The sequence below is a fragment of the Cyprinodon tularosa genome, unplaced genomic scaffold (assembly GCF_016077235.1).
Source record: "Cyprinodon tularosa strain WSP-4 unplaced genomic scaffold, ASM1607723v1 ctg278, whole genome shotgun sequence".
In the NCBI taxonomy this organism is placed as follows: Eukaryota; Metazoa; Chordata; class Actinopteri; order Cyprinodontiformes; family Cyprinodontidae; genus Cyprinodon; species Cyprinodon tularosa.
The window spans coordinates 678,056-902,500 of record NW_024038983.1 but is presented as its reverse complement, the minus strand read 5'-3'; the positions used below and the strand labels follow the sequence as shown (position 1 = coordinate 902,500).

The following is a 224,445-nucleotide window of genomic DNA, read 5'->3' as shown; positions in this document are numbered from 1 at the left end:
TGTTCCGGTGTGTATTTCTCAGATAATTAAAAAAGATCCCAAAACAATCATTTCACCAACTCTTGACTGCTTTTGCTAGAGCTTAAATCAGTCAATTATTTCATTTTTAAAAGGGCAAACCTCGACAATTATTGTGCAGATCTGAAACAAATGTATGTAATCTTTAACCTCTTACTTTTTATTAAATTCTTTGAATCCAAAATATGTCTACAAAATGTTTTATCGCAGTCTATTATAACCAAAGGTACATTTCCAGCTGTGAGAGATTTTTTTAGTAAAGTGGATATTAGTAGATATTCAAAGTAATGTTTAAATATCTAAGAGAATCTAGTAATCCCAACAGGCAGGATAGAAAATCATCGGAACTGGATGTTGGTGTTAAGGGCTTTGAAGGGTGGCTAAAGAAAAACAGTGGACAAATCATTAAAGATGAGTATTTTGTCTTTGTTGCCTAATTACGGTTTTTCTTATTGTCATTTAGGATAAATTTGTAGGTGAGTTATTGTATGGTGACAATTTGTAGTCGCATTACCATAGTGTAAGGTGCATGTCCAACATCAATAGGGAAGTTGTGGTGTGACGCAGAAAGAGATCAGTTAATGGAGAGATATACAGAAGATACGTACTTCTGAATATGCGTGGATTTTCACTTAAAATGTATACAATTTGCTTAATTATACATTAACAGAAAAATACTGGAGAATATAGAGCACAAATATACAACATATTCCATACAAAAAAGCGCGCACCAGAGGGAAAAGGTTGGACCAACATGGCCAGGTTGAGATAGATCTGCAGTCATTTTTCTGCCTGTTTCCTGGCTCTGGTATTGTATAAGGAGGACAGGTAAACACCTGATATTTTCTGCAGTCCTGTTTTATTATTGTACAATAGGCTGCCCTCGTCCTTTTTGGTAGCAAATCCAAACCAGACAGTGGTTGAGACTCAATGATGTTGTCATGATCTTGGAGTTGGTGACTGGCTTAATTATTCATTCATTGACCTGTATAACTCTGCCTGGTTTCTCATCAATGCTCATCTGATCCACCTGCTCCTTCATCTATTAAAGGTGCTTGCATCCAGTCATCAGGGCCAGATTATTCTTGTTGTTCTAGACAGTGGTGAGAATGATTTTAGTGTTCGTTAGTTACCTGATCCTGACCTGTTCTGCCTCTCAACCACTGAGCCTATCTGGTCCCTTCTGAAATGTTAGCCTGAACTGTCTTTAGATTCCTGGACCTCTGAGCCTGCCTGTTACTGTTCTAATCGGTTTGCCTTACCTGGCTTCAGACCCCGTCTAGTTTTACGGGGCTGCAGCGTCTGGGACACTCTGCGTGGCGCCTGCCGCATCTTGTTGGCAGCCCACTGGCTGGATCCTACCTTGTTCTTTGGCTATGGACTAAACTTGTAAACCAGGTTAGTGACTCACGTTCATAATCTTCCTCCGTTACATTTATGTGGTCACTAACCTGTATTTCCTGTCTCTAGAGTTTCCTGTCTCAGACGTGCTAGCAGCTGTTATCACAGACCCGTTTATTTCAATAAACGTTTTTTGAGTAATCCTGCTGTTTGTCTTGTCTAAATACTGGGTCCTCTGTTCTGATTCATGACAGATGAAGGCAGCAGAAGTAGATCAGCAGCTCCTTATGCAGGTCCATCTTCTTGTAGGCTGGGGTAGGAAGTACATCCTTTGCTGGACCTGCTGAAGGAAGTGTCCATGTTTCTCTGACTTAAATTGGTGCTGGATGAACAAAACGTCCTGGATGATGTTTAAAACGGTTATTTTTCATCATCATTGGTTGACCAACACATCCAAATAGACATGGTTATAAACTGAAAGCAGGCTTAAATCACCCTGCTAGATCAAGATTAACAGAGAAATGTACAGATGATTCTACATCAGAGATTAAGAAGACAGTAAAAATGAAGTGCCGTTTGGCCTGACAAATTAAAATGAAATGTGTTTAGGCATATTATAAATTGTACAACATTTTTGCCATATTGATATAGACGTGATAAAAAGTAACAATAACCTTAGTCACACCAGAAATCAAGTGTGTTTGTGAAGACCCATGTTGCCATTTTACTTTTACTTTTATATAATTTTAAAAAGCACATACATCGTGATAGTGTCTTCTGATAGTTACCAATGAAAACAAGTCTTAAAAACGGTCAGATTGGTGTAAAATAGGCATTACTTTGTAAATGATGCTGGTGTTTTACATTTGTAGCCCTAAATTTCTCCCCCTTCTTATTTACGCATGAATGTCTTTATAAAAGGCTGAGTGGGCAAATTCTAACCAACGACTGAATGCTTGCTTGAATTATGTATTAGCATGTTTCAGGGAGCAACGTTACTGAGTGTCTCTCTCCAGTCATTTGTGGCTTGAAGCAACTGTTCAGTTCTTGCTGACAAACAACCGCATAATTACCAAGGTTTAAGGGAAGCACTTCTTTTAAGTGGGTAAAAGCAGGTATTGTTAATAACCTCTAAGTCACTCAGAGTGTAGCATCTGTCAGAACATGGCCAGGCAGATGTAAAGTCCATATGGATTCAAACTGCTTTCAAACAGGGTCTAGTTTTTGTGGTGTGAATATATGCAAATCTAAAATCAAATCAATTCATTTTCCTGTGCATCTTCACACTTTGAAAGGTTTTATGTCAAACTGAAGTAGGTATATAAAGAGTAGAATATCTTATTTATATATGTAGATAAAGCTACATATAAACGCGCATTGTAAAAACAAACATCACTTTTCTATGAATGTTAGACATTAATTCAAGTTAAACGTTTCCTGTTTTAGTTCAGTAAAAGTAACCAAAATTCTCTACATTTGTTCAAATTCAAGATTAAAAGAAAATATTGTTTTGAACGTATTTGAATGATTTCATTATATCCAGTATACGTAAGCCGAGATTATTATCTGTAACTTCAACAAAAAAGATTTGACTTGTGCAGTTAATGAAAAATATTAAAAGTGAGGAATAACATAAATGTGCCATCTGAGACAAAATTTATTACATTGCGGCAACACATTTCTTCTCTGATGATCCCCGTTTTTCCAATATTGTAGCAGAAACTTTTCTAGCTGGAATATTCTTCATCATCTTCTTATTTACCTTGATTTTTATTTGGTTTGTCAAATAACATCAAACTAAGTAAGGGTTGTGGGCCTGGACAAGCAAAAAAGAAGAAAAGAAACTAGCAGATATCAACACCAAAAAACAAAAAAAACAAACAAAAACAAAAGGAAACATATCTTTACCAATCCATTAACCAATTAAAAAAAAGCTTTTATAGCTCATATCAAAAATACATTTTCCTAAAATATATAGAATATTATAGTGTTCCTTTTCTTTTTTAGGATTCCTCAGTAATTGGATCCATTGTGTCTGGTATTGCTGACAGATATCTACTGTCATGATTTTGGTGCTGATGGCTGGCTTGATTGGTCATTTCATTCACCTGTCTAGCTCTGCCCTGTTCCTGATCCCTGCTCATCTGATCCACCTGATCCTGCTTCTATTTTAACTCATTGGTCCCAGCCATCAGTGCCAGATTATTCTTGGGCCTTTGGTGTTGAGATTTCACTAGCGTTTCTATAGTATCTGATCCTGATCCGTTTCTGTATTTGGACCTTTGAGCCTCCCTGCCTCTGTGTTTTACTTTCCGCTACAGAGTTCACATCTTCCTGTTTCATGTTTTCCATTTTTTTTGTAATAATGAATAAATTCTTGTGTGCCCCAACAGTGATCTAGTTATTATCCTTTCCTCTTTGTGTTTTATTGAGCCGTTCCCCTTTCATATCTGCTTTCAACTGATATGGTCTTTTTCTTTTTTTTTCTTTCAATAGCACAGTTAACCTCTGATTTTATTTTTGATACAAATCCTTTATCATTGCACTTTGTTGACTGTTTGGCCCTCTTATGTGCCATTTTATTTCTTTTAGCCAATACAAGCAGGAACTCAGAAGAACCCCACTGTTAACCCCATCATCTGAATGTAGCATGTTTGTTAAATTTCTAAGGTTATATCAAAGCTTTTAATGGTGAACCTAAATCTGGCTTGAAACACCAGCTTTTTAATGGTCTGGTCCTCTCAATCCACTCTACTTAAAGGAGTAATGCAATAATTTCTGCTGTAAGAAAAGTTAAGCCTTTAGTTTTCTCCCTATATTAATTTTGAATTCTTGAACTCTGACTACCACCCCTGTTGATAAAAAAAAGTGATGTATTTTGGAATACATTCATATAAGATTTGATGTAGAATTGTGAAATCTAGAATCGTTCAATGTATATGGTAATTAACTGGTATCTTTTTGTATTTCAAAATGTAAAAAAAAGGTTCTTTAAAACTTATTTAAAATCAAACAGACATATATATATATATATATATATATATATATATATATATATATATATATATATACGTATATATATATATATGTATATATATATATATATATATATATATATATATATATATATATATATATATATATATGTCTGTTTGATTTTAAATAAGTTTTAAAGAACCTTTTTTTTACATTTTGAAATACAAAAAGATACCAGTTAATTACCATAAAAAACCTGTAAAACTGAGATTATATATACATATACATATATATATATATATATATATATATATATATATATATATATATATATATATATATATATATATATATATATATATATATATATATATATATATATATAATCTCAGTTTTACAGGTTTTTTATGGTAATTAACTGGTATCTTTTTGTATTTCAAAATGTAAAAAAAAGGTTCTTTAAAACTTATTTAAAATCAAACAGACAAAAAAGATAGGTCTTCTGTTTATTGGCGGTTGACAAACAGCTAGTTGGCGCTATACCGCCACCAGCTGGTGAAACCTATGGGTTAGGATGAACATTTGATTTAGGAATATCTGAAAAAAAAGAAGAAAAAAAACTATATTTCTTCCCATATTATACACTATATTGCCAAAAGTATTTGCTCACCTGCCTTGACTCACATATGAGCTTAAGTGACATCCCGTTCCTAATCCATAGGGTTCAATATGACGTCGGTCCACCCTTTGCAGCTAGAACAGCTTCAACTCTTCTGGGAAGGCTGTCCACAAGGTTTAGGAGTGTGTTTATGGGAATTTTTGACCATTCTTCCAGAAGCGCATTTGTGAGGTCGCACACTGATGTTGGACGAGAAGGCCTGGCTCTCAGTCTCCGCTCTAATTCATCCCAAAGGTGTTCTATCGGGTTGAGGTCAGGACTCTGTGCAGGCCAGTCAAGTTCATCCACACCAGACTCTGTCATCCATGTCTTTATGGACCTTGCTTTGTGCACTGGTGCACAGTCATGTTGGAAGAGGAAGGGGCCAGCTCCAAACTGTTCCCACAAAGTTGGGAGCATGGAATTGTCCAAAATGTCTTGGTATGCTGAAGCATTCAGAGTTCCTTTCACTGGAACTAAGGGGCCAAGCCCAGCTCCTGAAAAACAACCCCACACCATAATCCCCCCTCCACCAAACTTTACACTTGGCACAATGCAGTCAGACAAGTACCGTTCTCCTGGCAACCGCCAAACCCAGACCCGTCCATCAGATTGCCAGATGGAGAAGCGCGATTCGTCACTCCAGAGAACGCGTCTCCACTGCTCTAGAGTCCAGTGGCGGCGTGCTTTACACCACCGCATCCGACGCTTTGCATTGCACTTGGTGATGTATGGCTTGGATGCAGCTGCTCGACCATGGAAACCCATTCCATGAAGCTCTCTGCGCACTGTTCTTGAGCTAATCTGAAGGCCACATGAAGTTTGGAGGTCTGTAGTGATTGACTCTGCAGAAAGTTGGCGACCTCTTCGCACTATGCGCGTCAGCATCCGCTGACCCCGCTCCGTCAGTTTACGTGGCCTACCACTTCGTGGCTGAGTTGCTGTCGTTCCCAAACACTTCCATTTTCTTATAATACAGCTGACAGTTGACTGTGGAATATTTAGGAGCGAGGAAATTTCACGACTGGATTTGTTGCACAGGTGGCATCCTATCACAGTTCCACGCTGGAATTCACTGAGCTCCTGAGAGCGACCCATTCTTTCACAAATGTTTGTAAAAACAGTCTGCATGCCTAGGTGCTTGAATTTATACACCTGTGGCCATGGAAGTGATTGGAACACCTGATTCCAATAATTTGGATGGGTGAGCAAATACTTTTGGCAATATAGTGTATATAAAGGGGCGCTTATTTTATCCGGACTATCTCTTTAAAGAAGTCCACTATAGAAGGGAACGGACCATTTTGCTAACAAAAAGGGGGAGATGTATCAGCGCTTTGGTTAAATGAACTAAATTATTTGAAACAACCAAAGCAGCAACCAACATCAAGAAACAATAAAAAGCATAAGGAGCATTCAAATAATTCTATGTAAAAGAAAAAACAGCATTGCGGAGCCAAATGTTTCATCCAAAAACCCCGTCCACCCCTCTGGGCATTTCTATTTATAGCATCAGCTGTTGCGCTACATAGATTGGCTGCTGCTGTATTGTTTCGCAGATTGTGGGAAGCTCATGCTGTGGATGTTAAAGGGCGGCGGGCGGAGATGAGGAGGAACATGTAGCTGGGAGGACAGTACTGCCAGCCGAGGGGGAGCTCTATCGGTGAGTGCTCAGCCCTTTAACATAAAATGTTCGGTTTATATGTAATATTTATTAAAATAACATCTAAACCGCTGCGAGGAGGTTGTTCAGACTGATGACAGCTAGCTATACATTTAAAGGAGGTGATATTCTTTTTAATTAGATCCGTGTTTTTTGCTAACTTACAGCTAAATAGGAAGCTGTTATGTCCAGGGGCGGCATTTTTTTTTTTCATGATCTTTAATCCAACTCCTCACATAGTCAGACATACAGGCAAGCAGAAAGAAAAACGGGCCTTGGTTCTGTGTTTTTTTCCCCCCAATGTACCAGAAATCCCCCCTGGAGTCGTAAGAAAAACACGGTGTTTGTCTCGAGTGATGAGGGGAAACCCTACTGCAGCGTTCATGTATTTCGTGTCTGGCCCTTTCTCGTTTTTCCACACATCAGCAGCAGCAGCAGCAGGATCAGAGCTGGACACGCAGAGAACAGAGGGATTCTTCTTGAATCAGATCATAGTATGAGATCATTCAGAAGCAGCAGTCAGTCTGGAGAAGGAGGCACACTTTAATCACTATTAATAGGGCTGTGAAATCATCACATCATCTGCCTGTCCGTCTAGCGAGGAAAAATCTTGTTAACTTGTTTATAGAAAAAGCTAAAGCATACTGTGATGCTGCTCTGGATTATCTGTCATTAAGGCAGGAGTCCCATCAGATCAGGTTCAGTTCCTTCACAGAGGGAAAAGGCTGGCCTTTTGACAGCTGGTGCATGATGAGCAGGTTTGAAAAGCAAATTATGGTTCTGAATTTCTTTTTTTTATGTCTAAGGAAATATACAGAAGAGCATTAGGGCCACTGAAAAAAATTGAAAAAGTTAACTGATATTTAAATTTTATTTCTGTATAATATAAGAAAAAAGTCTGAATTCTGACGTTTTTCTCATAATTCTGATTTTAATCTCAGAATTCTAAATTTAGTCTCAGAATTCTGACTTTGACCTGAGAAGTCTGACTTTAATCTCAGATTTCTAAATTGAATCTCGGAATTCTGACTTTAATCTCAGATTTCTAAATTGAATCTCAGAATTCTGACTTTGACCTCAGAATTCTAAATTTAATCTCAGAATTCTGACTTTGACCTCAGAAGTCTGACTTTGACCTCAGAAGTCTGACTTTGATCGCAGAATTCTGACTTTGATCGCAGAATTCTGACTGAATTCTGACAGCTAACAAACATGTTAGCATCAAGCCGTAGCCATGTCTGTTTTAGTGACTAAACTAGCTCTCTTGTTTTAATCACCTTCTGCTCTTCCATTAATGAAATAGCATCACTGGGGACCCCTCAGGCACGTAAAAAGTCGCTTAATTCCGTAATTTTCCACCAATGTGTTACTAGCCCTACCAAACAACTCACATCTTTGTCAGTGAAGCTGAGTGCTCCACATCTCTTCCTTCATGGGGCCCATCTACATCAAGATCCAAAAGTCATAATTCTGAGGAAAAAAGTCATAATTCTGAGGAAAGAAAGTCAGAATTCTGAATTTTTTTCCCATATTAAACTGAAATAATATTTAAATATCAGTTCACTTTTTTTTTCACTGTTCCTAATCCTCTTCCATAGAAATATCCTTTGCTTTTGCGTGAATATTTGCTAGAACATTTCTTAAATGTTTTCGCATTGATGTTTAGTGGGACAGGATGATCGAAACATGAAACAAGGATTTTGTTATATGGCTTTCATGTATGTTTTGCAACTAATATTTAAAAGTAAGTCATATGTAATTGGGCCTTTACTTTCTAACCTTTAGATTTGAATGAATGAAACAACAATAAATAAATCGACTTTATAAAATATTTCAAACAAACAACCGAATACACACAAAAAGATAGTGGTTAACACCAAACTGAAATTTCACAAAAAATTGAATTCACCTGAACATAAATAAGGCTGCTCAGTGGTGCAGTGGGTAGGTTAGAAGGTTGTGGGTTCAATTCCTGCCCCAGGTTCTTTCATGTTCTCCCTGAGCATGTGTGGGTTCTCTTCGGGTACTTCGGGTTCCTCCCACAGTCCAAAAACACGACTGTTAGGTTAATTGGCTTCTCTAAATTCTCCTTTGGTGTGTGTGTGTGTGTGTGTGTGAATGGTTGTTTGCCTTATTTGTCTCTTCGTTGCCCTGAGATGGACTGTGACCTGCCCAGGGTGTACCCTGCCTCTCATAGACAGCTGGAAATAAGCACCAGCACCCCTTGCGACCCCGCGTGGGATAAAGTGTGTCAGAAACGGGATGGATGAAAATAAATGGAAACACAAACCCTCTTTCAAATAAACCTGTGGGTATGTACAGCCAGAGAACTGACATTTTTAATGGAAATTGTGTGAAAAGAGGTATGAAGACGTAGTACCCCCCTCTCTCTCTAGTTAGACTTAAATTAATTTCAAGTAGAGTAACCCAATATTAAATGGCCAACTTCTCTTATTGGATCTCTTTATACGTTTTCTTTTTTAAATATGAGAAATTCATAAATCATATAAACCTAATTCACAGGTTAAAGTATTTTAACACTTTGTTTCTTTTAAACTTGATTTTACTGTTTGCAGTAATAAAAAATTCAAATTTCTTTGTCTCAGATTATGATAATGTTGCTTAAAGGAATAGTACACCCAAAACATGATTAGCCTTCATTTTCTACTCACCCCCATGCTGAACAGCACTCTGGAGTACTTTTTTGATATCTCAAATGCATCTGGAGATCTGGGAGGCTTCTTGCTGTCTGCTGACATTCAAATAATGGAGGTCTATAGTGCCCGAGACAGAAAGGTCCATAAAAGTCCACAAAAACGTGTCAATATTCCTCCATGCTGCTCGTCCAATGTAATCCAAGTGTCCTGAGTGGGTAGCATCCAGAATTTACTCGAAACGAAGTCATTTAGAACGTTTTAGAGCCTAAACAGTAGTGTATAGGATTTCCTAATAGCGCCCCCATGCGCGCTCACGATTCTACGGAAGCCGGCAGACCAAACCAGAAGAAAGTGCGCATTCAGCGTCTGCTCTGCCGATAATGCAAGCGTAGAAGAAGAAATGTGCTGTTTACCCGTGCAAAGAAAGAAACAACGAAAGAAAAATGTCTGAGGACTTCAGTGTTGAGGAAGAGCATGAGTTCTTTGCCGAGCTGAATGCGCTGGTTTGGTCTGCCGGCTTCCGTAGAATCGTGAGCGCGCATGGGGGCGCTATTAGGAAATCCTATACACTACTGTTTAGGCTCTAAAACGTTCTAAATGACTTCGTTTCGAGTAAATTCTGGATGCTACCCACTCAGGAGACTTGGATTACATTGGACGAGCAGTATGGAGGAATATTGACACGTTTTTGTGGACTTTTATGGACCTTTCTGTCTCGGGCGCCATAGACCTCCATTATTTGAATGTCAGCAGACAGCAAGAAGCCTCCCAGATCTCCAGATGCATTTGAGATATCAAAAAAGTACTCCAGAGTGTTGTTCAGCATGGGGGTGAGTAGAAAATGAAGGCTAATCATGTTTTGGGTGTACTATTCCTTTAAGTACAATCAAAAATTATATTTTGAGCATCTTCTAAAAAATGCATTAATTCCTTTGCATAATAGAGACAATCAGCTGGTAGTTGTGCTGAGGTGTAATGGAAGCGCTGGTTACTTCCAGATCATCTTCATTATTAGATCTGGTGTCTCTCATCTTCCTCTTGACAACATCACATATAATCTCTAATGGTGTGAGGCCGGATAGCCATCCATCAAGCATAGTAACAGCTTGTTCACTCAACCAGCATTTAGTACCTTTGGGACTGTGGGTAGCTGCTGAGTTCTTTTCCGCAAAAGAGGCATGAAGTGCTCTAAAATTTCCTGGTATAGATGGCTGATTTGACTGCAGAGAAAACGCAACAGCCCATCATAAGCAGATGACTTAAAAGCACCACTGACTAGAAACATCTCTTTGGACTTCAAGCAGTGGGACCATGTTCTTTGTGAGTTACCCACATTATTGAATTTATTTTGCTTGAAGATCCCCACATTGCTGCCTTTATACTAGTCGCTGCTGCAGCTTTTCTTACCGCTCTTCCACTCTACTCAACTTTCTATGAATATTCTTTGTATTTCATGCTCACCATTTGATAAACTCTCACAGTTTTATGAATATATTCTCAATAGTCTTTGTTTTATTCATACCTGTAAATCTAGTTGTTCTATGAAAGGCTCAGAGGTTTATAAGGGGAAAAAATGATGCAAACCAAAGAACAGAGCAGACCGTTAAAGATAAAGTGAACTTACCCCAAAATGGACTTTTATACATTTAAACTGTCTTAACTGAAACTTACCTTAATTTCACTATTTCGTTTTTTTTTTTACATTTTCATGTGAGATTTTTTGAAGTTCTGCATTAAATATCTCTAAAGTCACTATGTTGGTGATTGGGTGAATGGTGGCTCTTGCAGTTAAATTTAGCTAAGGGTTCACACTGGTTTGGGTATAAAAGCAACTCAATCAGACATTCATTGTAGTAGAGATTTCTTCTGTCCTTCGCCGTCTCAGTAGCACCGGCTTTAAAACACACAGCCAGGCAGATGAGCTCAGAGCCAGCTCCCATGTCAGAGGATGAGAAGAGCACATCTAGCCAGTCACAGTTAGAGAAACAGGATTACACTAAAAAAACAGGCCAAAATCCACCATCTATACACAAAGCTGTTGATGGCAGCAGCAGAGCTGATATTTTTCTCCAGGATGGTGTCACAGCCAAACAGGAACAGACCAGATGAAGCAGAGAGAGCATAAGGTTAGAGATTGAACTAACAGAGTCTGCAGAGTTGGAGAGTAGAGATAGAAGGAAGTAGAATGATGAAAAATGTGTACCTACTGTATGTCCAGCAGACTAAGCCTATAGCAGCATAACTATAGAGACAGTTCTGAAAAACCTGAGCCACTCTTACTATAAACTTTAAAAAAAAAGGAAAGTTTTAAGCCTAGCCTTAACGGTAGAAAGGGTGTCTGCCTCATGGTCTAAAACTGGTAGTTGGCTCCACAGGAGAGGAGCCTGATAACTAAAAGATCTGCCATTCTACTTATAGAAATTCTAGGAACCACTAATAAAGCTGCAGATTGAGAGTGAAGTGCTCTGTTAGGAACATAAGGAACAATCATATCACTAAGGCTTTATTTTTGAGATGAAGGATTATTTGTCTCATGAACTAACATTTCCTGCAGAAGGATTCCCTTAAAAATGTTATTTTTTAAAATTCTTGTAGGAATTTCCTGGTTTAAAAAAAAAAAAGAATAATTGCAGCAATAGCTTTCATGTCCTTTAGGGAATGGCACAATACTTGAAGATGTGCTTTATTTAATTGGCCATAGTGTTATTACCATGGAATATTTTCCGTGTTTACACAGTCTCTGGTATAACTCTGTTGGGACTACTGGGCTTACCACAAGAATTTCCAGAATTGGTTCATTCTGTTGTTTTTTTTTTCTTTTGGACATATATCAGTCGCATAAAAATGCCTTTTACTTTTGGTGTACAGTGACTGCTACTACTTGGAAAGCTTGTAGTATGCACGCATTATGATTTAGTGGCTAAAGTGTTGACAGAGGTCAGAGCAGGAGTTTTTCCTTCTCTACAGTTACCTCTTCAAGTGTTTGGACATTTTGCAGGGTTTACTGTGTGCATGTGTCAGATCGGTTGCCTCACGCTAAAAGAATTCTGTGTTAAACCTGATGATGATTGGATTGGATTGCTTGGATATTTTCTGCTAATAAAGCTGCAGCCCTGTGCAAATCTAACAAGAAAACATGTCTATAGCAGATGAAAAGGTCCATAGTCAATTTCTGTTGATAGAAATTCAAAATATTAGCTGAAAATTGTTAGGAAGTTCAAAGCTGCCATCTGAGATATTCTTACAAAACCTTTATTTTCTTCTCAGGGAAGTGTGGTTAAGGGATGTTGACTTTCAGTCAAATACTTTTGACTTTTTTGATTCCAACCATCACATTAGATCAGGTCAAAATGACCTCTTGTTCCATACAAACTGCTTTTCAGAAACTTCTAGATATGTCGTTTAGACCTACCATAAATGTCCATCTTAATAATGCAATTTATAATAATTTAGAAAGCGATTTTGAAATTATTTATATCCCATTATGAATTAAAATAATGATAATTATTGCGTCAAAGATTCTGAAAAATAAGCCAGTCTTTTTCTGTCACAGCAGGACTGTGTGCCTGAAAGCTAAACAGATAGTTAGCAACAGATAATATTTTAACTGACAGTTTACATTCTGAGTTTAAGAAATGTAGTCAGACAACATTAGCTGATTAGCTGTGTAATCAACATAGATCTCCCGTAGTTCTCCTCTGACCCAGTAACAGACTAGTGACGTCTGGTTTTCAGAAGCTGCAGAGCTGCTGGTGTGTGTGTCTCTCCGCACTCCGAGAACAAACACAGAAAAACTGGCAGAACTAGCTTGCCCCACAAATGTTAATTTTGTGTTTCTCCAGCTGAACATCACCTTGTGACTTGTTTTCATTTTGTAACTTTGCCACTGTATCTAAAGTGGAACCAGCAAGACATTACTGATCGATCGGAGCCACAGACCAGTTCAAGCAACCTCAGGTAAACAGAGCTGCTGTTGCAGAAGAAAAATCTGCTTCCCCCCAGCTGACTGATAAAGTAACTGGTCTCATCTGAGCCAAAGTAAGGCGCTCCTATCAGTTTTATCCTTTTCTATTCTGGTGCATTAAGCTGCAAAATTCCCTCCATCTTTTATTGCAAGCTCCCAAACAAACTGTGTTTTCATTGTTAGAACTTAAAACTATACAGTGAAAACCTTTTCTTCAAACTCCAGAGAGACTTGGGAACTTTTAAAAGAAGATTGACGAAAAATGTCAACGTTTATTCCATCCAGATTGCATCTTGTTTGTTGCTATGAGTTTTATTTTCTTTGTCAGTTTATTAGATTGAGAGCAGGCCATAGTGTTATTACCATGCAATATTTTTCTTGGTTACATGCAATACTTTAGAAAAAAAAAGAAATGTTTCTTTCCATTCCTTCTTAAAATTATTTTAATATAATTATATAATGGAATGAGATTTCCTCATTCAGAATAAATTTTTTTAATGGACATTAGATTTTTAAATGTTTTGAGACTGACTTAATACTGAACCTTGAAAAAAAGCATTTCTTCAAAATTTAATGATGCCCTTTCTTAAATTGTTTAGCTTCATTCAGTAATTAAAGTTGTAGGGAACCGCTGTATTTCTGAATTCTCCCGAGTGGTGCCCGACTTTACACAAGTGACTAAAGTGAATGTGATTGGTCATTTATCAAGGGGTCAGGATTGTTGTGGCGAAAGGTTCGCAAGCATTTTTGGTTGTGGCCGGTTTCTTGCTAACCAGTTAGCAACTTGGTGCTGGTAGGTTCCCAATGGGAAATTGCATTCAGACCAAGTATCACTAAATTGGTGACTTAGAAACTACACTCTCAAGGAACGCTATGGACAGTGGAAACATGCAAGAGGAGGAGAGTTTTGTGTCGGAGGTCTTATATGAGTCTCCTCGTCATATATTTTTTATTTAGAGGAGGAAAGTGGGGACGAAGATGTTCTGGAAGAGGACGCCAGGGCGGCAGAAGCTTGGTTTGGTGTAGAAGGCTTACAGCCGTACATGTTTTAGCCCTTGCCTCGCAACGCTGTCAGTTCTGTTAGCTTTACGCCTGCAGAAGACACAGATGTCCATCCCTGTGAACACTGGGACATAACTCAATGGTAAAATAAATTATTCTTATTTCAACCGTTTCATATATCAGCTGCGACATATGAATCAAGATGCTATGAAAAAATGTGATGGATGAACGTTGATATATGATTGGCCGAATTTAGGTGTACAAGCTGACATATAATCAACTGGCCTGCATAAAATAACGAGAGAGAAAAACCCCACAGATTTTAAGACGGGATTTTTTTTTTTATAGAAATTTTCTAAACTTTGGGACAATATGGTCTGATAAAGAGTACATTTATATACATAAACCAGGAGGATTTGAAGTTTAAATATGACTTCCCTATGACTTTAAATGTCTTAGAACTTTCTGAATTTTTCTTTGTAAATAGGAATGTATATGAGTCAATGGCCTGAGATATTTAATGCTATTTCAAAGAAAAGAAAATTCAATAGCAAATTTTAAGTGAATAAGTATCCTGTTGTTTTTGTTGTTGTATATTTTTTATCAGTATTGCTCTACATTTATAACAAATATGCTCAAGTCTAATAAACAAAAGCATGAGTCTTTAGCTCTATTTTGTATTCAGTACATTTGGGACTTATGAGAGAGAATTAATGAAAACATAAAAAAAAAGGACCCTAGGGCAAAAAAAACTGTAATGTTTGAGGGAAAGTTCTACTTTACTGGGAAATCCAACCATATTTGTTCTGATCACTGTACTGTATAATCCCTGTAGGATTTAAACTTTACATTAAGCCTTGTTTGTGATGTTCATTGGAACAATTTTAATTCATTCAATCTCCTCTTAAGTTCAAGCAGCTCTCTTCTTACCGCCTTTTCCTGACTTATGCAGATCAAGAAATACTTTGTTTACTTGAATGGCACGTTTTCTTATTTTTCCCGGATCATATTTAAACCCCATGGTAATAGCAAGTCATTTTTATCTTATTAGAAATGCTTGATCCTGATTATTTCCAACAATGTAGCCATAAATGTGACATATAAAGGCATTATAACTATATTAACAAACATATTTATAAAACTGCAGCAAAAAATAGCTCCGTTTTAGGTTAAAAATACTTTTCCTTATGGCCAGAAAAATGATGAGTCAAGGTTAATTTGTTTTGTGTATTTTGTAACTAACACATACCTACTCCAAAATTATTTTTTTTAAAGTAGTTGAAAATTTTGTTCATTAATGGAGGTTTGTTTCTTTCCTCTTTGTACCTTTCACAGGAAATGCATTTTTGTGTTCAATCCTAGTTGTTCAAGATCTGTCTTATGGGCATTTTATTTGGTTTACCAAAACAGTTAAGATATAAATAGTTAAAATACCTGCTGTTGATGATCCAGTCAACATTTTGAAGCTTTTGGTGTTTCAGGAGTTTTAAGGCCTCTGAATGATCCCTGAATGCCGTTAGCAGTACAGCTCTGGAGGCCGGGGTGGGTTCTTCCTTTTCTGTGTGCTGTGAGTTATGCTGCTGCTCCGTTCCCACGTGAACAAGGAGATCCCTTTATCCTTTCTCAAGACGGCAGCCGGTGATTTCTCTGAAAGCTCCAAAGCCATTGTGATTGAAAATATTAGCTGCTGACATACAAATTTCCCCATGTAAAGCATGCTTTCCTCCTGCTGCCAGGGTTGTGTGTCAGGATAGCACATGAGTTTGAAATTTATAGACTCTCTGATATTTAGATGCATAACTTTGAGCTGTTTTGATAAAAGTGAGAGGTTTCTACTATTCATGGTTCGGCAGATGAAACATGCATGATTTTACAACAAGTTGGTGTAAAGAAGTCAAATGGTATTGTGTATTGTAGTATTCAAAGCAAAGATCAAGCATGCTGTCCATGTACTGGAGTTAGGGTCCATATTACAAGTGACAGGTTGCAGCAGGTATCCAGAGCTGCTCCCATACCAGTGTTCAGATCAGTCAGTTGTCTGCCTTTTTACATTAGATTGGTGTTTTTCGAGTAGGGTTTACCTAACTTAAGCCGGGCATACTCTATACGATTTTTATTTTTACAGTCATTGCATGCAGCTACAGTTCACACTGTACATGGAAACTGTCTAGTTTAGTCGTACAGTGTGAGTTCACAACTCACAATAAATGTTCTCACACTGTGCGACCCGATGCTTTGATACAATCTACCTGCTCACACTGTAGCCTAAAAACCACGTTGGACTCAGCTCCACAGTGTGATGGCGCTACTCGGACTTGTCTATCTGGAAGCCAAACAAGTAGAAGAGGTATATGAAGCTCACTAGAGTGAACCACGCTGCCTTGGCAATTTGTGCAATTTTGTGCTGAAAGCCCTAAAAAGAAAAGGCGACAACGACGTATTTGGACAAAGACATGGCTGAGCAAATGTCAACTACAGTCTTGCAATTTTACAGAAAAGAACTCCATTTCACTTGCACCCCTGTCATGCTTCTGTGTTTTCATCTAAGAGGAAGCATAAGAAGAAGAGTCCTTGTTTGTGCACGGAGCAATTTGCCCACGAAGGCCGACTGAATTCCAAACATGTTTGGTTTTTCTCACGATTCCTGATCAGGAGGTGGTCGTCGGAGGCCAATCGCCGCTCATTACACCTTGATCACTACACGACACGCAACGCACGATCAGGCTGAAAGTTGCCCCGATCAATTGTTGCAAGAGTGGAAAGTCGGCACGAAAAGGGCAAAAACATCGTACAGTTTATGCCTGGCTTTAAGGGGTAACCCTGAGAATCCCTGCTGGGGTTTGACCCAACTTTGCTACAGCAAAGCCTCCCTATGCAGGATGAGCTGAAAACTAAAAGTGGTAGGTCATGGTTTGTCTCAGATGCTGCTTTTGATGTTTTCTAAGATATTTTTTGGGAATCTCTTTATTCCGCTGCTTCATTAGCATGGTACATATTTTAAATCTTGACTTTTTACAGCCTGACTAACTCTGTTGAACCGGTGAGGCTTGTAATTTGCACTTAGTCTCTGCTCAGCCTGGGTAAATGACTGCTTAGCCCAGCGAAGGAAGGAAACATCTTCCTTCCGTCTATTGTGCCGTGCAGGAAAGGATGGACTCCGGCCAGCTGACAGCTGTTTCCTGGTGGATGGAGGAGGAATGGGTGCGTGGGTGGGGGTGTTTTGCGACTGGTTGGTGAATGCGTGTCTTTTATGTGCCTCAGCTTCAGTAGTGAGGCTTTAAAGAAAGACAGGGAGGACTTGATATATGAACATGCATACTTGTGTAGCCTCGTCTTCCTGTGTACCTAAAATTTTCATATTTTTTCTGTTGCTTTTACTTATTCTTGCAGAGTGTACGTGTTCTTGTTTTACTCACGTAGTGAAACTTACCAACTTAAGTCATCATCTTCTCTTCACGTTGCTTTAGCTTTGAGTCTTATCTGCATATTTCACATTCATCACTGTTCCGTGTCTGACAGTAAAGGTAAGATAGTAAAGATCTGACTGTTACTTGACACCTCTGGATTTGGGGATGGAATGAAAACAAAGTACAAATACTTCATTACCTTAAGTGGAAATTTTGCCTATCTATACTTTACTGGAGTTATTTTTTAGACAACTTTTTTACTTCTACCCCTTACATTTTTATGCAATTATCTGTATTTTCTACTCCTTACACTTTTTTTTTTGGAATTATCTCTACTTTCTACTTACATTTTAGTAATAGACTTGTTAGTTTTGTCAGAGCCAGATTTAGGAGATTTGGGGCCCTAGAGAAGACGACACATAAAACAGACCCTATATGTAGATATAGAAACATTATTTCTTCTACCTTTTGTCCCCTGATAAGCACATCCTCACTTAGCTCATTGCTCCTCCTATGGTTCCAAAAAGGTGACAGCAAAAGCAAATAACACAGTTCTTCTTTTCACTGTTGGTGAAACATATCTGTTCTCCATTATTTATTTATTTATTTTTTTTTATTTGTATGAAATAATAGCTGGAAGTAAATCTGTGCCCGTTTCCATTTCTTGGTAAGACCCTGTCCTTCACCTGGAACGGTCTTCTCCATACTATTGAGCAGCGTGTACTATCAGAAAACTGCTTTGGCCAGAGTGGTATACTGGAAGTATACTGCTTACTAGCTGAGTAGATGATGCTGGAACCTTGTAGCCTGGTGGAACAACATCATTATTACAGCCTGACCGTTGTTGGGTATATGATATATCTTGGGGGGAGCAAAGCGCTGTAACACAGACGGGGGAAACCGGTGAATATGCTGCAATTAGTGCGAGTGGGAGAGAATAAAAATATTTTTAAACGAATATTTTTCAGTATCAATACCAGCGTTGGTATAGATAGTATCGATCTTAGGAGCGATCCGCCCACCTCTACTAATGATCTAATCCTGAATCTCATATCCTCCCAAAGAAAAATCAAAGTAGTACTTTAGTCAATTTTCAGTAATAATATTTGTCCAATAATGATAATCTCTTTGGATGAATATGTTCAGTCAAATGTCCCTAATTATGTACTATATCAGAGTCTACAGAGTCTAGAAAAATTATGTTGTGAATGTTGTATCTCAGAAATTTTAACATTTCCCAAAAAATATAGTTCAGTAATTGAGAAAATTAATTACTAATATACATATAAACATACATTTACATGTGCCTACACACATCTTCATTCATACAATTATTAAACATTACCCACATGATACCAAATTGATCCTTTTTTTAAGGAAATAAGAGGGAAGAGTCATTTAGTTTACCTTAAAATGTCCCCAGGGTCATTTAAAATGAGATCAATCAAAACCCTTCATGCTGTTAATATTTAAATAGATTAGGCTAGATTTTTTAAGACCATTAATGCAGTGCAAAAGTGAAGTAGGGCTGCAACCAAAGATTATTTTCAAATAGATCAATGTTGATTATTCTTCCGATTAATCGGATAGCCAAAGATTCTTGAAAGAAGACTTTTAACGAAATTAAACCAGATGAAACTTTTCTACTTGTGGAGTTCTGGATTGAGCATATTGATGGACGAAATTAATTTTTCAAAATCTTAAATGCATAAATGTTTGTAATTTTTTTTACAATCTTGGTATATTAACTGCTCTAAGTGTGTCGCTCTGTCAGCTAAAGGCATGTTTTAGAGTCTGTATACTCCAGTTAACAATTAATCGATTATTAAATTAGTTGACTATTACTTAGATTATCGATTAATCCCGATTGACTGATTGTTTCAGACCTAAAGTTAAGAGCAAATTATGATTTTCGTCCTTTTGCCTCATATATTGATCATGGCAATCGCAAACAGTCTTAAACCAGCGCACCCGATTTAAGCTTGTTTGTAACTAATTCTTCTCATTTTAAAACATTCATGCGAATAAAACTCCAATCATAAAATCCTTTCATAGGGGCAGATTAAATAGCTGAAAAGGATAAAAGCAGATTTACATAGATGTCTTTCTTTATACCAATGGTACATTCTAATGAGTTGGTCAATAATATACGGTAACTTAAAGAAAAAGATACAGCAAAGAGCAAAGGTTTTGGATCACAGGGAGCATTAAATATCTATTTTGTAAGTTATTTTGACCTATCCTTGTTTTTAAATAGCTATCTTGGCTAAAACCGATAGCTGGGTAGTATTTACGCTTTCTGAAAACGAATTTATTTTGCGCCTTGGTCAATTGATCAGCTTTCCTAGTCAGAACTTTGCTTTTTCTGCAAGCTGAAGTTGTTAAGGGAGCTACTGACTTCTGCAAGAACAATTTTAGTTGATCCAGAGAATCATTAGTTTCTAATGCATCTTCTTTGTTGAGGCTGTTTTTTAAAGGACATTAATTTGCTAATCTTGGCAATTAAATCATGTAAGATTATTGAATCTTACGTTATATGCTCAATTCTCCCATTTTGCCATTTTGTGGGTATTTTAGGGTATTTAAATCTTCTGTGATCAATATTTGAAAATCTACTCTTAATTTTTGCAAATACATGGATTAATTGACTATTTAAGCAGAACATCTTTGTGTGTAGAGCTATGAAACTAAAAAGCAGACATCATGAAAGGGAACTTGGGTGTATATGTAAATTTATGCCGCCTCTGACATTTTAATCTGTCAAAAGTAGAACGTTGTTCAACAAGGCTAATACGAGATTAGTAGCTCAAAACATTGCATAAGGGACTTAACTATTTTCTTTCTCTTAGGAAGTAAACTATAAAATTAAACTATATTCATTGGTCATTTAAAAGAAAGCAGATTTGTTGAACTAAATGTGAGTGTAATCTAGTGTGCATAAACTGGAACAAGTGGTTCTGAGCTGGTTGGTTCTAAAAATGTATTTACTCAAAAAAAGGAAGCTAACCATAAAAAGGTGGTGCTTGTTGTGGTGACTCAGGCCTAATTCTAACTGTTGGCTCTGTCCTCATGTGCCCCTGCTTCCTCAGCTCCTTTCTTCTGTTTATGAGTAATCTCATCTTCCTCCTCTTACGTCCCATGATCTCCCCACATGTCCCAATCTTTTTTTGTGGTTCTCGTCTGTGGCTCTTATTGTCTTCTTGCCACGACGCAGTCTGTCTAGAACTGTAGTCTGAGTTCAGTTGAACTTAAAAACAGTCTGGTTCTGAATCTTCCACTTTGTTCAAAGATGTTTTTTTTTACTTGGGTGGGAGTTATAATTGCAGCCTATGGTTGTCCGTCCCCCTAGTCGTCATATTTCTGCTAGTTCTGGACTTGAAAATGATTGTCTGCTGTCATTCTAATTTAAATCATATTTAGGCTGTTGTGGCTAAGGTTTTTTTTTTTTTTTTTTAAAGTGAATTTAGGGCATTCTTGCATTTATAGAGCAGCTTTAACCGCAATGCAAGACTGGGACACATGCTGTTTCATTTCTTGGAAACCTTTTGAGGTTTTTGATTGGAATGCACCTAATTTAGTTTGCCTGACTTTAGAGGAGATTTCTTGTTTTTTTTCCCACAAAGATGACAAATCCTGGACTCTGACTTTGCTTTGTCAGTTTACAGTAATGCTTTAAGCGTCATTTACAGCTTTCTTCATGTAGAAAGAGTTACCTTTTTTCTCCAGCTCTTTCTCGTTCTCACATCCTCCTTGAAGTCTCACACCCAAGACAAAAAAAAAATGGAAATCGCACTCAGTTTAATTCTGGAAAAATTAAAGCACAACTCACTCAAAAATGAACTTTTTTTTGTGCTAATAACCTATATACCTTAGGACTGTACGCTTGGCTTTCTTACCAGGAGCACTAGTGCTTCCAAAAAAAAAAAAAAAATTTAAATTTGGAAGCACAGATAAAACTTACACTATGAATTATCTTAAATAGCAAAGTCACAAACTCTTAACTACCCGCCTGGTTGTGCCTTCTGCAATTTAATGTTGTTCTCACACTCAATCCCATCGAAGAGTTGGATCCAATCTGATTTAAATCTATGAATCTTGTTAGCAGGGTCACTAAAATGATCCTAACACTGCCTGTCTGCTGATGTCTTCCATTTAAAATAAAAAAATAAAGACTCATTACCTTCAACTAAATAATAATTTATGCAGGTTTTACCTTAACCTTTTTGCATATGCATATTAGTCATATTGGATAATGATTAGACTTCATACTGTAGGTCCATGCCTCATGCTGTCAGAGTGTACTGGTATGAACCAAAGGGGTTATACCTCAGTTATGCTGAGGTGAGGGTTCAGGACTGTTGCTGATCACTTCCAGCCTTAATTGTTTATGGGGTCTTCAAAGGACCCAGCCTACACGGCAGGGTTCTAACAATGATTTTCTTATGAGCATAGCGGAGATATAGACGCTGCAATCATATTTTGCATATTATAAGTACAGGAACATCAGCAACAAGTGATTAAAAACATTCCAAATGTTTTTAAAACTCAGTATAAACTTTATAAAACATTTCCTAGTGTCCCAGAAGGTTATTTTTCAGAAGGTTATTGTCAGTCGTTAGACTTTATCATTATTATCATCATCATCTTCTTCACTACAGATAACAAGCCAAATAAGCTGTTTACATTCCTGCTAATGTTTACACAGTCTATAAAGTGCCTCTTTATTTGCCTTTCTTAACCAGAAGACATTTTGATGTTGATTTAAATATGTACATGTAAAAAAAAAAAAAAGAAAAAACCAATTTATTTTTTCCTGTTAATACGGCTTATGTGAATGTGTGCCTCCATTTGCCTGTTGGTTTGCTGCTGACATACTTGAATCCCCCCTTTGAGGGGCAAATAAATTCTTTATTTCACTAGTTTTCATTCCAGATTCCCTGACATGTCATCATGATATTTCACAGTTAAACTGAAATCTAAACTGACTCGTTTGGTTTATGCAGCTGAGAAAGTGGGTCTGGAGGGAGGAATACCTGTAGAAATGGCTCCGTCACCCTTTGCAGACTGTTGATGTCAGTGACCTCATTTTTAATCTGTGCTGGTGCTCAGTGAATTGCTTCGTAAAATCTTTTTATCTAGTTTCTTCATGCTGTTAGATGTTTTCCATTTAAAGTGCAACTAAAACCGGTGAAAAAGTATAAAAGTTGCTGTATTCTCCAGTAAAAGCGAGAAATTGGTTCTTGCTCCTGCAACTGTGAGGACAAAGTGACATCATTTTGTTCTCTCTGTCCTACCTCGGGTTTTTTTACTGCTTGCATGTTTTTTTTTCTGCAATTGTGAGACAGTAGTATGATTGGTCAGGATTTGGATGGGGTTATTAAATTGGAAAATCTGTTTTATGTCTGGGTTGGAGATTCCTCTCTTATTTCAGTATCGTTATCTCCAACTCGCCACTGAAGCTTCTGCTTAAGTATGAAGCGCTCCATCTGTACTCTTAAGTCAGAATTAGGGCTGAAACACTTAATTGGATTAATTGATTATTAAAATAATCAATTCATTTACCAATCAATTAATTGTTAAATTGAGTTTAGAGACTCTAAAACACGCCTTTAGCTGAAAGAGCTATGAGCTAGAATAGTACAAAAATATCCAAATATTTGGTAGACAAGATGAAAAACCTTTTTTGTTTTTTTGTTTATTTATGTGCTCTTTACAGATGCTGTGAAATGGCACAGTTTTACCGTCACTTTTAGGTTTTTTTCTAAAATCTTTAAGGAACGTTTTTGCCATTTATTAATTTAAACAATTGATAGAATAATCAATTAGCAAAATAGTTAAGTGCAGCCCTAGTCAGAAAACGCACAAACCTAATTTGTAGTTTTTGAAGTTTTTTTTTTTCCTGTCAGAAACAGTTTGTGGTTCAGTTAATCTTTAAGGGATTTTACAGGTTTGACAATAATTAATTGTGTTTGTATCCATTGAATTTAGACTGTTATTACCTTGTATGGGATTTTCCCTTTTTAAGAAATTAATGATGTAATGTAGCTATTGCAAACATTTGATGACAGCCACCTCCAAGGGTTGCCCAACCAATTATTACCGTTCATAGGAGGCCTCATTGGTTTGAGCAGCTCATTTTTTTTGGTAACAAATGAAATGATCATTATTTCCTCTGTAACGTCACTCAATTCTCTTAGATAACACTAAATTGTTTTGTGTTCTGTGCAGATTTAAATGTTAAATTTCCCCCTAAGCTCTGGTTAAAACTTTTCAAATGCCCCATCTCATTCTCTCTTTATTGTCTCCATGGTGACGACAGATCATCACTAAAGCAGCTGCAACAAAAAAGCCTCAACATCTCTCTTGCTCTCCTCCTTTGTTGTCAATCCCCCTGTATTTCCCTGACCCCCCCCCCCCCCCCCCCCCCTGTCTTCCAGTTCAGCCAGGTGTGTCTCATCAGCCACCTTCCAGCCTTCTTCCCACCACTGTCGAGGTAGCTATGGCGACCAGCGCTGTGCCAAGCGACAACTTGCCAACGTATAAACTGGTGGTGGTGGGAGACGGCGGCGTTGGGAAAAGCGCTTTAACCATCCAGTTTTTCCAGAAGATCTTTGTGCCAGACTACGATCCCACTATTGAGGACTCGTACCTCAAACACACTGAAATAGATGGACAGTGGGCAATACTGGATGGTGAGTTTGTGGAATACATCACTCATTTTGTTAACAAACCTGGTTAACCAGCTCTCTGACACCAATAATAACACAGTGAGGGGTTTGTATGTGGAAGAAATTATGTAACATCAAACGACTCTCTGTTCTGCTGTAAAGTGCCTGTTTCATTTAGGGAGATGGTTTACATCATTTAAATGATAATTTGAGAAAGCTTAGAAAAAAAAATCAATACTCTGAATCCTGTATCCAGATACAATACTAAACTGTCATGGTAATGAAACTAAAGACAAGTGTTGTTTGCATATTTTTAATACCGTTTATTTTAGATATCTGGTTTATTTGCACATTTAAAGAATAATACTCTGAAAACCTTGAAATATTGTCAGACTTTGTTAGATTTGGGTTATTTACTTGGCAATTATTTGAACACTTACTTAACTAGCATCAGTGAGTGTAGTGAAAAAGCAAGCTCCATGCTGAGATTAAAAATGTTTTTTTTTTTTTTTTATCTGAATAGAAATGCTTTTTTTAGGCCTTTAATTATGTGTAATATTTTTTATCCACATGGTATCGAATTTGGTGTAGGGACGAGGTCGCGGATTAGCAGACCGGGGTCCGGATCCGGACCCAACCTGATTTCAAACATTTAAAAATTACCGCATGTTGTCCAATGACAGTATCTAATTTCACTTGCACCGCTCCTCCTGTTAATATGGTAAAGCCCTCCGGCGCGCCCGGGACCAGGCTGCATGTGATGCAAATTAGCCAATGAGCTGCTGTCAGTTTGCGTGGCTGCTGCTAGTTACTTTTAGACACAGAAGGCAAACCGTTGGAAGCCGGGCGATGGGAAAGAAGGAGAAAATGATGAGAAAAGGAGAGCAGAGAAAGTGTGGACTGCTGGAAGAACTGCTGTGAACTGGTGAAAGAAAAGTGAAATGGCGTGCTCAAAGATGGCCCTGCACATTTAGAGGATCTTTGGCTCAACTGCTGCGAAGCTGTGAAGCAGGATTCTCCAACATGAACAGTTTTAAAAATAAATATCAATCCAGGCTCACGAATAACTACCCAGGTTTAAAGCCTTGTAGGGCAGCCTAAAGCCCACTGCTCTCATTAAGCAATAAAAAAAGAAAGCAAAACACAAACTGTGAGCTCAGGTGTTTTATAAAATATGTGATTCAGGAAATTTTCTGAAAGATTGTTGTTCTCTACTTAAAAAAAAACACTTTAGATTTTAAAAAACGGAAAAATGTTCAATTTTTTTGAATATGTTTTTATTAAAATTCAATGTATAATATGGATGCATAAACACCTCATTTTATTTCAGTATTAAATTCTGTTTAAAGTAAAAGATTATAATTAAAAATGTCTCCGGATATTTACTGGCTGATGATTTTCTTTTTTCAGACCCTGCTGATTTTCAATTGGTTATAATTGGCGATATGGAAAAACTCAAATATCATGATATGGACTTTTTTTTTTTTTATCACAATAACGATGTGTACTGCAATATGCCCCAATTAAGTAAATTGCATTCTTTTTTTTTTTAAGTGACATTTACAGAACTGTCACAAATGAAAAAAATGTATTGTAGTGCAGCAACATATATACATTAGATGACAACAGATGAGGCGGAGGTAGTGCTAAAGAAGCCTTCACATATTTTCCAAAATCCTACAGGTATTAAAATTTAATTACACCATAATCTTTGGCTGGCTATGGTTTCTATTTTTGCAACTTCCCTTCACTGTTGTACAACTTATTTTACATTCTGCATGATGTCACTTATGTATTCTTTTTTAGGAGATAGTATTTTGTTGTGTTGCCGTTGGGTGAAGAAACAGCCTTGTAGCATAGTTTGCAAATAAGCGTTGGTCTGCTCCGTGTCAGACCTCTTAAATCCAAATTATAACCAAATCAGACGTACCTGCTCTTTTTGGTAACAGTGCTTCATATTGGACCGCCTGCTTAGCTTTCACTGTTTGTTGCAACCATGGGTTTAAGACGTCAGCCTCCTGCGTCTCCATCACACCTCATGAGTTAGGTAACGTAAATCATGTCATAAACCTGCGCGCGAGTCAAAAGCCTAAAAGCAGCATCATGTTGCAAAATCACAAGATGGCACTTCTTTGTGGATTAAAAAAGAAAAATTTTGTTTTTCGCTTATAAAAACTGTGTGTAAGCTACTTGACTACACTAATAAGTTCGTCGTAGTCAACCTTAGGAAATATTAGCTTTAATATGAGGAAAAAAAGGTACTAGAAACCACAGAATAATATTAGCGAAATAGACAGATGATTTTCTATCATCTGTAGAATATGTACTATTCTATTGCCCAGCCCTGTCACGAGTTTGAAAGGTTAGTTTCCTGACACCTTACATCTGAATGGACTTCAAGGACACTGTCCAGAAAATCAAACGCATCATATTTAGCACTAATGCTTCATATAAACTCAAAACCAAGCAGCCAGAACCTAGGAACCTTAAAGTCAGGGAAACATCTATTCGCTTTTATTTTCCAGATTCCCATTGAGGGCGTGGACCTCATGCAAAAAGTGAACTACTATTTTACATAGAAATAAATAGCCAGTGGATGAATATTGTCAGACATTTTGGTAATTCAATTATTTTGTTTTAAACTTTAAAATTCCAAATCTAAGTTTCCATGAGAGTGAATTTGCACAAAATGTAGACATATTCAATGTATTAGAAAAATAAAGATGTTGGCACCATGAAAACCAAGCAGCAACTGTTTGAAAACAACTCAGACAAGCTTTCAAGCATGGTGGTGGCGACATGTTTTTTTTAAACTTTCCTTGTATCAAGCAGTATTTTGATGAACTCTGATCAGTTTGTGCCCTTACATCTACCCAGTGCTGGACACAGCCGGCCAGGAGGAGTTCAGTGCAATGAGGGAGCAGTACATGAGGACGGGAGACGGTTTCCTCATCGTGTTTTCCGTCACGGACAAGGCCAGCTTCGAACATGTCGACAGGTTCCATCAACTCATACTACGGGTCAAAGACAGGTGAGATGAAGCGCCGCTGACGCTCTCAGCGAACAGTTAATCGTCATAAATCTAGTGTCTGGACAGAAAATGAGAGAAGCTGGGTTTGTTGTTTTAAAAATATCATGCAGAGTATTTTGACGTTTGATTGATCATCTTTCTTTACAGGGAAAAGAGCGAATTTTGTCCTATTGCTATGAACCGTGGGCCCCCAAAGAATGTGTACTCGGCATTTTTAAATATAGCATTTCTAATTTGAAAAAGCCATTTATATAATAATAAAACTGTGTTTCTTTGCTTCCATTTAAAATAATTCAATAATTTTCTTATTTTAATATACTAGCTAAATAATTTTAAAATAGATCTGCAAAACTTAGAGTATCTGAGAAGAAAAGCAGAAGTTACTCTCTTTGGATTTCTGTCTGCTCTGATATTTTTATCACGCATGTGATGTTGTCAGAGCCTCCTGCAGTTTTTTTTCTCTTTTATTTCTGAGTCAGCAGGGCTGGGTCATTAGGCAAAGAGGAAAATGTGTTATTGCAAAGAATTTAGGATAAAAACAGCTAAGTGTCAGAGATGTTGAGTAGAACAGAGTTCTTCAATCTATGGTTGTGCCTGGAAATAAAACGAGAAATAAAAAGTTGAACTGAGTACGCTGCTGTCTACATTTGCTCAAACTTTAAACTTTTTTTTTTTTTTCAGAAGGCTGAAGTGTTGCAGAAATGTTGCACCTCTCAAACACTCTACCCAGCTGATGTTCTGAATGCTGTGACATTTAAGATGTTTGCTGGAGGCTTTAATATTAAAGAACAGATGCTACCAGTTAATTATATAGCAGCAGTTGGATAATAGATTTGTCTTTTAATTATTTAAAATTTCTTTTAAAAAGTATGGTTTTTTTTTCTTTACATTTAGAGAGGCCTTCCCAATGGTGCTGGTTGCTAACAAAGTGGACTTGGTTCATCTGAGGAAGGTAACAACAGACCAGGGCCAAGAGATGGCTGCCAAACATAACGTGAGTCCTAAAGCTGTAATTAAAGGTCACACACAGCAATGCTGTCTCTTTTCTGTGCAAACTGTTTTATTTAGTAGAGTTTAGTACAAACAAAATATGCAAAGGCACAAAACAACTATATAGACCAAAATAATCTGTTAAAGTGCTTGTGGAGATTCTCAGTCATCCAGGTCATAGTCATTACAAAAAGCCTTGTAATGGCTTAGAATGTGCATGATTTCTAAGCCATTACAAGGCTTTTGTTGGGCTACTCTATAAAAGCTTGGAACTCAATGTTAATCCAGACATTTTGAATTAAAAATAGCTTCCTGGAAGGGAAGCGAAATTTCAGCAAACTTGGGAAAACAAATCTGTTAATATGTTTATATGCAAAACTGAATTTATAGTAGACTTTTGAGGTTGAAAAACATCAGCAGCTCATAGGATAGCTCGGGGGTCGGCAACCTGCGGCTGCAGAGCCGCATGCGGCTCTTTAGCCTCCCCCTTGTGGCTCCCTGGAGCTTTTTCAAAAATTTATGAAAATCGATTTTTTGTTTTGTTTTAATATGGTGTGCAGGAGGTCATACAAAAATTTATTATGTTTTCCAATGCTGTAAACACTTGTATTATAAAAAAATTTAAACAATAATTGCCGTCATAGCCATAGACATCAGTGGTCATAACTTGGAACCAGCGTGGGGCGGTGCCAGGTAAACAAAGTGGTGGGTGTGTCTCGGAATATGGATCCCAAACGAAAAAAAGGAAGATGGTTGATAAGAAATGAGGATTCAAATAGACCGAATCATTTGCTTTCATTATCGATGCTGAAGGATTGCCTGTATTTCGCTTTGTAATGAGAGGGTGTCAAAAAAAAAAGAAAAACTTGGAAAGGCATTTCCAGGGAAGGCTAAATCTGCAGCCCACCACCAAGCTGGGAGTGAGAGAAAAGGTGCGTTTGCAGAACTTCTGGATAAATTAGAGGAGCGCAAAAATAGATTTAAGAAGTGGATTGCATTTCCAAACTACTACTACTACTGCTGCTAGTTTGGTTGCAAGGATGGAAAACCGTCCACAGATCAAACAGGTAGCGCTCTGATGCAGGTACAGGTGCTGGTCATAAAATTAGAATATCATGAAAAAGTAGATTGATTTCAGTAATTCCATTTAAAAAGTGAAACTTGTATATTATATTCATACATTACATACAAACTCATATATTTCAGATGTTTATTTTGTTTAATTTTGATGATTACAAATGACAACAAATGAAAATCTCAAATTCATCATATCAGAAAATTAGAATATTACTGAAGACCAATAAAAACAAAGGATTTATAGAAATGTTGGCCAACTGAAAAGTATGAACATGAAAAGTATGAGCATGTACAGCACTCAGTATTTAGTTGGGCCTCCTTTGGCCTGTATTACTGCAGCAATGCGGCGTGGCATGGAGTCGATCAGTCTGTGGCACTGCTCAGGTGTTATGATAGCCCAGGTTGCTCTAATAGTGGCTTTTAGCTCTTCTGAATTGTTGGGTCTGGTGTATTGCATCTTCTTCTTCACAATACCCCATAGATTTTCTATGGGGTTAAGGTCAGGAGAGTTTGCTGGCCAATTAAGAACAGGGATACCATGGTCCTTCAACCAGGTACTGGTAGCTTTGGCACTGTGTGCAGGTGCCAAGTCCTGTTGGAAAATGAAATCTGCATCTCCAAAAAGTTGGTCAGCTGCAGGAAGCATGAAGTGCTCTAAAACTTCCTGGTATGTGGCTGCGTTGACCCTGGACCTCAGAAAACACAATGGACCAACACCAGCAGATGACATGGCACCCCAAACCATCACTGACTGTGGAAACTTTACACTGGACTTCAAGCAACGTGGATGAAGTGCCTCTCTTCTTTTCCTCCAGACTCTGGGACCTTGATTTCCAAAGGAAATGCAAAATTTACTTTCATCAGAGAACATGACTTTGGACCACTCACCAGCAGTCCAGTCCTGTTTCTCTTTAGCCCAGGCAAGACGCTTCTGACGCTGTCTGTGGTTCAAGAGTGGCTTGACACAAGGAATGCGACAGCAGAAACCCATGTCTTTCATACGTCTGTGTGTGGTGGTTCTTGAAGCACTCACTCCAGCTGCAGTCCACTCTTTGTGAATCTCCCCCACATTTTTGAATGGGTTTTGTTTCACAATCCTCTCCAGGGTGCGGTTATCTCTCTTGCTTGTACACTTTTTTCGACCACATCTTTTCCTTCCCTTCGCCTCTCTATTAATGTGCTTGGACACTGAGCTCTGTGAACAGCCAGCCTCTTTAGCGATGACCTTTTGTGTCTTGCCCTCCTTGTGCAAGGTGTCGATGGTCGTCTTTTGGACAACTGTCAAGTCAGCAGTCTTCCCCATGATTGTGTAGCCTATAGAACTAGACTGAAAGACCATTTAAAGGCTTTTGCAGGTGGTTTGAGTTAATTAGCTGATTAGAGTGTGGCACCAGGGGCCATCAATTTTGAACCTTTTCACAATATTCTAATTTTCTGATATGATGAATTTGAGATTTTCATTTGTTGTCATTTGTAATCATCAAAATTAAACAAAATAAACATCTGAAATATATGAGTTTGTATGTAATGTATGAATATAATATACAAGTTTCACTTTTTAAATGGAATTACTGAAATCAATCTACTTTTTCATGATATTCTAATTTTATGACCAGCACCTGTATGTGAACTTGATTTTTTTCCCCTAAATCCAAAAACTATTAATCAGACCAAGGAATGATGGTGACGGAGGATGTGGGATTTCGGGGTTAGAGAGCACAGCTCTGATGTCAGTTCCTGCTTGGCTGCTCATGACTCAATCAACTCCTCCCAACAGAAACACGTCGGCCATAGAAAGATTCCTGTATTGTGTTTCTATAATTTCATCAATGCAACAAAACTTAAACCGCGCAGTGAAGGTGGTGAAGCGGTGCGCAATGGGAGCATTCACTGTTCCTCCGTCACCTCAGGCTACTATGTGAAGTTTGCTTCAGGATAAGCATTTAATCATGAATGCTTATTATATATTTAAGCCCATATAGTCCTTTTCTATAGTGGGATAATACACTTAGAGCCCGTGCTGCTATACGAGGCTTATATAAGGCTTTTACATTTTTGCGGCTCCAGACAAATTTATTATTTATTTTTTTTTGGTCCAATATGGCTCTTTGAGTAGTTTGGGTTGCCGACCCCTGGGATAGCTGAATGGGAGTGAAAAGTCATAAAAAATAAATAAATTTGTGAACTATTTACAAAATGGCACTTTCCTAAGAAATTTAATTCAGTTTTTTTATATAGCGCCAATTCATAACACATGTCATCTCAAGGCACTTCAGTCAAAGTTTTCTATCTAAGGTAAACCAGTTGTTTGCATCGACTAATTGACTCGAAGGCAATCCCTCACACTATGCATGCTTGTAGCGACAGTGGAGAGGAAAAACTCCCTTTATTGGATTAACCTAATAAAAGCCCTGCTGATTTCTAGTTATTACACATAGAGGAAATCTGTGTGGTTAGATGATGGATGATTAATGGTGCTGAGGTTTCCATAAAAAAAGTTCCAAAAGGAAAATTATTTTCAATAGTTAAACCTTAAAATCATCAACTTATGCTCAGACAACTTTTATATATATATATATATATATATATATATATATATATATATATATATAGCAGTGTATAAATGTCATTGCAAGGCACTTTATCAGGCAAATATGTTTGATTTACATACAGAATTAAATTACCAGTAAAATCTAAACAGATTTGAATTCAGTTATATATGCTGCAAATCACCTAAGTTTATACGGTTTATAAGTTGGAGCCTTCTGCTTCCTTAAATCTGGTTATTTCTATTTTTCCTCAGATTACTTATATTGAAACCAGTGCAAAGGATCCTCCAATGAACGTGGACAAAGCCTTCCATGAGCTGGTTCGGGTTATAAGGTAACTTTGATTTCTTAACAAACATGATTGATGGTTTTGATTTTAGGACAATGACATCTACATGTCGTATCTAGTAACATTTGGTTTATGACTCTGTATTTTTAGTGCATTTCTAAGTTCTCAAAAATTGGCAGCTTTAAGAGGAAGTAATGGTGCTAGCTAGGAGGGGTTTCAGGAAACCTGCAAAACATGAGAAAATGATGAATCTATTTAGTCATTTTATGTCCGTTTTTGTCTTGCTGTAGAATTTCAGAGGAATTAACCAGTTTGAATTGTCTCCATTTGGTTTGATTGGTCAGGAGAGACATGTTTGATCAGATGGTTTGGGGAAATCTCTGTCAAAGGTGCTTTAATTTCTTCATCTGGCTAATGAGAAAAAACATCCATGCTTGAGTGTATGAGTGGTCAGAGTGACTGGTAGAAACCTCTGATTGGCTAGTTTCTTAGATGAGGATTGTTGGATTGATCAACAATGCCCTCTTTTGGCAACATGTTGGTATTACAGTCATAAATGGGCTGAGCCCTATAGTCATGGGGGAAAGGTTTTAAGGCTAAATAAATGATAATTTCTTAAACTGCTTCAGTGTTTCTTTCTTTTTTCTTAACTGAAGGTTGGTAGTAAACATTGCGAAGATGGGAATTATTTTGAGAATTTTGCTCAGCTTAACTTGGCAAACCAAATGTATTTAGTCTCGTCCTGTCTTCTTCAAATGTTTTCCAGTTTACCCTGGAAAGAGAAATAACAACAATATTTCCAAACTCACATTTTGACAGCTGACATATTGATTAATAGATAATATGGTTCATGATATGATTTGTACCTCGATTGATTGAGCTTGGAACTGTCCCTCATAGGCTCTCGTCATTGAATGATGACCTGTATAACTAACCCCCCCTTCACTCAACACTGTCAGGTTTAATTAATGACTTCCCTTCCAATTCTCCACACACTCCCATGATCAATATAAAGGAAAGGTTCTGACTGTGAGGACATGCATTTCCCCATTGATGCTTTCCCGTCGCTACTCTGCCAGAATGAACAGAGTTCGCCGTTAGCTGAGACTTGACACTGACCAGGAAACTCTGGAGCTGATCTGTCAGCTACAATGCTGAATCGCTCCATTCTCCGTCACCCAATATATATACAATGTATTCTTCCCACTCTCTTACCTGCTCTGATGCTGAGAGGAAACCCTTTGGTACGATTACGGAAGAGGTGGTGAGGGGTGATGACGGCAACATGCGCTCATTTCCAGCTATCCTTTATGAGACCGACAGTAGGGTGTCTTCGAAGATCATTACTGCTGTTAAAACGGCAATGATTGCATCTGTGAGAAAAATCCAGAGCAGGTTTTTCTATGGCTTTGTGGACCAACATCCCAGTCGGTTACAACACAGCTGCTTTGTACCTCTCTGTTAGGACTTTTACCACAATCACTTTGAATCGAGCGTTCAAGGACTTCAGTCTCCACGCTTTACCCCTGCAGTTCAGACACTGTTTTCGCAGAGAGGCAGAGATCGCTGATACGTCCATTAGATTTTAAAGCCTGAAATCAGTTTCATGACACAACTGTTGATTTGTATCAGCAGAGGCTTATGGATGGATTAAAAGAATATCATATTGAAAATAATGAAAATGTTACAAAGAAGAATTGTAACAAGTTGTACAATATTTTAATAACCTAGAGTAAAATGTCTAGATATAAAATGTGACTCACTGGATATCAGGCTCTCATTAATGTGGTTTTTAATCATCTGCCCTGTAGGTGGATAAAAAAGTAAAAAAAAAAAAAAAGTATTAAGACATTTTTTACCCAGATAGTTTTGGTGGTCATGACAGATTCTGTAGGGGACAGGGGAGGTGGGATATAACCTCACCAGAATTGAAAGATTTCCTCTCCAAGCAAGATGGCTACACATTGTATACAGCTGCCGCAATACATTTTCCAAGAAACGGTATGTTTGTCTCAAAACCTTTGAAACTGTATCAAATGGATCTCTCTGACATGCAATCCCTATCAGACCTGAACGATGGGTTTAATTATTTATTAACTGTTATTGATGTGTTCTTAAAGGAATAGTACACCCAAAACATGATTAGCCTTCATTTTCTACTCACCCCCATGCTGAACAACACCCTGGAGTACTTTTTTGATATCTCAAATGCATCTGGAGATCTGGGAGGCTTCTTGCTGTCTGCTGACATTCAAATAATGGAGGTCTATGGTGCCCGAGACAGAAAGGTCCATAAAAGTCCACAAAAAACGTGTCAATATTCCTCCATACTGCTCGTCCAATGTATTCCAAGTGTCCTGAGCTGGTAGCATCCAGAATTTACTCGAAACGAAGTCATTTAGAATGTTTTTAGAGCATAAACAGTAGTGTATAGGATTTCCTGAAAGCTCGCACATGCGCGCTCACGACGCTACGGAAGCCGGCATATATATATATATATATATATATACCGTATTTTCACGACTATAAGGCGCACTTAAACGTCTTTTTTTTTCCTCAAAATGTGCGATGCGCCCTATGGTGCGGTGCGCCTTATGTGTGTTGTAACTGCGACTTTTGAGACCACCTCATTGAGGAGATGATGAAAGAGTGGCTGAATGTAAGGAGACCAGGTGTTTTTTTTCCACCCCTCACCATCGCTGTTAATATGTAACTCCATGCGTGCCCATCTCACAGCTGATGTGAAAAACATGGGGAAACAAATTAACGCTGCTCGACATCGGTGTGAACCGGACGCAGCAGGTGCAGCAGAAGCAGCGAGTTTACATGCAAAGTCAATGGTTGACGCGCATATAGGTGCAGCAAAAGGTCCCGCAGCGCGTTTTGGTGCAGCACGTCGGGAGCGTTTAAGCATCTGAAGCGCCGCGCTTCTGCTGCTCGAGATGGAAAAATTGAAGTTTTGCTGCTGGACGCGCCGCATCAACCAATCAGAGAAGCTGATCTGGGAGCTGCCAGCGAGACAGACAGCGCTCTGATGACATATGATATTAACGCAAATGGAAAAGGCTGGATGGATGTGTGGCTGAGGCAGGTGTATGTGAGAAGACTAGGTGGTTTTTTCCACGCATCACCATCGCTGCGTGCCCATCTCACAGCCGATGTGAAAAAAAGGTGAATCAAATGAACGCTGTGCTCGCCGTTATCCCGGGGGTCTGACAAAGGAGCTTCAACCGCTCGACATCGGTGTGAAGCAGCCGTTCGAAGTAAGGCTGCGAGCGGCGTGGGAGCGATGGATGACCGACGGAGACCACAGTTTCAGGATAAGAAGGCAGCGCCGGGCAGATTACGCCACAGTTTGCGGATGGATTGTAGATGCTTGGACTAAAGTGTCTGCTGGCTCTGTTGTTCAAGCTTTCGCAAAAGCCGGCATTATTTCTGAGGAGCTGCGCTGCACGGAAAGTGACTGACAGCGAAGAAGGGGAAACTGGCATGTCTGATTTAGCGCAGCTGTTTTATTCAGAAACAGAGGATGATGACTTTGATGGGTTTGATTAATACTTTGTAATAAATACATGAATAAAGCACAATCATACTCAGTTTTGCTCCCGCTGTATTTTTCTCCCTGAAAACTTAATTCAACAGCAGCCTCTGGGCGCGTCTCCTCCTCTACATCGCGGTGGCTGGCAGGTGTTTTTTCATCTAAATAATCTAAATCTTGCAGCTATATTTGCTGTGATCAGTGGGAATAAAGTAGTTTTAATATGTTTTTAAGTGAGAAAGTCCACCTGAAAACTTAATAATTGCAGTCAGTTCATCCAGATTATCTATTTCTGTCGGAGGCGCTCAGACCCCCACATACCAGCGGTGCGCTGACAGCAGAAATCTCTTCATCAGCAGCCTGTAGGCTGGGCAGCCTGGGGTTCACCGCGGCTGCTGGCAGGTGTTTTTCATCTAAATAATTTTAGCTGCAGGCACCAGGATACCGGCAATAAAAGCGAACATATTCCGTCAGCAGGTTTCAGGATTTTAAGTTAATTTAGGAGTGACCACAGCGCTGTGTCATCTGCGATGTCTGTCTCACGGCCAGCTGCCAGGTTTGATTAATACTTTGTAATAAATACATGAATAAAGCACAGTCATACTCAGTTTTGCCCCCGCTGTATTTTTAAATACGCAGTAGAGGTATTTAAAGGTAGTAGAGGACTTGTACCTGTATATAAGAAACGCGCCCTATAGTCCGGTGCGCCTTATGTGTGTGTTAAATACAGAAATGGGACACATAACTGAGAGTGCGCCTTTTAGTCCGGTGCGCCTTATGGTCGTGAAAATACGGTATATATATATATATATATATATATATATATATATGATGTTTTTTTTATTAACCTGATTGAGATCCAGAAGATAAAGATTGGGAAAGATGCATTTTATCGGGTTGAAAAAGAAACTGACTGGGGTGAAAAGCAGGTGCTTTTGAAATGGAGGAACTAGGCCCACCAAGTTACATAGCTTGGTGATGCTTGCTGAAGCAGCATTATTTACCCCTGCTCACATCCTAGCCATAGATCTATCGGGTGAAGATAAGTTCTATCTCAAGCTACCGAACAAGGCCATTCTGGGTCCATTTAAAAACAACACCAGCTCAAAATCTCTGGTTAATCTCGCCCAATATCATACCCCCATACATGGCATAATGTGCCTACAGGTTCAGCCTATTTCAACTGGCAGGAAAGGGACGGTTCAGCTGCCAGTTTATCCTGCCTAGACATTTTTTCGGACTTTAATCATGTGAGAGCTGAGGTCGAGAACAATTTGCAAAATCAGGGTCCCATATCTACCTTAAGATATACACGGTTACAAATAATATTTTATTTAGTACCATCTACGATTTTCCAAGCCATTAGTATACATTTTCCTAAGGCTGGGAGAATGGATGTTTGATTCAAGAAAAGGTCCAATCCCAATGGATTTAAAAGTGTTTAAATCATCTTCATTGTTACAGCAGTTGTTACACCTTAGATTAAGATATTAATCAATGTGTCAGCTGTCAAAATGTGACTGAATGAAATTAGTGGTAGCTATTTCTCTCTGGCATACTTGGTTTCAGCCTCTGGTCCAAATCCTGTTTCAGTATAGAATTTAAGGTTCTAGATGGGTTGAATATTTATGGGGTGTCCTGATCCTTGAGTCAAAAGGTTAATGGTAAAACTATTAATTAAGTTGTTCCTGAATTCCTTTTTATAACAGTATCTTTTCTAAGACATGAGCTTCATTAAAGCTACTTCCTTGGGCAAGAAGGAAATCTCCGTCTCACTTTCTGCAGACAGACTCAGACCTGTCTGCTGCCACTGCTGAGCATGCACTGCACCGGTGGCAACTCAAACCCGATTTCCTGAATAGGCTTACAGACACTTTCCTGAGAACTTAGTGGTCTGATTTTTGAGCAGTAACATCTTTGGTCATGAAGCTATTCATTGCTTTGCTGGATGCAATAAATCGAGAATATGGAATAAAAATGTGTTTACATGTTAAAAGCAAAGAACACATTTCAAAAATGGAACTTTAAAAACTGCTTGATTAAAAAGATTTTAATTGCAATTTATAATTATTTTAGAATTTATTTAAGGCGAACAAACATTTTCAATACCAATACTTTGGTTTTTTTTTTCTTTTCTGTTATTTTTTCCAATGTTCTCCTTTAAAACAATAGATATTTTCAAATAAAAATTGTGTATAAAAGAATTAAGTCTGAAAAATAGCAAACGGCAAAAATGTCAGCTCCATTTTTGCATTCAAATTATAACTTACCCTTTTTCTTTTTTTAATGAGCAGGTTTTCAGAGTTCAATTTTTGTATTCTTTTTTAAATAGATTTTTTTTACTTTCAATAATATATATTTCTCCATATAACAGCTTTGTAACTGACAAAAGAATTAATTTATGTAATCCCCCATTTTAAAGTAACAATCCTAGGGCTCTAATTAATCTAAATAAGTGAGCTGTATCTGCTTTATATCAATGCGAACGCTAGACTTCTGAGTTTTCCGAAATGACCAAAATAATGGTTGGCTATTGTATAGCACAGCCAACAATAGTCGTTTGTCATTTGTTTGTTTTATTAACTTTAGAGAAACGTTGCTGATTAAAACAAGTTTTCTTTCATTCTTGGAATATTTGGCGAAAGATTTATGGAACCATTACACAGGATTTTATTATTAAGAGGGATTTCTTCTTGGTTGGTGAAGAAACTCTGGAAGAATATGTTAATAAAACAACATTGCCATCTTGAGGTAAGAATGTAGTATTACAGTAATGTAACCCACAGAGGCTTAAAGAATTAAAAGCTGTTCTTTCCTCTATTTTTCAGCTGATCTGAATTTCAAATCTCTGAGCTTAAAATTCTGTTTTTTTAATGCTATTGCAGTTGCTCATATTTTTTTTTTAGCAAAAGCAAAAAAACAATTGAACAAAATGTTTTCCTCATTTTAATTATTTCCATCAGACTGTTAACCTCACACAACCTAAGTAATCCATGCACAGAAAGGATAAATTATATGTGCACAAATGGAAGTGATGGGTTGAAAAAAACAAAATAAAATAATTGAAACTGAGACTAAGTTCTGAACACACTTCTGAAATCTAAATACTAAAGTAGAATTGCATCTCCCTGTAATAGAAGCCTTTTTTTTTCTACAAAGGGATCTCATCCATGGCTCTGGTATCAGCTGCACTCATTCTTTCTCACAAACTCGCTTCATATCTTGAAGGTTCTGAGATTCCTTCCCAGGCACCATAACCTTTAGTTCTTTTCATGGTTGGTGGTGATGAACTGGGAGTTTTATTTTCCTCTCTGTCATCCATTAATAGTGTCCTTCACTGTGACTCTCTCAAACACTCACTTATCTTGCTTGTTTCATGCTTTCATTCCCATCAAAAACGACCTGGCACATTTTTTCTGTGTTGTTTCTAATGTAACAATCTTGTAGTAACCCAGGCTGGAATACAGCCCACACCTTGATGATTCACCTGAACCCCTCAACACAGAGGGGGGAACTCAACTCAGTAAAAAGTTCAAACAGCAGGTTTGCATCCAGGTTTAGCTTAATGAATATTGTTCAAGTATTTTGACATCTGCAATGTTCCGCTGTCTTTCCCTCACAAATTGTGAGACTCTTTTTGCCCTCAGAAAAAATAACAGATGTTGACTAGTTATACAGGCTGTTCCATACTACTAAAGACAATAAACCCTTGTAGTGTTTCATTAGTTTTTTCTCAAAGTAATTGATTGATTGACTTTATTGATCTCACAGTGGAGAAATGTACTTGTTACATCAGCTTGAATAGTGAAAAAGAGAAAAAGAAGATGCATGGGATATATGTATACAGTATATACAGTGCGTTCAGTTCACATATGACAGCTTTTTTAATTTTCATTTTCATAGCAGGATTATTATACAGGGTTATTGCACAGGGTGTTTACATGGGTATATATATATATATATATATATATATATATATATATATATATATATATATATAATATTAGGGCTGCAACAACGAATCGATAAAATCGATAAAGATCGACTTTTAAAAGCGTTGGCAACGAATTTCATCATCGATTAGTTGTGTCGCGCGATTAATGCGTCATCCGCCGCCGTCATCACTGCCACTTGACTGAAATGGGGGAAGAAGAAAAAATACGACAGAGCGAGCCAGCGCTGCAGGTGCAGTGTTGCCAACTCAGCGACTTTTCAGACCCCTCCAGCGACTATTTTTCAAAAAAGCGACTAGCGACAAATCTGGTGACTTTTTACGGTGTCACTGGCGGCTTTTGGAGACTCTTACGTGAAAGCATGCATCGTTCCTAGTCTGCCGTGGGGCGCCTCCCTAGGGTGGCCAGATGTCCGGCTTTAGGGCGGACAGTCCGGATTTTCATTGCACTGTCCGGCGTCCGGCGCTGCACCCAGCCGGACGTGTATTTGTCCTCCTTTACTCCCAGATTCCACATACTCCGTCAGCGCTCCGCCCCGCTCACGTACGGAGTACTTGTCTGTCATGTAAATCAATGAGAGCTGTTCCACATCCTCCGCTCGTCACCGCCCACGTACGTCTTCTCCGTCCTTCACCGTCAAAATACGGAGCTGAGCTATTTTTTGCTCCCCTCCGGTCCGTCCAGATCAAGACCCGCTATTGCAATCGCACCAAACAGAAAAAAGAATGTAGAGAAGACCCGGTTTGTCAAATTAAATTATAGTAAAAACAGATCGGTATCTAGAAATTAGAGCATAGTTTGTATATATTCCCAAAAACTAAGAGCAATTAATTAAATAATCGGATGCAGACTATTGGTGCTTCAACAGACCAGGAAGAAGTTGTGAGATTCTAGAGTGAATCTCACAACTTTAAAAGAAAATTCTTATTGCAGGAATGGATGAAGAGATGATGAGTTTGGAATCAGAGAATAAACAGAGTTCATACAAACTATGTATGATCCTAGTTATCCCTGTTACAAAAATCCACAACAGAAAGAAAATATTTGGGCAGAAACTGAACATCTGCTGGATGATGATGGGGATTTTTTTAATATGTCAGATTAAATTAAGCGTTCACAGGTTTTATACAGGAATGAGGAACTCTAATTTAATGCTCTTTTAATGCTATTAGAAATAATTTTAATGCCATCAACAAGTATCATGTACACAAGTTATTAGTTTACATGAAATAAGAAGCTGTAAGCACAGTTCCATGACTCAAGTTTATATATATATATATATATATATATATATATCTATATATATATATATATATATATATATAGATATATATATATAGATATATAGATATGGATAGATAGAGAACATGGTGAAATCATCTTTTCCAGCCACTTTTTGCAGTTTGCATCGTCCTATTCTCTAGCTCTTTCTCGAGCTTCTTTTCCAAACAACTGCTTTATGATCAATTGCAGCAGTTCTGCGCAAATTAATCGTGTTAAAAAATGGTCACTTTTTAAACACCACAATGTATTAAATAAATACAAATGCTGGGAACCAATTCTTTTTTACATTTCTTTAATATTTTGTTCTATTCAGCTACACAAGCATCCTCTTTTAGTAATTTATTGATATGCCGCACAATGTCCTCCTTTTTGGTGCTATAGAAATGGCCACCCTACGCCTCCCCCATCCCAACCCCGTTCTCCCGCATGAGTCCCTCTCAGCGCTGCAGTCAGAGCCGGGATTGACGGCGCAAATTGATCACAATACTTAAAATAGCCTGAAAAAAGTGAAAAAAGTCGTAACGTGCAACTTTTGTCAAAACAAATTAACATGGCATGGAACCACCATGTTTGTTTCGTTTTAAAGTGGGGAAACGTAACGTTAGTTTCTCAGGTAGCTCATCTGATGCTTTCCTTACCTTGTTAGTAGGTTACAGACAGTGATAAGGTTGGCTACTTATTTTACTTTTAATTTCATTTGAATTAGCTTAAGCAGCGTTTATATTTTCTTTATAAATAAATTAACTTGCAAATTATGAGGGCAAGGCTTTTAAAGTTTAAATCTTCTGGCAAAGATAAAGTAAAGAAGATCCTGCAATTTATGGAAGTAAAGCAGAATAAAATCCAGCAAGATCAGTAATATGTCAATTAATTATATGCCACATTTCCATGTAAATATCTGTCTTTGGAGGATGTGTTTTTTTTTAGCACCCCTAGTTCTCTAATTTTTATTCCAAATACAATTTATAATTTGAATCACAGGGCTATTTTTTATCTCTATGGTTCAGTATTTTCTCAAGTAGCAACTTTAACTGTTATACTTTCCTGTCTTAAAAGGCAGAACTCTTCTAATCTAAAAAAAACTTATTTGTTTGAAATGGGTGGACCTATTGTTTGAACCCCTTAGGGGCTTTTAAAAACAAAAATGTCTTTTTTTGCACTTTATGAAACAAAGTACCCTATATTTTGTGGATGTACAGCTACATTTCTCATGTAAGTTTGCGTAGTTTTAACACAAACATTTATTTTTCATATTGCACCAGTACAGTTAATGAGCAACCTGTATATGTGTGCTTGTTTGTTCTGTCTAAAATGTTTATTTTGGAATAAAGAAGTTAATATAAAAAATATTTTTTTTCCGATTAATCGAAAAAATAATCGGCCGATTCATCGATCTTCCATCTTCCCAGCCTGGTGCAGGTCTATAATTTTGTTTCGGGTGTCTTTTGACAGCTCTCTAGTTTTGGCCATGGTGGAGTTTAGAGTGTGACTGTTTGATAGTGGTGGGCTATCTGAAGCCAGGCTTCGAGGCTTGTACCGAGTAATAAGGGGGCGTGTCAATGAAGCCCCGCTTCGAGGCCTGTGTTGTCTTGTTGAAAACCACGTGACTGGCAACAAACGAGGCCTCGCATTGCATTGGTCACGTGACTGCTTCATTTTGCGTGTCGGTTTTCAAAATAAAAGCGTGATGAATCCTGTTGCTTTGTGGGTTGTAGTAGGTGGTTTGGTATCAGCAGAACAGTTTTCATCAGCAGTGGTTGTAATGGAGCCGTCAAAAAAGAGAAAAACCTCTCATATGTGGGAGTATTATGAGATGACAGATCACAACCTGAAACTGTGAAAAAAGTCCTATTCCTAAATAAAAACAATTAAACCTAAAATCCAGAAATTTCTATATTTTCTTTTGTTTAATCAGGAGATGCATCAGAATCACACATCAAAACCAGACTAAAAGCCATTAGAAGAGGCAAACTCTATGTGTAACTTAATATTAAGAATCAGAACTAGAACTCCTAGGAAGAGATGATTTTAAACAAATTCTGTCTTTAAGGAAGCAAGTTTCAAGCTCAAAGTACACAGAGTCTGCAGCAACAGTCACTCAGTTCTCAATACATTAAAGTAACACATATCTTCATTGTCTAATAAGTCCATGACATAAAAGAAAACCTAACAGATGGTCAAGGATTAGATTGGCTACAAATCATTTTAATCATTAAAACATGACAATTGAATAGGATTCTCCTCTTACTAAACATGAGTTTGATGAAAACTTTGTGACAATATTGCATTTCCTAATATTTGGAAGTATGATCCAACTGAGTAACAAGGCTGTTACAGTTTCACCAGCAGATGTCACTAGTGAGTGATGAATGAAGCATTGAGTAATGAACTTTTTTCAACACTTTGCGTTGGAAAGCTTCATTGCTTCATGAGGCTTCACTTGCCCATCACTACTGTTTGAGGTTGTGGACAGGTGTCTTTTATACTGATAACGGGTTCTAACAGGTGCCATTAATGAAGGTAACGAGTGGAGGACAGAGGAGCCTCTTACAGAAGAAGTTACAGGTCTGTGAGAGCCAGAAATCTTGCTTGTTTGTAACTGACCAAATACTTATTTTCCACCATATTTTGCAAATAAATTCTTTAAAAATCAGACAATGTGATTTTCTGGATTTTTTTTTCTCATTTTGTCTCTCATAGTTGAGGTATATCTATGATCAAAATTACCGGCCTCTCTCATCTTTTTAAGTGGGAGAACTTGCACTATTGGTGGCTGACTAAATACTTTTTTGCCCCACTGTATATATATATTAATTTCACATTATAAATTGCACAAGTTCTTGCCTCCTCTTGCTGTTCATCTACAATAACCTGTAATCTTTGCATTAAAGTTGTCCGCTTTTCAAACTTAATGTATAAATAAAAGTACATTGAGAGAAAAAAAAATCCATGTATTAAAAAGACTTTGATCATGCAACAGATGCATCTTTAATAAATACTCCAAACCTTTAACACTGTTGCATGCTTTGAAATATCAACTTTTAAATGACCTAAGGTACGTGTTCATCATCAAAACTAATAAAACATGAGGGGGAGTTACCTGTCTTCACCCAATATTTAAAAATATGTTCTTGTTTAAGTTCCGGAAAGCTGAATGTCTTAATTTCTTTACAGTTCTTAAAATTGACTTAAGAGTTTGATATTATTGGTTCCTTAATAACAGATTTGCTAAATGCTCCCCTTTCTGTCCCCTCCCAGACAACAGGTCCCAGAGCGAAACCAGAAGAAGAAAAAGAAGATGAAGTGGAGAGCAGAACGTTCCACTGGTTCCCACAGGTTCCACTGTGCCATATTGTGACCTTCCTTCTCTTCTGCATCTCTCATTTTATACGCAAATACCCGACACACACAAAATAAACCCAACACACCTTTGGATGTCAGGGAACTCCCCAGCAGTGTTCAACTACTGGAGCACAAGACCCCAGGAGGGGGTAGACGTGTCACCGAACTGCTTCCTGGATCCTGAGAGACGGAGGCTGAACAGAAAGGTTTCCCCTCATGGTGGACAGACTGCTTTCTCCTCCTCTTCTAACTTTCAAAGGGTTTTATTTTCCAGCCTCAATCCTCTATTTGTAACAGAACGGCTGATTAATCATTTAGCTGAACGCAAGATTTCAAGCCTATTGAGAGAGAGAGGTTTTTTTCTTTTGAGAGTCTTTTCAAGAGAGTGAAGAAAAGGGAATAATTGGCACAAAGTGGCGCCTGTTATTTTTTTTTAAATTAAATAATATCTCACTACAGCAGTTTTGGGGGTAAATAAGTCCACAGTTGTTTCCCAGTGAGTGAGACAGGTGATGGTATGACTGAATGTGGAAGTGGTGACGGTAACTTTGGTGGCGCTTCAGTTGATTTGGTTTACGGAGGGCATAACGTGTACCAAGAGGTCATGTTTTGTTCTGTTTTTATTGGAAATTAAAGAAGAAGAAAAGTGGCATGATGGAAATAAAAAATGTGTCGTACAGACTGTGGCCGTGTCCGCTGTGGAGTATGTGTTTTACAATTATAAGAAAAGACATTAAAGAATCATTGTTATGTAGTAAGAGCCATGTTTACAGGATTTTATTTCCCCCACTCGTACAAGAGCCACTTCCTTCTACCCTTTTGAAAAAAGATGTGGGTTTGGTTCCTTATGTGCTTGTAAGTGGTGTGATAAACCTTGATCAATACTGTATGAGCATTACCTTTTGTGTTCTATTCCTTTTTTTTGTATCATAGGGTGTTCAAATGACAGATATGTGATATAAAAATATATGTGGCAATTTCGACAAATTCACAGCTGTTTGTCAGTAAGTTAGACTAAATAAAAGATAAATTAGTAGAAAATGGGGCTGGAGAAGCTGATTTGCACTGGCCACAAACCAAAATAATGTGATGTCACTTTATCTCAAACAGGGGCTTTTCCTGCCTCCCCCATTCACTTCAGGACTATGATATAAAGTGATGAGTGCTCATAAAGGAAGAGGATAAATCCTGTAGCTTTAGGAATCTGTCAGTGTTTGGAAACATGCCTGAAGTTGTGCGCAGTGATGCGCTCTTCTGGCACTAAGCCATGTTGTCATACAAGTAGCCACAATCCAGATGGGTGTTAAGGGGAGGTGGAACATGCGGATTAATCTATGAAAATGGCTCGTACTGTTATTAGACTAAAGTTTTGGTGGGCGACTTTCTTTTCAGGATGCGCACCAACTCTTGAAGGAATACGTTTTTGCACTTTGGAAACAATCTCTGACTTTTTCATATTGGCATGTTGTTTTTTTTTTCCTTCTTTTTAACCTGTTAAGCTGAAAGGCATAGTTAAGAGAAAAAATATGTGTATATCTGAATGTAAAGTGATAAATTAAGTTAACAGCTTATTGGAGTCGTAGCCTCGTGTGCCTGACTGCGTATGCCTGTTGCCTTGGCCATGATTGTAAATCAGATCCACTAATTTGAGACGTAATCATGAAAATTGTATTGGAAGCAAAAGTTGCATAACTACCCAGTTTTTAATTAAGGTGCTTATATATGATGTTTGACTGAATGACCGATGCCTGGAAGTGAAACTTTGCTCTTCATTTCTGTGCTTAAAGGGACATTTTTTTTCCAGACAAGGACTCAAAAAAACAAAAACACCTTAGTGACTGGATAGAAGGGGAGCAAAAATATGAATGTGTTAATGAAGTTATTGCATCATGTGTTTGATACCATTTTTTTTTTTGTATTATTGATATGATTATTGGAAAGTGATTTTAAACAACTGAATAATTTATTTGTCTGTTACCTCACTGTGTCCCAGACCTGGACAAAAAAAAATTAATTTTCTTTTCTTTTGCCTTTGAGTATCTGTACTGTATGTCGTGGACCAAGATGGAAATAAAAAGAAAAACAAAAACACATTTTGGTCCTGGGTTAAAAGAAATCTGTCTATAATGGAGTCTATGTGGGGAAATTAATGTGTAAAATCTAAATAAAAAAATGCAAAGTCGACATATCAAATCCTTCATATCCGACTTCTTAGACAAAAGTTTTCTAAATGGGCTGATCAGGGGCTTCCATTTCTTTATCAATTGATCGACAGGAACAACCTTATGTCATTTAAAGAGTTATGAAGGCATTTTCATCTCCAGAAAAGTGATTTCTTTAGACATTTACAATTGCTGTCTTTTTTGTTGGCACATAGGGACTGGAATAGAGTACCAAATCCCACACCAGTAGAAAACCTCCTAATCTATTTCCAGAAAGGGGGAGGGGATAAAAAATTGGATAGCAAATGTATATAGTATATTTCTGTCAATGAACATTAACTTGGGAAAAAACAAAGATGGGAGGCAGAGAGACTTCCAAAATAATTTCGGAACATGGGAGAGAGTCTGGACTGAGGCACATCGAGTAACAAACTCGAGGGAACTTAAATGGAAAATTATTAGCAGGTATTTCAGGACCCTAGACGTAGATGCCAAGATGGATCCTAGTTTCAAGCATGTGTTGGAGAAGCAGTGGCTCAGCGGACCCCATATATAAACACATTTTTTGGTCATGCCCCAAACTTTGAAACTGTTGGGATGAGGTGTACAGGGCTATAAACCATATCTTCCAAAGTTATACCAAAGGATGTAACTATTGCCTTTCTTAGTACCAAATGGTTTGAGAGGACGATCCAAAGTATATCTGTTAAATGTCCTTTTTACAGCAGCCCTGAAATGCATTACAATCAGGTGGAATTGGAACCACATTCCTTTGACTTATGGGTTCAAAAAGTAAGGGGATTGTTAAAATTGGAAAATATAACCTACTCATTAAGACTTAAAATAACATTTAAGCCTGTCATAATGGCCAGCAGAAGCTATGGAGATATAAATAAGCCCAACAAGATTGTAAATAAAAAATTATAAAAGTGAATGTTCTAAAAAAAAGATTTTAATTTGTCAATGTGTATCTGTAGAGATGGATAGATATGGATAATTTTATGTTTTCTAAATGGAGATTTAAGGCAGTATGGGATGCTGTATTGCTGTGAATGAAATTTACCAAAATAACAGTTTGGATAAAAAATTATAAGTCAGCAAAAAGTGGCATTTTTAGAGTTTTTCCAAATATAACTTGTTTCTGGCAAGAAAAACTGAAAATTATATGTTTTTTGTGCACACAACTTTTTTGCCAGAAACCCTGCTGTTGTCTTATTAAATAATAATCATCTTCCACCTTTGGTCACACAAATGGCTTGTATGCAAATTTAACACCAGATCTCTACTGGGTTTCTGTTAAGAACTAGCTTTTTTTTTTTTTTAACCTAGATTTATGGAGCACACAGATGATAGTTGTAGCGTTGACAGATTCTGTCACCTGAGCTGTGAAACATTTCTTTTCCTCCAGAGGCATCATGCTCACACTGCTGCTTCTCTGATCCTAATCTCTCGTGCTGTCATACCAGTTGAGTTTGATGGCTAGATCGTCATGCTATTCAGATGATGAACTGTGAACTGTAAAGTGCCTTGAGATGACATGTGTTGTGAATTGGCGCTATATAAATAAACTGAATTGAATGATAAATTAGAAGCTTTCGAGAAAAGTAAAATCTTTTTTTTTTGTTACCAAATTTTAATTGAGAATATTTATAATTACAACTCAAACAATGACACTTTGATGTGCACGATTATTTAGTTTATCCCCCAGCCTCCCTCTCGCCCCCCCACCCCTACCACAATGTTCTGCATCTCAGTCCGCTGTGCTCATAATAAACTTTAGGTACCCAAACTGTAATCTTCCGTCGATATGCCCTGTTGATACGGGCAGATGATAGTTCCATGCACTGAAAAAAGTGTAACACAAAACTGTTCATTCAAACTAATGCTTTTCAAACTAAACTAGATAAAATTATTGATATGATTATTTAAATAATTCCTTTTGGATTTTGAGACATCGAGTTTGAATTAACCTGAAGTAAATGCACGTAGAAAGGACCCAAAACAAAGTTTTTGGTTTCTCTCAATATGTATATATTTATTCATGGCCTGCAGTTAATTTTTTCTGTTTGAGTTAAATGTGAACTGCGCTTTGCATGCAGTCAGAGCAAGTGATCCAGTCCAAGTCCCAAACCATGACAGAGTGGCTCAGTGGCATAGTGGGTAGCACTTCTCCTTTGCAGCAAGAAAGCTGTGAGTTCAAATCCCGGCCCAGGATCTTGCATGTGTGGTTCTTCTTCAGGTACTCTGGCTTCCACAAACAATCCAAAAACATGATTGTTAGGTTAGTTGGCTTGCCAAAATTCTCAGATGTGAAAAATTAAATCTGGTTATATTTAAATTAACTGGTTTCTATAGAAATGTTAATTTAGTTCAAAGTAACAAGCGATTAAAATCAGATTCTGTGAAGTCAAATATTTTAGATGTGATATCTCGACATAATTTTTTTTTTAGTTTGAGCAATGTTATACTTTTTCCAGTGTATGCAGCATGCAGTCTTGAAAAAGCTTTGCCACCAATGATTTCATGACATGTCATTGAGTGTTTTCCATCTTTTCCATCTGTGCTTTGACTTTCTTAATTGAGGTAAGGCATGTTTTCCATGTTACTTCATGAAAAAAAAGATGTCATAATTTAATAAATGTAAAAAAGGCTCCAAGGGCAAAGACACTTTAGTCTATCAGTCTTAACCCATAATGCCTAAACCGCTGGGCATTCCCGAACAACATGCATAAAGGAGCCCATGGTTCCCAGGGGACAGAATGAATAGAAGGGATCAGGTGCCTCCCCCATCTTATGTCTCAAAACTGGTGTTAGATATGCTGCCTGGCAGTATTTTAAATCAATGTAACGGTGATTAGGGCTTTTTAAGGGTCTGTCAACATTTTGCCAAGTCCTATTCCAATTAAATTTGAAAGAAGGAAAAGAAAAATAATTTGATAACATTTTATTACATAACTCTCCTCTAAATTTATCCATTGTTCGCACAGCTGTATTCCTTGGTCTTACATTGTAAGTTAGTTATTTATTTTTTAAATAACAAAATGAAAAAACAAATACTTAGATTTGGAAGTGTTAAATCATTTATCTTTCTAATTTTAAGTGTTCAACTTTACACTGCAATTATAAATCAATAAATCTTGAGAAGTAAAGCTATCATGCCATATGGATAAATCATTTTCCTTGTTTTGATCTTGTTTTTCCTTCAGATTGTATTTCTGTTTTGGTTTTAGACACACCTTTGCAGTGCACCTGTTTAGAAAGATAATTGCAATTTTTAAATCAGCCGTTTGTCTGAAACACAGCATTAGGCCGAGGAGGTAACCCCAGTATCTAGCAGACAGTAGTCTTTATATCTAGTCTCAGTCCTTCAGTGGAAAAAACAAAGTAATCTGACTGCTTTATCTTTTGAGACTGAACAGGGAGATAAACATGTCAGCAGGACTGGGTTTGCCAAACATCTTGGGATCAAATCCATGCTCTCCAGCCACATTAAACTTGACCATGTGAGTCTTTTGAGAGAAGACTTGCTTGCTCAGCAGAGGCTCCCCTCATTAATCATCTGTGTCGTCAGGGTCCGTTGACTTTGGCTCCTTGAGGATGCTGAAAGCTCAATTTCTGCCTCATTGATTTCAAATCCTCGGGAAGTGCGGATGGCCTTTCCACAGAACAAGCATCACTTTAATTAATTCCCATTTATGTTCTTGTCACGGTGAAAATGGTAAAGAGGTGCAGCTCAGCATGAGTTAGGGGTGCGGGATAATATTCTGGTCTATCAAGGAAGTGTAAAGAAAAACAAAATAATGTTTTACATATGAAAAACCTTGAGGAAAGACATGGATCTCAGCTTGAATGATAAGGCACTAACCACAATGTAATGCACATTTAATGAGGAGACATGCACACTTCATAAGCCTAAATCCAGTTTTCAAGTAAAGGAAAATCTACTGCTGCCTTTCGCTCATTTAACCACAAGGGGGCAGCATTGTAAAGTTTAAATAAGTCCTCTTTAAATGTGAAAAGATATTTAAGAGGCATTTTGCAGCTTAAAGAAATAGTTTACGGATAATCCCTTTCTCTATAAATGTCATTTAAATGTAAATAAGCAGTGTGGTAGGAGAACTATACTGCAGTGCATGAAATCCCCATTGCATATAATCAGACATGACAAATAGCTTAAATTTATGGAGAAATAACCTTTTGACTGGCAATTTTATTAAAGCAAACTATTTTTACATCTTCTAAATCTCTTTTTCATGATAGTGTAATATGCATGAAGTTATAAATGGCTTCTGTCAAGTTAAAGACCGTCCGTCTGCAAAGCCTTAAAGTTCTTTAAAGTCTCCTTTCATGTTGATGTATGTCATATACTCCAAACATTTACTTATTTTTTTTAATCCAGTGTCAGCCTCCTTAATCCAAACAAGTATTATGTCTGGTTTTGTAATGAATAAAGCAAATTTTAATTTACTCTAAACATCACAGCCCTCATCTTAATAATGTACACGTCAGATCCTTGTCTAAACTTCTTGTCTTATTTTGTTGCACAGCAGCGATCTGCATACATTTGTATTCCACTGGACATCAACCTCATCTCAGAGCATGGCAGCCCCCCTCCCGCCTTTATTCTTTGAGCTGCATTTAAATATAAATGGCGTACATACTGAGTGAGTGACTCAACTATCAAACTTAAAGTTGATGGTTAAAGTAATGCTTACAGAGATAAAGGTTTCTAGTAAAAATGAAAGTAATAGTTAGAATTCCTTAACATTTAAATGAGTAAAATGATTTGAAGATGTGTGAGACCTGTTGGGGGCCTGTTTAAGAATTAAACATGATAAAAAAAAACAGCCTTTTCTGGTATATTAAGACCTTTATGCTTCATAAAATCTCTTGGTTTCAAACAGAATGAAACATTTAAAAGAGCAAGATGGATTTTTGTAATGATTTATAGATTTGTGAAAAGAAATGTAAAACAATGCAGGTTAAAATAATCAAAAATTTAACAACAGATGTAAGCAATTAGCAAAGGATTCCCTTGACAAAAGCATATTTTGCACCAGAAATAGTTACCTTCTCTGGACCATTGCGATCTGGAACTGATTATCATGCATTTTGCAGTTTGATAATATCAGTCTTTCAGACTGATATTATCAAACTGTGAATATGTCTGCTTCTTCTTTTTGTGAATGGAAACAAAGTCCTATGTCTTTACTTGAAAGATAAAAAGCATAATCTAAATAGTTCAGACTTAAAACTGAAACCCAGGCTCTGAGAATGGGGGTTATTCAATTGTCCAAGCATTTGTTAACAAGCCATTTAAAACCACAACCTGCACTAACTATAAAATCATTGTAGTGGAAAAAGAAGAGTTACATACATTAAGTTCATACTCAGACTTAGTTATAGTCATAGTAAAATTGATCACATTACAAAATGTTCCATCTTTGGGGATTAATGGGATCGAAATGAGTCAGAACCATCATAAAGACTAGAAGCTGAAGTGACAATTTATAAGTGTGCCCCAGACATTGAATGTCATCACTTCTTAGCCTCTCTGAGTTTTCAGAGATTAAAGGCCGGCAGCGTTGACAGTAAGAAAATGGCACTGAAGAAGGAGGAGGCACGAGTGCTAACACAAAAGAGACAGATCAAAAAGGTGGAAACATTAAAGAACTCCTCTTTTATTTTAGACAGGTGGCAAACGTAGAGAGTAGGCTGTTCTGAGGCACCATAAACCCTTCACTTGTTCTGTTTTTATCCAAATAGCACCAGTGTACCCTGCAATTCAACGATGCAGATTGAGGTACACAATGTGCCAGTGTAAAACAATCTCAAACTGTGTGCAGTTAGAAAAGGAGCAATCAATCCGGTGATGTTCTCTTAAATCATTGTTAGAGAGGAATGGATAAAAGAGTTAAAAAGACAAGCAACATTTCAGGATCAGATGTTAGGAATATAGTGGATGACTGGTAGAAATGTTTCTTTTCATTTGAGGTGTGGAGTCTTAGCTTCGGCCAAATGGAAGAAAATATCAAATCTATGGCTTCATTTTTTAAATATCTTTGTTTTCAATATCTTTAAGACACAAAAGTTTGCTTTATAGCTAAAGCCATGAGAAAATAATTCTTATTGTTATGGTTTGGTGGAGGTTTTTGAGGATCTAAATGCAAGATGAGTTTTGCTGATTTAATTTAGATCCAGAGGCAAACATCTGCAAAAATTAAAAATACTGAAAAACAAAAACTCAGAAAACCTCAGGGAAAACACACATGGGGAGCAAGGAGACAACAAAGCAAAAAAAACAAAAAAAAAACAAAAAAAAAAAACCCAACAGCAAAGAAACCAGTAATGAAGAATTTCAGATGTGGTGTATATTTGGGGAACAGAACAAAGGATGGGCTAATGAGTTGATATGGAGCAGGTGTGAAGAGAAGTAACCAGAAAAGAGCAAAGGAGAATGAAAGGAGGCTCAAGGGGCAACAGAGAGTAACTAAACAAATACATAACTCACAGGAAACAACTACAAAGACACAAAATTACAAAGAAACTAAAAATAAATCAAAACAGAGGGCAGAACCCTAACACTTATAAGATAGAAGAAGACATATTCATTTACTGAATAATACTGTACCATGGATGATGATGTATAATTTAGGAGATCACCAAAAGGGGCATGTATTTCCATCTGACACTGCCCAGAAACTCATAAAACTCATCATAAATTTAACGATGTAGGAATCTACATTAGGAGTCTATATTATTTTATATTGTATTGCACTGTTTTATATTATATTATATAGTATTATTTTATGAGATACATATTTAAAATCATATCAGGGGAAATATCAACTATTTTGAGCAGGTGACAAGCAAGAATATCAATCAAGAATATCAGACAAACCCGATCCAGCAGTTCACTTGATACATTAGTGTTTGTGTTTTGTATTTCGTTGTGTTTCTTTCAGATCTTGTCCGGGTTTATTCTAATTGGTAAAGTTTTGCCATATCCAGGTCAATCCTATATTGTTGCCTTTTGGGGGTTTTCCATGTTATTTTGGTTCATCCTTAAGGTTTAGTTTCTTATTCCTTTTTTTCTGTTCTCTGGGCATTTTTTGTTTTGTTTTGTTATTGTTAGTCTTTTCAAAGTGATTCATTGGTTCTTTGTCTCTGGTTTAGCTCCCTCTGTGTTAATTATCACTTTTTCCGATTAGTACAGACTTTAATTGTACATTTCAGGCCATCTTGGTTGTACTCTCCATGGGTTGTTTGCCTCCTTTTTCATTTTTACCTAAAGTTCTGCTTAATCTGGGCAAACAATCTAGTGCTATATAAAAGGGCCCTTTGAAAAAAAGAGCAGCGCATTTCTCTTCATTAATAGAGGAGAATAACTTTAGTCCTGGATTAATTTTGATACAATTGCTAAACCCACACAGGTCCATAGCTCTGTTGAGTTGTCTGTTCACCCTAATCTTATCAGTAACGACTTACCAAACCTTTAATTTGGATGGTAAGTCTCTTTCCAACCAATTTCTTTGTGGAAATTTCCCCCCTGATTTCCACCTTAATTCTAGATATGATCAATCTATCCCTAGTATAGCAAAATGTACCACAGGCTTTTAAGGTAGCTGTAATTAAACCCTTCTTCAAGAAATCTATTAATCCAAATGATTTAAATAATCATAGTAAAACATCTCATCCTTTCTTACCTAAAATTCTTGAGAAAATAGTTGAAAATCAAGTGTGTTCCCAAATACACCATAATTATTAGTTTGGGTCAGTTTTAGAGATCATCATAGCACTAAACCAGGTTTGATGAGTGTCACTAATGATATTCTCATGGCCTAAGATAATTATTTTATATCTGTACTTGTCCTGTTACAGTAGATCTAAGTGCTGCATTTGATACAGTTGATCACAATATTCTTTTACAAAGGTTTAAAAATCCTGCAGGGATTAGAGGAACAGCACCAGGCTGGTTTAAATCTTATTTATCCAACAGATCTCAGGTTTATTCATGTAAATGGTAAATCTTATTTAAGCTCCACGGTTACTTGTGGAGTATCACAGGGATCAGTGCGAGGGTCAGTTCTCTTATATAAAGTTCTCTTCACTTTATATAAGCTTCTAATTGGTAAAAATTCTCCAAGAAAATTGGATGAATTTCCAGTGTTATTCTGGTAATAATGAGCTCTGTTTGTACATTAATCATGATAAAACTGACCTGGTAAAAAGACAATAGGAATGTCTTGAAGACATATGTATATACCTGGAATTTTATATTCATTGCTTTTAAATTCAGGCAAAGCTGAAGTTATTATGATCAGACAAGAGTAGATAATTATTCTCTCACTTTATTTGGATGACATCTTATTGGTCTGTGATAGCAGCGTGAAAAAAATCCAGGTGTTAACAGGACTTATTTTAATCTCATATTAACCAAGTTTCTAGAATTGCCTTCTGCCATCTTGGGAATATTGCAAAACTTATAGAAGTGGAAGGTTTGACATTGAGGAGCTAGTTCATGCATTTGTTTCTTCAAGGCTGGTCTATTGTAATTCCTTACTATCAGGAAGTCGACTAAATGTAGTTAAAAGCCTTCATCTGATCCAAGATGCTGCTACCAGAGTTCTGATTAAGTTAAAATAGTTTTAGCTTCCCATACTTACATTTAAAATGATCCTTTTCATCTATAAAGCCCCAAATAACTCAACCACATCTTATATCGGAGATCTCATTGCTTTAAAAGTTCTTAACAGAGTGGGTTATGATTTAAGGTTCAATAGTAGCTTATTGCATTATTAATATTAGCTGTTAGGTTTATATTTTGTAGGGATGTTGAGGAAATGTCTTGTGGAAATGCTACGGCTAGGTATTTATGTGCTTGACTCATTAGAAAACTTTTGTTATGCCATAACCATTATAATAATTTTGGACATTGAGAACCAATGTCCATGTTTCATCTTAACACGATCACTGGAGAAGAGGATGCAGCTTTGCTCATAAATCAGCTGTGAGGCGTCTCCTCTCTGCTCCTTAACCCCCTATCAGGCAACCACTAAATTAGTGAAAAGCTGATTTGATCACATCCCAAATTTTTCCAGAAAAACTTTTGTTTTTAAACACAAAATCCATCTTAAACTGTTATATGGTTTTCAACCATGTTTCCCCTTCCTCTTTGCACATTGGTTTAGTTTAGTTGAGTTTCACTAGTTTTAGTCAAGAGTTTTTAACTGAAATATGTTTGACTTGGAGCTGAATGATTTTGTTAATAAACTCTTATATTTTTAACAGAAGTTGTGGTGAATTTATTCCATGTATGTGCAGAATTAACTGTTTGACCATGATTAGTGCTCAAATCACTCTTTCATTTATTGTTCTAGTAGGGCTAGTAGGGCGTGTGTTCCTAGACAATATATGACAGCCCGAATAATATCTTATTAAATAAGATATTTACCATCCCTACCGGGTTAGGCAAAAACATCTTAAAGTATCAGAACATATTATGGTGTCCCAGCTGGCTGGGCATTGAATACCAATATCAACTGCTGCTATATTTTCACTGAACCTTAATTAGCTAAATTTACTCATTGTGGATAAATTAACTAGAAAATTTAGTAAAGTAAGAGCAGCCATACTGGAAACAATATTATTTGATTAAAAGTAGGAAGTACAATAAAGTACAACTATGCCTTCGTGTATACGTTTTTTTCTAAAAATTACTCAAGTACAAGTAAATGAGTAAATGTAACTAGTTACTATCCACCTCTGTCATATATAGTTTTCAGCTTCATGCCACGACGATGAAGACTGTTTAAAAGGTCTTTAGTGTGATTAAGCATTAAACTAAAGTAATATTTATTTTTGACTGTGCTCTAAACAAAATTGTCTAAATGTTCATGTTGTAATAATAAAATGCTTATTTACATACCTGCCAGCCAATAATTAGGATGTCACAATGGGATGGCTCCAGGAATGTTTTAATTCTGTGTCAATGAGAAATGCAAACAAAAAAGAGAGAATCGACTACACATAAAGGACAAAGAAAACAGGAAAAACACAAGCAAATATATTCTGCTTGTTCAAAAATTTTGGCTTTTAAAAGTTCCAGGAAACTTTTTTTTTCTGATTTTCCTGCAGAGCTAATGCATCGCAATACATATATGAGTTATTCATTTCTCACAATTCAGTTTTGCATCACAAAGAGAGGAAGTGCTCAGCATCCAACAGCCTCCCAGCCTTTAAAGGGACCTCATGGGCAGAAAGAGCAGCTGTGAAGCCAAGGTTGACATTTTCTCCAGCTGAGACAGATAGGAGAGCCAAAAGCCAGGCTGAGCCCAGAGCACAAACCCAATTGGTTCCAAGTAAGTAAACAGCAATCTTACCCAAACGGGGGTTCTCCTGACTCTTTCTACAGATAAGGTTATTATTGTTTGGCCTCAGAGGCTGCTGGATTTCAACTTCTATTTTTGTTTAAAGCTCAGAATCCCCATTTAAGTGGTTAGATTTCATGTTTGATTGTATTCTGTTTCCTGAAACATTTGGATTATTAATAAGGTTGTAGTAGAATCTATTACTGCCCAGTTTAATAAAAATTATTCTGGTAATTTAAGTGTCAGTAATGTAAATATTTTCGCATCATATTATCTCCTCTACAAGATGTTTGCAAATACAACTGATAAGAATTTTAGTTACATCAGTGCATGAATCTAAAACTGAAAAATGCATAAAAAATACTGTATGCTTTAATGATCTTTGAGCCTTATCTTGAAATGAAGCCAATATAGAGATAAAAACAAATAAATAATTCTTTTTAAAAAGAAAATATCAGTATATTATATTTAGATAGTTACATGACTGAATGATTATGTACTTCGAGATAAAGGTCAGAGAAATGTTTATTTTGTACAGGAAAGATAACATGTTAAAGCTGTAATTTTTGGATTTAATTAAATGGAATTAAATAAAAACATAAAAAACATAAAAACATTGGATTAAATAAAAACATTAAGAACTCAAAAAATACAACACAGCTAAAATGACCAACAAAACAGATTGACATAAATAACTGAAAACTCAAAAAGAAGTCCAAAAGGGGAGAACCATTACAGAAGATTGGTTGGACACATAACTACCAACCAAATTGGTAAAATTCAACCAATTTTTTGGTTGTATTGACCAACCTATTTTTATGGTGTAGATATGAGCGGTTAGTAATATCTAAGGTGAAGCATTGGAAAACACCTGGTGCAATTTGTCCAGCTAGTTTTTTACAGTGTTTGTTTCTTGGGGTTTGAGATGGAGTCAAATTAAGTTTTCCAAGTCTCTGAATCACTGGAGATATTAAGCCTCATATAAAACTAATGGGGTAAAAAAAAAAAAAACTTTAAGAGTGCTGAATGTCTGTTTGTATGGCCAAAGTAATTGCTTCATAATTTTTTTATATATATTTTCAATATGACTGAAAGTTTTTTTGCAGAAACAATTTAAAATTAATTATACAATTAAAATGTTGGACAATGATTTCTTGTACAATATAAGATGTTTTATATATTTCTAGTTAAATAAAAAGATTTATATGATGCAGTTATTTCAAGTCAAGCTTTTTGCTTAGGCCAAAGATCTTGAGAAATCATGATTTGCTCTTTTTGGTCCTACAAGTACAATGAACACAAAAACAGGGGGAACAATAGGTAACTCTGTGCTAAAGAAAAAGCGGAGTGCAAAATAAAAAATAAATTAAGAAAACACCACAAAGAAAAGATGTTTTGAAATATATATAATCAAAATAAGGGAATAAATAATTGAACTTTATTGATCTCACATTGGAGAAATGTACCTCTGCATTGAACCCAGCCCGTTGGGGAGCAGTGCGCTGCCTCCGTGGGGCACCCAGGGAGCAGTGTGGGGTTAAGGGTCTTGCTCAGAAACCCAGAGTGGCAGTCGGTGGGAGTGGCGTTCAAACTTGAGATTTTTTTTATCTTCCTCCTGATTGGTGCATAAAAATTAAATATATACCCAATAAGAGAGGCATGCTTAGGTCCACTCATCAGTGCAATAAAATGGTTAACCCCCCCCCCCCCCCCCCAAAAAACACTTTTTTATGGAAACTATGATACAGTTTATCCTTTTCCCACAGTTTTTCACACTCTGCAGAGTAGACCTACACATACACAGTGAGAATTCAGGGTGAAACATTCAAATGATCTTTCTGTATTTACAAATTTCACTAAAAGTAACCATTGAGAGTGTTAAGAAAAAGAGCAAACATATTTTTTTTTTTAGCACCATTCAAGGGATATATAAATATCTGTTAAGGTTTGGAGTTTTAGTATTAGAATAGGTGAAAATATTTAATGGTTATAATCATTTGTGCTTGCCACTGAAATTGGGATGTGATTGTTCGTCATATATCAACCAATGCTGTTGAGAGACACATCTATCTATCTATCTATCTATCTATCTATCTATCTATCTATCTATCTATCTATCTATCTATCTATCTATCTATCTATCTATCTATCTATCTATCTATCTATCTATCTATCTATCTATCTATCTATCTATCTATCTATCTATCTATCTATCTATCTATCTATCTATCTATCTATCTATCTATCTATCTATCTATCTATCTATCTATCTATCTATCTATCTATCTATCTATCTATCTATCTATCTATCTATCTATCTATCTATCTATCTATCTATCCCTCTTACCTTCACATTCTTTTTTGGGATGCACAGGAAAGTTTGTTTTTGTAGAATATAAATTTAATTGACTTCTGTGTACTTTGAAAGGACACATACTTATATAAAATGTTTGGTGAAGTTTAAAAAAAGAGTTCTTACAAAGTAAATACACATTAGTTCCCTAAGTGCATGAACAGGATATTTCAAGGAGAGACGGTAAGGGTAGACTCTGGCGAGTCAATCATCTCTAAATTAGATGATCTGCAAGGGTCCTACGGACCTCTCTGATTAATCTCTCCTTCAATCTCTCTTTTTTTTTTTCATTTCAGTTTTATTTTCCGGCACAGACAGGTCTAGACTAAAGCTTATATACAGACAGTGGAGACTAGCCTGCATGAATTCTCTCTCAGACTCTGAATTGTTTATGAGACATCACTTGGTTTAAGTACCACATACTTTGTCACAGTTTTATCATCAAATTATTTATAAATGTATAACACCTGATTTCACCATGCAGATCATAATATAAAAATTGCATACATAAGCTTTGCTTTCCTTACATGCTAAGAACCAACCATAAATTTGCTTATCTGTTTATATTGTTTAAAGTTTGTTTTTAGAAGTGATTAAACCAGAATTTCGTTTTATAGCAGGGTGAAAATAAAGGTTAAAATCTCAAGTTGTAAGCATCCCATGCATCACTGTTCCAACACAACAACGCCCGGCAACAGAAAAGGGCAAAGTACTGCAAATCTAGAGATATGGCTGTCAGCCTAATCCAACAAGATGACTAAGGAGAGGAGGAGACAAGTTGTATATCTGGATAAGATGCAGACATTCTTAACTTTGGTGGGAAAATCTGCTGACATGCCAACTAGAGCCACTCATCATACATCATACTCATCTAACCCTTTTTGAAATACTATCAGACAGCCATTTTGAAAGGAAGCTGTAAGAAGTCATGTTGGTAGTTTTATGTAACAATCAAATAAGACGAGAAAGCAAATATGTTGAAGAAAATATCCTGATCAGAATCAAGACCCTGTCTGTGGAGGAACAATCACAATGTTAAGACAAAAAGCCAACTGGGAAATGTAGTGGTGGCAGTATCTTGCAGTGTAGAGCCAAACAAACAGTGGTCCTTCAGGAATCACAGCAAAGGCTGCAGGGTTTAATTTCACCACCCAACATGACAAGAAACTTTAAAAATCAACCATAATTTTTTTCCACTTCTAAATCATGCAATAATTTTTGGTTTTATGTTAATGTTAATCTTAAAAGCGACACCATCACATTTTCAAGCTACTATGTTGGTTCTCAGAAGCGGTCAATTTCTACTGCTGCTTATTGATCTCCTTTTCACTGTGGTGCTTTTTGGCAATTTCTGAATATGAAGTATTTTCATGCACTATGATGTACGTCATTACAGTGGCTTTGGGAAGCCACAGTTTTATGAGTCATGCAAAGAGAGCCCCAGACTGCAGGCAGGCAGCCGTGTCTGATAATAAGAAGAGGGCATTGATACTGAGGCACTGATCCTTTTTTCATGTCTGCTGTATAAATAGTCTCCCAATCTGTCATTTTTTAAATTTGGTTTAAAGAGATCAAAATCGGTGCGCCCTCATTAATGATTAGACACAATACCTTAACAAGCCATTGTACTACTAATTATATTCTGTTCTGGGTGACTAAGAAATAGGTTCATAAGCTAATCATCTAAGAAAAAGAAACACTCCAAGGTGGATATGCCTCTTTGGATTACTTTGAAGCTGACATTTGTGCAAAGCTCACTTAACTACATACACAAAAAACTCACATAATATTACACTAATGCCTTTGGGTTTGTGAGACTGACAAAATGTCAGCATTGTGTTAAAAATATCTTCATATGAAGTTGCATAACTCAACACCTTTGGAGTAAAAAATGAAACATATTTAACTTCATGATAAAGGTTCACTTGGATGCTGTTCCTGGATAGCAATGAAATTACATACCTTTGTAAGCAGAGCAAAACAAAAACATGTTAAGTAAAAATATCACATAATTTAAATTTCATTTTTAAATTTAAACTTTTACCTCCATTAATCTGGTTAAACACAACTTGAACAGAGAAAATAATTCGTCATGATTTTTTGTGCAAAATTGAAATATGTGAACTGTTGCAGACGTATGCAGAATATGACCCTACAATGCAATGAATAAGCATCGCAGCAGATATAATTTCAACCTGGAGAGACTCACAGAGAAAAGATGCAGTTAGAAAATATTAAATAAATTTGTACAGGTAACACAATCATATTCTTCAAAATATTTCTGTCTAAGGAAAACCTGCAGATTGCGAACACTCATTAATTCTTTGCGGTTTTGTCGTACAGTGTGAGCTGTAGCTGTGTGCAACGATTGAAAAAAAAAATGTACAGTGTAATGTTAATCTTAATTAATCAGTGCTAATACTGGTTAGACAGAGACACTTGCCAGGCCTCTTCCCATTAAGCGTTAACTGAAAATTAATAAGACAGGAAGTTTAAGTTCTTCTTCTTATTGTCTGTTGCATACCTTAACAGAACCGGAGAGACGGGTCATAGTGTAACAGAAACGATGGAGAACAATGGAGCCGAGGGAACCATAAAGTTAAAGTAAACGGAAGAAACTAACAAAAGTGCTATTTATAACAGTCAGCAAGTCCAGTTAGTCCAATTTAGGACTGCAGTGTTCCAAAAAAGAACTACAAAAAAGAAAAGCTACCAAATATAGCAAATAACTGAAGTTCTTCATAAAAAAAGTCATGTAATATGTGAAATCGTATATGGCAATACTTACAGGTGACCATATGCTTCTGCATTACATTTTTTATTAATATCCATGAGGTGTGATCTAATTATGTCATTTCACTCAAAGCTGTGGGACTCCTCAGCTTCTTAAGGCTGGCTCAAATGACATGATTTTAAAAATATTGGGTGATTTTCAAAACTTAAGAGTGACCGGAGCACTCTCACAGTTCCCTGTAGATGAAAGCATACATTATCTAGTCTTTTAATGTAAGCCTTAGAGTGTATTCCCTTTTTATATTTAAAAATGAAAAGAGCAAGAAGTGACAAATCAAGGGACTTTTTCTGTGTTGGAATTTTAGTCGACAGCATGAAAGCAAAAATGCATCTGAGTTTACTTTCTTGTGTGAGCAGTGAAGGCTACTGAAAGCTCCTGCATCCTCCAAAAAATGACATTGACTGATGCATCTTGTTGAGCTGTAAAAAGGTCATATTTTCAAAGCCTAGCATCTAATTTGTCAAGTTTTACTCAAGGGACAACACACTCTGTAGGATATCCAGCCAAGAACATCTAACATGTTGGATTTCCTGTATTTGAAATCAGAGGGGTTATAATATATTTTAGACCTGGTTGTTCTTAAGACAAAATACATGGCAGACTCATCTCCCTGATATTGGGGTCTGTCATAAGAAGAAGATTAGGGTGGAAATTGGTATGAGGTTAGGTTGAAGTATAGAACCATTTAACCTGTACTGTATACCTCCCCACCCCACCCGCGTAGCACCAGTAACAGATATAACAAGCTGCCTATGCTAAAGAAAAGTTTGCAGGAAGCTTAGAGACTCAGAAACCAGGTCGTCTGCACGTGTATGCAAATGTGCCCCCGCCCCTGCTGCAGACACTCTGCTGCACCTCTCCAAAATTGTAGGTGACTGCAGACAGTGCCGCAGACAAGAGGCCTCTGATTGGTCAAACATACACTATGCTTATGTCCTGTTTGGTACCTTACCGGCTTGTTTTGTTTGTATGTCTGCCATAGTGGAAAACGACTTCTGAAGATGGACCAGCTAGAAGAGCAATGTGAGCGAGAACGCTAGGACCCTTTTTCCACCTGATCCCCGCTCTTTTCGCCCTCATGTCCCTCCGTAGTCTCACAAACTTGCTCCCACTTCCTCACCTCCTCAGCCGTATTTAGACCCACAGCTAGTTCCTGATTGGTCTTTTTGCGTGGTGGCGTGGAATAACATAGCACAAACCATGCTTCAATATTGGGCATAATTCAAAATATTTGCGACAAGCTCACTGCAACACACTGCTGCAGGGAGTTTAGCCAGCCCTTTACTGTCAGCAGCATTCGGACAGCAGTTATCATGGTAATACACATATCCACTTTTGCTAAGGAATCCTTACAAATTAGACTATTTTGTTTGTGCCAAGACTACATATAGAATGCTAAATCAAAAGGAAAGACAATAAGATAGATAGAAGCAGACTGCGATGACCTTCACAGGAAGAGTACGGAGTGCCAGGCAACAAACCTGGCAGTGTGGCACACTGTTTATACTGGAATAATTTCTGCCAGTATGGTGTTTTGCTCTGGGATGGGGGAAAATAATTATATGACAATGAGGTCCAGATCCTGCCAGCTGACAGAGGTTCTCAAAGAGAGTACTTTCTGTATCTAAATTCCTGTCGCCTGGCCGTTCTTGTAGTCAAGTCCTACTATCAAGTCGAAGTGGCAAAGAACTGAGGCTGCAACAGGACACTGCCAGGTGCATGTTGAAGGTATAATAAGTACAATGGCCCAAAATCATAATAAATTGGTCCAGCATAACCCGTGTTTTCGGGTTGCTCATTAACCAGCTCATGCTGTGAGATCACAGAAATTGATTAAAAATAGGGCTGGGCGATAATTCAATAACGATATATATCAATCGATAGACGTGTGGCGCAATAGAAAAAAAGAGGGTCGATAAAAGTTCGATAAAAAAGAAACGCAGTTTTCCTTCCTTCTCATTGTAGCCTAGCATGTAGGTTTATGCTAGTCACTGCTTCCTCCCAACCAATCACAATCGCGGACCCAAGCACGCCATCACCAAGCACCGCCCTCTCAAACCACAACACAGAGCACATGAAGATGTCGCAGCAAGGAGAGTCGGAGGAAATTGTTTCAAAGAAGGGTTTTTGTAGTTCGGCAGTCTGGCAGTATTTCGGTCATGGCAAGTCGGACCAAAAACAAACCACAGTCATCTGTAAAATGTGTAGGGAACCAGTGAAAACCAAGTCTGATAACACAACCAACTTTTTTTTTTTTTTTTTATCATCTCAGCCGCTCACACCCGCAGGAGTACGAGCTGTGTAGGCCCTGACGCGGCTCTCCTCCAAGGAATCTTCGGGAATTTCGGGAAAATATATATATATATTTTCAGTTCTGGGCAGTTTCCCATGTAGTTCTAACAACTGAGATAAAAATGCTGAGGGGCCAGAAACTTCAAAGTAATAACTCAGGTTAAAGCAGGAAACGGGGGCGGTGGGGGGGGGGGGCATTTATTTATTTGTTATATTTATTTTGGTCACTTTTCTGGTCACTTTAGTTTATTCTTTGTCAGTATTTAATAACATAACTCAGGTCTCTTAAGTTATTTTTCTTTAAAACAATTCTGTTATGGTTAAAAAAGTTGGTTAAATAAAGATTTAATTCGAAGTCTGTGTTTGTGTTTTTTATTAAAATTAAATCATTAAGCAATATCATAAAAGTCCAGGCAGAGCTGCACATAAAATATGGTTTCAAATCTTTTCAATAATTATCGATATCGATCAATATGCATTTTTTTTTTATCGATAAGCTTTTTTTCTATATCGCCCAGCCCTAATTAAAAATGGGACTTTGAAACCGATAATGTCAAATAACTTGATTATCATATCTATACCTTTATCTACAAGCATTTGGTGAACTAAATGAAGCCTGGAAGGATTGTGAATACCTTAGAAACTTTAACTGGTCTTTGCTATTTTGTTGTTGTTGTTGTTTTTTTTGTATCCCCAGCTTCTTAGAAAAATAAAAAAGATTTGATATTGCTCAACAGTTTAAAATATTGTTCCTGAAACTTTTTCTGTTTTTTTTTTTAGCTTGTACAACACTTTTTTTCACACACACTGCACAGCATGCTATCAACCCTTGAGCAGAGTGTTATGTTGGGGTAATTGCTAATCTTAAAAACTGGGGTGAACTTGGCTGGTTGTGGTGTGTAATAGACTGGTGATGGTTCCAGGCTCTGTTCTGTCTGTTGTGATTACTCCAGCTCACCAATAATCTTGCACAGGAAAAACAAGCATAATGAGTGGATCTAGGTATGAGTAAAAAGCAGAGAAAATCAGGGTTGTCCGAGTCTTTGGCATGCATTGCCATTACATAGCATAGCAGCAATTAAAGGTGTGACTTTCTTCTCTGTTTCATCACTCTCTCTTCAGCTTTTGACTTATGTTTAGCTCAGTATTAATAAATCATGTAATGTGCAATATTTTGTTGGCTTAAAGTGTATGTGTCATAGACAGGGTAGTGAGTGGGGAAAATCCTCTGCTTTCTGATCAGCTCTGATTAGATATTGATTTCAACATGAGGGATTATAGTGCTGGTACATCTTAGATTTCATGGTGTTCTTATAGTGGACACCCCAGCAGCTTCCAAACATGACCTCCTCTCAATAAAACATAATAAAACAGCTATTTTTAATAGTTGTGCTAATAAACAATGTGATTAACCCTTCTTATCTTACATGTATAACACTTGCCGGTGTAATACAGTAATGATACGGAGTGATGGGAATGAGCACCTGACAAAAGCATAGCAGCAATCATCCACCCGATTTGACTCATTAGACTACTGAATAGGCATCATCCTCATCACACACTGTCCAGAATACAAAGGGTAGCTACAGCCAAACTAGACCATTAAGTGGGATCAGGGAGCTCTTAAACTGGACACTTTTTGTAGCCATGGAAACACGGAGGTGGCACTGGCCTGCATGAATTTCTGTAATTATAACTATGTGATTGTATTTGGTAGTTTGAGTTCTGTGTGACACCCTCTTCTGAATAACTCCATTAAGACTTAAAAAAAATGAATTAAGCACCACTTAAAGCAGTCACACTAATCAACCATTTATCACATTAGGATCAAATTCAGAGGTGTGCAAAGTGGGATTAATTTCTCTCATCTTTACACAATTGTGTTCATTTTTACAGACATGTCTATGAAATGTGCCTGTGTTTCTAATTTCACACTACCGCATTAAAGCAACAAAAACAGCCCTGGTAATGAATTTAGAACATTATCCAGCTAGGAAAACCATTATATTATTTTGTGTAAAATGATAGAAATTTTAAATGGCCTTACCAATATTCCAGCAAAGAAAGCGCACAGAAAATACTTTTCTAAGCAAGTTGCAAAATATACACACCAACAATGCTAGCAAATTACAACATTTTACAGCATTTTGTTAAATGGTGAATAGGCTCTTCTTTCATATACCTTGTATAACCTTAGCAGATGGTAAAAGCTCTGCAGTTACATTGCCTTGTCCTCCCACTCACAGACCAATTAGAAGATGAGGCAGGCTACTGGGAGCAGCTTCAAGGACTATGGCACAGTATGTGGACTTTAATCTAAATGTTTGGATTTAGAATATCACCAAATGGTTGTTTTTCTGTGATGGACTGGCGGCCTGTCCATGGTGTGTCCTCTGTCATAGACAGCTGGTGAGAGGCTCCAGTCCATTTAGGTTCACCCTGATGGATTGAGTAGGGGAAGATGGATGGATGGATGGAAATAGTTATTTTCTCATAATGCTCCCAATTACAGCAACCTTTGTCATCTACAGTTATGTAAATGCAATGCTTCTTTTTGCGGTTGAGGGTCCTTTTTGATTGATTTCAATAAGAGTCTTTGTGGAAAATGTTTACCTACATAGGCAGCATTGTTGGCCCCTATATTTATGTTGAGTAAAATACCCTAAAATGAATGAGGTTGACATCTAGACAGTGTTGGGCACGTTACTTTGAAAAAGTAACTAGTTATAGTTACTAGTTACTTCTCCCAAAAAGTAACCGAGTTACTAACTGAGTTACTCCACAATAAAAGTAACTAGTTACTAGTAAAAGTAACTATTGCGTTACTTCTGCGTTTCTCGCCCCCGTAAACCTCACCACCCGGCCCCCACCTTCTCGCCGTGTGTTTCCAAAGCCAGCTGAATAGAGTGGACGACAAAGACAAGAACCTGCAGACAGTTTAGCATTTATTGCAACTCAACGTAAATGACATCATGGGGGAACGCGATGTGAAGTTTTATAACAGGACATTCAGATCCGGTGAGTATATGAAATTAATAACTGGGGATGTCTAATTCTGAAATCCTGTGTGTTTGGGTTGTTATAGATACTGCAACATCTATCTATCCATCTATCTATCTAGATGTATACTCTGTATGTGACATAAAATATGGATCTCCATCCCTGCCACAAAGGCCATCAAATAATGTTTAAAATAAAAAAAACAGTAGGTTGAGAAGGCAGAGTATCCATCCATCCATCCATCCATCCATCCATCCATCCATCCATCCATCCATCCATCCATCCATCCATCCATCCATCCATCCATCCATCCATCCATCCATCCATCCATCCATCCATCCATCCATCCATCCATCCATCCATCCATCCAGATTTCTCCCTTTCTCCATATAGGCTATCATTTCTGGCTGTTGTCAGGTTCATGTGATCGTTCACGCTCTCCATAGTTCTCCTGTGGCGCGAGAACAGGGCGACTGTTGCGCGCCTTTAGCGAGCATGCGCGTTTCCTGTCGCTTGCGCGGTGACTCTTGCCGCCTGCGCTGTGTGGAGATGCAGAGGAAACCGTTATGTGATGGGGAAACGCAGCTCGACGTAACACCGGTATTTCCATGTGGAAAACGCTGTTTTGCTGCTGGAGTCATCCTCACTCTCCATCTCTCTGTGTGTGCTGTACTATAACACCCATCAGCAGAAACACCCACCTATTCAACTGACAGACGGAATCTCATCCTCCCCTCTCTCATGACAAGGCGCGCACCTCTGGATGACCTAAAATAAATCTTTAATATCTCTTAAACAAAAGTAGCACAAACAATATTTTTTTCTGCACAAATCTGCACTAACGTTGCACTAACCATTCAGTCTATTTGCAGAGTTTTTTGACGTGGGTGGGGTGTCAGCTTCACGCAGCTGCGCACGAGTCTTATCATGAAAAAAGGTTCATTGTGCGACCTGAGTAACGCGCAGTAACGGGGTGCCTGCAATGGTAACTGCGTTATAGTTACAGTCAAAGTAATTAGTTAGATTACTCGTTACTAAAACAAGGTAACGGCGTTAGTAACGCCGTTACTTTCAACGCCGTTAGTCCCATCACTGCATCTAGAGCACACCTTTGGTTTGACTACATTTATAGTGTTTCAATAAATATATGAACTATTGTTTTTTAACAAAATCAACAGAAGCAAACTATTCGAAGTAAATGTAGCTTTGGTTTTGTTTGGTCAAAAAATTTACTGAAAGTTAATTATTTGTTTTATCCACTTTTGACTTATTTTCCTCTGATATGAATTACTATAGGATCACGAATCCCCCACAAAAGTAATCATATATTATCGATATAATGATAATAATATATTCTTCATTTCAGGACACCCAATTATGCTTTACAGTCACAATGTAATAAAAGGAAAACATTCAAAATGGTACTAAATGTTACAAATAAAACTTGGTTAGGCTTGAAGGTAGATACATCCTCAGGCAGTGGTATTAAAACATGGTCCTCAGGCCACACAGTCCCGCATTCTCATGAAAGGAGACAGATGGACACAGTATTCAAGGTGAGACAGCCAGTAGGAAAGTTCAAAACGTTTATTAAAACAAAAACAGAACAGAACAGAAGCACGCTGCTGTGGATCTGCGCCCCGAGACTGCTGCAGGAGGGGGGCGGGGCATGGCCAATCTCAGACACTCTGGTTTAACAGTACAGTCCATCTCTCTAGAAAGGGGTGCGATCCAGCTAATGGACTCACAACTGATGCGAGGTGCATCACCCACAGTGTCCCCGGTGATGCGGCCCCAGAGGACTTGCAGGAGGCCGATCAGAGTAGGCAGGAACAGTTCATGGAACCTCGATGACATCCGTACGATCCGAGGTTCCGACCCGAACAGGAACAGAATGATCCGGGCTTCCAAGAAGACACAGAGCTCACTGGCAGGATCAGAGTCCTGAAGCAGCACGAGCATGACTAGGCGGACTCACACAGAGAGGCTCAGGTGCAGACGGGCAGGCTCAGTGGTTGAGGGTAACCGAGACAGGACATGGAACAAGAACTTGATGCCGGAAACTTTAAAACTGGTCTCCTCCTTGGAGCCAGGCTTACAGGATTAAAAATGTATGCTCCCTGCATTCCAATCCAAACCCCTGAGGACTCCGCAGGGGAGGAACATTGCACGATCAGGGGACGAGAAAGACACAAATCCCTCTTTCCACAGGCCACTGGCTGGTTAACTGTAAAGTGCCTTGAGATGACATGTGTTGTAAATTGGCGCTATAAAAATAAACTGAATTGAATTGAACTGGCCACTGATCCAGGACATGAACTGTGGAAATATACTAAAAAAACTGAACAGACAGACTTATGGAAAACATAATGATCTGGCCCTGAATGCTATGGCTGAACTGAATATAAAGCAAAGGAAACAGGTGGAAGGGATAAATGACAATTACAGCAGGGAGGGAAAACGGCAGGTGAAAGAAGTAAACAATTAAGGTGGAGGAATCAGGCCACATCATGACATGCATATTTTAGATATGTCTCTGTTCCACCTGAATCAAGTGGATCAAATGATCCGAATAGTGTTGGCAGTCAGGAAGGAGCCAGGACCAGGAAGCCGGATGCTTCCTAGCTCCAATGCAATTAGCATAGGACCCCTTTGACTTCTCTAGTCACCGCTAGGAGAAATACGGTTGCCTACAGCCCACTTCACACATTTTAATAGAAAACATTTCTTTACTTATGCTCTGTGTGACACATGCTAATGTTCACAAATCATATGTTATTGGAAGGCAAGGGAGAGCTTCAGCTTTTAACAATATTGGGTTGATTTTAGGGGCTGCTCAATGGAGCAATGGAGCAGTCTTTCTGCATGAAGTTTGCATGTTCTCCCTGAGCATGCATGGGTTCTCTCCAGGTACTCCAGCTTCCTCACATAGTCCCCCCCCCCCCCCCCCCCCCCCTCCTCAAAAAAAATAACATGACTGTTGGCTTCCCTAAAATTCTCCTTAGGTGTGAGTGTTTGAATCGTTGCTTGTCCTTTTTATCTCTGCGTTGCCCTGTCATGGACTGGAGACCTGTTCAGGGTGTACCCCGCCTCTCGCCTTTAGATAGCTGGAGATAGGCACTTGCACCCCTCGTGACCCCAGCAGGCGTAACAATGACAGAAAATGGATGCATGGATGGAATGACTTTAAACTAATTATGGAGTCTAATCAGCATCTTTATATGGCACACCTGTGAGGTTAAATGGATTATCTTAACAGAAGAGAGGTGCTCACTATCACAGATCTAGAATGGTTGTTAACAGTATTTGAGCAAAATGGGTATATTGTGTATCTGGAAAAAAGTCTTAGATCTTTGAGTTCATCTCATAAAAATTCGGAGCAAAACCAAAAGTGTTGCGTTTATACTTTTGTTGAGTGTAGCAAACTTACTTAGCATTGTGGGACTTAAGCTTAATGCTGTGCAATGTGCATAGACACTGCCGGAGACCTTTGGGTGAAATAGAATTTACCGTAGCATGTTTTACCAATCATTAAAAATACCAAGTCCACATATTTACAACAGGGGTGTACCAATACCAATCATTAAAAATACGTCATTTTCAATTTCTCCACCCTCAAAGTGACAAAAAGAACGAGATCTCCACAAGAGTAGGAAAGAGGCTACGAGTGAATGAAAGGTAAGACATGAGCTTAGAGAAGGAGCATGCCCTTAAGCATGCTGGGGTCTCATGTAGTTTATGTGCATATGTTAAAGAGAACTGCTTATGTCAGTGTTTATTCTGCATACGTCCTGTATCAAATTTCTGACTTTCTGGGTGGTGGCAGCACTATGTGAAGCTGTTTTGCTGGCCAGAGTACCAGATTGCAACATCAGTTTCATACGGGATATAATGAATACTTTTTCAACTTGAATTGCAATTAACAGCAAGTTTATTGAAAACTAGACACAGTCGAGCGATTTTTTTAATTTCCTCTTTAGTAACCAGCTAGATCACTGGTGGTTTGACACAACCTAGATTTGCAAGACTACAAATGTTTCTAATGTCCAAAGTGGTTTTGAACTGGATACTTAGGCTTACATCAAGCTTGTGGAATGTTCTTCCCAAAAGCCCAACATTGTCATGTTTTTGGTTCTGTTCATGTTTTGTGTCTGAGTTTTCATTAGTCTTATTTCCATTTTTGTGTTCTAGTTACTTTTTATTGTATTTGAGTTAGGTATTTCTTGTTTGCCCTTTTGTGAGAGTCTTGTTTTCCTTAGCTCCCTTCTTGCCTCTGTTCACACCTGCTCCTAATTTACTTATTAGCCTGCCCTTTGGGTATGTTCACACTGTAGGCCTTGATGCTCAATTCAAATTTTTTTGTGAAATCCAATTATTTTGTGTTGCCATTCACATTTCCCAAAATGTGCGACTTGTATACGATTGCCTATGTGAACTGCAGTCATACAACACAAGTGTCCCGCATGCGCAGTAGAGGACGCAATGACATCACAGGTCAGTGTGCTCTGTGTTTACGGAAGTAAACATGGTTGTTAATGCCGGAGCGCATCTAGCGATCTTCCCCAACCATAAAAACACAATCTTCAACATAAATACTGCTCTCCGCATTATCGTTTGCCATGGTTTTTGTTTTTCTTGTGGCTTCTTCAAAGCAAGACCCATAATAGAATAGTGAACAGAATAGTGACCTTTGTCTGGTATTAATGGGGTTCAGGTCAGAAGAATGCGACCTGGCCGTTCAGACACAGGTCTCATTTGAAAAGATCAGATTTGTATCGGATTCAGGACCACATAGCCTAGTGGCCTGGGTCGCATTGGAAAAAATCGGATCTGTGTTGTTCAGAAAGTCATGAAAAGATCAGATACAGGTTGCATATGGGCCAATAAATCGGATTTGGGTCACTTCAGGCTGCAGTGTGAACATAGCCTTTGTTTCTCTCATACATCTTCCTCCTGTTCAGTCACTCTTGGCTGTTTGTACTCATTTCTTTGTCCCCCTCTTGTGAGTATGCCTGGTTTCCAGTTTTTGTGGATTTTTGTGGATTTGTTTTGGATGTCTGCTTCTGTTGAACTTTTGGTTAATACAATCTAAAAGAACCCACTTCAAGCTTTTGTGTCTGCATTTGGGTCCTGACAAAGCTCCACCCCCATTTGAAAGTACAAACCAGCCAAGAGTGATTGAACAGGAGGATGATATATACAGGTGCTGGTCATAAAATTAGAATATCATGAAAAAGTAGATTGATTTCAGTAATTCCATTTAAAAAGTGAAACTTGTATATTATATTCATACATTACATACAAACTCATATATTTCAGATGTTTATTTTGTTTAATTTTGATGATTACAAATGACAACAAATGAAAATCTCAAATTCATCATATCAGAAAATTAGAATATTACTGAAGACCAATAAAAACAAAGGATTTATAGAAATGTTGGCCAACTGAAAAGTATGAACATGAAAAGTATGAGCATGTACAGCACTCAGTATTTAGTTGGGCCTCCTTTGGCCTGTATTACTGCAGCAATGCGGCGTGGCATGGAGTCGATCAGTCTGTGGCACTGCTCAGGTGTTATGATAGCCCAGGTTGCTCTAATAGTGGCTTTTAGCTCTTCTGAATTGTTGGGTCTGGTGTATTGCATCTTCTTCTTCACAATACCCCATAGATTTTCTATGGGGTTAAGGTCAGGAGAGTTTGCTGGCCAATTAAGAACAGGGATACCATGGTCCTTCAACCAGGTACTGGTAGCTTTGGCACTGTGTGCAGGTGCCAAGTCCTGTTGGAAAATGAAATCTGCATCTCCAAAAAGTTGGTCAGCTGCAGGAAGCATGAAGTGCTCTAAAACTTCCTGGTATGTGGCTGCGTTGACCCTGGACCTCAGAAAACACAATGGACCAACACCAGCAGATGACATGGCACCCCAAACCATCACTGACTGTGGAAACTTTACACTGGACTTCAAGCAACGTGGATGAAGTGCCTCTCTTCTTTTCCTCCAGACTCTGGGACCTTGATTTCCAAAGGAAATGCAAAATTTACTTTCATCAGAGAACATGACTTTGGACCACTCACCAGCAGTCCAGTCCTGTTTCTCTTTAGCCCAGGCAAGACGCTTCTGACGCTGTCTGTGGTTCAAGAGTGGCTTGACACAAGGAATGCGACAGCAGAAACCCATGTCTTTCATACGTCTGTGTGTGGTGGTTCTTGAAGCACTCACTCCAGCTGCAGTCCACTCTTTGTGAATCTCCCCCACATTTTTGAATGGGTTTTGTTTCACAATCCTCTCCAGGGTGCGGTTATCTCTCTTGCTTGTACACTTTTTTCGACCACATCTTTTCCTTCCCTTCGCCTCTCTATTAATGTGCTTGGACACTGAGCTCTGTGAACAGCCAGCCTCTTTAGCGATGACCTTTTGTGTCTTGCCCTCCTTGTGCAAGGTGTCGATGGTCGTCTTTTGGACAACTGTCAAGTCAGCAGTCTTCCCCATGATTGTGTAGCCTATAGAACTAGACTGAAAGACCATTTAAAGGCTTTTGCAGGTGGTTTGAGTTAATTAGCTGATTAGAGTGTGGCACCAGGGGCCATCAATTTTGAACCTTTTCACAATATTCTAATTTTCTGATATGATGAATTTGAGATTTTCATTTGTTGTCATTTGTAATCATCAAAATTAAACAAAATAAACATCTGAAATATATGAGTTTGTATGTAATGTATGAATATAATATACAAGTTTCACTTTTTAAATGGAATTACTGAAATCAATCTACTTTTTCATGATATTCTAATTTTATGACCAGCACCTGTAGGAGACAGAAACAAAGACAAGGCTAATTAGCAGATTGGGAGCAGGTGTGAACAGAGGCAAGAAGGGAGCTTGGGAAAAGGAGACTCTCACAAGAGCGCAAACAAGAAATATCTAAGAACTCAAATTCAATAAAAAATAACTAGAACACAAAAATGGAAAAAATACCAATTAAAACTCAGAGATAAAACTTGAACAGAACCAAAATCATGACAAACATCAACTCTGTTGTAAATATGTGGACTCTAAGATTTTCTTCTAAAATTTTTTTTTTACACAATATAAACTCCATCCTGCTGTTTGATCAAAAGAAGAAGGTCTAATGACATGGCAGATTGACTGAGGGCTAATTTATAATCTCATCTCACACTGTGTGTTCAAGACCTCCTGCTCTCCACTTCAATCAGCTCCTCTCTCATCACTAAGCAAACAGTCTTGGTTGACTGTCAGGTTTGTAAACCATCAGTGGCTCAAACAACAGTCTAAATAAAAACTTTTTGACAATAACTAAACCCTTTTGATCTGTGCTATTTTCCGTTGCAGGGAAGCAAGTAAAGGCTTTGTCTGGCTGTGACATTTAATTTATTGCAAGACCATACATCTATGCAGGTGCAGCTTTGATTTTTCCCAGAAGTGATTTGTGGAGGAGATGAAAAGTGCTCTGTAGTCTTAATGTATAGGTCTTTCTTAAAGATAATTAGAAGGTTGTAATGGAAAGGTGGGCCAGAGCAATAACTTTTATATCTGTAACACAAGCATTATGGTTAAAAAGTGCCTTAAATACTGTAAAAACATTTCTAATTTTTTACTTTAAAATCCACAAAGCTTAATGCATTTTACTGAGATTTTAAATAATAGATCACAAAACTAGAATCCACTTGAGTTGCAGCGTTTTAGCAGGTTTTGGTTGTTTGGTTGATTTTCTTGATTAGAATGTTGCTGTGTGATCTGATTCTTTGTCACTTTGGCATCTTTTTCACAGGCTTTACATGAGCCACGCTGCTTCACCTTGCACAGCCCATTTTGTGAGCATTTTACATTACAATTTTTAGCAGAGTAGCACTTTTCTCATCTGAATGGAGCTTATTAGGGACTACTTGTCATGTGAGGAGACTATTTTTCACTGATTTAAATGGTAAGAGAAAAAATTACAAGGTTTTCACTAAGGAAGTCCAGGAAAAGGTGAAAAATTTAACAGCGACTACATCTACACACATTGAGAACAATGGGAGTCTTGATGCTGAATTAAACGGAAGCATATACATTAGACCAACATCTGCATTTTGAGTAAAATCCCCCATAAGAACATAAGTGTTCTGCTATCTGAACCCTGAGTCAATGGGCTAACAATATTTCCTCAATTGTAGATGATGGATGAAAAAAAAAAAAATATATATAAAAAAAATTACAGTTTGGAGTGTTTGGACTCCTATTTTGGAAAAACCAAAGAACCAACGCATAATCCAGTACAGGAGAGCCAGCAGCTGTGGACAAGATTCGGTTGTACATCAAGGACAAAGGACACACTTAATTGTCCTTATACTCGTCACTTTCTGCTTTATCTCTAGGACCGGGTTACGTGGGGCAACAGTATCAGTAGACTCCCAAGCTTTCCTCTCCCCAGACACCTTCTGCAGCTCTGCTGGGGAAAGCCAGAGGCACTCCTAGATGAGTCAAGAGACATTGTCCCTGCAGTGTGTCCCCGGTCATCCCCTGAACCACCTTCCAGTGGCACGTGCCTAAAACATGTACTGATGAGGTGGCCATGGGCATCAGAAAAAGATGTCAGACCTACCTCGCTTGCTCCTCTTTATGTGGAGGAGGAGCAGCTCTACCCTGACCCTTCCTTGATGACCAAGCTCTTCACCCTATGTCTAAGGGAGTGCCCACCTACCCTGTGGACAAAGCCCATTTCATCATCTTGTATCTGAGATCTCGTTGGCCATTAAAGGAAACACCTTTTACGGCCAAAATATTCATACCCTTTGGTTAAGAGAGTTTTCTAGCATACTTTGTGTTCTGATTATCTGATTCTGACCCGTTTTTGCCTTTGTACCTTTGAGCCTGCCTACCCCCTGTCTTGTTAGTTTTGCACGCCTGTCTCAGGTATCCTGTCAGCTCTGCAGCCTTCAACGTCTGGAACTCTCTGGCAGCACCCGCTGCTTCTGTTCAGTCGGCCAGTTGGAACCATCCCTGTTCTTTGGACACTGGACTGAACTGTTAAACCCGGTTAGTGACCCATATTAATAATCATTCTCCATCAGATAATCATGGTCACTAACCTGTGTTTCTCTTTAACCAGAGCTCGCAGTCATAGACGCCCTAGCCACAGCTGCTACAGAGGAGTAGATCCACTCATAATAAACATTTTAAAGTGTTCCACTGTCTGTCTCACCTGAATTCTGGGTTCTACACTCTGAGCTTATTACAGTTCCAAAGAAAATATACAAGTACATTCACCATGATTCAAGTGGCTAAACACAAAACTCATATACAAAAAACAACTCCAACAACCCAGGGGAATGACAGGAGAGACGTGGATTGGCATCAGACTTGGAATGTGCTCAGGAAGATGAACATTCATGTTGCTTAAGAAGATCAGCACTCTAACTTCAGTTTCTCTAGCGCTATTCAACAGAACTGACAAATACTCTTGTATAAGTTTCAACGTGTCTTTAGTACAACAAAAGCCTGGATGCATCCAATTCAAGCCTGTTTTCTGCATTAATATTACATAATGGCTGGAGTAGGTCTAAAGGAAGCATACTTTTACTATTTAAAAATCATAAAACCATGGATGAAGGGACAAAAAGAATAGAAAAAGGACATGTCATCTTTCTCAATTAAATGCAGGTGCATGTTTAACAAAGGGTAAAGGTTTTCTTCCTTGTATTTTCTCCTGCACGCAAATGTGGCAAGCAAAATATTAGATTAATAGAGCATCTGACATTAGTTCACATAAGCTCTTAATTTTTGTTTCTTAAGGGTGTTTTGTGCAGAAATTCATGCTTGGCCCCTAATTGAACCAATGTGTGGTACCATAGTAGGGGTCAGGCAGAGAGTAGATACACAGAAATAGAATTACAAGCATTGGGTCCAAAGCAAGGAGGACCCTTGAATGTGTTGAGATTGAAAACATATTCCATATAAGACAAAATTTACTGCAGTCTTAAGTTATCATTGTTCTATCCATTAAAAGTGGGAAACCTTCTAATAGAGGCCAGTTTTTGTTCCCATCTTCAGGCAAACGTTAAGGTGACAAGCACTGACACCCTACTGTACTTCACCTCTATGATCCTGTCACACTCCCCTCAAGTCAAAATCCTTTTTAGACGGAGAGCAGCTCTACCTTAATTCATAAGCAACAGGTTACATGTGGAGAGAGTGGCATTAGTCAGTAGTTTTTCTTGGCTCCTACTGGTTTGCTTCCTCAGCACATCAGCAATTTAGGTAATTGTACTAGTGGGTTCCTCATTAGAGCAATTGATCCCCTTGAAGTAAAATTTGCTTTCACTGACACTGCTTGATCCGTCTTCTCAGCTGCATACTTTAAAGCCTAACTAAACTGATGTATAGGTATTATACCACACCTGGTGGGCAGTGCTGAGACATGGTTAAGTGTGGTTGAGTCGGGGTGTGGTCAAGAAGAGTGAAGTGAAAGTAAAATCGTATGATTTCAAGATTCTGCTAAATGTGCACGCATGCAATAAATACCCCTATAAGCAGCTTTACTTCATACAGACATAACAAATCCTCACACACATATTTACTGTGTTACTTTTGCAAATAGATTAACAATGGGTCAATATATCACACACATGTGCTTGTTCCTTCCCTGCGCACATGTGGTTTGATTCCTGCGCACATGTGGTTTGATTCCCACGCACCTCCCTCCTTATCCTGTCGGCTTGTTTCTGCTCAATCCTATTACCTTTTGTCACTTTGAAGGATTTTCACAAAAAAATACTGCATCTTGAGTTGTGATGCATTGCCAAGGTAACCAGCATAAACTGTCTTCCAGTTTTCAGCTAAGATTTGAGCTAGCAGAAACTATAATACTATTTACCTGATATTTTTGGTAGGTGTCCTATTACCCTTTTTAACAGATACCCTATAGTCAATCAGAATCCATAATTCATTTACAGACGATGTTATGTTTGATTATAATTTTGCTTACCAACTTCAAACTCTTCAAGAGAAGTAATGAGCCTAAAGTTTCTTTGCTAGTAAGAAAACGAGCACAGCCTGAAGAGGCAGTGGCCAATCAAAGACAAGTAGCCAGTTACAGACAAGTAGCCAATCACAGACAAGTTGTTTTGACCGAAGGGTAACGCCTTCAAAGTGACAAAAGTTGAAAAGACACGATCCATCAAAAGAGAGAATATATAGGTGCATAAAATGCAAACCATAAGTAATGAAAAGTAGAATGCACTCATGCTAGTGATATATATTTGGGGTCTCATACTATTAAATCTGCAGTCAAAGAGCATTCAAAATTTAAATGAAGAGTAGTTAACATGCTTGTTAACATGCTTGTATTTAAAATAAAACATACTGAATAAATTCACAACAATTATTTAAGTTAAAAATCTAGACTAAATTGATGAAACTCAACTAAACTAAGCTATTTGTAAAACCAAAAAGGAATAAAAATGGTTGAAAACAAAAAACAATGCAATTGTATCATTTTGGCGTGGATTTTTTGTTTGAGAGCCCGCAATTATCTTGACGAGTTTGGACTAAGGTCATATTAACAACTAATTTTGAACAATTGGACTGTGTTCGAACCTGGTTGATTTCCATTTTGGAAAGGTGAGGCTTCTCCAAATTTCAGGAAAGTCTAGCAAGTCAGTCCTGCAGCAGGGGAGCTAATGCCCCATGCTCTTAGATGAAACCATTTAATCTCTGGCTTCTCATAGTTTCCTGTAAACTTTTTTTATTTTTTATTTTTTTTTATTTGTTACAGTGTCCTGTCTGGCAATGTGGCAATAAGAATAATTGTCTTGATGCCAAAATGAGCCCAACAGATTTTACTTTCACAAGTGTAGCAGTATGGCAATTGCCACTGCTCCACTTGTTTCATGCATATAAATTTCTTTATTATAATTATGCAGGGAGTTTTACAGTTTATATGGACACTGCAATGTAAATAGAGCAGAAAAACAGAAGAAGAAAAGGAAAAAAGAAAAAAAAAGAAAAGATGAAAGAAAGAAGAGATAGAAAGGAGATAATGACAAAACATTTTCAGTGTGCTTCATCACCTGTAACGAGATGAAAAAAGAACAGCACAACTGAAAGACATGGTACGAGATATACAATAAAGAACCATCTTGAACTATCGCTAAAGTAATATTGTTAAGTTTGACATGTACTCTGTGTTACCTGAAGATATGAATGTGCGGTTTCTGTATGGAAGTGAATCTCTAAGTACCTGGAGCCAAGCACCTGTAATTGTTTGTGAGGGTGCACTTGTGCATGTAAAGTTTATCCATAGAAAAAATGCTCAATAGTGGTTGTGGAGAGCTGAAGAGGAACACCCCCCCAGAGCACTGAGTCCAGCGCCGAGAGACCCAAAGCCCCAGGCGCCCAAAGGGACCCCAAGAGCGAAGGCACCAAGGAGGGGCCAGCCCCGGAAATCAGACCCCCACCAAGGGAGGAGGAGAGACAGCCCAGAAGAAGCCCCCCAGCCGCCGCCATGCCGGCGCCCCGGGGAGCCGCAGGGACGAGCCGGCAGCCGGCCACCCTGAAGTAGGACCGGGCACCGAACACCGGCCCCCCCCACGACACCGACCGAAACGCCCCGGCCCCACAGAGCACCGAAACACGCCCCGCCCCCGGCACCAAGCCTCGGCGACCGGCGGCAACACTCAACGTGACCGCACCAACCAGGAAAAACACACAGATGGCCACGCCCACAGCCAGGGCCCACGGGCATCCGCCTCAAACCGGCCGTGAGCGCTGAGGAATCCCCCCAAGATGCCCCCTATACCAAAAGCGCGGCCCCACCAAGACCGATGTCAACAGCGCGCCAGCCGGAGCCACTCCATCCCCCACCCGTCTGGCAGCCACACCCGCCACGATCAGGGGGAACAAAGCAGCTCCACCATGCCTCCAAGTGGGAAAACCCACCCGAAAACCCAATCAGCGCAGCCAGCCTATCCACACCGGCCCCCCAACCCCACCCCGCCTAAGCCACCCAGACCCCCACACACCAATGGCGCGCCGCCAGCAGGACCCCCACCCAACTCAGAGAAACATTGACGGAAGTCTGTTTTGCAAAATATGGCTTGAGATTACCAACAGACCCATGCAACTTTTGTCAATCACAGTTTTCTGATTTCTGGGGCCTGCATGGCCTTCCATTCATGGGGTCTCTCCGTTGTGGCTGACTAAGGAGCCCCCACAAAAGAGGATGAGACAAGCAGGTTGCTTTGTTCCCAAGCATGGTAGGGGGCTGTATCGCATGTCCTGGTAGGAATCTCTTGTGATAGTTTCGTGAGAGGGGGGTTCAAACCAGAGAAAAAAGTAAACATTTAAACATTTCCTCCATCAATGTTTAAAGTTAACCAGCCTGGACATTATGCCCAAATGTACAAGAAAACTACAATATTGCTTAGTTCCTGCTTAGTCCTGCTTAGTCCCTGCACATCCTCATTTTGTACTACCTATGAACATTACCAAATCTTACCATAGACTCTGGAATTTAATGTTGGACTTTGACTAGGCCAGTGTCTGTCTGTCTGTAAACCTGGGGTATTCTGTTTCTGCCCTAATGTAATGACTCACAATTCCTTCTGCAATTTTTATGTATTCATCTCCAAATATCATTGACTTTGACTACTTTCCCTGTTAGGGGCATAGAAAAGCGTGCCGACCATATGGTGCTGCAGCAATTGCCACAATATTTCTTCATGGGATTATGAGCTCACTGTGCTGGTTTTCTTCTAAACATTTCTGCTTTCATCCAGAGCACAATGTTCAGGTTTAATCCCAACTATTAGGAAAACTTTCTTGCACATGTTTCCCGTGAATCCTGCATGGTTTGTGGCAAGGTTTAAGCTGAACTTTGCCCTTCATTTAGCAATACCTTACTTCTCCAACACTACTCATCTGTTGAGGACAAAGTTGAGGAATACCTGACCAATAGTTACAAATTTTCCCAAGAGAGATTTACAAGGCTTGATTTATTGTTTTAACACTGGCTTATACTTATATAAGTATATAGTATATATACCCCACCCACACAGTTGCATATATATATATATATATATATATATATATATATATATATATATATATATATATATATATATATATATATATATATATATATATATATATATATATATATATATATATATATATAAAAAACAAAAAAAAATATTCTCTCACCCATTGTGGGGTGGTATATGTCATCCTCAAGCTCGGGTCCTCTACCAGAGGCCTGAGAGTTTGAGGGTTCTGCGCAGTATCTTAGCTGCTCCTAGGACTGCACTCTTCTGGACAGAGACCTCTGATGTTTTACCTGGAATCTGCTGTAGCCACTCTCCCAGTTTGGGGGTCACAGTCCCCAGTGGTCCAATTACCACTGGCACCACTGCTGCTCTTACTTTCCACATCTTTTCTAGCTCCTCTTTCAGCCCTTGGTATTTCTCAAGCTTCTCGTGTTCTTTCTTCTTGATGTTGCTGTTGTTCGGGAATGCCACATCTATTACTACCGCCTTCATCTGCTGTTTGTCGATCAACACGATGTCTGGTTGGTTAGCCATCACCTGTTTGTCAGTCTGGATCTTGAAGTCCCATAGGATCTTAGCTCGGTCATTCTCAACTACCTTAGGAGGGGTCTTCCATTTTGACCTTGGGCCTTTCAGCCCATACTCATGGCAGATGTTCCTGTACACTATGACAGCTACCTGGTTATGGCAATTGGCTTTGCATTGGCTTCCAGACTTGTTTTCCACAGCTTCATTGAGTTCTTGATGAAGGTTATTAGTGTCTTGTTGATCTTGTACATTTCCAAGCATTCCAGTATCCATGTATGTGGCATTGAGTCGTAGGCTTTCTTATAGTCAATCCAGGCAGTGCACAGATTTGTCTGCCTGGTCTTACAGTCTCGAGTGACTGCTCTATCCACTAGTAGCTGGTGCTTGGCTCCTCTGGTGTTACTGCCTATTCCCTTCTGGGAAAGGTTGCATGTATTGAGCCATGTGCCTACTCATCTTAGCCGCTATGATGCCTGACAGGAGCTTCCATGTTGTACATAGGCAAGTTATTGGCCGGTAGTTGGATGGGATTGTCCCCTTCTGGGGATCCTTCATGATCAGAATTGTCTGTCCTTGGGTTAACCATTCTGGGTGGGTCCCATCCATCAGCAGTTGGTTCATTTTTGCTGCAAGGTGTGCATGAAGTGTGGTTAGTTTTTTCAGCCAGTAGGTGTGGATCATGTCAGGGCCTGGTGCTGTCCAGCTCTTCATACCTGCCGCTCTTTCTTGGACATCTGCCGTTGTAATGGTTACTGGTTCTTGTCCTGGGAGATTGCTGTGATCTGTTCTTAGATTCGCTAGCCACTGAGCATTGGTGTTGTGGGATGCCTCCTTCTCCCATATGTTCTTCCAGTACTGTTCAGTCTCAGCCCTGGGTGGATCTGATCTTGAATTATTACCCTGCCACTGTGAGTACACTTTGGATGGGTTGGTGGAGAACACCCGGTTTATTCTCCTGGCTTCTGCTTCTCCCTTGTATGTTTTTAGGTGGGTGGCCAGGGTGATGTGTTTGTTCGGCAGTTTCTAGAGCCTCAGTAATCGACAGCTTGTTGGTAACCTCTTCCCTACACCTTTCTGCAGGTCTGAGAGCTGACTAACCTCAAGCGACCCCAGTGAGAGAGGAAATATATATATATATATATATATGTATGTATGTATGTATGTATGTATGTATGTATGTATGTATGTATGTATGTATGTATGTATGTATGTATGTATGTATAGAACAAATGACATTAAAATGCGATGGACTGAACTACATATTTATCAAAAGCATGGAGAATGAAACACTTTCCTATTATGTGTCTTCCTGTTCAGATGCACAAACAGATTCCAAAATTATGATGTTTTCCACAGGACCTAGTCCTGAAATATAGAAGAACATTCAGTAGCAACAACAATAAAAGCTACAGGACTGAATGTTTCTTTTGTTTGGGCCAGTAGGGCATCTACAACGGACAAAAGCAGAAAGTGTTATTTTTCTACATCAGAATTATACTGCTTTCACGTTTTCCCTATCTGGGGCTGACTTTTAGAGTGTTCTTTTTTTTTTCTACAAATGGTTTAACATCAATCTTGGGTCTTTCACAACTAAAATAAGAAAGAATTGTCCAATCTGGAGAGCCTTTTGATCTAGATGGACCTTAGACATAAAAAACCGAAGGGTGCAAATCAGTATGTCACATAGCATGTCTTTTTTTGACTTAGAGTAAAGTGCAGTGTATTGATTAGGCTTTTTATTTTTTACAAGATGACACAAATCTTGGAGCTTTGGATGAAATCTGAGAAAAATGGATTGATAAAGAAGGACAACACCCTAGCTCTCAATCACGAGCCTGTTTTAGTTTTGTTTTCGTTACAAGTGCATGGACAATAATCTCACTTGACTATTATTTCCCTATTTCTTGCAGTTAATATGTTTTTGGTATTATGTGCATTTCAATAAATGAATACTATCCCTTTCTGTGCAAACTTTGTATGGTAGTGTGGTTTCTTTTTTTTTAATGGGTAGTGGCTTTGTCCCGTAGTTTAACTAACTGGTCTAAGAATTCACAGTGAATTTATAAATATAAAGTTTTATTTTTTGCATCTCAATTTCCATCCCTTTAAAGTAATAAAGGAAAGAAAGTTGGGTAACACTTTATTTGAAGGGGTGTACATAAGACTGACATTACACTGTCATAAACATGACATAACACGTGTTATGAACATTAATGAATCTTTATGAATGTTAAGGACTGTTGTCATTAATTGTCATTCGGTAAATTATGACACTATTAAAGCAAAGTTGACATTGTTTAAAATGTCTTTGTTATGACAACTTGACATTAACAGAGACAAAAATGTCTTTGTTATGACAACGTGACATTTACAGAGACACAAATGTCTTCATTATGACAACTTTACATAAACCCAAAACTCATAACCCATCATAAATATGTCATGACAGATCTAATTATAAACCTTTAAAAAGTTATTGTTGTGCATGTTTTTACATTAAATTACACTGTCATATGTGATTGTTCTTAACTTTGGCTATCATGAGACCATTTAAATTGTATAATAAAAATGTCTCCTTATAGGACTAGTTATAAATATGTCATTAAGCGTTTATATCCTGTCAAATGCCTTAATAACCATGTCATGAAAAAGTCTCCTTACCTCAAGTAAAGTGAAACATATAGGACTAGTTATAAATATGTCATTGAGCGTTATTATGCTGTCAAATGCATTAATAACATTGTCATGAAAATGTCTCCTTACCTCAAGTAAAGTGAAACATATAGTACTAGTTATAAATATGTCTTTAAGTGTTATTATTCTGTCAAAAAGTTTAATAAAATCATCTCTTCCTAGACCTTTAAAAATACTTACACTTGAGAAAAGAATGTCCTGAAGTGTTATTACACTCATAAATGCTTTTAAATACCATAATAAAACCAATCCACAAGTTAACACAAACACTTTCTTTTAATTGCTTTGAAAATTTTTTTTCTTCATTCATCAGAGGGTTCAATTTCTGGCAGTGTTTGAGCACAAACCTTCAGAACTTTAAAAAAAAAAAAGAAAAAGTTGTTCTTCCCCAAACAGAGGGTTCAACTTCTTGTTCAGCAGATTTTACTTCTGAAATACAAATTTAAAAAACTAAAAACACAACTCAACTAAAAAATAAAAACCCAAGTTGTTTACAAAGTAATATTTTAAGTGTACTTGTACATTATTGGGAGGAGTTTTCCACTTCTTTTTGTTGCTGTGATGGTTTCAGCCATCTCTTTTGTTATAGCATTCCTACAACGCTCTGCAAACTGGGAGATCTTCTCGTTATCGTGGTTTCCTGGGAGCAGCTCCTTGAAGGTGTCAGGAAAAGTTATTGCAAGCTCAGCAATAACAGCTGTCCTCGCAATGGTGTTGCGGTCAACCTTAATCTTGTTGAAGGCCTTTTTCATGGATCCAAACTTAGTGAATCTCTTCAGGGCACTCTCATAGCGGTTGATAACTCCATCCACTGTGGTCACTTAAAAAAAAAAACATGAATAAATAAACAAAAAAAAACAATGACAGCTTCCACTTTAGGCATGGTAAATTGGGAAATTATCCAATTTTTGCAAAATTGGTTTTAGACCATATCACTCAGCCCGGGCAGTAACCTTTACTCAATACCACCGACGGCAATATTACTCAGCACCATTGTTTAAAAAGTTGCTCTGTATCATCAGTTTTAGACAGTGAAAAGAGCTATAAGTAAGTATTTACTATAAAATCAACCTAAATCATTCTCATTTGTGACCTAGGATGGAAGTATTAAAAACACTGGTCCTCTCCATTCACAATGTTTTTGTCAAGTTTGCTCCTTTTCTCCTAGCCATTCTTTACTTAATGGTTCTTGAGCCTATCAGATGACAGTTCCCAGGGTTCCCAAAACTGAGCACATAATTTTGTATTTTATCTTGACAAAAGAGCTGCATCGCAAACGTTGAAGCCAGTAAGAGACCAGAACAGACAATGCATTATACACATGTCCCTACCAATGTGACCACATGTCACTACCAATAAATTAATTCATCATACTGCTGTATGAACAGTATTTTATGAAGCACTAAGTTCTACTACTGTGTGTGGATGTGTAGTTGGAGCCATGAGATTGTCGTGAAAGATGGATAAAATGCAACATGACCAGTCAGAGTTTGGATTGTATAAATATCCGATATGTACAAATATTGAAGCTACACAAATTGGCTGTGCTTACTTCTTGAACGGCTGTATGAATCATAGTGTTTCTTGGACTTTTTGGTCTTCTTTTTCTTCTTCTTTTTTTCCTCTTCCACTGAAGATGATGAGGAGCTTAAGTCTGTGGAAGAGGAGGAGGGGGTAGTAGATGTTGAAGATGGAGGAACCTGAGCAATCTCTCTAGAGCCTGGAGGTGGAGAAGAGAGAGGTCTATCAGTAAAGGTTTAAGAGAAGGTGCTCACACTGTAGTATTCTGTCCTTTGTTACTTGTAAAATCAAACCAGAATACCACTGGAACCTCATGCCATATTTCGACAGAATTTTGAGTGCATTGTACCACATGATATCAGTAAGTGATTTATGAATTAGTCCCAGGCCAACTAATAACTACAGTTCTTTTAAACACTTAACCCTCAGTTTCCCTCATCCAAACTGCAAAGCAATTAAACCTCTTCTGTTTGTTGTTTTGTATCGTCCACCAGGCCCTTACACTCAGTTTTTGGATCAGCTGTCAGACTTCTTATCTGATTTGGTGTTAAACACTGACAAGGTTATTATAGTGGGTGATTTTAACATTAATGTTGACATAGAATGTGATAAGCTTAGTGTAGCCTTTAAAACTATCCTAGATTCAATTGGTTTTACTCAAAATGTGCATAAACTGATGCACTGTTGGCTTCATACTTTAGACCTTGTGCTGGCATTTGGCATTGATTGTGAAGAATTAACAATATTTCCTCACAACCCTGTCTTATGTGACCATTTTTTAATAACCTTTGAGTTTAATCTGAGTTCTCCACCCCCAAAAGAACGTTCCATTATATTAGATCTTTATCGGATAATGATGTATCCAAACTTAAAGAGTCTGTCCCCCTTTTAATATCCTTAGCATTGCAGAAATGTCCTGTAGATGGCAGCAATGCTGTTTCTTGCCTTTCACAAATCGACACCTTTGTTAACGGTGTGACTTAGCCATTGCATCCTGCATAAGACAATGTAGCTCCCTTGAAAAAGAAGGTGATAATTCACAGGGAGCTGGCTCCCTGGTTTATTCATTTGACACCCTGTCTACTTTTAAGACTAATCTTAAAACTTTCCTTTTTAAAAAAGCTTATAGTTAAGAGTGGCTCATGTTACCCTGAGCTACCTCTGTAGTTATGCTGCTATAGGCTTAGGCTACTGAAGGACATTGTGATCTGTTTTTCTCACTCTATAGAGTTCTACTGCTCTTCAATTATGCATTGCTTGTCATCAATTCTTCTTTTAAATTTTTGTTCTCTTTTTTGTTCATAGTAGGTACATCTTGTCTGGCGTTCTGTTATCTTAGATATCACCCACTGAAGACAGCTCTGGATAGCTATTACCAAATCCCAAGCGGAAATTATGATTGGTCCATCCATTTTATGGGTAATGGAAATCCATCACAATAGCAGCAAGTCCAGATGGATGTGTGGAGCCGTGTGAAGGTTGGCAGAACTACATCCATCTTGCCAGAGCCAGGTTACTTAAAGGGGTAATATTAAAATTACATGTGAGTCATCTTGGTTTGAGGTGGACGTCTGCACCTTAAAGGAATAGTACACCCAAAACATGATTAGCCTTCATTTTCTACTCACCCCCATGCTGAACAACACCCTGGAGTACTTTTTTGATATCTCAAATGCATCTGGAGATCTGGGAGGCTTCTTGCTGTCTGCTGACATTCAAATAATGGAGGTGCCCAGCGCCCGAGGCAGAAAGGTCCATAAAAGTCCACAAAAAACGTTTCAATATTCCTCCATACTGCTCGTCCAATGTATTCCAAGTTTCCTGAGTGGGTAGCATCCAGAATTTACTCGAAACGAAGTCATTTAGAATGTTTTTAGAGCATAAACAGTAGTGTATAGGATTTCCTGAAAGCGCGCACCTGCGCGATCCCGACGCTACGGAAGCCGGCAGACCAAACCAGCGCATTCAGGACTCACTCAGGACACTTGGAATACATTGGACGAGCAGTATGGAGGAATATTGACACGTTTTTTGTGGACTTTTATGGACCTTTCTGTCTCGGTCACCATAGACCTCCATTATTTGAATGTCAGCAGACAGCAAGAAGCCTCCCAGATCTCCAGATGCATTTGAGATATCAAAAAAGTACTCCAGAGTGTTGTTCAGCATGGGGGTGAGTAGAAAATGAAGGCTAATCATGTTTTGGGTGTACTATTCCTTTAAATGCTTGGTTTCCTATGACTATAAAATAATAGCCTTTTGGTGCACTATGTACAACGCCTCACAGTGAGCATAACCATGTCACTCTACACTTCAAAATCCATACTATTTTGCTATTGATTTTATGACCGTTGTACCTGACTTGCTGCTAGATGCAGGTGCCACAGTGGCTTCCTTAATTTGTGACAGAATAATAATAATAATAATAATAATACATTTTATTTAACAGCGCCTTTCTAGACACTCAAGGTCACTTTACAAATAATACAAAAAATAAATAAAAAGACGATGAAAATACAAAATACAGATACAGGAACATAAAACAACAGAGAACAAAAAACAATTATGGATAGGGAAAAGAGCAGTGTATTCACATATAAGCGAGCTGGAACAGATGGGTTTTGAGTCTGGCTTTGAATAAGGGGAGAGAGTCAATACTGCGGAGGTCGGGAGGAAGTGAGTTCCAGAGCTGGGGAGCAGAGCGGCTGAAGGCTCTGCTCCCCATGGTGACAAGTCGAGCTGGGGGTACAGTGAGGTGGATGGAGGAGGAGGATCTAAGGGAGCGGGAGGAGGTGGCAATGTGAAGGAGGTCTGACAGATATGAAGGAGCAAGGTTATGGATGGCTTTGAAAGTATAGAGAAGGATTTTGAATTGAATTCTGAATTGAACTGGGAGCCAATGGAGTTGGTGAAGAACAGGGGAAATATGATGGAAGGAGGGGGTTCTGGTGATGACACGAGCTGCTGAGTTCTGAAGAAGTTGAAGTTTATGGAGAGATTTATGAGGGAGGCCAAAAAGAAGAGAATTGCAATAGTCAATACGGGAGGTGATGAGGCTGTGGATAAGGACAGAGGCAGTATGAGTGGTGAGGGAGGAACGGAGACGGTTAATGTTGCGAAGGTGGAAGTATGCAGACCTGGTAATTTTATTTATGTGAGACTGAAAGGAGAGGGAGGAGTCGAGGATGACACCCAGACTCTTGACCTGAGGGGAGGGGGAGACTAAGGAGTTGTCAATGGGTTGTGAGAAACTTTTGATTTTTGATAGGGTGGATTTAGTGGCAACGAGGAGGAGTTCTGTTTTATCACTGTTTAGTTTAAGGAAGTTTGAGGTGAACCAGTCTTTAATTTCAAGTAGGCAGTTAGTAAGGGACAAGGGGGGGAGAGAGGAAGTGGGTTTACTGGATAAATAAAGCTGGGTGTCATCCGCATAACAGTGAAAGTGGATGTTGAATTTCCGGAAAATACCGCCAAGGGGAAGAAGGTAGGTGATGAAGAGGAGGGGGCCAAGAACTGAGCCTTGAGGAACACCAGAAGTGACAGGGGAAGGGTGCGAAGTGAAAGATTTGAGCTGAATAAACTGAGTGCGGTCAGAGAGATATGAGCGGAACCATTCAAGAGGGGTGTGAGAGATGCCAAGAGAGGATAATCTATTGAGGAGAATGGGATGAGAAATGGTATCAAAGGCTGCACTGAGATCGAGAAGGATGAGGATGGAGAGGAGTCCAGAGTCAGCAGCTATAAGGAGATCGTTTGTGATTTTTATTAGGGCAGTTTCAGTGCTATGAGAGGGGCGAAAACCAGACTGGAAAGGTTCGTAAAGACTGTTGAGGGTAAGAAAGGTGTGGAGTTGAGCAGACACAGTTTAAGAAGGAAAGAAGTCTTTGTCCTTTTTCAGCTCCCTGTTGGCCTCCTCCAGGTATTTAATGCGGTCCTCAAGGTGATCAATCTTCTGTCTATCCATCTTTGCTTGATGTTTCAGTTTGGTCAACTCCACTGCCCCCGTTGGTGACCCTGGAAATATGTATTGGGTAAAAACATTTGATTTTAATATTAAGTGTGTTATGTTTAATCCTTTTCAGTGGCAGGGGCTACAAAGTACTTTTTTCCAGAATGTTTCACAGGTTGGATTTAGTTGCACTTAGAATTCAAATAAAAGTCCGCTTTTGAAAGTAATTCATGGCCTTCTTAATTTTTAGTAAGAAATTTAAGGGATAATAAAAATCAATTAATCTATCTTATTTTTGAGCCATATCTTCCAGCCCTACAAGATGCGTATTTTTGTCACTTAATATGCCTTCATAAAATATTTAAAAATAAATGCAATGGCTTATTTATGTTTGCAAGAGGCTTATTAAACCTTCAAGGGCTATTGTACATTTTTGGATGTATCTCTTAATCCATAATAGCTACTAATTTCCTTTTTTTTTTAATCCAAAATGTGAGATCTTAGATTTTCCACTGATACCATCAACATAGTGGTTTGCCCTCCAAAACCGTATAGAAAACTAATAAAAATCACTGTCCAATGCGTCCTGGTAATGTGATGCAAAGTTCCCTAATCAGAGTGCATAATGCAGATTAAAAATACGGTTAGACGACAAGATATTAGCTTGGTTTGACTGGATACGCTAGCATGAATTTGTAAGAAAAAGGCTATAAATAAGATAAAAATCAGCAAAGCAACAGTCCTTTATGAAGGCTTATTGTGCTTAACTGCGCAGATAGTGATACATTTAAACAATAAGATTTATTTACTTCACCAAAGTATTCGCTGAACCAGAAATTACCTTGTATGTGCATTTCTACATACTGACAAATAAGCTTATCAATGAAAAATGGATGTATAATGCTTAATTGTAACATTTTAGATGGTGTTATAAAACCACTATGAAATAAAAAAAATCTTCAGGCGAAAATATGCCCTCAAAAGGCCATAAGACATTGAAGCGTTACTAAATAAAGAGATTGAACATCAGATGATATAGTTTACAGACAAATTTAAAACCTTTAGCAGCCTAAAATGTAACTTTTGTATTACCTGGGCTGGTGGGATGAGTAAATTTCCAGCCCTTCTGGAGAAAATAGTACACCAAAAATGACTTACACAGTTTCCTTGGGGAATATTTCATTTGCTTCTTAGCCTTTTGACCAACGGAGACGAGTTCTAAATCTTGTGGCTTGTCCACGAAAGCCTCCTCCACAACCTCTTGCACGTCTTCGACAGCGTCCTGTACCCCCCCATCGCGTGTCTTTTTGCCAAAACGAGTCTCCATCTCGCTAAAATTGGCACAAAAAAAGAACACAAGCAGCATGTGACATCAGTCAAGTTGCTTTAGTAAAACACACAAAACGTAACTTTGACCTAGTAGTTTGTTTGCTAGATTTAAATTTGAGAAAAAAAATATAAATACCAGAATTTCTAGAATGTGTACAACATTAATGACTAATGTTCCAGATAAAGAGTTAGTTGAATTTAGCTAAGGTTAACTGAAAGGAGTGTATTTAAGGGAGACTGAACAAAGAGAGGACTAACGAGCAGATTGGGAGCAGGTGTCAACAGAGCAGCAAAGGAAGAAGCGAGGGAAAAGGAGACTAACACAAGAGGGCAACAAAGGGAAACAAATAAAAAACTCAAATATTTCCAGAAAATACAACAAAATGGGAATTAAACCAATAAAACTAGAAAACATGAAGCAAAGTAAAACATAACAGAATCAAGACTGTGATACTTTTAGTAGAATCTCTTGCAAAAATGGGTTTCTTATTGCCACATATCAACACCTACCTCGTTTCTGGAGTCTATAAATAATGGCATCTGTTTCAAAGATCTAAGCATATCAACACCTACCTCGTTTCTGGAGTCTATAATTAATGGCAATTGTTTCAAAGATCTAAGCTGTGGATATTTTGCTTTATTTTCCAATTTCCAGTAGAACCATACTTTCCCCTTTCAGATGGAGAACTGTATAGTTTGCTGGGATAAAGCTTGTCCTTCTGTATTCATTAGTATTCAGTCAGCTTTAATGCAGTTGCCCAGTTCATCCACAAGAGGGAGCTCACAAGATGCAGGTAAAATTCCCTAAAATGAATCCACTACTTCATGACAGTTCAAATAACTCCAGAAAAACAACTCACAAAAAAAAAAATCAGACTCAACCTCAGCAATCTTGAAGATTTTATTTGTTTACAAAGTTAAGATTGCGTTTTCATATAGTCCTTCCTTTAATGAGTAGAAAAACTTTTTCTGAAAGAATTAGTTGAAAGGCACAAATTTTACAATATATACATTTAGATCTAAATTATAAATATATATAGAGAACAAAAACAAAAACCCAGAATAAAAGTGCTGAACACAGTTTTTTTTTTTTTTTTACAGAAAAAAATAGGCTTTGTTTAAAAATACATACAATCAGTAGCATGTTTTTGTGTCATTTTTTTCTTTGTTAGGAATAAATTATTTCAGAGTGATAACATTTACATAATATGTAAAAAGTGAAAGAACAACAAACATGGTTACAGTATACAGAGAGCATTTATAAAGAACTAGGACAACAGGCTTGCGACTGCTCAATTATAGCCAACACAAACAGTAACTGGATTATGCCATTCTTAGTGCAAAATGATACACGATTAAAGGCCTAACTAAGCAAATAAAATAATAAAATATCTGTAAATCCATCTATATATATATATATATATATATATATAATTTGATGTATATATATATATATATATATATATATATATATATATAGATATATATATATATATATATATATATATATATTTTGATGTATAGATATGTATATATATATATATATATATATATATATATATATATATATATATATATATATATATATATATATATCCCTCATATATGTAAAGCTTTTGTGCCAAAACAAAAAAAACAACAAAGAAAGGTTCTGCAGACGGATATCTCGGAATGTGCCTGAAGAGAAATACAGGAGATTATTTTATTTTGTGTTAGTTTGAACCTTCTGGGAGGAGAGGGAGGCTAGGATTTGCTATTGATACGCTAAAGCATAACCAGGTGTGACTGAATTAAAAACCAAAAAAAAATGACTCAACTTCCACAGAAAAGTACGATTCCTTAACAGAGAGAGGCTTTGATCTTTGAGCTAAGATGGCATAAACATTTAAAATCACCAACAGTTTCACAAACTCATCACATTAAGTTCTCAACATAAATACAGCAACACTCACAGCAAAGAGTTAGGAGAAAAAACAAAACAAAACAAAGACAAAAAGATTCGTTAGTTTAATCACTGTTACCGAGGGAAAGGACATAATTATGTCAACGCCCCGACACGCTGGGTTTCTTCCTGAGATTTCTTAAAGGTCTTGCATGTTGGAGCCAGTTTCTTTAGGGTTTCTGTCTGTGGAACACTTTGGTATTTCTGGGACAAAAGGCGAACGAGTGGAAAGGAAAGCGGGAGTTAAAATAAACCCAGATGCTGTACAGCAGTACAGAACAGTGCAATCTTATTTGGTGGCAGGTTATAATGAAATCTGTTTTTTTTGTTTGTTTGTTGTTTTTTTTTTTATAGCAATAATCTTCAACACAAGTAACATCCCTGACCGTAATATACCACTGACTATCATAATAAGATAACATATCTAAAATCTAAATATCCCTTAAATATAAATAACAATAGGTTTTATAATAGCAATGACATCAAGAACTTGTGATGTTCATCGAGATAAACTATACTTTACAAACGTACAAGACAGAAATAAAGGAGATTCATACCATGAAAGCACAGCCAAAAGTTTGCCCTGCTGAGCGTAAACGTTTGCCCTTCTTTTTTTTCCAAACTATTGGTTATTGCTTTTTGATCAGTTGATCATCTGGCGACGTGACAGGAACCTAAACGAGCGGATCTCAGAAGCTTTAACAAAGATGGAAGCTCATGCTTCTTTTATAGAAATAAACAAAAAAGGGCAGAATTTACTCAGATGCTACAAAAACTTTCTGGATTTAATTCCAATCATGAAAGAGATGATTAGTGATCTGCTAGAAGTGAAGACACGAAACGAGGCATGAGCTGGTTACTGTTAGCTGTTCACTGCAACTCAGCTTTTTACATTTAACCTCATGACATCACTGCAGTTTAAAAATCTTTCAATGACATGGTGCTGCCCCCACCTGTTTCTCTTCACTACCGGTCAATTCTCAGACATGTGGCTGAAAAAATTTATTTATTTACATTTTTTGTTTTTATAGAATAACATAAATCTAACAGATAAGGTCATTATATTTATCATCATAATAAATATTATTATTTTAGCAGATAAGGGATAAACGTTTTTTTTTTTTTGCTTTAAAGTTGACTTTTTTTTTTTTTTACACAATAATCTCATACCAGCTCATGCCAAGTGAAAGCAAATGTAAAAAGAACCACAGACACACATGGACTGAAAACGAGTCGAGGTGCACCGAAAGAGCGGCAATCTGAAACAGAATCAGCATCAGACGTGAGCTAAAATCCGCTGTTGAGAAAAAAAAAAAAGAAAAGAAGTTTTTTTTTTTTTTTTTTAAATCAGAGCACGGTGAGACAGACACAGGTAAAGGATGGGAGATGTAAAAACGAGAAGGACATGCTGAGGATAAAACATGGAGCAACAGAGCTGCATTTTACTCAAGCAGTCCTGGTGAGAACCTGATGGGGTGTAGTGTTATCATTCCTCAGAGGCCTGGAAAAATCCAAACTGGGTGAGATTCTGCATCCAACACGCCATATTTGTGTGCAAATCTACCACTAGCTGACATCTCTAATACCTAAAACCCTCCTTTAACTTTTATTTTAACATTTTTCATCCAAAGAGCAGCAAAGCAGACAATCTGACACCAGAATAATGTTCCTCCACCCCCGACACCAGCACAATGTAACACAAACACCAGATGACTCACTCGCTCATTCATGGGGTCAAAGTTAAATACAAATACATTAAAGATAAAACCACCGCTCAGGAGTACAAATCTATACATTAGGCTACATGGATTATTAAAGACTGCATTTCTAAGTTTTTCTCTGAAGGCACTGTTTGCAACAGCAGACTGATGGTCCTCACCCTCGTTTCCTCGCACTAGTGTTCATAGAAGCAGGGAGAGAAGCAGGAGGAGGAAACGGCTTAAAACAGAGGCATTTCATGGCTAATCATCTCAACCACTTCCTATTTTCCTCCTTCTCGTCATCCAGCTGAATGTTTCGAAGCTCAGCAGCGCCTGTTTGTTTTTCTAAAGCGAGGAAAGTAACAGAGAAATCAAAAGTCAGCGTTGGCGAGAGGCATTTTAGAGCTTCCAGTGACATCGCTCATTACACCTCAGAATCAGCGGCAGAACGTTTACTAAATATATCCTTAAAGATTACCACGTCTTAATGAAAGCATTTTTGACAGCTCCAGATTTCATTTAAGGTTTTTTTTGCATCCTTTAAAAAACAAAAGTTTGAAAACAGCTGCCTTTTTCTGCGAAGATCACACTTTGGTGCAGAAATCAGTTAACGACTGAGTCTGCCATTACCTCAGGAGGAAGGAGGTGAAGGAGGAGAAGAGGGGTGGGGTTGTGGTGGGATTTTGGGGGTGGGGGGTCCAGCACAGGACAGGCAGTGACGTGACTATTGGCCCTGAGGGGGGGGGGCGAGGAGGACGGAGGGTGGGGTAGGTCTGAGGGTGCGATTCTAGACAGCAGCAAACACGATGCGATCTGCTTTAAAAAGACAAACCAAACACCATCAAACAGGACATATTCCAGGTAGTTTGTAACTATTATTCTTGCTGACGGTACTGAATGACGGACTTGCGGTCTGGGCCAGCTTGCAGCATGCTGTTCAGAGCCTCGCGGACATCCAGAGCGCCCGAGCTGCAGTGGCCGTTGGGCAGCGAGTTTGAGGCTGGGAGGATGAAGCCTGGAAAGCTGGAGGGCGAGCTTGAGAACAGGGAGGAGGACGAGGAGGACGATGGGTTGGAGAAGTGGGGTGAGGTGGAGGACGCAGAGGAAGCACAGGACGAGTTGGAAGACGAAGGGTTGGCTTTCTGCGTGGACATCTGTGGAGACAGAGACTCAAAAAGATCGTCTAAGTCCTGCTGCTGTAAATGAGCCAGCAGGGTGGGGTTCTGCTCCTGCTTCTGTGGATCCTGTTGGGTCTGTTGGTGGGGCTGCAGGTCGAATAAAGGCGCAGCGGCCTGTGCGTTATCCTGGGTGTGCTGCAGAGCCTGGAGGATGAGCTGCAGATCGAGCTGAGACGGCGCCGTCTGCATGGTGTTCGACGTGTCTGGAGCGGGGGCGGCCAGAAGAGCGTCCAGGTTGAAATCGTCCACAAACGCTGCCGGGTTGGCTGAGGTGGTGTCTGGAGACGAAGAGGGCGGGCTCACTGTCAGGTCCAAGATTTCATCCAAAGGGTTCTTGGAAGATAAACTGGGAGGCGGGACGAACTGGCAGAGTGGAGGCAGCGGGTTCTTGGACTGCTGGAAATAAGTAGGGTTGTAAAACTGGGGAGGTCTGTGGCTGACCGTGCTGTTGGGGAACGGACACCAGCCGTTTTGATTCTGCAAAGAGAACAGCGACAGGCCATGGGAGTTCTGCTGAGTCAATTCTGGTAACTGGGAGAAGCTCACAGGCTGGGTCGTCTGTAGAGCGTTTTGGTTAAGGTTCTGGCTGAGGGACTGATTGGGTAAGGCTTTCTGACTGAACAAGTTCTCCAGACGATGCTTATTTTCCTGCTGCTCCAGCTTCCACTTGCGCTCCTGCAGCTCCTTCAGCTCCTTCTCTTTCCGTCTCCGTTTCACCTCTGTGTCCATCTGCAGCAGCTCCTCACGAACGCGAGCCACACAGTTCTCTGGGATCTTGATGCCTGCATCCAGCAGAAAAAGAAATAGTGAGTCCAATAGCACAGAAACGTGAAAGAAAACTTTCAAACTGTAGAGAAATGCAACCCCTAGATCTGTGTTCTATTCAAAAATCTAATTTTTAGTTAGAGTTACTAAGCTTTTCTTCTTTCCTTAAAAGAAGACTAAAGGTCTGGCTATAACCCTGCAGCAGTGTTATAACCAGCAGTGAGCTTTTCACAGAAATTTTTGATTTATGCTCAATATTGAACCGTGGTCTGCTCTATGTTATTCCGCACCACAATGCAAGATAGGGGTGGGTATTGGCAAAGAAGTCATGATTCGATTCGAATCACGATTCACATGCCACGATGCGATTCTATCACGATGCATCACGATACTTGAAATATTGCGATGCATTGCGATATTTTCACTGAACACTGTGAGAACAGTGTTCAGTGAAAACCAGTGGCTGACTGGCTGGGTATGATCTGGATCGTGTCATCAGCTGATACATAACTGAAAGCAACTGAATTCATACATAGCTGTATTTATTGAAACGAGTTTTGGAGGTGTTGCCATGAAAACAAATACTGGAGAGAAATATTACTATTACTGGTGTGGACACACTGACAAAAAGATCTTAGGATTCATCAAACTTAAAATAACAAAATAAGGATAATCATTGCCGTTTAAATGGCCTCAGTGGTCCTTTAAACCAATGAAATGAAAACATTCAAATGTATGACATTTCCCCTTTTGGAAATTATGTGCGTCATATCAATTTCGTTTTTACCTTCTTTGTTTTTAAAGCCAAAATGCATCCAAGCATCTGACTTGAAATGATATGGAGCCGGGCGAATTTTCTCAGGCACCTCCATGTTTTGTTCACGAATGATTCATCTCAGTATCCCGCAGCCGGAAATGCTTGCGGCACAAAGCAGCAGGCGTCAACACATCCGCAGCGACATCTGCTAGACTGGAGGTTGTATTCCACTTGATTTGGCTGATGTGCGCCAACCATTAATGTATTTTATTTGTTAATTTTTTTTAATTAAGAATCGATTCTTGCCATCAAGAATCGATGCAGTAGATCACAAGAATTAGAATCGCGATGCATCGATATGACGATTATTTTGCACACCCCTAATGCAAGAGGGACAATCAGGAACTAGTTGTGGGACTAGATACGGCCGAGGCAGTGAGGAAGTGGGGGCAATTTTATGCGACAACAAAGGGACATGAGGGCGAAAAAGAAAGGGGATCCAGGTGGGAAAAGGGTCCTAGCGTTCTCGCGCACCTCGCTGTACTAGCTGGTCCACCTTCACGAGTGCATAGTGTAGAGTGGTTGTAAATTTGACCAATCAGAGGCCTCCTGTCTGAAGCACCGTCTGCGGTCACCTGCAATTTCGAGAGGTGCACCAGAGTATCTGAGGAAGGGGCAGGGGCATATTTGTATTCACTGCGACACACACGCAAACGACCAGGTTTCTAAGTATAAACCAGCCTTAAAGCTGAGGCCTCCAGTGCAGCGATCCTCGTCTGTACTAACCGACTTGCTTGTTATGCTGCTTCGTTTTGAGGCGTACGATCTGCAGAATGCTGGTGCTGGTGATGTCAGACACAACGTCCGAGACCCGCTTCCACACCCGCAACAAAGCTCCACACAGCATGTGATACTGACGGAGGCGCATCCCTGCCAGGCACTCCTGGCCCTCTTCAATCTTCTTACACTTCCCATTCCTGCAGGGAGCACAGAGTAAATTCCTAAGCAACACATTCGATGCTCACTTTTTTTTGTCAAAGCCAAGGTCGCTATTCCTCAGGGATGGATTTTTTTTCTTACTTACCAGTTGGCGTGGCTACAGTTCTTGAAGGAAAAGGTAAACTGGTTCTCCCAGCTCTCCCTGGCCTCCAGGTAAGTAACCTGAAACAACAGATCAGCCATAAGTTCAGCAAGTCTGCAGACTGAAGAACTACAGCTTTAGCAGAAAGAGGTCACTAGGGGGCAGCAGACTTCAAATTATAAACATCCGCCTTCTAAAAAAAACTATTTCCCAGAAACATTGTTCAAAATACTGAATTATTTTTATAAATGCAATTTATTAGAATGAATGCAGAGGAAATATGAGAGCACAAACAAACAAACAAGAAACAATATAGAGGCTGTGGTATTTAGTAACCCTTCTGGTGGGTTCTTACCTTCCTGTAACGTTGCTGCAGCTTGTTGAGGCTCTCGGGGAGCTGCTGCTTTCCAATGTTGGGCTTGTAGATGTTGAAGTTTTTACCTCTTCCCTGCTCAGCCAGCAGCACACACGGACTGTTACCTCGCAGCTGCAGAGGACACACACACACACACACAGCTTCAGTATTTAGTATCTAAAACACACCTTTAGACTCTAATGGCAATCTGAAATGAGGCAGGTGAACCGACCTTGTGGGAAAGGTAGAATCCCTCATCGGGACCAGTGAGCTTCAGCGACCGGTTGTACGCCTCCTCCCAGGGCATTCCTCTGTCCACGCTGATCTGAAGGAGGAAAACAAAAAAGTCAAGTGTGTGCAGAAAAGATGAAACAACAGCAAGGACTTTCATTACATTTTTAAAACCTTTACTAGAGCTATCTAAGTAATTTAAGCTCCTTCTTTTACTGAAGGATGTGAAAAATCTACATGCATTTAAATTTGGGGTGTCTGCGAAGATCGATAAAGCATAACGCAGGAGGAGCTGGCTCTACAAACAATCCAGCTTTCTGGTGTTTTTTGTTTGAAGAGTCGCCTTGCAGAGAGAAAGTCCTGGGTTGGATTCCTGCACTAGGGTCTCCCTGCATGTGATGGACTGGCGACCTGTGCAGGGGGAAACCCGCCTTTCACCCACAGACTGCTGGAGACAGTCTGTGTAACCAAGCAGATGGATGGATGAAATGCTTCTTTAAGTTGTGATGGAGAAAATGCAGAAACCTTTTATATTTCATTTGGGTTAATGGTAATTTGGTTCTACTCTTTCAGAGACAGAAACGCAGCTTTGATGGCACCCAGACAAAGATGTTAAAGAAGCACTTGTTTTAATTTAAACTTTACTTTTATGAACTTTTAAGGAGGTTCTTATTATTAATTCATGGCTTTTTATTTTAGTGGGGCATAAATAAGACATGAAACTGCTTGTCCAGAGCCTTATTTATTGCTAACGCACAGTGAGCAGGAAGCTAAGGGAGGCTTAGAGAGCTACTCTACTTTATTAAACTTTGCTGAACATCATCTGAATACAGATAAGTTGTTAGGGAACGATAGCAGAAAAAAAACAAAACTCTCCAATTCCAACATCGCAGACATAAACCTTCAGTCAGAAGATATTAAAATACTTATTTTTTATTTGCTAAAGAGTCCCCTTAGTTAGGTTTGAGGCTGAACTGAATAAATACGCCTAGGCACACCAAGAGCAGCATTTTCTTCTGAAGCCTGATATTATCAGGAAGTGTTTGAAATACTTGGATGTTTAAAAAAGTAGTGAAAACAATCTCCAAAAATACTTTGGATCCAACCAAGAGAAGAGGAACAGATCGAGACTCGTCTCTCTGTGCTCTGACCTTGAGAAATAAAGGTAAAACCTGAGGCTTGTTAGATTACTCTTTTATAAATACAGGTGAATCTCCAAACCTGCTAAACTGGTCTCCCTCTGCAGGATCTAACTCCTGTGCCAAACTTTAAATGCGCAGGTTAGCCTGCAGCCAGCAGTCAAAAGCAGATACCAGTAATTATCCTACCACTACCTCATGCTGGTATCTCCATGGGCTCCGCAGCCCTGAGCTAAGCTGTATAATCATAGTCTAACCTCTGGCTAAAATGACATCAATAAAATCTCTAATACTGCAGCTGTAGCTGCTTGAGATACGTGGGGGTGGTTTACATTGGACAATTTTATTTCTTCTCAAACTGTTCTGATGAAATTTAATCTGAAAGCCTTAAAAATGCTGCAAATTTGTTTGTGTGCAGGTGCTCCGGTGGCTTATTAGAGAAGACGTCAAAAGACAATCTTTTATTAAATAAATAAAAAAACTGTGCAGTAATCTCTGATCATCAGAGCTGCACTGTCTTTATGGTGAACAGACACCAAACATTACAGGTTAGCTCATATGACTTATAACTGCACTAATAAGAGGGTTAGGGTGCCTACCTTATAAAGAACAACTTGTCCATCTTGAGGATTTCCGGCTGTCAGGAACGTTTCCTGCTTTTCCTCATAAATCTCATCGTTACCAGGAGCCAGATCTGGGAGAGTCACAGGAGAACAGAGAGAAGATTAGTAGGAATTCAAGTAATCTATGAGCCTGCTGAACGAAATTAAAAGACGCAGCGTACCCAGGATTCCCATGTCATATTTGCCCTCCTTCTTGTCCTTTTCTATCAGGTAGTCAAAGTTATCGGTGAAGTACTGGAAGAGGTAGTTCTGCTTGTGGACCTCCAGGCCCAGGATGCGGTTCAGGAACTTGGTGATGCTGCAGTCTGAGGGTGAAGAAGCAGAAAATTGTAATTAAACTTAAACACAAATCCAATCAAAATGTCCGGTGAAGTGTTTCCAGGGCTGCCTTACCTTTCTCTGTACTGATACCAAAGCGAGGCTCCTTACTGATGATACCCACATCAATCATTCCATATTTCATATCTGCAATAAACAGCAGCCATTATATTTTATTTATCAGACACCTGGAGACCAGATGGAAGAGAAAAACTTTGCCTGTTATTAGTCTGACCTTTGAAGAACATGGAGTCGCCCCCAGGGTATCCTCTGGGAGGAGGCACCTTGTTGTCTATGTAGCCATTGATTGATTTGGTGATTTTATCCAGCGCCTTGGTACCATACTGCAGAAACAGAAAAACTTTGATTTATTCAGCATCTTATTAGGATAAAAAGGTTTTTTTTTTGTCTAAGGTGCATTATTACTTTCAAATTCTCCACAAAAAAACACCCACCTTGTTCTCAAAGTTGTACTTGCTCAGGTCCCTGCTTTCAGTGGCTCTTCTGTCCCCATGGGTCAAAGCTCCCTGAACAGAACAGCAATAGAAACTGTTCAACAACAGAGGCTTCAATACTCCACCAACATATCAGAGGTGTGAAAAGTATTGTTTATTATTCAAGTAAGGAAAAAACTGTGATGTTTCAAGTTCTATACTTGTTATGATAACTTCCTTATGCTTAATGTTCTTAGTTTTATAGCTAATGATAACAGTGTCAAATTTAACTTTTTCTCATGTTGAAAAAACATTTATTTTGGTATGTGATGAACAAGTTGGGGCAGCACCAAGTCCATCCACAAATAAATAAATTGTCTGAATTCAACAAATTATTTGGATTTTATTATTTTTTAAATACTTTTTGAAATACCATAATGAGAATGAGATTCAATTAAACTAAATTATCCATCCATCCAATTTCCGTCATGCTTATCCAAAGAGGCGTCGGAAGGGTTGCTGGTGCCTATCTCCAGCTGTCTACGGGTGAGAGGCGGGGTACAGCCAGGACAGGTCCCCAGTCCATCTCAGGGCAACACAGAGACAAACTGGACAAACAACCATTCATGCACACCTAAGGAGAATTTAGAGAAGCCAATGAATCTAACAGTCATGTTTTTGGACTGAGGGAGGAAGCCGGAGTACCCGGAGAGAACCCACAGCGAGAACATGCAAACTCCATGCAGAAAGACCCTTGGCCGGGAATCGAAACCTGAACCTTCGTGCTGCTAGGCGGCAGTGCTACCCACTGCGCAGCCCGAAACAAAAGTAACAAGTCTAATTTTAAAATGTAAGGAGTAGAAGTAATTTTTTTCAAAAAAATAATTACTCCAGTAAAGTACAGATAGATAAATAGTTCTACTTCAGTAAGGTAACGAAGTGTTTGTTACTTGACACCTCTATATTTCACTAGCTGCTAATCTGCATTCATTTGCGACAGTGGTGTCGGATGTGGGAGTTTGCCCTGAAATTGAAGGATTGACGGTTCAAGCCCCAGCTCCGACTTTCAGTGTCGTTGTGTCCTTGGGCAAGACACTTCACCTGCATTGTCTACTGATGGTGGTCAGAGGGCCCGGTGGCGCCAGTGTACGGCAGCCCTGCTTCTGTCAGTGAGCCCCAGGGCAGCTGTGGCTACAATGTAGCTTGTCACCATCAGTGTGTGAGTGTGTGTGTGAATGACTGAATTTAGTGTAAAGCGCTTTGGTCAAGTCTTCTGACTTGAAAAAGCGCTATACAAGTACAGGCCATTTACCATTTATTTACCATAATCCTATCATTATTATTGGATTATAATCACTCTCTCATTTTCTCTACAGGTTAAATATCTGGTGAAGTTTTTAAAAACATTTTCAACATGTTTACATTAGATTATTTTATTGACGGTTTCAAAAAGTTACACTAAATTTAAGGGGATTCCAGAGCATTGGCTTCTTCGCAGCTGTTGATACACACTGCCAGCCAGCTGGCTGAAAGAAGGGTACTGCATATTTCCCTCCCTTATAAGCCATCTTCTGTTACTTTATGATTAAGTTGATGAGCTGCAGATTACAGCCTGGATTACAGATTTATAACCAGCTTCTCTCATTCATCATTTGACATTTTAATTAGAAACATAGCAAACGATCTTGGCTTCATTAATCATTTTAGTCTTTTTCTTGTAATCAAAATATTCCAAAGTCTAAAATACAGCCCATGTGGGGCAGTACTGAGTTCACACAGCAGACCATAATATTCAGCCAGCTGTTTAGAGGCCCACACCCAGAAATGACACTAGCTGGGCTAATAAAGGGCAGAAAGGGTGTTGAAAGGACAGATGATAGAGAGATGAGGTAATATTTCCAGTAACATCAACATTGGATGATGTTCTAATATGGTGCAGTTTAAATCAATAGCAACAGCATGAAAACATGTGACTTGACTGGCTCTTCACTTTAGCTGTTTAAAGATAATAATTATTCGGGATGATCCCAAGTGACAAACAGCAGTCAGTTAAAATAAACGAACGGCAGGAAGTGAAGGATCCCTTTGCCTAGACGCATTTCCCAGCTATTCTGAGGTTCATTTGTTGCAAAGCTCTCAGGTTGGGCCGATTTTAGCATGCTGCTCAGTAGATCTGGAGCAAACTATTCTAAATAGATATTTACCACATGCTCAGCTGGCAAAAAAACCCAACTTCCTGGAACCATCATCCCCCTCTACCCCCTCCTTACCCTCTTCCCCAAAAACAAGCGTCACGCTGTGTCACTATGAAAACAGACGAGTGCTACTGCAGAAATGCATCGATAATGATAGAAAATGTCTGCAGACTTCAATCATACAGACATGGTCTGTTGCTTTGCTTGCTGGGCTTCTTTAGGGGGAAGATCCAGAATGTGAAGAAACAAAGGATTCCCTAGCAAAGACCCCAAACACACAGGAAGCACATGGTGCAGTAAAAACAGAATGGCAATTCTAATAATCCACAGAGCTGTCGGTTTTTCCCAGGCGCTTCTAAGCAGTACTTCTCTTACCAGGCTCTCCAGTCGTTTGGCCACAATAGATGCAAAACGTCTCTCCCCGGCCAACTCTGAGATGAGGAAGATGTATTCTGGTGCTGTGACCTGATTGGACCGATGAGTGCGGCCTGCGGAAAGACAGGAGAGGTGAGACCGTGCTTCTGACTTTTAACGTCAACAACTTTAATTATCCCTCAATCGGCAACTTCACAGTTCACCTATTATTAAAGCTGCTCTCATTTCTTTCAGTAACAAGCTTGTGTCAAATGTTTATCGGCTAAAACCTGCCTTCAATATCAGCACTGTAAATGACATCATCCAAACAATCACTGTCTTTATCTGTATTTGCAGCTTTAAACAAATGATGGGTTAAATCCAGAGGATGGAGAACCCGATGATTGAGGACCGTCTGTGGGATTCAAAGCAAGGAACTTTCAGCCACCCCAGGAAGCTAACACCCCTGCGCTGAAAAGATGGCCCCCCTCTTCCCGTAGGCAAGTCATTGTCAAAAACTGCGGATCTAAAGATAAACCTGTCTAAAAGTTCCTTTCAGTTCAGCTTTAAACCTTAAAGAGAAACTAAAACAAACAAAAAAGAAAGCTGCACCCAGAGACATAAAATGAAATATATATATATGGACATAGAGAGTTGCTCTTCATTTTAGGTGTAACAACAAGTATAGTTAGGGTAAAAGCATTAAACTGACTTAATAACCATCACCTTTATATTTTCACGATAACACAGCTGAACAAGTTTGGAAGAAAAAAACAGATAAAATGAGTTTTAAGTTACTCCAAAACCAATTATAGAACAGACCAACATAGAAGCAAAAACCTTTCACAGTACATCCCAATCAATCCTCAAATCTCCTTAAATAACGGACGCTTCCAAAGGTTAGGAAGTTTTCTTGGAGGTTTATTTTCCTGACGTACCGAACTGCTGAATGGCCCTGTCTGCGCTCCAAGGCAGCTCCAGTGTCATGTGGACCCGCCGCTTCTGGTTTTTCACTCGTTTGTCCGCTTGCAGGGAGATCCCTGAACTGGCTGCCTCTGAGATGATAGCCACCAACTGCAACAAACAGTTTGGATATGAATGCAGCTCATCCTAAAGGATGTCTACACAGGGATAAATCTCTGCTTCAACAGATAGAGAAAAAACAAACAAACAAACAAACAAACAAACATCCGTTTACTGACCTTTTCTCCAGTCATGAAGCGGTCCTTCTCCTTGATGTTAATTTGGTCAATTGTGGAGCCTTGCTCTGCACGGGACTCATAGCGAACGGTGCCGTCTGGTCGTCTGACGACGCGGCCTTTCCGTCCAGTCATCTGGAAAAAAACATCCGACTGTCAATGCAGCCTTGTCCTGTGTGGAACAGCGGAGGAAGAGGAGTGAAACTTCATACCTCAGAAACTTTATCAGGTCCTCCAAACTTGTCTATGAGCACGTCCAAAGTGTTGAGAGGTAGTTCTTTCCCCAGTTCAGCGATCTTATTAAGCAGACTCTGCTTCATCTCCTCTATTCTGGCTACGAGTGTAAAAACAGGGCAGATCGACGGTGAATCAAAAACTCCAGGCTCAATGGGAGGCTATAGTTTTGAGATGGGAAACACGCTCTACCTGACTGGGAGCTAGTGTGGGTAACAAAGATGACGTCATCGTTGTCCTGCAGAGAGTCTGGCGAGGAGTTGGAGTCGGTGTCCATTCCTTCAGAGTCACTGCTGCTGTCATCGGAGATGTTTATGATGCCACCGCTGTCCACGGTGTGCTTAGGCATCTTTGGCTGGCGACCCCGAGGTTTCCCTGGTGGAAGATTTGAGGATATTTAAGGTTTAACACCAATCCCCAGTTAAGTTTTAGATTTAAATAGATTTTTAACATGCTGAGTTTGTGAGTTTAAAATATTAACTTGTGACTGTTTCAATAGTTATCAGGTTTAATTTAGACCAATTGGCTTTCTTAGTAATGGAGTATTCTGTCTCGACATCCGCCTAAATTTAAGTAATCCTCGCCTTTTTGCAAACCCAAATAGAAAAGCAAATTACTAAGGAACTGTAAGCCCAAATTACATCTGTGCTACATCATTTGAAAGCTAACACCTTCTAGTTTCTGAAAATATATATGACATTAGTGTGGCTAAAACATAGCAGAAACCGCAGCAGTTAAAACATGACTTATCTTTTTTTTCTTCTTGAAAATAATAAGGTATTTTTCGAATAAGTAAAAGTAAAAGTGAGATGCTTGAGGCATGCGCCTTTGTTCTGCATTATGTCAAAAACAACTGCAGAACATTTCAGACCTCTAGGTATAACAGTTCTAGAAATATGGGACTTTTAACTCTAGGAGTTATTAGCATCTCCAAACCCCTCCAAATGTGCCAAATTTTTCCAAATTGTGCTAATTGCTTTTACACAACAATTTTACCCCAAAAATCACTCTGGAGCCTTTTGATAGCCACAACATATTTATGAAGCAAATATTTTTTTTTTTATAACTTTCCATCTAATTATCTAACAGAGTTGCAATGACCCAGGAACAGATCTGCCTGTATGCTGTTTACGCCCAGCTGTATATCCATGCTGCACTGTTAAAATTAGCCATGTTTAGCCGTGTTTTAAAGGTAATTTCATTGGCTACATTGCATGTGGATTTAACCAATAGCAGCTGGACTTTATGCGCCATAATACAAGGGGAATCATTTGTAAAGACGACAGCTGAGAGGGACCTCATTGTCGCTTCGAAGGCTCTCCTGATGACAAATCTCTAAACGGGGGTGGGGGAAGGGCTGGAAGGTGACTAAACAGTCAACAGTAACCCAAAATGTTTGTGGAAGCTATGATAGATTGCAAGGCGGTTAGCATTAGCTGTAAGGATTGAACATTTCTGATGGTAAAAGACTGACTTTATTTGGCGATTTTTTCATCATGGAATGTTTTTATTACGAATATGATGGATCGCATTTCATCTGTGGATCCCTACGGACAAACGAAAAACAAACAATTGAAGATTGGACTTATAATACAGCAGAAGGTCTGTTTTAGAAATCCTGATTCAAAATGCTGCTATGTCTTTATTAACTGTGCTTTGGTGCTCATTGTGTCCATAAAACAAACTCAGTGGTTGGATTGTGGAGAATCCAAGCTTTTTAACGATGTCTAGCATGTCTATATAGGTAGAAATTTAACCGTTTTGTTATTTTACTGTGTGTTAAGTTGTTAGGTCTAAAAATAACAAACCGACCACCGGCGACCAGGTGGAGGTTAAAATGCTAGAAGGTTTAGACTTGGGTCTGATAGAGCTTCTGTCAAAGGAAAGATTAGGGTGATGGTCCAGGGAACGTAATGCGCCTGACCCACTTCCAGTTGTCTAGCTGAAATGTTGTATGCTCAGTTATTTACATCTCTATACATTAAGAGGCAAATTCCTGCTGTGAACTAATTATGGTTTCTGATTTACAGGCATTTGAACTAAGTTAAGTTGGAAATGGAGCGTTCACTGAAAAAATTATGCAACCGCTTTTGGCATTTACTTAATCATAGCTAAAACTTTAACACAATTGTTTAATGTCCTACCCTGCTAACATTAAATAATTGAGTTAAAGTAACTAAATATGATTAAGTAAATGCCAAAAACGTTTGCATTATTTGCTTCAGTGTTGGTCCAGTTTTTGTATTAGTAAAGAAGCACACCATGTGAGACTTGATTTTATGGCCCATCATATGGCCCTGTAAAAGGTTTCACAAGCTCAAATGATGCGGCATCATTACTATCAGTTACTTTCATTTCATCAAAGGTCTCCATGGTCTCCCTTCTATTGTTAGAAAATAATCAAAGCATGGAATAAGAGATACGGTCTGCTAAAGGATCATTTAACTGCTTTTTTTTTTGGAAACTGGAATAACATCTGTTACTTTTAAATAAAAGCTGGAGCATTTCCAAACTAAAGGAGATAGAAAGCCTGTTTTTATTACTGTAAGTAAAAAGAAAATGAACAGAAAACTGTTTCAACAGTTCTTTGAGATTTTACTCAAAAAAAAAAAAAAAAACTATAATTTTAACTACTTAATCAGGTCCGGTGTGACACGTATTACAAATCCATCATGTAGTGAAATTGGGATTTCATTTTTTTTTATGAGTTTATTTAAATATTAAGTCAAAAACTGAAATAATAATGGATGATAAATCAAAATTAAGTTTTTATGTTAAATTAAAACAAATAATATTTTTGAAATAAAAATGTACGTAAAATGTTCTTCATTCCTGAAGCATTATTTGTTTTTTTCCCCTTTCGTCTGAAAAGTCAAACATCGACAAAAACTCTATTCTTCTTCTTCTGTACTTGTCCTTATCTGATAAATAAAAGAAGCCCATTCCTTATATTCTCAGCTGTAGCTTTGCGTGTCAAACGGATCCAAGGTGCTGCGTACCTTTTTTCCTCTTACTCCCCGGTGCCTTCTCCCTCCTTTGTTTCTCTGAAGGAAAGTGCTTTGTTACAAGAGACTGGAAAACTCCCCTAGAGAAAGGGTGGGGAAATAAGAACAAAGAAAAATAAACCTTTTTTAATCGATGTAAAAGGACAGCAATGCCCTGCGTTTCTGATTTGGCTTTATGAGAGCTGCCAGGTGCTGCCAGGAGCTGATGAAGAAGTGACTGGGTGATCTAATGTGATCAGCCTTTCAGATATGTCTGCTTCAGGTCAGCCAACTTCAGAGCACTCAGAACTTCTTCTTTTTTTCCTTTTCATGAATTAGTCATTCGTTGAATTGCAAACAAAGAGCTAACTTGCTTTGATTTAGCACCAAACCAAGCCGTATGAGAGCGATCACAATATGTGAGGAAAACAATTAAAAAGCCTGCTCGGCGGTTTGATGCAAAAAAGTAATGAAGTGGAACTAAACCCTTTAAAACTGGGTCAGAACTTTCAGAAAGGTACTACAAAGGAAGGTTTACTATTTCAAACTGATGTGGTTTCGACAACAAATGAAAGCAAATAGCCAGAAAAAACTAGATATGGCTTTTTTTGTTTTTACTCACTCTGCCGCAGAAACAAATCGGTCAAGATGGCCGTCGTTTTCGTCCAAGACCTCCCTGGTGCGTGATTCTCCGGTAGACTGAAGCCCTATAACTATACACTGATGGAACAAAAATAAACACTCATCAGCTTTTCTTTAACAGAAATCAGCTGTAACATATTTGAATAACATTAACCCATCTTAAGGAGCTTTTGGCACCAAAAGATAAAAAAAATTTGGACTGACTGTTGTATTATGCAAATTTTCCATACTTTAAATGTTAATTTTTTTTTAGTTTTCTATGATTTATTTTGCTGTGAAAATACAGAAAGTCTTTCCAGACTCTTTTCTCTTTTTGCCAGGTTTAAGGAAATGTTTATAAAACATTAAAGGGGAATGCTTTTTTTTTTTTTACATTGGGCCCTTGATTTTATGTTATTACATCATGTTCTACTCACCCATATGAGTTTTGTGTCACTTGGAGCTGTTCTGAAGATATTCCGTTAGGTTATATCCAAGTAACGTCTTCCTATGGGCAACGACTTGAAGGCACAAACTAAACTCTTCATAATTTATTCTTTATGGTACGCCAGCATTCACAACATGTAAGTGGATCACTGTCCCCCAGACATCCGTGGTTATATTTTTGGCATTTATATTTTTTTTAAACAAAGCGGAGTGTGTATGACATCATCCACGCGCCAGACTGGAGTTGTGAAAGGCAGCGCGGGCCACAGGCGGCTACGCTCTACCCCTTCTATTCATTCGGCTCGCTAATCTGAATCGTTCAAATCCATTTCGAAAGATAGATCATCTGTGGTTGTAGCACTAGACATCTTCCAGGCATGTGAGTAAAACTAGCAGCATTTCATCGGACAGGATTAATGAACGGTAGCCGGCGCGCGCGGATGACGTCATACATGCGCCGCTTTGTTTTAAAAAAATATAAATATAAAAAATATAACCGCAGATGTCTGGGGGAAAGTTATGGGAAAGTTATGAATGCTGGCGTACCATAAAGAATAAATTATGAACAGTTTAGTTTGTGCCTTCAAGTCGTTGCCCATAGGAGGACATTACTGGGATATAACGGAATACCTTCAGAACAGCTCCAGATGACACAAAACTCATATGGGTGAGGAGAACATGATGTAATAACGTAAAATCAAGGGCCCAATGTAAACCAAAAAAAATGGCGTTTCCCTTTAAGTTTATGATGCAGAGTGATTTTATCATGCCTGAAAATATTAACGCATTCAGATAAACACTCAAGCTCTGTATTCAGGGGGATGTTGCACTGACCTTTCCAGCCTCCAGCTCCTTCTGAGCCAGCTCCACCAGGCAGCGCACTTTGGCAGCGATGCAAAGGTACTTGAAGAAGCGCTGGTGGGACGACCAGAACTGTCCCCACAGGGACTTCCTGCTGACCAGGCCCAGGTCGTCAGCTGCTTGCATGAAGACTTTTAACGCCTCGGCCCACTGTGGAAAGAACATGACACATCAGCTGAAAGCTCCTCTCTTTATGACAGGAATTAGGGCAGGAACTGAGAATAGAGGTGTCAAAAGTATTAATAATTATTCCACTATAAGTATAAATCCTACTGTTCAAAAAACGATTTTGTGAAAGTTAGAGAATCAACTTAAGGTAACGAAGTATTTGCACTTTGTTACTGGACACCTCAGATTAAAAAAGTGATGGACGCAGCGATCTCATTCACATCCTGAAACTGACCAGCTTGGCAGCTTTGTTGTAAACCTCTTTGAAGTCATTATCCAGGCCGATCTCCTCGATGCGGAAAGAAACGCCAGAAAAGCTGAGCTGTCTGGCAATATACATCCCGCTCACTTTCATGTCCATGGCCACAATTTCCATAGCCCCGACCCCTCTGTATGGAAACCAAATCCATTATTTACATGGTTAACTAATGGGAAAAAAAGCTTTGAAATGATTTAAAAGTCTGGCTTTTTCCGAATCGATCCACATACCTCTTCTCAATGGCATGCAGGAAGTCATCAAAGGTTCTGAAGGGTGTGCCCTCGCCCCAGATTCCCAGGCGGCTCATATAAATCATGTTCTTTGGCTCAGAGGCTCCTAGACGACATAAAGAGGACGTACAGCTTCAAGCTCTGTCCTATTTCCTTTGGCAAGGGTAGGATTCTTCCTCACCCTTACCTGTGGCGCTCGCGTACACCACTCTGGCCTGCGGCAGCTTGTTCTGCAGGTCCAGGACTGCCTTGCCCATTTTGGTGGATGTGGCATTCTTGGCTTTGTGGCATTCATCAAAAATAATCTATAGCAGCGAGAGGTCAAGGGTAAACAACAAACACGGGTGGCAGTGACCTTTTAAGAACAAAATTTAGCTTCCAGATGAAAGGATACGACTCCATCAAAGTCCTGCTTGCACCAGTCCAGGATCTGTTTAATCCGTGTCCGGTGCTGCCCCCCCGCCTGGCTCTCTCCAATGAGCGCAGAATAAGTTGCAAAAAGAACTCCCTCTGAGGTAGCTGTGTCTCCATACTTTATCTGTAAAAACCATTTAAACATACAAAGATAAAAAATAAAAAAAAAGAAACACCAAAATTCAACAGAAAGGAATTATTTTGTGTTTCCTAACTTTGACTCTCCTCCCCTCCCAATGACTCACCTTATTTAAGGCATGCACCGGAATATTTGGTGCATCTATGTCTTTGAGATCTCTCTCTGCGTCATATTTCAGGTCATTGGATATGCTGAACCTGAGGGAAGGAACAGATATAAAACTTTGAGTCAGACCACTGTTTCTGAGGTTACAACATGCTAAGCTTAATCTAATGCACCCCGGTTGTGTATAACTTTTTATTCTCTGATTTTTCTGTATGTAACACTGACTACGTATAGAGAGGCTCCAACTAGGCAGGGTGGGCAGATCTGTGTAGATTTTTTTCACACCGGCTGTTTCATAAAGCAAAGTCTGTGCTGCATCTCCAACCAGAACAGATAAATAATATTAACATATTAAAAACATAATGAGATCTATTTCTAAAGAAAAGAAAAACTTAGAAATAAATGCTGTGGGACGGTTTCTATGGTGACTGAGACAGAGAGGTGATTCTCAGAGAGAGATCTGAGAAGTTTATCAAAGTTTTTCTTTTTTTTTTTCCATAAAGAGGTGAGAGAGATACGCGGTGCTTACCTGCTCTGTCTGCCCCTCATTATTTAGTTTTTTTTGCAAGGCTCAAAACATTTTTTTATGTTTCATTCATTGTTTTTGCACCTGTCTGTCCTGCTTACTATACACATAATCTTCCACTCCAAAACTGAGTCTTTCCCCGTGCGATTAACAGATTTTATTTAGGATTTCCACCCAAAGCAGATGTGTTTTACTTTGTAACTGCGTCTCTCCTTCTGTCAGACTCATTAAAGTGCTGCATAATCCGACTAGAAGACCTGGGCTCTATCTCAGTCTGACCTACGCACCCCCCTTTGCATTAAGTCGTGTCGGGTGTGATCATCCCCCACTGACTTTCATTAAGCGCTAAATACCACAACCTCGTCCGACAAGACGCAAAATCAGATTCGGCGTGTCCGGGCTTTTAAACTTCCTTTAGTAGTTTTCAAAAGTATTTCTTAGGCTTAAACCTTTCAAAGTTTTCCTCACATTTAAACAACCTTTTGATAAAATTCCAGATCTTGGCACCTCACCATTTGATAGAGATGGATATTTTATTCCTAAATAGTCAAACTGTCCTGCACTTCATCTGACTATAAGCTGTTTTTAAAGCTTGAGCAAAAACCCAGGTTTTCGCTTTGAATTTTAACACCTGACAAGACAGTGGGCTTTATAAGATCGTTTTATTTTTTTTACTTAACTTTATTGATTTAATTGTGTGAATGTTACTTTCATCTATGTTTTAGCTGTTTTGTCTTTTATGTGTACTGTTTTATGTTTTATTTATTTTTTTCTATACAGAACTTTGTTAAGCTGTGGTTGTTTTATAAGTGTTTCACAAATAAAATCGGATTGATATTCTCTGATTGGAGCCATTGCATTCTGTATAAAGCAGAAAAATCAAAGTGAATGTAAAAATACAATAGAAAACGACTTTGATTAAAGTGAAAGTCAGTCATAAGAAAAGTACTTAGGTCAGAAAATTGCTCACAATTATTGAGAAAGTAAAAGTACTGGGTACCTTTGTACATAAAAACAATAAAGACAAACAGTTTATTTAGTTGGTTCCTTTGCTTCACATGGATAAGAACAATAAGAATTTATTGAAAACTTGCTTCAGCCCTAAGAAAACATGCAACTATAACAACTCATACTACCACAGAAGCTACTGTGTAGATTAGTGCACATCCGCAGCTGTGCTGTCTGCATGAGACAACCAACAATACGATAAAATGTAAAAAATATTACAGTCATTGTGTCAAAATTACTTAAAGCAAAATAAAAAAAAAAAAATTTAAGTTCCTAAATTTTATAACCAAAAAAGGTTTTGCTGAAACTTTAGTTTAAGGACAATATTTAGAACTAAAAGCAGTGGTATAAATAACATTCTCATCCTTCCAGAGAAATAAAAGAAATAAATATTTCTACTTCTAAACAGGAATACTCCTCAAAAACAATAATGTGGTATAATATCACCACAGACCAAAAAGAAGTGAGAACCAGGAGCACAGTTCTTCTTCTCTTATCCACATAATCAATCCCTTTCAAGAATGTAACAATTTCTGAGATTTTAAAGTCATTTCAGTTCAATTCAAATGTAAAAATACTTTATCATTAAATGTTGCACTAAGGATTTTTTAATAAAAATGTTCTAAACATTTTATGTCTCTAATGTAGTTTTGATTTAGAAAAATACTGTGTAAAGCACAGAACCTCAGCAAAATGACGTCAGTACAGTAACAAAGTAAAGGTACTTAGTTACTCTACGCCTCTGTCTTTAGTGCTGTCAGCCAGTCGGTATAGGTGAACCGGAGCGCCGGTCTTAAGTCCACTGCATCCACTATCTCTATCTCCTTCTCTCGCTGAAGAAAAAATTCCCATAAGCATGATGCTGCCACTAACATGTTTCATTTCTAGGTGTGTCATTTCCCCCTGCCTACAAGCCACATCATCTTGCCAAAATCTTTGATTCATAAAAAGCTTTCTAATGAGTATAAAAACACAACATGCCTTTTAAAATTTAAATTAAAAAGTTGCTGTAGTTTAAGTTGTTCTATCACATAAATTTCGTTTATGGTCGTAATATTGCGGCTTGTTATAGAGGCAAAGAGAGGCAGCGTATTCTTCTTACCACAGTGACTTTTTTCGTCCCTTAAGGTAGTTCTCCAGAATGATCCCCGCCACGGTGCGCCCCTTTCCAACACCCGCCCCGTCTCCAATCAGGAAGCCCGCTCTCTGTTTGTTCTGCAGGATCACCTCGTGTTGCTGAGAGAGTACAAAAGAAGTAAAAACTAGAGCTATGAAGGTCTAATTCAAAATGAGCTAATAAAGGTTATTTACTAGCGTTCTCACCTGGCAGGCGTAGATGATGGCCTCCAGCTGCAGTGCAGACAGCAGACCACTGTTAATAGTTGACTCAGGGATAGATAAAGTGTAGGTAATGTCAGGAGGAGGGACGCTGGACAGTGTGTTGGTTTCCACAACAATGTCAGGATGTGAAATTCCTATTGTTGCTGAAGATGGAAACAAAAAGTCTTAGAAATGTGTAAAAGGCACAGGAACATAGAGATGAGAAGGAATTTGATTGTGATATTTAGACATACATTTGGAGGGTTTGTACTCAGCATATGTGTCGACATGCCCCAGCTCTTCTGTTTCCTCCTCTTCAGCCTCCTCTTCCTCCTCTGGTGAGGACTGCGTTACCTGAGCCTGGAAACATCCCAAACAAGTTGTTTACAACACTTTCTTTCTTTTTAGACTTTTAACGTTATAAGTTTTGATTATTTAAAGCAGAATAAAATAATGCTTTGAATCGTTAAAGAAACATGGTTTAAAAAAATTAAAGCTTTGTTGAGTAAATGTTATTTAAAAAAGAGAGAAAGATGATTTTTTTTCTCCTCTAATGCGTCGACACAGCTCACACTGCTGTGTCCAAACAAGATCCCTAGACAAGTATTAACAATATGAGAATCGTGTTGTCAGATACACAGATGAGCTTGTATCTGCGTGACAGTGAGAACTGATAACAGTGAGGCTCATTTGGTTAGAACATCAGATGGTCGCTACCTGGAATCCTAAAGATGGGGTGCTGATTATAGCGGAAATGTCTTCCAAACTGGTAAGGCCTTGAAACCTGCTGGTGCCATTTTGCTGTCAAAAAAAACATAAAATGAAGATATACTGAAAAACTCAAATAAAGACCAGAAAGCTTAATTAATTAAATAAACAAAAAAAAAAAAAAAAAAAAACAACAACAAGCGCAGAAAAGAATAACACAAATCATTACAAGCAATTTGGACGTCTTGCAGTGAAAAGTCAGCACCAACAGAAAGAAGCTAGAGCTTCACATGTCTGGGAAATATGATGGTGAAAATGAGGGCAGAATTAAAAGAAAAATATATAAGCCTGCAGGACGCCGCTGAGCAATGAAGACCAGTCCTATCAAAAATATGATTGGAGCCATCTAATTCATCAGGCCTCTAACAGGCAGAATGCATTTAAGGTCAATGACGTGCTAAAAAATCATGTATCTGTTACCTATAACTAAATTATAAATTTTTGGGGGAAGCAACAAAATAAGAGAGCAACCTGAGAGCCCTGTTAATGTTTCTCTAATAGAAAATGTGAAATATAGGTGATATATATAACTGTTTTTTTTTATTGGCCAGACAACCTAAAAGCCTTTATAAGAGGTAGAAATAAATTACAACCTGATGTTTTTTCCATGTCGGTATCTGTTGATGCAAATGTTAACTATTATTCCTCTGGAGATAAAAAAGGTCAATTAAACCTTTACCTTTACACAACAAACAATGTGGAAAGGGAACGTTAATTTCCTCCATGAAATAACATTTCAGCTCAGAAGTATGTGAGCATTTGATATTAATGATAGTTAACTACTTTTTTTTTAATTCAAGTTGATCAAAAAAGCTGCATGGGAACAGTTGCATTAAATATCCTCCAGAAGGATTAGATTTTATGGTAACTGAGAAACCAGAGAGGGTGAGTGTGACCATTGTTTGATGTTTTATTCTTTAACACCTTCCTTCCTAGTTCTCTCTTCAATAAACTTATGAAAACAAGTCCTCATATTAGCTTTTAAAGGAGGTTACGGTGCTAGCATCTTTCCAGTGACTGATAATGCCCTGAGAGTGTTTGCCACTGACCTCTAAGTGGCTCTGTGCTTGTGTGGTGGCGGTACTAGTGTTGGTGTTAATGTCCCAGATGGAGGGCAGTGGTTCCTGGGGGTTAGCGCTGATGTAGGGCGTGGTATCAGCGTACTCGGACAGTGAGTCCGCCGGAGAGGAGAACAGAGAGGTCGAGAGGTCATCAATGCAGGACAGGTCCTGAAGACGAGAGAGAGGAAGGAGGCGTTTATTCCAACATGGACAGAGATTATCAATGAGAATAACATGTCAACAGGTCAAAGCAAACAGATGAAGACAGGGGGAAGCAGTGTGTCCTCCGCCATCAAAGCAAAATGAGTTCAATTAAAGATTAATTTTAGCTTGGCAGGGTATGGCTCATGATGGGTCCCAGTTGGAAACTTTTCTATTTTATTTTATTTTTTTCAGATCAGCTAATGCATCACCATATGCCATGCTAATATAGCTGCTGTCATCAAAATTGAGGCCAGAGGAGGTGCAGAAATAACAAAAGCTGTTAAAATGGTAACTGTTTTGTTTTGGACACTTTGAGATGCGTCTATTATTTAGGCTGAGACAGATCAAGTGAGAGCAACATTATAAGCTGGTAACAGGAAGGCTGTATGGAGTGGATTAAAGTTGTTTAGTTTGGATCTTTGAGCATTTAATCTCTTGTTATTTATCGATTATAGTGGATATGGAAAATATCTCATTAGTAAAAGGCTCTACATTAATGTGTTGGCTAAAAATAGATGTTAAATAATATAAAAACAAATGTCTGCAAAACAATTTGTCTTTTGACTTTTGTCTTGACATGTTGGCAAAGTTCAGTTTACTAAAATGTTCAGTGCCTTCGTCTCCGCTCCTAATGTTCACAGAACAATAACTAGAAAAAAGATTTTCAATGGCTCCCCTATATCTTGTTCTATTAAAGCTCTTAAAACTAAATTGTAACCAAACTTTGTAAGAAGAGCTGAAGGAAAATCAAACTCTAATTGGTTCCTCTTTAAACACGTGTCCACATGCAGATATATGAGAATGACCACAGGGAGCAGAAAAGAAGGAGCCTTGCACAATGAGCCCTTGTGTGTCATTTCACCTCTGGCTGCCTTGCAGTTCAACCTCCAATCATATCCTTTCCAAAGCCTTTTTTTTGGCCACATTCACACCAAAACCCCCAGAGATGTATAAACATAGATGTGTGCATGTGTGGGGGCGGTTAAAGGTCTGCTAAGCTGTTTTTAGAAATTGATCTTTACGATCGAGCCAATGAGACTGTTTAGTCCATGAGAGGAACTTGATCAAATAGTACTTCTACTGTTTGCTCTGAACGATGCAAGGAAATTCCCACACCAACCGTTCCATAAACTTAACAAATGCAAGCATTATAAGGTTTTGTAAATAATTGGCTATCACAAACTGCAGGATATCATTGTGATTATTGTGCTGGAGGGAGCAATGCACCACTTCCTGTGAGCTCATGTGATTTCATGAGAGCCAAGATGTAAACAAAATGGAGACTCTTGTGAAACAACTTAACTTATCTTAACTTTTCAGAGGGAGAGTGAAAAACAAACCAGAAAGATTCTAGTTGAGACATGAAGATAAAAAAAAAAAAGAAAATGGCCAGGGAAGAGGAGAGCGATGTACAGCCTTTAGCCAGAAAATGGAGAGGAGAATCAGTCAGTCTGTTTGAATCAGTAATGGCTTGCTAATATTTGTTTAAAGGGCTAAAGCGTTCCCTGATGCTTGACAAGTATCCAGCTGCTAGTCGATTATGACCTTTGTGATTTTAAAACTAAAAACATGTTTGATGTTATTGACGGTGCTCCACTTGTAAACAGTGGGACAGAGTAGTAGTATCATTATGCTGTGGGGATGTTTTTTTTCCCAATCTGAGTCTTGGGTTGTTGTGAGGGACTAATCCAACCCTTCAAAAACGTTAAAATATCACATTTACATTAGTGGGACCTAATATTAGCTCTCCATCTAGCCACTAAGCTGTAATGCCATGTAATGGTGTTTATAGCTTTTAAGTGTTCTGGTAGCTCTCGATTTAGTTAAGTACTTCTGAACCTTATGGTTCTCTATGATCAGAGGTGTCCTCTAACAAAGTACAAGTACTTTTACGTATCCTTACTTAAGTAGAAATTGTGGCTATCTGGAGTAAATATTTGTTAGATAACTTTTTACTTCTACTCCTTATATTGTTTAGCAATTACAGTATCTCTACTTATACTCCTTACATTTAAAATAGACTTGTTAGTGGGTTTCATGTAAGCTCATTTTCGTTATAGCCTATTTGTATTTTTTATATATATATATATATATATATATATATATATATATATATATATATATATATATATATATATATATATATATATATATATATATATATATATATATATATATATAATTTGTTTCTTTCAGACAATTAACTTCTTTATGGTTGGACTGCCCGAACATGTTGTTCACCACAAACCATAATAAATAAATTGTCAAGATTATGCAAAGATAAATTTGACACGGTTTCCATAGTTATAAAATTAAAAAAATTAAGTATAAGGAAGTTATCATCCAGAATTGTAGAAAAATGTTCCTTTAATAGGGTAGTGCAGCAACCAGTATAAAGTTTAAAGCATCGCTCCTGAACTTTTCTTCCTGCATTACTTTTACTGTTATACTTTAAGTAGTTTTAAAAAATTGCACACACTTTTACTTGAGTAAAAAGATTTAATTGATACTGTACCTTCTACAGAAGTGTTTTTAAAAAGTAGGATTTAAACTTTTACTTGAGTACGGTAATAAACATTAATACTTTTCACACCTCTGTTTATGACATAAAATTCATTATAGATATACGTATACGTCTTTGCTAGTATTGTAAGTGATGGAGCTAAATTCTCTGTATTGTTTTCTGCAAAATAACCTTAAATGGCTTTAAAGACAGGATGAAGAATTAAAATCTCTAGAGACAGTGATGGGTGGTCATACTGAATCACTTCTAACAATCTGCTGGTAAGAAGGTAGTAGGATGCTGTCATAGTTGCTTGTTCGATGTAACTCAGTTCGTCAGAATTGTTTCACATTCCTGAGAAGAGGAAACCTCGAGCTCTACATGCCAACATGACAACGTCATGCTGAAATGGGACAGATAAGGTGATATGGAGAAAGGAGATGAAGAGCCCAGGATAAACATTGTGTGGCTTTTACATGTAGCTTTCATATGGGAGAGAAAAGCCTCAGTTTTAGGTGTTTTCTGATGACCGGTATGGTTTCTACATCATTTCATCACCATTTTTTCCCCTGTCTTTTATTTTACTGGGTTCACTTCCTGAGGGCAAGACCAGACATGAAAGCTGCTGGAACACTACAGGGTTGGTCTGTCAAGGATATCACCGGGTGGTACCAGAGCAGCTTTTGTGTTAAAACATAGGACTAATCTATGCAGCCTGTTAGGTTCTACCCATCTCCTGTCCATGGCTTTAAATTAATCTCATTATTAATCTCACATTTCATCCCTATCTTTGTTGGCAGCCACTCCTTGCACTTTAAATGCAGAAGAAGAAGAGTTTAATAAAGAATAGGGTAACTCAATTTAATTCAAAAATACTTAAATAATCCCAAAGGGAAATTAAATATCTTTAGAAATTGGAATTAAAATCAAATATTAACAAAGAACTACAGATTATAAATAATCAAAATAACAGCAGGGTTAAAACTGAACCACGCATACCACAAGTTTCTGCTGAGGGAAACCTCCATTCTATGACTGCTGTCGCTGTCAGTATGACGACCGTTGGCAGTAAAGTCATTACAGATTCCAGTCATTCTTCTGTGTACAGCTCTGTTATTAATTCAGCCAACTTGAGAAATCAGAGATTTGCAGCAGGAGACGTCCAAATGTTTTTTTCGTTGTTGCTTTCTGGGAAGTAACTCTGTTTGAAAGCCTAACGAATAGGTCCAGTTGAATGTGCCTGGAAGCCCATAGACACGTTTTCTTGTTTTTCTCCTCTCATTTGTTCGCTCTGTAGTCTGGCCTTTTACTCGTTTCTTTTCTATTTTAGTTTCTCCTCTATTGTGTATTTTCAAGCCACCAGCATTAACCAGCGCCGTTTTTCATACAGATCCATCACTGGGGAAAAACATGTCCATGAACGCAGCACTTTCCAAGTGCTACCACCACTCATCTGCTTGCTGATGATTAACGCCTGCACACACAGACAAGAACAAGTTTCCCCTGCTTGCAAGATACTTGCAAAGCTGCAGTTTTTTTTTTTTTTGGCTGTGAAAGAAGGTGCAGTTTATCAGCTCTAAGAATCAGAGGTGGATCATAAATCTTCATATTAAGAGTTTGATTACTGTGAAGCTGCTGGATGTCTTGTGCACAAATGGTCCCAAACACTTTGCAATTCACAAATAACATGTGGATTGTCAAAAAGGGGAGAAGGATTATTCTTTTTAGCTGATGGTTCTTCGTCATATTGGGCTGGAGAATGTTTTTGCAGCTTTTGAGAGGTCATAAAAAATGATTTGACTTAATTAGTTTTAACTTATAACAAACCTACAATTTAAATAATTACTACAAGGCAAATTCACAGGCCAGTTGGATGAATCATGTGTCTTAATAAGACCTTTGTTTCTAATGACTGAATGGTGACCTATTTAGGAGCCTTAGAACAACAGGGTCCTCAGCTTGAATCCTGCCCAGTGCCTCACTGTATAGACTTTGGATGCCCCCCTCTGCATGCATGTCTCTAAAGCCTCTTTTCCACTGAAAATAGCAGGTTAACGTGTGTTTTTCAAACTTGGGTTGACCCGCTTACAATCAGCATTTGGTTCCCTTTCCACTGATAAAAAAAGGTGGTCTAACCTCCCCTAGAAGCTGAGTGGTCTGTGTCCCAAGTCGTTTAACCTGTTTAACCCGGTAGACACGCGTCGGTGAGCTGTTCCCACTGCCACTAAAAGCCGATTGTTCCCGATTGTTTAAACGGGTTTTACGGCCTGTAGGAATGGGCTCTATGTCATTCTGTGATGACCTGCCCAGAGTTCACCCTGTCTCTCACCCAACAACTCCTGGATAAGGATTTAGTAGTCATAATAAAAACAAAGGATGGCTGAATGGATAACTGACAACATCAAAGAAAAGAAAAAAACTTTATTCATGCGCCCCTCCCCCCTTTTAGTCTGCTTCATAACTAATGTGGTGGAGGTATGAAGTAATACGTGTAACACTCTGTAAAAACTTACTGCTTTGCTATAGTAGACAGAATGTAACCGTCTTTAGAAGCTGTTTTAAATCAAAGAAACAAAGTATCAACTTGCAGAAAAAGTAGGTTCAAATGAAATAAAAGATCAAGATAAATATCTATGAAAAAAAAGATAAAAGGGTCGTAAAAAAATCTAAAGCTAGGCTTGATTGTAATATTTCTGAGGTACATTTTTCCACAATTAATTGTATACTCTCTATATTACAGTTTAATTGCTTTTATTTATTATTTTCGGTAAAAGAATAAAAGCAAATCTATGTAGAACTTCTACATATGCAATCTTATTTTAAAATTCATACAACATTTACTATTGGAAATCATTTCTAAATGTTTAGTTTAATCTATAGATGTTCAGATAATGTTACCTGTGGTACACCACTTTCCTTATTTTAGTTAAAAAAAAGTTAACTCAGCTAACAAAGATAATGAATGTGAACCAAACTGGGAGCCCCCCCAGTTGCTATGGGAGAAGCTGTCTCTCGTTCCTCGTACAGTGACACAGATATGAAACAGCGCTGATAAGCTCAGCTGCTGCCTTAAATGGAAATACTGCAGCTCTAATTTCTTACAATGCTTTTCCAAACCTTCATTCCAATCTAGTTCTCCTTCCTATCAGAGAAAAAAAAAAATACTTTGGCATTTTAGAATTTACAGTTTAGCAAATAAAAACGGTGCTTTCATCCTCCTTGGAGATATAAAAGATATATTTTTTCAGGGACGTCACTACCAATTCCCAAGAGATCATTATCTCAAAATACTTGCAGCTTATATACTGAAAAATCATAGTTTTCCTTCAGTTTTTTGCTAAATAAAGCAGAAACTTTGTTTATTTTGTGTTAAGAGTCCTTAGAATATCGAATCTGAATCAGTCAGGATCAGTATCAGCAGATCAGATCTCCCAGAAAACAGGAAATCTGTACCAGAAAACCCCTGATTGGTGAATCTCTAGCTCTACTCAATAAAAGCTACAATCCTCTTGAATTTTTAGGAAAGTGGACCTCAGGTAGGGACCAATGTTTATCAGTTCTGTGCCACACCCTGTTAAACTCAGTGACCTGGTTCAGTGCAGGGCCAAAGTGTGAGGTTTGAGCTCAGGCCGTACCAGGCCAGGCCAGGGCTTTCTCCTCCTACACACTGCCAGCTAGGCTGCTTTTACAAGGCCAGGAAACAACTCACCAATGCCACTCCCTTTCCCCCTGCACACCCACTCTGAGAAGCATACACACTCTGAACACACACTTACAGTGACCTCAGCATGCAGTCTGTACACACAACATCCCCAAACACTTTAATCCAACGTGCTCTATATGTTCTTCCCTCTGGTGTTTTGGGTTTTCTTCATGTTTGTTCTTCCAGAGTGTTTTGTCACAGCAGCACCATCTATCAAACCTGACACTTATTATCTCTAAATTCAGTAGAAAATAGTGGCTGAGAGAACAGCAACAGAGACAGGGGATGTGAGTTAAACTTGTCTGGTCATGAGATCGATATCTACAAATGCAGCAGAAAAGTAGCAGCAGTTTGCGATGTAGGCGAGTCGAGACTTTGAAAGCAAGCTGGGTAGGCGCCCCGATATCTCATCTGCAGGTTTCTGCGGTTTCTCTGTGTGTGTTTGTGCGGGGTGGCTGAACACAGGGCTGTAATATGTCCCACACTGCCCCCTACGGCTAACTGCTGAAACTGCTCCTGTCCTGGGCTCCCTCCAGCTTTTGACCTTGGCTATTCAGTCCTCAAACCTGAACTGATGGATTGTGTGTCTGTGTGTCTCTTCATGAAGTGAGTTTGGTCTAAGGAACAGAAGTAGTTTTTCTCCTCTGGTTTTCTGTCAGGATCAGGCTACACTCAGCTGTCCACACAGCTCTATCATCTCTGGTCGGTTCAAACCTTTTAGGATGGCACCAACCTTTACAGGTAATAAACACCTGTTTGTCTCTGGGAATGTTGTGTTCGGAGTGATACAGAGTTTTAGTTTTCAACCACAGATAGCATTTTCAGCACACCTGATTTCCAGAGGTGACTGATGAACAGGATTGTGCTAAACTGGAATCGTCTGAGTCAGGTGTGTTAAAGCTAAAACCTGCAGGACACCTATGCTTGAAGACTGATGTCGGAAAACCCTTTTCTAACATTTCATTAAAGGAGTCTGGCTGCTTCTCTATTGATCCTGCCAGTTTTTGGATGATGGACTCACAATGATGCATCAGACATCCAAAGCTAACTCTGATCTAGTCTTCTTTGTTTTTTATACCAAAACTTTCATGCATGTTCCTTGATCTACATAATTTGGTTTATTGTTTAAAGTTCTCTAAGAAACCCTCGGGTTAATTCTAAAATGGAAAAAAAATGTGGAGTCTAAAGCAGCTGGTTAAGTAGATTTTATTTTAGGGTATTAGACTAAAGGAGGAGGAATAGATTTAAATGTCAAGGTTTTACTTTATTCATGTATTAAACTATCCTTTCCCTTCTTCCACTTAACAATTATTTGCGATTCTCCATAAAATTTCAATAAAAGGCAACAGATTTTGCAGATATTTCTAAGGAAATTGTTTAGAAGTTGGAGATAAATGAGTTCTGAGCGAAGCTGGAAAGTTGAGACCAGTTGTGCCAACATGCTGCTTTTGGTTAACTTGAGAGCTAAACTAATGGCGTGTGGCCTTCTTCACTGAAAAAGTTTCCTGGATGGTATGAATCATCTTTGATGTGACAGAAATCAGGTTTTCCTGCGATGGGCCCAAAGAGCCAGGCTGTCTGGCAGCTACTGTTTCATTTTTTTTTTTCTTTTTTGGCCAAAACAATCCATTTTGTTCAAAGACTTTAATATCTTCCACAGCCAACAAAAAGACATCATTTTAGCAACTTCAGAGCTAAAACAAATTCTAAATGTCATCACATTTTACCAGAAATATTTTCTTTGACTGAAACACAGGAATAATGAGTGGTTTTGAAGTTTCATTTTTTAAACTTCTCAACAGTAAGAAGTCCACCTAATAGTGTTATTAAGTGACACACAGTGAGTCGGGTCAGGGTGTCCCAGACCATTGAAGTCATATACCCAGTCCAACAACCTCCTGACAAGCAGGCCTTCATGCAGTGCCAAGTTTTAAACAGAAAACCAGAGAAAGCTTGCTGCTTACATTCCTCCTGGGAATTTTCCACTGTTTTCAAATGTTCTGGAAAATAAAATGAAGCTTGTCAAGTGTCCCTATGAGCAGCAGCCTGACAAAGCAAGTTCAAAGACCAGTGCTGCAAGTTTTGTCAACAGAAGAGCCTGAACGCAGTATGGCATGCCTCTTTTGCATTTAATCAGCTCAGCAAAAATCTTTAGGGTAATTACATGAAAATCCTGATACCAACAACTTTTCCGAGGTCTCTAGGAACAATGAAATCAGATATCCTGTTCCAGAAGTTGCATTCAACAAATACAGAAGATACTCTGTTGTTTTAAACTTCTATAAAAGTCATTAAGAATATAAATGAGACTAATTGTAGATAAATGAAAAAATGACCAATTTTGGTCTATCAGATGCTATAACAAAAATTAAATGTGATTTATAGTGTATTATATAAAAGCACTTTAGAAATTTGAATATCAACCAGCAACACAGGTTTCACATAATAACAGGATAACAGAAAGGAAAAACGCTAATTTCTCCTACAAACACATATCCACAATGTTCCTACTAGGCAAGAGGGAAGGACTGGAGGATAAACTGTATGCAGCTGCAACATGGAGACACATAAATGGGATAAATTATGGGATTTCTCAATTAACAATGTTGTCTCAGCAATCTGAAATGTGAACGTTGACAAGAACAATGTTTTTCTAGATTTTTGAAACTTTTACGAGTAAGATCTGATTCCAGAGTATTAGGAATGCGTTCCCAATGTGGCTATAAGATGTACGAATGTTTATGAATAGATTTGGATATTTCCATCCAACTGTAACTGTGAATAAATATAAAGGATTTTTGTATTATTGTTTGACACTGTCTTCAATTTTATTTCCTACCCGTAAGACTGTTTCGTTTTTGTTTAGAAATAATACATTAGATCATCTGAAACAGTGAAAAGAAATCACTTTATTTTTAAAACCAACGTTAAGGGCGTATTTAAAGCTCACAGGCAGAAATTGCTAGAAACGTGGATCGCATGTTCCTTTAATGCACTGGGTTTTCAGACAGTGAAGAAAACTCATGTTCTTCCTCTGGCAAAGCAAACCATGTAGCGTCAGGAACGGATGCTGCAAAATAAAAAAGTAGACCGAAACGAGGCAGCACAGGAAAAAAAAAAACATTCTATAGCGGATTTGGTTTGGCCAAGAGGAAGTCACCCACAAAAAGGAACTTTAAGAGGAGAGAGATTTAAATCCTTACCTAAGGAATACAACGATAAGACATGCTGCAAAGCAGGCAAGGGATTATGCTCCTGCAAGCCTGATAAAAATGGCTACTGAAAAGAAATAAATGTACTGAATTCCACATTTACGGTAAACCAAGTTTGACCTTGCAGCTAGACGGATGAAAACATCCCAAGAATGTTTCGTGTGGATTCCTTTATCTGACATCACAACAAACAGACATCAGGGTTCATATTTACAAAGAGCTTTTCTAATAAAGTCACAGTTGATGATTCCTACGACACATCTTTATATTTAAACAGTGAACAGAACAGCTAAGAAATATGACCAACTGTAGCCAAAAATAACAAAGTCAAGTCAGTTTTCTCTGAGTCTGCTTCACTTTGGAAAATATTAACTCAGTGCAGATGAAAAAAGGAAAAGACAACCTGTGTACATTTGTCTGCGTCTGGTAAGAGCAAAAGAGCTGACAGAAGTGGAGGTGAGAAGAGTGTAGAAGTGATAAAGACAGAGGCAAGCATGACATTTTAAAAGAGCACGCAACACAAACTATTGCAGAGCAGGGGTGACATTTACTACATGTGACAGAGAAAACAGAGAAGACTGTAAACAAACAGATATAAAAATAATTGGTATTTCCGTTTGATATGAGACAAAGCTTAGAATAAAGCTGCAGCATATTCTAACACAAAATCCTGAGCTATCTCTATAGTTATGCTGCTATAGGCCCAGACGGCTGGAGGACATAGGGACGCCTTTTTCTTCATTCTGCGTCATTCTATCTCTACTCTCCCACTCTGCAGAATCTGTTAGTTTAATCTCTAATATTCTGCACTCTCTGATTTATCTCAGAATAGCTTTGCCTTTGAGTCAATGCAATGCAATCAACTGATTTTCCTTACATAGAAAACGAATCAATTTGACTGTATGATCTGGTTGAACTGTAAAGTGCCTTGAGATTACATATGTTGTGAATTGGAGCTATAGAAATAAACTGAATTGAATTTAATTAAAACTTGTTAAAAATCTAGCTTTTGAGGAAATGGATTAAATAAGAGAAACACAATTTATTGCAGTCAGTTTCCATTTGACATCTATCAGGGAACTCTTTATTAATTAGCCATGACTCCATATTTTTCTGACTTATGAATAGGAGTTAACAGGGAAACCCATTTCTTTTAGCCAATTTTTTAATTTCTTGTAAAAACAACAAAAAAATGAGCACAAGAAAAGACTGAAAGAAAATAGCAACAGGACTGTAGTTGCCCATATCTGCGGTCTGAGCAATAACTGGAGCAAACCTGATCCAAGGTCATGTCACCACAGAGAAACGAGTGGAGGGGAAGGCAGACAGCAGCAGAGAGGCACATTTTGGGGTTGCAGAATATAATAAGCCTACTTTATAGTTATTTGTTTTGGGTTTTTTTTTCCTTTTACAAATGCTCTTTTTAAGTAGGAAAGAAATATAAGATTTAACATGAAATGAATATGAACAGGTCAGTCTCAGTTATTACCTGAAATAACCCTAAAACCAGGACTTGTAACCTCCATGTACCCAACACCCACATTTTTACACACCTGTGGTCAAAGGATCACTTTCTCAGAGTGACTCAGAGCTGCGAGCTCAGTGCCCGTAAATGCAGACCCAGGTGACAGCCAAGAATCAGATGAAAAGGAGCAAAGATTCTCTTTTACAAGCCGATGACGGCTGGACGTTGGCTCTGAGTCAAACCTTAAAGGTTTTATCCCTGGCAGAGTTGCAGGACAGCAGTTTAAAGAGCAAAACAGTAAAAAAAAAAAAAAAAAAAACAGATTTGTTTTAGACTTTAAAATACTGTCATCCGGGTCAAACTAAAGTGTGAAACATCCTACTTAGAGGTCAATGAATGTGGGAGCTCTAGAGACAAATGAAGCTTTTAAACTGATATTCTAGAAACACACAGATAATTTTAGTTCTGTTTCCAGGTTTAATTCTAATGCCAACTACAGAGTAGAAAAAAAAGAAAACATCACAGATAAACGCTCAAATAATGTCTGGATTCTGACACTTTCATAGCAGCTTTCTTCTCTTGCTGTCCAGTAATAATTATCATAAAGTAGTTCACTGAACCTAAAACCACCTCCAAGTATTCAGAAATCAAATCTGCTGTTTAGGTTTAAGACACCGGAGCACCGTCCTCTAATCCTGCACACAAAGCAAGGTTACAGCGATGAAAAGTTTCTTGACAGAATAAAAATACGGCTTAGTTTGCACCAATCCTCCTGACTTCTTTCTTTCAGACCCCTCCCCAACCCCCCACCCAATGGCTCTCACTCATCTTCTCCATTATTGTTTATGCACTTCCCGTAAGCTGCACGCACAGGGTCATGCTTGAGGTTTTGATGTTATACCAGGAAACCAACAGCATGTGCCCACCTAGAGAATTTACCCACTACAACCCAATCTACCCATTACTTTTAAGATAGAGATGAAGACAATTTTAGAGAATATAACATGAACTTCTAAGGAAGAGATTAGATTGTAGCCGACTATAAGATAAAATGTTTAATTAGAAAGAGATAATATTGTTGATATGCTCAAAGTTGATTTAAGGTACTTTTCTTTTATGGAGCATGTAAAGAAAATGTAATGAAGAGGAAATAAAGTCAAATTGGAGATAATCAAATTAAAGATGACAGAGTGAGGCTACAAATTCACTTTTAAACATTTTTTTCTGGAGGAGATTAGTCAATAACTTTTTTTCCAGAGTTAAGTGGAAACAGGCTCAGCAATGTTTGCCCATACAAATCAGAAGATGACATGAAATGCCATCTAAGTGTCGGATGATGCTGTTATAAAAAAATAAAAATAAAAAAAGACATAAAAGCAAAGGCGTACATTAACAGTTGATCAGAAAATCAACAGTGCAATTGAGCCTGAGAAAGTATCAGGTTGTAGCACTTACTGTAAGGAAGCTAGGAACAAGGCAGCTAATTATTTATCAGAGTTCCTGGTTTGGATTGAAGGATCTAAACCGATCAGAGGAGTTGACAGGACAGAGTCCAGCCACCAAGAGATCTAACCTAATTCAGTAAATTACAGGCTAACCTTCACTCAGCACTTTTAACTATTTTAAGTAAATGTTTTTGGTTTTAAAACCAATAATACAAAATGTGTGTTCTTTTTCACAGGAAGTAAACCAACATCCAACACTGAAAAAATAATGCAACTGCTTTCAGCATTTACTTAATCATATTCAGTTACTTTAACACATTTGCTTTGTGTCCTACCCTGCTAAAATGAAATAACTGTGTTTAAGTAACTAAATATGATTAAGTAAATGCATTCTTTTTTTCTGTAAAGCTTCAGATGTCTAACATTAGGCATGTTTTTTGCCGTGATGTACTTCTCTTATGTTTTCTGGGATGAAAAAACAAAAACAGATAAGGATGAATTCACTTATATCTGTAATATTGTGTACTTTATTTCAAAATGCTGTAAATGACTGAAAGCTTTATTAACCTATATAATTAAAAAAAAAAAAAAAAAAAAAAAAAACACAAGTAACAGAGCTCACCGGCTGCTGCAGCTTTCTATTAGTCTAATGACACAAATTTTTTTTTCTTTCTTTTTTTTCTTTTCATTAGAGACATTTTTGGATTTGTTAAAAAAATATTTTTGGTGTAAAAAAAATAGCAACTTGGAAAAAACTGGCGATTATAAAAAGCAAATATCTTTCAGTGTACAATGAATCGTAAGTGGCTTCAAAATAACAGACTTAAGGTGATCATTAAAATCTAGTAGAAATAAAGAAACTTTTGCCATGTCCAGACATGTTCCAGCTGTACTATACTATACTATGTGCATTTCTGATAAAAACTATATTTATGAAAGGTACAGACATATTATACAGACTGAGAAGAAATCCTCATTCAGCCCTGTGAGCATAAGGAAGTATTTTCACAATTAATTTAAGGAAGTCGAAATTACCAACACATGCATTCATTAATAATAAGCTTCTTAAATGTCGCTTTCTAAAAAAACACATTAAAAACTATTTACTCAAGCAGTTCAACAGAAGACATGTTAAATACACAGTGACTCAGTAAACTTAATAGAGATTGCCAGAAAAAAAGAAGCCAGCAGAACCCGTACCTTAGGAAGCGGGCGTCCCAGCTGAGCATATAATTTAGTCCAGAGCTGCATGAGAGACATGGGTCCAACCGCTACGGTACGGGGAGGGTGAAAATATACACAACATAGGCTCCTGGTTCACCTCAACTCCTTGAATCCTCCAGCCGCTTCCATGAGGAAGCCAAAGAGCTGCTGACCACCTCACAGCTGGTGGGCTACCACCTCATATTGGACCCTGACTGCTCCTTCCTGTAGTAACACAGACATCTGCCACAACCCTCACACAGCTTTGCTTGCCCAGACAGACACTCGGATGTCCTCACAGATGGAGACACGAGCACGCCTAAAACATGCTTCCTGCTGTCAGGTATTTGCAAACAGGGCTCACTGATAGTGATTGTGGACTAGTTTCTTTCTGTGTAGAAAGGTGGTGGGAGAGCGAGCGAGTGAGCGAGCAAGGGAGGGGTGGGGTGGGGAGGGAAGGGAGGAGGGGAGGAGCTTTCAGGAAATGATGCTTTTGTTGGTAAGTGACTAGAGTTACTGGCAGTCAGGCCCATTTTACTGTACATGGTGTAACTCAACCGCATTTGTAGTGTAAACAGTGTTGCGCTGTGGAGCTGGCCGCTCCTCACACAGCGCCGCTTACTGCAATGTTTAATGGGCCTGGGCCACCATTTAATGATCATTTTATTTAGAGACTGACTCCCTACTAGACTGGGCACCTGCTTTTTGTATCTTTGTTTTGTCTGCAATATTCAATTTCATGTCTGCTGCTCTCGCAACAACAATTAATTAGAATGTCATTTTCCATCTTTAACTCAGAGGCAATTATTGCCTGATTAGGCTAATAAGGAAGGTGAGCCTCTCACGAGCATCTGAATGCAAACCCAAAGTGCAGATTTGATTTAATGATAAGTCTGTTAACATATTTTATCATTACTAAAACCCTATGATCAAAGAGCACAAGACTTGAAAAGTTAGTTTCTAAAGATTCTAAACACCCTCAAATTGTGAATGAAACAAGTCAAGCATGAGTTGCAAGTGTCCTCAGCACAGGCAGTTCTGCAGACCTCAGCAAAAGCACAATAACAGACAAATCCGTTATCATATAAGGTCATTCCCGCTTACTGGAACTGAGGGCGTATCTATAAACGACTTACAGGTGCACAAAGGCTTTTTCAGGGAAACTTTTTTTTTTTTTTTTTTTTTGCAAACTGAAAAATTCAACAAATCCAACATGCTGATGATGATATGTCAGGTTTGCTTGATGGGGAAAAGATAACAACTGTTTCAGAAGCTCATAAATGATCATTTCAAATAAGGTAATTCATCTCTTTCATTCAGGAGTCAGCTTCCAGGAACAAATGATATCAAGAAGTGACGGGGAGGTCCTGTAATGTCCATCTCTGTTAGACAGCAGAGGAGTATGACTTTATAGAGGCAGAGTGGCGCCTGTCCGTGGTGTCATCATCGCATGAGTGGGAATCCTCTGGCTAGTGTCTATCGGAGTATGTGGATGTAGATATGTGTGTTTGGTGGAGCATCGAGGGCCATCAGGGAACACTGAATCACTGCTGATAAGATTACTGAGAATCAAACCCCCAAAACGCTCACTTTATTGTATTAAAGAAAAAAAAGAATAGATGATATGATCAATGTTAAAAAGGAAGAATGAAAGGCATCTAAAAGGGCATTGTAGATTTTTAGGATTTAAAAACAAAACTCTGTGGCTTTTTTACATCTGGTTCCTCATGCTACCTAATTTTGTTGTGTAACTGATATGAATCCAAACACTTTAGTATATTTATTCTCCATAAACACATTAAAAGTTTCCAAAAAATGCAATAAAAGTCCTGTTGCATCAAGGCTATAAAACAGGTGGAATCCGTAACAACAAAGTTTTCAAATGAATTTAAAAATCCAGATAAAACAACTATAAAGGTTTATGTTAAACTCCAAAGTGATGTAAATTAAAGCTTTAGTATATGATGCGTAACATAACAAAAACGTTCTTATCAACTTCCAAATTAACCTTGAACTTCCTTCTCCAAACTGGGACATAAAAAAACACTTTCAGTTTGAGTAACGAACAAGGAAGTTACCCAAAAATAAGCCCCATATAAACGTTAACTTGTTTGCCTTCAAAAAGGACAACAGAGTAATATTCTCTAGGCTATAAAAACACTGAATGATAAAAATAATGTTCACTTATTGAAGATATACTTTTTTTAGTGTTTAGATGAATAATAATATTTCAATTTGAATAATAATATTCTTTTTAAGGCCATAATTTTTAAGTTGGGCACATTTAGCATCTTTTCATAGTAGAAAGGAGTAATAGATGCTTCAATCAGCCTTCTCACACATTTATTTTTCCTTAGTCTTCTTGGAGGTCTAAACTGCCACCTGAAATTTTCGGTCATGGTCCTGCAGTAGATGCAAGCTCCTTGATGTAAGCTTTCAGCGCTATTCAATGACACAATTGAACAAAAACTGAAACCAGAAAAAAAAAAAAAGTGCTGCAGCGTGTTTGAAGTTGGAGCCAGGCTCGGACTGGGAACGATTTTAGGCCCTGGCACTTATGAACCCACAAGACTGGAAATGTTAGCCTTTAGATGCAAAACCCCATCATGCACCGCAACATATTTTTGCAAAATTCGCCAGATATAAGAGGAACATCGTAGTTTGCTTTAAAGAAAGCATTTTTGTTTTATTATAATTTAGTTTGTTGAAAGGATTTTACAGTTTGAATAAATAGATAATTACACCATATGCCGACCGTCACAAGGATGTGCATGACAAGGAAGGGCTATATATATACTGCATGCATAATGACGTGTTTGCACATGCATACCTTGGAGGTACATGTATAAATACAGCGTACGATGTATACAGAACAACCAGTACGATATTTCTTCACTATTTGAGGTTAGACAGAATGCTGAGGGAACCGCCCTTCAGTTGTCTTCCAGTAAATGTTGCAGTGACTCTTATTCTTTGCAGAAATATTCACAATTTTCAGTTGTTTTTTTTTACTGCACGTTACCCTGAGCAGGTATGCAAATACTACTGTAAAGAACCACACTCTTCTTTTTAAACCACAGAGTTACAGTTTGTTCTTTCAGATTTTTTTTGTGTGCATTAAGTACATTTATCACAAAATGATCAGTCTGATAGCATTATGCTAATCTTACCCTCCACTTAGATTATACTAACTCATTGGGTTTTCTGGTGAACATTTCCCATCCTTTCATTGTGTTGCAGAAATGTATAGTTTTTTTAAGGATTTATTTACCTGATTCTGACTGCAGTGGGTGAAAGGCTGAGTGTCTGAGCTGAAGGCAAAAACAGCACAGAAGGGACGCATTCATTTTTATATCTTCATTCATCATTTACTGTTCAACTCAAGTAGAAATGGAAGTATTGATGAATTACTTTTAATGGACAGAGGAACCATCAGATTTCATACTCCATTGTTCTGTTAGAGGTTTTAATCCAATGAAAAGTTGCAAATGAACTAAAATACATAAAAGATGAAGTGACACTAGAAATCATTCATAGGTTTGGTAGATAGAAGTTGAAGTGATTTTCATTCTATCTAGAACACATGGGAAATGAGTTAAGATGTAAAGTAAGAGGAAGAAAGTCTATAAAAGGCTCCCCTCTCCCACTATTGGCTGAGCTAATTTAGGGAAGGACCAAATGCCCTTAGTGAGAAGTCCTACAGCAGCGGAGTAGCAGGTCGAAGACAAGTTATACCAGGTATACACTGTCACAATTGGGCCGACTTTCAGCCTCATCGTGCTTCGTGTAGTATACAGGGGGTAACGTAGGGAGATTAACCTCTCACGACCACCTCACGATCAGGAATCGTAAGGTCGGGCAAAAATCAAGCATGTTTTTAAAATTTAAACCCGGGGGCAATCGACTTTTAGTGACAGAGGGAACACCAGAGCCAGGTTAACCCACTAATTTAAGTGATACCTTTGAACGCATTATACAGATGTCAAGACACAGCGCCAATCGCTTCTGATCTTATGAGCCGAAACAATTCTGTTTACATTCGATAAACATGGAGCAGCTTTGGAGGGAAAGATTGGGAGCTACAAAAGAGCGAAACAATAAAGAACACTCCCTATGCTCTGGCTTCCTTACATGTTGCTCTCCATTATTTACTTCCTTGATTTCTGTCGCACTGCCGATATCATCAAGGCTAGCTCCCCCAGCCTGATGTCGTCATCAGACACGCAGTGATGGGGGACAGAGGCAATGCAGGTAGCCAGCAGGGGGTATGCCTCTGCTTTTCAATCAAATAAGAAAACAGGTAAAAGCTGATTGTTAGCGGGTCAACCAGGTTTTGAAAACCCCAGTTTTCACTGGTAAAGCACCTTAATAGCACCGTGTCAGAGTTGCAGTGCTCATGATGCAAAAACACATTTCTATATGGGGAAAAACTCTGGCTTCTCTGATATATAATTGCATGTTAGAGTATTAGATCCTCAAAAAGGTGGCAATGGAGGCAAAAAAATTACAGTAGCACTGTATTACTTTTAGCTATGTTACTTGTGGCACTATAAAATGTTACTTCCACCTTCTCACAGAAACAGGCAACACTGCACTAATGCAAAAATGAAAAAGCCTCCTTCTATGTTGTGGAATCTGATACCAGACCACTTTTGCCCAGCAAATTAAAAAAGTCATGGAGTTCCTTTGAGGCCACATTCACGCCTCTAAATTAAATCCTACATGAAAGAAATTTTTGATCAGTTAAATGAAATGTCCGGTCAGCAAGGAATAACCAATGGGTCATTATTTGTACCTAAATCAAATACGTTCGCAGTGATTTAATTACTTTAGTGGTAATCAGTAAAAAAACAAAAACAAAACAACAACAATATTTTTCATTGGGATCACTGAGTCTGGGTGCGCCCATTTTTGACCAAATATAGTAACTGGCACTCCTGACATCTTCCAGGAGTGACGTCACGGTGCGCTAATCCTAGCGCCATTCTACCCGCTTTACAAGCTAAATCAATGGGAACTACTAGACACATCTGCAATCAACAATAATCATTGAAAATTTCCAGAGGACTTCACCATTGAAATTCACCAGAGCTATAGTGAAACTGACAATGCCCACGTGCATGGCAGCTGGATGCTGGAATACATCGGGTGAAAGCGAAAAAAAAAAAAAAATTGTCATTTCACGTTTCCAATTCATGATCTTATACAGACGGGTTCGTCGTTGGATTGACAACTTGAAGAGGGAGGATTTGCCATCGAACTTCTGGCCAAAGAAAAACCGAGTCATTAATCCGTTACTCTCTGGATAATAGCGCATTGTGACAAACACCAGATACAGCACTGGGACTTGATCAACAGCCGATACCGCACCATGATTTCACAAACAGGTAGGTGGCAGGAGTGTTCTTTGACAAGAATGGGTGTCTGTGGTAAAGCAAATCAAGCAATCAAATAAAAATTATTCTTAGTAAAAACACTATAATTTATTAAAAAGTATGTAAAAATGTTATACTTAAAGTACTTTCAAAAGTTTGTATTCTGAATGTGGCTGGACTTTTCCTTTTAGAGCTCTTTCTGTTTTGTTGCATAACAACAACTTTTAGACTAGTTTGTGCTCCTATTTAAGGGGAGTTCAGACTGTTGTAAACTGGCTTTCTGGGTCACATGACTCATTCCGAACCTTATTTTTGAAACGAGCAGCCCACACTGAGTATCAATATGTGCCAAAAGCTTTATATCAACCTGAAAAAGCATCGCAGATCTAATATTAGGGTCAACGCTTACACGCTTTTAAAATTTTAATCGCATCCCACCACATAACTTTACCTTTATTTAGCACACCGCTATCACTATTACCAGGAGGACAGCTAATACTGGTAGGAATAATGGTTTAACACTAAGATCCTGAGTTTGTTACCTCGTTGATGTAGAGATACACATAAGGAGCAGAAGCACAAGTGTTTCAACATGTGAGCTTATTTAACACATCAACACCTACTAAGTCACAACAGTCTATTTATGCAAGACCTGAACAGTCAAAAAGACCTAAGCGTCAAGCTGCCATGCTTAGTGACTGAATTACAAACAGGAGTCACAATCAGGAATAACTTGTCCATGTAGCCCAGTATGTTGACAATAAAGACAAATGTGTTTTAAATGCCGTTTGTAGAGAGAATAACTTCCTTATTTGCTACATTTCTTGCAGGTTTTACGACAACATGTGAATTGATGGATGAACTCTGTGCCTGTGTGTTAAAGGTAGTCTATGTGCATCTGACAAAATCAATTTCAGTTCATCTTAATTACATTAAATTGTGCAGATTAAATCTAAACATGACCAAGACAGAAATAACAAATACATTAAAAACATAAAGGGTCTTTGTAAGTTTCATAAGGAAGCTATAATCTCTATTACTAAATGTACTTGTAAAAAAGTAATAATTACTATTTTTTTTTACTATTTTTAAAATGTGTCCTTATTTTGTTAATCGAAAGCAAAAATGTCATAATATGTCAGGGAATGAATAGCGGTACTGTTTTCTATCTATGCAAACATTAATAACGAGTTCCTCTTATTTGTTTTTACCATGCTAAAGGTGGCATTTAGCATATATAGTACCCATTAAACCACATTTTGTCTTGTGTTATGCAATAAATGCAAGTTTACAGGCAAAAAGAAAACATAAACAAATCAAACCAAACAGCTTTTTTATGGAATATGAAAAAGTTAGTCGATAGATTGATAAATAAACATGTTCTTAGAGCACTATTTATATGAAGACTGAAATTCAGCAAGATATTAGAAGGATTTCCTTTTATCGAAGCACTGCTTATAGCAGAACAACCTGCTGCTTGTTAATTAACGTATTAATTACTCCTTTCCTAGTGAACCTTGTAGTCGGCTGTTTCATACAAGCTACCTCTGAACAAATAGTAATTTCTAAGCTGCTACCCTAATGGAGTCCTCCTCCTGTTTTTTGTCATCACATCCACTTTTTAATTCTGAAATGCGATTGATTTTCTAACAAATCTCATTTTTTGTATTGCCTACAAAGCAAAATACTGTCCTTTTTTAGTGCTAAGAAACGTTAAAACTTAATCTAGCAGAGGAAGAGGAGGCAGGGCAGTATATGAGGGATTCCTGTTTCTATTGTTGAGTCATGATAAGAAAGAACAGCTCAGTGATGACATGGCAGAAATATAAAGTTATTTTAAACTATTTTTAGTAACCTCTGAACAATTAATATTTTTGACAAATACAACACAAATGCAGTTAACAGAAACCTTGAGGTGTGTCAAATTTAACTGCCTGAAATGAAGGAGAACTGATTTCATTTTAATCAAGTGGGAATGCTTATGCATTCCCACTTATTGTTTTTCACTTGTAATTTTTCTGACTCTAACTAGTCCCGCAGTTTTCAACTGATTTCAACAATTTTGGTATCAAAACGTTCAGCTTATTCAGGAGAATTCTGCTATGTCTTTTGGTAAAGATATTTTTTGTAGTTTTCGCGATATTCAGCTTTTTCTGCGTTTTTTTTGTCCCATTGAAATGCATGTAGAATTCTTAGATTTCAGCAAAATTCAGCTAAACCTTCATCATCTTTGACCTTTAACTACTTCTGCATACTTTCAGCTAGAAACACCATTCAACTTTTAAAATGTTTCCGTATCTTTCTGCTATTACTGTTTAACTCGGCTTTCAGCTAACTTTTACAGTTTTGCTTCAGTGAAGCTTCAAACTTTTAAACAATTTTTACAGATTTTCAAATTTATAATGGAAGTCTATGGACGGAATGTTCAGCTGCTAGAGTGTGCCACTCTAGCGTTTTCAAACATTTCACTCATGCCGAACAGCTTCAACTCACTCGCTCATTTTTTACTCCATCTAGATAAATTTTACATCAAAACGTAGGGATTTTTGTCAGGATTCAGGAAATGTAACCCTCATTTGTGTGGCATTTACGGTTTTCCGACAGTTTAGCCCAGACCACAAAGAAGTCCACACTTCTCCAATAGAAATCCAATGAGAGCTCTCTGAAAATCCGAACTGAAAATTAAAAAAAAACAGACTTTTTCGTATCGCTCCCATTCGGGAACCGTGCGACGTAGCAACATGAGCCTTGTGGAAGTTGTTCCTCAGACCTTCCTAGCACTCACATTGAAGGAAGTGTGTCGATATCTTTTATCGTTTAGCTAGGAAAAAGGTTTGTTCGGGGGTAACAAATCTGTCCGAACCCCAAAATCAAGATTTTGACAATTATACACTTTTTTACATCGTCACCACGCCTAGACGAAATATTGTAGAAATATGCAAGTTACACCAGTTGTACTCCAAAGATGGCTGACGCTCACGGTGAAAGAATTTTTTGAATACCTTTTACGGTTTTGGCTCACCGCTCGTTTGTTCGGAGGGAAAGTTTTGCTTTTGAGAGTTCTGCTCTACCATTGTGCTGCATGTTATTCAATGAGACCAGCAGGATTTCTCAAACCTTTTTATTCCTCCTTCCCATTAAGGTTGTGAATGAGCTACATCCATGAAAGTTACCCCAATCGGAGACAAAGGATAGCTCTCGCTTAGACTGAAAGAATTTTTTAGATACCATTTACGGTTTGTCTTCAGCACTCGTTTGTTCAGAGCTGATAATCCCATTCAAAAAAGCCTGAGAGGAAAGGAACGAAAGTGAAGCGCATGTGTCTCTGTCACTGACAGGCTCGTTAACGTCGTCAAGGTAACCGTGCTTCAAAGAGATTTTACCTCCACCACTTTAAACAGCACGTTTTAATCTAATGGAGGGAGACAACACTGATTTAACATTAGGAAGTGGATACAATATGACTACTGGCCATGACCCTTCCCTTCACACGCAACCCTGATAGACTTTCAAAATAAGACTCCGGGGACCCTTCAAAATAAAAGCCCCTAAATTAAACTCATATTTTTTTCCCAGCATATGGCTCAACATTATGACCCAAACTCAACCACTTTTTTTAAAAATGAGACTCTAGGGGGTTTTCAAAACACACCCCACAGAAAATTTCAAAATAAAAGCCTCCCATTGCCACTTTATCTACTGCCCTAATAACAAGGGAAAAGAGTGATTTAACGATTAGAAAGTCATCAAGTATCACTGCTGGGTCTGACCCTTTTCTCAACACACAACCCTGCTAGACTTTCAAAATAAGACTCCAGTGACTCTTCAAAATAAAAGCCTCCGTATTGTACTCATGTATTCATTGATGCAAATGGCTCAGCATTATGACCCAAACTCTACCAGCTTGTTTCTATTAGACTCTAGGGACCTTTTTAAAACATACCCCAGAGCAAATTTCACAATAAAAGTCTCCCATTTACGCTCTAATGCAGCACCTATTCACCCAATAACATGGAAAACCAGTGATTTTCATATTTAGAAATGGATTCTATATCACTGCTGGGCATGACCCTTCCCATGACACACATCCATGATAGACTTTCGAAATAAGACTAAAGGGACTCTACAAAATAAAAGCCTCTTTCTTACATACACTCATTCATTGTGCCGTATGGCTTGTAGCTATGACCCAAAGTCAACCAATTTCTTCAAATTACACTACCAAGGCCTGTTGACCACACACCTCAGTGCATATTTCTTAATCAGGTTCTAAGATTTACACTGTAATAAAGCATCTGCTAACCTTGTAACATGCAGCCTAAGCCTGCCAACGGTGCTTTCATTACCACAGCGGCTCGTAACATGCAGGTTCAATTTTTTGATAAATTCAGCTCCTTAAGTGGTATTAGCTCTCTTTCTATAAGCTTCTCTCTCTGTCCTTCCTCTGCTTCTCATGGTCAGTCTTGCACATCGGTTTGTAGATTTTCAATCCTCTAAGGATGACACTGTTTTCTTTATGCTGATCAACCGACACATTTTAAATAATTTTCCAATTGTTTTGCCAAGTCTTGACATTTCCACATATGATTTCAAAATGTTAATACTTATTCAATACCATCGTCCTCAACTTCCCATCCTTAAGCTACTAATTTTTTCTTCAACCAGATAAAATTAAAGTTTTTCTTTGTAATTTCTTTTCTACTTCAGCTAATTTCATACTTTTCAGCCTATGTTGTGAACTTTGGCTTCATTCTGCTGTTTCTATACAGGAATTAAGCTTTTCTGTTTGCTGCTAATTCATAACACGCCTGACATGTTTCTGGAAAGTAGGTAAACCCCCCTTCAAAATTTTTTTATACATTTTTCTAGAAGCTTGGGAGACATTATTTTAAGACCCTTCTAGTGCCCACATTCAAGACATTTTTTGATGTCATGTATGGTTTGGCTGTGCAGCTTTTAAGATGAGTTTGTTTCTGCCATTTTACTGCCAAATGATTCTACCCTACAAAATCTTCAGATGATTCAATTGTTTTCTGCAGTTTGAAGTTTCTGATGACTTCCTATCACATTTTCATATGTTCTTCAGGTAATTTCAGCTTTTTTCATTCAGCAAAAGCATTCCCACTTTGATGTTTCTCCGAAACAGCTTTTTCTAGTTCAACTTAAGATGCATTTAACGAATGAACTTGATCTGCTTCATACACCTTATAGCCGGTTATCTAGAGGTATATCTTAAAACAGATAATCTTTAGGGGAATCAATCTAAGAGGGGTGGGGGGCTATTAATTCTAATCCAACATAAACCTTAGGTCGTTTTTTAGAGCGGGGATATAAAGACATGCATCCTGTCCACACGTTTCAGCACTGTGCTTCCTTTCAATCGGCGGATACACAAACCGAATCCTGGTGCGTGCATAAACATACCCTCACACTGTGGGAAGCCATGCGAACCAAACGAGATTTCCCTAATGACCCCAGTGCATTAAATGAGACAGTGAGATAGAAGTAAACATAAAAGCCACTTTAGAAACTAAATAACCCCATAAAACAAAACAGCCAGGCCATAACAATCTGAATGTTTACTGTATAGATATGTTTCAGCAGCCAGATAGATACTGAATGTGATGCCACCAGACAGTAGAATCAGAGAGGGGGTGGGATGGGGTGGGGGGATAGGGCAGGATTGGCATGCCGGGTAGCATGAAATGGGAGAAAATGGGCTGAGAGTGAGGTGGGGATTATTAGTCATTATGACCCCATGACTTACATTTTCTCTCCATGACTCACATGATGCTACGTGTCCAAGAGCATCGAGAACAGCTGAGAAAGCACAACACAGGCACAAAACGTCCATTTCTGCCTTCACAAAGCAAAGAAAAGCACAAGTAGACAAGACCCGCTGCTCTTCAATGCATTAACCATGATTAAAATAGTTCCAACTGCAAATCTATTAACAAGACAAAATCCACCAATCACCATGGTCTGATGGGACCTGCATGGGAGAACATTTCAGCTGGATACAACTTAAAATAAAAAGGTACAAGAGAAGGAAGGCAATACCCACAGTAACGATTAAATCCACGTCAGCTTTAATCCACGTGATGAGAATGACTCCTTGCTTCTGACTTTTGAAAACCTTCACATGTTGCATTTGTACCAGAAATATCCTTTATTCAGAGAAGCACTGTGCCCATTCCCACACGTGAAACCTAAAATGATGTGAAACTCTTCGCTGTAGGTTTCTGATACACTTCCCCAAACCACTGACAATAAACTATTTCAGTGGATGCACCTGCTCATTGTTTTTATCTATGTTACAGTCACTGACCTCTAGGAGCTGTCTTCATGAGAGAGCTCTCTCTTTGTGTTTCAGGTCTACCTGGCTGTTACAGGTGCAATTTTTTGAAGCTCGTCAGCCACCTCATAAAGAGCTTCAACCCTGAGATGTCAGACTAGCCTAGGTGCCATTCCGAACTTAGTCCCGCCCACAAAGTTTGAGGTCGGGAAGTTCGGTCTGGCTCTGCTCCATAGTAGTGCGAGTATTATCGCCTACTGTCAGGCGATCCAATCAAATTGTCAGGGCGGGCTTTATACGATGATAGACAGATGTCCAACAGTAACGTAATCAACCACGTGACCAATGCGCATTGGGTGACAACAATAATGGCTGCTGGAGAGTTGAGGTGAGTAGATTCTGCTATTAGGTCTGTTCTAGAAGATATCGACAGCAAATTAATTTTAAAAGAGGAACAGAGAAACGCGATCAAGTCTCATCTTCTTATTATAGGCGTGCAACTGCATGCTTTGATTTTTGTGGACAACAACTATGCCTCGCTTAACATACACTATATTGCCAAAAGTATTTGCTCACCCATCCAAATTATTGGAATCAGGTGTTCCAATCACTTCCATGGCCACAGGTGTATAAATTCAAGCACCTAGGCATGCAGACTGTTTTTACAAACATTTGTGAAAGAATGGGTCGCTCTCAGGAGCTCAGTGAATTCCAGCGTGGAACTGTGATAGGATGCCACCTGTGCAACAAATCCAGTCGTGAAATTTCCTCGCTCCTAAATATTCCACAGTCAACTGTCAGCTGTATTATAAGAAAATGGAAGTGTTTGGGAACGACAGCAACTCAGCCACGAAGTGGTAGGCCACGTAAACTGACGGAGCGGGGTCAGCGGATGCTGACGCGCATAGTGCGAAGAGGTCGCCAACTTTCTGCAGAGTCAATCACTACAGACCTCCAAACTTCATGTAGCTCAAGAACAGTGCGCAGAGAGCTTCATGGAATGGGTTTCCATGGGCGAGCAGCTGCATCCAAGCCATACATCACCAAGTGCAATGCAAAGCGTCGGATGCGGTGGTGTAAAGCACGCCGCCACTGGACTCTAGAGCAGTGGAGACGCGTTCTCTGGAGTGACGAATCGCGCTTCTCCATCTGGCAATCTGATGGACGGGTCTGGGTTTGGCGGTTGCCAGGAGAACGGTACTTGTCTGACTGCATTGTGCCAAGTGTAAAGTTTGGTGGAGGGGGGATTATGGTGTGGGGTTGTTTTTCAGGAGCTGGGCTTGGCCCCTTAGTTCCAGTGAAAGGAACTCTGAATGCTTCAGCATACCAAGACATTTTGGACAATTCCATGCTCCCAACTTTGTGGGAACAGTTTGGAGCTGGCCCCTTCCTCTTCCAACATGACTGTGCAGCAGTGCACAAAGCAAGGTCCATAAAGACATGGATGACAGAGTCTGGTGTGGATGAACTTGACTGGCCTGCACAGAGTCCTGACCTCAACCCGATAGAACACCTTTGGGATGAATTAGAGCGGAGACTGAGAGCCAGGCCTTCTCGTCCAACATCAGTGTGCGACCTCACAAATGCGCTTCTGGAAGAATGGTCAAAAATTCCCATAAACACACTCCTAAACCTTGTGGACAGCCTTCCCAGAAGAGTTGAAGCTGTTCTAGCTGCAAAGGGTGGACCGACGTCATATTGAACCCTATGGATTAGGAACGGGATGTCACTTAAGCTCATATGTGAGTCAAGGCAGGTGAGCAAATACTTTTGGCAATATAGTGTACGTCACGCACTCCGTTGCTCTTATTGGTTGTAGGTCTATCCAATTGAGTGCAGAGGCATTTTTTTTCCTGGTTCGTTCGAAACACGCCCCATAATCACAGCTCTATGGAGCCGTATCAGACTCATATTCTGACTAGAATTGAGTCGGACTACGTCAGGCTAATGTCAGACACCCTTTTTCTCTTATTCACTGGCCCTTGATCTGCAGAGATCTTGTCTGTGAGCTGACTGTTACTGTGTGTTCATGTTAAACAATTGGCAAACTTAAACATTTTACTGTTCACAGTGGAAGCTGGTAGGGGTTCTCTGCCATTTTTTTCTTGATTTTTTTCCTTGAGCCATGAGGTATTGTACTTTCTTTTCATTTCTGTGTTAGAAAGTGTATTGGTTTATAAATGGGGGTGTGGGGTGGGGGGCGTTGTTGTTTTAGCCTTGGAAACCCTGATCCTTAAAGCTTCCCTGTTTTGCTGTTTGCTGTATTCTGCGACCCCTGCAAATTGTGAAATAAATTATTTTTCTAATGACATCATCTTTTAGTTAACTGATTTTTGTGTTAGTTGGGGGGGTTGTAACAATGTAATTAATAACTAACATGGGATGTTCTCATCAGTCACATCAGGACTGATGTACATAAGTGGTGTTATCTAGAAAAGATAGCTACATTCTGACAGAATCTTCAGAACAAGACACTGAGGTAGGGCTGGGTACCGAACTTCGGTACTTTTATGGTACCGACCGAAATGCTTCAGTTCTACAGAGTATCGAAACATGCCTCGTCTTTCGGTACCAAGTTTCGGTGATTGGCTGGAACACTTAAGGTGATTGCGTCATCCAGGAAAAATACACAGGTGGTCACGCCTACAGCCAGGGTTCATGTGTATCTTTTGTGAACTGGTTGCAGCGTCGCGGAACCCCTTTAAAATGCCCCCCAGGTCAAAAGTGCGGCTTCACTTTATTAAGACTGATGCTAATAGTGCACAATGCAATACATCGTGCACGGAAATAATTTAAGAGCAGAAAGTCGCTCTGTGTTTGACTGCAAGAAGAGCGGACCGCAGCCAGCGCGACCATCCTCCTCTCAGCAGCCCGTGGGCAGAGCAAAGCCAGAGCGGAGTGAATCATGCTGCTTTCAAACTGGACGCAGCAAGAGCAGCAAAATCTCATCTGCTGCTTCATTTTTGCTGCTTGTACCAGCTTCTGACGCGCTGCTGAAGAAGCTTTGCTGCTCTGGCTGCGCGGTCGCAAAGTGGGTCAGACGCGCGTTGGGCGGAGCTACTCTATCCTTTATTTGCCTTGCAGCTATATTTGCTGTGATCAGTGGGAATAAAGTAGTTTTATTATGTTTTTAAGTGGGAAAATCCACCTGAAAACGTAATCAGTGCAGTCAGTTCATCCTGCCTTCAATATTTCTGTCGGAGCCGCTCAGACCCCCCCCATACCAGCGGTGCGCTGTCAGTAGGATCCCATTCAACGGGCTTGTTTGTCAGACATGGTAATTTTTCTAAAGGAAAACTGCTAAGTAAAAAGGTCCTCACAATGTAACAGTGAATATTAGACACTGAATTATTTATTTTTTTATGTAAGAGGAAAAATGTAAATGGAAAAACAGAGCTTAAAATAAAACTCAAGATTTGTACTTTTTTATGTTGTGTAATTTTCTTTTTTTTCGAATTGATATTATAAAACTGGTATCGAAAAAAGTATCGTTCAGGAACCGGTATCGAAGTGAAGGTATCGGTATTGGTACCGGAACCGAAATTTTTTTAACAATACCCAGCCCTACACTGAGGTGCAACATATGGAGGGAAAACTATTCGTATTAGGTGCACATCTCTTAGATTCTCTGTTTTAAACCTAATCTGGTTTAGCCAGCATGGTCCAGAGCTAGACGCGGCTCTGAAATTGTTCAATATGAGCATGATAACTACACAAGGATTTACATGATGAGGATCTAAGGAGCTGAGCTTGTTTGCTGCATGTTAATGGAGCTATACCAGTGGAAAATGCTAAATCCTGAAGGGCTCCTAGATGAAGCAATTCGTGTGAAATCAGGATCTCTGAATCTTAGATTTCTCCTTAGAGAAAACGAATCAAATCAAATGTTCATAAACATTTAAAGTAAAACTCATGTTGCTGCCTTGTCTAGGTCATTGAGTGATTTAATATTGCCTTAACATGTATTTATAAAAAAAAAAAAATGCATTCGACTGTATTTAAAGGGGAACACCGTTTTTTGTTTTGTTTTTTTTTTAATTGGGCCCTTGATTTTACGTTATTACAACATGTTCTACTCACCCATATTAGTTTTCTGTCATTTGGAGCTCTTTTAAAGATATTCGGCTAGGTTATATCCAAGTAACATCTTCCTATGGGCAACGACTTGAAGGCACAAACTAAACTGTTCATAATTTATTATTTATGGTACGGCAGCATTCACAACATGTAGGCGAATCACTGTCCCCCAGACATCCACGGTTATATTTTTTATATATATATAAAAAATGTTATATATATTTTATATATATATATATATAAAATATATATAAAAAATTTTATTTGGATGACGTGCGCGTCGGACCGGAGTTGTGACAGGCAGCACGGGCCACAAGCGGCTCAAATCAATATGGACATCCATCATATTCAAACTATGTCAAAATCTGAATCGTTAAATTCAATTTTGAGAAAGAGATCACTAGACATCTTCCAGGCATGTGAGTAAAACTAGCAGCAGTTCAGCGGACAGGATGAATGAATGGTAGCCGGTGTGCACGGATGACGTCATACACACTCTGCTTTGTTTAAAAAAAATATAAATATAAAAAAATAAAACCACGGATGTATGGGGGACAGTGATTGGTCTACATGTTATGAATGCTGGCGTACCATAAAGAATACATTATGAATAGTTTAGTTTGTGCCTTCTTTTTTACCTCCATGTTGAGTTTTGCATCTCCTTGGTGGAGCAGTTTGCAGATGATTAAATAATGAATAGATGAATTAGTGGAGCTGCTGGTACTGTGATGTACTACTGGTACATATAGGTAGGTTACAGCGACTGCTGTCGGTCGATACTCGATAGCTGTGAGTGTTTTCTTAAAGTTAGGTGTTGCAGTGGTTACAGTGGTCACCCCACAGCTAAAGACACTCCTGGTTGACCTCCCTGGGTTTCCTCCAGCTGCCTCTCATTGTAGGAAGTTATTCATGATGGAAAAATTGGTTGCTTTAAACTGGCTTCAGGTTTTAAACATGTCTCTGTTCTCACTTCTTCTTAATGGTCAAGGTTTTTAAAACAGTTCTGCATCTTTAAAGATTATTGACAAGCAGGAAAAAAGAAGAACCTCCATCAGATGCCCTGAGCTTGTATTTTAAGAAGAAGTCTTCTTTAGGAGTCTGCGTGGGACCAGGCAGTTTGGTCCAGCTCTTGGATTTACTTTATTCCCTGTGTTCTTTGCATCGTCTGCAGCAGCAGGAATCGGCTCTCTAACTTGCTTTGCTGTGACCAGTTTTCTTTGTGCGACTCAAAGAAAACACAACTGTTCCTCAACAATTGTGATAAAGGCATTATCACACTAAAGTTACGGTAGCCCCTGAGGTTCAGCTCTGAGAATATCACTTGTTTTAATGTCTTTTTATGGTTTGCATGTAGTGACAAGGTGGCAGCTGTTTTCTCCAACTGTATAATGCTCAGACTACAGCGCTGCGCCTACCCAACATATCGTACTCCATGCTGCAGGTCAGCTATTTAAAAAAATAACACTTTGAAAAGCAAACAAACTTTTCTAGCAAAGTCTATGCATCAAATTCAGCTGTAGGAATATTTCCTATGATATTTAAGACAGAATTAGTCAGATTGCTGGTGAAGATTCTCAGTCAGCCAGGTCACGGTCATTCCAAAAAAGTTAAAAAACAATCCACTGGACTTCGATTCCAAGTTTGAAGACGTTTCTCTTCCCATCCAGGAAGCTTTTTTAATTGAAAATGTTAGAAATAGGCTTGATTTTGAGGCTTTATATAATAGCCCAACAAAGCCTTTAGAAAACATGCAAACTGAAGCGGAAAAAACGGGTCCACCCCTTTCGAATGGGGGTCATTTGGCTTCTTTCGTTAGCCTGCAATGCCCCATACCTGTCTATGCATCTGAAAGGGGTGTTGTTAAGTAGTCAGAATATACACTAATACCAAGTAATTTCTGCCAAAGCCTACACTAGCTGCTGCAAGGATCACTCTAATTAAGTGAACTTAAAAGCCGAGTCTGAATATACAGTATTACATGTAGTGAAATAGGAAAGTAAAAGGGAGCATTTGATAGAAAGCCTTGTGGGAGGATACAACGCTTACATAATGCATTTAACAACCTGCAAAAAATAAGTTACATGTGTTGCTGAAAATGATTGAATTCAACATTTATTTTAAGCCAACCTGGGGGAAGTCTCCGTTTCCATTTTTATGGAGGTTGAGGCTGGTTAAATCCATGTCAGGGAATCCTGTGTACATGCTCATGTGCATATCAGGAATGTTGGTGGTAGTGCTGCTATTTAAGTGGTATTGCCTGGAGAAAAAGCAGAAAACACAAACATTTAGGTGGCTTGAAATTCATCATATGTAAGCAGTACAGTCTTTGTGTCACCTCCACCTTTAAAAGGAAGTAAGATCGCTAAATGTAAGCATAATATGACAATCTCTATACAGACATGAAATGCTAACCCAAAAAGTTATAGCCTTTGGTGATTCTACTGGGCAACAAGCAGAGACCAATTATAAGAACCACCTTAAAGGAAGCGCAGGGTGTAAAGTAAGGGTTAACAGGAGCAAAAGCTTTCGGTTTCATCCATGTTCAGTTCTTTCAAAGTTAAAGGTTGACTGATAACAGTCTTCTCACAAAATGATTCTGAGCTGTAAATGAGTTTAAACCTTATGAAACATTCAAAAATGATTTGTCTAGAGTTGACAGCAACAGCAAATTCAACTAAAAACCGGCAGGGAAACCAAACCTGTCTAGATCCGAGCCAAACAGACAGGTTAGACATGATAAGGGCAGCCAGGCATCGACAGCAGCATAAGCAAAACACAACGAGCTCCTACCCACCATGAAGGCTCCCTCTTCCTGAACACCAAACATCTTCTGGGGCATCAAGTTAACTTCTGCCACATATGATCAGACCCTTTACTCTAAACATGTTGTGTTTTCAGTTTCCTAAAGAGGATAAGTCACAAGGCTACCGAGAAATCCTCAGAGCAACCGGGTTGAGTGAGCGCTCAAAGCAAAAGCAAAACTTAAGTCCTGTTGAGGTGAAACCGTCCCATCAGCTGGTTATCCAATGGGCTGCTAGAGCTCGAACTTAAACAGCTGGACCTGAGCCAAAGCTGCTCAAAGGGTTTGGCTCCTGTGTCCTAAGCTGCTGGTCAGAGATCAGTGTTACTGAATGACTCAGCTTTCAAACATACCAAACACAATAGTGGGATCACCATTTATAATGACGATAACTGCTGTGTTATTTGCTGTAAAATCACGCAGCATTAATTTATGTTGCTGGTTAAATTATATAGACGAAGTTATAGAAAATCTTTAAAATAAGCCAGATGAGGGACTTCCGGTTTGGCGATGTAGAGGAGGGAAGCAGGGTGAAGGAGCTCCCGGCCAACTTTTTTTTAAATTACTTTAGAACAGGAGTTATACACTTTTATTAAGCACCGGACCGATAGAAGCACCATCTCTGAACCTGGCGACGTTATAATGGCCAGTGATAATACTAAACAAAAACTTTCTACTTCAACCAGGCGAACGACTAGCTTAGCTAGCAAGGTAGCTTCAATGGCCGCGGCTTCCTCCGACGGCGAACCACATGGCGATGGTAAATGCGGAGATCCCGTTTCCATGTCCCAACTGGTCACGGAACTATCCAAGCAGCGGAACAACTTTAAAGAGGATGTGGCCACATTAATTCAAGAGTCAATTCGGCCTCTGCAAACTTCGGTGGACGGGCTGCGGGACGAAGTGAATTCTTTTCAAAGCCGCCTTGTAGCTGCGGAAAGCCTGGCAGGCGACAACTTTCAACGCATATTCGAAGCTGAAGCTGCTGTTAAGTCTCTTCAGTCCCAAAACGCTGCCTTGTTGGAACGCCTTGAAAACCTGGAAAATCGATCTCGCAGGCTAAATCTACGCATACTTAACATACCTGAAGGCAGTGAAGACGGACAGGATCCAACTAAGTTCATTTCCAAGTTGCTAAAGGATGCTATGGGGGACGACATATTCCCTTCTCCCCCGGAATTGGAGCGAGCACACCGCGCAGCCGGACCCAAGCCCGTAGCAGGACGACCACCACGGCCCTTCATCCTTGCATTTCACCGATACCGGGAGAAGGAAGCCGCTTTGAGATGGTCCAGGCAGCATGAAGTAAAGCACCAGGGAACCACCCTGAGGATATATCCAGATCTCAGCATCGCTCTTGCAAAGAAAAGATCGGCATTCAACGGCGTCAAAGGAGTTCTTTACCAGAAGGGTGTGTCATTTCGTCTTCTTTTCCCTGCCCGTCTTAAAGTTACGTTTAAGGGAGAAAGCCACTTATTTGAAACGCCGGAGGAGGCCCAGGCGTTTTACGACCGCTGCGTTGCAAAATAAACAAACATCTGTCGGAGTGAGACGGGATACCCACGTTACAGCAGGATCTGGTAACAAATTACTGCGTTATGTGTTACACCTGCGTGTTCTGCATTGAAGGACTGGATAAAAAAAAAAAAAAAAAAAAAAAAAAAAAAGAGGAAAAAAGAGAGAAAAAAATATATATATTAATGCTGTTTTAAGTGGACGCATCGTTTTTCTCATAAGGGGCATGCTTCCATACACTTGTGAGTATGTTTGCACCATGTATGCACGTACACGAATATGCCCCCTATTATTACAATTTTATGCTGCTACTATCACTGTTTTTGTTGTTCTCTGTTCTCTGTTTTTACGTAAATTTAGTGTATTTTAGCACAAAAATCCACGTTCATAATCTAGCTGGTTATTGTACAATTGCCCTGTGGAGTTTACATTATCCACCGTTTATAGTTGCTGGTGCTGTTTTAACTTATTGTTTAAAGAGTGTAACTCCTTAATACCAAGTTTTTCGGGAACCTTCCAAAGTTAATTTGGGGATGTGTAAGGCCTATCGGAAGACCTACGAGGTGTTTATGGGACAGCAGTTGGCTTCGACAAGAGAAGCAAGGATACAACTGGGGTGGGTTCTAAAAAGGGTTGGGTTCAGGGCTGCCTTTTTCATTCATACAGGTGTTTTGTGTTGTTTTTTCTACTTTATTTTTCTTAAAAATTTGAACATGCATAGGAAGACATGCATCCGTGGGGGTGCCAGGTGGAGCTGCTGGGCCGGGACAGGTATAAAATTGGATTATTATGGCTAATGTATGTAACAACAGTGTAAGAGTGGATGCCTCAGCAGTTCGCTTTACTAGCTGGAATGTAAAGGGCATGAGAGGATTAGTGAAACGGGCCAAAATTTTTTCCCACCTTAAAAAACTTAAAACAGAAATAGCATTTCTACAGGAAACTCATTTGGTCTCTGCAGACCATATAAAACTTAAGAAGCCTTGGGTGGGACAAGTTTACCATTCACAATTTAATACTAAAGCGAGGGGAACAGCAATATTGATTCATAAAAACATACAGTTCGCTTTAAGCTCGTCCATATCAGATCCACAGGGCCGATATGTTATAGTTTCTGGTTCCCTGTATAATACTCAAGTTACACTTGCTTGCATATATGCTCCCAACTGGGATGACCCTTCTTTTATATCCAGGTTAATCTCTGCTCTACCTAACATGAATTCTCACCGTTTGATATTGGGTGGGGACATTAACTGTGTTATGGATCCGACCCTAGACCGTTCCAGCTCTAGATTGTCATCTCCATCAAAGATGGCTCAGGCCTTAGCAGCATTCATGAAGGAATCAGGTTGTATAGATCCTTGGCGCCTTTTGTTTCCAAATCGTAGGGAATTCTCCTTTTTTTCACCTGTCCACCAGTCATATTCAAGGATTGATTGCTTTTTTGTAGACAAAACTCTGCTACCCTTTGTCAAGAAAAGTGAATACTCTGCTATTGTAGTGTCTGATCATTCACCAGTAATACTGGACTTAGCCTTTCCACTTAATCAGGCTCAGCGGCCCATCTGGAGATTTGACTCAACTTTGTTAGCAGATGACAATTTTTGTGAATCGATGTCTACTGCCATAGATAATTTTTTGGTTGAAAACAAATCAGATTCTGTGTCGCCATCCATCCTGTGGGAAACATTAAAAGTGGTAATTAGAGGTGAGATAATATCTTACACGGCAACACGTAACAAAATTAGAAGATTAAGGCAGGAACAGCTTCTCAGTTCTATGCTGGAGCTGGACCGTAGACATTCAATGTCACCCTCCCCCGAGCTGTACAAAGAGAGACTTTGTTTGCAAATGCAATATAATCTCATATCAACGCAGGATGTGGAACAATCCTTGCTTAGATCTCGTGGATTTATATATGAACATGGTGAGAGGGCAGGCCGCCTCCTGGCCCACCAACTCAAGAGCCGGTCAGCGGCGCAGCTCATATCACAGATCCAAAAGACCCCTGATGAACAAACTATTGATCCAGCTGAAATAAACCGGGTCTTTGAGAAATTTTATTCTGATCTATATACGTCACAATTCCCAGAGGACAACTCGGATATGAATAATTTCTTAAAGAGCTTGGATATCCCTGTTATTGGTCCTGATAGGAAGAGGGATTTGGATAAGCCCCTTACACTTAGTGAGGTTATCAATTCTATTTCAGCAATGCAGAGTGGCAAGGCCCCTGGACCAGATGGCTATCCAATCGAATTCTATAAAAAATTCTCATCCAAGTTAGCACCTCTTTTACTTGAAATGTTTAACTACTCATTGGAGCGGGGAACCTTGCCACAGACTCTTACAGAAGCTAACATCATACTCTTACTAAAACATGGTAAAAATCCAACAGACTGCGCTTCATACAGGCCCATATCACTTCTAAATGGTGACGTTAAAATCTTAGCTAAACTTTTGGCTATGAGACTGGACGCAGCCATGGCTGACATAATCTCCTCAGATCAGACTGGGTTTATGAGGGGTCGTCACTCTTTCTCTAATATACGTAGGCTTATTAGTGTTGTCCATTCTCCTGAATCGGGGGAGCATCCTGAGGTTGTGGTCTCCCTCGATGCGGAGAAGGCATTTGACCGGGTTGAGTGGCCTTACCTATTTGCGGTACTAGCTAGGTTTGGGTTTGGGTCCAAATTTACAGCATGGGTACAACTGTTGTATACCTCACCCAAAGCGAGTATAATCACTAACAAAACAAGGTCTGGGCTCTTTTCTTTATCCAGGGGTACCCGGCAGGGTTGTCCCCTCAGCCCACTCCTCTTCGTTTTAGCTATTGAGCCACTCTCAATTATGCTCAAGACTTCAAAGAGTTTTAAGGGAATTTGTAGAAAACAGCTGGAACATCGGCTGTCCCTGTATGCGGACGACCTATTACTCTACATCTCGGACCCCGTATCATCTATCTCCAACATTGTGAGTTTACTAAACCGTTTTGGTAAATTCTCAGGATACAAGTTGAACTTCTCAAAGAGTGAATGTTTTCCAATTAATAATTCCGCGCTCCAAATTACAGAAACTGACCTACCCTTCCCGCTTGCTAGAGCAGGATTCAAATATCTGGGAATTAACGTGACACGTTCTTTTTCTGATCTGTTTGAAAAAAATCTCTCCCCTCTGCTTAATAATCTCAAACGCGACCTCCAGAAGTGGAGTGTCCTAAATTTATCTTTAGCGGGTAAAGTAGCATGTATTAAAATGAACGTCTTGCCAAGATTTATGTATTTCTTTCAGAGTATCCCAGTTTTTCTCCCAAAATCATTCTTCAGACTTATCGATAAACAGCTATCCTCATTCATGTGGGGTAATAAACATCCTAGAATCAGCAGGCGCTTCCTTCAGAGACATAAGGATGAGGGGGGTATGGCTCTACCTAATCTGTTGTATTATTACTGGGCGGCAAACCTACAAAAAATAGTCTGTTTACTCCATCAACCAGATGCTGACTGGTGTCAATTAGAACTGAACACGTGTAAGCCATCATCATTCCCTGCATTAGTTACCTCAAAGCTTCCTCTCTCTCCGAGGCAGCATTCGTCATGCCCAGTTGTAATCTCAACCCTAAAAATATGGTCACAATTTAGACAACACTTCAATATGAAAAACTTCTCTATCTACAGTCCCATATGTGATAACCATGTTTTTCCGCCATCCTTATCAGATCCTGTCTTTGCCCACTGGCGGAGAGCAGGCTTAAATAAATTTAGTGACCTATATATAGATGGAATTTTTGCTACCTTTGATGCTATTTCCTCTAAATTTAGCCTACAACGTTCCTCCCTATTTCGATACCTCCAGATCCGTGACTGTGTTCGTAACAATAGTCCCTGTTTTCCTAATTTACCCCCAAAGGGAGGTATAGACATAATCTTGCAAACTCCAACACAGGATAGGGGCTTAATCTCCCAAATTTATAATAGCATCTCATCACTTAATACTGTGAATCTCAATGAGATCAGAGCAGAATGGTCAGAGGAAATTGGAATACACATCTCTGATGAAACTTGGAACCAAGCATTACGTAGAGTAAATGGGTCAACATCATGCGCTCGGCTTGGACTAATTCAGTTCAAGGTCCTTCATAGGATCCATTACAGTAGAGCTAGACTCTCAAGGATTTACTCTACAGTGAGTGAAACCTGTGCTCGGTGCCACATGGCTAAGGCAAATCTAACTCACATGTTCTGGACCTGTAACAAACTGTGTAACTTCTGGTCCACAATCTTTCAGATCCTATCTGAAGCTTTCGAAATAGGTATCCAACCCAGTGCTGAATTGGCAATATTTGGAACTCCAGGGGAGGGGATATCATTAACACATGATTTTAAAAATGTACTAGCTTTTTCAACTCTCCTCGCCCGAAGAAGAATATTATTAGCGTGGAAATCAGAACACCCACCCAAGGCTTCTCTGTGGTTGAAAGATCTGTCCATGTTCCTTAAGTTAGAGAAGATAAAATTTTGTCTTAGAGGTTCGACCCAAAAATTTTATAAAACTTGGGCCCCTATACTATCTTATTTTGAAAGATTGGATACCCTCCCTCGAGCCTGAAAAACGTATAGGAACCAGCTCTGTTGTAATTGCCTGTCCCCCTGGCCCGGCGGCTCCTTGTGAATCTGGCTAGCGATAGTGATTGTCAACCTGTGCAGTTTTAAATATCCATGTTCTGTCTTGATCTGTGTACCTACGCTTGCGCAGACGCCTGTTTTACATGCTGTCCATGTTTCTGTACTCTGTCTTGGTCCCCTGGGTTTTGTTATGATTGTGATTCCTCAGCTGTATAACTGTTTTTTTTTTTTTTTTTTTTTTTTATTATTATTATTATTTTATTTATTTATTTTATTTATTTATTTATTTTTTTATTTTTATTTAATTAATTTATTTTTTTTTTATTTTGCTGTTTTTGTTTGCAGCCGGGTACGGATGGATGGGGAGGGGTAGGGGACAGAATAAATAGAAGGTAAAGGAAGGGACCACAGGATGGGGAGTGGGAAGGAGGGGAGAAGGGATTAAAAAAAAAATGTCATGTTTACTTTGTCCCTGTGATCATTGTATTGTTGTTGACAGTTGTCTAAATAAAATATAAAAAAAAAAAAAAAATAAGCCAGATTTTCAAAGTTTTATCAAAACATAGCAAAATAGGGATAAACATGTTGAAAAGTCCAAAGGAGGAGGAAGGAAGGAAAAAACAAACATTAGGACTGGTTAAAAAAAATCCTCCAGACTGGAAATCCCCCCTTGTGGTTTTATTTTGCTTACGGTGCAGTGACAGCATCATAAATACAGCAGGCCTGAACACAGCCGGTTGGGGGCTTAGACTCACAGCACTGGACCGACCTCTCTGTCAACGCAAGTAACCTCCAAATTTAATTGTTTTAATTCATATCATTTCACTATCATTTTTCATTAGAGCCAAATTAGTCAGCAGCCTCATGCATACATAATTTACCCAACTCATAACATGCCATCATGATAGGTTAAACAGAAGTCTTTACTGACAGGTCACTTTTTGTTTGTATCTCCATAGCTCACAAGTGGTGACTGCAATATAAACAATTACCATATTTTCCAGACTATAAGCAGCCATTTTTTTCCCACGCTTTGAATTATGCGTCTAGTAAGAAGGTGAAGCTTTTCTTTAGATTTTTCCTAACTGCCAGAGGGAAAAGTGAGTGTTGGAAATGAAAGAATTAAGTGGCTAATTTTCGTTGAGCACAACAACATGCTAGCAGGTGGGACCAACGGAGAACAAATGTTCCATATTCCCACATTTTGCACATTTGTTTGCAGCATTAAAGCTGCCGAACCAATACAGAGGCTGGGCTCAACTCCTGCGGAGCTGAAATTAAGAGCTGACCAAACCTAATCTTTCTGTAGAAGCTGCTGTAACTGCTACAAGTCAACAAGCTAACAACAGTTAGCATTCTTCTTCTTCCCTATTCTAGGGCTATATGTAGAGTTCCGCCTACAGGTTTGGTTGGGTACATATCAGTAGACATCAGCTGCTTATAGCCCAGTTCTGCTTATATATGTACGCCTCAAGTTCTTTCAAAAAATTTAGTGGGCGTGGCTTACAGTGTGGTGTGCTCTATAGTCTGAAAAATAGGGTAGTTATAGTGCATAAAAATCCATCTCTTTAGTGAGAAAAACATAGAATGTAGTTAAAAGACTAATTTCAATAAATACTACTAGTTTTAAAAGCACAACTTTGGTTGTGACAGCAGGAATGCCTTTAACTACAAGAAAAGAGTCCAATTATTATCAACAGTTAAAAAGCACTTCCATAGAAATGATGATTATCAAGGAGTAAGCCAAGCATGACACACCACACAGCAACCCACACATAGACATGCAAGTACGGAAAGTTGCAAGGATTCCTCGGAAGAACACTTCCTTATAGCTACTACAAACAAGAAAATAAGAGCTGTCATCCGAGTGTGCTTAGTGAACCTCAGGTTTTAAGCTGTGCAACGCACGCCACTCTGTCAGCAGCAAGTATTAATGTTGAATAATGCACAGGAAGCTCAAACAAACCTAAGAGTTGTGACCAAGTATAAACTTGTCCCATTATCTCCCTTAATCAGAATAGATCAGAAGGAAATGGTGGCTTTGGAATGTGAGGCACAAAGCTTTGGTAGGAAAACTGACCTTATAGTGCAACTAAGAGGTGTTTGCATCACGCACACTTTTGGATTTTATTTATTAGAACAAAGCAGTGGGAAAAAGACAATAAATAACTAAAATCAGTATGTAAAGGTCACTTAGAATAATCACCTCTGGTAATCTGGGCACTCACAAATTATTATTACTTAAGTAGAAGGGTAAATCCCACAGTTAAAAAATACTTCGGTAGAAGTTAGAGATCAACTTAAGCTTTTTACTTAAGTAAAAGTGTGAAAGTACCATTTTTATAACTTCTTAAAGAATAAAAGTAAAAACAATGCAGGAAAAATATTAAGGACAGAAGCTTTACTGCACGACCCTATTAAAGGACATTTTTCTACAATTCTGGATGATAACTTCCTTATACGTAAGTTCCTTAGTTTTATAAATAATGTTAACAGTGTCAAACATTTTTGGCATCATCTTGAAAAACTATTTGTTTTGGTTTGTGGCGAACAAGTCGGTGCAGCACTGAGTCCAACCACAAGAAATGAATTGAGTGAATGATATTTTGATGGTTTTTATTTTTTTAAATACCAACAGGCCATAATGACAAGGAGCTTAAATGAAACAAAACTAATGAGTCTATTTTTAAATGTAAGGAAAAGAAAGTAGAGCTAATTTCAAGAAAATGTTAGAAGTAGAAGTATAAAGTTAAAAAAATAAGTCTACAAAATAATGACTCCAGTGAAGTAAAGATAGTCAAACTTTCTACATAAGTAAAGTAACAATCATGATGACATTCTACAATTAAATTAATAAACTTTTGATGTACTTAAGGCTGTAAACACTTTAAGCAAACTGTTCCTTTATGTGACATCATAAAAAAAAAAAAAAAAAAAAAAGAGATCAGCCACATCCCAGTCAACCTCATTTACAATTTCCAGATGTCTGAAATGGTCAGATTCAGCTCTGCAAACAAAAATATGAAAATATATACAGCGTAGAGATGTTCAGCTACCAAGCTTTGTAGCACATGGACATATTCTGTGTCCCAGAGTTAAACATGTTTCTGTTTGACTGAAGCACAGAACAAAAGTAAGAGATCATAAAGCTGCTAGCTAAAGCAAAAACTAAGAAAAAGTTTAATTATCCACATTATTACATGAACATCCTTTGAATCTTTACATTCTGAATCATTTTTCAAAAATACGTTAAGAAAACCACTTAAGCTCTGCGTAGACTGGGCCTTATTAAAGTGATCTGCGGTCGCTTAAACTAAAAAAAAAATATTTATCAAATGGTCGAAATTCTACCTCTTCTACAACAGGTAGAATTAGTTTTAACTAATGTAAGAACATTATACCAGATATATACATGCATTTATCTGGTTTTAACTATTGAGATTTTCTGAAAACTAAGTACCACCTGAGTCAGCCACAATCTGCCTAGAATTAAAAATGTAGAAATGTTATCACACTAATGGTAAATTGTGTTAGCATATGAACTGTCAACAATCTGAAAAAACTATGTGTTTTTGTTCACATAGAGTAAGCAGAAAATGTTTCTGTGGTTTGTAAAAGTCTGGTTCTGATTCCACAATAGACAGCCTGATGCTGCCTAGCATATTCTAATACTTTCTTACACTAAAGCAAAAATCCCAGCAAATCACTCGTCCTATTTCTGCCTAATCACAGCTTTGAAAGTAGAAATTAAGAGGTTGACTCATTCTGAAGTAGTCTATTTCCTTGTTTTTGTGTTTAATGATGCTTTGTAGAACCAGTATGTTCTGTGCATATGTGTGGGGGTTGCTGTAGGTAGACAATCTGAGCTAACATAGCACCTCTCATGCACATTTTCTCCTCAATGCTGTAAACATATCACTCCTCTTCATGTTCTCTATGAGAATCTACATTATACTTTTGCAGGAGTTTGCAAAGGTAATCCCTCAAAAGGCTGCATGAGCATCAAAAGGAAACCAAAATTCACGGGAATATGAAAACCAGAAGTAAAAACAATTACAGGTAGTCATACAAAAACTGCTGGTTTAAGTTCTCTGTCCTGTTTCTTAAAAAAAAAAACAGGCCTCAATGTTCCAGGAAATCTCTGCAAGCAGAAAAAAAAAGCCTGCAAACACAACAGTATTGAGCATGACACTAGTCTCTGGCTTTTTCAAAGGCCACCTTACTTAAATTATGCAAGACGAAATCTAAACACCTCAATTCTAAGGAAACATAATCAATCGCATCATTTCCCCACAGTGGGGCAATAGAGGCATTACTTATTCTTTCTTATATTGCTCTTAACCGCAGACCCTTCTTTGGCTTTCTTTCCTCTCTGTATATAGTAAGATAGAAAGTGAGATAAAGTACTCTACAATGAGCTTGATATCATAAAACTCCACTTTGAGTGAGCTTGAAAACCACACACTGCACCTTCACGTCACCAGATGTTTTGACTTTCAAAGAAATGAGATCGGGGTATCAAAACGAAACACAACTATGTGAAGAAACAATTCGTCATTGGGGAGAACAAAAAACCTAAATCATTTTGGATGTTTCTACACAGAAAACCTCAACCTGACATAAAGGATGGAGATATATGACAGATGATCTAGAATATATTCTGTAAAACTGAGAGCTAAAGTGTTCTTCCTCAGTGCAAAGCAGCACCGTTTCTCTACCTTCTGATAGGCTGCTGGCGCTGCTGCTGACTAGCAAGAAACACAAACATATTTCTGCAACCACCAACTATCACACAGCTCCTGTTTAAAAGGACACAAGCAGCTCTAACGTGCAGGAAGTCTAACGCTCCCCCAACCCAAATGTAGGCTGACGTCAAGCAGCCTACAGCAGGAAATGAGAGGTCTGAAAGATTAGACCATCCGGAGAGATGGTGTGGCGATTCCATTAGGTCACGCCAGGTGAAAGCATTTTTGAAGACAGGGACGTTTACTTTCTGTTTCTAGGGGGTTTAATTTGCTGTGTTAAACATAATAAACATATATCAACTTTTATTTCACTTGCATTTTTTTTTTTTTTTATGTTTTTTTACAGTGTTTTGTGTAAACCGAAGTTATGATGAACTTACTGGTTTCCAGATTGCATAGGACAGTATCCAGGCTGATGAGGGAACGATCCCCAGGAACCAGAGGAGCCAAATATTGAACTCTGTAACACAAAGCATAAAGGTACGTGTAAAAAAAAAAACATCCCCATTTTAGACCATCAGAATCCATTCAGTTTTAACCTTCAAACATTTTTAATTTGAAAATGTTTGAAGGTTATTAAAACATTTTTAACTGATGAATAATTTGACCTTTCATGATTCAATGTAAGTCATTAAGCCCAGCATACTGAATCCAACAAACAGAAGCCGCCTTCCCTGATGAGGTTTCAATTCATTATGAGGATGTTGGAGAAATGTCCTTGTAATTTCATCTCTCCTTTAATAAAGCGGATGTTAGGAACCTTAATGCAAGTGAAAGATTTAAGGGAATATTTCTTGTGTTTTTTTAAACTTGTGTTTAATACAGTCTTTCTAGTTATGCAGAAGCCAGAAATGTAACATTTATGGCAAAGAAAAAAAAACATTGATAAAATATTTGAAAGGCTTGACAAATGAAATCACTTTAAGAGATAATTAAAAATGACGAGATTTGGTAAAGTGAAGGAAAACTTTTGGCCTCTTCTATGTAAAATTTCAAATATCTCCACCGGAGGTTCACTTCCTTTTTCTATAGTTTTAGATGACTGATATTTACCACAGGTCACATGAACCAGTCCTAAGATGTGTTATATATGTTTACAGTTATAGGTATTTATGGTATTTTTGGTATTTATTCTCTTGCAGGAAAGTAGAAGAGGAATGTTAGATCACCACAGAATTTGACATTATGATGCCCAGCAAACTTTTTGCAATTATACATAAAAACACCAACAAGGTTTCTATGAGGGGTTCCACAAGGCTTCAATCTGAGGCCTTTATTTAGAATGTGCCTGCTCCCCCTAGCCCAGCTCACAGAACATTACAGCTTCTCTCTATGTAATAAATCAGATGACACACAACTTGACATTTTCCTGTTACCAACAGACCACAGTCCCTTACAGTTACTAAATAAGTGAACATAATGGGACAAAACTTTGTCCACCCTAAGGAGGGGAAAGATGGAAGGACATGTTTTTGTTTCAGTAAAGGGAAACATAGAGTTAACTTATTCAAATAGACTCATTGAACCTAATAAAAAGCTGAGCAGAACAAACCTCAAACAACGATAAACTTAGAGTTAGTGTATATAATACTACCAGAATCTAGCTGCTGTTGAATGTTATAACAGAAATACTTTTTTGTGTTTTTGTTTCAGAGCAATCATATTAACACTGTGGTAATATGTAATTAATCAACATCATCATAACTTCATATAACTGACTAACTTTGCTTTTTCAGCCAGGTAAATGTATCATATTTGATGTCAGAGTTATTCTCTGATCTCTGAGGTCAATAGTCTGTTGATGTTGTTGTTTCCCACACGGCACTGAAACTTCATCTGCTGTTATTGTACAGCCTAGTTGGTAGCACCAACACTAGTGCACCCAACACACAGCTGGAGAGAACAGCTGTGTGTCACACTGTGCCCCCCACCACCAGTTTCTAAAAATAACTCGGTATATTAGCTCAGTGACACTCCGCATAAATGCGTTCCTCCTACAGAGCGGTTTGTTGCTTGAAACCAGGTGGGCATTTCTATAAAAATTGAGTTTTGTGCAGGTCAGGCCATCTGCTTTGTGTGCAGTGTTAGTAACTAAGTTAGTTTCTTTCTGAAAAAGATATCTAACTACCATATTTTCCTATAGAGCACACCTCACTATAAGCCGCACCCACAACATTTTTTTGAAAAAACTGGAAACACATGTATAAATTGGACCAGGCTATAAGCAGCTGATATCTACTGAACTGTCTCCCACCAAACCTGTAGGGGGAGCTCTACATGTAGCCTGTTTTAGTGGATAATTTATAAAAACTTCTGATGTTGAGAGGACCGGGCAACCAGCGGATCTCCGAGGCTTACCGCAGCTAGGGCTAATTTTGGCCAGTCTGCAGCAGCCCTCTCTCAGCATAGCTGTGTATGCAGTACCGCTGGCTCTAATGGCGAGTTTTATTGTTTTATTTGGCAAACTGTTCATTTAATTTGTGTTTATCTGACTTTGTTAATTATTATTCCCCCAAATGAAAAAGGTAATACTTTATTATTATCTGTAGACTATTAATAACAGTAGGTAAAATGCAGCTCCAGACAAGCTGACGTCACGAGTACACTTCTGTTCCAATTGACCCATATTTATGCTGCATGCTCCCGTTCTCCCCGAGTCCACACTATCCTGTGTTCTTCTTAAGAACAGACTTGGCGAGGACAGGAGTCCCTACACGCATTCTAGTGACTTGAGAAATGGCCTTTGACTTCCTTCTCTGGTGGTTAGAAAAAATCCACAGAAAAGCTGCACCTTCTCATAAGGCAGATACTTCAAAAGGTGGGAAAAAGTAGCGTCTTATAGTCCTGAAAATACGGTAATTGATTTTCCCATATTAGTAACAGCGTTACGTCACTTGCCTTACGACTCCATTCCATCAAAGCAAATTTTTATAAGCTTGTTTCCTCTGCAGTGACAGGCTGAGACCTGAGATAGGCATATGTGATGCCAACCGGCTGAGAAGCTGTAATGTGGGCGGGTGTTTGTTTAGCCCGACTTGAATACAGAGCAGAGAAGATGGCACAGAGCCACTGATGCAATGACAGCTTTTCTTAAAATAAAGCTATCTCTAAGCTCTAAAGGTTTCTGTTCATTGTGTCTGGAATAAAAAATACTTTATAAAAGGTGTCTTAGAGGCAACTGCTATCTAAAGAAGCTCCTCACATCATCTCACTGACTAACAGCTTGCTGCACTTATAAACACGTTCTCTACTTTATATGTGTAATACTGATTTGTCTTCCATGAGTTATGCTTTTCCCCAAACAGAAGAGCTGGGATTATAAAGTTAAAAATATTATACAGTATAGTGTAACCAACCTCCATACCTATTCTATAGCAAGTTAAATGAAGTAAAAGTGCAAAAATATCAGTTCTAAAACATTTTATTGTTCAAATCACCATAATTATATTCCAACTCACTTATTCATCCACACACATTTTTAATCAAGGCTTTCAGATAAGAAGTACTATTAAAGTCTAAGGGAAGCCGCTGTTCCAATGGTTGCATTTCCGACTTCTCCCGAGTGGTGCCAGAATTTACATGAGTGAATAAAGTGAATGTGATTGGTCGATTATCAAGGGCGGGATTATTCTGGTGGAAGGTTTGCAAGCAAGATTGTGGCCGGTGTCTCGGAAGCATCTTGCTAACCAGTTAGCAACTTAGTGCTAGTAAGTTCCCAATGGGACATTGGGACCAAGTAGAACTTAGCAACGACACTGTCAAGGAACGCTATGGACAGCGGAAACATGTAGGGGACAGGAGAGTTCTGTGTTTGAGGTCGTGGATGAGTCTCCTCCGTCATACATTTTTTATTTAGAGGAGGAGATGTTGTGGAAGAGGACGCCAGTGCGGCAAAAGCTTGGTTTGGTGTAGAAGGCTTCCAGCCGTACATGTTTGAGCCCTTGCCTCGCAAGGCTACCAGTTCTGTTAGCTCTACGCCTGCTGAAGATACAGAGGTCAATCTCCGTAAACACTGGTAAGTTACTAAATGGTAAAGTAAATTATTCTTATTCGTTATTTCAACCGTTGCGTATATAAGCTGCGACATATGAATCAAGAAGATATGAATGAAAACATTTGATTGACGGATGACCTTTGATATACGGTTAGTCAAATTTAGGTGTTCAGGCTAACTAACTGGCGTGAATAAAATAACGAAAAAAAAAACAACAACAACACAGATTTTAAGACAGGATTTTTTTTTAAATAGAAACTTTAATTTAAACTTAAGAATTTAGTAACTTTTGGGACAATATGGTCCGATAAAGAGTACATTTATATACATCTTTAAGCCAGTATGATTTCAAATGTAAATATGATTTCCCTACAACTTTAATTATGTAATTCATTAATTAATAATAAACATTCTATATTCCAAAACGGAACCTCCTGTGTTCAGAGCTCAAATAACAGGAAGAAGGAATTCTTCAACATAGATCATAAAAAGTAACTACATCGTTACTCTGACTAATAACTAGTTACTTTGAATGAGCTACTTTTTTAGAGAAGTAATTATAACTAGTTACTTTTTAAAGTAGTTCCTAACACTGCTCTTGGACAGCATGAAGAGGCATTGCAGATATCTCCATTTATAGTGTGCTTGCTTTTACCAAGACCTTCAACTAAACGCAGTAAAATGAACGCTGATGAACGCTCCTTCGGCTCAATCCAGCTCAATGCCTCCCAAAATCCTAAAGAAAATCAATAAGACCTGCGACACAGAATCACAACTTGCTAGCACAGGTAACATGGCTAACACGGAGCTAGCTGTTGAGCTGCCAGAGGTTAGTTGGACCGCCACACTCGATCCTGCTCTACGCCAAGTTATTGAAGAAATCACAGGGAACATTTAATCAGTTATCTCCCAGAAGGTAGATATTCTGACTGAAATGCTCAAGAGCCAAGCTATGGAGATAAAGGAGTTGGTCCAACACACAACAGATGCGGAGGACAGGACTGCAGCTCGAGAGGACAGCCTGGACCAGGCTACAGCACACATAAAAATGTTGGAAAAAGAAGTACTAACAATGGCTCAGCCAATTGATGAAATTGAAGATAGAGGCAAGAGAAAGATTATTCGGTGCTTGGTTTAAAAGAGGGCTTTGAGTCTGGTCCCGGAGCCCTAACTTTCTTCAAAAAATAGCTGCCTGAATTCCTACAAATCGAGACCAAGAGCGGCCGGATTAAGCTCAAAAGGGCACACTGCACATTCGCTCCACAGCCCGGACTGACACAGAGACCAAGATGGGTGCTGATCAGATTCCATAATTACCGGGATGAACAGCGGGTTCTCGAAACTGCACGGCGAGCGGGGAGCGGAGACCAGCCCTTGATGTATCAGAACTCAAGGATCATGTTCTTCCAGGACTTTTCGGCAGACACGGCATGCAGGCGGAAAGGATTCGATGCGGTGAAGCGACCGGTTGCGGGAGGCAGGAATCCAGTACTCCCTCCTATACCCGGCCAGGTTGAGGATCATACGCGATGGAGAAGCAAAGATTTTTGCTTCGCCGGATAAGGTGATGGAGTTTATGGGCAACTTACGCTGAAATTACGCCAGCGGAGGTTTGCGTAGGGAAAGCGCTCTGGAACGGACTGTGTCGGGGGTTTTATCTCCAAATACCTTTTGATTCTTTTTGTTTTCCGTCTTCGCGTATAAGGTCAAGTGGTGACTTCTTTCAAACTTATCTGCTCAGTTGTGCATTCCTGAGTTTCTTTTTTGTGTAATGGTGCGTGGCAATGATAGATGTTGGACTCTTTCTTTTGTGTTTGTTTACCTGTGTGTGTCTTCATCAGTGAGGTGAAAAACACCTGCTTGGTTAAAAGAAAGGATGGCCCCGTGTGTTTAGGGGGAAAGCGTGCCTGGAAAACGCATTTTACCATTTTGTTTTGGTTCTAAATTGTTGGTGTTGGTCGGGTACTGTTCAGCTAAGCTCAGTACAGTTCTTGTACGTAACCATTATTCGGGTGGCATTGCATTATGATTTTGGATCATAAATGATAAAAATATGTACATGGATTATTAAGGGAAGTCATTCATTAATTATAAAAAAAAAGATCCTCTTAGCCACTAAGAAGGAAGGCGTAGATATAGCGCTGCTGCAGGAGACACTTAAACTACTCCAAGCACTTAAAATTGCAACAATGTGGTTTTGAACAAGTTGCTCTTTCACTAGCAAAAGAGGAGTTGCAATTCTTATAAAAAAATCTGTGCCCTTCAAAGCCATGGAATGAATTAAATATGCATACGGGAGGTATTTACTTGTTAGAGCAATGATAAATGGGGAAGAATTTGCCATACTGAATGTTTATTTTTCACCAGGTCATCCTATTAATTTCCTAATGGAAATAATGGCAAAACTTGCAGGCCTCTCTCTGATGTAGGAGGTGATTTTAACTGTCTTAAAAATCCACTGATTGATAGGTTTCCCATTAGCCCCTTCCAATAAATCAAATCAGATTTTTTATATTTTTGAGGAGGTGGGATTTGTGGACACATGGAAAGTACTTTCCCCCTGCTGAAAAGGATTTCTACTCTAACCCCCATAAATGTCACACCCGTATTGACTATTTTTTCCTCCCAAAAAATATTTTAGGACAAGTTGCTTCAGATAAAATAGGACACATTGTTATATCTGACCATGCTGCAGTGTATTTAAATTTTACCCTTAAAAATGCTCAGGTTCAATAAAATCACTTGAGAATAAATCCTTTCATTTTAAAAGATGAAAAATTTGCTGAGTATTTTAGAACAGAATTCAAACAATTTCTTGCTATCAATTCTCCCTCTGCTAGCAGCCCCTCCTTGCTTTGGGACACCGCTAAGGCATTTAGTAGAGGATTAATAATATCCTATAGGAGCAGCAAAAAACTAAGAATTACAGAACGACAACATATCAGAAAGAAAGCTTAGATTCACGGAAGAAGAATATGTTAAAAAACCCTCACGGTCTAAGTTGGGGGAGCTCAGTGCTATCCGGTGTTCACTAAACACATTACTAACACAGAATGGTCAAATTTGCCAAACAATGACTGTTTGATTATGGGGACAAACCAAGCAGATATCTCTCCTAATTTAAAAAAACGCGGAAGACCTCCCAAACAATTGGTTTAATTTCCGACCAGAGGGGTTCATGCTCTAGCCTGACGTAGTCCTACTCAATTCTAGTCAGAATATGAGTCTGATACTGCTCCATAGAGCTGTGATTATGGGGCGTTTTGAACGAACCAGGGAAAAAAATGCCTCTGCACTCAATTGGATAGACCTACAACCAATAAGAACAACGGAGTGCGTGACGTATGTTAAGCGACGCATAGTTGTTGTCAACAAAAATCAAAGCGTGCAGTTGCACGCCTAGAATAAGAAGATGAGCCTTGATCGCGTTTCTCTGTTCCTCTTTAAAAATTTATTTCCTGTCGATATCTTCTAGAACAGAGCTAATAGCAGAATCTACTCACCTCAACTCTCCAGCGGCAGCCATTGTTGTTGTCACCTAAGCGCGCTTTGGTCACATGGTTGATTACATTACTGTTGACCATCTGTCCATCAGCGTATAAAGCCCGCCCTGACAATTTGATTGGATTGCCAGAGGGTGGGCGATCATACTCGCGCTACTATGGAGCAATGCCAGACTGAACTTCCCGACCTCAATCCTTGTGGGCGGGACTAAGTTCGGAATGGCACCCAGGCTATTCATGCTCTACAGACCCAGAGAAAATTAATGCAGCTTTCTTTGAATTATACAAAAAAATTATATCAATCCTAGCAATGTGAAAACTCCCAATCTTTAATGGAAGCATTTTTCTCAAAGATGAAATTGCCCAATCTACCAGAGGGCAAAAAGAAAGACCTAAATGCAGAAATATCAGAGGCACAGGTTGAAAGAGCAATCACATCCCTCCAGGGAGGGAAAGCCCAGGGCCCGCTCAGGCTTACTTCGGAATTCTATAAAACATCTAAGTATTTGCTGTTAAAGTCCTATTTATCTATGCTGAATGACTCATTTGATAACGGTGTCCTCCTCCCACCCCTTCAGGAAGCAAATATATCCGTAATTCCTAAGAAATCTAAAAACCTCCAGAAAACTGTGGTGCTTACAGACCTATTTCATTGCTTTGAAAATACTATCCAAAATCCTAGCAACATGCTTGGAAAACCTTCTACCCATTTTGATAGGCATAGACCCAACAGGTTTTATCAAGGGTCGTAATTCCTGTAACAATCTCAGACGTCTTTTGAATGTGATTCAGCTATATCAACGGCGGGCAATGGATGGCCTTGTAGTCTCCTTAGATGCAGAGAAAGCGTTCGACCGTGTGGAGTGGCCTTACCTTTTCCATACCCTGCATCAATTTGGATTGGTCCCGAATTTTATTAGTTGGATTAAAGTCCTCTACAGTTGTCCTTTAGCAGCAGTTATTACAAATAGAGTTAGGTCTAGAAATTTTGAGCTGGAAAGGGGAAACAGGCAGGGCTGCCCCCTTTCGCCTCTTTTATTCCCTCTCGCAATCGAACCACTGGCTGAAGCAATTCTTAGTGACCCCACTGTATACGGTGTCAACACTGATCGGGGAACCCATAAAATTTCTCTATATGCCGATGTTCTGTTGTTTCTCTCCAGACGTACCACTTTAGTCGAAAAGGGTCAACGCAATTATTAATCAGTTTGGTTCATTTTCGTGATACAAAATAAACTTCTCCAAATCCGAGGCCATGCCCCTGGGTCGACAACTCTATACCCCTTGCTCCCCTTTTAAATGGTCCCCTGCAGGATTTAAATATCTCTGCATATTTGTTACGCCTAACTTCAATCAGATGTTTAAAGCTAACCTTGTCCCATTATTTGAAAAAAATTAAGCTAGACCTCGAACGCTGGAATTGTCTTCCCATATCTTGGTTGGGCAGAATTTCGCTTCTTAAGATGACCATTCTCCCACGCTTGTTATACCTTCTTAGGATGATTCCTATCTTGTTTACCCAGAGGTGGATCCAAAAATTGAAGAGTTTGTTTGAATCCTTTATTTGGGCCAAAAGAAGGCCATTAATTAAAATGTCAACACTATAGCTACCAAGGAACATGGGATCTTCCAGATCTCAAAAATCAGTTGAGTTCTCTTATATTATATGCACGGGAGTGGATATCTGGAAATCAACCCACAGTGTGGCTGGACATAGAAGCCTCATTATGCGACTGCCCTCTTAAAAGCCTGCTTTTTGTTAAAAATATGCATACGATAAATAAATGTTGTAATTATCAAATTACCATGAATACAGTCAAAGCTTGGAGGGTGGTTCGACATATAGAGGTAAGAATTGGGAAAACATCCCCAAACATCCCCTTTTTTCCAGAACCCTGACTTTCTTCCGGGTATGACAGATGCAGGTTTTTGGGAATGGGTGGCTAAGGGTATCTCTTCTCTGGGCTGTCTTTTTAAGGAGGGGATCCTTATGTTGTTTAATCAAGTTGTGGAAGCTTTTGGAGTAGGGAAAAATAACCTCTTCCGTGTCTTCCAGATAGGAGACTTTGTTAAAAAAGAAACAACTCTACTCGGGGACACTGAGGTTTAGGGCATTGAAAATTTGTTTTTTCGGTACTCGTGAAGTGTCACTCAGTATATGCTATAAAATATTAAAATGTCATAATTATTACTTACCAACTGGCCCAGGCCTGGGGAGGAGAGCTGAATATCGAGATTACCGATGAAATGTGGAGCAGTATTTGGAACTCGGCCAGAAAAATTACTATCTGTAATCGCTCCTGGGCATTGCAACTTAACTTACTACAAAGCGCTCACTTGGCCCCAAACCGGGTGTCTAAGTTTAAACCTGGGTCCTCTTTACTGTGCCCTAAGTGCAAAATACATGAAGGCGTCCTCACACACTGTCTGTGGTTATGCCCCAAGATCCAGTCATACTGGAAGTCTATTCTGATTGAGACTAGTAAAATCATCAAAACCAACATTGATCTTGATCTAGTGTCTTTTCTCCTTGGTTTACCAAATAAACATATCCAAAATCAACACAAGAGTAAGTTGTATAATGTCTTGACTTTCTGTGCAAGAAAGAATATCTTGTTACATTGGTTCTCTAATAAATCTCCCAGTACTTTTGCATGTAAGAAGCTTGTTTTGGAACATATCCCTCTTGACTTCCTAACGTGCCTCGTCCACTCTAAGACTGACATTTTTGGACGCATATGGAAGCCCTTTTTGGATTATGCTGAAGGACAGGTGTCTACTATTCTGTATTGGGCATTCATAAATGTTTAGATGTGGACTAGGGTTGTCACGATACTAAACTTTTCAACTCGATACCGATACTAAGGAAAATATTCGATACTCGATACCATTTTCGATACCACAAGGATAAAAACAAAGACTCCAAAATTCTACAGAAATATTTTCATTAATAAATAAAATACAATAAATAAATACAATAAACAATAAGAACAATATTTTGAGGTTGTATACTGTGAACAATATTAAGCAAGCTTGATAAAAAAAACTTATAAAATTATACTAAGTGTTCCTTCCTTGGCTATGCTTTGCACACATAATGACACCAGCCAAACCGGTTAAGAGACAAAAATAATTCTCAGCAGCTGCACCTCTTACAAAAAAAAGTCTGAAACTAAAAAGTGCACAGATTTATTCAATCACACAGTGTTCTGAAAGTGCATTGTCCTCTATTCTGCACTTTAGATGAATGACTGCTTAGGTGCCACTGGTAGTAGCACTGTATCGATACTTTTAAAAACGACTATTGTATCCGGATACAACGTTTCAGTATCAATACTTTTTTGAGTATCGATACTTTTAACAACCCTAATGTGGACTATATCATGATGGTAGTATGCATGCCCCCTTTTTTATTTTGATCTTTTTTTGTCTCCTTTAGACTGCACTGCTGAGCTTTTGTTCTGTTCTTTGTTATGTTTTGTTGTTGTTATGAAACCAAAAATTAACATATCTATAAAAAAAAAACCTCTATGTTAGTTTTAGTTAAGAAATTGATGTGTCACTCAGTAAATCTATTATAATAAACTATGCATAGGCACAAACTTACAACTGACACTAGATGTTTCCATACATATCATAAAAAAAACTTCTTTTATTTTCTTACATAATAATAATAATTTAATTTTCCTATGGAAAATAGAGTATTTATGAATTGAATTGAATGAATCAAACTAAAGTTTCTTTTGACCAGTAAGGATTAAATCTTTTTTCTTATTGAAAAATAAATTTAGGATCTTTTTAATCTTCAGTAAAACTTATAAACAAACATTCCGGTTCTTTTATTTGGCAATGTTGTGTTTTATATTGTATTTAAAAACTTTTCTACTTGTGGCATTCTGCATAGAGCATATTGACAAACGAAAACATTTTTTTTTCTCTTACATGTAAAAAGTTTATATATATTTTTTTTTATCATTTTGGTTTAATTACTACTCTACGTAGGCCACTCTGTCAGCTGAAGGCATATTTTAGAGTCTCTGTACTCCACTTAACCATTATCGATTACTAAATTAGTTGATGATTATTTTAAATTGATTAATCTAATTAATTGTTTCAGCACTAGTTCAAACATCTTAGACATCCATCTAAGAGCTTCTCACAATAGTTGGCAGGATTTTGGAACCATTTCTCCTACAGATCTTCTAATTGTAACTGATAGGAAGCCTTGTTAACTTTTACCTCATCCTACAAGTTTTTTTTAAGGGACTGTGATCAGCGCCACATTAAAACATTCTGTTTTATTGAAGCTACCTTGAAACAAATTTGGTGTTTTTTAAGGTGATCTTTGTCCTTGTGAAACATTTAAAGACCTAAATGTTCTGGGCGATGTCTTGAAATGCACCTCATTTCATCTCTCTTTATTTTTGAAATATTATTTGTGAATTTGAATTTGTGTTTTTAAGGAAATACTTTACAGATTTCTTGATTTTCTAATTCTGCTGTTCAGCTATAAGATCCTGACAGCTTTAATGCACTTGCCTCCATGTTTGAGGGGTCCACCGAGAAAAGGCTGCTGTTCAGCTGAGGGCCTTCTGGATGCAGGTAGTTCTCCCCGTCCATGGCCAGCACTGAGGTAAGGGTGGACATCAGACCAGAGCTTCACACATGACTACCAGCAGACAAAGACTGTGCACCTCTCTACCGCCAATGATGTACTGGCTGCTTTTGAGACAGTACTTCAACAAGGACAAGTGCTCTCCATGACCTGTGGAGGAGGACGGGATGGATGAAACAGAGAAAAAGAGGAAAATGAGACGTTAGTGAAGTGAACAAGGTCAACAAATTTTACAAAGCAACATGTATAAAAGTTTTCTACAGCTTTGTAGAAACATCCCTTGTTTCACATTAAGGAACCACATCATCACTGCTACCCAAACTAGCTGCGGCTAATTTCACTTCTTTGAAATGGTTGTCTTACAGGACACATAACAGAAGTTCTTGGGATTTTTTTTTTATGTTTGTCTAAAAATGAAAGTACCTTATGTTGAGTCTCTGACACAAACACTTTCATGACTTTGTCTGGCTGCAAATTTGATTTCACAAGAAAACATAAACCAATTATAAAGTTCTGCTTTTTACCTTTGATGTTTTTTTCATATATTTATTAAAGAATTTGATATTCTGTGCAGTGTTTTATACGTTTACAGGGACAAAGCAGAATCCTGCAGCATGAACAGAATTGTTTCCATCTAAAGCCACCATATACCTGTCTGCTTTGCAACCCAAAGTGTATACGTGCCAAGAATAAAGACTGGACAGACCGGCTAGACTGCCCTGAGGTTTCCCACAAAGCTACCAAACTAAAAACTATTTCCCACATGGAAAGGAATCATTTATGAGTCCAAAGCCTGCCTTTATTTAAAAGTAAAAACATCAATGTCTATAAAAAATTGACAACATAAAATAATTTTTTTTTCTGACTCACAGGGGGAAGTTGTTGAGTAAATATAAGTGTTATTTATGCATGCAGGAGGAAGACCCAACTGCATTAAAACCCAGGATCCTTTGGGGCTACTTTTTGCTCTCATTTATCCAGCAATGGTTTCTGTTAGCCTGATTTGAATTTTCACTTCTCATTCCTGAACTTTGCTTAGTTGAAAAAAAAAACAAAAATCCTAATGAGATTATCCAGTAACTCTCCACAGGATTGAATACAAACCTGAAACTCCCAGTTAAAGGCTGGCTGCTTGTCTTCTGCTGCCTTAGTTGTGGGATTTATGAAATGAACTGAAACTAGCAGGATTGCTCTTAGTTTGGATTTCGCAATGTGGCTCCCTCTGACATAGATGAGTTTCTCTTCTCTGTTATAAAAAGGTATTGTGTAAAATGCTGATCCAACATAGATTATTGAAGAAAAACAAACTGCTGTGTGACTGTAAATTAAATAGAAAATGAATACCAGTCTTCTGGTAATGTTAACAACAACAGAAACTCTCTTTTTGTTCACTATTTCACACCATCCTGACTTCAGTCCATCCCCCAGTTTGCCCTCAGTCTGCAACACATGCCTGACATGTTCACTGTGGACAATGAGGTAATAAATAGTAATAGAGTTCATGTGGATCTAACTAAGAGCTGCTTTGTGTATCCAAGTGGGGATGCATGATCCAACATATTCCTCACTCAAATTGCCAAGAGCCACAAGGGGAAGCCATTTTCCCTGTAGGCCGCCAGAGTGAAGTCAGGAGGGCAAAGAACGGTCTGATTTCTAAAGACAGAGGATTTTAAAAATAAATGATAGAGACAAATGGATTGTTTGAAATATAAGACATCATGGGTTTATGAGAACCCTAAATAGAGCAATCCTGCAAAGTTATTCCAATCAGGATGTGATCCTGCAAGATTGCAGAAACCACAAGCATTTCCATCATTAGCCTGAGCAGAAGGCCTTCGCCACCACCATCGCAGCATCAAAAGGTGGAACTGTTTCTGGTTGAATGTGCTCATTCATTGGAAGCAGAAATTCTTTCCAACACTTTGACCCCCCCACCATCAAAAAGCATGCCACCCTCCAAGTCTGTTCAGCTTACTGTCTCTTAGTGACAGAAAACTCTTACTGTCCCCAACACTGATAATCCAGACAGCTTCTGTGATAATCGATACTGATTACTGCAGATAACCCCCTTCCTGTAACGGGCCTCATTACCGGAAGATAGGCAGCGCACCCCCCAACCCCCCGAACTCCTGCAGGGGAGGAAGAGAGAGAGGATGAGCTGTGTTCTTGCTAGGATGAGAAGAAAATAAAAAAAAGCGTAGGATCTATGTGTGAGAGATACACAGTAAAAAATGTAAACCTAAATTTGTAATTTTTTCCTTAAAAAAAGTGCAATTTTTCTAGACTTGAGGAGATAAGTGAGACACTTTGCAGATGGAGCAAGATAATTTATATTAAAAATAAGAGACCCCCTCCCACCCCCCACACCTATACCCTATGTCCACCACAAGAATCTGTGTGTCCCACTGACAGCATCCGACATGTGCTAGCAATAGGTGGCAGGTGGGTAAGAGTCAGTGTGTGGGATGACATACTTCCTGATGCGTGCTGGTGGCCCCTTCCATCCTGCCAGAGCACATGGAGATCACCCTGGGAAGTGTGACTTCCTTAAGCTGCTAAGTCACAATTAATGCTCACGAGGATGACAATCCTCCTGCTTGGCGCGTGTGTGCCATCCATAGAACATTTGCACAGTCACATGTGGAGTCCGGCTGTGAAATTCTATTATGAAAACAGCTCTTTGTCTCCAGTTTAGATTTATTTTAGGGTTCTGCTGAATTTCCTGAAAAGGACGAATTAATATGTGGAGACCAGACAAGGTAATCTATGACAAAAAAAACACAAATTAGATATGTAAAAGGTAGAGGTTTAGTTTGTATATTTTCTTTACTATGTAAAATTATACAAGAAAACATATGGGACAGTAATATTCATTTGAAGTACGTCTACATGTTCGAGTAGAAATCTTCCTATTTTGTATCGTACCTTTGTGTTTAAACAACTGCAGTAATCAAATTCTATTGAATTCAGTTTATTTATATGGTGCCAATTCACAACACATTTCATCTCAAGGCACTTTACAGTTCAACCAGATCATACAGTCAAATTGATTTAAAGTTTTCTATCTAAGAAAAAAACAGTTGATTGCATCAACTCCTTGACTCAAATGCAATCCCTCGCACTAAGCATGCTTGTAGTGACAGTGGAGAGGAAAAACTCCCTTTTAACAGGAAGAAACCTCCAGCAGAACCAGGCTCAGTGTGAGCAGCCATCTGCCGAGGCCGACTGGGGTTCAAGGAGACAGAGGCAGAGACACAAAAAGCAGCTATTTAAGGCGGCCCCGTCCAGGAAACACACCACCAGGCAGACAAGCTCCAAGCCAACTCCCATGTCAGAGGATGAAGAGAGCACATCCTGCCAGTCACGGTCAGAGAAACAGGATTACACTGGAAAACAGGCCGATCTCCAGCATCTATAAACAAGGGTGTTGATGGCAGCAGCACAGCTGATATTTCTCTCCAGGATGGAGTCACAGCCAAACAGAAATAGACGAGGCAAAGCTACTATGAGAAAAAGCAGAGAGAGCAGAACGCTAGAGATTGAACTAACAGATTCTGCAGAGTGGGAGAATAGAGATAGAATGAAGCAGAATGATGAAATGGGGGTCCCTATGTCCTCCAGAAGTCTAAGCCTATAGCAGCATAACTATAGAGATAGCTCAGGATAACCTGAGCCACTCTAACTATAAGCTTTATCAAAAAGGAAAGCTTTAAGTCTAGTCTTAAAAGTAGACAGACTAAAACGGTTCCACAGGAGAGGCCTGATAACTAAAAGATCTGCCTCCCATTATATTTTTTAGAAATTCTAGGAACCACTAGTAAACCTGCAGATTGAGAGCGAAGTGCTCTGTTAGGAACATAAGGAACAATCATATCTCTGATATAAGATGGAGCTTGGCCATTTAAGGCTTTATATATATATATGAGAAGAAGGATTTTAAATTCTAGAAATTCAATACACCAGCCTTGAAGTAACAAATGCATGGACTAGTTTCTCAGCATCATCTCTGGACAGGAGATTTCTAATTTTTGCAATATTCCTCAGATGAAAGAAGGAAATTCTTGAAACCTCTTTGATATGGGATTTAAATGACAGGTCCTGATCAAAAACAACACCAAGGTTGTTTACTTTATTATCCAAAATCAGTTTGTCATTAAAGTGGACAAACTGAAATTGATCAGATATACAGCAGAAAACTATTTTTCCAGACTAGGAAGGACTCCCGTAGGCCTGTGGAGCGATATTTTCTCTCCAGTTTCTTAGCATTTTGCTTCAAAGTGCGCAGCTCTGCATTAAACCAAGGAGCCAGCTTTCTATTTTTTTAACGGTTTTCATTTTTAAAGGAGCTGCGTTGTCTAAGGCAGTAAGCAGAGAAATAGCAACCCCAAAATCATCAACAAAATCATCAACCTGTGAAGGGGAATAAACTAAGCTTTTTCACTCTGCAGCACTGCTCAGAGAAACAGAGGAGAGAGAAAGTGAAGCAGATTCTTTAAAATCTGATAATGATCTGCTAAATAGAACCTTCTTTTGGGGGAGGAGAACTCTGTTAAAGTAATCCTGAAGGTTATTATAAAGTGGTCGGAGAGGACAAGGTTGTGGGGAAATACTGTTATTTCTTCACATTCTATGCCGTATGTCAGCACAAGATCCAAAGTATGAAGATGAGAATGTGTGGGACTATTCACATTTTGAACAAAGCCAATAGTGTCTAAGATAGCATTAAAGGCTGCTCTTAAGCTATCGCCTTCAATGTCAGCATGGATGTTAAAATCTCCCACTATGATGACCCTGTCAGTGTTTAATACCAAATCAGAAAGGAACTCTGAAAACTCATCTAAAAATTCAGAGTAAGGACCTGGTGGACGATACAAAGTTACAAAAAGAAGAGGTTTTTTTGCTTTGCAATTTGGATGAGGGTTAAATGTTCAAAAGAGTTGTAAGTATTAACTGCCTTGGGAGTAATCAGTAAGTCAGACTGAAAGATTGTTGCTACTCCTCCTCCTCGCCCAGAACTTCTGGGTATGTGAGAATTTAAATAGCTTGAAGGAGTTGCCTCATTTATGCTTACATAATCCTCTGGCTGCAGCCAGGTTTCTGTAAGGCAACATAAATCAATGTGATTATTACAAATCAAGTCATTAACTAGCAGACTTGTAGAGGAAAGAGATCTTATGTTAAACAGACCACATTTAATCATTTCATCTTTTTCCCCAATTGGAGTCAATTTACGTAGTTTTAATTAGATTATCATGATATACACCTTTAGGAATCTTTGCCAATTTATTAGATTTTTGTCCAGGGCAAGACACTGTCTGGATGGAGTAAAGAGTGGGTAACAGTAGAGAAGCTTCAGAGATGTGTGTTAAACTACAACTCTGCTTGCTGGTCTGCACCCTGGGTGGTCAGGGTTTTGGAGGACTAATAAATTTGGCCAGATTCCTAGAAAGAAGAGCTGCACCATCCAAGTGGAATGTATGCAGTCTTTCCGAATCAGACCAGACTTTCCCCAAAAGGATGGTCAAATATTGATGCAGCCCACGTTGTTTTCAGGACACCACCTAGACAACCGGTGTCTGGGTTAATAACTGGGTGTCATTACCACCAGCGTGAATAACAATCTTACTGTATTTAACCTTATCCTTAGCCAGCAGTTTTAGGTAGGATTTGATGTCGCCCGTTCTGGCCCCTGGCAAACTTTTGACTATGGTCCCTGGTGTCCCTAATGCCACGTTTCTCACTATGGAGTTGCCAATCACCAGAGTGGGCTTCTCAGTGGGTGTATCACTGAGTGGGGAAAACCGGTTAGAAACGTGAACGGCTTGGTGGTGACCAGTGGGCAGAGATCCATGACTACACTTTCTGCGTACAGTTACCCAATCGCCTGGCTGCTCAGGCACTTTTGGAGGACAGCTACGTGGGGGGCCTACTTTAACTCCTGGATGTTTAACAGCTTGAAGCCTGTTAAACATCCCATTATCACTAAAGAAGGCAGAGGAATAACTGAACATCTGACACAGAGAGCAGGAGAGAGGAGAGAAAGAAGAAAGAGTCGGAACAGAGTCAAGGGAGGGAGAAAGAAAAGCCATAGCGATGCTAAGCTAGCACTATCCTAGGCTAGCTACTCCTTACTATCAGCAATTAAACCGTGTGAAACTGACAAGTGCTCAGTAGAAAAGTGCAGCAGAAGACGCTATGTTTTAAAGTAGTTGTGGTCAGTTAGAGTTACTTAGATACAGAGATATCACAGAAAAAATAACTTCAGATGGAGATCCTCTGGACAGCTACAACACTTAGTAATCCAAAGAGGAAGTGACACGATACATCTCATGTGTCCGCTCTCATGAATCAAACCGGTGTTTCTATATTTTCGCTTCTGGCATTTTTGTCATGTTGGTTATTAGAGCCCCTGAAACAGCTCCTCCCATATCATATTGTAGCCTTCATTGTATCATGGATTGTCTGTTGCTTTGTGCCAGACACACAACCAAAACAATGACTAGAAGAAAAAAAAACACATTGTTTTTTTTTAATTGAAAATCTTTTTTTTTTTCTTCTAGCAACTTCAGTGTTTGTAGTTGACAGTGAAGGATAAATTGCTTTTCGCTGCTGCAGGTCCCCGTCTGACTATCGTTTACATTTGGATGGGGCACAGTGAAACACAAAATGTTGAATTTTATCATGTTCAAAGCAAAAAACTTAGTTAGAGAAGCAAAAAACACTTTTGTTTATTTCTATGCACACAATAGAGTAGAAGTGAAATGAAATATTAAATCACAGATAAGTTATACAAACACAAAGAAAAGACTGTAATGGGAGCATAACACTTCAGCACACTGCTTTCCATGGAAGCATTGTTGACTGGATAACCCCTTGCTCACACTGGCTCCGGTGCGGTTACCGAGCCGACAGAGACCGCAACTCCCGCACACCCCCTCTCACACCGCCCTTTTGACTACGGTGCGGTGCGGCTCTGCGGCTCCGGCAACAGGTCCGGAGATTTAACAGAAGTTCACATGAGTTCACGTAACTTCACGCGATAACACGGCCCAAATAAAGGATTTTTGCGAGAGCTTGTTGCGGAGGGCTCCCGCACGCCGCAAGGATAGCTTTCTTGCGGAATTTTCTGCAGCGCCGGAGTGTCTCGGTAACCGCAGCCGGACAGCTCAGCAGCCGGTGAGAGAGGTTTACGTCTTTTTAATGACTTAGAATCACTGCGGCGCCGCACCCACCGCACCGCAACGGTAAGACCGGAGTCGGTGTGAGCCTGGGGTAAAACACCTGAGTTTGCAGTCCAACCTAACTACTGAACAATCAAGACATTATTTAAATAGAACCTGTTTTCCCAGACAACACCGCCTCAAAGACTGTGAAACACCTGTTAGCCAAATTTCAAAAAATGATCCACTGATGAGAATTCATTCATTTCTATTAGTCTGGAAAGGGAAAAAGCTTTTATTATGGCGTTCATATAAGCTACACAAATAATCGACTGACTAAAGATCGGAAAATTTCATTCCAAAAGACAGGTGTTTTTTTCTCAATTGTCATCCCGATTGGCATCCATGTAGATACACCCATCAGGATCTTTGAAATAAAATAATCTTCACTGGCTCCTAGGGCTGGGTATTGTTCAAAAATTTTCGGTTCCGGTGCCAATACCGATACCTTCACTTCGATACCGGTTCCTGAACGATACTTTTTTCCACACCAGTTTTATAATATAAATTCGAAGAAAAAGAAATTTGGGGGTCTGAGCAGCTCCGACAGAAATATTGGAAGGCAGGATGAACTGACTGCACTGATTAAGTTTTCAGGTGGATTTTCCCACTTAAAAACATAATAAAACTACTTTATTCCCACTGATCACAGCAAATATAGCTGCAGGGCAAATAAAGGATAGAGTAGCTCTGCCCAACGCGCGTCAGAGCCACTTTTCGACCACACAGCCAGAGCAGCAAAGCTTCTTCAGCCGCGCGTCAGAAGCTGGTACAAGCAGCAAAAAAGGAAGCGGCAGACGTGATTTTGCTGCTTCTGCTGCGTCCAGTGTGAAAGCAGCATGATTCACTCCGCTCTGGCTTTGCACTGCCCACGGGCTGCTGAGAGGTGGATGGTTGCGCTGGCTGCGGTCCGCTCTTCTTGCAGTCAAACACCGAGCAACTTTCTGCTCTTAAATTATTTCCGTGCACGATGTATTGCATTGAGCACTATTGGCATCAGTCTTAATAAAGTGAAGCCGCACTTTTGACCTGGGGGGCATTTTAAAGGGGTTCCATGATGCTCGCAACGAGTTCACAACAGATACACATGAACCCTGGCTGTAGGCGTGACCACCTATGTATTTTTCCTGGATGACGCAATCACGTTAAGTGTTACAGCCAATCACCGAAACTTGGTACCGAAAGACGAGGCATGTTTGATACTCTGTAGAACCTAAGCATTTCGGTCGGTACCATAAAAGAACCGAAGTTCGGTACCCAGCCCTACTGGCTCCTGGTCTTTGGTGGAGCAGGTGGCACTAAGTATAATGAGAGGACGAACATGGCATCCTGCCCTCCACCCCTATAGCGAAGAAGCGTTAGAATAAGGTACTGCTGAGCCCTTAAAGGAAAAGTCAGGTCATACTCAGAAATCAAACTTCTGAAATTACTTAAAAATATAAAATTATTACATACTGTTCAATAAATGGTAAGTGTTTTTAATTACGAGTAATTTTCATTTGAATGTGCTTTACTGGAGACAACCATGTTTGTCAAAGAACACTACTGTCACCTGCTGGTTTGTGACGTCACACTGCGGTATCGGCTGTTGATCAAGTCCCAGTGCTGTATCTGATGTTTGTCACAACGTGCTATTATCCAAGTCATCTTGAAAATATTCTTCTTCCAAATGTTGGCTAAATATTACGTGTTTTCTCTCTGGCCAGAAGTAACTCTACCCTCTTCAAGTTGGCAATCCAACGACAAACCCGTGTTGGATCAAGAATAAGTAAATGACCAAGGTGATATTAATTATACAGACCTATACGAAGGAGATCATATTTCTTTTTAATAGATTGAGAATCTAGATCTGTACCCTTGAACTGGTACAGCATGTCTGATGTCATCAGAAAGTCAAATGAATGTTGTAAGAATCGCCTAATGAACCTGAGTCTTGCAGCTCTTGTCTATCATTTTACCTGTAAAAAAAAAAGATGGACGGATAGCTAGATAAATTAAAGAACTATACAAAAAAATAATAAGATGCAAGGCCATGAGCTCATACATGTGAAGTACCCTACCTCTGATTTGTTCACAAAGCACCACAGCAGTCTGAAGGAATAAAAAACAACAAATCTGGTGTTTTTGCCTCGGTTGCTTGTGTCTGTTTGACTTTTTTTAAGAATAAACCTCAGGTGTCTGCTGGTCACCCAGTGTGTCATTAAGGTTCATGTGGTTGTTCTGTAGTCAGATTGCCCTCTCAGTCAACGTTTTGTTTCTTTCTACAACATTTCCAGAGCGGAGCTCCGGTGGCCGTGGGGGTTACATTGCTCTATGGATCTTCTTCGTAATCCGACCATGAAAGGAACACAGCTACACTTTCGACACACTCTGGGCTGCTGCATTAGTGTCAGCATACATACTTTTCTCATGTGACATAGAAGCCCTCTAGCAGTCTCTGTCCCGCTGCAGCCTCCATCTTTCTTTTCAACTAACAAGCCAACTGACTAGAATTTATTTGGTCCAGCGAGCAACACTGAATCATCACCAGCCTGAGACCATCTGCATCAAAAGGGAGCAGGTTAAAAATGACAGGCCTGCTGCTTTAGGACGGCGCAGCAAAGGGGCCATTAGCTGGTTATGATTGACCAGCTGGATTCATTAGCTGCGATGATGAAATATTCATAAAAGGAACGAGTTGCTTCCCAGGGAAACACAGGGGTTAATCGTTCAAAACAGCATGTATTATTTATCAAAACACACAAAAAAAGCTTAAACATGCAGTGGTGACGCTCCAGCGAATGGAGAAGGGACACAGACATAAACTTTTTCTCAGTGTTGATCTGGCCTTACTGGTTGAACACGGAGCATAAACCTGTGTTTGTGAGCAGCACAGTAACACAACAGAGCACAGCGGGTGTCTTATCAGAAAGCTGGAGTAAAGTTTTAAGGGTCTGCTGTTTGAGCGACCAGCTAAAGCAATTATTTTTAATGACTTGGAATCATAAAAGATAAACCAACACAGAGAGGCAGAAATATACGTTGGAACTAAGATTTTTTTAGTTATAAAAATCTGAAAAGCCTGATGTGCCATTGTGTTGAGCCCCCTTTACTTTAATACCCCTTAATATACAGTAACTGAACTTAGAAAGTCACCCTCTGAAGTCTTCTAACAAGTTTTCTAGGTGGGTTCAATTTAATCTACAAACATAACTATAGCCGCTCTGCCTATTGAGAACACCAAACCTGCATGTTTATTCCACACCTCAATCAATTTGACCCCAATCCACCTCTGCTGACACCAGCTGGGGCTGCTTCCTGATCCTTGGGGCCAGAGCTTAAGAGACTCTGACAACGTACAATCCCAATTTCTTAAATAGTCTTTTCTGACACAGCTCCTGTTCATGTCCCATCCTCAGTGGCTGAAGGTTGGTTGATTTTATGAATTCATCCTTCTAATTTATTAACTCGTATTCTCTGATAAGGCACACTACATTGGGAGCAGATGAAACTCCAGTTTGAAGCAAATTGTGTAAAGCATGTGTGATTCAGGTCATCTTTCAAGACAAGCTTTGTTAGAGCTGTTTTTAGAGTAGTTTAGGGCTGAAAAAATCAGATTAATCGATTTTTGAAATAATCATCAACTCACTTAGTAATAGAATAATCATTAGCTTGAGACTCTAAAACATGCCTTTAGCTGAAAGCGACTCAAAGCAGTAATTATATAAAAATTGTAATTGTAAAAAATTGTCTTTTCATCCGATTATTAATCGATTTAACTAAAATAAGAAATGATCATACAATTTGCAAAATAGTCATTAGTTGCACCCCTACAAAATTTTGTCAGATGACATCGAAATGATCAAAATGCTGCAAGTGAGTGCATAGCGTGTCCACAATAAAACATGGCAGTTACAACATCATGCAGGTGGATGTAGGGAAAGGGAAGCGGGTGAAAGTTCATGGGAAGGTGAATGGAGATTAAAGCAGGGCAATACTACAAGAACACCTGTTACAGGTTGCATAAGTCTGTTTACCTCCAAGCAGGACAGGAACCCTAAACATAGAGCCAGAGTGACAACGACTGCAATTAAAAACAATCACTCTATACACAAACTGCTTTCCATTAATCTGTTATATAAACTCTTAATAGAAAGGAATGTGTGTAACAGGACTAAATCAAGAAAACCTGAAAGGGTGCTTTTAACTTTATTCATATCATTATAGGGTTAATTAGCAAAGATGTGTATTACAGCAAGCACAATCTGTATATGACAGTTTCTGACAATCATGACAGTCATCCAGGATCACAAAGAACAGAGGATCTAAACAAAAAAAAAAAAAAAACTGAGATGCACTGCAGCAACTTGATGACACTGATTTTAGAGATAATACCCCTACTTCAAGTTCCACCACAATAAGCAAGCATAAATAGATCAAAGAGTGAACAGATCAAAGAACAACCAATCTACTCAGCTGCCTCTTTGCTCTGTTGTCCTCCATGGTCTCGTTTTCTCAGAACCAAAGGACAAGAACAGCTAGGTTTATGTGGCTTTTTGCTTCCCTCCGTAGGTTCGACGTGATGGGTTAGAACACGACTGGATGATTTACCGACAATAAGCAAGCTTGCTTTGGCTGCATCTGAAAACAACTAGTACGTAATAGATTTCAGCAAAGAATGACAGCAATATTAGTTGTATCTCTTATCGCTTTAGAAAATATTACATTTAAATATTGCAACTTCAAAATTCTGCAGAAGGCAGAATATAACACATAGGGAAAATAAAGAGTTGCATGTTTATATTAGAGCTTCAGCATCAAAAGGGCATCACATATTCACAGTTAAAGGGCATTTCAGCTCTTAATAGAGAAAACAAAATGTTTCTCTTTCTTGTGGTCAGGCTTACTTTCGGATGCTTCCCACCCTTTGGTATAAACTACTCATAGTGGCCCTTTCGATTCTCACATGGACCATCTCCTTCTCCGTTTATGTCACACTCCCACGCCTTCAACTCAATTTTTCATTGCACGCCACATATCTCACTGATATTGTGTGCCGAATCTTCTGCTTTCCTGTGATGGCTTGCTTTGTGTTATTTTTGTGTGTAAATTTCCACCACATGGTTTCCATTGCTTTTCTTTCCAAACTGCAAGAGAGACTGTCAAAAAAATTGCAACTTTTTCCTCAGATCCATTGAAACAACAGAGCAACGCAGAGCTAAATGATTAGGACTGTCGAACTATCGCAGGAGTCTTTCTGCTAAAATAAATGGATGACTAAATTCCAGTAAAATGCTTTCTATTTATACTGAGACAGACACTCTGACTGACCTCACTCCTCTGGCAGGCGTGAGAACAGTGGGCCACGTGCACAGCAGCAGGGAAGCCGTCTCTGTCTGTCTGTGCCACCGTGCTCTGCAGCCAAGTTCAGCTTGGTTCACAGCTTCTTCTCAGGCAGATTAAAAGACACCGCAATCACACTTTCGAGCAGAACCATCCCCAACAGATAAATAGAAACGTCCTCTAGACAATTTTAGGATAAAAGTAACACAGAACTCAAATTAAAGTGCATGTTGTAGCGCTTATAACAACAGCAGTGGAGCTATTAGAAGGTCTTTTTTAGGAACAAAGGTTCTACATGGGTAAATGGAACAATAAGGGAGAAAGTAAAGATCACCTGGATGCCTTTAGCTGGCAGAGCAACCCACCTTTAGCAGTAACAATACCAAACTTGGAAAAAATTGTACACATTTTGGATTTAAGATAAAAAAAACTTTTTTGTCTGTTAATATTCTCTATCCAGTAGTACATTAGTGGAAAAGTTTGAGTTTCACCTGGTTTAGTTTCATAAAAAGTTCTTCTCTATAAAACCTTTAGTTATCCAATTATTGATCGAAAAAATTATCCACAGATTAATCGATTTGCAAAATCATCATTAGTTGCAGCCCTACCTTGATGCTGTTCAAAGCAAAAGCAGCGGTTTTATCTGAAGTTTCTAAAGAGTTTTAGTTCTGGAGACATTTCAGGTGAAGCATGTTTATCATGTTTGAAGATTTGTTTAGCAAAGCATGGTGGCTGTGAAGAGCATAGATGAATTCAGATGATAACAGCAGAGCTGCTCAAACTCAGACCTGCTGCTGGTCAAACTGCTCGCACACTACGGTTAGGCTGGTTGATGGCGTTCTTTTGATGCAGATTTAACTGATGATCTTGTTGGGCCTCCTAGCACACCAGCTGATTATAGCATACCTCCACAGCTATAACATGGATTTAAATTAATTAGTGCCATGTCAAACACTAAATAAGGATTTGAAATGGATTAATCTGATGTAGCCTATATTTATGGATATTTTTACCTCGGAAATGTCTTAATTTGCATCTGCTTTCCACATTATTGCCTCTGAAAACATATTTGTGATTGGTTAAAAAAAAGCAAAAAGAATAAATAAACTGTCTTCATCTAAATAGCTAACTATATGTAGAAACAACGCTCTTTTTTTCTGATAAACAGTTATAAATACGGGAGCACAATGTTAACAACAAAGAAACCCAAACAATACGAAACATCTGTCATAAGACAATATTAAGGAATCAAAAAATAATTACTTTTACTTGAATATTACTTATGAATTGATGCACATTGTGATGCAAAACTAATAAATACAAGTACAACTGGTATGTGAGCATAACAAATAAGTTACACACACATAACAGTCCAGCTGTTTAGATGTGCTGCAGTGTAATTATCAATACAGGATAAAGCAACAGAGAGAGAAATCAACAACCAATAATTCTTTAATGTCGCACAGCATTATTTCAGAAAGATTTTTTATGAATTATGTAGTCTCCTTATTTTCTGAACTTTAAAATGCATCATCAGTAATAATAAAAACAACACAATACTCCTTCCTACTTAAACTGCATTCTCCTTTGCATTAAGCTCAACCATGATGGTTTGCAGCATTTTTTTCCCACTGATTCAGTTATGACTAATCTTCCCAGTAATCCCACTTTCAGCGCATACTTTAAGAATTAATAACATCAGTTATTTCCTGGGATCTTGCTTAAAAAAACAATGACAGCCAAGAAGAAAACCGTTAAGTGAGGAGCCTGAGGACCAAAGGTGGGTTCAGATAAAGGTATAAGTTTTTAGTTTGGCACATCTGGATACAGCTGATGAAGAATCTCGTTTTGCAGCTAGACGTACACCGCCGTCTACCCAAAAGCTTCTGTGTAGCTGTTTATCTCTGAAAAAGCAGCTAAAGTTATTCTGATTAGATTGTCCAGTGCTCTTTTTATTCGAAAAAGAAATCAGTCTCGGACTAGGCCTTCCGTAACTGAATTTGAATCTCTCTAGGATTAGATCAATCTGATTATATCACTCTGTAAACAAACTGGATTTGTTTGCTTTGTAAAGTACCTTGAGATTGCATTTATTTTGCATTGTCGCTTTATAAATAAACCTAAATGAATACAATTCTACTGAAGGCAATCGTGCTATGAGAACAAGTGACTTTAAAAGGCAAAATGCAAAAATAAATGTATAGATAATACATTTTAAACATATTTTATTCAATGATGAAATATGATGATGATACTAAGGCTGAAACAATAACAAGATTAATTGATTACTTAAATATTCATCAACTAATTTAGTACTTAATCCTTAATTGGAGTATAGAGACTGAAAAACATGCCTTTAGCTGATAGAGCGACCCACTTAGATCGGTAATTATATCAAGATTGTGAACAAATATATACATATTTTGTATTCAAGATAAAAAAAAATCTTTCCATCTGTCAATATATACTCTATCCAAAACAAGTGGAAAAGATTTAGTTTCACTTGGTTTAATGTCGTAAAAAAAATCTTTAAGGAACCTTTGACTATCCGATTATTAATTGATTTATCAGAAAAATAATTAGATTAATCGATTAGCAAAATAATCGTTGCAGCCCTAGATCATAGATTACATACTACTTTGTAACCATAACACTTTCACCATCTACTTTAACTATGCCTTTTAAACACCTTTGCTTTGTAAACGCTAGGTATATCCGACTGAAGTTCAGGTGAACTCACTTGAAGATATCCTAATTAACATCTGAAAGTCTTCAAGTAAGTTCATATCCATTAGAGTTTATCACATTGACTCAGTTATGAGGCTAAGCTGAGAAATGAAACAATGACCAGCCCCCGTATTCCTTTATCTATCCATACAAAGACTAATAATTCACTCCCATTTCCTTCCTGGATAAGCTCTATTTCAAAATTACTGCTTTTTCCTGTAACAAATCCGACACATTTCCCTCACCAGACTGGAGTACACAGCAGTGAGGTATTTCACAGCAGTTCACAGCGAAGGGGAGACCTCCATGTAGCATCCACTTCCTGCTTTGAAAAGTGGTAAATACTGTCCAGTTGTTTCATGCATTTCTAAAATATCTAATACATAATGCATAAGCCATTACCCAATGAAGGTTAAAATCCCAGGAATCAGGGACTAAATCAAAGATATGACCCAGTCCCCTTTCTCCACTTCAGATTTTTCAGGCTTACTCGAATCTACTCATGGGCTATAAATAAGATTTATTACAGGCATCGGTTGAAGAGGGGGGCAAAAAAAGCAAACGAAGACATGGGGAGAAAGAGAATAAGGTCTAAATCTCAAACAGCAAAGGGCATAAATGAAAGCTAACCCCCAAAATGAGCAACGTGTATCTAAGTGATAGCTGTATCAATTTAATTTAAAAACCCTAAATATTGTGACACATTACTGAAAAATGCAGGAGAAATTTGCATTTACTGTTCACATATTCCCTGTGTAACATTCCTAACGTTTACAAACACAGTAAACAGCACACAACACATCTTGTGCTCTGTGACCCTTGAGGTCCCTGCATGCCGAAAAGCCATCAACAATTTCATTGGAAAAAATTAGCAATGCAGGATAAGCCCACACATTAACACGCACTGCACACTCTTTTAGCCGTACTAATATTCCTCTGTACAGAAAAGACCTGAGGGGGAAAAAATAAATAAAAAAGTTTTACAACCCATTTATCAGCCTGTCACTGGGATTGCGCAAAAACCAAGCGAGCCAAATTTAATGCAGTGTTTCCCATTAATGGGAAATGACGCCACAATCTCATTTGGGCCCGCCACAGTCTGATATAAACACAGAGAGAGAGAAAGCAACAACAACAAAAAGATCTGTTAGTTTATCAGATCATCCTGCAGCTGTACTTTCATACCGCCCGTAACCCAGCGCCATAGAGAGACAAATTGTTTACGGCCATAACCAAGTGATAGGAAGAATGTGGCCACACTCATAGATGGTCAGTGGCGGTTCTACACCCCGAGAGGGACTCACTCCAACTACGATTTTTTTTCCGAAAGCGCGCGTCCCGCCCTCCTTTATAAAAATGCCGCCCCGGCTGCCCGGCTCGCCAACTCAGCGACTTTGTCACTATATTTAGCGACTTTTCAGACCCCTCCAGCTACTCTTTTCCAAAAAAGCAACTAGTGACAAAATCTAGTGACTTTTCTGGTGTCATTGGTGTCTTTAAGAGACTCATGAAAGCACGTATCGTTCTTACCCTTGTCCTCCAGCGGTAGGTGCTGCGGTGGAAGGGCCTCCACCATCCCAACCCCGTTCTACCGCTTCTGCAGAGTCCCTCTCAGCGCTGCAGTCAGAGCCACAGCATGTTTACCCTCAGGGAACGAGCGGGATGTAAGTGTAAAATGTAAATGTAAAATGTCTAAAATAAATAAATAATTTTTAAATGTTTTATCTTAAATAACAGCAGTTTGTGCCTTCAACTCGTTGCCTATATGAAGACGTTACTTGGATATAACAAAACCGAATCTCTTCAGAACAGCTCCCAATGACACAAAACTCATATGGGTGAGGAGAACATGATGTAATAATGTAAAATCAAGGGCCCAATGTAAAAAAAAAAAAAAAATGGCATTACCCTTCAAGTGGGATACACCATGCTTAAGAATGTGCAAACCCCCGAGGGTCAGTGACTCTCCCACCACAGTCTCCTAAAATCCTGTATCACTGTAATGAAACTTGCTGGAGAGGAAAAATATGATGAGGAAGAAACCATCGCACTTCAGCGTTGCTCCAGATCACTTTCATTAAAGCTGAAAAGCAGAGCATTGGCCTGGAGGAGGAAAATGATGCTATGAGTTCCTATCGGGTTGCTCATACAACTCCATCAGTTTCACATATGTATGCAATAACCTTGGCTTGTCAGTAAGGAACTTGAAATTATCTGCAATAACAAGTAAATATATATTAAAGGAAGTGCATCTGGGGGGTTTTCCCTGCTGCATAATTAGTTATGAACATTATAATAGGCTACAGTTGTACACTTATTAAAGTAAAAGGGGGGGGGGGGGGGGGGGGGGGGGCAGATCTGACTGCAAGAAAGATTTCACAACAAATAAGACAAAAGCCACTAACTGTTGCAAGGGGATTAGGAAACGTGTGTAAAATTGAGAGAGGAACCTAGCGTGTCTGCATTTCACAGCAAGGGGGAATGACATAATTAGAAAAATAGCCAGCCACCATGGCAACCTGCTGTGTCAAGGCTTGCAAGAGGCTTTGGCTAGCTTTTTCCTGCAGGCAAAGAACACAGTGGAAACCAACGAGTGAAAATTACAGGAAAGGAAAAAAATACACTGGAGGGGATTTCTCTAGGACAGCTATTAGCATTTAGTGCAAGCAAACCGATCAGCTTTCCAAACCTCCACTGATTTCATTATATGTTCTTCATACATACATGCCATTTTCGGTTTGTTCAACCTGAAATGACTCATTTAATCATTCAAAACATTATAGAACACATTAATTAACTGAAAAATGTTGCATAGTATGCCTTTAACTTGGGCTATAAATCAGTTATTTATAGTTAGTTTATGGGAATATTGCTTTTTTGTGTTTGAAACAGACTTAATGTACAAAAAATGGAGTAAACAAACCCTGCCTTTTCTATATTTTTAACGACGAGAGCTTATTCTGCAATATTTGCCTCGTCAACCCTCGACGAGAGTTTTTTTACTGCAAAATATTTGTCTTGTCAACCCTCAAACTCCTTAATTACCAACTGTATTTTAAAAAACACTGTGGGCTTCAAAACTCAAGGTCAGTTTGCTGTTTCTAATCCATACTTTCTTGTTGCAGCTCCGTTTGTTGTCATTTCATACCTTCCCACTTCCATTTCAATTACAAACCTGCAATAAAATGATGAATTTAAAAGTTTTTCTGATGTATTAAAATACTAAAATCTTACAGCTAATTAAACTGGGTAGCAAAGTTTTGAAATGTACGCCTTTGATTTTGTCTTAGATCCCTTTTTGGCTCAGTTGACTAATAAAAAATGACAGATTTTGACCACTGAACCACATAAAAGAACCCTGAATGACCTCCTGCTGGTAGCTATATATATTATTTGAGTTATAAACATACAATTCCTTACAATAGTTGGGATCAAAGCAGGTCCAAAACTTCCCAGTTACTGCTAAACATCCTGTGACATACAATTCCCTTGCAAATCCCAAAAAGTTAGGTGATAAATCAAAAATGTAAGGATGAAAGATGGCTTTAAGTGACTTTACACGAGTTATTGGTTAAAGTCTGTTAGTTTCCGGACCTTGCCTGTTAAAAATTTCTCCCCCTTGATGAGTGGCGGCCTAGTAGTTAGGGCATTGCGTTTGGAATACAGAGGTTCTGAGTTCAAGCCCCACACCCACAGACTGCGATCACCGGAAAACAAAAATAATGCAACCGCTTTTGGCATTTACTTAATCATATTTAGTTACTTTAACACAATTGTTTTATGTCCTACCCTACTAACATGAAACAATTGTATTCAAATAACTAAATATGATTACCGGTAACTAAATGCCAAAAACGGTTGCACAATTTTTTTCAGTGAACTCTGGGTTCCTGAGCAAATACCTCTAACCTCACACTGCTCCCTGAGCACCATGCAATGGCTGCCAGTGGATGCAATCCATCCAAGGGGATGGATTAAATGCGGAGAGTTCATTTTGTTGCTCTGTACTTCTGAAAGTGTAATGACAATAAAAGCTGGATTTTTTTTCTCTCCAAACATTAAGATTTGTTTTCCTTCTGGGCAAAGTAAAAGTCTTTATTTTTTCATCCAGCTGACCAGCAGTGTGTAGCAAAAACTGGGAGTGAGGGAGGTTTTATTAAAAGAACATTATTCCTTAAGCTGAACAAAAAAAAAAAACGTGGTTTTAAAATATACCCTATGTAAAATCGTAGTAGGCACCTTTGAATGTGTATCCAACCTGGCTGCACACTTTATTCACCAGGTTTCTTCTTTAAAAAATAACGACCTTTAGCCAGTAGCTTTAAGAGAAGCTCTACCTGCTCTGCTTTCTGAGAGCGACCAGTTTCCAACGTCATCTGTTCCTGGTAGTAGCTATCTACTATCTGCTGCTGCTAAAGTTGTGAAGTCCAAACTTAATACAGATTATTTAGATGTTTCCGTTTAACATGGTGTAAAACCGAGATGCACTTTCCACCAAATAAAGTGTAAAGGTCCTCCAGAGAGTACAAAGCACAAAGGAGAGCAGCCACAGCTCTACGTACAGTGGTACACAGCTACTACTGCTGTTAGCTTTAGACGGTGAAAGATGCATTTACGGGCTCTTCTAAAGCTACAGAGGAGTTTTATAAACAGCCACAGATTAAACTATTGGTTTTCTCGAACAATAGTCGAGGATGACAAAATGTAAGGATATCCTTTATCATTTTGCTGCTATAATTTGTACTTTTTATGAGGTAAATAATAAGGATGGCTAGGTTAGCATCTCTCATAGCCTTTTTTCAGACTTGGGTATGTTTGTTTTGGAAACTCATTTGTTCCGTCCCATTAGTATTTATGGTCATTTGGACATTTTAAAGACAGCTAAATAATAATCAATGTTTGACTTTAGTGTAAGATTAAAATAAAAATAGTTGTAGAGTTTAAACGTGAAACCAAAATATGTTTTTGACAGCAACCAATATATGCTGGTATCTGTTAACAGAACCAAATTATCACGAGGTGTAAAACTATTATTCATAATGACTAATATCCCTAAAATTGCACATAAGCCATTCATTACATAGGGTCAACCTTCGCTAAAGTAGGTAATTAACCTACAGTGTAATAACGCTGAACTATAACAACGGCTTTATAACCGGGGTGTCCCGTCATGGAAAACGTGCGCACCTAGGAGAGGCAGCCTAAAATACGTCTCGTTATAAAGCCGATGTGTCGCTGGTCTTTGAACAATATCCTCGACTAAGACTTACCATGAGCGGGCTATATGCAGTCAGTCTTTACCACGAAGACACCGGCCTTGATTCTGTACAATCACTCGCGTCAAAGTAGCTTAAACTGGGATATTTATCCAAGTTAGTCTTCGTAGTTGTTTTCCTTACTTCCTGATTGAGACGCTGCCATTTTGAATAGAGAAGAAACGTTTCCGCCGCTGTCGTCACGCACAGAGCCGTTTGTTGATTAAGAGCAGAAGACAGACAGGCAAGAAATATTTAACAGAAGCAATGTTTTTAACATACCTGCTTAATTACTAATCATTATAAAGCTTGGAAAATAACTCAAACATAATGCAACACAGTAAACTATAGTAAACTGCAATTCCATTTAAATCAATTAATTTAAACTGATGTTTTAAACAAATGTATAAAGATGCAAAAAAAAAAAGCTAGATCTTTTTTTTTAATGATTATATATTTTGAGAAACTCGTAGTTAGACAAGCGTATGCTTGTGTTTTGCGTATTTTCACATTTCAGCATTTGACCAGGACTTTACAAGTGAGTTTAAATGAAACACAAACAGCATAATAATAATAATAATAAAAAAGACAATGTTAATGATAATTGTAATAATGCTTTTGATTTAAATGTACCTTTCAGGGAACTGGAAAGAACTCAACATACAGTAATATCAAACATTAGGATAAAAACTAGAGCTTACCATATAAATACAAGCGATAACCCTATAAGATCCTAATAAACCTACAAATAGATGATCAGATCAAATATAAGTAAAACATAAATTGAATAGCATTTAATATAAAGGGCAGCAAATACAAGTTCATATAATGAATAACAATATTGAATAGGGGATATTACAAAATGAGTGTTAAACAGAAAAATAAACAGCTGTCTTCTTTTAATGGGATTATTTTGTGAGGGATGTCCAGATTGTTTATTGATTATAAACTTTAAAAAAGTGGTTATAAACCTAAAATACACCTATATAGTACTATACTACTTGGTATCAGCTGTCTTAGGATTAACTACTGAGTACAATAAATCATATCAGGTTTTTTTTTATATGCTTTGTATGACTGTAACAATAAAAACATCTTTCAACAACAGCATAATTGAACTGGTGTATAAAGTATTTTGGGAGATAAGTCATTTTTCAATGGAGATATAATAAAATATTAAAAGCTGACCTAACATCTTCACCATCGATAGCAAATAAATCTATTGGTGTCTAATTATAAAGTGACTTTTCATCAAACACAATAAGAGAAGGATGCTAAGAGGAATAAATCAGAATGTTGTTGTAATGAATACAGCTTGATTTAAAGGTCATCAGTAACAGCAGCGATTTAGAGAGTAAACGACTGATATGATGAATTTAAATGGTTTATTTTAGGAATTCAGCTAATATTACCACCATAGTTTCTAGTTACTATCAACACTTGTTCACTAGGATAAACATTGGTTTATACAAGTGGCTTTGTATTAACAATAATAAAAGCTCAGAAACACACAAAGATACACATATAAGTAAAGTGATTGGGTACAGGAAAAACATTAAAACAGAATATTAGTATACATCTAAATCTAGGCTGTTGTATGCTGGGCCCCTGGCAGCGCAGTGCAATAATCATATCTATATAAATATAAATATCCATCTTTATAAATACCAATGTAAATACCCTGTGCAATAACCCTGTATTTACAATCCTACTATTTAAAAAAAAGGCTGTCGTGTGTAAACACACGGTATATACTGTATATATCCCATGCACCTTTTTCTTCCTTTGGATCCTTCTACTTCTCCTTTGACTATTTGAGCTGAAATAAATAGTACATTTCTCCACTGTGAGATCAATAAAAATCAATCAGTTAAATCCGGGGTGTCTACATGTGGCCCTGCTAATGATTTTATGAGGCTCTTTACTAGACTCCAACAATAGTAGAAGTCTGGTTTGCCAACCCGGGTAGCTAACGTAGATCATGTTTATAGAATGTTAAGGAGCTCTTTAACGGGCTATAACACATTTCAAAAAGAGATAAAAACCAAATAAAAAAGCGTTTTAATATAGAATTTAACACCAAGTACTGGGTTTATTGTTTTAACTTGATTGAATAGTAAAAAGGTTCAAACATCCAGTGACTTTAACTGAAAAGCAGAGTAAGTCCTTTTCATTGCCTAGCATACAGAAACAGAGTAATAAAACTGAACATTGCTTATTTTGTTTTTTTTAAAGCAAGCAAACCTTTTGATCTATAATGATTACAATGATTTATCGATAACTTTTCAACAGAAATCAGACTAATTTGTTTTTTGTGTATAGATATTACATGCATATTTTACTTTTTAGCCAGTAAAAATAAACAAACAAGCAGATAATGATAAAAAAAATTAATAAATATTAATTTGTGGAGTTTGTCTTTTAAGAAAAAAAAAAATCAATATAAATCAGGGGATTGTAATATTTTGGCTTTTGTTTTATGTATAAAGGAAGTGAGTTATCTATGCATTGTTTTCATGGTTCATCTTTTTTTTTTTCATTTCATTTTTTTTCTTATTGTTTTATTGCCTTCTGGTTATTTTAAACAGTCCATTTAATCCATCAACTTCCCTGCAGAAACACTTCTTTTTTTTTTTTTCAAACAAGGAGTAAAGGCTGGTATCTCTTCCCTTAAGCTCATTGTCTGATTTTAGAATTCATTACTCCATTTTGCAATATTAAACAACAGAGCTGGACGATCTCCAACGGTTTCCCGCAAACAAACACTGCCACCTCTTTCCTGGCATTACAATCTCCCCTTTTCCCAACAAAGGAGTATGATTGAAAGCAGAGGGTAGTGTTTCCACGCCGCTGGTAAATGACACTCGCATGTTTTGTAACGTCTGATGTTTGATCATGTGTCACATGTCAAATGTCCACAAGGCGATGTTTGATTAAACATGACGAAGAATAAATGCAAATAAATGGTCTGGTAAATAGCCTGCATATTAAATACAATATTAAATAAACATTTATACACCTTTATAAAACACACCTGTAATCAAAAGTTTGGACTTCTTTAAAACCATAAGTATTTCTTTGCGTCGGAACTGAGCGGATGTGTCTTTTTAAAATATTTAGCGCACCCTGCTGGAGAATCAGTGCTAGTACTCTGCTTTTTGTCTGCTCGATTTTAGATGGTTCTTACACAAAGGTTTAAAACAGAGAAACTTGAAACCAAACAGAACTTTCCTGAGTTTGCTTTCTTGTTATTAAGGATTTTTCTAAGTCATTGTGAGTGAGTTAGTAGCTCTAAATATCCACAGAGCAACACATACCCCAAAGACAGTTAAACTGTCTCAGTTTACACAAAAAAAAGAAAAGTCTGCAGAACTAAAAATTTTAAGGCAAAAAAACTTCAGCCAAATTTTAAGTTAAGGACTTTACCTTAACTTTAACTTGATCCTTTAAGTTTTGCTTTTATGTTTACCAAACTTCAAATTCTATATTATTGTAACTTCAAAGCAAATTTTTCCCAACATAGGTGATGATTCCGTAAAAGTAAAAAAAAATCCACTGGACTTGGTTTCCAAGATTTGAAGACGTTTCGCTACTGTACTGGTATATTCTTTTTTACTCACACCACCCACTGGAACATAAACTCTCAGTCATCAGAACCTTTCAACAAAGATGCTCTCCAAAGATGCTCTCCAAAACTGTGGATATCCAAACTGGGCATTTATCAAATCAGAAAGGAAATAGAAAAAAAAACACGTAGCAGAAGATAGTGGTGAGAAAATTAAACGCAAAAACATCACAATCCCTTATGTTGCTGGAGTGTCTGGAAAAACTCATGAGGATTTTCTCCAAACACAAAATCCCAGTAGATTTCAAGCCAAAGAAAACCCTTAAACAGAGGCTAGTGCATCCTAAAGATAAAACCCCCAGACCGAATATAAGCGGAGTGGTATATGCTGTTCAGTGCAGCGAGGAATGCTCTGGTCTTTATATTGGAGAAACCAAACAACCTCTCCACAGATGCATGGCCCAACACAGAAGAGCGGCCTCCTCTGGACAAGACTCCGCAGTACACCTACACCTTGTGGACAAAGGACATTCTTTTAAGGACCAGAATGTTCACATTATGGATAAAGAAAATAGGTGGTTTGAGAGGGGCGTGAAGGAAGCCATCTATGTTAAGAGAGAAAAAACAACTTTAAACAGAGGTGGTGGACTCAGATTCCAGCTTCCAAAAACTTACAATCCAATTATAGAGATGATACCTTCCAGATATCACCACACCCCCCACCCCATCACAGAGGAACAAAGTACCTCCCCGCTCCAGCCGGTGAACAATACCTCCTTAATGACCGACCCTTAACAATCATAGACAGGTTTCAGGTATTACAGGAGACAATCCCCCCCCCTTTAACGACAATACCGCCCTTTAACAGCGATCTTCAGAATCATAGACAGGTTTCAGGTATTACAGGCTAACAATGGAACCAAACAACCCACTCATCGGTTTGCATTTGCATGTCTATATATAGACTCAAACTCATTGCAGATCCAGACATTTGAATTGAGAAAGCTTCCTGGAGAGGTAGCAAAACGTCTTCAAAATCTTGGAAACCAAGTTCAGTGGATTTTTTTGAACTTTTATGGAATGACTATGACCTAGATGGCTGAGAATCTTCATCGGCATAGGTGATGATTTAACTACAAACTTTTAAAGTTCTTACTTAAAACAAAACATACTTTTTATTCAGAGCTTATTATGCCTTAGTAGGGAAATTTATCCTTTATATTTTTACCAAACCGTTTTTTTCCCCTTTTTGTTTTTGAAAAAAAAAGGGTTTTGAACCTCAGCTTTTACAGTTGCTCCAAGTAGCAAATGTTGTGCTTCCTAAGCACCAGGCGATTCCATGGTGTCTCCAATTCCTGATTAATGGTAACTTAACTATAGCTCAGTTTAAAATTAAAGAATTAAATAAGGCTTCATTGTCATTGTACATAAAATGCAATGATATTTCGATTGGCAGTACATTGTTAGCACCAATTTATACTGTTGAAATTGAACAAGTTATGACCATTGAGACTTGAACTCCAAAGCCAACTCCAGAAACAGTCTTTCTTGCATTTCACAACAAAAGCATACAAATTAGCTAATCTTTTGCATTTTTTAAATAAACAACTTAAAGCTATAAATACTGGCAACTCACTTGATAAAGTGAAAGATTGTAACTAACTTGATTTTCTTAACTGACTTAAATTATTGATCCAGGATTTAACCCTTAGCTTTCAAGGTGCAAGCAACAAAAATTTTGCTTTTCAGCTCAAAAAGGGAAGTTTGTTTTTTGTTTTTTTTTTACAGTGAACAGTTTGAACTTTGCTTGCAGAAAGTGCCCTAAAAGTTTAGGAGCACTTCAGCTACAAGATATAAAAGCAGCTGCTTTTGTGACTCTGTGAAACACTGATTATTTTTTACCACTGTATCATTAGTAGGTGGGAAACATTGAATGAATGAATGCAAGGAATTTATTTCAGACAATTAACAAATAATAAAAATAATATTAGATAAACCAATTTCAGAAATTATTGTACATGTACCACACAAAAAAGCATTTGGTTGCAGGTTGAACATTAAATAAAATATAATTTTCAGTTCCAAATAAATTTATTTCATTTGAACATTAACAGAAGCTAATAAAAATAAACAAAAATGTTCCACTTAATAAACCTGTCAGTATATGTAGCCTGAGATATGACATGGATTATTGATTTTTGATAATTTATTCATGTAAATTGTCTGAAAGGGGTATGAAGTAAAACTTATTTTACACACCCCACGTGTTCAAGGAAAGGTGGACATTCTGTCCTTAAAATTGAGTTCAAGAGATACCACATAAAAAAAAATAAAAAACAAAACACACACAACTGTAAAAATGAGACTTTGACAATAACTGGCTTGAGTTTTTCCCCGTGCGTAGATGACTGGTTGTGTCAGAGGCCCCTAACTGGGGTAGACCTTCCACCAACATGTAGTTTGGGAAGAAGAACAATTGGGTGATGCTTTGGGAATTTTGCCAAGCAAGCTGATGTCTCATCAACATAGGTATTGGCAAAGATACATTTTCCTTTTATGTAAACACTATTCCCTATATGCTGCGGTCATTAAAGATGGTTTCGGATCAGATGGAGAAGCATAACAAGAAGCTGACCTGGGATTTAGATCGTTCAAATCTTAAGTCAGTCGAGCAACTATAAGGATGTCCAGGACAAACAACTGGGCCCTACTGCACATTCTCCTGAACTTATTTTTGTGAAGGATCTTTGTGAATCTTTGAAAAGACACGCCCTATCCACTTTAAAAGAAAAAATGCACATGCACAACCCTATACCTGCTCCTGAGAGGGAACTCCTTACGTAAACATATCATCGGAATGATTGAGGACCACTTATTTTGATGATCCATCCGGAAAAAGAACATCCTCCGCTATACCTTTAAAGCAGGGATGTCAAAGTCAAATATAACCAGGGCCAAAAAAACAAATTTGATACAAGTCTTGGGCCGGCCTGGTTAAATGTTTATTAAAACATATTGAAATGAATTGAATTGAGAATTCATGGGCTGCTTCCTCCAAGGACATGGTCTACCTAGACTGGATCCTCCGAAGTCGGTGAAAATAAGGAGACTGGAAGAGTTTTGGCTGTGAATTCCAGCAGGTCTACCCTTCGTCTGGTTTTACCGCTGTAGGCTATGTTGCTTAGCAACCATGACAGTTGACACACAAAGCAGGAAAAAAATGAATACCAAAGTTTTCAAAACTGTTTGTTTATTTATTTATTTTTTATTGAGTGGAATAAAGGTGCCAACAACCGGGAGCATGAACAAATTAAATCAAATGTAATGATAGGAACCTTAGTCAGTTAAATAACATGCTGCTGTCATTTTGCACATCTCTGGTGTTGCTGCTATTTTTAAATATCCATTACTGTAAAAATGTTCAAAGCTGGATATTGATTATTTATTCACCAGGTGCACAGTTTTATATTGTTAAAACACTTTACAGTATTTTATTGTTTATATTTTCACTCTTCCCTTTTTATGTTATTCTACGTTTACTACATTTTTCTAAGATCCTCATTTGTGTGACCATTTTCAATAATCTTTCTGCTGCTGTAAATTTGCCCATTGTGGGACAATAAAGGGATTTTCTATTCTATAAAAAGGGTAGAAAGATATAAATCAATCTAAACAATGTATGTATAAAAAAATATATCTGCGAAATCTCTAATATCCAACAACAAAAAATACTTTGTTAAGTTTATTGTGCTAAACGGCAATAAAAAACTAAAAACCCTATCAGATTTATAGTCCTCACACTGCAGATATATTAGAATCTGTCCTTAAATTCCAGCCAAACCTATTTACACAGTAACAGATAAAAACATTTAGATAAACCAAACAATACTGCCACATATCTGACTCAATAACCATTAAAATAACCATTTTCATTCATTTCAGATGAAACTATTCACATACTTGGATTATATTAAACTGAACTCTCAATATTCACCACTGTCTGTGCCAAGTAACCTTTCCTCTAATCACGGAGCCGCCGGCTTGCTTGGTCTTGCAATGAATCCTGAGAAAACCAAGTTGTTTTTAATTTTGTTCATAATCTAAACCTGTTATGTTATCAATATGAAAAATTAGATCCCGCTGTGTACTTGTTATAGCACTGTGTTGGAAACAATGGTGCTTTAGATTTTGAAATAAAGATTTCTTCACAACAATTGCTCATATCCTCCTAATCTTTCATATTGGGCATGTGGGAATGTTCGTATCGATTGTGAAAATTGAAGTGTTTAGCTTTATTGAGATAATTGAAGTTAAAGATGCTATTATTGGAGGCCAAAAATTTCAGGAATTTTCCAAATAAGTTTGAACCACTGCTCCAATCCGGCCAATATTTTAGGGATTGAATATTTGTAGGACCCTCCATAGATCTACCAAGTTTGAAGTGTGTGGCTTTATTACTTTTAGAAATAATTGGAGTCAAAGATGCTATTAGAGGCTAAAATTTCCATTTTTTTCATGTATTACCCAACTTTAAATGACGATTACTCAATAACTGCAGGATGCCCGCTTGTGGAACGTTTTTTTTTAAGAAGATGAACCATTTTACTTCATAACAATAATAATAAAAAGTATTACCCAAGATGCTGGAACGGAACTCACTTTATAGCCACTTTCTGAGAGCTAGCCTATGGCCTAGAGGATACATCGGACCTGTCCTTCAAATCGGGCTAAGAGAAGGACGCATTTTAAGGTCGCAAAACGAAAAGGGTCTTGGAACCCGACCAGACCTCGGCGCCGCGCTATCACGTAATCGTCCTTCGAATCTGGCCTTCTGAAGACACAGCCCATGAATTCGAACAGGGCCCAGGTGTCAGCAGAGGCTGACTGAAGCCAGAATAAAAGGAGCTTGGATGGAGGGAGGAGCAGAGCTGATCCTGCAGGTAAGAGACAGACAGGCTGCTGAGCGACGGCCAGGTGGGATCCACATGCCAGGCACAGAATACCGGGAGGTGAACAGATGGCATAGTCTGGGCCAAGGTCCGCGCCTGGAAGTAGCGCTCCATCTCCATCAGAATATTGTGCAGATCCAACCAGCCCCTCGCTCAACAGCGTGTGCGTCTCTATCACCTGCAGGATCAGCTCTGCCCCTCCCTCCATCCAGGCTCCTTTTATTTTGGCTTCAATCAGCCTCTGCTGACACCTGCGCGCAGGAGTTGCTGAGCGCAGTTAGTGCACTCCGCCTTCTTAGACAACCGACTTCAGCCCAGCTTGGTTTGTTAAAGGAGGAAAAGCAAAAACCAAAACACTACAAACATGCATAGCCCAACATAAAAATTAAAATAAAAGAAAAACACAATCATGTTTCCCCCTGGGAATAGTACCTGCAACACAACTGCATCAACACTACATTCCCCACAATGCAATGGTAGCCTGCAAAGTCCCAGCAGCTCGCACAATGGGCTGTGGCCTGTGGGCCAGTTCTAATGGTAATCAAATATTATCCAGGGGGCTGTGGATAAACAATTGGCGGGCCGGAACCGGCCCGCTGGCCTTGAGTTTTACATATGTGTTTTAAAGGATTCAGTTCTAGATTTACCATTCACTGAGCACTGCAGACATGGAGCTATAGGGGTCAGAGGTTGCTTTATGGGACCAGGCATGTGGTGCAGAGTTAGAAAACAACACAGGGGGTAGCCCTTACTGCAGCATAGTATTGCGACTTGTTGGCCTTTTTTCTTTGTCCCTTCCATAATTGAATACTAACCTATAGTGCCACGAAATAATAACCGTTGTCAGGTTAACGAAATAAGGCTAAAAATATTGTTTTATCTTTTCTAGTGCATCTTTTTTAGCTTTTTATTTGGTGAAATCGCTAAATGTTTTTATGTCTATTGGATTTCATTGTTAGATGTTTATCATTCTTATCTTTCCTTTTGTTCCCCTGGAGGACAGAAGTAAAACAGATGGGACCCAATGGAACCAAGAAGTGTTTTTAGAGGGCTTTTGTGGTGGAGTGAAAACCTGACAAACTGACACACAATACCTTCCAACACACAACTGAACACAACGAGTAGCTCATCAATGGAATAAGAAAATCAAAGCTGCCAAATAAGGAACACTGCTTTGACTACACGATGGAGCAGTGTTAAAGAAGAAGTCTGTAAATGTCATTGTGATCCTTCACAGACTCACTGCACACATTCTTTCAACACTAATTGTGACAAAGTGCAAAAATGGTTGTAACTTAAAATCCTCTTATGCGCTTTAGGTAAATCTCTGACAAAACCCAGATTTCATAACTTGGAGTCAAAAGCCTCTTTGTTACCCACTTCATTTGTTCTCTGGTATATTCTGTGTGTGCCTCCAGCCAGCTTAATCCACCAAAAGGGTAGCAAGAAGGTAAGAACCTGCTCTGTTTCAGTTCTGTTCCTCCAAATATAACACACTTAGTTTACAAATTTGTAAATTTGTTCTTGTCTAAAATATAACCATCTCTTTGCGAAACCTTGCTTCGGACTCTGCAGGGAGGGGGGCCATTGACCACTTGAGGAAATGGAGACTTTAGTGTTTTTATTTTCGTTTTCTGCCCTTGGTGTTCTCTATGCTATGAACACCACCCCTGAGTTTCAAGAGTAAGTAATTATATTTCTTTTTTCTTTTCTTTCGTTTTAATACGCGGAATGTTACTCACAGATTTCTGCATATCCAATCATTTAATGCTTCATAAAGATGAAAGTTTGAAGGATCTCTATAAACCTTTGCATTTCTTATATTGTTAGCTGCTAAAAAATAGTAATATTCAAGAAATACCACTAAGTCTGATTTTATGGAGAACAATATTATGAATATGAGGTATATTGTAGTCCTTCATTTGTCATGTGACCATGTGGACTTTCCACCAGCAGAGGACTCTGCAGGCTTGAAATCAGCTGCAACCATTCAGTGCATCCTTCAATAACTTCAATTCTCTATTTAAATCAAAAGAAATCTAACATTTTGGGGGTATGAAAATTATCACTGAACAGATGAAAACCTATGGAGATATTCGGACTATAACCTTTAAAATAATTATGTATTTAAACTGTAAGGAGCTATTCTTTAAGCATTCCAGTCAATTTATTGGACAGACACTGGCGCTATTCCAGCTTTTCATGGTTGCATGAGTAAAGCCCTAGTTGGGCTCTTCTCTTCAAGCTTAGCTCCAAGGACCCTTATATTCTACTAAATATTTCAGCTGGTCCTTTTGTATAGTAAATTCTGTGGAGAAGAGTTTGGTGAATTAAGCTTAACAAACAATTTGCCTTGTGCTCTTACACTCCACAAACAACAGTATTGTGCACATAAATCTTCCTGCACGTTTAGTTGGGAAGGCTTGCTTCTACGCGCTCACACCATTTGTTTTCTTCTGCAAATCTATGTGGAGTTTCCTGGAGCTCTTTGTGCTGCCTGCCTCAAGATATCTCGGCCATATTAATCTTTTTTTTCAGTGGCACCTTTGACTAGTAAACACAGAGAGCTGTGCTGAACTAACATTACCTTTCCTCTGAATTTTCTCACAGTGATGCTTGTGATTGATTGATGTTTGTGAATTTCATCATAAAAAATGATCCTTCCAACATTGGTTGGAGCTTTCTGTCAACATGTTGCAGAGTTTGTTTAGACTGATCTTACTAATCAAATGAAGTAGGTTTAAAAGAACAGATAGAGTACATGTTTTCAAGGCATAAATATTTATAGGTAAAAATGGGAGAAGAGTTTTAAAGATTTTAGATAGTCAATGAATATTAAAAGCTTCAAAGCTCCTGGTTTTTTGCAAGTAAGCTGTGCCTTTTTCTTTGTTTCTACAGACATTGATGGCCTCTCTCTCTATCTTTAATGTTCATAAAGCTTAATTATCACGGAAAAGATTTATTAAAAGAAGTTCAAACCAAATATCATATATCCAAATGTCTCAGTGAAAATGCTAATTTTCTTTTTTTATTATCATTGCTTTTTCTTTTTGGAAATGAAGCAAGATCCAAGAATTGGGAAAAAGATGGGTAAAAAATATAAAAGAGCAATTCATAAAAAAAACAGAATCTAAAGGTGTACTGTAATCCTTGCCTTTGTGTGGAAAACATTGTGTTATCACTCACATGTTTGTTTCCTCAGGCCTTATGTGATCTTGGAGATTGGAGTTGCTGTGCTGGTTATTGTGTTTCTCTTCTACTACCTCATTACTCGTGGCAACCCGCCTAAAGACTTCTTATTCTTTGGTAATCAACACAACTGTGTGCATTTTATAATCTATTTTTAAACTTGCTGGGTTTTTGAGTTTCTCAGGATTTAAAAACCTTCTATGCTTTGTTTCTAAGCTGAACTTAGTAACTCACATAAAAAGGATTTCCCAAATCTTCACCCACTCTACAATATCTACCGGTGAAAAAAACAGGAATTTTACTCAATACGATCTTGCCTGATATGTCCAAAGTTGCTTATGCTGATCAGGATCAGAGAGAAGCTTAAGCAGACTTTTCTATGGCATGACTGCCCCAACCCGTCTACAGACTTACAGACCTCTAAATATTTTGTCAGGACTTTGTCCCCCATGACCATGTACCAAGTGGGAAGGTATTTCCAAATACATCACAAGAACAGCCTCTATACCACTGAAACCTAAAAGCATGAACAATGCCTTACTAAACAGTCCATGAATGTTGTTCAAATTGTTACAGCAAATTTCAAGGATTTATGATCAGTTTTAACCTGATAAACCAATTGGTAAATCCAGGGAAAACAACTGCCTTCACAGGTTGCCTGTTTAGTAAATACAGAGGTTCTGTTCAGTTCATTTCAGTTTATTTCTATAGCGCCAATTCAAAACACATGTCATCTCAAGGCACTTTACAGTTCAACCAGGTCATACAGTCAAAGTGATTCAAAGTTTTTTAACTAACGAAAACCAGTTGATTGCAACGACTCATTGACTCGAAGTCAATCCCTTACACTAAGCATGCTTGTAGCAACAGTGGACAGGAAAAACAACCCTTTTAGGTGTCAAATTTATTCATGTTTATTACTCCAGTAGAAATCATACTGTTTAAAAACACTTTTATAGAAGTTAAAGTATCGACTTAAGCTCTTCACTCAAGTAGAAGTATAAAAGTACCATTTTTAAAACTACTTAAAAGATTAAAGTAAAAGTAATGCATAAAAAATATATGTTAAGAACAGATGATCATACTGGTTGCTGCACTACCCTATTAAAGGAAAATCTTTCTATATTTATGGATGAAAACTTCATTATACTTAATTTTCTTAGTTTTATAACTAATGGTAACAATGTCAAATTTAACTTTCCATCATCTTGAGAGATTATTTTTTCTTGCATGTGACTAACAACAAGTTGGGGCAGCATCAATCCAACCACAAAGAAAAAAAAAAAAAAAAAAAAAAAAAAAAAAAATATATATATATATATATATATATATATATATATATATATATATTTTTTTTTTTTTTTTTTTTTTTTTTTTAATACCAACAGGCCATAATGAAAATTAACTTAAATGAAACAAAACTAACAAGTCTATTTTCAAAATGTAAGGTGAAAGAAAGTAGATTAAAGTCCCATTTCCATTTTACCACAAGCAGCATAGCAAACGAGTTTCAGAAAAAAACTGAACTGAGGTGTTGAAAACCTAACACATTCGCAATCGATAAAATGAATTAATCTAACTTTTTGATGTTTGATTTTTTTTACTAAACCACTCACTGGGCTTCCATAGCTCAAGGAAGCTAGTGTCATTACACTGTCACAAGTAGGGTGCAATGAAATTCACTCTCATTTGCGATGCCCAGGAAGAAGTGTGGGGTTAAGGGTCTTTGCTCAGACAACCAGATTGGCAGTCTGTGGGAGTAGGTTTCGAACTCACATCCTCAGGATTTCAAGCTCTATGCTGTAACCCAGGGGTGGGCATTTCCAATTCCTGAGGGCCGCTATCCTGCAACTTTTAGATTCATCCTAGGTCCAACTCACCTGAATCAATGGCTGAATTACCTCCTCAGCATGCAGTCATTTCCTCCAGAGTCCTCTCAATCATCTAATTGAACCCTAGTCGCTCACACTGAGCCTCATTCTGCTGGAGGTTTCTTCCTGTTAAAAGGGAGTTTTTCCTCTCCACTGTTGCTACAAGCGTGCTTAGTGTGAGGGATTGCATTCGAGTCAATGAGTCGATGCAATCAACTGGTTTTCCTTAGATAGAATACTTTGAATCAATTTGACTGTATGATCTAGTAAACTATAAAGTGCCTTGAGATGACATGTGTTGTGAATTGGCACTATAGAAATAAACTGAATTGAATAATTACTTGATTAAGGTGTGTTGAAGCAGGTAAATCTAAAAGTTGCTGGATACCGGCCCTCAGGAACTGGAATTGCCCAACCCTGCTCTAACCACTAGGCCACCGCTCCACCACGTTATCATCACTTAGATGTTAACCCATTACTGATAAATTAGCAAACCTGCTCTGTGTTATATTTTTTCTGCTTGTTGTGAAACATGATTGTTTTACAGACTTTTTCAAGCTTAAATAAGCATAACCTAACAGATGGGATGATTGATATAAAGGGTAGTTTTTGGAAGCAATATATTTAATTAGTCTATTATGAAACTCAGATTTAAAACAAATTCGATTAATCAGATTCGGTAGGAAAATGTTGGACTTTTGAGCCTTATTGCCCAGCCTTACCTCAGATGTATAATTTTTATCTTGAAACATGATGTTGATAGCATAAAGCTAAATATAAGATTAAAAGAATACAAGCAGAGCTGGAATGGAAAGCCTTCCATCTGCTATGTGTTAGAGTTGTCCAATTAAAGCTTAGACCTCAGAGCTGACAGAGTGGCAAGACCTTAAAAGGTTGTTATTCATAGATTCACTCCCTCCAGGCTGCCTGAGGTCAGCCATTTTGTAAATAAAAATGGAGAAACATTCTCGGATGAAAAGGCATGCAACTAAAATTCAAGGGATATGATTACTTTAATCTATTCTAATTGGTGTTTTTAATACCTGAGTGCTTTTCTAGCAACTTGTCAGGCTGCTGCATCGAACGATTTCTAAAATTCAGAATTAAAGATAGCCTTAGTTAACACCAGGAGCTGTTTTGCTTGGACTTAAACAATGAAATACAATCATTCCCAGTATTAGGAAGCATCCCAGGTATATTAGACCAATTACGTGCATTGCTTTGTTTGTTCAAAAATGTTCATACATGTGTCACAAATAAAGGTAATTTAAATTACCACGAACATTTAGGATTTAAAATAAACACAAGATGCTTCATGCATTTCACCAAAAAACATTGATGAAACAGTGTCTGAGGCCTTTCTTGCACATTTTCTTACTTTCCTGAAGGGATGCAGAATAAAGTGGCAGCTTTAGTCATCTATAATTAAAACCAAGGGGAATAAACGGCACATCACGCTGTTTAGTTCTAATACTTAAAACACTTTGTCCAGCCCTTATTATTACTGCTGTAAACAACTCAGGCTGTGTTTGTCTTTAATGTGTCATTGTTCTAACAGGCTGACATGGCACCCCGGAGCTGCTTGTTAGAGTGTTCACAGAAGTGAAATTATTTTACCACACCCATCCAATGCAGAAAAAAGCATGACAATCCAAAATAGCATAAAATATTATTCTCTTTTCAAAGGCAGAGTGTTTTAGTTGATTTGCAAGATAGTTCTACGTTGCCTCCTCTATTAATTTCTGTCTACTGGTCAAAGCCGGTTGGGTGTTAAAACCTGAGGACAGACTCCTCACTGTGATTAAAGCATGCCCCCAGCTCGACATTCTACTCAAGTCTTAATTTACCTCCCCATGCTGCCCTATAAATCAATGGCTGGCAAGTTGAAAGCAAACATTTCAATGCTCAAATATAGCTCACACAAAGGATGGATAAAGGATAGCTAGTCTGAACCGTCTTGCTTATTCACAGCAATGTGTGTCAATATTAGACATTTAGACAATAATCTGAAGCACAGTTAAGAGAAGCTTGAGCAATGTATGAGCTGTATTGCAACTGTAAACTAAATTCACAATTATTTCAGCAAATCATGATCAGTGCTTTGGTTTTTAGCAGAAATATGTAAACATATATCAATAAACTGCACATTTAACTAATGTTTCCTTTTCTGTCACAGTTTTTGCAGAGTTTTGTTTTACATGTGTCATTGATCTGACTAGTGCTTTGGAATATGATGGAGTTATTTCTGGCTTTATGGATTTCTACCAGAGGACAGTAAGTCCTTTTTTGCAGTATAATATATTTAAAATTATATTTATTTTCAATATTTACAGACAAATTTAAAAATGTATTGATTTAAAACAACAACAAAACAAAACTGATTAAATAGCAGGGATTTGTGATTAGGAAGTTTAAGTTCATGTCCTGTGTTTTAGGGCGAGCCTTACCTGGGGACTGCATACGCCATCATGATGTGTTACTGGGATGGAATAGCACACTTTATCCTGTACCTGATGATGATCAGCAGGATAACAGACAGGTGGGCAGGTGTCAACACACGTTAGGGCAAACTTACCTTGTCTTCGTGAAGTTTTCCTGTCATACAAACTTTTTCATGTTTTGCCAGGTTACAATCACACACCTGCACATATTTCAATAGAGTTTTATATATTGGATCGACACAAAGCAGAGCAGATTTGTAAAGTCAGAGCTAACATGATTCATGGTTTTTAATATATCCTATTGTATTCATTATATTCAGATCTCTTGAATCAATTCTTGCTAGATCAATTTTTTGCAGTTACAGCTTATTTTATGCTAGGTTTCTGCTAGCCTAGCAAAAAAAAACAAACAAAAAAAAACCCTCTCATCACTCTTTAAATCTTCCCAAACCTTAAACTCAGACATAGAAGGGTAAACTTCCACTCCAGTCTGAAGACATTTTGTGCCTCTTACAGGTGTTTTTCCAAGCATATTTCCAACAATTCTTATCAGTTTTTTAATCGTGCTGAAGAAATTCCCATACAATAATGCTGCAACCAATGTGTTTCAGTGTTTTCTGAGGGATTAGCAGTCCTAGTTTTCTGCTGCATTTAGCTTTTTTGATGAAGGCCAAAAAGTTTAACTTATCTCAATCTTTTTTGTTTAATTTGGTCAATTTGTTGCAAAGGATTTTACTCAGATAGATTGAAGAAGGCGGAAGGCTAGACATTTTCTATGCTGATCAGCCCATAAAATCTCAGTAATACTTTCTTTAATAATGCAATGAAACCAATACCCAGACAAATATACTCATACATATATGTTGGCTAAATGTCTCCAAAAGAGATAAAAGAGATATTCACAACAGTTGAGTTTTTTTCATCCTATTGATTTCTTGTGTCCTCCACAGGAGAGCCTACCGTACCCTGGGCCTATTCTGGGCCGGCTCCCTGTGTGCTAACATGAGCGTGTTTATCTCTGGGATCGTAGCAGGTGAGCCTAATCTTCTATCCTGTCTTCCACCAGTCCCGTGATGGCGAGCTTTAATCAAGCAAACATCTGCCCTGCCATGTACCATCAGCATCACAGTTCAGGCTGCAAACAAAGCTCATGAACAACCGCTGTCACATCCCACAGAACAAAGCACAACACAGAATGGAAGCATCTGTTGTTGGCTTCTCAAACTGCATGCACAAATGTCACAAGATCAAACTCCTCTGCTGGCAATGAGTTCTACATTCTGTTGTGTAATCTAAGGCAGTCTGTGCAGAATGCTTCATCTATTTTATTAGGAAGATCAGTGGCTGGGCTGTATGGATATGTTTACAGATAGGGTGGGAGATGTTCCCTCCAAGCTTACATAAGTTGTCTTTTGGCAGGTAAATATGGCTCTGAGATCCGTCCAGCTTTCTGGATCAATTTCCTATTTCTTCTGATGCCCATACTGGGAGCCGTCACCCTGTTCACTCGGCCCAAGGACAGGCCACTTATCGGGGGATACAACGTGAGTCTGATGCATTAGTAATTAGACCTTGAGTATGACTCTCAAGAGCTGTATTGATACAATGTTTATGATATTCGATAAGCAATATAAACTCTGCGGTTTTGTCTCTGTGGGATTCATGCCCACACAATAATAAGCTGCTCTACACCAGCAGCATTGGACTTGATTTTGGACATTCAGCCTTATCAGTGTTAGTGAGCATATGGTGGAAAATGTCAGTGTTGAACATCATGAGCTCAAGACACCCCAGTAAATATTAAGCCTTTTTCAAACATTTCAGCATCTAATCTTTGTATTGATCTTTTCAAAAAAGTTTAATAGTTTTAACTGTGGATATATTCTGAAAGTGGTGGCTAAAAGTGTTGGGAGTGGCCGCCTAGTGGTTAGGGGATAGAGCTTGGAATCCTGAGGTTCTGAGTTTGAGCCCCACTCCCACAGCCTCCACTCGGGGTTCCTCAGCGAAGACCCTTAACCACCACACTGCTGGGTTAAATGCAGAGGTATATTTCTCCGATGTGAGAAGAATAAAGTTCAATTATTATTAAAAATGTTCAAACTACATTTCATTTACAAAGCAAAGCATAGCGACAAAAGTGTGCATTGAAACAATAATGGAAACTGTTCGTCTAAAGTAAGTGCAGTGAGATGCTTCTTGTAGCCATCTAATTTTAAGCAGTTTGGTTTGTAAAGTCGCTCCAACACACAGACACAGACTCTACTGACATATTTTGGTCCTGTGTCATGTTACTGGACCAGTTTTTCCATTTGGGATATCTGCAATGTCAAATTGAAAGTAAGATTAAAGCTTAACATGGTTTAACCCCCTCTGTACTTTTCATTTTTGGACACCTGGTTATAGGCCCAACACGCCCAGACCATGAAGCTAATCTGGCGCCCCTTGGACCTGATCCTGGTGGTTCTCCTGTTAGCCGCCATGGCATTCACCATCCTCAGAGGCCTGGTGAGCATTTGATTTACTTACTGTTATTACTAGAGCTCAAAGGGTAAGTCTAAATTTGAAAAAAGTTCTAAAGCTTCCATATATAACGGGGGAAATAAGTATTGAACACACCACCGTTTTTCTCACTAAATATATTTCTAGTAGTGACATGACATTTTCACCAGATGTCAGTAACAATTCATGCAATCCACACATACAAAGAAATCAAACGATAGATGTCCAGAAATTAAGGTATGTGTAATAATGTGGAATGGCAAATGGAAAAAGTATTGAACACACATGTATATATTCAATACTTTGTACAAAAGCCTTTGCTGGTAATGAAACTCTCAATATGCCTCCTGTATGAGTTGCATACATTGCCTAGGTGTGATTTTGGCCCATTCTTCCACACCAACAGTCTTCAAATCTTGAGGTTTTCATGGGCAAATAAGGTGAACTCTGTTCTTTCTATAGATTTACTTTTGAGAGTTTCCTTGGCTCTATCTTTGGGGTCATTGTCTTGCTGATATGTTCATCCACGTTTCATCTTCATCACCTTGATAGATGGCAGCAGATTTTTATCAAGATAGTCTTTGTACATTTTTCCATTCATTCTTCCTTCAATTATTTGAAAAACCATATGCTGAAAGCAGTCCCACACCATGTTTCCATCTCCAAACTTCACTGTTGCTATGCTGTTTTTGTAGTAATGTGCAGTGCCATATGACCTCCGAATATGATGAGTATTATGGCATCTAAAGAGTTCAATTTAGGTCTCACATGACCAGATTATATTCTCCCAGGATTTCACCGGCTTGTCTAAATGTTGTGCAGCAAACTTGAAACCACCTTCAACATGCTTTTTCTTCAGCAGTCTTGCATGGTAAGCATGTACACAGGCCATGATGTTTAAATACATTTTTTATTGTTCTCTTTGAAACAAAGATACCTGCAAATTCCTGGTCTTTTTGAAACTCTCCGCAAGTGGGTTTTGGCTCTTGGACAGCTCTTTTGAGAATTCTTTTCACTCCACTGTTAAATATCTTGCGAGGAGCACCTAGTTGTGGTCAGTTTATGGTGATTAAACCAACCACAACTATATTATATTATATTTAATATAATATATATTCTTAATAGTAATATTATATTCTTTCCATTTTTTGGCCCGAAGTGTTTCAGAAGTTTAGAAATCCTTCTTTAACCAATGCCATCATTAAGTTTGCAAAGGTCTTGAGATAGCTCTTTACTTTTACCCATCATGAGATGTTTCATATGACATACATGACACCTTTTTATAGGCCATCATTTGGGAAAGAGCCAGCTGCTATTAATTTGCACTGACAAGGGGCCGGATTGCTTTCTATTTACTGAGAGATTTCTGCGGGTGTGTTGGCTTTCCAGGCCTTTTTAAACCTTACATGTTCAATACTTTTTCCCTGTGCAATTCTACATTATTCTATATAACTTAATTTCTGGTCATCTATGGTTTGATTTCTTTGTAAGTGTAGGTTGCATTGATTGTTACTGACATGTGGTTAACATTTCATATCAAAAGCACCTCTATAAATATATTTACTAAGAAAAATGGAGGTGTGTTCAATACTTATGTATGCTGTATGTATCTGTGAATATCCACAAAACTGGCCGACCACTAAAGTTGAAGGAAAAGAAGAGAGTATGAGAAATTTGTTTTACTTATATATTTTAGAGGCCTTCTAAATGGAAAGAGGAGAAGCTTCATGTTATTTGTAATGAATATCTTTGATTGCTGTGCTTTTATTTACAATGTTTATATATACCGTATTTTCACGACCATAAGGCGCACCGTACTAAAAGGCGCAGTCTCAGTTATGTGTCCCATTTCTGTATTTAACACACACATAAGGTGCACCGGACTATAGGGCGCGTTTTTTATATACCGGTACATGTCCTCTACTACCTTTAAATAGCTCTACTGCGTATTTAAAAATACAGCGGGGGCAAAACTGAGTATGACTGTGCTTTATTCATGTATTTATTACAAACTATTAATCAAACCTGGGAGCTGGCCGTGAGACAGACACATCACAGATGACAGTGCGCTGTGATCACTCCTAAATTAACTTAAAATCCTGAAACCTGCCGACGGAATTTGTTCGCTTTTATTACCGGTATCCTGGTGCCTGCAGTTTAAATTATTTAGATGAAAAACACCTGCCAGCCGCCGCGGTGAAACCGGAGGCTGCCCAGCCTAGAGGCTGCTGATGAAGGGATTTCTACTGTCGGCGCACCGCTGGTATGTGGGGGTCTGAGCGGCTCCGACAGAAATAGATAATCTGGATGAACTGACTGCAATTATGAAGTTTTCAGGTGGCCTTTCTCACTTAAAAACATATTAAAACTACTTTATTCCCACTGATCACAGCAAATATAGCTGCAAGATTTAGATTATTTAGATTAAAAAACACCTGCCAGCCACCGCGGTGAACCCGGAGGAGACCCGGCCCAGAGGCTACTGTTGAATTAAGTTTTCAGGTAGAAAAATAGAGCGGGATCAAAACTGAGTATGATTGTGCTTTATTCAAGTATTTATTACAAAGTATTAATCAAACCCATCAAAGCCATCATCCTCTGTTTCTGAATTACACAGCTGCGCTAAATCAGACATGCCAGTTTCCCCTTCTTCGCTGTCAGAGTCACTTTCCGTGCCGGGCGGCTCCTCAGAAATAATGCCGGCTTTTGCGAAAGCTTGAACAACAGAGCCAGCAGACACGTTAGTCCAAGCATCTACAATCCATCCGCAAACTGTGGCATAACTTGCCTGGCGCTGCCTTCCACTTATCGTGAAACTGTGGTCTCCGTCTGTCATCCATCGCTCCCACGCCGCTTGCAGCCTTACTTTGAACGGCTGCTTCACACCGATGTCGAGCGGTTGAAGTTCCTTTGTCAGACCCCCCGGGATAACAGCGTTCATTTGATTCACCTTTTTTTTCACATCGGCTGTGAGATGGGCACGCAGTCACAGATTAACAGCGATGGTGATGCGTGGAAAAAACCACCTGGTCTCCTCACATACACCTCCCTCAGCCACGCTTTCATCATCTCCTCATCCATCCAGCCCTTTTCATTTGCGTTAATATCATATGTAATAAGAGCGCTGTGTCTGTCTCGCTGTCAGCTCCCAGATCAGCTTCTCTGATTGGTTGATGCGGCGCGTCCAGCAGCAAAACTTCAATTTTTCCATCTCGAGCAGCAGCAGCACGTTGGCAGATGCTTAAACGCTCCCGACGCGCGGCGCCTGCTGCTCAAAACGCGCTGCGGGATCTTTTGCTGCGCCTATACGCGCGTCAACCATTGACTTTGCATGTAAACTTGTTGCTTCTGCTGCACCTGCTGGGTCCGGTTCACACCGATGTTGAGCGGTTGAACAGCGAGCACAGCATTCATTTGTTTCACCATGTTTTTCACATCAGCTGTGAGATAGGCACGCATGGAGTCACATATTAACAGCGATGGTGATGAGTGGAAAAAAGACACCTGGTCTCCTTACATTCAGCCACTCTTTCATCATCTCCTCAATGAGGTGGTCCTAAAAGTCGCAGTTACAACACACATAGGGCGCACCGCACCAAAGGGCGCACCGCACATTTTGAGGGAAAAAAAAGACATTTAAGTGCGCCTTATAGTCGTGAAAATACGGTAAATAAGTTGAAACTGTATTGTTTTTTTCTATTTGATTCAGGCCAATAATTTTAGGATTTTAATTTATTTCCGTAAAGGTTTTTTTTTTTTTCTGTGCATTACTCTAACTCAAATTTATTATGGTTGAAAATTATATGTATCTAGATTCTTGACATAACTGTTGTGACAAGATCAAGAAATAGATTTGCATTTCTGATCAAACGGATGTGAATTTGATGATAGTTTTCATCAATAATTTGTCTGCAGGTGGCTCTGGACTCTCCACTTGAAGCCTGCTCTGTATACCTAAGTCAATATGAACCCTACCTGAAGGATCCTGTGGGCTATCCCAGGGTGATGGTGGGTATTTGTTTTCCTCGCTATGCTGCCTCTTTGGTGCCTGAAAGCATTTCTCCAGCCCGTTTTCAATAACAAGATACATGAAAGACCATTTTCATTTGTATCACTTTGAGCATTCTGGAAAGTCGCCCCTATCCCATCTGCTGGCTGAGCTGGCACCTGATTATGAGGCCATTTTTAATCATTAAAGTCCAGATGAAGAAGGTTGCAAAGGCCAACGCATCATTGTCGCTCTTTCATTTACTTAAGATGGATAACAGATTATACTCTGACTGGCAGTTGGTCTCCTTTCAGCTTTCTTTTCTTCCTCTGACCCCTCACTCATTTGGGCTCTGTTGTGTTTTGTTTAGCCTACGCTGTTTTGTCAATAGGTTATCCAAAGACATTGCAGCAGCTGCAGTTCAAGCACAATTGTAATCAATGATCAGACCGACAAACAGCGCGGTAGGGACTTGATAAGATAATCCCCCCACCTAAAGCCTGCCATCAGCATCTCACTGGGTGGGAGAAGGGTGTGTGTCTCGGTGTGTGCGTTTGCAGCAAGTGAAATTATGTCTTGGTTATCAGCGTTTGTGCATGCATGCTCATCAGTGCTTAGATTATAATTATATTTTACAGAAACAAAATTAAGCTAGGCTTGTTGCACATTGTTAAACTTCCTCTGCACAATATATTAAAGGATATTTAATATATTAACGTGGCTGTAATAACAAAGACATTTCAACAAAAGACTGAAGGGCATACATGATTGGCTTTTAGGCTTCGTGGTGAGCTCATTGGAATTCATCTGGACCTCAGGCTTTGCAAAGAAAAGAAACCATTTAGTGCTGTAATTTCAGGATTTTATAAAGTGGGAACGTGGCTTTCATGCATTCAGACTTTTTTGGCTGAAGGTTATGAAAGTTTCCACTGTGACCCTTGAGAGGGATAATTTCTGCTGAGTTTGCGGACTAAGACTTATGAACAGTTGCAAATTGGAAAGAAAAAAATTGGATAATGGTGAACTGACTTTATGATCACTTCCTGAATATTAAGAGGATCAGTGTGATCATTTTATCTCACTTTTAATTGTTCTTTTTGATCTTATTCATTCATTAAAATATGTATTTAAGAAAACCAAGTGAAGATTTGAAATGATACTAAAGATTAAGGATTGACATGCACCTGTGTTTGATTGTTAAAATTTAAAAAATTATTTGAAAGGATAGCTCGGGACATTTTGAATTAAAGCTACAGTGTGTAATAATTACAGGCATATAAAGTCAGAAATTTAATATATTATACATAACTATGTTATTTATCATCACCTATGAGCTCAGCCTTTTAACCATAATATTTGCGTTGCCTTAGAATTCGTTATTTATAATTACATAGGAGCGGGTCTCGCAGCCATGGAGGCAGACATCTTTGCGCTACGGCAAGCGCAGAGGCAACAAACAAGCGATTGCGAGATCTCCCATGACGCTCGAAAATAACTACGGCAAGTTGAGAGAGATGAACTGAGACGGTACTGAACAGTAGATGGCAGTATTATGCCTGAGAAGCGTTTAGTCTGCCTGAAACCAAAGAAGAAGAAGAAGCAGGTATACTGCGCCTCAGTAACAAGAAAGGTGAACAAGGCGGCAGGCATGAGTGACTTTGCAAACTGTTTGGCACTGTGTGGCCAAACATCAGACGAATGGAGGATCATGCCTACTCTGTATCACAACGAAAAGCGGCGGACACCGAACCCCCGTCATCTAAGAAGCGGAAACACGACGAGAATAAACGCAAGCGTGACAAGAAACGACAAAAAACACGGATCAACATTGGCACGGCATTTACACGATGGAAGTCACTGATGGAGGAAAAAGGTTTTCAAAGTGACGCTCAAGTTGCCAGTTTTCTCTTGGACAGGTAATTAATCCTACACACACAATTGTCTAATATCACTGCAGTTTTTGGAGTACAGGATGCTCAGACCTGTCTAAAACAATAACATGCTGCGTGATGATGCTGTTACTCTCCAGTATACTTATTCAGCAACGTCCCTGACGTTTTACAGGTAATGATTCAGTAATTTTCTGTAAAATAATTTTCTGGATATATACCTCGGTTACTTCTCTCCGGCTCCTTTGGAGATCTTCAAGCCTTTCCTCCTCTGCTCTAGTCACCCCGTTGGCACCCCTCCCTCGCCTGGCCCTAGCTGCACGGCCTCCCTGCCCTCGCCCTCGTCCTCTCCCTCTTCCTCGCCTTGTAACCCCCGTGCCACCAAAATGACTTGGACTCTGTAAACGGGGAATATATATTCTTCCAGCAAACACAATCTCGCTGTTAAACTAATGACTACAATTACTTCGTCTGTTTATATCACCATGTAAAGCAGCTCACCAAAACGTCACAACGATGTAGAAAAAATAACGGGTATATGTATTATCTTAAGTCTACATGAAATCTATACCCTACACAGACTAATGAAATACTATCTGTAAAATTATCTATGTAAACAAACCTCATCACTTGAGAAGGTAGGTGATGTGGACGTTGTGGAAGACATTTTGTCCCGTAACGCTCGCCGTACTGTTGGGGGGGGGAAGCGGTGGGGGGGAGATGTTCATGTTGCTGCGGTCTGCAGTCTGACCGCTAGATGTTGCTGAAAATTACACACTGTAGCTTTAAAGTTCTCTTTAAAGGCTTTTCATCTTACCTTGCATCCATAACTTTCTTAATATCTTTGTTACAGTAGGTATAAATCCAGATTGACCCATGCCTGAAGACAAAGCTAAGGACCACTCTAAAAGGGGCCATGAGAAAAAAAATAAACTCCAGTGTAAAAGACCTTATTATAGTGTATGTGAACATCAGTTTAATACCCAGAAACCATTGCTTCGTTTTTATTGGCAGGTTATTTACTCAGAAAACATATGTTATTTTAACAGAGAAAGGGAGCTACCAACAATCTCCCTGACTTAAACATGCACTGAGGATATGACATGTAGTATAGGTTGTTAGCAGAAGCACAGTGCAGACTAGAACTTGGTAACAGTAGGATAAAAAAATAAGAAACTTAGAATAAAGACCAGGAACAGGCAGAAAAATTAGGGTTACAGAAGATTACAATTAATTTGGCAGAGGATAATAACTTTGGATGAAAACATAGGCCGAATTTCAGCAGAAATCTAACATAGATAAATTGAAATTTACAAAGAAATTAAAAAAAGAGTAAACTAAGAAAAGAAACTCAAAGAACATGAATAAATGCCAACACATGAGAGAACATAAACATAAAAAAAGATCCTAAAAGACATATAATGTGCTGCCAGTCAGAGTAAATCGATTTGGGAAAACAATATAATACAAGTGGTTTAAGTGCTGCTTTATCGTGTTCCACACCAATTGTCTTTATATCAGGCAGTTACCTGAACCAATAGACCTTTTTTATGTTTTATTTTCAGTACTTGTTTCTTTTTTTTTAATGAGATGGAAGAAAACATGCGGCAACGGTCGACGGGTTAAAACATAAACTCCTAGACCACGTAAAGGTCTAACGACTGGTTTATATGAGATGATAACATCCGAAGTGGATGTAATGCAGCTCACCCAGGATGGCAAATCAATGTGAGCTGTGGAAAAAAGGCTTCCTATGTCTGTCAGCATAGTGTCCAGAGGCTGGAGGCCCTACTAGGAGACAGGCTGGTACACCAGGAGACACGGATGAGGCTGTAGGAGGCAAACAACCCACCAGCAGGAGTGCTACCTCCTTCTTTGTGCTAGGAGGAACAGAAGGAGCATTGCCAGAGCCTGGCAAAATTACCTCCACCAGGGCATGAATGTGCATGTGTTTATACAAACGGTTTGAAACAGACTCCATGAGGATGGTATGTGGGCCCGACATCCCAGATGGGGGTTGTGCTCACAGCCCAACACTGTGCAGGATGCTTGGCATATACCAGAGAACACCATGATTGACAAATTCAGTACTGACGCCCAGTACTCTTTACAGATAAAAGAGGATTCACACTGAGCACATGTGCCAGACGTGACAAAGTCTGGAGACACCATAGAGAGCTATCTGCTGCCTGTAACATCTTTCAGCATGACCGGTTTGGCAGTTGGTCAGTAATGGTGTGATGTCGCATTTACTTGGAGGGGTGGAGAGCGCCCCATGTGCTCACCAGAGGTAGCATGGAGGCCATTAGGTACTGATATGAGATCCTCAGTCCCCTGGTGAGACTATGTGAGGGTGCAGTTGACCCTTGGTTCCTCATAATTCAGGAAAAAGCTAGACGTCAAGCGGCTTGAGTGTGTCAGCAGTTCCTGCAAGATAAAGACATTGAAGCTGTTGACTGACCCGCCCATTCCCCAGACCTGAATCTGGTTTAAGACATCTGGGACATCATGTCCCGAGCCATTCAAAGATGTCACGTTGCACCACAGACTGTCCAGGAGTTAGTAGATGCTTTAGTCCAGGTCTGGGAGGATATCCCTCAGGAGACAATTCACCACTTCATCAGGAGCATACCCAGGCGTGTAGGGAGGTCATACGGGCACATGGAGGCCACACACAATACTGAGCCTCACTTTGACCTGTTTTAAGGAGATTACATCAAAGCTCGATCAGTCCATAATGTTTTTCCACTTTCATTTTGTGTGACTCCAAATCCAGGCCTTCATTTATTAATACATTGGTTTTCCAATTGTTATTTGTGTGATTTTGTTGTGAGCACTCGTCTTTGTACAGAACAAAGTATTTCAATTCAATTCAATTCAGTTTATTTATATAGCGCCAAATTCACAACACATGTCATCTCAAGGCACTTTACATTTCAACCAGATCATACAGTCAAATTGATACAAAGTTTTCTATCTAAGGAAAACCAGTTGATTGCATCGACTCATTGACTCAAATACAATCCCTCACACTAAGCATGCTTGTAGCGACAGTGGAGAGGAAAAACTCCCTTTTAACAGGAAGAAACCTCCAGCAGAACCAGGCTCAGTGTAAGCGGCCATCTGCCGAGGTCGATTGGGGTTCAAGGAGACAGAAGCAGAGATACAAAAAGCAGCTGTAAAAGGCGGCCCCGTCCAGGAAACACGCAGCCAGGCAGACGAGCTCCAAGGCAGCTCCCATGCCAGAGGACGAAGACAGCACATCCACTCAGTCACGGCCAGAGAAACAGGACCACACTGAAAAACAGGCCGATCTCCAACATCTATAAACAAGGGTGTTGATGGAAGCAGCACAGCTGATGTTTCTTTCCAGGATGGAGTCACAGCCAAACAGGAACAGACGAGGCAAAGCTACTCTGAGGAAAAGCAGAGAGAGCAGAAGGTTAGAGATTGAACTAACAGATTCTGCAGAATAGCAGAACAGAGAGAGAATGAAGCAGAATGATGAAATGGGGGTCCCTATGTCCTCCAGCAGTCTAAGCCTATAGCAGCATAACTATAGAGATAGCTCAGGATAACCTGAGCCACTCTAACTATAAGCTTTATCAAAAAGGAAAGTTTTAAGCCTAGCCTTAAAAGTAGACAGGGTGTCTGCCTCACGGACTAAAACTGGTAGTTGGTTCCACAGGAGAGGAGCCTGATAACTAAAAGATCTGCCTCCCATTCTACTTTTAGAAATTCTAGGAACCACTAGTAAACCTGCAGATTGAGAGCGAAGTGCTCTGTTAGGAACATAAGGAACAATCAGATCTCTGATATAAGATGGAGCTTGGCCATTTAAGGCTTTATATGTGAGAAGGAGGATTTTAAATTCTATTCTGGATTTAACAGGAAGCCAATGAAGAGAAGCCAGGATAGGCGAGGTATGATCTCTCTTTTTAATTTTCATTAGAACTCTGGCTGCAGCATTTTGGATCAGCTGAAGGCTTTTAACTACAGTTTGTGGACTTCCTGATAGTAAAGAATTACAATAGTCCAGCCTTGAAGTAACAAATGCATAAGAATATCTAATTAATCCCGATCCAGTATGTGTTATTTGAATGTCTACTTTATTTTTTGGAGCAGTGTATATATCAGTAGCTTCAGCTTAGTATTTATCATTAGTTTGACACCTGGAACCAAACATCTGTGGTTTATATGCATGAGTGTGCTGTGGGTAATGGGTTTAATATGCCTCTTCAGAAAGAGAATATGCTCAATAGCTAATGTTGACTGAAGACTCGCCCTGCAGAGCACAGGACTGGCATAGAGAAGACTAGAGCCCCAGATGTCTAAAGGAACCCCACACTACAGGGACACAGGGAGGGCAGACATAGGGGCAGCTGCACTGACCTGAGAAGGGCAGAGGGAAAAAAATATATATTTTAAATGATGTAGCTGGGTTTAAGGAACCAAGGAATCATTTTTGCAACTTGTAATATAGTTCAAACTAACATGCTGTTAAAAAAGAGCAACACTGTAGTATGTGTCTACTGTTTACCAACATATTTTATCAGATAAACACTGGAAAATTACTCTGTGCACTTGCACCACATTGAACTTTTTCCACAATCATGTATTACCCCTGCAGTTTAATAAATGCCGATTTGTTGACAAATTCTGAGTCAGATTGGGGGCAGAATACTAGTTAGTTGACCTCAGTGCTTTATTTTATTTGGATGATCCAAAAGGGGATATAAACCCGATGAGTCAGTTTTGGTGGTGGACTTGTTAGGAGAAAGTTACAATCAACTTTGGTACTGGAACATTTTTTTAATTTATTCAGCTGCCCTGTGAAATTGGCCTTGGACTAGCTGTTAGATTCAGTTATCGAAAACCAACTAATCTGGATTCATACCAAATGAAGATGATCATCCACTACAAGTAAAATGTTCCTTTTAACCATAAAAAAATCATAATGATACAATAAATTAATGTATGCATCCGTATTTATTTTTAGTTCAGTTTCTCAACATAGTACAACACCTGCTCTCCGCTTTGAAGGTACATTCCAGATTTTTTATCCAGTGTCATCAGTGCCAAATTTATCCAGTCCTTGGAAAACATTGTGTTAGAATGAAAGGATTTCAAAAATAAACTTGCTGTGCTGTATATGCAGCGAGTGTAGGTGAAGTGTGGCCAGAATAGAAAAAAGATTCACTGTGTTGGCTGAACTGAACAGCAGCACTGAATGACATTGATGGAGTCTGTTTTCTTTGGCTCAATACCCTCCATTTTATACAGTGGCGAAATCCCTGGCATCGGTTTTGAATAAAAGCTATTTGTTGCAAACTTTGTGACACATTGAAATAAACATGAAAGATTTAGAACCATTAGAGTGGAATAATTGAAACAGCAAAATTAGAACAAATATAAATGATTAAAAGGGGTTGTAATTGTTTTGCTAGATGCTGCACCTATTCTTTTATGGGCTGCCTCTGCTGGGTGCATTTGTTTATGGCCTCCTCAGACCTGGCTGCACATGGATGTCAGACTGGACAACGTTCTTTGCTGGTGCCATGATCCAGGTAAAACCACAATGACAGGCATTCAATGAGTATGGATGGCTATGAATACATTATGAATAACAGCATTATCTTTAATGCTGTTATGTGCTTAAGTGGGTTGTCAATGAAACAATGTCAAACAATAATTATTTATGCTATAGATAGAATTGTTTTGAGTGTTTTGTTTTTTTAAATTATCTTTTTACCATAAAAAATGCTGCTGCTCCTCTGTATGGATCTGAATGAAATTCATAAAGTGAGGCGCACCTTGATTAACTTTTTTTTCCACTTAAACTGCAAGTTTCAGATTTTTCTTCAATAAAAGGCAAGAAAATTCAAATTATTCCTCTAAGAAAAGTGTGAAAATCTGATCTGTGTGGAATTAGATGTGCAAGGTTTATTTCCCTAGGGCATATCAGTGTAGTCTTTACCTTATTGTGTCTCCTTTTAGTGCCAGTGGTCCCACATTGGGGGATCCCTTCATCCTCGCACTACAACTCCCTTTCGTATCCCGAATGATGCTTTCTGGACAGTCCTTGGAGCTAACCTGCTCTACGCTGCTGTTCCCATCATGGTGGCCATGCGGGTTCACAGTAACCCATACTTTTTCTTAAAAATTGCTCCTTTCCCTGGGCAGACTGGTTTGCCAAACAGTGAGGAGAAAGACACCAAGTTCAAAGACAAATGAATCTGAATTATTACTGACTTTTGGAGATAATCACTTATGTCAATGTTCATAAAGAGCTGTTTTATCACAAATGTCATACTTGAAAATTCCTCAATAAAAGATTATTTTGCGGAAAATTTGTTTTGCCTTTGGGTATTTGTGGGCCTCAATGAATCAGTTTTCCAAATAATGCACGCATTTATGGGTCAAAAAAGGTGCAATGTAATAAGCAAGACTGGTTTGTTCAAGTTTTGTTTTTTAGTTTTCAATGAATATAAGCAGTGACGTGCGGTCAGGGGAGGCAGGTGAGGCAGTGCCTCACCAGCCATCATGGAAAGAAAGAAAATATATAATCATAAAGTAATTTAAATTGTTATATTCATCCGGTGGTTTGTACTAAAAAATATTAATTTTTCATGTAGCTTCACCAATTTCGATTTTTATTTGTTCAAAATCGCTGAATTTTCTTATTTTCCCATTCAAATGCTTGGAAGCGATGCCGGTGAGGCAGCAGCGAGCTCTGCCTCACCTTGGATTGCGCAACCCCTGGCTCTGCGCTGGCTGCAAAGCGGAGAGAGCATGTTGCTGTACGGCGTCAATAAAATGGTTTAAACAAATGTAATATGTGAACTTATTTCTAATAATTTGGCTTATGTATATAATGTACAGAGCTTTTTGTCACCAACTGTGTTTGTGTAACGTGTTTCGTGTAATGAGCGATTATAAACGGCAGAGAACAAGTTCGAGGTGAGGCAGGCAGTTCTCTTGCCTCATGGCAGGGGGTGCTCAAGAGACTGAAAACATAAGGCAGGAACAGGACGGATCAAGGAAGGCTTTCTTCCCTGGCAGTGATCTCCATTGAGACAGAGAGACTTTTAAAACTGAAGGAAGATAAGGAGGACTTCTATTCATTTATAAGTAAAGGTAAGACAGTAATAACATTTATTTTGTTTTGTTTTTTAAGGAAATGTGTGTTTTGTGAGCTACAGTTTGTATGTGTAAGGATGCAGAAGTGAAACATAACCTGTAAACTGCTGTCAATCTATGCATCTATTTGCAAATCTGATTCTGATGACGTCAGTGCCTCACCAGCTATGAACCTCACCGCACGTCACTGAATATAAGGATACAGTTAATTATGCATGGAAAATAACAAATGCCTGCTGAAGAAGTAGGA

The 224,445-nt window shown here is 38.6% G+C and overlaps 4 protein-coding genes across 8 annotated transcripts; 2 read left to right on the top strand and 2 right to left on the bottom strand.

The window, feature by feature from the left end:
* The first annotated feature begins 6,513 nt into the window (after window positions 1-6,513).
* si:ch73-116o1.2 (ras-related protein M-Ras) lies at window positions 6,514-44,749 on the top strand. The gene is made up of 6 exons (XM_038290279.1): window positions 6,514-6,656; window positions 24,124-24,378; window positions 27,232-27,385; window positions 28,280-28,379; window positions 32,256-32,335; window positions 44,324-44,749. Exons 2-6 carry the CDS (start codon window positions 24,186-24,188, stop codon window positions 44,421-44,423), a joined length of 627 nt encoding a protein of 208 aa, XP_038146207.1. The 5' UTR covers window positions 6,514-6,656; window positions 24,124-24,185; the 3' UTR covers window positions 44,424-44,749.
* A 39,972-nt stretch (window positions 44,750-84,721) lies between these two features.
* Window positions 84,722-92,910, bottom strand: LOC119786743 (coiled-coil domain-containing protein 106-like). Of its 2 annotated transcripts, XM_038290254.1 has the most exons (6): window positions 91,275-92,910; window positions 90,045-90,193; window positions 88,525-88,579; window positions 86,199-86,366; window positions 85,169-85,466; window positions 84,722-85,075 (listed from the first exon to the last, which is right to left on the bottom strand). In XM_038290254.1, exons 1-6 carry the CDS (start codon window positions 91,480-91,482, stop codon window positions 85,060-85,062), a joined length of 894 nt encoding a protein of 297 aa, XP_038146182.1. In that variant the 5' UTR covers window positions 91,483-92,910; the 3' UTR covers window positions 84,722-85,059. The 2 variants fall into 2 exon arrangements, with proteins under 2 accessions (XP_038146182.1, XP_038146183.1); XM_038290255.1 differs by having other exon boundaries at window positions 84,730-85,466; window positions 90,045-90,181.
* Window positions 92,911-93,706: 796 nt separating this feature from the next.
* si:ch73-63e15.2 (protein strawberry notch homolog 2) lies at window positions 93,707-192,849 on the bottom strand. Of its 4 annotated transcripts, none has more exons than XM_038290282.1 (32): window positions 192,680-192,849; window positions 172,065-172,290; window positions 160,409-160,488; window positions 148,471-148,600; window positions 116,850-117,029; window positions 115,750-115,833; window positions 115,287-115,392; window positions 115,036-115,196; window positions 114,815-114,948; window positions 112,180-112,270; window positions 111,915-112,058; window positions 111,708-111,825; window positions 111,521-111,626; window positions 111,267-111,420; window positions 110,837-111,013; window positions 109,557-109,654; window positions 108,950-109,035; window positions 106,143-106,325; window positions 105,929-106,050; window positions 105,720-105,851; window positions 105,456-105,591; window positions 104,539-104,651; window positions 101,990-102,061; window positions 101,770-101,878; window positions 101,610-101,681; window positions 101,378-101,521; window positions 101,193-101,287; window positions 99,456-99,548; window positions 99,224-99,355; window positions 98,872-98,948; window positions 98,574-98,764; window positions 93,707-97,047 (listed from the first exon to the last, which is right to left on the bottom strand). In XM_038290282.1, the coding sequence occupies exons 2-32, from the start codon at window positions 172,170-172,172 to the stop codon at window positions 95,963-95,965; spliced, it is 4,713 nt and encodes a 1,570-aa protein (XP_038146210.1). In that variant the 5' UTR covers window positions 172,173-172,290; window positions 192,680-192,849; the 3' UTR covers window positions 93,707-95,962. The 4 variants fall into 4 exon arrangements, with proteins under 4 accessions (XP_038146210.1, XP_038146211.1, XP_038146212.1 ...); XM_038290283.1 differs by having other exon boundaries at window positions 115,750-115,830; XM_038290284.1 differs by lacking the exons at window positions 160,409-160,488; window positions 172,065-172,290; window positions 192,680-192,849 and adding an exon at window positions 149,138-149,292.
* Window positions 192,850-202,485: 9,636 nt separating this feature from the next.
* On the top strand, window positions 202,486-223,405 carry tm6sf2 (transmembrane 6 superfamily member 2). Its single transcript, XM_038290253.1, has 11 exons — window positions 202,486-202,628; window positions 202,754-202,861; window positions 204,381-204,484; window positions 208,415-208,512; window positions 208,674-208,777; window positions 209,630-209,712; window positions 210,099-210,223; window positions 211,083-211,184; window positions 215,094-215,186; window positions 222,503-222,622; window positions 223,053-223,405. The coding sequence occupies exons 2-11, from the start codon at window positions 202,782-202,784 to the stop codon at window positions 223,287-223,289; spliced, it is 1,146 nt and encodes a 381-aa protein (XP_038146181.1). The 5' UTR covers window positions 202,486-202,628; window positions 202,754-202,781; the 3' UTR covers window positions 223,290-223,405.
* Window positions 223,406-224,445: the final 1,040 nt, after the last annotated feature.

Bases quoted from the DNA above. Each gene is read 5' to 3' on its own strand.
- tm6sf2 (XM_038290253.1), top strand. From the start codon at position 202,782: ATGGAGACTTTAGTGTTTTTATTTTCGTTTTCTGCCCTTGGTGTTCTC. The intron at 208,513-208,673 runs GTAAGTCCTTTT...CCTGTGTTTTAG, and splicing joins TGGATTTCTACCAGAGGACA to GGCGAGCCTTACCTGGGGAC. The intron at 215,187-222,502 runs GTGGGTATTTGT...TTGTTTTGCTAG, and splicing joins TGGGCTATCCCAGGGTGATG to ATGCTGCACCTATTCTTTTA.
- si:ch73-63e15.2 (XM_038290282.1), bottom strand. From the start codon at position 172,172: ATGTCCACCCTTACCTCAGTGCTGGCCATGGACGGGGAGAACTACCTG. The intron at 101,522-101,609 runs GTAAGGCAGCCC...CTTCACCCTCAG, and splicing joins TGGTATCAGTACAGAGAAAG to ACTGCAGCATCACCAAGTTC. The intron at 98,949-99,223 runs GTAAGAACCCAC...CTGTTGTTTCAG, and splicing joins TGCAGCAACGTTACAGGAAG to GTTACTTACCTGGAGGCCAG.
- LOC119786743 (XM_038290254.1), bottom strand. From the start codon at position 91,482: ATGCTGCTTGTGTTCTTTTTTTGTGCCAATTTTAGCGAGATGGAGACT. The intron at 90,194-91,274 runs GTAAGTCATTTT...TTTTTACCCAAT, and splicing joins ATATTCCCCAAGGAAACTGT to ACATATTTCCAGGGTCACCA. The intron at 85,467-86,198 runs GTAAGCACAGCC...TTTTTTTTTAAG, and splicing joins TTCATACAGCCGTTCAAGAA to TGACCACAGTGGATGGAGTT.
- si:ch73-116o1.2 (XM_038290279.1), top strand. From the start codon at position 24,186: ATGGCGACCAGCGCTGTGCCAAGCGACAACTTGCCAACGTATAAACTG. The intron at 24,379-27,231 runs GTGAGTTTGTGG...ACATCTACCCAG, and splicing joins ACAGTGGGCAATACTGGATG to TGCTGGACACAGCCGGCCAG. The intron at 28,380-32,255 runs GTGAGTCCTAAA...ATTTTTCCTCAG, and splicing joins AGATGGCTGCCAAACATAAC to ATTACTTATATTGAAACCAG.